Consider the following 288,358-nt stretch of genomic DNA (forward strand, 5'->3'; position numbering starts at 1 on the left):
GCTTAGCTCAGGAAGTCCTCCTCTGTTGGTTACTTCAGGAGTTGGAGTACATGGTTACACAGAAACATTGTCATAAATGACACTTAGCTCCCAGTCACTGAACAAAAGGCTCTCTCAATCCCATTATCACTGAGACTTGCATGCTTGCAGTTTTCAAAAACAAATTTGAGACCATTCTATTGTAAGAACAGAAAAATAATGTAACAATGATTTTTAAAAGTATATAACCAGTAGCTTCTTATTTATCTTGAAAGTTGGCACTTGAAGAAAAAAACAGGATGCATTTTAAATGGATGAAGAAGGATGTGAAAATATGAGAAGATGAAAAGAAACATCTAGGTCCTCAAAAGCTTTTGGAGGTTGATAATCTAGTTCTTTTTGAAAATCTTTTTTCATTCAGGGACTTCTATCACCCTTTCAGCCATTATTAGAAATGATCTTGCATCTGTACATGAAATTAAAAGACAGAAGAGGACAAAAGGAAGATAGAGAGATATATAGAATAGGATATGTGTGTGTGTGTGTGTGTGTGTGTGTGTGTGTGTGTGTGTATCAGACATTATGGCACAAACCTGTGATCTCAGAAACTTGAGAGGTAAAGGCAGGAGAATTGCAAGTTCAAAACCAGTCTCAGCAACTTAGCAAGACCTTGTCTCAAAATAAAACATAATAATTTTTAAAAAGTCGAGGGATGTAGCTCAGTGGTAGAGCACTCCTGGTTTCAATCCCCAGTTTAAAAAATATATATACTTATATATTATACCATATAATATATATTATATATCTTACACCTAATATTAAATAATACATGTTATATATATTTATATCTGTCTGGAATGGCATTAACTTTAAGATATAGGATCTAGAGACTTAGGAGTGCAGCTCAGTGGTAGAGCACATGCCCAGTGTGAATGACACCCTAGGTTCCATACTCAGCACCCCCCCAAAAAATGGGAGGCTGGGGCAGAATATGGAGTCTTCAAAAGGAAATATGAAATATTACAACCATTCCTGGACTTTCAAACTTCCAGTCATTACACCTTTCAAACCTACACATGATAAGCATTGGTACGCAGCAAATGGAGAAGTTGAATTCTTGTTCCTGCCAGTCAACCATACAGAATGCTATCTTTGTTTGACACTGTTTGTGAATTAATACTTTATTTTTATTTTCATTTATTTTAATTAAAAAGTGAAGGGGCTGGGGATGTGGCTCAAGCCGTAGCGCACTTGCCTGGCATGCATGCGGCCCCGGTTCGATCCTCAGCACCACATACAAACAAAGATGTTGTGTCTGCCGAAATCTAAAAAAAAATAAAATAAATAAATATTTTAAAAAAATTCTCTCTCTCTCTCTCACTCTCTCTTTAAAAAAAAAAAAAAAGTGAAATCGGCTGGAGTTGTGGCTTAGTGGTAAAGGACTTGTCTATCATGTTTCAGGTCCTGGGATCAATCCCCAGCTCTGCAAATGAAACTATTTAAATGAAAGAAAACATTGTAAAATAAAGATAATATGTAGATCACATAAAAGGAATACAATTAGGACAGAGATTACCCTCAAAGAGATATATCCTAAATCTTAGTCTAATCCTCCTTCATCAACTGTAGAGGAATAGTGAAAAATCAGAGAACATGTGTCAACCATTAAAAATACTGGATATATTTGAAGATTGTGAAATAAATTTGACTATCTATTTCATTTTATAAGAATTGAAACTCTCATAAAATATTAATTGCATGTAGTATATGAACTCAGTTTCTCACTTTTGGTTTTCAGAAATGCTGTACATATGTACAAGAATAAAGAGCTGTCTCTTAAAAAGCAAGAAAGCAACCTGGGCCCGGCGACTTCCCTGATGTCCACAAGGGGGCATTGTCTGCCCATAACCAGTTGGCTATGGACCTGTGAATGGAGGACAATTTCAGTTGGAAAAACAACCTGCTATTTAATGTGTTCATTCAGCTGGGACATTTATAAATTAGTATTTGTAACCTAAAGACTGTTGAGAGTTGGGATGTAATTTTTTTTTTCTGCATCCCTAACATATCGTGTGTAAATGTTTTAAAATGTAGTCTTGGGGTTAATTGACTCTCAACTTCACTCTCTCAAGAGCTTGCAGAAATATTCTAGTCCTGACATGGCCCCAGATGCTTTTATCTGCTACAGTAGATTATTTTATCTACTTGAAGTCTGAAACATCAAATCTAAGTGAGAATCTGACCTTAGATTTTTGTGTTAAATTAGATAAACCATGGCACTTTCATTCCTCTGTGTAAGTGCTATTTATGTCAAGGTAGGAATCAGATTCTAGGTAGACCAAATTCTCAGTCAAAATGGCGACTCACCAGCTCCATTCAGTTTTCAGGATTCTACTGCCCATGAAAACAGTGTGTTAGCACATCATGGCTGCAGAGCCCTCCTCTTTTGCACAAAGGCTCCTGAGCAGTTTGTTTTTCTTTTTCAACATGTTTTCTTGCTGAAAATATGATTTTTTTAATGGTCTAAATTATTTTAATCAGTGGAAGGACACCTTGGTTTACAAAGAAATTTAGGCTGGGAAACCTAGCTGCTGCCGCTAAAGATCTTCCTGGGAAGCCAAGCACATGCGTATAATCCCAGCAGCTTGGGAGGCTGAAACAGGAGGATCTCGAGTTCAAAGCCAGCCTCAATAAAAGCGAGGGGCTAAGCAACTCAGTGAGACCCTGTCTCTAAATAAAATACAAAATAGAGCTGAGTATTGGCTGAGTGGTTGAGTGCCACTGAGTTCAATCCCTCGTACCAAAAAAAAAAAAAAAAAAAGTTCTTCCTGGGACCAGAAAGGTGGTAAAAACTTCACATTCCAGGGTCTAGTCCTTGTCCAAACACCAGCTTTTGTCAGTCACAGTAAATCTGACATTGATACACTCCCAAGAAATTATTGTGTGGAGAATAATACACTGCCATTTGTTCAGTCACAATGAACAAATAGGGCACAGGACTAATGATGGAGGCAATGGTGTGATGGAAAGCACTTGGGTCACTGAGGTTATTTGATGGCTTTACTGGTTGATTTCTCAGTGAGCACATTACTTCCAGGTGTAGGAGACACATTTCCTCTAGAGTCCCCTATATGCTACAGTATGAACGGTCCTTGTTTTGTAGTCACCACCCTTTTATGTATGTCCTACGTGGTTGTTTTCCCCCATTGGTATGATTTTCAACTCCTGTGAAGGCTAAGGAGGATCTTGGAACTTGGCATGGTATGAGAACAGGATAGGCTGTTCTGGGGTAATAAATAAACTGTTTTTTATTTAAAGACTGGGTCTAAGATGCTTAGCCTTGCTAAGTTGTTGAGGCTGGCCTTGAACTTGTGATTTTCCTGCCTCAGCTTCCCAAGTCTCTGGGATTACAGGAATTGCCACCACACCTGGCAAGGCTTGTTTTTATTCATGCTGATGTCAGGGAGTTCAACGGAGCAGTTCTTCTCTAAGCAGCAAATTTAGGAATCAAGTCTTCTTCCATGCTGTGAGTCTTCCATCTTGGAACATGTGTTAATCAGGGTTCTCTAAAGGAACAGAATCAATAGGATACTCACATGTATGGTTATAAATGGGGATTGATTAGGATGGTTTACATGATCAGAGGCTGGAGGGTCCCACAATGGCTGTCTACAGACTTGAGAGCCAGAGGAACCAGCAACTGCTCAGTCCAAGAACCTGGAGCCCCAGAACAAGAGGGACCAATGATGCAGCCCCAGTCCAAGACTAAAGGCCTGGAAGCTCCCTGGAAAATCAATGATAAGAGTCCTTGTTGGAAGAGTCCACCTTGGAAGGAACTCAGTCTGATAGCCGTGGACTATGGTAGCAGCATTCTACTTACCTGCTCAAAAAGAATCTAGCATGCATCCACCTGGGCTTCCTCCTTCTTCTGCCTTTTGTTCCATCCAGCCTGTTGGATGGTGCCACTCACATTCAGCTTAGGTCTCCCCTCAGTTTGCTGTCCCACGTGCCAATCATCTCTGGAAATACTCTCATTGACACATCCAGAGAATCTCTGATTCCTAAGCATCTCTAATCCATTCAAGTTGACAATGCAGATTAGCCCCCATAGAACCTTCATTAACCATGCAGATGGAGAAAGACAGCCTAAAAGATGGTGAGAGACGTTTTATGCAAAGGGAACATTGGGAAATGATAGTCTTCCTCTGTCCTAGAAAATGAAATAAGTTTTCTGAATACACAGAATTGTTTCTGCCACAATCATTTTTTTTTCCTAAACAAAGGATCTTTCTGTAAATATCAATTTCACCTTCCCATTTCAATTTCACATTTTTGGATTCTATAAATTTCCTACTAACTGAGAGAGACAAAATATAACTTTCATATCCTAGTGACATTATAAAAAATATTTAATCTACATAAGCATTTTAATCTATATAAGCTTGGGCTGGGGATGTGGCTCAAGTGGTAACGTGCTCGTCTGGCATTCGCGGGGCGCTGGGTTCGATCCTCAGTACCACATAAAAATAAAATAAAGATGTGTGTCCACGGAAAACTAAACAATAAATATTAAAAAATTCTCTCTCTCTCTCTCTCTCTCTCTCTCTCTCTCTCTTAAAAAAAATCTATATAAGCTTTCCTAGAATGTTCCTTGATTTGGAAGAATATTCTAATTATACACCACTCTCCATAGATAGAAAAACACTGACCCTACTCTCTCTCCCTGTACTTTTAGAAAAACTTAATCTTCTGAGTTAGGCGGCTTTTTCATCATAGTGACCAAAATATCCAACAAGAACAACTGAGAGGAGGAAAAGTATATTTGGGGTTCCTGGTTTCAGAGGTTTAGTCCATGGATAGCCAACTCCATAGCTCTAGGCTCAAGATGAGGCAGCATCACAGAGGAAGGGTCCAGCAGAGGAAAGCTGCTCAGTTCATGGCATAGTCAGGAAGCAAAGAGAGTGGGAGGTTGGGGGTGGGAAGGGGCCACAGAGAAGATCAACCCTTCTAGCGCATGCTCCAGTGACCTACCTGTCTAGCCACATCCCCACCTGCTTGCAGTTACCATTCAGTCAGTCCATTCAAACTAGGCTGGACTGATTAGGTTACAGTTCTGATAATCTAATCATTTTACCTCTGAATATTCCTGCATTAACAGGAGCTTTTGGGGGATACATCATATCCAAATCATACATTTCTGTCCCTGGCCCCCTAAAGCTCATGTCCATCTCACAATGCAAAATGTGTTTATTTCATCTCCAAGAATCCCATAGTCTACAGTTTTAGCATTACCTAAAAGTCCAAATCCAAAGTTACATCTGAGACTCAAGGCAAATTTTTGGTTGTGAGCCCCTGTAAAAATCAAAACAAGTTACATCTATCCAATATACAGTGGGACAGAGTAAAGTGTGCCATTCCAAAATGGAGGAATAAGTATATAAAATGATGATATGGGACCAAAACAAGACCAAACGCAGCTGGGTAAACAGATCTGAGAACTCTGCCTTTAACTCAATGTGCAGCATGTATGACCTATGGTGGCAATATGTTATTTGCAAAGGGCTTGGGAAGCCTCAGTCCTTTGGCCTTGACAGTTGTAGTGCACATAGACTCTCTTTTAGCTTGGCTCTCTCTGCAACTAGCAGCTTTTCTTTGCACATTACTTGCATCTTTTTAATTCCAGGGCTCTCCATTCCAGATTCAGTTTCACCTTCACAACTTCTTGCATGGCTATCTCAGGGGCAGCCTGCAGGCACTCTCATCCTGCTACACATTACCTGGCCTCCCAGGCCTTCCTTTAAAATCTTGGTGGAAGCCTTTGTGACACCCTAACTCCAGCATCCTGCATTCCTGCAGAACCAGGACCATATGGATGATATCAAAGTCTGGCATCAGTTCACACAATACGTGGGTCCCCTGGCTCAGAATGGTGAAACAACTTTCTAGTTCTCATGTGTGAGCAGGGTGCCCTGATGATCTCTTCCCAAAGGAATTTTCCTTTCTATACCCTGGAGCCTGTAGAGGGGTGTAATCTTATAAATTCCTGAGGTGCCTTTAAAGCATCTTTTTTATTATTTCTGTGAAAAGCACTTAGCATCTCTTTAGGAGTTATAATCTCTTCAATAACCACAACTTCTTTGGCCCCAGATTTATAAGCATTTTTCTGGTTGAATTGCAAGTTTTTGAAATCCTTTAGTTCTGCTTTCTGTCGTTAACTCTCACAGTAAACCTGGCTAAAAGCTGCCAGCTATCCATGCAACCTCCTGAATGTTGTGCTGTCTTGAAATTTCTTCTACAAGATTAATTAGTCCATCACCTTTAAATTCATCCTCACACAAAATCTCAGGACATGGACAAATGTAGCCAAATTCCTTGCCAGAATGTAACACAGGTAGCCTCTGGTAAAATTCCTAATAGAGTCCTCATTTCCTTCTGAAACCTCAAGAGCACAGTCCACATTCCTCTCAACATTCTGGCCTTCTCAACTCCCACCAGACTCACACATTAAACTATGCTTATACCATTCTAAAGTTTTCTAATCTGCTCCCACCAACGACCCACACAGACGAGATCAACTGGGTTTAAAAGAGCTGGATACAACATTAAGCTAAGAAAGTGGCAAAAAAAAACCCCACGTGACACAGTAGTTTTCAAATCAAGGGAGAGATGGCTCTGAGACCTTAAGGGTCAGCTTCCACTCTGGAAAGCGCGCTGGAAAAAGAGACCGTGAGCCCATGTTTCCTTTATATTATAGTGGAGACATCAGAGGGGGATAAGGTTTCAACAATGGAGTCTTGTTGCCTCATGGTCAGCAGACTGACTCACATCCTGGCGGGTCACACCCATCTCAGGTGCTGTGTAGGATTTTAGGCAGAGCTAGAGACAGAGGCACAGCTGCATCATGCGTTCAATCCCGGACAGGGAGTTGGCAGAGCCAATCCTATCCCCTCAAGAAGCTACTATGTGCAATACAATCCACACATAGCCCACTCGTGACAATCTGTATCTCTAAACTTTTTCAAATTCCTCTGCAGACCATTTCCAAAGACTTCTGAACCAGGTGGCCTGGGTAGTCACAGAAACAACCTCTCTTGTCTGTACCAATTTCTATGTTAGGCAGAGTTTTTGTCACTGTGACCGAACGAAATACCTGACAAGAATAACTCAGAGGAGGAAAGTTTATTTGGGGCTCATAGTTTCAGAGGTCTTAGTCCATAGGTGGCTGACTCCATATCCCTGGGCCCAAGGTGAGGCAGCACATCATAGGGAAGGGCCCAGCACAGGAAAGCTGTCAGCTCATAGCACATTCAAGAAGCCGAGAGAGCAAGATGGGAAGGGGCCATAGAGAAGAACAACCCATCTAGGGCATGCTCCAGTGACCCACCTCCTCCAGCCACACCTCACCTGTTCACAGTTACCATTCAGTCAGACCATTCAAACCAGGATGGGCTGATTAGGTTAGAGCTCTCCTAATCTAATCGGTTTGCCTCTGAATAGTACTGCGTTAACAGGAGCTTTGGGGGGACAGCTCATATTCAAACCATAACATCTTCCCATATACAACAAAGAGTATCGCACTAGGACAATGTTTCCAAATTCTTAGCAGATGCTGATCATTGTTTTGTTTTGTTATTTGACAAGGGGTTTCACTATGTTGTGCTGGCTGGCCTGGAACTCAGTATTCTCCTGCCTCAGCCTGCAGAGTGGCTGGAGTCACAGGCATGAGCTACCTCACCTGGCTGATGTCAATCATTGTGATTCAGAAATTCCCAAAATTCTTTAGGAATCTCAGAACCCTAAGCTCTTAAAAATGCTGCAAATTCTTCCTATTCTTATTCATTATTAATATCTGAAACAGATTTGTTTAACATTTGAAAATATTAAATTTACATATAAAGAAATTTAGCATATAATGAATATATCAACACTGAAAGACATCAGTTCACATTAATAGGTAGTAATAATACAATGTGACATTCAGATCTACTGGTAAGGTTTAGAGCATTATACAGAATTTCATGTGAATATTGCCGATTTAATATTTTTCTTCCTGAATTTGTTGTTTCCTGATATACTGCTCATTTGTACAAGGTAGTCCATACTGTCTGATTGGATTGGGCTATTTCTATCCTAGGTACTTCTGTCCTGTGAGTTTCCAGGAGTGTGATGCCTGTCTTGGTCTCCACAGCAAATCCTTCTAGAAAAAGGCTGGACAGGAATTCCAGCATGGACGCACTAAGCCAGGCCTGCACTGGTTTGCTGGCTTTGACAGCCAACCTCTCACCTGCCATACTCTTGCCACCCTTGGCTGTCCTTTGAAGTGTTCTTTACCTTTTATCCTACTTCCTATTTATTTTTCAAGCTCTCCCAAAAGTTACTTCCCTGTCAAGATCTCTAGATTTCCCTTCTTATTCTTCTTGCACCTTTTCCCCTGATTTGATGGTCGGCCTTGCCTGCCTTGGTACCCCCTGCTTACCTCATAGGCCTGAGGACAGCCAAGTCCCATTGCTATCCATGCCCAGGTGACACATAGGTGTTGATAATGCACATTACCTCTGTAAGCCTTCTCAGGAAATACATATGTAAAAGTATTGTCTTACATCTATACATTGAGGAAAAAATATTTTGTATGTTATCTCAATCTCAAGACACTCTGAGAGACCAAGAAGACAACAGACATTATTATTTTTTTCCATCTGAAGACCAGAAAAATTGATGCATGTGGTAAGTGTCATAAATTTAAATAATTCTGAACATTTAACAGAGGAGGACAGGGATGGATTGCTTCCCTTTTGTTCTTTGAACTGATAATTGAATGGCGACTATGTGCCAGGCACTTAATCCAGCTTTTATTCTGTTGTTCCAAATTCGATAGGAGAGAATCACTCATATTAGTGAAAAGGAATAGGGTTCTATAATTATGATATTTCAGCTAGAGATTCATAACAAGAGGTTATAGAGGTAGATCCCACGTTGTTCGAATGACCTTTAGAATGATCAAATCTTGTTTGAGCACTTTCAGTAAATTGTTCCTTCCTTTATTGTTTCTTCATTGACCCATCTTTACAGCCAGGAGAGGAGCACATGGAGCATGAGTCAGAGATGGTGACTTGGGGTTTTCCAGGGCATGAAGTGCTTTCGCTAACATGTTCTCTAATATAAGCCTCACAATTCTCTGTAGGAACAGGGCCAGGTTTGTCATCATTACATAGATGAAACCGAGGCTGGGAGCAAAACGAGATCCAAGGACAAATCCACACTTATCCTATTGACACACCGGAATGGTATTTGAAGAACCCTGTGTGGGTTGGTAATGTGACAAGAACGTGGCTGATAAAATACCCCCGAATTTAATTTCACCCAACTGGAAAATTAAGACAATTAAATGAATCTTGAAGTTCCATTGAGAAACCCACCCCAGTTTTTAACAACACAGAAAGGCAAAGAGGGACTGTATTTGTAGCTTCACGCTAGCATTACTTTTCCTGTGTTCCTGTTTCCCTTATTACCACTGGGAAGCCTTGTTGCAGCCCAAGTTCCGCTGCACAAAGTTGCCCAGTAACCATGGTTTCAGCCCCGTGGGCCACCATGGTTATACCTACATGGCATAACCATATAATGCAGCCAGCTCTGTGGCAAGTAAACCAAAAAGCACCCGGGGTGATGCTGAAATTGCCATCAGGAAGCAGCACAGTGCAGTGGTTGAGAATGTGGGACACTAAGTAGCCCGAGTACAACATCTGGCTTCATTGTTCATGAGTGGTACAACATGAGCAATTGAGTTACTGCCTCTGTAAATCGGGCTCCTGATCCATAAATGGATAAATAATGGCACCAACATCAGAGATTGTTATGAAGATTGAATATCAAAGTATCTAAAACACATTAATGTGGAAGAGAAGTTTCTTCTTATTATCTACTTATTTAGTAGGTATGTATGTATAAATGTGAAAGCAAAGAAATTATCTGGAAAGAAGCATGCAGTACTGAGAATAGTGATTATTATAGGGAAAGGGTTGAGATTTAGGGTGAAGGGTTTGAGAATATGCAGACTTTTAACATTTACTTTTTTTATAAATTTTAAATTTTCTTCTTGTTTTTATTTGTTACTAAGGGATTGAACTCAAGGGCAGTTTGCCCACTGAGCTACATCCCCAGCCCTTTTTATTTTTCATTTTGAAACAGGGTCTTGCTAAGTTGCTGAGGGTCTCACTAAATTGTTGAGGCTAGCCTCAAACTTGCAATCCTCCTGTCTCAAAATAAAAAATAAAAAACTCTGGGGATGTAGTTCTCTGATAGAGTGCCCCTGGGTTTAATCCTCATAACTGCCAAATAAATAAATAAATGAGTGATTGATCCGGGCATGGTCATATGCACCTGCAATCCAGCTTCTCAGGAGCTGAGGCAGGAGGATCACAAGTTCAAGATCAGCCTGGGCATGGGCTGGGGATGTGGCCCAAGCGGTAACGCGCTCGTCTGGCATTCGTGGGGTACTGGGTTCAATCCTCAGCACCACATAAAATAAAATAAAGATGTTGTGTCCACCGAAAACTGAAAAGATCAGCCTGGGCAACTTAGCAAGACCCTAACTCAAAATAAAAAGGACTGAGGATGTAGCTCACTGGTAAGAGTGCTTACCTAGCACACATAAAGCCTTGGATTCAATCCATGGGTATTGAATAAATGGGAAAAAAGAAAGAAAGAAGGAAGGAAGAAAAAGGAAAAGAAAGAAAAAGGTATATTGATGATTATTTTTCCACTTCTTAGTAAGGACAGACTTTTATTCAAAAAGATTATTGCAAGGCGAGTAAGGGTTATAATAGGGGAGAGGAGCCATTGCAACCAGAGAATGCTTAGTCTACAAGCATCCTGGGGGGTAGGGTTAGGCAAGAGGTTTTTTTCTGTGATAGAGAAGAGTAAACAAGTCTAGGATGACCCCGATAAGGGAAGCGGATGAAAGAGTAATGGATGGGATAGCAGATCTGAGGCCAGCCTGCTCTCAAGGGGCCACATGCTGGCTCAGGCTGAGGGTGGGTAAAGTTCAGGGGCCTGTTGGAAGGAAAGAATTTAACCAAAGTTTGTCTAAAAAGTGTTTTGTTCCAATTGATCAGCTGGGATAAGCAGTTGAGCTAATCATTTACAAGGCAAAGAAAGATAAGTTGAAGACCTGTGTCTATCCTTGTCAGAGGTAAACAAGAGGGGCTTTGGTGAGTCTTAACTAAGTCATGTGAGAAGCATGGATCTTTGCAGTGCACCATTTTTCCAGGATAGGAAGGGTAGGAGGATTTCATAAACTGTTTTCCAGGATCACAGGGCTCAAGAAAAATTCAATATGGTCAGGTTGCAAATTATACCTTTCCTATTTCTCATATGGTTGTATTTCAGATAAAGGATAAAGTATAGGTTTCAGCATGACCTGAGACTACTGCATGAAGAGGGACAGGGCTGTATAGAAGAGGAGGCTTCGGGAAAGGGCTCATTTTATGATTCCCTTGGCAAACTGATCCATTTGGAATGAGCTTCCTTGGTACCATGGCTCTTGGCATTTCTCTCTGACACACAAGTGGATCGATGAGAAATAAAATGAGGCAATACCCATGTAAATGCTGCAACCGCATTTTATTTCAACCCATGTGATGTTGATTCTGCAGCCTCTGAGGGCCGTCAGCTCTTTCTCCATGCTCGGGTGAGTCCTTGCCTTTAGCTCAGCATTGAAATGCTGCTCACAAACAGATTTCTGCTGCAGAATTCTCTTGGCTTCCTATGGACATCTGAATGTTTTCCTGTGCTGCTTACTTTGCCTTTTGTCAGAATCCAAACACCTCCCTGCAAGGCTTTATATACCAATTTGTACCCAGAACAGCATTGTAGCATCTTCTCTCTCATTCTTCCCTCTCTCTTTATTTATTTATTTATTTATTTTGCTGCTGGAGATGAAACCCAGTGCCTTGCACGTGCTAGGCAAGCTCTATACTGCTTAGCTACATCCCCAACCCCTTCATAGCCTTCTGTGCTGCAATAACTGAGATCCAGGGCTGCTAACTCGTTCTGCAATAAATCTGGGCAATCTCCTCCTTCCTACAACTTGCTATATTTCCTGGAAGCTAGCCTGGACATAGAGTAGAGAGAGATGACCACTGACTGTGGAGTTCTTAAGTCTGCCCTATTCCTCTGTCAACATCTTTAGTAAATGTTCCTGCCAGATTCTGAGCAGTCAGGCTCTGATTTACTTCCCCTTGCAAAAGCCAAGGGAATAAAGCTGTCAAGTACAAGCTGATGATTTGAACTAAATCTGAGGATTTGTGAAAATGCTGAAAATCCAAGTGGGGAATGAGGAACAGCTGCTTGGCGACTAAAACTGGGAACTGGGTGAAATTTGTCTGGCAGTTCCCACTTGCCCTTCCTCTTCCTCCCATTTCCTCTTTCCTAAAGAGACTCCTCTCTCCCCCTCCTCCCTGTGACTTCAGGAACCAGTGCCCTCTCCCCTTATCAAAAACAAAACAAAAACTGCTGTTTTGAAAGGAAGGATGTGAATCATGGAATCCTATAAGAACTAGAAGGAACTTCAGTGAGTTATCAAATCCAACTCCCCCATTCTGTGAAATGCCTGTGACTCCACATTTGGAAATCTAAATCTAGCTCTTTTTCTTTACAAATTGGAAGGTTCTAATTATGTTTTTATCCTAGAGGTGCAAGAAAAGAGGTAACTTTTCATCTGTTGTTCTTCCTCCTTCCCCTAGAGGCAGTTTCTCCTAATAAAGAAGAGTATTCTGTGGCAGCCCAAAGAAGAAGCTGTAAAACATTCAGAAATATTCTTGCATCCAGTGCACTAAAAAAACACTGAAGCAATGTGAACTGTGAGCATAAGACTCTTAAAAGGGAGGCATTGATTAATTAGGGGAATGGGTATGGGCAGAATCTTTAGTCAAGATTATCAGCTGCTTGCTAGTCTCCCTCCCCTGCCCCCGCCCCCAGGACTAGGGATTGAACCCAGGGCCTCCCATATGTTAAGCAAGCACTCTTCTACTGAGCTACATCCACAGCCAGCCCTTTTTGTTTGATTTTTAGATAGGTTCTTACTAAGTTGTCCAGACTGGCTTGGAACTTGTATTCGTCTTGCCTCAGCCTCCCAAGTCAGTGGGATTACAAATGTGTGACACCATGCCTGGTTGAACTATCACTCTTAACACATTAAGATCTGCAGAGAATTCATAAATAGGAGTAGGAATAAGATAGCTGAAATGTTATTCCCAGCTCAGGGAATTGATAACTACAGTTCTGTGTCACTTAACAATGGAGACCCATTCTGGGAAAAAAAAAATGTGCCTGTTGGTTTCATGGTTTAGAGAACATCATTGCAGAGTGTACTCACACAAACTAAGATACATTATCAATAGTGTAGCAATACACTGTCAGGGGACCTTTGTCATATAAGCTGTCCATCCTTGACTAAAATGTTATGGGATGTATGACTGTACACCTTGGACGGAGAACTCCTATTTTGTTCTGGGTCAACTTCTCCATTTGCAGTCCCGTACTATAGCTAAAGCCATCTAAGTCCAGGAGAGCAGGCATCTGACCAAGCCAAAGTCAAACAATACATTTTTATTCCTCTGGCCATTATGACTGATTTAGATTTGGGCATTAGATCCAGGATGGTCCATCCATGAATCCCTTGTGTTGCAGCTCCCTGGAAGACTCTCTCCCTCTCATTGAACTTGAACATCAAGGGGTTGGGAGGCTGGAGCTGTTACTTCAACCAACTACTGAGGACCTGAGAATGGAACCAGCAGACCCAGGATGGCAGAGTCAACCAAGAAACAGAGAAATTTGTGTCTTTTTCACATTATTTGAGGCCTGAATCAGGCCTCTCCTAAAACAAGTTCTCAATTCCATGAAGCAATAAATTTCTATTCTCCTTAATCCAATTTGAGTTCCTTTTCTACCATTGCATACTTAGAGTCCTATGTAAGAGAAACAATAAGATTAACATATAAGAGGTACTCAAAGGGGTTTTTAATGAATAAATGAATAAGACATTAATTTTTATTGTACCACACAGTTAAATACACCTGCATGTACTTCAGCCCTTTACAGTTCCTTTCTTCAAGTGCATTCAAAGAACATAAATTTAAACTTTTTGTGTGTACACATGTAGCATATTGTAGCAAAGCAACTTTTATACTTTTAATGTTTAACATCAAGCATCAACTTTCCTTTCCAGTGGGGGGGAAAAAAAAAATTTAAAAATAAAGAAGCTTACAATACAGAATGTCAATTTCACTTGAGATGCTATAGGTTTCACGTGTTTGAACTTGAAATCAATAAATGTTAAGTATGATTTTGTTTAAGATGAGTAGAGCTCATGTGGAGGGAACAAGAAGGAATGACAGTAAAGATGGCAAAAAGAAGAAAATCATTGGAGGATTTCCAAACCAAGGGGTTATCCTCTCAGAAAAGAGGCAAAATTAGAATCCCTTCAAAAAATTTTGGATGCTAATATTGCTCCACTGTAGATGAACACATTTAGCTGGGCATGGTGGTACACAGCTGTAATCCCAGTGACTCAGGAGGCTGAAGCAGGAGGATTGCAGGTTCTAGGATATCCTCTGCAACTTAGTGAGACCCTGCCTTAAGATAAAAAATAAATAAAAAGGGTTGGGAATGTAGCTCAGTGGGAAAGGGCCTAGTTTTCAATCCCTAGTACCAATAAATAAGTAAACAAATGAACTCAGAAATTGTACAGAACATAGATTATTTTAAGGCTTGAATCTCCAAAAGCAGAAACTCTTTAAGGACGCAGTAAATTGTATAAACTGGTTCGATCCTGTATAAATATTTTGCCAGCGTGTGGGAAAAGAAAATTTATCTTTTGACCAAAGTTTTGAAGATCTATTACTAATTAAGTACCAAAAAACGTAATGGCTTAATACAACCATTTTTTTTTTTTTTTTGCATGTGTTTGTATAGGTAAGAAATTTGGGAATGGTTCCTCTAGAAAGTCCATCCACCCTGCTTTATGTGGGGCAGAAAGGTCTGGGACATACACTTTCAAGGTGGAATCTTTCCCCACATGTCTTTTTCCCAAGATTCCTGGCTTTTCTTTCTCTCCACCCAGCATCACAACCCCAAGGGCCTACTCACATGGTAGGCTTCTCACAGCATAATTTTACTTCTTTGAAGTAGGAAGTAGATGTTAACAAGCCAGTTGAAGAATATACCAGACCAGGTACAATGTCACTGTCACCATAATCTATTGGTAAAAATCAGTCATGAAGCCTGTCCAAGTTCAAGGGGGAGTGACAAGGTCATATTACAGAAAAGCAGTGGCATCCAGAAATATTGTTGTGGCCCTCTTTAGAACACACAAATGTGCCACAACCTATATAATTTTATTCTAAGAAATTTGTCATATGAAAATAATGCCAAGAAATGTATCAGAGCAGAGATATTCATCTCAGCTTCTGTAGCAAAGAAAGAAACTACCTACATGTCTACTAATAGATAAAAGTCTAAGTGAATCATCACTTAACAATTAACAGCAATGTGAGCTGGGGATGTAACAGTGGTAGATTGCTGGCTTAGTATATATGAAACCTTGGGTTCAATTCTCAGTACCAGAAAGAAAAAAAAAAAAATCTGTTACTAACTGACAGCAACATGAAGCCATAATCATTTTTAAAATTTAATGTGAAGAAACATTGTTGTAAAAAGAGAAAAAGTAAAATAAAAAAGCATGTGCACTATGATGATAATTATATAAAAGCCTGTATGCATCTGGACAAAGTCTGGAAGAAAATAAGTAGAAATGAAGATAATTGCATTGAGGTGCTAATGTGTGCATGCCTTACATTTTTTCTCTTTTCTGTTATGGCTTCACACACACAAAAAAATTAAAATTAGAAGAAAAGAAGAGAATTAAAATCTTAACTATCAGTGTTCTGTACTTGGCAGATACATGTACTAATAAAGTTCAGGGAAGGCAAAGGAGGTCCACAGTTCCCTATAATTCATTCAGATTTAGACCAACTTCCAGGTCAGAAGATCCACAGATATTTCTTTTCTTTTTTTCTTTTTTTAAACATGCCACAATTTTTATTGCAACATGCCCATTTTTGTGAGAGTGGGGAGTTTGATCTCAAAACAATGTTCTACTTAAGGCTCTTTTACACAGAAATCGCCATCATGACTGCTATTGAAAATGTCTTCCATGTTGCAAGACTCACATGGTAAACATAAAACTCCCACACTTATTCAGTACTGTACAGTCAATGAAAAACAAAAAGGCATTAACAACAGCTATTTCTTTTAAAAAAGATATTCAGGCGGCTGGGGCTGTAGCTCAGTGGCAGAGCGCTTGCCTAGTATATGTGAGGCACTGGGTTCAATCCTTAACACCACATAAAAATAAATAAAATAAAGGCATTCTGTCCATCTATAATTACAAAAAATAAAAATAATAAAAAAAGATATGCAGGTAATAGGAATGAACACTGAGGTAATAGGACAAATGGATAACACAATTAATGAAACTTAACTGACTTTCCTTTTGGGAGATTAAGCTCATTTTTAAAAAGTGCTTTTAATGCATAGTGTTATATTCGTGCTGCCATGTCACAAAAGAAGGCTTACCACGGCAAGTGAGCTATATGAATGCTCCAGTGCCTCACGAAACTACAATCAAGTGCAACTATAAATAATACTGAAAAAAGTTCACCATCTGACCAATGGGTATTACTTTCAAGACATTCAATCTGCTTACCCTTTGCAGTATTCTAGACTATTCACATTGACAATCACATTCATTGTAGTGCTTGCTGCAAGGGAGGCATATAACCAGTTGTTTTGGCTAAAATAAGACAGGAAGGCATTCCTTGGGCTCTACATAAAAGTAACTGTATTAAAGAGTCTAATGGCAGTCACTTACAGGCTGCTTAAATGAATGATATCATCTTTATTCACTGTGTTGGAAGGGCCCAGTGGAAAGGGAAAAAAACAAAAACAAAAACAAAAAACACCTAATGCTATTCTGGTGGACTGAGCTGGAAAAATGAAACCTCCTTAAGATCCAGACAGCACTTGATGGTCATTTTATAACGATTTTCCTTCAAGTGAAACCACTACATTGCCTCCCAGTTTCTCTCCCAGTGTTGACGGGTCCTTAATATCATCCAAGCCATTTACTTGCCTCTAGAGTATAATACCTGTAAATTTCTTTTTAATGACATCTTTAGAGCTAGCATAAATCATCTTGCTTTTTAAGGGTGCACTTTCAGGAGCCCAGAATATAAATACTAGGTCTTCTTCTTTCTTAGGACAAAGCATATTAGCACTCATTCAGAGATAGCAATTTCACAAAAGATGTGTAAGGGCCGTCTAAGTATCACTAGTGTCACCCACCAAGATCTGTTTTGCTTCTTCTACAATTATTTGTCTTTTGTCATCACTTAAGCAGAAGAGAACTGCTTTCTTTTCTTTTCTTTTCTTTTTTTTTTTTTTTGTTCTCATGTAAAAGATTTTAAAAACTTTGATGACTTCATCATTCACTGTAACCCCAGATGTCATAGTGCCTGCAACTGTGACTATGGCAGCAGCTCCAGCTCTGTGGATCTGGGAGGAGAAGGAGGGGTAGGCAGGCGCTGCGAGATATTTCTATTTATAATTAATCTGGGTTTTGACCTCTCATCCTTGGAATGCTGATTGTCATGGAAGCAATAATTACCATATTAGTCTTGCTATGTTCCTAAGACTGTGATATGAGATTAAAAAAATGCTCTGAAAACTTACTGTGATGCACAACACAAGGTGATATTTTAATCTTTATTGTAAAGAACCAATTCAAAGTTTGAAAAATTGTCGGTGGCAATTTGGCATGGGAATTTATTCTAGAATACTCTGACAAGAACTAGATTAGCTCTGATCCCCTCTTTACAATCTCCTGTTTGTCTTGGGATGCAATGTTTTATAGGTGGAGGGATTATGGAGTTTTAGAATAGTCAAACATAACCAAACTGCTTGTGCAATTTCTAGAGAGACTCTGAATGCACCCAGCCTTCCTGGGGTTGACGTTCACAGCCGTGGGTGACCTTCAACTTATTACAAACTCAACCTTTGAACGGACATTGCTTTTCAATATTACCTTAATTTGCCAGTCATTATCGCATTTTTTAAAGGGTTCTTTTGAAGAGTCATTGCAGAAGGTCAAAGTACATGAAAGTCAAAGTCTTAAGAAAATTTGACTAAATAATTGCAAATTTCCGGGTGTAGTGACACATACCTTTAGCTCTGGCTTACTCTGCACACTGAGGAGTTCCAGGCCAGCCTGGGCAACAGAATCTGACCTTGTCTCTAAAATAAATAAACAAATAATAACAATCACAAGAATTGCAAAACCAAATTTTAAAAAGCACATCTAGCTGGGCATGATGGTGCATGCCAATAATCCCAGCAGCTCTGGAGGCTAAGGCAGGAGGATCACAAATTTGAGGTCCATTTTAGCAACTTAGCAGATTCTGTCTCAAAATAAAAAATAAAAGAGTGCTAGGGATGTAATCAGTGATAAAGCGCCCTTGGGCTCAATCCCCAGTCAAAAATAAATAAGTAAATAAAAGAAAAGAAAAAGAAAAAAAACATATCTAATGAATTGGCATGACTACTTATTGTTTTTATATAGTTAATAATTGGAAAAAGCCGGAATAAAGGCAAGGTTTAGATTATGTATTGATAATTTATTTTAATTCAGTTTAATACCTTTGGGAAAGTTTAAGATGAGGGGGTCTCTACTCACAGACAAAAGCAATTGCCAAAATTCTTAGAACAAACATTTAGTATTTTTTAAACCTGAAATTGACATTTTATTTAATAAATGCTTGCCTAGCAGTCGCTATGTGTCGTACTTCTACACTTTGTGGAATTTACTATTTAATTCTTAATAACTCACAGTGTAGCTTCTACTCACTCTCATTTTTTAGATGAGGAGACAAGAGCATGAAGTGGCTAAGAAAGCTCTGCAAGAGCCTCTACTAGGAAGCATCCCAGTCAGGGCCCAAACCCAGGTAGTCAGGCTTGAGTCCTATCCTCACCTATGGTACCATGCTGCCTAGTTAGGATCATTGATTTTCACTATGTCAAATAGCTACCAAGAATCTGTATGTAATAAAATAGTTTTATATCTAGACATATGCTTTTTGATGCAGTTGTAGCAAAGACTCCCATACTCGAAATAACACAGGCTTTCTCTTGCTTCAGTTTGTATAACTGCGTATTAAGAAAGATGCTGTAATTTGCAACACAGCTGAGCCATTGGGTGAATTTCTTCCCTTCCTAGCTGTCAGGCAGTCATAATAACTAGAGGAAAAAATATACTAAGCCTCTGCATGGTGTGCTTGGTTATCTCCTTAACCCCATGAAACACTCCTGGTATTCAAATCTCTTGAAATTTGGCTGGCCCTGCAATTTTATTAACCAGTAGAATATGGCAAAAGTGATGTTGAGCCTGTTCCAGGCCTAAGTCTTGAAAGGGCTTGGTAACTTCTAACTTTTGCTCTAGGGAATGCTGAGTTATTCTGTGAGAAATTGAAAACCATGCTGTTGAGACTACATGCAGAGGTCAGGTGAAGGATGGAGAGGCTAGGCACAGTGGTACACACCTATAATCCCAGCAACTGGAGAGGCTGAGGCAGCAAGACTGCAAGTTCTAGGCCCTAAGCAACTTAGTGAGACCTTGTCTCAAAATAAAAAATAAAATGGGTGGGGGAATGTAGCTCAGTGGTAAAGCACCACTGGGTTCAATCCCCAGAACCCCCACATAAAAAAAGAGGGGGTGAGGAGGCCAAGCTGACCAACAGAAAAATCACCCAGCTAAACTACACTAAAGTAAGGGCTGGGGATATACTCAGTTGGTAGAGTGCTTCTCTTACATGTATAAGGCCCTAGGTTCAATCTCCAGCACCACAAAAAAAAAAAAAAAAAAAAAAAGGGGGGGGGAAAATTTACTAAAATAAATGGTTGTTTCAAGCCACTGAGTTCTGGGATCATTATATAACAATAGATAGCTGGAATACTAGGCATTTTCACCTTTTATTATATTCTTTATTTTATAAGCAATACTGAAGATGAACCCAGAACCTTGCACATGCAAGGCAAGCCCTAGACCACTGAGCTACATTTCCAATCCTTTTTTTTTTTTTTTCCATCTTGAAAGAGGGTCTCACTGAGTTTTCCACGTTGGCCTTGAACTTGTGGCTCTCCCACCTCAGTCTCCTGAGAAGCTGGGGTTATGGGCATGCACCACCATGCCAGGTTCCTTTGCCTTCTACTAATACATTCATTTCAAGTATTTTTTTGAATCCTACTGTGTGCCAATTCTAGGAACTGGACATAGCACTGGAAATTAACAATTAAATAAGTAAGCATTTGAGTCTATGAGTCAATATAGCCAGAGAAAGAGTAATTGGTGGGAATGGCTATTTTAGATGGTGAGGGTCAAGGAGGACCTGTCTAAAGAGGTTATTTTCAACATGCATGAATAGAGAAAGCTACTATGTAAAGATCAGAGGGGAGCACTTTTCATATAGAAGGGACCAGTTAAGAGGCCCTGAGGTGGGAGGAGCTTGGCATGTTTAAAAAGCACAAGGCCAAGGGCTAGAACACAGTAAGTAGCAAAGAGAGAGATGAGGAGATGTGGTCAAAGAGCAGGCAGCGACTAGATCATGCTTGTCCCAGGGTGGACTTTGGTTTTATTGGGAAACCATTGTAGGGGAGGGATCTACTCTAATGTGAGCTCTCAGAAAATGGTTCTAGAGGCTGTTTGGAACAAAAACAGTAGAAGTTCCAGGGTGGGATCAGGGAAACTGTTTAGGGAACTCTTGCAATAGTCTAGGTAGTAAGTAAATGGTTCAGATCAGGGAAGTGGTTCTCAAAACGTGGTCTCCCCAGTTTGGTGGTTCCTCAAAAATGTAAACATGGACTTGCCACATGACCCAGCATTTCTGCTCCTAGATATGTACCCAAGAGAACTGAAAACATGTTCTTACAAAACTTGTATCCCATTCTACATAGCAACATTACTGATAATAGCCCCAAAGTAAAAACAACCTAAAAGTCCAGCAATTGATGAACACACAAATGAAAGGTGGTATATTCGTACTCATATAAAGGAATATTATGTGTCTATAAAAAGAAATACATGCTATGGCATAGATGAACTTTGAAAATATTAAGTAAAAGAACCCAGACAGAAAAGAACACATATTGTATGATTTAATTTATATAAATTGGCCTGAATAGTCAAATGTGTGGAAATAGAAAGTAGATTAGTAGATGGTGGGAGAGGGAATGGGTAGCAACTAATAGAGTGATGAAAACGTTCTAGAATTAGACAATGATGGTTGTTGCACAATTTTGTGAATATACTAAAACCCACTAAACTGTATATTTTAGAAAGGTTAAAATATGTGAATTATATCTCAATTAAAAAATATGTTTAGGGGCTGGGGTTGTGGCTCAGAGGTAAAGCGCTTGCCTAGCATGTGTGAGGCACTGGGTTTGATCCTCAGCACCCATAAGAATAAATAAGCTATTGTGTGCACTTACAACTAAAAAATAAATGTTTAAAAAATATGTTTAAAATTGTGCTCTGGGGATTCTTGAGACACACAAGTGGGTCTGCAAGATCAAAACTGTTTTCATAATAACACTGAGATATTATTTGCCTTTTTTGTTCTTTCATGAATATACAGTAGAGTTTTCTAGTGGCTTCATGACGTGATATTGTGACAGATTATGAATATAGAAATAGATATATGAAATCCAACTTTTTAATTAAATTGTCACTAAAGAGGTTAGAAAAAAATAGTAAATCAGTGCCACCATTTTATTTTATTTTGGTACTGGGAATTGAACCCACAGTTGTTGAGCCACTGAACCTGTCAACCCCCGCTCTTTAAAAAAAAAATTAAGCTTCTTTTTATACCTTTATTTATTTATTTATTTATTTATTTTTTTTTATGTGGTGCTGAGGATCAAACCCAGGGCCTCAAAAGTGCTGGGCACTTTTGAGTCACAACCCCAGCCTCCCTCAACCCTTTTTGTTTTTTATTTTGAGCCAGGGTCTACTAAGTTGCTTTGAGACTCATTAATTTGCCAAGGCTGGCCTCAAACTTGCAATCTCCTGTCTCAGTATCTGGAGCTTCTGGGGTTACAGGCATGTGCCATCACCCCCAGCACTATTTTGTTTTTTGTTTTTTTCCTTTTTTTTTTTTTTTTTGCTTTTTAATATTTATTTTTCAGTTTTCGGCAGACACAACATCTTTGTTTGTATGTGGTGCTGAGGATCGAACCCAGGCCACATGCATGCCAGGCGAGCGCGCTACCGCTTGAGCCACATCCCCAGCCCTGTTTTTTTTTTTCAATACCACTATTTTAACTTTTTAAAAACTATGGCTGGACTGGAGTTGTGACTCAGAGGTAGAGTGCTTGCCTAGCATGTGTGAGGCACTGGGTTTGATCCTCAGCACCACATAAAATAAAAAATAAAGATATTGTGTCCACCTATAACTGAAAAACAAATATTTTAGAAAAACTATGGCCACTTTTCAAGAGATATATGATTTATGTTAACCTGCTCTAGACATTATTTTAGTGAATAAACAAGTACTTTAAATTTGTCTTTGCTCTAATTTCTAATATTAATGTAAATATTAGTATAACCCACATAAACAAAGGTTTCTGAAGTCTGCAATGGTTTTCAAGACTGTAAAGGAATCCTGAGATTGATAAACTAGGGTGTGGCAATGGAGCTAATACAAAGTGGCTGGGTTTAACATATATTTAGAATATCCTGGAAAACTACATTCTATTTGTTTATATGATAGTAAGGATTAAACCAGCATGATCTTTCAGTGAGGTGCCTCCTTAGCCTTACCCCGCCTCCTTTTTTTTTTGGAGAGAGTGTCTACCTAAATTTCCCAGGCTGGCCTTCAACCCAGGATTTTCCTGCCTCAGTCTCCTGAGTAGCTGGGATTACTGGCATGTGCTACATTACCCAGTGGGGCCTATATTCTTGAAAGAAAAGAATCAAGTAGTAGATTCATTCTTGAGGGAAAATCAAAAATGACTTTTGGATTGGGGCCTAAGCAAATGTGACTTGTGGTCCCATGACCTGAAATGGGAAGAACTGTCAAAAGAGCAGGTTTGAGAGAGAAAAATCAAGAATTCTTCATATGGGCTATTTAGACATTGGGACATTGAAGGAGTATCTCATTCAACCCTCGCACCAATCTGATGAGGTGGGTATTATTATCATCATCTTCATTTTACCCAGGAAGACACTGGAACAACAGTGGAGACGGAGCCTTGATTTGAACCACGCCTGACTCTGGAGTCCCCTTTCAGCCCAATGCCTCAATTACATTCACCTAAACTTCCAAATGAGAGAAAACAACAAAGGAATTTAGGAAAAGTGGTCCTTAATGTTATGTAACAACCATTTCATTTTGGTACTCGGTAGAGGCTGCAGTTTCCACATGTTCACAGCAATTGTCTATGTGACAGCAGGCTAGCAAACCCAAGAAGACCAGGCATTGCCCTCTCGGGGACCAGCAGGTTTGTCAACTGGAGCCCAGGACTGCTCAGATCCAGACCAGAGAAGTAAAGGAACAACAGCTAGAAGAGAGGGCAATAGCTAGTTACCAGACTTTTTAGATGATAGCTATTATTTTAATAATGAGTTCACCCATAGCAGTGCAAACCATTTGAAAGCCAGTTGTGGCTTTTTTTTTTTTTTTAAGAGAGAGAGAGAGAATTTTAATATTTATTTTTTCTTAGTTTTCGACAGACAACATCTTTGTTTGATACATGCGTACATTATATAATGTTCAATGGGGTAAGCCTATCTATTTTTCATGTATCATTTCTTTGCTGTTAGGCAAATTATTATTTTTTTTTAAAAAAAGAGAGAGATTGAGTGAGAGAGAGAGAGGGGGGAGAGAGAGAGAATTTTTTAATATTTATTTTTCAGTTCTTGGTGGACCCAACATCTTTGTTTGTGGTGCTGAGGATCAAACCCCGACCGCACGCATGCCAGGTGAGCACGCTACCACTTGAGCCACATCCCCAGCCCCCGGCAAGTTATTTTCAAAAACAGAGAAGGTGGTTTCAGTTTTGCTATTTCTTATCCTGCAATCATCTTGCTCCATTTCTAGTCTCTGGATAAAATCAACTAACCAACCTATCAAACATAGGAACATGAGTTATAAGATGCACAAGCATTGATTTTAATGTAATTTCAAGACAACAAAACTATTCAAGTATTACATGGGAATAATTAAACCCCCAAATTCAGATTCCTGTGGAGTTTTTGTGTTTGTTCTTATTTTTTCGTTTTTTGGTACCTGGGATTTGGGGGGAGCTTTACCAAGGAGCTACATCCCCAGTATCTTGCTTTATTTTTTTATTTTGAGACAGGGTCTCACTGAGTTGTAAAGGCTACCCTTAAATTTGTGATCCTCCTGCCTCAGTTTTCTGAGTCACTGGGATTACAGGAATATGTCACCATATTTGGCAAGGTGTTTATTTTTTGTAGATGTGTTGCTGACATTATGATTATATTTTGAAAAATTCTTGATCTGTTAGAGGTATACACTATAGTGTTTTTTAGCAAAATGATCTGATATGATATGAACAATATTAGGTGTTTTGTTGTTGTTTTGGTTTTCCCCCCTTTTTGTTTTATTTTTGTGTGTGTCATTAGGGATCAAACCCAGGGCCTCACTCATACTAGCAAGCACTCTATCATTGAGCTACACGCCCAGCCCACACTGTTGATTTTAAATAATATAGTGTGGAAGGGGTGGCAACTGTGGATGTAAATGAAAGAGATTGGTCATATGTTGACAAATGTATCTAAGTAATAGGAATGTGGGGGCTCATTATTCTATTCTTTCAACTTTGTGTATGTTTGGAAATTTCCATAATAAAAAGCTTAAGAAAATAGTTCAATATTTAGCCCATGTTTGGAGCTTAAGGCTGCTATTCAAAACCAGACACACAGATTGCAAATTGTTTTATATATTTCACTTGCTTTAGGGTGGCTTTTTTAGAAAGGATTTTGTCAAATTGTATATTACAAGATGAATATAAAAAATAGTGTGTATTTAACCAAAACCTCCTTTATCGAGCTTCTGGGAGCCTCCTCTACACTCCCAATCATGGCAATGAAGAGAAAATAATTCCCCTTCTTTTGGCCTCAGTACCCAACTGCTGTCACATTAATTGCTACCTTTGTGTAGTTACTGCCTGTCTGCGGCCAGTGATAACATTTTAAAATACATTACAAGACAGACAGTGTTTTAGTGTCTAAATTCAGATATTAACTTAGCAAGCTTTCCACTTTCCAGTAACATTTTTAAGCTTAAAATTTTGAATTCTTTTATTGACTTAGTTCTTTATTATAATGTGACCATATGTTGCCACAGAGGAGGCTCCAGAACTCACTTTTTACTAACAATGTTGAAAAGGTAGCTCCACAATATTTTTAAATTCCTAGCTAGAAATTCTATCCTATGGGTCCCTCACTAAGATATGCCTAATTCTTTTCACTTGCAATTAAAATTACAAAATGGATTTAGTTTATAAATAGCTCATGGATTTATAGAAAGGGAACTTATTAAAAGATTGAAATAGGTATTCTAGGCTTGAATTTCATGTTCTTAACTTAAAATTTGAAACCATGTATGTCTGAGAGTTGCCTACAAATTCTCTCTCTCTCTCTCTCTCTCTCTCTCTCTCTCTCTCTCTCTCTCTCTCTCTCTCTCTCGCATGGGGTTACTTGGGATTGAACACAGAGCCTCAAGCATACTAGGCAAATGCTCTACCACCTAGCTATCCCCCAGTCCTTCCTTTACTCATTTTTATTTAATTTATTTTATTTTATTTCATTTTATTTTTGGTATTGGAGATTGAGTCCAGGGCCTACCACATGTAGGCCAGTGTCCTACCACTGAGCCCCATCCCCAGCCCTTTTTATTTTTTATTTTTATTTATTTATTTATTTGGTACCAGAGATTGAACCACTGAGCCACATTCCCAGACCTTTTTATGTTTCTGTTTTGAGACAGAGTCTAGCTAAGTTGTTTAGGGCCTCACTAAGTTGCTGAGGTTGGCTTTGAACTTGCAATTCTTCTGCTTCAGGCTCCCAAGCAGCTTGGATTACAGGCATGTGCCATTGTGCCAGTCTAGTTTTTTATTTTGAGAGAGCATCTTACTAAGGTGCCCAGGCTGCCCTTGAACCTGTCCCAGCCCCCTGGCCCTGTAGCTTGAATTACAGGTATGTGCCAACATCTTTACTCATTTTTTAAAAGCTGCAATAAACTATTCTTTTAAAAAATCTACTTGATAACATATATATTCAAATTTAATCATAAAGAGGCCTATATTTAATTATATTTGTTGAAGCTAAGGAAATCAAGCAAAGATGTGTGAAATGTATTCAACTTCACTCGATCTTCTCAACCTGGTACTTCTGGAAGAAAAAAAAATTAAAATGTATAATTTGAATTATAATCTACCTTTGAAAATAATATTTCATGTTTGAAAAAATAGCTGTTGCCCCCATTTCAAGACCTAACACTCCAATTTAAATGAAGACTACATTTTTGCATAGGGTTACTTATTTACAAATTAATCTCTTTGAGGTCCTTGGTGTTTTACAAGCTTAGATGGTCAACAATTATGTGGAGTGATAAAACATTTGCTTATAATTTAAGGACAGAGAAGCTAAATTCAGGGAGGTGAAGTCATTTTATCCATTTCAAACCTTGACAAAGTGGGAGTATAGATCTAACGGGGTTGATTCATGCTCCTGACTCTTCAGTGCTAGATAATACTCTCTCCTACTTTTAGTTAATAACATGCGTATCCAAAATTAAGCCTCTTATGTTGCCTTGGATTCTGTTACTTTAAATAGTCATCGACCAGATTATAATTTTTACTTGTTTGAAGATTGTTGGAATGTGATATTAATTTTTTTTCCTTCCCCCCAAAAATCACAATGGGCAAGCTGGAAGTAAGAAACAATTATTCGGGATGGTACAATTAAATTGGCTTTTCTCCCAGCATCTTTCTCGCTACCTTTAATTATTGTTTGAGTCTGAAATTAAAGTTATTGTTTGAGCCTAAAGTTTAAGGAAATCGTCATAGGAAAAGAATTCTTGAGAGAAAAAGAGAGAGAGAGAAGTTTATAGTTTTCTTGAAACAGAATAAGGTACTTTCCAAAATGTTTTTTAAAACCTATTATATAAACTAAAATTGCTCCCTAGATAAGGGAGCCTGTGGAGGGGGCTATAAGCTTGGAGGAGGATGGCTTGCTTAGAAGTTAGTTCAGGCAAATAAACGTTCTGAGATTTCTCTCTAAGATTTCAAGCCTAATTCAATGATAGGATTGTGGCTAAATTGCTAAGTTTAAAATAATTGCCTCATGAATAGTCATATTGATTATGACTGGAAAGCACAGAGGATCTGCTTTCTATTTTTAGTTCAGATCCACGCTCTTTGTTGAGAAAGCCGAGAGATGCATTTAGTCAATCAATTTTCTGAAAGTGTAAACTGTGTGGAGTGTGGAAGTGAGGGAAAAGAAAACAGTTCTCAAGTCCCAGAAGCTCCCAGCGCTCAGTTGTGAAGAAAGAATTGATGTCATGGTCTGAATCTTTGTTGTCTCAAATTCATGTGTTGCAATCCTAACACCCCTCCCCACCAGGTCATAGTATTTAAGAGGTAAGTTCTTGAGAGGTGATTAATTAGGTCACGAGGGAGGAAGCCTTCAAAATGGATTAGTGCCCTTATAAAAAATGTTCCAGGGCTGGGTTGTAGCTCGGTGGTAGAGCACTTGCCTAGCACATGTGAGGCACTGAGTTCAATCCTTAGCACCACATAAAATAAATAATCAAACAAACAAATTAGATTAAATAAAGCTAAAAAAAAATAAGGCTTCAGAGAACTTGCTCATCCCTTCCCCCATGTGAGGACACAGCAAGAAGGCATGGTCTGAGAACCAAAAAACAGCCTCACCAGATACTGAATCTTCCTGTGCCTAGATCTTAGACTTTCCAGCCAAGATTGAGAATTAAATTTCTGTAGTTTACAAGCTATCCAGTTTATGGTATTGTGTTAGAACAGACTACAGCAATTAATATGCCTGAAATAATTAATAATGCAGTACTAAACTGTGTGGGACTAATTACAAATGCCTCTGAATTTGTAATAGGAAAAAATTGATGAGTAAGATAATGTTTTTCTTTTTATTCTCTTTGTCTTTTTGCAGTTCTGAGGATTGAACCCAGGGGTACATTAACACTAAGCTACAGCCCCAGCCCCAGCTAGGAGTAGCCTTAACTTAGTGAAACCCTGTTTCAAAGTAAAAAATAAAAGGTCTCAGTAAAGCATCCCTGGGTTCAATCCCTAGTACAAAAAAAAAAAAAAAGAAAGAAAGAAAAAAAAAAAGAAAGAAAGAGAAAATGAAAATAAAAAAATAGAAATGTTGAATAATGAATGAATTTTCAAGCATGCAAGTGTGAATGTATATGCATATGTGAATGTATGTATAGTCATTTGAAATAGTCCCAAGAGTAAGTCATTATCATAGTTACAAGTTTGGGTTATTTATGAGAATAGCCATGATTTACAGAGTTTATCAGCTTTTCTCACAGAAAAACATATATGTATTCTTAAAAAAGAGGTTTGGAATTATAATAAGCAATAGATTTCTGTTCCAAATTTTTAGCAATATGGAATATGAAAAATAAAACATGGAAGACTTTCAGATGCCTTTATGCACAAGCATATGTATACAATTTATTTTTAGCACAAAAACATAAGATCATACTAAACATTTTTCTTGATTTCTTCTTCTATTCAACCACATATTTGGTAATTTTTTTCCTCATCAGTGTACTCTTACTCTTAGCTCTGCATCATGTAGATATATCAGACTTTTTAAACTATTTGTTATTTATAGAAATATACTTTTTAAAATGTTACTAGGGATTAAACATGGAGGTGCTCTACCACTGAGCTGCATTCTCAGTCCTTTTTACTTTTTATTTTGAGACAAGTTGCCCAGACTGACTTCAACCTTGAGATTTTCATGCTCCAGCCTCCTGAATTACTGTGATTACAGGCATGCACCACCACACCTGGCTTTGTAGGAAAGAAGCAGAATTGATGAGTCAAAAGGTATAAATAGTCTAAATTTTTTCATAAAATCTGCATTTTTATTGCTTTTCTTATATTCTTGACTTTGGTGCAGTGAGAAAGAATCAGGCCACCTCAGGAAAATACTTTGTGCAAAATACTGCCAAGATTTCTTCTTTCCTTTGATGGAGTCTTACTATGTTGCTCAAGCCTCTATTTTTTTAAAAAATTTTATTTATTTATTTATTTTATAGTACAATGCATTTTGACATATTGTACACAAATGGAGAACTTCTCATTCCTCTAGCTGTACATGGTGCAGAGTCACTCCAATAGTGTAATCATACATGTATATATGGTAATAATGTCTCTGTCTCATTCTACTGTCCTTCCTATCCCCACAACCTCACCCCTCCCCTCACTCCCCTCTATTCAAACCAAAGTTCCTTCATTCTTACCTATCCCCCTGCCCCACTATGGATCAGCATCCGCTTATCAGAGAAAACCTTTGACTTTTGGTTTTGGGGGCTTGGCTTATTTCACTTAGCATGATATTCTCCAGTTCCATCCATTTACCTGCAAATGCCATAATTTCATTCTTCTTAAGGCTGAGTAATATTACATTGTGTATATGTACCACATTTTTTAAATCCATTCATCTGTTGAAGGGCATCTAGGTTGGTTCCACTGTTTAGCTATTGTGAATTGAGCTGCTGTAAACATTGATATGGCTGTGTCCCTGTGGTATGGTGATTTCAAGTCCTTTTGGTATAAACCGAGAAGTGAGATAGCTGGGTCAAATGGTGGATCCGGGCCTGTTTTAAGGGGTCTTCCTGCCTCAGCCTTCTAGGTAGCTGGGACTACAGGCATGTGCTCTTTCCCATCTTATGGGCCCTGATTCCCAGGGGGGAGCCTACCATACTTGCCTGAAGTTCTAGAGGCATAGCATGGTCATGTCTTTAGCATACACAATGCCTGGCACTTTACACATATTGAATACTTTCTGCATCCAGACAATGGGCTTAGCACTCTATATATTATCTTCTTTGAACTTCACAACAATCTTTTTTTTTAAATACATAACTTTTTAAAATATCTTTATTTTTATTTTTATTTATTTATTTATTTATTTAATGTGGTGCTGAGGATTGAACCCAGGGCCTCACACGTGCTGGAGCAAGGGCTCCACCACTGAGCCCCAGCCTCAGCCCACAACAATCCTATTTTGATCCTCTTTTTTCATATAAGGGAATTAAAGTTTGAATGACATTAAACAAATTGTCTTATAGATAGTAAAGGGAGAAGTGACATTTGAGCCCAAGCAGTATGACTCTGGAGACTGTCCTTCTACCAGCATACCATACTACTTCAAAAACTGCCAGCCAAAAAAAAAAAAAATCAAAATTAAACAAGATTTTTTGAAGAAATTGAATCAATTCTTGTCAATCAACTAATATAAGTAGAAGCTTAAGAAGTGTCAAGTTTTGAAACATAGGATGTAATTAAAAGTTGATGTAAATCTTTCATTCCTTCTCCCGCTTCCTTTTTTTTTTTTCCTATAGTGGGGTTGAACCCAGAGGTGCCATATCATTGAGTTACATTTCCAGCCTTTTTTTTTTTTTTTCAACAGACAAGATCTCACTGAGTTGCTCAGGCTGGCCTCAAAGTTGTGATTGACCTGCCTCAGACTCATGAGTAGCTGGGTTTAGAGGCGTGTGCCACTTTGCCTGGCTTAAAAATATATTTTTAGAGATACAATTTATCTTTATTAAAATGCCCTCATTTTAAGAGCACAATTCAATGGATTTTTACAAATGTGTGCATCTGTGAAATCACCATCACAATCAAGATGTGAATTTTTCCTATTATTCCAGAAGGTCCCTTTTGTACTCCATCTATCCCCCAACCCTCCCTGGCCCCAGGTAATCACTGAACTGCTTCCTGTTCTAAATTTTTTTTATAAATAGAATAATAAAATATAGATTCTTTTGTGTCTGACATCTTTTGCTCAGCATTTTTTTTTTTTTTGGTACTGGAAATTGAATGTAGGGGTGCTTTACCATTGAGCTACATCCTTAGTTCTTTTTATTTTCCCCCAAGTTAGAGTCTTGTTCATTTGCTGAGGGTCTCAAAAAAGTGCTGAAGTAGTCTTGAACTTGAGGTACTCTTGCCCCAGCCTCCAAAGTCACTGGGATTGCAAGTATGTGCCATTGTGCCTAACTGCTCAGCTTGTTTTTGACAAGTCATCAGTAGCTCATTTCTCTTTACTTCTGAATAGTATTCCATGGTATAAACATGCCAATTTACCTCTCTATTCATTTAATGTTAGACATTTGCTTATATATTAGTCAGGAGACAAAAAAAAAAAAACCCAGTAATTGAACAGAAAAGTTTAATACAATTGTTTGCTACTAAAAGTGATTAATGGGGGCTAGAGTTGTGGCTCAGTGGTGGAGCACTTGCCCGGCACATGTGAGGCACTGAGTTTGATCTTCAGCACCAGAAAAAAAATAAATAAATAAGATTAATGTTAAAAAAATACTGACTAATGACAACAAAGAATAAAAGGGGACTTTCCTTGATCTGGAAGTAATAGGCTGCGGGAAAACAGGGCTCTGAAGGAACCAATGCCCTTTTTCTCACAAGGACTTGATTCAGACCCCTTTGAAAGGTGTAACTGACTGCCATAAGAATGTACAGCCTGCCTGTTAGTGTTGGAGAAATTTGCCGGAGGACACAGACTGGGGCTGGCCCACAGATCAGAGGCTTCCAAATGATATGGGTGACTTGGTGGCCTGTATTAGCAGATTGAGAGTGGGAGGGGCAAGGTTTGAGACTATGGCTGGAACTTGTCAGTGAGGACTATAGAGGTGAGTGCTACCAGATGTTGGCATCTACACTGAATAAAAATGTGGGACAAGGACAAGAACCCAGATACCCTGCTGTTATCATTTTGCATCCTCAATGAGACCAAAACTAACACTGCATCAGCAGGCACAGGAGTTTCATTTAGAAGGTTGGGCTCCAGTATCAAAAGGCAGAGCAAGCCAGGCACAATGGTGCACACCTGTAATCTCAGCAGCTCAGGAGGCTGAGGCAGGAGGATTGTGAGTTCAAAGCCAGCCTCAGGGGCTGGGGATTTGGTTCAAGCAGTAGCATGCTCACCTGGCATGCGTGCGGCCCGGGTTCGATCCTCAGCACCACATGCAGACAAAGATGTTATGTCCGCCGAAAACTAAAAACTAAAAAATAAATAAATAAATAAACAAACAAACAAATAAATAAATAAATATATATATATATATATATATATATATATATATATATATAAAACTCTCTCTCTCTCTCTCTTAAAAAAAAAAAAGATTAAAAAAAATCCAGCCTCAGCAATAGTGAGGGGCTAAGCAACTCAGTGAGACTTTGACTAAATAAAATACAAAATAGGGCTGGGGATGTGGGTCAGTGGTTGAGTGTCCATGAGTTCAATCTCTGGTACCAAAATAAATAAATAAATAAGCAGAGCAAAGAAGGATAGATCCAAAAATCCAATTGATTATAAATTAATTACTAACAAGTTATTTCTAGTTTGGGACTGTAATAAGTAAAACTCTTATGAACTTACATGGGAAAGAGTCTTTTGTGGTCGTACATTTCCATTTCTCTTGGGAAATACATAGTAATAAAATTTGCTAGGACATATAGTTTAACAAAACCACCAAACCATACATACATCTTTTTAAAAAATTTTTATTTTTAGTTGTAGTTGGACACACTGTCTTTATTTTATTTATTTTTATGTGATGGTGAGGACTGAACCCAGTGCCTCACACGTGCTAGGCAAGTGCTCTACTGCTGAGCCACAACTTCAGCCCAAATCTTTTTTTTTTTTTTTTTTGGAGGGGGATGGTGCTGGGGATTGAATTTAGGGCCTTATGAATTCTGGCAAGCACTCTAGCAACTGAACTATATCTCCAGCCCTCCCTGTGACCACAACACTCGGAGCAACCAAAAGATCTTTATTGTAGCAGTGCAACAAAGAGGAAAGAAGGAGAGAGAGAGGGAGAGAGAGAGAGAGAGAGAGAGAGAGAGAGAGAGAGAGAGAGAGAGAGAGAGAGAAGGAAAGGATAGATGAAGAGGGAGAGAGCAAGAGCAAGAGAGAGACAGAGAGCACGCGCAAGAAAGACAAAGAGAGCAAGAGAGAGGGGGGCCTGGCAGGAGGGAGTTTTTATAGCCCAAATCTAATGGGGCCTCTGGGTCTGCAAGCTGCCTTGTTGGCCCAAGGGGGGGTTAAGTATTCAGCCTTGAGCGGGGTTGAATGTTCAGACTTGAGGCAAACAGGTGATAAAGGACCAGATAGAGCGGGGTTTGAGTGTGTGGGCTATCTTGCAGCCAACATCTGTTCAGCCTGCCCTGCAGACAACACAGTTCAGCCTGCTCTGCACCCAACACTCCCCATCTGTACATCTTATCCAATATTTGGTATTATTTGTCTTTTTAACATTAGCCATTGTAATTTATATGAGGTAGTACCTTTCTCTGGCTTTATGTCCCTGTGTTTTAATAATTCCTGATCCTTTCCACTTCTATCTATTGAAATAGGGATGTTTAGCATCTTTTTCTGTGTTTATTGACTATTTGTGTATTTACTTTTGTCAAGTGTTTGTCCAAATATTCTGTTTGGTTAAAAAATTGGACTGCTGAGCAGAGCAGTACACACCTGTAATCTCAGTGGCTGGGGAGGCTGAGGCAGGAAGTCAAGAGGTCAAAGCCAGCCTCGGTTATGGCAAGGTGCTAAGCAAGTCAGTGAACCCTGTCTCTAAATAAAATACAAAACAGGGCTGGGGATGTGGCTCAGTAGGCGAGTGCCCCTGAGTTCTATCCCTGGTACCTGTCCTCCCCCAGCCAAAAATTGGATTGTTGCTGGTGGGAGGTGTAGCTCAGTGGTAGAATGTGAGCTTAGCATTTGTGAGGTTCTGTACAATCCCTACTCCCACCACCACACAATTGGTTTGTTTTATAATTGAATTGTAAAAGTTTTAAAAATATTTGGATAAAAGTTCTTTATTAGATGTATGTATGGCAACCATTTTAATATTAAGATTTTTGGGGGCTGGGGTTGTGGCTCAGCGATAGAACGCTTGCCTAGCATGTGCGAGGCTCTGGGTTTGATCCTTAGCACCATGTAAAAATATAAAAATAAAGATATTGTGCCCAACTACAACTAAAAATATATATATAAAGATTTTTTAACACAAAATTCAATATACCAACAGGAGAAGAAACTAGTTCATGACATTTCTAATACAGTTTTGGTAGCATTTCAATAAGTAGATAACATACACTTAGTTTTTATAGGTTTGTGTATCTCAGTAGAAACCTTGAAAATATGCACAGACTTAAGTTAATTTTGAGTTTTTTTGTTTGTTTGTTTGTTTGTGGTGCTAGAGATCAAACCTAGGGCCTTGCTTATGTTAGGCAAGTGCCCTATCACTAAATCATGGCATTTGTTAGTAAATGGATGGCACTGGAGAGTATCATGCTAAGTGAAATAAGCCAGTCCCCAAAAACCAAAGGAAGAATGTTCTCTCTGATATGTGGATGCTAACCCACAACAAGGTAGGGAAAGATTAGAAGTTCACTGGGCTAGACAAAGGGGAATGAAGGGAAGGGAGGGAGGATGGTAATTGGAAAGACAGTAGAATGAATCTGACATATCTTTCCTATCCTTATATTTAAATACATGACCAGGGATGTGACTGTGGCTCAGCGGTAGTGCACTTGCCTGGCATGTTTGAGGCACTGGGTTCAATTCTCAGCACCACATGTGAATAAATAAAATAAGGGTCTATCAACAACTAAAATATATTATAAATAAATAAATGAATAAATAAATACATGACTAACATAACTCCTCATTATGTACAACCAATAATGGGATTCTAATTGGAACAAATTATACTTATTCTATGTATGTATAATATTTCAAAATATACTATCATGTTAAAAATAATAAAAATATTAAAAAAGAATAAAAAAAAAGTGTTCTATTACTGAGCTACACTCCAGCCCTTGTAAAGTCTTTTGAATTTGAAGTTGGGTGGGTGCTTAGAGTGGTCTTTATACATTTCATTCAGGGGCAATCTGAAGATTTTGCTCTATTCTTTCTACTTATATCCTCCAGGCTAAATCACACATATATGTTTCCTTGACTGCAGGTGTGAGAATCCCCATTTAGATTAGCATAGTTTAAAAAGCCAGCTGGCACTGGTGCATGCCTGTAAACCCAGCAGTTTGGGAAGCTGAGGCAGGAGGCTAGTGAGTACAAAGCCAGCCTCAGCAAAAGCTAGGTTGCTAAGTAACTCAGCGAGACCCTGTCTCTAAATAAAATACAATATAGGTCTGGGGATGTGGCTCAGTGATTGTCCCTGAATTCAGTCCCCAGTACAAAAAAAAAAAAAAAAAAAAGAGCCAAATACATGGTAAATAACACAAGATGCTTGCTCCATTGTTTCACCTCTTCTCCTGGGAATAGAACTAGGGATGCTCCACCACTAATTTACATCCCCAGTCCTTTGTTATTTGTTATTTTGAGAGACAGGGTCTCACTAAGTTGCCTAGGCTGATCTCAAACTTGTGATCCTCCTGTCTCAGCCTCCTGAATGTCTGGGAATACCCATGTCCATCACTGAAACCGGCTCTCTTCTCCTGCCTCATCCTTCCCTCTCACTGCAGACTATTATTCTTCATGTGATAGAAACAAGACTACTAATATCTCCTCAGTTTTCAGTTCACACTTTTGGCTACCTATAGAAAATCATCTCAATTCTTTGGACCCTAAATTCAATAAGCAGGGGACTAGCTCATTACCCCAGGTTGGGCCACAAGCCTTATTTTAGAGCCTTTGATTGTGTTATAGGAGGGAACAGTGTGTGTGTGTGTGTGTGTGTGTGTGTGTGTGTGTGTGTGTGTGTGTGTGTTGACATTATATAACTGTAGCTCCTGAGAGAACAATTGTAGGAGATGACAGAAGTCAAAGAGTCCTGAGAAAACAATGATACTAATGAAAACTACGATATTAATGAAAAGCCAAAGGCTAGAGATAGGACTAGATGATGAACAGGAACTAACACTGGACATTTTATGTGAGGTTAAAGGACTGAAATTTCTCTGAGAAATTAAGGAAACATTCACATGAAACTTTGGATAAGAGACATAATCAGGGGATTGGGGTTGTGGCTCAGAAGTAGAGCGCTCGCCAAGCATGCTTGAGGCACTGGGTTCAATCCTCAGCACCACATAGAAATAAAATAAAGGTATAGCTTCAACCTATAACTAAAATAAATAAAGTTTTTTTTAAAAAGAAGACATAATCAGAATGTTGACAATGGTTACAAAATGCCATGCCTCATTAACAGTAGTAAAAACACAAATAGAGCCGGGCGTAGTGGCACATGCCTATAATCCCAGTGGCTAGGGAGGCCTAGACAGGAAGATCACAAGTTCAAATCCAGCCTCAGCAAAAATCAAGGTGGTAGGCAACTGAGTGAGATACAAATAAATAAAATACAAAATAGGGCTAGGGATGTGGTTTAGTGGTCAAGTGCCCCTGAGTTAAATTCCCAGTAACAAAACAAAACAAAACAAAATCCCCACAAATAAATGAAATAAAATGGCAAAATGTAAACATTAAAACTTGGTGATGGGTATGTGGGTATTGAATTATTCTTTCTGTAGTTTTAAAAAAAATCCTTATAAAAAGAATAATAATAGTAATCAAATTCCAAAGAGGATCATAGAAAAAGCATGTAGGAGAAAGATTTCATAGACTTTCAGACATTTGAATGGAAGGGCCTTTCAGCTATACTCTAGTCTATTAGACTTTGTTTTTGATTTTCATGAAAAGTGTGCATTTGGGTGAGTCACCAAAAGCCTAGGAAATTTTATATTTTTATTTGTAAAATAAGAAAGCTAGATTAACTGAGTTCAAATATTCTATTATAAACTCATTAAAAGCTAGCTAAGAGACAAGGCATATGTAGGAAATCTTTTTACCTTCCTCTTAATTTTGCTGGGAAACTAAAACAGCTCTAAAATAATAGATTATATATTTTTAAAGGAGCTAGCTAAGACTATCTTTCAGAAATCATCAAGGTAGGTATAAGATCATAAGAAAGTGAGTACAACTCTTGTTGCCTGGAACTCAGGGTTCTTCTTGATCTGTCCCCGACTGAACTCTTACTGTTTTGTATACACTTTCTATCCTAGTCATTTCATCTGTGCCTAGAATATCTTTCTTTCCATTCCTACCTGGTGAAATCCTATTCCTCTTGTAAGGCCCATCTCAAATATTACCACTTTCGTATTAACTTACTGGATTCCTTAACAAGAATTGACCTCTCTGCTCACTAAATCCCATATCACTTTTTGTTTTCTTTTTGGTATTTGAGTAATTTTTGAAAAATATCTTTCTTAATACTAGATAGTAAACTTCTGAAGGAAGAAGGATCATACCTTCATAAACGGAAAGTATTAGCACGATGGCTTATGAATAGGAGATTCTTTTTTTTTTTTTGGACTTAATGATGTTTTATTTAGCAACTTTGCTATGAATTGCTTTCTCTGGGCTGAATAGGAGATTCTTGATAAGAGAAGACTCATTGTATAAAGTAGAAAGAGACTTAGGTAAAATTTGGATTCAGCTATTGTGCTACTAAACCCTTATTGGCATAAACTAACTTTTTCTAAAACTATGACAAGAGAATATGATTATTAATTTTTCTTTTTTAGAAAACATTATATTTTTTTAGTTATAGTTGGACACAATACCTTTATTTTATTTATAATTATATGGTGCTGAAGATTGAACCCAGGGCCTCACACATGCTATGCGAATGCTCTACTGCTGAGCTACAACCCCAGCCCTGATTATTAATTTTTCCAAATAATCTTTTATTATTGTAAGGTTTTCCAAAAAATTAAAATCCTGGCCAAAGAAAGTGTCACCCAAGATTTCCATTTATTGGCATTGTGATAGTTTGGCATGTTTCATGCTACCTAGAGGTTAAGATAGGGATTACTGCCTCCACCAAGTTCTCAATTCAAATGTACAAAACACAATAGCAAATGGAAGGCAATGCTCTTAAGTATCTGAACACTGATCTGTTCTCTCTAAAGGACTTTCTGGTAAAACCTCAAGTGGAAGTCATAGCATTCTTGGAGCCTATCTGGGTCTGCCGTAGGAAGCAGAGGAGTGAGGAACTTATAGAGCCCTAGGAACCCAGTGGTACATGGTGACTGACTACCAGTAAAATATGGTCCAATGAATATTTAGGGCTCTGAATAGTTACATTGCAGTAACTTCACTTTCAGTTGTATCTATGTGTGGATAGTGCAGTGGTGGTGGTGAAGAATGGCATTGACAAAGGTCAACATTCCTTCAAAATTTGAAAGATTTATTTTGAGTTATTTTTGTTTACTTAGTTAATTTACTTCTAGATCATTATTTTAGAGGAGACTATGTATGCAATGATAACTTGATTTTTTTTTTTTTTCAATGTGGGGGATTGAACCCAGGGCCTCATGCATGCTAAGCAAACACTCTACCATTGGGCTACATTGTCAGTCCCATAGCTAAATCTTTTGTGTTTTTTCAATTGCTACTGAAGATGGAACCCAAGGCATCATGCACACTAGGCAAGAATGCTGCCACCAAACTACATCCCCTGGCCTTTTAAAATTTTATTTTGAGACAGGTTCTTTTTAAGTTGCCCAGTTGCCTTAAACTTGTGATCCTCTTGCCTCAGCCTCCTGAGCAGCTGGATTACAGGGATGCACCATATCGCCCAGCTCCTGTAGCTAATTCTTATTCTAATTCTCTTTCTTCTGTTGGTATTGGAGATTGAATCAGGGGTGCTCTATTACTGTTATATCCCCAGTTCCTCTTTTAGTTTTTGAGACAGGGTTTCACTAAATTGCTGAGGTTGACTTTGAACTTGTGATCTTCTTGCCTCAGCCTCCTCAATTGCTGTGATTACTGGAGTGCACCACCATGCCCAGCTTTCTTTTCTTTTTTTAATGACTAAATCCCGTCAAGTTTTATTTATTCTCATAGCTAATTTTTGCTTATTCTTTCAATTTTGTTTCATTGCATCTTAATGCAGAATATACTTATACAGTGTCATACTTAAGTGATAATTAGGAAAGTACCCAGATAGTTCCAAATTAGTGTTTTATCTTGTAATGTGTAACTATTCCTTTGAAAACTTTAGAAAAGATATTAGGGAATGTGTGTATTTTGTCAAGATTTATACATTACAATTGAATGTATTCTGTTTGTTGGGGCTTCTTTTTTTCAGTCTTAAAACATTAATTCAGGGCTTACAAGCCCTGAATTAAAAAAGGATATATAAAACCAAATAGAAAATTGGTTTTATACTGGGTTTTATTTGATTAGGCTTGATTCTAACAAGCATTCTGCAAGAAGCTTCCACCAAAGATGGTCTCAAGGAACACAGACACCCCACTACTTTACTAATAAAATACTTTTGTGCATTTCAGAATTTCTTATGTGAGGAGAAGCAATAATTTTTAAAAATTTAGTTGTAGATGAACACAATACCTTTATTTTTATTTTTATGTGGTGCCCCGAGGATCAAACCCAGTGTCTTCCACATGTGAGGCAAACACTCTACCACTGAGCTACAACCCCAGTGCGAGAAGCAATAATTTTATAATAGTAAATGAACAAGTGTTCATAAATATGTTTCACATATTAATGTTTATTTCGCTAGTAGCATCAACATCCTAGGTTACCACTCTTCTTTCCTTCACTCAAATATAAATAAGAGGCCAGGTGGGATCAGGATTCTGCTAGATACTAAAAATATAATGAACCACAGAGCACAACTCCTACTTTGTAGAGTTTACAACCCAGCTAAGTCATCGTAAGTGTTCTGACGGAAAAGTGGAGTGCAATGGGAGCTAAAGATCAATTACCCAGGTTGTGGCTTGCTCTGATTTCTTGATTTTCTTTCATTTCAGAATGGAAGAAAGAGAGGATACAAGCTATACTAAATAAATGGTGGTATGCAGGCATAGAATGTCTTCAAGGAAGAGCATTATTCAATCAAATATTCAAGTTTCTCTCACTCCACTTCCTTGGAAGATTTGCTTGTGTGACTACCAGTGGTGTTCATGATGATCCCTCACTCCTCAGTTCCAGAAGAAGAGAGTAGGGATTGTGAGCTTCTTCTGTAGAATGGAAAGTAAGAGGAATGAGCAGGGAAAGAAAGCCATGTCTTTGTGAGGAGCAGAGTTCAGGGTTTAATTCCTGTTACCTTATCAGCCTCCAAGTGTACCTGCAACAAGAGCAGATAACATCAAAGGAGTCCCGAGCTGGGGAACCGAGCGCCTGGGTTACTTTACATTGACTTGGAAAGCGCCAGAGTAAATTACGAAAGACAGGCAGGGGGCTGGCAACCGTAGCCCCCTTTAGCAGTCTCAATGCTGTATGGATATTGAATTGTTTTGTTTCCTCCCCTCACCGTTTAGTTGCTAATTAAGGGGTGCCTTGTGAGCAGGGGTGAGAGATGGCGGAACGATTCAAGGACTAGTGTCTTAGAATGATATAGGCATCTGCACATGTCACAGTTTAAAAGACGATGGCTCAGACCGTGGTGGGAAATGATCTCAGAGCGGCTGTTCACCTTCCCCAAAGCTGCATTTTTTTTTTTTTTTTAATTATGGTGAGTAAAATCCCCTTCGGAGGACAGACTGCCCCCCTGCGGCTGGCCCTCTTCCATGCCCGTGGCTAACGGGAGGGGTGTGTGTGGGGTCGCCCCAGTGCCGCAGCCGGGGCTGGCGGGCACGATTCCTGCCCGCGCCGGGCGCTCCCTCAGAGCCCGCTGGGCGCGCGCGCCCGGCCGAGGCACGTCGCCGCCCCTCGCGAGCGCGCCCCCTCCCCGTGCTTGGTCTCCAGCGCCCCCGCCCGCACCGCGCTCCCACAGCCTGAGCGCTGCTCAGCTGACCCTCGGGCGCCAGACGCGGTGGCTCCCGGCTCGCGAGCGCAGCTGCGGCGGCGCGAGCCTCTCACGCCGACACTCCCCCTGCGCGCCCCTCCCCCAGCGGGGACAGGATCCGGACGGGCCGCGCGCGAGCCCGAGGCCGCTTTTCCCGGCGCCGAGGCTGCGGTGGCGAGCGGCGGCTGCGGGGCTATGGGCGCGCCGGGGTCGCCCTAGTTGGACCGGCGCGGAGACCGCAGCGGGAGCGACAGCGGCAGCCTCCACTGCTAGCCTTCCTCAGTGAGCCTTCCACAGCGGCGGCGACGACAGCCGCACGAACAGCGGGGCCGGGATGAGCGGGAGCGGCGCGGCGCCCGGCCCGGGCTCGGGCTCAAGCTCGGGCTCCGGCTCCTCCTCGGCAGCCTGCCGCTTCGCGCACTACTTCGTGCTGTGCGGAATCGACGCAGACAGCGGGCTGGAACCCGACGAGCTGGCGGGTAAGGCCAGGCTGCGGCGGCGCGGGGGTTCCCTCAGGGGTGCGGGGAAGGCTGCGGCGACGCGCGGGAGGCGGGGTGCAGGATCCAGACAAAGTCGGCTCCCGGAGGCGCCCCTCGCCGCTGCCGCCGACGCTGCCGCTCTCCGGCCGGACGGGCGGTCGGGTGGCGATTTAATGACATTGTTATTTATTCCGCGCGCCGGGTGAATGTGGAGTCCTCGGACGACTCGCCGCCTAGGGCGCCCGCCCGGGGCTTTCGCCTCCCGAGTGCGGGGTTATTAATAACCGACGCGGGGGAGGCCCGGAGGGCACGGCCCCCGCCCGGCACGTCGGCCGCTCGGCTAGCTCCTGCTAGAGGAGGCGGCTCCTGACAGGCGCGCTGGCTCCCCGACCTCGCGGCTGTCCCCTGTTTCCCTCTCCCGCCCTCTCCGCTGGGGCTGCGAAGTTTGGCCCCAGCACGTGACGTAGCGCCCATCCTCCTAGAGGAGGGGGTGTGGGTGACCTCTCGGCTGAGGGCTGGATTCGTGCCCACCCCGGCGGTGGTGGCTGTGCGGGGCTGGCGGAGGCGCGGGCAGGAGGCTAGTTAGACTTCATCCGTGACTGTTCTCAGTCTGCGCCCCGCCTTGCGCCACCCCGGGTTCTGCGATGACGGTCGAATCACCTTTTGGAATGCTGTCGATTTGGCAGTGTCAGGGAACCTGGAGGGGACCTTTGGACGCTCGGGACTCTGCACGATGCTTTGTTGACACTGCCTACGCTGTTCCTGAGTTGGAGTAGTTGGCTATTACCCCATCCAACTGGGTGCACCGTGTGTTACTGCCTGGGTTTTCCTGGAGGGGCACTGGTTCCTCCTCTTGACTCATTTGATGGCGCAGTGCAGGGCTGAGCTGGAGAACCTACCCTGGGAAAAGGGGCTGTTAAAGAATGACGGGGTAAGGGGGTTGTGCGCCCGGTGAGAAGGGACTGATTACATCTTTCATTCTGCTTGCCTCCGTGGGATCTGAATCTTGACTTTTTTTTTTTTTTTTTGAGTTAAATGGGTGAGACAAGTGACATCTACTGCCTGAACTTTATCTGTGTCAGTGCTAGACACTTAGGTCATAGCCTTTTAGAACAGTTTCCTTTGGACATAGCATTCATTAATAATTGCACCAATGTGGATTTTTCGGTTTTTTGGGGTAGGAAACTGGAAAACTGGAAAGGATGTATTAAATAATAATAGTAAACAAAACTGTTCAGCCTTATCCATCAACTCATGTCTTAGCTATGTCTGTTAAGTCAGCCTTTCAGCAAAACATTTTCAACAAAACTAAGTCTAGTTTTAGTTAAATTTTTGAATAGAGTACTAGAGTTGTGTGTGTGTGTGTGTGTGTGTGTGTGTGTGTTTTGGTATGTATAGTTACGTAATCATATTTTTACATCCTCCTCCTCCACGTTCTCCACTATCCAAGGGTGCTTTACTACTAAATGACATCCCCAGCCCTTATTTTTTTAATTATTTTTTTTAAATTTTGAGTCAGAGTCTCATAAAGTTGCTTAGGGCCTGGATAAATTGCTGGAACTGGCCTCCAAATTATGATCTCCTGGTTTTAGCTTCCTGAGTTTCTGGATTATAGGTGTGTATCAGGGGCGGGTCTCATCATTGTTTTTTTCAGCTAAAGTTTCATGTATATTCTTAGAGTAGCTTTGTTAAGGGATGTGAAGTTATAAAACAATGTCTATAGAGAGATTTGGAGAAATTCCTCTTTTCGGGATTGATGCAGGGATTATCTTATTTTTCTAGGATCTGCTCTTTAAATATTCTAAACATTTGTGGTAACAGGGTCATTTGAAGGCCTTCTGTGGGTGGTGACTGATTAAAGAAAGAAAGCCTGTATTTTTCCTTCTTTATTTGCCCTGTTAACACTAAAACAAAACCTTTTAAATGTGACCCAGGACTCTTTAGTCACAGTGCAAATGGGTCTAACAAAACTGAACATTCAATTTTAATGCCTTTAAAATTTATTTATTTATTTATTTTAGTTGTTGATAGACCTTTATTTTATTTATATATTTATATGTGATGCTGAGAATCGAACCCAATGCCTCATACATACCCAGCACCAGCCCCAGCCCTGTATTTAAGAACTTTTCAGAAGGCTGAGGTAGGAAGATCACAAATTCAGAGCCAGCCTCAGCAACTTAATGAGGCTCTTAGTAATTTAGCCAGATCCTGTCTCAAAATAAAAAGAGGTGGGGATGTAGTTCAGTGGTTAAGCATTCCTGGGTTCAATTCCTGGTACCAAACAAATAAAAAAGTATTTTTCGTTTCTCTTTCTTTACAAACAAGTAGAGAAAGGAGGAAGAGCAATGTCTGAGGAAGAAATGGCTACAATGCTTTTAGCACTGACAAAACATAGGATTTTAATATATTTATAAGACACAAACTTTGGTTTCTCCTTTTGCAGTATTGCATGTGTGATTGGGATTTCTGCTTCTCATAATACTTGGTATATTCGGGTAATTTTGCCTGGCAAGATTGTAGTATAATTTATTGATTCACCAAATAGATTTTAAAGCCTCTGTATGTAGACTGTTCTAGGTACTGAACAGCTGTAGACAAAGTCAAAATCCCCTGTCGTAGTGGAGCTTACGTTCTAGTGTAAGCAAATAATGAAGAGAGTTTGTCAGATGCTAATAAATACTATGAGGAAAAATTAAGCAGAGAAATGGAATTAAACGAATGTCAACAGAATGGTGGGATGGTGGGGTTGTAGTTTTATTTTATTTTATTTAGGTGCTAGAGATTAAACTGGAGAGCTTCACACATGCTATGTGTGCTCTACCACTGAGCTACAGCCAACGGCCCTGTGAAGGCCTTGCTGAGAAGGTGACATGTGAAGAGTCTTGAAGGAGATGAGGAAGCAAGTCATGCATTGCCTAGGGGAATAGCTTTGCAGGTGGAGAAAACAGCAAGTGCTGAGATGGATCAGTGCCTAGTTTGTGCCTGTCATAGCAAGGAGGTCAACCTAGCTACATCTCAGGGAGAGGGAGAGGGTGGGTGAGATTGTGTAGGTCCTTAAAGACAATTGTTAGGCTTTTACTTTAAAAAGGGACTGCCACTGGCAGTGTTTCAGCAGAGTAATGATAAGATCTGATACACCTAGAAAGGATCCCTGTGACTGCCATGGTGAATTGACTGTGTCACGGGTAAGAGTAAAAGCAGAAAACATGTTAAGAGACTCACTATTTGAGGTGAGAGATGTTTGTGGTTTGGTGAAATGGGGGAATTAGAGTCTAGATATATATTAACGGTAGAGCCAGTGGAATTTCCCTATGAATTGTATGACTATATGTGAATTCTATTAATATGGTAATTATAGTCAAAGAATGTGGTCAAAGATGACTCCCAAGATTTTTGGCCTGAACAATTATGAGCTTCTATACTGAAATAAGAAAACTAATGGAGAAGCAGACTAGTTCAGTTTTAGACATGTTTAACTTTGAAGTGCCTATTAGACTTTTAATGGAAATGTCAGACTTTCAGGCCAGAAGTCCACATTGTAGATGTCAATTTAGAGCCATGAAATTTGATCTAATCACTTAGGACATGGTGAGTATAGATAGAAAAAAGGCACAAATTCTGGGGTCTAGGGCACTCTAGCATGCATAGGACGAGGAGGAAACAAGGAGATTAAGTAGTGTGGACAGTAGGCTGGGAAGAAAACAGGTAATTGTAGTAGTATAATGGTCTCAACTAACAAATTTTCTTTACTTTCCATAGAGTCGCATTTGGAGATTAGAAAGTGTGTGTGTGTATTTGTTTTTGTTGCTATTACAAAATGCCCAAGGCTGGGTATATTAGAAAGAAATGCAATTTATTTAGCTTACAGTTTTGGATGTTGAAAGTCCAAGATCACTATGGCTCTATCTGTATAGCTTCTGATAAGGGCCTCATGGAGGATGGTGTCACAATGGTAGGAGTGCTTACAAAAGAGACCACATGGTGAGACAAGAAGCTAGAGAGGTGTTGGGGTCAGGCTTGCTCCTTTTATGACCTCTTACTCTCTTAGTAAGTAACCTAACTAACTGGGGTCTCCAGAGAACTGTATTAATCCCTTTCAAAGGCAATGCCCCCAGTGACCTAGTTACCCTTTGTTAGGCCCCTCCTCTTAATGATTCTACCACTTCTCAACTTTGCTGCACTAAAAACCAAGCTTCCAACGTGTTATCCTTTGGGGGACACACTCAAACCATATCCAAACCGTAGCACTGAGCTGGACAAATTAGTCAGAAGGTTGTTTCTGTTTTGTTGCATTAATTTCAGAGTTAATGATAGTTTGGTTTCTATTTTGCTTTTTAGAACTGATCTATTTTTATCCTACTATTTCTCAGCAAGTAGTTACCCTGCCTGTATAGGTCTTTTTTTTTTTTTAATTTTTTTATTGGTCGTTCACAACATTACAAAGCTCTTGACATATCATATTTCATACATTAGATTGAAGTGGGTTATGAACTCCCAATTTTTACCCCAAATGCAGATTACAGAACTGTATAGGTCTTAATTGACTTCTGTTAAACATAAATTCTACTGATTGCTCTGTAAACTTTATTTCTTAACATATACATGTTCCTAGAATTCATCCTCTGCAGATGATAGATATTGAAATAAATTAAGTACACATCTCATATGATGAAGTAGCAATTAAACTTATGATAAAAATTATCAAAATGATCACTTCTTTTAAGACACTCTGTCAAGTATCACCTAGCTTTAACAATCACGGAAAAAACTTGTTAAGCCAGGTACAGTGGCTCATGCTTGTAATCCCAACTGCTTAAGGTCACAAGTTTGAGGTCAGCTTTGGTAGTAGCTATACTTTGTCTCAAAAATAAGAAGAGCTGGGGATCTAGCTCAGTAGTAGATTACCCCTGGGTTCACTCCCCAGTACTGCCCCCTACAAAAAAAAAAAAAAAAATTAAGAAGGTTTTTGTTTTGTCTTGTTTTCAGTACTGGGAATTGAACCCAGGGTTGTTTTATTACTAAGTTAAATTCCCACTTTTTTTTTTTTTGAGACCGGACCTCTTTTAAATTGCCAAGGCTGGCCCTAAAGTTGGATCCTTTTGCCTTAGCCCTTTGAGTAACCGATTACAAATGAGCACCACCATGCCCAAGTAAAACTTCTTAAATGTTAAAAGTTCTCTTAACAGCTGAACATAATTTAAATATATATAAATAAATGTATTTAAAAATGAAGAACCTAGTAATTTTATGGGGATATTCACATATTTGCACTGGTAGTTTGGTATTATCTGTTGTCCTTTCTCTACTACATCTTAGCTGTTTGTGCTTCTCTTACTGTATATTTTGAAGATGCACTTTGTTTATAAACAAAAATGTTCTTTAAATGTTAAAGCAGGAATGTTTAAATTTCCTTTGAATGTTAAAAATAAGGAAGAGTTTTCAAAATTGCATTCTTTATTGCATATAGAAGAAGGGAGGTATAAGTGGAGGTAAATCATGCAGTTAGTTGATGTGAAGAGTGACAGGTATTTTGAGATTTTCTTTTAGGGCTTCCATTTTCTTTGAGACCTAGCTATAAGAGTACTCATGGCTTGATTTATAGCAGTGATCTTCTGAGCAATGGAAAATGAAGGATATGATTAAACTTTCATTTAAGTAATATAAAGATGTAACCTCTCCAAGAGGGAAGGAGCTTTGCTTCTCTTTTTCATAGTACCTTATACACAGTATGTTAGTGTTCAATATGTGAAAGAGAGCTAAGGGTGTAGGTCAGTTGTAAAGCCTTTGCTTAACATGTGCAAGGTCCTGGATTTGATCACCAGCACTGCAAACAAACTTGTAAATAAATGTAAGTTTACAAAAGAGTTAAAATTGTGTGATGATCATATATACTTACGTGTGTGTGTGTGTGTGTGAGAGAGAGAGAGAGAGAGAGAGAGAGAGAGAGAGAGATTGATTTTTGGTGCTGGGGATTGAATCCAGAGATACTCGAGATTGAACCCAGATTCCAGATTGAATTTTAACATACCAGTCCTCCCAAACCCCACACCCCCTTTTTAAAAAAGTTTTTATTTTGAAATAGGGTCTTTCTAATTCTTAGGGCCTCACTAAGTTGCTGAAGTTGGCCTTAAACTTGAAATCCTCCTGCCTCAGCTTCATGATTTTCTGTAATTACAGGCTTGTGCCTGTCCATGTTCTTAAAGTGTTCCGTGGTAACCTAGATTTAGTGCTTGTTGCTAACGGCTGTTGAAGTCTGTTAGCTGAGATCCCTGCCACAAACCTTTGTTTAGATTTCTTCCTTGGTGTCTCTGCCCATTTTTAACTTAGATTGAGTTGGATGTAGTTTCCAGAAAAGATTAGAGGCAGGAGAGATCATGATCTTAACTCAGTTATAAAATTTAGTTGAGGCTGACAGAGGATCATGGCATGATTGTTCTGGAAGGACTCTTAGACATTATTTACAAGGCTGAGAGATTAAGGGCCCTCTCAGATCATAGCTGAACAGTAGCAGATACCTGACTAGTGCTTGGTTGGTCTAGTATACTATGTCTCATAGTCATTTTATATAAACTTCAAAAAAAATCGAGCTCAGCTTAAATTTAGAAGCATTGCCCTTATCTCATATTGAATGTCATAGTCAAGACTGTGTTAAAATGGGCTGGGGATGTGGCTCAAGCGGTAGTGCACTCGCCTGGTATGCGTGCGGCCCGGGTTCGATCCTCAGCACCACATACAAAGAAAGATGTTGTGTCTGCCAAAAATTAAAAAATAAATTAAAAAAAAAAGAGACTGTGTTAAAGTTAAGTCTTTTAAAACTTATTTTTTTCTGTATTGAGTATTGAACCCAGAGTCTCATGCATACTAGGCAAGCACTCTACTACTAAACTAACTCTCCAGCTCCTTTTTTGTAAAAATTTGAACTGTCTTTTTGAACTTTTCTTTTGAATAATAAATGCATACGTTTAGGAGGTAATGCATTTTTAGTCATAATTTCCATGATGCTCCATATGGAAAAAAAACATTTTTCTCTTCAACGATTTACTGAAGGTATAATTATAACGCAAGGTGCTTTAAGAAACATTTATCACATACTTGGATCCCTGTTTTGTGTAATATGACCTTGATTTTGTTTTTTATAGAGCCATAATTCACTATTGCATTTTGGTTTAATTAACATTAGATACAGTGTTCAAGATTGTGGAGTATATAGGTGACAGTCACTGTTGTGTAGGAATCGACAATGAAATAGTAATAATAAAATAACATTTATATAGTGCTTTCCACATGACTGGCACTATGGTTAAATGTTTTATATGCTTTATAGTTACTGTTTCATTTGATGAGATAAAATTTTCTCTATTTTACAGATAAGGGTTAGTTGAAGTCCTTTACTCAGGTTCATATAAGTGAGAAACCTGATTAAACATCTGTCTAATATAATTCATTCATGCCCATAACTACTGTATATTGCTGCCTCCTTACAACACATGCTGTATCATACAGATTGTAAAATATAGCAGTATACAGATCCCAGGTAGAAAACTTATTAGTCAAATGTAGTTGTTATAACTGGGCATATTGACACATACCTGTATTCCCAGCAATGTAGGAGACTGAAGCAGGAGGATTGCATGTTAGAGGCCAGCCCAGGCAAATCAGTGAGACCCTGTCTCAAAAATAAAAAAAGAGTTAGGGATGTAGCTCAGTGGTAGAGTGGCCCTGGGTTCCATCCCCAGTACAAAGCAAAAAGAAAAATGAAATTATCTTTTAACTCCTCTATACTGTAGGTAAGATATTCATGGGGAGACATTTATTTATTGCATTCATTCCTTCATTCATCAGAAAAATAAGAATATATATTTGATGTTACTTTTGTTTTTATCATTGAATTTTTGGAGTGTATGTGTAGTGCTGGTGATCTAACTCTGGGACTCATGTATACTAGGCAAGTGCTTTACCACTGAGCTACATTTCCTCAGCCCTCAATTTATGTTTATAAAGATGTTACTATATAAATATAAAGCTTTTGCTATGAAAATACCACTGTCAGCTTTTTAAAAAATCTGTTTGCTTTTTTTTTTTTTAAACTGGGGTTTGTCATGTTATCTTTTCTTATCAAAGTTGTTGTTTTTAGGACAGTTTTTAATTTTTAAAAAGAGTACATGATTGCTTATGAAGCCATAGTTGGCAGGGCAGTGAATACAGTATTTAGAGCAGGGTGTATGGTCAGAAGCCGAGAATCCAGTCCTGATCTGTCACTTATGATAGCTGTAAACATCAGTCGTCTTATTATCTGATTCAAAAGGAGTTAAATGACCTGGGAGGCTGAGGCAGGAGGATTGTAAGACCTCACTGTCTTAGTGATGTTACCCTGTCTTAAAATTAAAAAAAAAAAAAGGTTAGGGATGTAGTTCAGTGGCAGAGTGCCAGTGGGTTCAGCTCCTAATACCCGCCCCCCACAAAGGTGGGGGGAAGTGTTAAATGGATAAATGATTTTCCAATATACAAAGTATTCATGATTTGATCTCTCTTTACCTTTCTTTCTTTTCACATATCTGGGGATGGAACTCAGATTTTCTATACCACTGAGCTACAGTTCCTCTCTCTCTTTATTTTTAATTTTGAGATAGGGTCTAAGTAGCCCAGACTGACCTCTCACTTAATCCTTCTGCCTCAACCTTCCTAGTAGCTAGGATCACAGGTGTTTGTGCAACACTATGTTCAGCTCTATGCTTACCTCTCTAACATTTTTCTTTCCAGATACGTTGGTTTTCTTGTAGGTCCTTAAACTCTGCAAAGTGTATTTCATGGCTATTGTTCTTTAGTTTTTTCACCAGAATCCTATTCCCTGAGACCAGTATTGTCTTATACAGGTTTAATATTTGACACATTTGTAATTCTACTTTTTTTTGAGTAGTTGTATTAAAAATGAAACAAGTGATATTAATTTCCATGATTTATTTAAACTTGCATATCCAAAATAATGTTTCAAAATACCACCATAAAATGATTAATGAATTTTAAAAAATATTTTTAGTTGTAGATGGACACAATATCTTTATTTATTCATCTTATGTGGTGTGGAGGATCGAACCCAGTGCTTCACCCATGCTAGGCGAGTGCTCTACCACTGAGCCACAACCTCAGCCCCTGTTAATGAATTTTTAAATATTTTTATTTTTAAATGTGAAAATTTACAGTCATAAAGCATATCTTATTTGAAGTAGGTACATTTCAAGTGTTTAATAGCCACTTGCAGTTTGTGGCTACCCTATGGACATTATATCCCTAGGTCTTTGCATGATCGGCTTTTCTCATCATTCAGGTCTCTACTATTACCTCCTCAGAGAAGCCTTTTCAGGCCATCCTACCCTCCTTGCCTCATTGTTGTCCGTCACCCTGCTTTATTTTACTCATAGTACCTATTAGTACTTGACAGTATATTGTAAATGCATTTGCTTGTCTCCCCCCCATTTTTGAAAAGTTTTTTCTTTTTAGTTATAGATGGACACAATACCTTTATTTTATTTATTTTTATTTTTATGTGGTGCTGGGGATCGAGCCCAGTGCCTCATGCATGCTAGTCAAGTGCTCTGCCACTGAGCCACGACCCCCGCCCCTTGCTTGCCTTTTTTTAAAAATTTTTTTATTTTTTAGTTATTTTTTAATATCTTTATATTTAGATGGTGCTGACGATCGAACCCAATGCCTCAGGCACTATGAGCACTCTACCACTGAGCCATAACTCCAGCTCCCCTTGCTTGCCTTTTAATGTCAGTCTTTTCCTAAATTGTTGACTCTTAAAGAGCAGGACCTTTGTGTTTCTTGGTTATTATTGTTCACCCTGTGATTAAAATAGTTCCTGGCACAGAATAGGGACTCAAGTAGATTGTTTGAGTAAGTGATCAAGGTAATTGGATAGGGATAGAAATGTAGTTTTTGTTATTAACCATAAAATATTAGTGTACTTGACTAATTTAGTAAACTTTGTGTTTTTTAAACCCTAAAATGGAAAAACCTTAAAATGGAAGGCAGAGTTTCTTTAAAAAATGGGAAGCCTGTTGGGTGAGGTGGTGCATGCATGTAATCCCAGCTGCTCAGGAGGTTGAAACAGGAGGATCACAAGTTCAAATCTAGCCTCAGCAACTTAACCAGACCCTGTCTTAAAATAAAAAATACAAAGGGCTGAGGATGTGACTCTTGGTTAAGTGCCCCTGGGTTTAATTGCTGGTACCAAAAAAAGTATATAAATAAAAATAATTTTAAAAACGAGAAGCCTAGGATTGATGAAGAAATAAGAGAGTGGACAAATAGTTGATTTTTGTTAAAAAGGTGTATTTTAGCTTTGTGAAGTAAAGCTTATTCTTTGCTAAAGTTTATTAACTTATTCATTTCTTCTTGAAATAAGGTATAATAAGTAAAATTAACCTTTCTTAAATCGCCTGTATCTAAGTAGTCATGCAGATATCAGCAAGGCTCTGCTTTTTTTTTTTAATTAATCAAACCACATGTTTTATTTATCAACAAGTGCCAAGCATATAAGTGGTGCTTAACATTTATGGAATTTCACAGTAAGTGGTTGCATTAAAGAATACTATAGTTTCCTTAGTGGTTTTAGAGGAGTATCTTAGGAAATTGCATTTAGTTTCTTTTTATGGACATCCACATCAACTTTGGGCTTCATTAGGACAGTTCATTTTGGTTCTGTTAAGTTTTAATCCTTTATATATTTTTACCAGTTACACTTTGTCCTTTTTTTTTTTTTTTTTGGTGCTGGGGATGAAACCCACAGCCTTGTGCATGCTAAACAGGCACTCTGCCACTTACTCTTCATCTTTATTGTGCTTTATAATCTATTCTGTCTAAAACTTGACTTTTTAAAACGGCATCATCCAATGTCCTCTGGGCCAGATTCCAAAACATTTCATTATAAGATTGTCCTTTTCCCCCCATTTCTTTTCAAATAAAATGCAAAGATGTCTGATAGGATATAAGAGGTAAGAACAGAATTTTCAGAGTGAAAGATCACATCATATGGATAGAAGAGCATGGATCATTTGCTTTCTCAGATGTCATCTACCTTTCCCAAGAATCTATGACTTTTACTAACTTCATACTAAATTAAATACTATAACTTTTTTTTTTTACTAACATGGACTTTTTGAGTTGCTTTTATTTATAAACCATGTATGTATATCACTGAAGCAGAAAGCTAATTTTGAAATACTTTATATATATATATATATATATATATATATATATATATATTAGTTGACACAAGAACTTTATTTTATTTATTTATTTATATGTGGTGCTGAGGATCCAACCCAGGGCCTCACACATGCTAGGTGAGTGCTCTACTGCTGAGCCACAACCCCAGCCCTGAAAAAATTTCTTTAAATGACTTTTCAAAGATATGGGCTAGGATTATCAAGTCAGAAGTAATCCCAGAAAATTACCTTTGTATTATGAAGCTATAAAATAGCTAACATTTATCAGGCGATTTATAAACATTTATGTGATTTATAAACATTATCTTTAATTCTCAAAATAACTTGAAGGTATCTTACTTTCTTTACTCCATAGGAGGCTGAGGTGATTGTTCAAAGTCAGAGAAACAATAAAGGCCAAAGCTGGGTTTCTATCCCAGCCTGACTCCAAAGTAGTTCTTTTTCATTATGACCAGCTGCCCTCAACTGCTGGGTAGTGATATATTAATGGGCCTGCCATTTGTGAGTTAGGTTGCAAATAATTGTAACAGTAGTAGACATACTGAGGTTATAAAGATATACATTTTTAAATAAATGAAATGGATTCAAGGTCTTTAATAATATAATTTTCACTCAATTCCATTCCTATATATTTTTATTGGATAGATGAGAGAGAGCATTTATGTTTCATACCAGCAATTGTGCATGAACCCCATACATAAGGGGGAATCTTTAAAAATTTTTAAAAAATTTATTTATCCATTAGCAGTACTGGGACTTGAAGCCAGGGATGCACTGTCACTAAGCCATATCCAGCTCTTTTTACTTTTTATTTTGATACGGGGTCTTGCTAAGTTGCCTGGCCCAGCTTCTAATTGCAATCTTCCTGCCTTAGCCCCTCAAGTAACTGGGATTACATGTGTGCGCCACCATGTTTGGTTTGTGAATCCTGGTTTAAAGGTATTTTTCAGTAGTGTGTTTCTAGATTCCAGAGGCCTTCTGACAAAAACCCACCTATTTATTCGTAATTTTTTCCTGCGCATGACCTGAGAATCCAGGTTTCTGTTTTTTTGTTTTGTTTTTTTGGTACCAGGGATTGAACCCAAGGGTACTCACCATTGAGCCACATCCTCAGCCTATTTTGTATTTTATTTAGAGACAGGGTCTTACTGAGTTCCTAATGCCTCACCATTGCTGAGGTTGGCTTTGAACTTGCAATTCTCCTGTCTCAGCCTCCTGAGCTGCTGGGATTACAAATGTTCACCATGTGCCTGGACTCAGGTTTCTGTTTTGAAGACCATGTTTTATTTTATTTATTTATTTAACAGTAGAATGCATTTTGGCATATAGTACATAAATGGAGCACAACTTCTCATTCCTCTGGCTATACATCGTTCAGAGTCACTCCAGTAGTGTAATCATACATGTATATAGGGTAATAATGTCTATCTTTCTCTACTGTCCTTCCCATTCCCACAACCCCATTCCTCCCCTTACTCCCCTCTACACAAAGTAAAGTTCCTTCGTTCTTCTCTATCCCCCCAAACCCCGGCCCCAATAAGGATCAGCATCTTCTTATTAGAGAAAACATTCGGCTTTTGTTTCACTTAGCATGATATTCTCTAGTTCCATCCGTTTACCTGGAAATGCCATAATTTAATTCTTCAAGGCTGAATAATATTTCATTGTGTATATATACCATGTTTTATTTACCCATTCATCTGTTGAAGGGCATCAAGTTTGGTTCCATAGTTTAGCTATCGTGAATTCAGCTGCTGTAAACATTGATGTGGCTGCATTACTCTAGAATGCTGATTTTAAGTGCTTTGGGAATAAACCAAGGAGTGGAATATCTAGGTCAAATGATGGTTCCATTCTAGGTTTTCTGAGGTATTTCCATACTGCTTTCCATAGTGGTTGCACCAATTTGCAGTTCCACCGATAATGTATGAATGTACCTGTTTCCCCACATTCTTGCCAACACTTATTATTGCTTGTATTCTTGATAATTGCATTCTGACTGGAGATGAAATCTTAAGAGTAGTTTTGATTTATATTTCTCTAATTGCTAAAGATGATGAACATTTTTTCATGTTTGTTGATTGATTGTATTTCTTCTTCTGTAAAGTGTTTATTCAGTTCCTTAGCCTGTTTATTGATTGGGTTATTTGGTTTTTTGGTGTTAAGCTTTTTGAGTTCTTTATGTTTCCTGGAGATTAGTGCTCTATTTGAGGTGCATGTGGTAAAGATTTTTTCCCTTTCTGTAGGTTCTCTCATCATGTTATTGATTCCATGTTTTCTTGCCCTTCCCTTGTCTTCCTGTTTTTTTAATTTTTTTTATTACAATACAGTGTATCACTTATTTAACCCAATAAATTATTTCCTATGGTTTTAGGAACATTAGTGTATTAAATAAGTCAAGGTTTTGGTAGTCTTAATTCCTCTGTACAGTTTGATGCAAGGTTGCTCATTGACTGTTTTTGTACTTTTTCCCCCTAATCCCTTCTTCAAAGATCACTTTTATTTTACATGAGTATTTATGAAGCCACCTCCTATTGTCCTTTTGATAATCCGTTTTGTGTAAAAACAGAAGAAATATCCTTTGGCAAAAAAGTTTCTGTGCCATTAAAACCTAAGAGTGAAGTAAGTGTTTTTAATGTCTGTTGAAATCCTCCAGTGTTACCTTCATCCTCAGCAGAAACTGGGAAGTTTTTTAGGGCTCAGTACTTTGTACTTCTAGTGTCTCTTTAGTTTTCTTCTTTTTCCTTTTCTCATAGTCTTCTAGTCTTTTTTTAGAGAGAGTGAGAGAGGGAGGGAGAGAGAGAGAATTTTAATATTTATTTTTTAGTTTTCGGCGGATACAACATATTTGTTTGTATGTGGTGCTGAGGATCGAACCCGGGCCGCACGCATGCCAGGTGAGCGCGCTACCACTTGAGCCACATCCCCAGCCCAATCTTATAGTCTTTTTCAGGGACAATCTGATAAACCAACAGTATTCTTCCTACATATTGAAATTCTGTCAACTTTTTCTTTTTGACTTAGTTTAAAAAGGTAAAGAGGGATTGTTTCCTCTGGGCAGCTGATACATGAATATTTGGCAGGGTTGGGGGTTGCCGGTGGGCATCGTATACTTTTCTGTGCACTTTTTCAGCACTGGGGATTAAAACAAGGGCCTGACACATGTTAAACCTGCGTTTACCATTGTGATATACCCCCAGCCCTCCATACTCTTGTATATAATTCCTTGATGTAAAGTTCCTTCCATGTCATAAGAATCCGTACCAGCATATCAGCTGGAATTCCATGAGCATGAGATATTAACTTTAAGAAGAATAGTTTGGGCAGTAGGCATTTAGAGACCGTTACAGGTTTAAAGCTTGTAAATGATACACTTTTAGTTTAGTTGTATTTTCAAAGTTAGTTTATTTTTGCTTTTAAGTTTAAATTTAACCTAAAGGAAATATAAATGGCTGGGATAAAAAAAAAATAACAGATTGTTTAAAAAGGTTGCTCATCTCCAGTCTCAAGTGTATTCTTATAAAGAAACTTCTGTTTGAATTTCAAAATATTCTGGCTCAGTTCCAGGGAAAGGAACTTTAGTACTTTGTTTCGTGCCATTGTTCAAAAGAACAAGACTCTGATTTCACAGTTTATTAAAACACAGGCTTTGGTACCATTGATGTGATTAGGCCAAAGTAGATTATTTTGTTTGGTTGTTCTTACTCCTGTCAGTGCTTATTTTTTCACTGGCAGCCTTAGCTACAAATCTGATTTTAATTAAATATGTGAAAACTGTATGTGCCAGAATGTAAAATCTTCGTAGTAAAAGGTCTTACTTGCCTCATGTACCACTTGTAAACCATCTTGTCCCTGGTGGTGAAATAATTAAAGTGGAGTATATGGGTAGAAATTAAAAGCACACCTGTTATTTCACAGTTTTCTTTCCGTTCTCATTAATAACCTCACCCTCTCTCTGACTTGGAGCCTCAAATTGACAGTTAGAGGACAACCAATAGTAAAGAGATACCTAGACAAATGCCCTAGACCCCAGAGCTCTTGCAGAATTAATTGCTTGCTTGAGAAGTCATGGAGTCGTTATAAATGTCTCCTGTACAAATGTCCAATATTAAAAGTTTAACAAAATTACTTTTATTCTTCCTGAAATGAAATCCCTTCTAAATAGGAGTTAAAAATGTAGCTTTTTTGGAATGTGGACATAAGACCATGAAGTAGACTTACCCTGTTGAATCATTTTGGTGGCAAAGAGCTTGATACAAAATGTCTGTTGGCATGTATATACATTTAGTATTTATTTCTCTGCCTTATTTTGAACTCTGCAGAAGAGATCAGGTGACAACTTTTATCCAAAAGTTTGTCTTTGAGGAACAACAGAAGCACTCGTGTATGCATGAGAGGGAGGCTGTGTTCAAATGTAGGAGAAAATTTTAACTTTTTTATTTCTTGTTATTAAAAATAAATTCGTTTCATAATATTCCAGTTTACTCTAAGACTGAAAGGAGCATATAAATGATTGTGTTATTGTAGTAAACACAGCTGAATAGTTTATTTATTTATTTAAATTTTTTTTTTTTTTTAAATTTTTTGGTACCAGGGACTGAGTCTCTGAAATCATGAGGTACAGTCGACTCTGGAGTGTGGGAACTGTTTTACACCCTGTTCCCCTGGTCACTGACCTTTGCCTTTTGACCCTGCTGCTTTGTGATGAGATTATGGGCCTTTGAGCTTTTCTTCAGTTTGCTAAGGTTTCCTTACACCAGAGCATAAAGCTTTAGGCTTCCTTAAAATATGTTCTTCGAATCCTAGGGAACATTTAGGTTTAATTATGAGCATGAGTTTTGTAAATGTTTTTTCTTTAAAAGGTTTTTTTCTTCCTAATGCCTTATTGTCCAAAGACTGACTTACGCTAATAGCTTGTTTTTTTTTTTTTGTGTGTGTGTGTGTGTGTGTGTGTGTATGTGATTAAATTAAATATGTCCCTGCCACCACCCTTGGAGTAAAATGTTCTTGGAAAATTGGTTATTTAGGGATAGGCCAAACAGAACTTTCTAGGATAAGGAAGCCCAAGAGAGATTCCACTGTTTATTCCCTATTTTTGTCTTCTTAGGTATGAGAAGCTGAAGTCTGGACTCAAAGGATGTTACACATGAGCAGCAGATTGAATATTTTCAGAGAGATCTATATTTTAACCTTATAATAAACAAACTGACACTGTTTCGATACCTTATTAGATGTATAAAATAATATAGGAAGAGAAACAGGGACAGAGAAATGGAGACACTAATTCAGTTAGTAACCACATAAGAAAATTTTTAAGAAAGAGCATAAAATTAGGAGTAAAAATAAGGGTTTGTGGATTTCTATGTATTATTGTTGTTTTGTATTCTATCTTCATGCTTATTCAGAAAATAAGCATTTGCTTTGTTTCAGATTTTTTAAAAAAATGTTTATTTCTTAGTTTTAGGTGGACACAATATCTTCATTTTACATTTATGTGGTGCTGAGGATTGAACCCAGTGCCTTGTGCATGCTGGGTGAGCACTCTACCATGGAGCCGCAACCCAGCCCTGTTTCAAATATTTTAATAGGACTTTCTGAGTAATGTTTGTTTTATATACCATCAGAAAGACCTAATAATGAAGCTTTAGTACTTTGGTTTACATGGCATTTTCTTGTTACTGAATCATCATCAGGAATAAGGATAAATAAAGTAGTTGGTTTGAAATAAAAGATAATACTGTAATAAAAATTAATGGCTTTTAGATTATAAAAACAATATATGTTCAGTTTAAAAACCAGAGGCTATGAGAGTTCATTAAAAAAAAAAAAGTTACAACCACCTGTTATTCTGCAGGGGAAGATTTAAAAATAGAAGTTCTGCTTTCTGACTATTAGCTAGAAACCAGAGTGACCACTGGTTATTTATTGTGGTATATGAGATAAGCAATAATGCAAGAAACCCAGCAAGATTGTTTTTTTCCCTAAGTCATTGTTACTGATTTAGAATGTGAGATCTGTAAACACCTCAGTAAATACTTGTTGATTGAAAGAATGAATGGATAAATAAAGTGGAGTTGTCCTTTTTCCTGTGCTTACTTGAGAGAGAGAAATCAAAGCCTTTGTACTTTTCTTTTAAACCAAAATTCCCAACACTATCAATAAAAGGAAAAGAATGAGTAGCTTTGAATCTTGAATCTTAATGCTAAAATAAGCAACTTTAAGTTTTTTTCTATGATGGGAAGTTAAAGGCAAAATAGTAGTGACAAATGAAACAGGATGGCAGAGGAAGAAGCTAAGCAGAAGAGGCAGTTCAGTAGCAGATAAACTCTTCATCTCCATCTTATTGGGAACATAATTATTTATTTGTTGTCATCCAGCAGAATGGAAATAGGCTTAGATGATATAAGAAATCTCTGCTGGAAAATCTGGTTGTCTCCCTACAGGTTTGTGAGAGAATATGTTAGGGAGACTGAATCTGCAGCAGCAGATCTGACACTTGTCCCTCACAGCTCTCTTATCATCTCCCAAGTAAGGATTGTGTAAACATTTCATGGTCAGTGCTGGCAGTAGCACTAGAATGCCAAGAATGCCTGCAGTTTCCCTTTTTATGCAGCAGAATAGTAAGAACAGGGACAGTCTTTTGATTGTCCTGCTATGTTTTTGGCTGTTGGTCCTATAAGGAAGTTCAGATTTCTGACCCTTTCTCTGAACGACTTTCCTCCTAAAACACTGAATTTCAAATGTTTAGAACAAACAAAACAAAAAGAACTGGTGATACTAAAGAAAGAATATTTGTCACAGTAATTAGAGAAACTTAATGTTGGGACAGATGTATTTCTCTTTTTCTTAAAACCTATCAATTTACTGAAAATAAATAGGATTTTAGTAATGATAGTGTGTGTGTGTTTTTTTTTTTTTGAGTAAATGAAACAAAACTAAAAAGTAAAAAAAAAAATTTGAGAGAAAAAACTCTGGTTAGTTCCTCTGGAGAGGTATTATTTGCATTTTTTTCCCTCTTGGTGTTTTTTTTTTTTTTTTAATTGTTGTTGTTTTTTTAGGATAAATTGAATTAAGATGAATTTTAGTTGTTCCTGAGCACTGTGACTGAAATTGGTTCTTCAGAAATTTTTTGGAGAATATAACACAGTCACAAAAGAATTGAGGGATAGGCTGCAAACCATAGAGAAGAGAGGTTTGTTTATGTCCAGAAATCTGGTTCTACTTTTTATTTCTAAAGCCAGGTGTATGTTTCACACTTAAAAGAGATATGTAGACTAGCCAGCTTTAAGCATTTCATGGAATGAGAGATGATTTGGGAAGAGAGACTGAGCATTTGGAGGACTTTTCTGTTAGAACTTTTGTGGTTTTAAGCCAGAGAGAACCTAAGAAATACAAGAATTTGGTTGCTTCAAATAATTTTAAGGTTTTTTTTGTTTGTTTTGTTTTTTTGGTTGTTGTTGTTTTTGGTGTGAGGGGTGTTGTATTCAGTTGTAATTTGAACTCCAGTTCCACTTCACTGCAGCCCTTTAGGCTCTTCCTCTTTAAGGTGGCACCCTCATGGTGACAAAATGGTCTGAAGTAGTTCAGACCTCACATTTGCACAACACACCTTAACTTTCTCCACCCCCAATCCTGCCATGAAATAAAAATCTAGGGTCATACTTCCCTTAGGCCCATTGTGGCAATTAAGATGAAATTAAACTGATTGCTTAGAGATTAATTTGGGATGAAAATTCAACATGGCTGCTTCATAATGGAAGCGGGAGGAAAGTGGCTATTGGAAGCAATTCCAACAGTCCCTTTTTTGTTGAATGCTCGACTATGAAGAGGGCCCTTTGAAAGATAAAAAAGAACCCCTGAAAGGTTTTGAACAAGAGAAGGCATGTTCAAAACTATGCTTTAGGAATGTCACTGTGGATAAAAGGTATTGAATAGAATTCATCTGGGAAGAGACTTAAGTAGGGAAACCAATTTAGGAAGCTATTTTGTAGAACAAATTAGAGGGGAAGTGTGAGAATTAGAATAGTGGCAGAAAGTTTAAAAAAATGGTGATGGATATAATAGATATAATAGAAATATAAACCGAAAAAAATTTGGTAACTTTACTGTGCAAATGACTGAGATTTGGGGTCTAGGCAATAGGGATTGATAGTCCTAGGAAGGAAATAAGTTTCAGATGATGCATGGTGAGGTCAATTTTAATTTGTGATGGTGATGGTATTGGTATGACTTTATTTTCCTTTATGTTAGGGAGGATTAAAACCATTTTTCATTACAAAAAAAATTCTCCTTATTTTGTCTTGATAGTCAGATACTAATGTATGTGTACAAGCAAGTGGTAAAGAGCTACAACTTGAATTCAAGGCTTCAGATCCAATTTTTTGCCCCCTCCCATTTTTTTATTAGAGCATTATAATTATACATAGTAGTTGGGTTCATTTTGACAGCATCGTACATGTTTTGAATTTGATTTACATTTCAGAGTCCATTTTCTTCCCACAATCTCCTCCTTCCTTTCGTTCTCTCTCTCTCTCTCTCTCTCTCTCTCTCACACACACACACACACACACACACACACACACACATGCGTGTGAGCCACATCCACAGCCCTTTTTATATTTTTCTTTTGAGAAACAGGGTCTACTAAAGTTGCTTAGGATCTCAGTAAGTTGCTAAGGCTGGCCTTGAACTCACGATCCTCCTGCCTCAGCCTCTCAAGTCTCTGGGATTACAGGCATGTGCCACTGCACCTGCCTTATTTATTTGCTTTTTTCAAGGGTATTTTCTTTTTTCTTTCTTTTTAAAATTTTTTACTAGTTATTAATACACCTTTATTTATTTATTTGTTTATATGTGGTGCTGAGAATCGAACCCAGTGCCTCACACATGCTAGGTGAGTACTCTGCCACTGAGCCACAACTCCAGCCCTCATGGGTATTTTCTATAGGTTGTATTCCCTGTAGTATGTTTATACAGGTATACAACACGATTTTGTTAAATTAATTACATGTTCCATCTGTCCTCTTTCTCTCCCCATCTTGTACTCCATTGATCTTCTCTATATCTTTGTGATATCTGATCCCCTACCCCTTTTTCCTTTATTTTGCTGTATCTTCGACATATGAAAAAACATTCAACTTTTAATTTTTCAAGTCTGGTTTATTTTACTTGGCATGATATTCTCCAGTTTCATCCATTTACTGGCAAATGTCATAATTTCATTCTTCTTTATGGCTGAGTAAAACTCCATTGTATATATTTACCATGTTTTCTTAATCTACTCATCTATTGAAAGGCATCTGGACTTGTTCTATAACTTGGCTATTGTGAATTGTATTGCTGTAAACGTTGATGTGGCTGTTATCACTATACTTTGCTAATTTAGGTTCTTTGGTTAAATACCAAGGAGTGGGATACCAGAGTCATATAGTGGTTCCATTCTTACTTTTTTGAGAAATATCCATACTGTTTTCCAGAGAGGTTTGCAATCCCACCAAAGAATATACCTTTTACCACCCCTGCCCCTGAATTCTTGCCGGCATTTATTAATAGTTGTATTCCTGATAACTGCCATTCTGAATGAAGTACAATGAAATCTCAGTGTAGTTTTCTTTTAAAATTTTTTTAGTTGTTGATGAATCTTTAATTAATTAATTTGTATGTGGTGCTGAGAATTGAACTCAGTGCCTCACACATGCTAGGTGAGTGCTCTACCATCGAGCCACAACCCCAGCCCTCAGTGTAGTTTTGATTTGCATTTTCCTCATTGGTAGGGATGTTGAACATGTTTTCATATATTTGTTGGCCATTTGTGTTTATTTTTAGAAGTGTTTAATTCTTTGTTGTTTGAGTTTTTTGGTGTTAAGTTTTTTGAGTTTTTTGTATATTCTGGATATTAACCCCCTGTCAGAGGAGTAGCTGGCAAAGATTTTTTTTCCCCCATTCTGAAGACTGTCTTGTCTTACTCTTAATCATTCCTTTGCTGTGCAGAAGCTTTTTAATTTGATAGCATCCTACTTATTAATTTTTGGTTTTATTTCTTGAGCTTTAGGGGATTTTATTAAGGAAGTTGATGCCTGCACCTATGTGATAAGAGTGTAGACCTCATATTTTCTTCTAGAAGTTGCAAAGTTTCTGGGTTCAGACCAAATTTCTAGGGTTTTTTTTCCTTCCATCATGTCACACCTACCTCTATTTATAGATATAACTCATTCTTTATCTTCCTTCTCTCCTCCCCTTCCCTCCCTTCCTTTTCTCTCCCTCATTGGTTAAGGAAACCAAGTATGTGTGCATATTAATTTAGGTCTGTGTTTTAAAGATGAAGTATAAACAAGTGCTATGGCAAATGCTTATAATCCCACTGATTTGGGAGGCTGAGGCAGGAGGATCACAAATTTGAGGCCAGCCTTTGCAATTTAGACTCTGTCTCAGAATACAAAATAAAAAAGAGTACGGCTGTAGCCCAATGGTAAAGCACTCTCTGGGTTTACTCCACAGAAAAAGGAAGTATAAAAATACCACAATTAAGATAAATATTGAAACTGCCCAGAATGCAAGCTGAGACTGAATTTTAAAATTTTTCCTCAGGGGTTTAAGCCAGTTATCAGGATGACTTCCAATGTTTCCTGCTTTGTGTAGTCCCCTCTTATACCTCTTACAATGTATCAGAGCAATCTAGGCAACCAGTAGCATAAAGCAGAAATGATGGTATCTTATTTCTGAGATCAGGTTTTAAACAACTTTGGCTTCTGTCATGGGGGGGTGTCTGTCTCATCACTTCCTCTGGCAGAAACCAGCGTTATATCATTAAGACATATAGGTTTCTTATGAAGAGCTAAGCGATGAGGAACAGAAATTTGCCAAGAACCATATAAATGAGGTTGAAAGGAGATTCTGTAGCCACAGACAGGAATGGAGATGACTGCATCCCTTGCAAGTCTGACTGCAGCCTCTTTTTTTTTTTTAATATTTATTTTTTAGTTGTAGTTGGACACAATACCTTTATTGTATTTATTTATTTTTATGTGGTGCTGAGGATCCAACCCAGGTCCTCAAATGTGCGAGGCGAGCGCTCTACCGCTGAGCCACAACCCTGATTGCAACCTCTTGAGAGACTAAATTAGAGTTTCCTCTATACCTGACCCCCAGAAACTTAGACAATGAATGTTACTTTTTTTGTTTTGTTTGGTGCTCAGAATTGAACACAGGACCTCACACATGTGAAGTATACACTCTACTACTTAACTAAACTCACAGACCATGCTTGTTTTGAGTGCTAAATTTTGGATTAATTTGTTCCAAAGCAATAGTTAATAAAAACAAGCAAGTAGCCCTATTGACAAACAAAGGTGTTAAAAGAAAGAACGTCCTAAAATGTTTTGAGTTTTGGTACTGGGGATTGAGCCCCAGGGTGTTTTACCAATAAGGTACATCCCCAGCCCTTTTTAATTTTTTTCATTTTGAGACAGGTCATTTTTGAACTTCAGCAGTGGTTTTAAATAGAGTAGGGTAAAGCTATAGTAATGTGCAGGATTTTGAAGCAATCTATATTTGAAAGAAATAATGCAGATCTACCATCTTTAGAATTGAAGTATGGCAGAGCTTAAGAATGGAAGCTCTATAGTTCAACATCTTAGGCAACTTACTTAAAATCTCTTTACCTAATAATAATACTGCTCTGTGTCTTCTTGGGATTATAGTAAGGGTTAAGTGCTTGTCAATAACCTGTACTTAGAACAGTTCCTGGCACATAGTAAAAACTTGAGAATATAAGCAAACTAAGTTGCTTTTATATGTCTAGAATATAAGGTAGAATATTGGAAAATGAGACTGGAGAGTAGGCAGGAGCCAATATACAATGGGAAGGATAAGCTTTTACCTCTAAACAGAATTAATTTTTATTTATACTATTGCTAATCCTTGGTTGTTAGTGTTTATTTTAAATTACTTTGTTTTTTCAGTGCTGGGAATGTTGAACCCAGGATCTTATGCATGTATTCCCTCACTGAGCCACATTCCCACCCCAGACTACTTTGTTTAAAAAAAAAATAATAATAATGGTTAGGCTTTTGTAGCACTTCCTTTGTCCATTTTTGCTTCAGTGATAACACCTGGATTTTCATGCTTCAGACTCAGCAGGCAGGGCACACAGGTGTTCTTTCCTTCTATATTAGTCCCACTTGAAAGAGAAATGAGGGTATTGCTCTTTAAAAAGAAAAAACAAGAACAAAAAGGGTGTTAGTGGAAGGAAACTGAAAGGGGCTTGATAAATTATGTAAGGAAGCATTTGGCTTTGGTCAGAAATTTAGTTGTTAGCCAGCTGCAAGTGAACCCATCTGGCATACTTTTTAATTATTCTTCTGAAATATTCATGGGCTCCAATAGTCCCTGCCTTGTTTCCATTAGATCTTACATATTCTTATCTTCTGGTAGCCAGTGTGGAGTTGCGGTTCATTGTCTTTATTTTGTGTCCATGTTGTTGAAGATGTAAGAGTAGACAGTAAGGAAAAATTTTTGATACTCAAAATTCTCTTGCAAAATAAGCTGTGGAGCAAATTAAATTACATAGCTTTTGAGAAGAACAAACAATGGCCCTTTTAATTACTATAATTGTACTTTAAGATATGTATAATATTTTAAACATCTCTGAATTATGAATCTTCTTTGGTTGTTAAATAGTAGCCTTCATTTTCATTGAAGAAACTTTATTTTTTATTTAGAAGATATATTATTAAAAGTAAACCTGTTTTTTTATTTACAAAAAAAGTTTGTTTCAAATTAATTTCCAAGAGATCTTTTAAAATCATTGAGAATATAAATAGAGATCATAAATATTGCTTTAAATTTTTTTCTTGCTTTTGATCATTAATACCAAGCTTTTTACCTTGCATTCAAAATTTTTCCTCCCCAAATTTGTCTTATAAATTCCCCACAAAGTTCATGAGACTACTTTTTGTACTGAATAATAACTTGATATTCACCTACTTATTCCTACTGTTGTTTTAAGAAGAAACTTCCAGGTGTCTTCAAAGTTAAAATACATTTTTCTATCATTAGCTTCCTGTTTTACATGGTAAGGAATCTCTCAGACATTTCTGGAGTTTTTTCCCCAAAGAAGGTTTTTAGCAGTCTGAGTTTATTCTAATTGCTGAGAATTTACCTAATTGAACATAAAGATTTTAGTATGATAAGGCTTGTCATGTATAAGTCTAATCTTCCTTTGACTTCTTTTAGCTTTGACTCTTTTGTCTGCTCTAGCCTTGAAAGATTAAGAAACATTATGGCTTTATTGGGTCAGTGCCTCCCAGAAACTTGGCTGACTTTGATGCTCAAAAGGACCTATGTACCACCTTTTAAGCAAAGAATTTTGGAGGCCTGGCGGGCTGTCAATCTGTCTTTTGAAGCTTGGTGCACCTAATAATGTGCAAGAAGTTTTTCTTAGGGTCAGAAGTAAACCTTTTCTGCATAAAGTGTTTAGAATTTGTAAAACAACAGCAAGAAAAGACAAAAAACAGTTTCTAGATAAATACTTAGGATGATATTTCCTTTTCTACTATATTAGTCATTTGATTTTGTTCTGATATATCAGGAAGAAATGAGTCGAAACTAAATTACAAGTCTTGTTACTCATGTAATTAAGTTAAAGTTACTACAGAGCAGCTTTTAAATTTTTGGTTTTTGCAGTGCTGGGGATCAAACCCAGAGCTTCACACATACTAGGCGAGTGCCCTATCACTGAGCTACATTCCCCAAACCCTAGATCAGCAAAGAAGTTGAAAATTAGTCATTAGTTGCTTTCATTATTAATTTCATTCATTTTATCCTTCTTGTAAAACTATGATTACAAAGATTATTTGCAACTACCATTTATTTATTTAAAATTCAATTTTTTGGGGGGCAATTCTGTACTATAAAATGTGTGCACTCTTGTGATTAATTTTCCATTTTTATTTGTGAATTAGACTTCTAATTGATAAAGAAGTAGGGCTGGTCAGTTGTATTAAATTTATTTCTAATTATCTTTTATCTTTAAACTTGAAGGTACTTGAAACAATTTAGCATAGTAGTTAAGAATATGGGTTCTGGAGATTACAGTGTCTAAGAGCAAATCTCAATTCTACCATTTGCTACTTTTGTGTCCTAAACTTTGGAAACCTTAAGTTTATGTCAACTGTAAAACAGAGACGCAAACTGCTGGGTTGATGCATAAGATAATACACACACACACACACACACACACACATACATATAGGGCACATGGGAAGCACTCAGTAAACGTAATCCATTGTTTATATTTATAATACCTTAGCACCTAGTACTGTACAGTGTCATGTACATAATAGATACTTGTTATATTTGTTGAATGAATGATATGGTATATACTTGGAAAGTTCCAGTTCCAGCACATGCAGCCATTGTCAATATAATTGATAAATGTTTTAAAGAGGAAAAAAATGCTCACGTGTTTGATATTTATATATCTCATTTTAACTATAGTTACAATGCTATGGAGCCATATTAGCTCCAGACACAGGTCTGATACATAATAGATGCTCAAAGCATGTTTGAATAAATTAGCAGGGTTTTCTATTTGTTACTTTGTGTTTTGTTAAACAGATCAAAGTTTTATACGTCCTTTTTGAAAACCAAAACTACAAATTCAGATGGTTAGCTGCTGGCTAATTAGATTTTAGAATGATGATGATTTTTTTTGTTTGTTCTAAATTTTTTTTTAGTTATAGATGGACACTATATATATATATATATATTTTTTTTTAATGTGGTACTGAGGATTGAACCCAGGACCTCACATATTTGAGGTAAGCACTCTACCACTGAGCCACAACCCCAGCTCTGTTTGTTTGTTTTTAAAACTAAGCATCAAGTATTAAGTCAGTCCTTTTCTTAGAGACAGACATTACATGCATGTGGAACAGAAATTACTAATTAACTTTTTGCATTTTCTAGAGCTGGGGTATATTTCCTTGCTAGTTTTCTTTTGTCATTTATGGACAAGGAATTGCTTTGCTGGACTTTAAGTTATGTGGGTTTTTTTTCCTTTCTTTTGAGTCTCTTGTGAATGTGTCACTGCTGTATATCTGTGACTCTAATAAGGTCTCTAATCCTTTTTGGTGACTAACCATTTTTCTTCATTCCTTCCATGAAGAATTCTCTTTTAACTCCCTAAACATAACTGAGATCTTGACAAAAGGTTCTAGCTAATCTCTTATGGCATTTTGTAATGAAATGATATTTTAATACTTTCTTCCACAGTCTCTACTTAGGTGAGGTAAGTTCAATTAAGGATAAGTTACCCTCTCCCTCCCCTGCCTAGGTGTGAAAGGGGCTGGTTAAAATTTTAAATAGGATAGTTGTGGAAGGGGCTGGTTACAATATTAAATAGGATGGTTGTAGGTCTCACTGAGAGGTTATCTTTGAATAAAGACTTAAAGGAAATAAGGGAGTTAGCTGGATATTTGGGATAATATTCCAAAGAAAAGATGGAGAGTCCAGGTCCTCACTGGGGCTGGTATGGTCATCTGGTGTTTTCAAGGAACCCTAAGGACCCTACAGGAGTGAACAGGGGTAGGAATAACTGGAGAGGCCAGAAAGGTCACAGGAGGCCAGATTATGAAGAGCCTTGTATTGTTGGAAGGCATTTGGTTTTTATTCTAACAGAGATGGATGAAAGTGTAAGGTTGAACAGAATAGAGACTACTTAGTTTTAGAAGGATTATTCTTGTTTTAAAAGGATCATTTTTTGCAGCTTTATTAGTACTAAATTGTAGAAGTATAGGGAGAAGCAGGCAGATCTTTTAGGAAATTCTCAGTACATGGTGAATTTTTGTTTGGTTGGTTTTAATTTTTTTTTTTTAGTTGTAGTTGTACACATCTATAGGTAAGAGAATGTTGGTGGCTCAGAAGATGATAGTGGAAATGGTGAGATGGGTCAGTTTCGAGATATATTTGGAGGATTGAAACAATAGGATTTCATTTTCAAAAGGTGGGGTGTGAGAGAAAGGGAAGAATTACTGACTTTAAAGGTTTTCAACTTGAGCAAGTTGGAAAGTAGAATTGTCATCAACTTGAATGGAGAAGACTGAGTTGCATACATTTGGAGGAACTGTGGCACAGATGAGGTATTCATTTTTGCACATCCTGTGTTTGAGATGCCTATTAGAATCCTGGTCAAGTAGGCAGTTAGAGATCTGAGTCTGAAGATAATAGAAAAGACAGCTGGAGTTGAGAATTGGGGTTGTATTTTAATCTTTTGAGTCTAAATAAGATCACCACGGGTGAGAATGTAGGTAAGGAAAAGGAATAAGGCCAATAATAGTTCATTAATGTTATAATATTAAGACTATATCAATAAGCACATTTTAGGGAAGAAAATAGCCAAGTGTTTTTTAAAGGAATGGAGAATAGAACCTATAAGAGGAATGGCAGCACTACACAGTGTATTATTATTTCTTTTTCTTGTTCTTTTTCTGTTACAAAGTTCTTAAAAATTTTTACTTGATAGTAAACTCAAGATGGGAACAAATACACAATTGACCTTTTCTCTGGTAAATTAATGTCCTGATTTTATTTTATTTTTACTACTTCATTGGAGTTCTTAAATCCTTGATTAAACTTTATATATAAAATTGCTGAAGAATTGTTTAAGAAAATTTTTTATTAAACTGACATAAGTCAGTTAATGATGAATACACTTAATAAATTTATTTTTAACTGATAAATAAAAACAATTTGTACATATTAATGGGGTATCATGTGATGTTTTAGTAGGTATATATTGTATAATGAAATCAGCTTAAACAATGCTATGTTCTCAAACATTTGTCATTTATGTGAAAATATTCCAAATCCTTTCTTCTGTCTCTATTTTTTTAAATTTTTTATTTTTTTTAAAAAGAGAGAGAGAATTTTTTAATATTTATTTTTTCAGTTTTCTGTAGACACAACATCTTTGTTTTTGTATGTGGTGCTGAGGACTGAACCCGGGCCGCACGCATGCCAGGCGAGCGTGCTACCGCTTGAGCCGCATCCCCAGCCCTCTTCTGTCTTTTTAAAGTGGGTATAATATTACTATCCATAGTGACTGTACTGTGCACATCACACCAGAACTTTTTATTACATGGGAAACTTAGTACTCATGGATCAATCCTCCCCCCCCACCAGTTGTTAAATAAATATTAATAAATACTATTATGTTTTTTATTATATTTTCATTAAGCTAAAGTGAAAAATGTTGGCAGAGCATCCTTATTACTAATAATTTATGATTGCTATAAATTCTGAAAATAACATGCTATTGGGCATAGTAGGATTTAAAATTTTTTCTTTTGTTTTTATTACTTGCCTGGAGATACTTCCAAAATATTTTTGTTTTAGCTGTTTCATATGCATAAGCAGCACTATCTAGTGAAGGTGCCGGGTCCATTGACAGAAAATCCTTGCTGATATTTTGAATTAGACAAATGGAGCTGATATTGAACAATAAAATGGCTTAGGAGGCAGACAGTGGACTCCTTTCTTCTTGTATTCAGTGTTCACAGTTTTTGTCTTTGAATTTGATTTGTTACGGAAAAAAAACTTTTGCCATCAGTTAATTTCCTCTAATGTAAGGTTTCAACTAAAATAGGTTGAAGACTGATTATTTTTCCTTATTCCAGTAAGAAGGATTACTTACTGATACTAGAATGGCTAGAAAATTTGCTTTTCATTGTATTCTTGGTTTTATTTCTTGCACTTAGGGAGTCTTGTTAGGAAGTTGGTTCCAGTACCTGTATAATGGAGTGTTAATCCTGTGTTTTCTTCTAGCAATTATAAAGTTTCTAGTCTACTTGCTAAATCTTTGACCCATTTTGATTTGAGTTCTTTGCAGGGTGGGAGAGAGGGGTCTAGTTTCATTTTTCTACACAGCTATCCGGTTTTCCTAACAATATTTGTTAAAATGGTTGCCTTTTCTCCAAAATCTATGTGGGTTTGTCTCTTCTATTCTGTTCCATTGGTCTTCTCATCTATTTTGTTGCCAATAGCATGCTATTTTTTTTTTTTTACTACAGCTCTGTAGTATATATATATATATATATATATATATATATTTTTTTTTTTTTTTTTTTTTTAAGTACTGGGGATTGAACTCGGGAGCACTCAACCACTGAGCCACAGTCCTATTTTGTATTTTATTTAGAGACAGGATCTCACTGAGTTGCTTAGTGCTTTGCTCCTCACGTTGTTGAGGCTGGCTTTGAACTCATGATTCTCTTGTCTCAGCCTCCTAAACTGCTGGGATTACAGGCATATGCCACCATGCCCAGCTCTGTAGTATTTCAGAGCAGCTATTGAGGCTTCCTGCTTTTCTTTTCTTAGTTTTATTGATTTTATGTTTTTAAATACATGACAGTGGAATGCATTACAATTCTGCACATATAGAGTACAGTTTTTCATATCTTTGTATATAGAGTATGTTCACACTAATTCATGCCTTTATACATGTACTTTGTTTTTTAAATTATAATTCTTATTATACATATATACCACAATTTTTCATATCTCTGTTTATATATAATGTATGTTGATACCCAATTCGAGTCTTCATAAATGTATTTTGGACAATGATGTTCATCACCACCCTTGCTAATCCCCTGCCCCCTCGCTTTCCCTCCCACCCCTCTGCCCTATCTAGAATTCATCTAATCCTCCCATGCTCTCCCTCTCTACCCCACTATGAGTCAGCCTCCTTATATCAGAGAAAACATTCTCAGCATCTGTTTTTTTGGGATTGTCTAATTTCACTTAGCATCATCTTCTCCAATGCCATCCATTTACCTGTAAATGCCATGATTTTATTCTCTTTTAATACTGAGTAAAATTCCATTGTGTAGATATGTCACATTTTTTAATCCATCCATCCACTAAAGGGCATCTAGGTTGGCTCCACAGTTTAGCTACTGTGAATTATGCTGCTATAAACGTTGATATGGCTGTGTCCCTGTAGTATGCTGTTTTTAAGTCCTTTGAATATAGTCCGAGGAGAGGGATAGCTGGGTCAAATGGTGGTTTCATTCCCAGATTTCCAAGGAATCTCCATACTGCTTTCCATATTGGCTGCACCAATTTGCAGTCCCACCAGCAATGTATTAGTATACCTTTTTCCCCACATCCTCCTCAACACTTATTGTTATTTGTCTTTTTTTTTTTTAATATTTTTTTTTCAAAGAGAGAGTGAGAGAGGAGAGAGAGAGAGAGAGAGAGAGAGAGAGAGAGAGAGAGAATGAATTTTAATATTTATTTTTTAGTTCTTGGCCAACACAACATCTTTGTTGGTATGTGGTGCTGAGGATCGAACCCGGGCCGCATGCATGCCAGGCGAGCGCGCTACCCCTTGAGCCACATCCCCAGCCCTGTTATTTGTCTTCATAATAGTTGCCATTCTGACTGGTGTGAGATGATATCTTAGTTTTGATTTGCATTCCTCTGATTGCTAGAGATGATGATTTTTTCATATATTTGTTGATTGATTGTATATCCTCTTCTGAGAAGTGTCTGTTCAGGTCCATGGCCCATTTGTTGATTGGGTTATTTGTGGGTTGTTTTTTTTTTTTGGTGCTTAGCTTTTTGAGTTCTTTAAATATCCTAGAGATTAGTGCTCTATCTGATGTGTGAGAGATAAAATTTGCTCCCAAGATGTGGGCTCTATGTTCACCTCACAGATTGTTTCTTTTGCTGAGAAGAAACTTTTTAGTTTGATTTTATCCCATTTATTGATTCTTGGTTTTAATTCTTGTGCTATAGGAGTCTTATTAAGGAAGTTGGGGCCTAATCCCACATGATGGAGATTAGGGCCTACTTTTTCTTCTATTAGACACAGAGTCTGTGGTCTAATTCCTAGGTCCTTGATCCATTTTGAGTTAAGTTTTGTGCATGGTGAGAGTTAGGTCTGCTTTGCTTTTCTTGCTCAGTATTGCTTTGGCTATTCGCTTTCTTATTTTTCCAAATGAACTTTAAGAATTGTTTTTTCTAATTCTGTGAAGAATGTCATTGTTATTTTTGTGGGGATTGCACTGAAGCTATATGTTGCTTTTGGTAGTATAGTCATTTTGACAATATTAATTCTACCTATCCAAGAACATGGGTTATCTTTCCATCTTCTAAGGTCTTGTTCAGTTTCTTCAGTGTAGATATACAATCGATCAACAAATATATGAAAAAAAGTATTCAACATTTCTAGCAATTAGAGAAATGCAAATCAGAACTAAGATTCCATCTCATTCTAGTCAGAATGGCAGTTATCAAGAATTCAAGCAACATGAAGTGCTAGTGAGGATGTGGAGAAAAGGTACACTGATTCATTGCTGGTGGGTTTGCAAAATGGTGCAACCACTTTGGAAAGCAGTATGGAGATTCCTTAGAAAACTTGGAATGGAATCACCATTTGAACCAGCTATCCCACTCCTTAGTCTATACCCAAAGGACATAAAATCAGCATGCTACAGTGATGCGGCCACATCAATGTTTATAGCAGCACAATTCACAATAGCTAAACTATGGAACCAACCTAAATGCCCTTCAACAGATGAATGGTTAAATAAAATGTGGTACATATACACAATGAAATAGTACTCAGCCATAAAGAATGAAATTGTGGCATTTATAGGTAAATGGACGGAGTTGGAGAATATCATGCTAAGGAAGTAAGCCAATCCTCAAAAACCAAAGGTCAAATATTTTCTCTGATAAGTGGATGCTGATCGATAATGAGGTGGGAGCAAGGGAAGAATGGAGGAACTTTGGATTGAGCAGAAGGGAGAGGGGTGGGGGTGTGAGAGAGAAGATGTTGGAATGAGACAGACATTATTACCCTATGTACTGGTATGATTGCATAAATGATGTGACTCTACATTATATACAACCAGAGAAATGAAAAAGTTGTGCTTCATTTGTGTAAAAAATAAAATAAATAAGAATTTTTAAAAATTTGACAATATTAATTCTACCTATCTAAGAACATGGATTATCTTTCCATCTTCTAAGGTCTTGTTCAGTTTCTTCAGTGTAGATATACAATCGATCAACAAATATATAACTTTCATTATAGAGCTCTTTTTACCTTCTTGGTTAGATTAATTTCCAAAGTTTTTTTTTTTAAATAGGTCATTGTGAGTGGTATGATATTTCTGATCTTCCTCAGCTGAATCACTATTGGAGTATAAGAAAGATATTGATTTATGGGTGTTGATCTTGTATCCTGTTACTTTGCTAAACTTACCCAGAAGTCTTCTGGTGGAGTTTTTTGGGTCTTCTGGATGTAGCATAAGATCATTGGCAAACAGAGATAGTTTGACTTCTTCTTTTTCTATTTGTATCCCTTTGATTTCCTTTTCTTGCCTGATCACTCTGGCAAGTGTTTCGAGGACTGTATTGAACAGGAATGGAGAGAGTGGACAGCCATGTCTTGTTTCTGATTTTTAGAGGAAATGCTAGTTTTTCTCCATTTAGTATGATGTTCATAGTACTTTAGAATGGACTTGAGTCTGAGGTTGGGCAGAGATGTTATCAGGAAAATGAATGTTTAAGACTAGTCTGTGCAATTGGTTTTGTTTGGGGGTTGGGGGAATTACGAGTATCTTCCTCTCTGCCTTGTTTTGATGTGGCAAAAGTGGTGAGCATTTCCTTGGTTTTAACAGGTTGCAAATTGTTCCTATCCTTTCAGACTTTTCTCTCCCTCTCCTTTCCTCTCCTTTTCCCTACTTTCCAAAACACCTGAAATATCGTCAGGTGGGTAGATTTTTTTTCATTGCTAACCTTCCTTATTCACCCTGCATCCTCAATATGTAATATAACTGTGTTTTTAACTCTGTATTGTAAAGAGGTCACACATGATTTTGTAGAAAATTCAAGCAATGCAGGAAAACATAAAGAAAGTACAAATGAACAGCATTCAGAGATAATTACTGTGTAATCCCACCTACTTGGGATGCTGAGGCAGGAGGATGGCAAATTCCAGGCTGACTTCAGAAACTTTAGCTACAACCTGTCTCAAAATAAAATCTAAAAAAGTAGGAGAGCTAGAGGTGGACTTGTAGAGTGCTTGCCTAGTGCATGTGAGGCCCTGGGTTCAGTCCTGAGTACTGCAAATTTAAAAAAGAAAAATCACAAAGAAATTACTGAAACATTTTTAGTGGACATCATTATCTTATCCTCTAGACATGAAATATAAACAGCATATAATAAGTAATTTATATTTGTTTAATATATAAATAATTTTAATATTTATAAAATATGATTTAAACATTTATGTTGAATACATCTTAATTGTATATAGTTAAAATCATAAATGCTATCTTAATTTTTTTATTCCCTATATTGTGGAGATGATTTCATTTTAGATCTGTATTATCCTTTTTAATGGGGAAAAAAACTACGTATTTTAGGGATGCATTCTTACAGTTTATCGATTCTCTAGGTAAATCTTTGCATATGATTTTTTCCATCTTTTTATTAGTGCATTACAGTTGTACATAATGATGGGATTTGTTGTTGCATATTAGTACATGCATACAATATAATAATATAATTTAGCCAGTATCACTCCCAGCACTTCCCTGCTCCCACACCCTTGTCTCTTTCCTCTACTGATCTTTGATCTTTATGAGATCCCTTCACTTTTCTTTTCCTTTTTCCTCTCTAGCTTCCACGTGAGAGAAAACATATGACCCTTGGCCTTCCGAATTTGCTTTATTTTGCCTCTATTTCCATCCATTTTCCAACAAATAACGTAATTTAATTATGACTAAGACTCCACTGTGTATATATGTCATATTTTCTTTACTTATCTGTTGATAGACACCTATGCTGGTTCCATAGTTTGGCTGTTTTGAATTATGCCACTATAAACATGGGTACTTTTCATACATTTTTAATGATTTCTTTAGATCACGTTCTGAAGGGGAACTGCTAGAACAAGAGGAATCCATGTTTCATTTTTTAGTGTATATTGCCAATTTATTCTTATACCAGTATTTTTATTTTAAAAAATTGTTTTTAGTTGTAGATGGACACAACACCTTTATTTTACTTATTTTTTTAAGAAAACTAGCTTGTTTTATTTATTTATTTTTTTATGTGGTGTTGAGGATTGAACGCAGTGCCTCATATGTGCTAGCAAGAGCTCCACCACTGAGCTATAACCCTAATCCCTCTATCAGTATTATTGAAGGAATATGATTGATTTAGATTTTTTGAAAAATCTTCATTGTGTATTTTTGTTAAGAAAACAGAACTTACTGAAAGAGTCAGAATCTCTTTATTCTTTATAGAGAATATGCTTTCTAATATTGTTTTTGCAAAGTTCTGGACTTCCCTATGTCATAAAATTCTAAAACATTAAGAATAGCCTCTTATGGAAACTCACATGAACAAAGTAATGATTTTCTAAAAAATGTATAAGTATTATAATTAAAAGTGCCGCAGTCTGGCTGGGCACAAAATTATGAGCCACCACACACCTTGTAGATTCAAACAGCAACTCTTTACTCTGGAACTGTCACCGGCACTCTACACACAGGTTCTGGGCAAAATCCACACCTCCACTCGGCTCTGTATCCCAAAAATACTCTCTGAATCCCTCGAGAACTCAAGGAGCGGGCACACCAGAGGCAGCAGGATACACCCTATTCCCAGCAGGGTACACCTTAAACCTGGAACCACCCTAAACCCAAGGAGAGCCCTAAACCCTGATCCGCCCTAAACCCAGATCCGCCCTGGTCCTTGAGCAAGGTCACCTTACATGCAATGTCATTGCAAATAACCTGGGTCATGCCATGCGTCATTCCTACTTGGCATTGGCGCTCAGCATCTCCCCCCTTCTGATTAATTAAACAACAAGCAATGTGGCTTAAGGACCGTGCCTGGTAGGTTGTCCAATTCAATATATGGTTCTTACCCGTCATGGGAAAAACTGACCTCTAGATGTCAGCCTCCTGTCTTAGGTTGATACCACTGCAATTGGATCATACCCGTCACTGACTACCAGTCCAGCATACAGCCATACTTGTGGATAGGCCTATGCACCAGTGTGGGGGTAAGGTTCTTGCCTCACCTCTGTTGGCCCCCAAATTTGGCCTTGGTGCCAGTGGGGGGGGGTGAGGTTCTTTGCCTCACCTCTGTTGGCCCCCAAATTTTAGACCATCACTAGCAGAAGGGAGGAGGATACATAAATGCCATGACACCAAGCCAGTTGACGGCTCCTTTGGAAAAATTGCATCACTGGTGACACCATCAGCAAAGATATGCCAGCACTACCACAATTCACAGCAAAGATATGCCAGCACTATCACAATTCGCAGCAAAGATATGCCAGCACTACCACAATTCGCTGCACCAAATGATAGTTCACAATGTATACAAGTGATACATAGTCCAGGCAGGTTCTGCAAGCAGTTCAAAGCGGAGGAATCTATCAATATGTCCATTTCCTTCTAAAGTAAATCGACTCCTTGATTGAGCATTACTTGTTGAGTTATATTCATTGATGCATCAGTTTATACAGTTTACTGTGATAGCTATCATAGAAGCTGTAGTTTGGTTTTATCTTTGTCTTTACCGGCACTGGGATGAAGATAGGAATTCTGGCAATGAAGCTAAAGAAACATTATCCTGAACAGAATTACTAAATATAATGAAAAGGAAAGGTGAAAGTAAACAAACAGATCTGTTAACCTCCTTATTTGTTCACATATTAAAACAATTTTCAACAGCTCCTTAAAAAACAATCCTTAACAACTGTTTACCTAATTTAAATTAAACCATTAAAATCATGTGAATAAAAAAAATTCGGATCCATTTATTCATGAGCGCTCCTCATATAAGATATATGCACATACACACAGACATACAACACAAAACAGAAGTGTGTGCACATAACATACAACTCATAGGACAATAGTAAAGGCCTTGTAGCTTTACCTAGGTGAAATCTCCATTGCAATGTTTAAAAACTGCACAGTCAAAAAATAAAACTGATCAGAAAAATATTAACCTAGGTCTGTATGAGCTCAAAAATAAAATAGAACTTTATGATGTGGGAAAAGGCAATAATAAAATAAATATTGAAAAAAGCATCCTGGTTAATCACTGTCGCAGATGTAAGAATAGCCAAACTGGAGCTCTGGATATCAGCTGTTATGGATTTGAGTCAAATCACCTTTTTTTGTTTTTGTTTTCGTCCATAGAATTTGCTTTGGTTAGTTTCTCTGGAATCCAAATCGCCTGTTGTTCTCCCTGTGGAAACACACAAACAGAACCCCGACTCCAGACAATCACTGGGTCAGGACCTTAGTTAATCTCTCTGGAATCCAAATCGGCTGCTGTTCTCCCTGTGGAAATACACAAACAGACCCCTGATTCCAGACAATCACTGGGTCAGGACCTTTCCATTGTCCTATTAGAATATCCTTCCAAAGTACCTTAGGCTTATGTACATTTTTTGGACACATATGCCTTTCCGCAGTACTAAGCCCTGATGAATCCAAATTTTAAAAGTTTAGAGTAAAAAGGGTTATTTTAAGTTTATCTTTGGGGGAGATATATACCCCTTTCCAATTCCCTCTTTTTGCTTTAATAAGTACATTTTAATAGTTTGATGAGCTCTTTCAACTATGCCTTGTCCCTGAGGATTGTATGGGATTCCTGTTATATGAGTAATGCCAAATGATGAGCAAAATTGTTTAAAAGAAGTAGAAGTATAACCAGGACCATTATCTGTTTTTAACTGTTTTGGAACGCCCACAGTGGCAAAATTTTGTAAGCAATGAGCTATAACATCTTCAGTTTTTTCTCTGGCATGAAGGGAGCCCATCAAAAATCCGGAAGAAGTATCAATTGTAACATGCAAATATTTTAATTTTCCAAATTCTGGCAAGTGTGTGACGTCCATCTGCCAAATATGGTTAGGTATCAGTCCTCTAGGATTGACTCCAAGATTAACTTGGGGTAAAAAGGTCACACAATTTTGACATTGTTTTATTATTTTTCTAGCTTGTTCCTTAGTTATTTTAAAATGCTTTTGTAAAGTATTAGCATTGACATGGAACCTTTTATGAAAATGTGTAGCTTCTTCTAGTGTAGAGAAAATATGTATGTCATGTGTAGTTTTGTCTGCTAAATCATTGCCCAAACTAAGGGCTCCAGGCAATCCTGTATGTGCTCTGATATGTACTATAAAGAATGAATCTTTTCTGTCCCAGATTAGACTTTGTATAGCAGAAAACAAAGAGAAAACAGTAGAGGAAGGGGAAATCCTACAAGCATCTTCAAGGGATACTATAGCATTAACTATATACTGACTATCAGAAAATAAATTAAATACAGAATCTTTAAACATCACAAAAGCTTGTAAAACTGCATTAAGCTCTACTTTTTGAGCTGATTGTTTGGGTACTAAAAATGTAAAAGTTTTATCAGGGGTAACTACTGCTGCTGTACCATTATTTGACCCATCAGTAAATATATTTGGAGCATTCATGATAGGGGTTTTTCTTGTCATTTTTGGAAAAACTACAGGATGCTTACACCAAAAAGACAACAAAGGATTAGATAGTAAGTGATTATCAAATGAAACATTAGATTTACACATGATTATTGCCCAAGTATTTAACTCATTAGCTAACTCATCAATTTGATCCATAGTATATGGAGTAATAATTTTATTGGGAGAAATTCCAAACACTCCCTTTGGTGCTTTTATTCCTTTGAGTATTAATTGTCCTACAGCCTCAGGATACCTAGTAAGAATAGTGTTAGGAGAATAAGATAAATGTATCCACAATAATGGACCTTCTTTCCAAAATACTCCTGTAGGAATATTTTTGTTGGTATTACAATAAATAATAAAGGCAAAATTATATCAATTCTATCCTAATACATATTTTCCATATATGTTTCAATAATTTTTAATGCTTTTCTTGCTTCAGGAGTTAACATGCGGGGTGAATTTGGATCTGATGGACCTTTTAGGATATCAAATAAAGGTCCCAACTCTCCTGTTGGTATGCCTAGATAAGGCCTTATCCAATTTATGTCTCCTAATAACTTTTGAAAGTCGTTAAGTGATCTGAGTTGATCTACTCGTATTTGAATTTTTGGTGGATGGACCATGGTTGAGGATAATAGAATTCCTAAATAATTAATTGGAAAATTTAATTATACTTTACTTATTGCTATCTCTAGATTATAATTTTTTAATAAGTTTTTAAGTGTGTCATAACATTCTAGCCATGTGTTTTTATCTTTGTGTACTAACAATACATCATCCATATAGTGAAATATTTGTAGTTAAGGATTTTGATTTCTAAGTGGCTGGATTGCTTTATTAACATAAATTTGACACATAGTTGGGCTGTTAGCCATCCCTTGAGGGAGCACTTTCCATTCATATCTCTGATCAGGACCTTCATGATTCAGTGCAGGGATAGTAAATGCAAAACGTGGACTATCCTCAGGATGAATTGGAATCGAAAAGAAACAATCTTTAATATCTATAGCTAAAACATACCAGGTTTTTGGTAAAGCAGACAATTGGGGAATCCCTGATTGAGCAGGTCCCATAATAACCATCTCATTATTAATGGCTCTTAAATCTTGTAATAATCTCCATTTACCAGATTTCTTTTTAATGATAAAAATGGGAGTATTATAGGGAGATACGGAAGGTTGTATATGTCCCTCCGCTAATTGTTGTTTGTATCTTTTCTTTAGTCAGGGGCCACTGAGGAACCCATACTGGTCTATCTGATTTCCAAGTAATTTTTATTGTCTCAGTGACCCCTTCTGAAAACCCAGTCCATGTCTATTTATTCCTTGATCTATTTGAATTGGTGCTGCTATACCTTGTTCTCCTAATCTTTTTTCTTCCCTGAAACCTTGTCTAGCCCTAATAGTGGGCGCATTTGGATTGATGTTATTTGTTAATGTCAAACCTAATTGATCTAGGACATCTCGTCCCCATAAATTTATAGGAAGATGATCCAATACATATGGCTGTATAGTTCCTTCACATCCTTCAGGATCCTTCCAATCTAATACCATTGCACTTCTATGGGGATTAGTTGCCACTCCTAGGCCTCGAAGCGTTTGAGTGGCTTGTTGTAATGGCCGATGTTTTGGCCATTCTTGACGAGATATGATGCTAAGGGCTGCACCTGTATCCAGTAGGCCATTAAATTCATGTCCTTGAATATTTAGTTTTAGCATTGGGCGAGAATCTAAATTCAAAGACAGCATAGCCCAAAATTGAAAATTTATCATGTAGGCTGGATATTATTAATAACTGTGCTATTCTATCTCCTGGTGAAATTACTGATATACCCTTTGGAGAACTAGCTATAATTTTTATTTCACCTTCATAATCGGGATCAATTACCCCGGGACTTATCATAAGTCCTTTTAGCGTAGAAGAACTGCGTCCTAACAATAAGCCTACTGTTTCTTGGGGAAGAGGTCCTTTTTCTCCTGTGGGAATGATTTGAGCTCCCATCTCTGGAGTTCGTACTGCTCTGGCGGAGGCGCAGATGACCAACCCTGAGCTCCCTCTGGTTCGTCTGATGAGAGATCTGATGGATCCTGATGTCCTGGGCACTACCCTGATGGTGTTGCTGGGTTCCTCCATGGTGTTTCTGGGTTCCTCCAGTGCCCCGTAAATTTGTGGTCATGGGCCCCGAAGCATTGGGCCCCCCTGTCCATTTTTTGGCAATGGAGCCCGATGCCTTTCTCCACGATATCGTGGGTAAACACCTGGTCCTTGTCCATTTTTTGATAACGGAGTACCCTCTATGGTGGTTTGAGAACAGCATTCATTAGCCCAATGTCTCCCTCTACAGCATCGTGGACAAATACCCGGTGTTCTATTCCTTTGATACTTAGCTTTGTTAAACCCTCCTCCTATGGGGAAACGCCTTTTAAAATGTCCTGTTTGTTCACAATTGTAGCATGTTTTTGGCCTGTCATCTAAAGCCTGTTGTACTGCTGCCAAGACTTGTCCTTGTTCATTAATGTCTCTACATAATTTAATGTATGTGTTTAAATCTTCATGTCTCCATGGTCTAATGACCTCTCTGCAGCAACGATTTGCTTGGTCATAAGCCAGTTGTTTTATAAATGGCATTGCTTGTTCTGTATCCCCCAGAATTCTGGAAGCTGCTTGAATAAGCCTATCTACAAATTCAGCGTAAGGTTCATTAGTTCCTTGTATTACCTTAGATAATTGACCTTGTAAATTTCCATGCCCCTGTAAAGTTTTCCATGCCCTAACCGCATCTACAGCAATTTCTGCGTATACGCCAGGATCATATTCAATTTGTTGCCGTTAACCCTCATAAGGTCCTTTTCCTAACAACATATCTAGATTTTTTGAGGGTAATCAGCTGCTGCATTTCGCCTAGCTGTCTCCCTGCAAAATTCCTCATTGGCAACCTTCCATAACAGGTATTGTCCTCCATTTAGCACAGATTTACACATACTAGCCCAATCTGCTGGAGTCATGTCCAAGTTGGTAATGGATTCGACCATGCTTACAGTGAAGGGTGCTTGAGGACCATAGGTTGTTACAGCCTCCTTTAACTGCTTCACTGTTTTGAAATCTAATGCACGGTAAATTCGCTGCCCTCCTGCCTGCTCAAGTACAGGGCATGCAAATCTTTGAGGTTCTGTCTCAGGATCCCATCTATCAACTACGGGGGTTGTGGGGGTTGAGAGCCACTCAGCTATCTCCATAGGTGGAGCTTTTGGTTGAATTACGCCCTGTGGTGATAGAACGGTGTTAGTAGCAGCCTCCTGTTGTAGCTTTTTCCCTAATAGCTGTTTCTCCTCTAAGCTTTCTTCCTTTAAATTTTCTTCCTCTGTCTGACTAGCTTGAGAAACCTTCTCTTTTGCTTGATCTAAAATGTCTTTCTCCATGGTTTGAACCTCTAACAATTTATTTAACACTCTTTCAGTTTGTTTTTTACTAATTTCTAATCTGTTATAAAGATAACGCAACCCAATAAGATAACACAAAACAAAACCGAAACAGAATGAAACAAAAACGGAACAAAAAATCGTTGTATCAATTTTCCTATTTTCTTGACATGTACATTTGTGGTCTATTTCTATCTCTTCCTCAGGGGCAAACAACTTCAAACCTTGAGCCAACCATTTTTCCCAGTCTGCCTGAGAAAATTCTAGGGATAGGCAGCTTGAAACAAACACAAAACAAATCAAAACAAGAATATATTGTTTTTTAAAATGGTCACCCATTCTCTTGCCTTCCCTTAGGGGCAAGCAATTTCACTTACTCCAAACCTTCAGACGTTCCCCGCATGGGCCGCCAAATGCCACAGTCTGGCTAGGCAAATCACGAGCCATTGAAGCAGGAACAAACTTTATTTTTGAACTGTAAGAAAAAACCTCACACACGCTCCTGGAGAATCCTCCCGAAAACCACGAGGCTCCTGCAGGAACCCCCAGCGGGAAATATCTCTCCGGGAAATCCCTCCTCCTGCACTTCCCCAACCAATGGGAACTCTCGGGGAATCCCCGGAAATCCCCATGAGAACTCCAGAATAACGTAAGAACTCAAAAGTAGCCGCAGAGGCGGATATTAATGCCTCGCCTGTCAATACTGTTGGCAAAATGCCCAGGGACCATACAGACTGGCTGTGGCTCTCAGCATGGGTCAAATGGTGGTTCCATTCCAAGTTTTCTGGGGAATCTCCATACTGCTTTCTAGAGTGGTTACACCAATTTGCAGTCTCATCAGCATTGTATGAGTGTATACCTTTCCCTCACCTCTCACCAACACTTACTGTTGCTTGTATTCTTGATAATTGCCATTCTGACTGGGGTGAGATGAAATCTTAGTACATTTTACTCTGAATTACCTGTCACACAGAAAGAGCCTGATGTCTCTCCTAGCATTCTTGTTTCTCTGAGAATATTGCTATTGAAATTTTTTTACAGTGTAGGCTTACCAATTAATTAAAACAAAAGCCACATGTGTGTTTTAAGCATGTGTCAGTATATGTATGTATGTTTCCATCAAGCTTTTAAGACCAAGACTTTTCCTTTGAATAAGTAGTTGCTGACTAATCTTTTTTTCATAATCCCATCAAAAATGAATCATCTATGATTTTCACTTTTTCTTTCTTTGAAGTTGAATGAGAATTTAAAGCCATTTCAGAGAAATCTAAGTACAGAATCCTTCCAAGGTTTTATGATTTTTCTACCCTTAATTTAATCTTACTACATCTCATAATTGGATAGCAATTTTATTATTTTAACATTGTGTTAGCTTTCCATTGCTATGACAAAATACCTGAGAAAATCAACTTAAGGGAGGAGATTTTTATTTTGGTTCATGGTTTCCGAGATTTCAATCCATGGTCAGCTGGTGAGGCAAAAGCATCATGGTGGAAGGAAGTGGTGGAGGAAAGCTGCTCACAAAATAGAAGCCAAGAAGCAGGTAGAAAAAGAGGAAGGGGCTAGAAACAAGATATATTCCCCCCAGTGACCTATTTTCTTGAAGTAGGCCCCACTTCCTGCAGTTTCCACCACCTCCCATTAATGCCATCAAAAAAGAATCCACCCGTATGTTGATCCACTGATGAGGTTAGAGCCTCATGATCCCATCACTTCGCAGAAGCCCCACCTCTAGGACTTGATGCATTGGGAAACAAGCTTTCAACATGAGAATCTCTGCAGGACACTTCAGATCCATATATATTTAGCTTCATCCTCATGGAAATTATATTTCTTTAAATCATATTTCATAGGTTTACTTAAAGTTAATTAAGTTATAAATTTGGTATCATGTACGACTGAATAAACTGGTTGGGAATGGCTCTCCATAAGCAAATTCAAGTAGCAGCAGCAGTTCATGTGCATTTGGTCCACTATGGAAACTGGCCATTATGTTCACAGGGCAAGATTAGTCTGTCCATGTTGTTGACTAAGGAGGAATTGGTTAGGAATAATTCTACAGATCTTAAGTGTTCTATGAGCACACTGTAGATACTGCTTTTATGACATTTATTTCACTAGTCTGATAGTTTATTTGTTTGTCTTCCTCATGGGATTTCAGCTTTCAAGACAGGAGTATATTCCCTTTGTATTAAATTCCTAGTTCCTAGTATGTATATACTTGGCATGGTCACTTTAAAAAATGAATTATATTGATTCTAATCTCAATATAACTCAATTATATGGTGAGACTGTCAAGCATAAAGTTTAGGATGACTTCCAGTTTCATTAGTTAGTTGTGTGTCATATTCAGAATTATTTCATTGTATTTGCATTATGTTGAACTGGGGTGACAGGTTTTAAGATAATAGACTAACTGTTGACTACTCTGAAATGTTAATTCTGTGAGGTAGAGACTATTTTATTCACCAGTGTTATCATTGGTACCTAGAATATAAAATATTAATGCTTGTTAGGCAATAAGTATTATCAGTCAAAAATTTTTTTTTAATTATTGAATTTGGGGAGGGGAGAATAGGATGGTGAAAGCTCTTAAAGTAAATAAATTCTGAATTTTCTACTTCATTCATTAGTTTTATAAAATGTGAGAATTAATCTGGCATGAAATTACTGATCTTACAGTAATTTTGTTGAATTTACTGAGTGGTCATTATATACCTGTATGTGTAATGATTCTGTATATTGAATAAGTTCTATGAGATAGTACTAGGGAAGCCTGAATTTTGTTATCTTTACTGCTGCCTAGAGCTCTCACAGCACTTAGTAGAGTATCTTATTCATACAAGCTAACCAAAAATATTTTGGTTCAAATATCAAGGTTCAGATACCTTGTTAATTTGTTCTTGTTAAGTCAGCAATTAATGTTTTACTTATTTACCCCAAACTTATAAAACATAGCTATAAAAAATAATTTTCTGGACTAAGAATGTAGCTCTATTATTATTATTTTCCTTCTTGTCTTCCAAAAATTTTGTTTGTGTACTTCCTTTTTCTTTTTCAGATGGGTTTCTTTCTTTCTTTCTTTTAATCCCTATAGTTATAAGCTGATATTTACTTATTTTTATAGCTGAGTTGTACTATTGAATGAACATACTACAATTTGTATATCCCCTTGCCTATTGATGAACATTTAGGTTGTTTCCAGTTTTTTGTTACTGTAAATAAAACTATTTCTGCATGTGTGTGTATGTATATATATATATATATATATTTTTTTTTTTTTTTTTTTTTGGCAAGACATCATGTAAATCTTAGAATTTGAATTGTAGGTATACTGGTAGGTACATGTTTAACTTTATAAAAATAGCCCAACAATTTTTTTTGTTTGTTTTTTGTTACCAGGGATTGAACCCAGGGGTGCTCAACTACTGAACTACACCCCTGGCTCTTTTTTTTTGAGATAGGGTCTCACTAAGTTGCAGAGATTGACTTTGAACTTGTGATCTTTCTGCCTCAGCCCCCCAAGTTGCTGGGATTAAATAATTTTATACTATTACCAACACTGTATTGAGTTTCATTTAGTCCATAGCCTTACCAGTAGTTGGTATTGATATGTCTTTTTAATTTTAATTACTCAGTGGATATGTTCCAGTGTCTCATTTGTATTTTACGTAATGACTAATGATGTTGAACGTCTTTTTCTTTGCTTATTAGCTATTTGTATATGTCGTTGGTTTTCTTTTTTATCTTTAAAAAAAATGTATTATTGTTTTTATTTATTTATAGAAAATTTTAAAATATCTTGGTGATAATTTTGTCAAATATAAGAATCTTTAGTTTTGAAATTTAAATATATGTTCAGTTTAGAGATTTTAAAGGATTTTGGGGATCAAAGTGATTGCTAAGTTTATTACTAGAGAAATATAATTCCAGTTCTAAATGTAGGGTATTAGAAGATTGATTAGGGTATTCAGGAGAAATGTCAGTTATCTATTGATGTGTAACTGACTACCTCAAACATAGTGGTCTAAATCATCAGTGATATATTTTTAAAAATTTCTAGCTTGGCTGGGCGATTCCACCTCACATGGTTGGCTGGGATCATTGATATGGCTAGATGTCCATGGTGGTTTCTCAGTTGACTTGGGTGACTCTACTAGCTGGGGGTCAGCCAGGCTTCGTCCCACTTCTTTGGGTCATTCCCTCATTCCTCAGTAGTTTAACCCATGTACACTTTTATATGGTAGCTGGATTCAAAGTTAGAAACAACAGAAGTTGCCAGGATTCTTAAGAGTGAAGCCTAGTACTGTCACAGTAACATCTCAGTTACATTTTGCTGGTTGAAGCAAGTCATTTTTTAAAATGGGGGAGGGGTCATAAGGCCAGTCCAGAATCAAGGTGAGAGAAGTAGACCTCCTCCTCTTGATGAAAGAAGTGTTATTGGAAAGGAAAAAATTATTGGTAGTCATTTTTTGAAATATTTTACTAAAAGAAATAGACCCTTAAAGATCCTTAATAAACTAAAATTTGATAAAAATATGATAATTTATATTATTCCTATGTTTACTTTTTGTTTTACCATAGAATATGTTTTATTGAATTTCTTCAAAATAATTCAATTATAGAACCATACAGTAGAATCAAGTTGTGGTTACTTGGTTGGGAAGAACATAAGCTTTCAAATTAGTTTTCACTTGGGACCCAAGGGGAGGTGGCAGAGAATAGTTGGACATTAATTCTTTTGGGAGGATATAGCAACAAACTTTATGTCATTGTAATTAAAACTTAATATCACCATGGCTCCCCCAATTAGGTCAATATGTCACATGTTAGTCATGAGCTGCAGATGAGTTGGTGATAGGAGATCACAGCACGAAGTATGGAAAGAATTTACATCATGCTGTTTTTGTTACTCCTGTATTTACTTTTTTTTTAATTTTTATTTTTTTTAAATTTATTTATTTTTTTATTGGTTGTTCACAACATTACAAGGCTCTTGACATATCATATTTCATACATTAGATTGAAGTGGGTTATGAACTCCCAATTTTACCCCAAATGCAGACTTAACCATCCTTTCATCTTTTTTATTCTATGTATTAATTTATTCCTTACTGGGACTGGGGATGTGGCTCAAGCGGTAGCGCGCTCGCCTGGTATGCGTGCGACCCGGGTTCGATCCTCAGCACCACATACCAACAAAGATGTTGTGTCCGCCGAGAACTGAAAAATAAATATTAAAAAAAAAATTCTCTCTCTCTCTCTCTCTCCTCTCTCACTCTCTCTTTAAAAAAAAAAAAATTTATTCCTTACTACATGTATTCTGTTTCAGGTGTTGCTAAGACATGATACAAAACTGTTGAGATAAAAAGCTTAGGGCTGGATATGGTAGCACATGCTTGTAATTCTAGCAACACAGGAGAGTGAGGCAGAAGTGTTGTGAGTTTTGAGTGATTGGTAAGTTTATTGCTAGCTTGGGCAATTTAGCAAGACCCTGTCTCAATAAAAGTTATAAAGGGCTGGAGGTGTAGCTCAGTGGTAGAGCATCTTCTGGTTCAACCCCAGTACTCTCAGTACCACCACAACAAAAAGGCTCAGTGGTTTTCACTTAAAAGACCATGTTTTAGCTTTTTCCCTGATGGGACTTAAAGAACCAACCTGAACATTCGTTGAGGAAGAAAGGTTTATTTAGGTATTCACCATCTCAGAGGTCTTAGTCTGTAGAAGCAGGGCTCAAGGTGAACCAAGACACTGTGGGTGGAAGAGGATGTGGTGGATGGAAGCAGCCCACATGATGATCAGCAAGCAGAGAGAGAGACTCCACTTGCCATATACAAATAGATACCCAAAGCCACGTCCCAATTCCCACCTTGTTTAGCCACACCCTACCATTTCAGTTACCACTTAATTAATCCTTGGGGGGGGATTAAATCACTGATTGGGTGAAGACAGTTAGAACCCAATCATTTCTCCTCTGAACCTTCTTGCATTGTCTCACAGGTGAGCTTTTGGGGGACACCATATCCAAACCATAACAGTGATCTAAGGCTGTGATGCTCAGTGGAGTCACTTGGCCTCATGTAGCTGATGACCACTTGGAACTTGCATAGTCTAAAATGAGATTTACAGTATGTATAAGATACTGGATTTCAAAGACTAAATATCTCACTAAAAGTTTTGTGTATTGATTACATTATGAAGTAATATTTGGGGTATACTGGATTAAATATATCATTAAAATGAATTCTTCCTATTTCTTTTTACTATTTAAAAAAATTGTTTTTAGTTGTAGATGGACACAATACCTTTATTTGATTTATTTTTATTTTTATGCGGTGCTAAGAATTGAACCCAGTCCCTCACATGTGCTAGGCAAACACTCTACTACTGAGCTACAACCATAGCCCCTTTACTATTTCTAAAATGTGATTACTAGAGAATATTTAATTACATATATGACTCACGATATATTTATTTTTTCTTTGCTAACTAAATTTTTTTCAGCAAAAGTATCTACTAACTATTTCTTGATCATCAAATATGTCATTTTAATTCATTATAAGTGTCTGGAAACTGAAATAATACACAATTGTATCCCTATATTTTGGAATAAGGTATAAAAATTCCTTAGTTTATTCTATTAGTAAGAGCCTTAACACAGAATATCTGCAGGAGACTGTGGTTTCTTTATTGGTGCATTACAATTATACATAATAGTGGGATTCATTATGCCATATTTGTACATGTACATAACAGTATTTTACCCTCTCATTCCCCAGTACCTTCCCTTTCCCTCCCCTGAAGGAGATGGGGTTTTACAGATAATGTCAATTCATTTGGAAGAACATAAGTTGGATAATGTTTATTTACTCTTCTGCTAATAAATTATTTCTACAATAAGTTCCCAAGCTGGTGTAGACATTACCAAGAAATGTCTGCATAGGTAACAAACATATCCAGCAAATAGGAATGGCCATACAGCAAAATGTCTTTGCTGATAGATACAGGGATTTTCTTTGGGTTAATGAAAGTATTCTAAAATCAAATAGGGTTGATTTGTACACTCAATGAATACACTAAAAATTACTTAATTGTATACATTTTAAAAGAGTAGATGTATGTGAAATGTATCCCAGTAAAGCTGACCACTTTGCACATGCACATCTGCAGTTACTGACTTAATAGTCATTTAATGAAAATTAGGTGAACAAATGCACAAAAAGCAACCATATATTTGAGAAGAACTGTGATCAGACAAAATTGGACTGTCCCTTTTTAACTTCTGAAGTATTCTCATAGATCTGGTTGTATTTTGAGAACAATAGTGGCCTTCTTTTGTAGATACTTGTAAAGTTATTAGACAATGTCTATGAATTGCATATGTATATGAGATTGAATGTCTCATCTAAGTTCTAGTATAAATGTATGTGATACACTGGAAGATGTAAACACGATGAATTCAGACATTGAGTGGGGGATAAAAACACTTAAAATTTTATCATTTGATGTTGAGGAATTTATTCTTTAATGGAATTTTTAGACAGAGTTTTTTATATCTACTCTTCATCTTTTTAGGCATGTCTTCTGTTTCTGATACCATTAATTCATCCTTTAGAAAAATCATGCTCCCTAACTCACAAGAATACCGCAAGAGAAGTCATGTAATTGTTTTCAACTTCAGAGAGTAGCTAAGTATGCAGATTTCTTATTTGCTACCATCTGAGGCTAGTAATATATCCTGGATAGCTATCAAGTGCCCAGAAAGAAAGAAATACAATAAATTTGATGCATCTCTTTTCTCCCAATATGCCCTTTCTAAGTCATTTCCACAGGAGAAGTGCCAAAGTCAGAAGAGAAGCTGACCTAAAATTTTACTATCATGAGCAAAACTCTTTGCATAGATTTTTACATAGCTGCTGCATTTGCCTTAATCCCTTTCCTGAAAAGCCTTGTTACCAAGGCCTTATTCTGGGGGTGCTTTCAGTAACCTTTCTGACACAGGTTTAATGCTGATTATTCCCCAAACAATTCTAGGGCAGGGATGCCTGCCAGGATAAAGAATGAACAAAATTGGTTTTCACACAGGCCAGCTGCAATTGCTGCAGCTAGAGTCTGTCAAATGAGGACCGTTTTCTTGTTTATCAAGATGAGGTTAAATTAGCACAGCATGAAGCAAAAAGGATTAAAAAAAAAAACAACTAGCTATGTTAGTCAAGTATTACGCATTGAGTGAAATTCAGATAGTTTTAATCAGTTTGAGATAAGAAGGTAATATATGATACTAATATATGATATATACTACTAATATATGATACTTTTAATCATATATTGATTAAAAGTCACTTGAAAGATTTGGTTGCTAATAATCCTAGTAAAAATGATGTATTTGAATAGTTCTTAAAAGCTTATATATTGCATTTGAGAAATATCACTTAGCCTATATGTATTGAGTCTGTGCTCATGCTTAGCCCTGCACCTGGCATAAAGGTGAAGAGGTAGCCATTTAATAGAGGACACTGTCTTTGAGTTTCTGGAGACTTTAATTTAAACCACAGCAATATCCATATCCCCTTAATGTAAAATAAGGAAGGCTGTATAATCTCTTAAAGATTATTCAAGCCTAATATTTTATGAATTATAATGATGAAACACTATTAAAAGGTTTGAATGGGAGTATCATGAGATTTATATTTGGAAAGTTTTCTTAGCTGTATTATGGAGTAGGGGTTAGTGGAGAGCAAGCCTGACAATCAATAGAACAATGAAAACATTGATTGATTGATTGATTGATTGATTATAGTGGGGATTGAACCCTGGGGCACTCTACCACTGAAATATACCCTTCTTATATAACCCCTTCTTTCTTTCTTTCTCTCTCTTTCTTTCTCTTTCTCTCTCTCTCTCTCTCTCTCTCTCTCTCTCTCTCTCTCTCTCTCTCTCTTTCTTTCTTTCTTTTTCTTTCTTTTTTTTTCCTTTCTGACAAGTCTCATTATGTTTCCCAGGCTGCCCTTAAACTTGCCATCCTCCTGGATCAAATCCCTAAGTCACTGGAATTTTAGGCATGAACTCCCATTCCCATCTCAGCCTTTGGTTTTTTTAGGATTGGCTTATTTCACTTTACATGGTAGTCTCCAGTTCTATTCATTTACTGGCAAATACCATAATATATTTCTTCTTTATGGCTGAGCAATATTCCATTGTGTACATATATCACTTTTCTTTCTCCATTCATCTGTTGAAGGGTACCTGAGTTGGTTCCATAGCTTAGCTATTGTGAATTGAGCTCCTATAAACATTAATGTGGCTGCATCACTTTAATATTTTAAGTCCTTTGGGTATATGCCAAGGAATGGGATTACTGGGTCAAATGGTGGTTCCATTCCAGGTTTTCTGAGGAATCCCCATACTGCTTTCCAGAGTGCTTGCACCAATTTGCAGTCCCATTAGCAATGTATGAGTGAACCTTTTCCTCCACACCCTTGCCAACGTTTATGGTTACTTGATCATTGCCATTCTGACTAGAGTGAGATGACATCACAATGTAGTTTTAATTTGCACTTCTCTAATTGCTAGAGATGTTGAACATTTTTCATTTTTGTTGAGCATTCATATTTCTTCTGCAAAGTGTCTGTTCAGTTCCTTTGCTCATTTATTGATTGAGTCATTTGTTGTTGTTTTTGGTGTTAAGTTTTATGAGTTCTTTTTACATCCTGGAGACTAGTGCTCTATCTGAGGTGCAGATGGCAAAGATTTTTCTCCCATTCTGTAGGCTCTCTCTTCACATTATTGATTATTTCTTTTACTGTGAAAAAGCTTCTTTCTTTGAAAACATTTCATTTATTGATTCTTGATTTTTACTTCTTGGGCCTTAGGAGTTTTGCAAGGAAGTCAGTTTCTAAGCTGACATGATGGAGTGTTGGGCCTACCTTTTCTTCTAGTAGGTGCAGGGTCTCTGGTCTCATGCCTAGTTCCTTGATCCACTTTGATTTCAGTTTTGTGCAGAGTCAGAGATAGCAGTTCAACTTCATTCTGCTACATATGGATTTCCACTTTTCCTGGCACCATTTATTGAGGAGGCTATCTTTTCTCTAATGTATACTTATGGTCCCCTTGTCTAGTATGAGATAACTATTATTTATGTGAGTTTCTGCAGAACTAACTCTTAAGTCAGGAATGCCATTAGGCATGCTTGCTGTTATGCTTATTTACTGGGAAAAGTGAGTGTTTTCATAAAATTTGGGAAAGTATTTAAGAAATAATCTTTATAATATTTACTGTTTTATGATATAATTTCAATTATTGCCATTTTCCTTTTAGAAAACACAGAAAGACTAAGCTTACCCCCGGTCACATATGGCTTAGTCATATTTATGCTCTGGAAACCCAACAACTAAGAATCATTCTCCACATGATGAGAATATTCAGCCATCTTTATTATAGAGAACACTTTATATGGTAGAAGGGATTTCTTTCATTCTAGTTTATTTCCCCCTTGCAACAGAAGGAAGGGACAAGAGTATCTCAGGTTTTGACTTTGGTGAATATCATTATATCACTTGGTTTCATTAATTGACACAAGTAATAGAGGAAGAAGAGATAGTCTAGGAGATATATAAAGGGTTCATTTTAGGATACTTTGAGGGTTTTTTTTGTTTTTTTTTTTTTTTGTATTTGTAGATGGACAAGATGCCTTTATTTTATTTATTTTTATGTGGTGCTAAGGATCGAACCCATTGCCTCACACATGCCAGGCAAGCGCTCTGCCACTGAGCTACAGCCCCAGCCTTACTTTGAGGTTTATTAGTTTGTGGTAGTGTGGTTTCCAATAGGCACTTGGAAATACTGACCTGGAGAGAAGAATGACATATGTATGTATGTATGTGTGTGTGTGTGAGTGTGTGTGTGTGTGTGTGCGTGTGCGTGTGCGTGTGCGTGCGTGTGTAGATTAGAAAGTCCATTAATGTGGGTGTAGCATAAGCTGGTGGAGTGTATAGAGTAAGAAAACATGAGCAGTGGAATACAAATACATGGGGAGGAATAGAAGAGGAGAAACCACGGAGGTGACTGATAAACAAGTTTCTTTAATAACTGCCCAGTTTTGAAAAGTTGTCAGAGAAAAGAACACTTGGGTAAGGGCAGCTGAACTTTGTAACTACAAATCTTGACTTCCACTTGGGGATCTCTCCAATCTGCTGCTACCACCATGCTGGATTTGGGTAGTATAGCTCCTTCTTTACTACACTAACCTTTCTTGATTCTTATAACCAAGCATAGTAAGACTTTGCAAAAAATCCATAATGATAATAGAAAGAAATCATAAATGGAAAGGAACATAATTTTAAAAATATTTATATGACTGCTTTTATTGCTCCAAGAATCACCTGGTCTTTTTAGGCCCTTTGCAGAGTTCATTCTTTCTCAGATACAGAATTGCCATTTCACTGAAACTAAGATGTATCCCCGCATGGGAGGTTCTTTGGCTCACCAGTAAGGAAAGTCATTAAGTATATCTAGTTTGCTTGTGGTCTAGGCATAATGGAATGAGATCCAAAGAGAAGAAAGAGTTCCTTCTTCATACCTGTCTAAGCTCCATCTTTCATATTTTCATGTCATCTGATGTCTTCCTTCTTCAGGGGAAATAATACCTTTTTTATTTTTTTATTTTGAGACATGGTCTAGTTAAGTTGCAGAGCCTGACCTTGAAGTTGGGATCCTCCTGCCTTAGCCTCCCAAGTCAGTGGGATTACAGGCATGCATCACCGAGCCTGGCTGGATCCTAGCTCATCAGCTTTATATTACAATATCAATTTTCAGGAAACACAGAAGAGAAAGAGGCATATTAAGCTATAGCATGAGATACAGTCAACAAAGTCTAAACTGTGGAAACTCTAATCAAGTTTTTCAACAAATAAGCCTCCTGTGGGAGGGAAAGGTAGGAAAGAAACCCTATGATTAAAAGAGACTTAAAAGCATATCAACACTATGGGGCTGGGGTTGTGGCAGTACCACATAAAAATAAATAAATAAAATAAAGGTATTGTGTCTAACTACCACTAATTTTTTTAAAAAAGCATATCAGCACTAAGAAACATAAAACTATTAATAAGTACAAGAACAAAAACATATATTTTATATTTTTAGTAAAGAGATAAGCAAGTAAGGGGTAGGAGGAAGGAATAAAGGATTTAGGTCCCTCTCATTGTTTTTTTTCAAACATTTCTTTCCAGGTAGCCCCAATATAGAAGACAAAGTGAACCTTGATAGCTCCTAGGGGCCTTCCATGTGAACTTGAATTTTGCATTGTAGACCACATTATAAAATTAATATTCTTTGCTGTTTAAATAATATTCTAATACCAAAGTTTTCTTATATAATTGGTGTTGGAGAATAATGAATCATGTTTACTCTGTGAATTTGGTACTCTAATTTGAAAAACATGGTGATGTAATACCTTACATAAATCTTATTATACTGAATATTAATATTTGCTTTCTCATTGTCTTCTCTATTACATGCTGAGTTTCTTGAGTTCAGAGACTGAATCTTATTTTTCTCTGTACTATTGAAGACAGTTTTACATCTGGTGTTCAGTGACATTTATTGCTTATTTGCTCAATGAAATTAAATCAGTGAATATTTTGTTAAAGAAAAAAAGCATATCAGCAATTCATAAAATATGGACTTAATTTGAATCCTGATGTGTGCTGGCATCTTCCTATAATCCCAGGAGGCTGAGACAGGAGGAGTGCTAATTCAAAAAGTGAATGTAAAAAGTAAGGCAGTAGGGCTGGGGTTGTAGCTCCGTGGTAGAGCGTTCATCTGGCATGTATGAGGCACTGGGTTGGATCCTCAGCACCACATGATAAATAAATGAATAAATAGATAGATACATAGGTAGATAAAAGTATTTTTAAAAAAGGTGAGGCGGTAAGCAACTCAGTGAGACCCTGTCTCAAAATAAAATATAAAATAGGGCTGGGGATGTGGTTCAGTGATTGAGTGCCCTGAGTTTAATCCCCAGTACCCCATAAAAAGGGGACATTTATAAGATAATTGAAAAATTCAATAATAATCAAATATTTTATATTAGGGAATTCTTGTTTTTTTAGTGTCATAATGGTATTGTAGTTGTCTTATGAAACAGAGAGGGAGTCCATATGTCTTAGAAAGACATATTGAAATGTTTACCTCCTGCCAGCTGAAGATGGGCTTAAACTTATTAAACTTATCGTTAATGACCTATTTTATTTTGGTATTAGTGACTTTTAAAAGTTTTTACCTATTGAATTTGAGTATAGAAGTAGAATAGTGCAGTGAGTTCCCATGTACCCATTAAAAAATTATCAATTCATACCAAGCATGTTTCTTCTGTACTCTGCCCCTTATTATTTTAAAGCTATTTTTGGACATCTTATGGTCTTTAAAAAATTCTTCAGTATATATCTGTAAAAGATTAGACCTCTATATTGACATTACCCTGAGGCAGTTATCACAACTAAAAATGTTAAATAATTCTTTAATATTATTAAATTGTGATTTAATATCCAGATTCTCATTTATCTCAAACATTTTACATCTTAAATAACCAAACATGACAATTCAATAAGTAAACCAAGTATGTAATATATCTTATGTTCGTAAGCAAAGTGATTTAATGTTACACAAATGATGTATAGTTACTAATTGTGAAAAGGATTTGCACAAAGCTCTGTGAAAAATATGAAGGAAACCTTACATTTGTCAATTTGTCAAATATGATATTTCGAATGTAATGGGAGTTTTTAAAGAAAATACAAGTTATTAGAGTGGAAGCTATTCTATAAAACTATAGCTTCTATAAAGCTGCTTTTAGTTGAACAGTTTAAATTATAAAGTACATGAGAAAGAGTGTACGGGTGTAGGCAAGAAAATGGAGTAGGGTGAAACCCACAGGTAAACTTCAAAACTAGCTTATCTTCTATTTTTGAAAAAACATAGTGAAAATAGATTGTGACCCCAGGGGATAGGAAATATATGGGGTTCCCCTTTTAAAATGTTCTCCTTTATAATAAAATTTATATTGTTGGAGATTTGTAAGATACTTCACAAAGTGCTCTTATAAAGGATTTTAAAATTTTATTTACAAACTGATGTTGCCAACTATACCTTATATTTATTTAGAAAATAAGTATTTAAAAAAGAAGTAAAAATTGGTTAACCTGTAAGGACCTAGAAGTATTTTCTGCAGCCTAGTAGTAATCCAGCACCCAGATTCTGTTTTCTTTCTTTTTTTCTTTTTCCCCCTGTACTGGGAATTTTACCCAGGAGCATGCTTCCACTGAGCTATATCTCCAGCCCTTTAAAATTTGTATTTTGAGGCAAGGTCACACTAAGTTGCCCAGGCTGACCTTGAATTTGCAATCCTCCTGCTTCCTTCGGCCTCCTGAGTTGTTGGGGTAACAAGAGTTGTTGGGGTAACGAGCGTGTGCCACCCTGCCCAGTTCCAGATCCCCCCCCCTCTCTTTCTTTTTCAGTTGTAGATGGACACAAAACCCTTTGCTTTATTTATTTATTTGTATGTGGTGCTGAGGATTAAACCCAGTGCCTCTTCTGTGCTAGATAAGTGCTCTACCTCTGAGTTACAACCCCAGCCCCCCAGATCCTCATTTCTAATGCCATTCTTCAATTAGAGGAATGAAGAAATCCTTGGAGAAATAACTGATTTCTAGAAATGGGGCAGGAAATATATAAGATAAGCTTTATACTGCCAGAAATTAAAGTAGCCCTCAAAAAACCACACCAGGTCTAAGAGTATAGCTCACAGTCATGTGGAAGGCCCTGGGTTTTATCCCTAGCACTGGAACCCTCCCTCCACCCATGGAAAATAAAACAAAAATCACATAGCTGAGGGTTTGAATCAAATTAAAGAGTTCTCAATGACCAAAACTGGAAAAAAAATTAAAATCCCAAAATAAAAGAATATTCAATCATGACATAAAATATAACATAAATGTAATTATGACTCCATATTAGTGTAGATAAGTGATCAGATAATAAATTGGGAGAAGAGACAAATCTCCCTTGCAGGAAAATATTAAATAATTTTTGTAGATGCTCCACTCTCAAGGAGGTGAGACATAATTCCCCATTCTTTAAGTATGGGCTGAGTTAAGTGACTTCCTTCTGAACTTTATAGTATAGCAAAGAGGAGAAAAAAAGAGAAACTTTACTGTGGAGAAACCTGACACTATCTCAGCCATTTGATCAAGGTTAGAATCAGTAGTGCTAACATATGGATAGAGTATACCCACAATATAATGTAATTAAAGTGGCACTTTACTTCTATGATCTTATTCTCCCAAACCTATAACCATAGTCTTATCATAAGGAAGATGTCAGACAAATTCCATTTGAGGAGCATTCTAAAAATACCTGATCAGTGCTCAGAATTGTCAGTGTCATCTAAAACAAGGAAAGTCTGAGAAACCATCATAGCCAAGAGGAACTTAAGGAGACATGACTACTAAATGTAATGTGGTATTCTGAATAGGATTCTGGAATAGAAAAAGAGCCTTCGATAAAAACTCAGAGAATCTGGATAAAATTTAGACTTTTGTTGATAATTACATATCATTATTAGTTCATTAATTGTTATAATGTATTATATATATTGCTTATAGGAGAAATTGGTTGCAAGACATATGAGAGTTCTCTGTGTTCTTCCCAATTTTTCTGTAATGTCACTCTATAAAAACTAAGTTTGTTTTTTTAAAAAGTTAACTATGAAGTCCAGCATTCAAAACAAAGAATTTTTAAAAATCTGATCCTGTGTTGCTGGTGAACATCAGATAAATATATGTGGAATATATATAGCCTTATATTTGGAATAAGGCAGGTATCAGGTTTTAACTTATATCCCAATACAACTTAGTAAATAAATAGAATGTTCAAAAGAAAATGGGCTTTTGTTTTTTTATTCCTTTGATTACATTTCAGTTAATGTAGTCAGGGTTTTGAAATGAATCATTTTCACAGCTGCTGTGAAGATGAAATAAATACATCTTACAAATCCTGAAGCATGTGTATAATTCAGACCTGAGCATATAGGTTCCATTCATCTTTCCATTTATTCAGTAAACATATGTGCCAGGCACAGTATTAAGTAGGTGTTAAAGCTCTAAAGAAGGATAATATATTGAAGAACTTAAAATCTAAAGGAAGAAAAAAGCATTTAGCAGCTTTAATGTAGTATAGTAAATAAACAGCAGTATGCATAGAAATTATGAGAACAGAATTCCAAGAACTTCACATTTCTATTTCCTTTAAAAAAAAAAAAAAAGCTGTATTAGGCCGTTTTCTATCTCCATAACAAATATGAGTCTGGGTACCTTATTCAGCTCACAATTTTGAAAGCTGAAAGTCCAAGATTGGGCAGCCCCATCTATTCAGCCTCTGGTAGATGGCTTCAGAATGGCTGCTGTAGCTTTCTCACAGCATTGTATCTAGGCTGTAAAGGTTCAAATCCCAGAAGAACAGGTGGAAATGCATGGCACTTTTAATGATCTCACCTTGGAGGCCATATAACATCACTTACACTGTATGGATGGAGTGTTTTGTTTGAGGCAGTTACATACGCCCTTCCAGGTTTAAGGGCAGAGAACATTGATTCCACCTTCTTTGGTGGAGTTTTAGAGGAACATGGGGAACAAGAAATACTGTTTTGGCCATGTTTGGAATACACAATCTGTTGTTTTATTATATCCCAAGAGCTTAGAATGGTGCCTTGGCTTGTAGAGTTTTTGTTTGTTTTAGTTCGAATCAGTTATATATAACAGTAGAAACTCTTTCATTCATTGTCACACAAATGGAGCAGAATTTTTCACTTCTCTGATTGTGTATTAAGTACAGTCACACCATTCGTACAGTCATACATGTACTTAGGGTAATGATGTCTGTCTCATTCCACTGTCTTTCCTACCTCTTTGCCACCTCCTCCCTACCACCCTGCCCCATTGTAGAGCTTTGTAAATGCCTGATGAATGAATGAATGAATGAATGAAGTGAGTTTATTAGAAGTGGAGTATAACATATGACCAGTTTGTTAGGATATTGCCTCAGTATTCCAAGCTTGACTTAAGTAGAAATGCAAAGGAAAGACTGATTTGGAGATACCTAGGAAGTACAGATTGCAAAATTTAGTGACCATTTGAATATGGAAATAAAGTAGGGGAATCTGGGTTGAGAAGGGGAGAAGTCTAGAATCTCAATCTAGCAATCTAGAATGACTTACAGTCAGTCAAAGAGACCAGCTCTGTGCTAAAGCAAATATCATAAATAGGAGCAACTGGAGAGGCTGAAGCAGGAGGATCTCAAGTTCAAAGCTAGCCTCTGCAACTTAGTGAGAACTTGTCTCAAAAAATAGGAAGAGCTTGGGTTCAACCCCCAGTACCACAATAATAAATACATATATGCATTGATACATAAAAGTAAATTTTTAAAAATTGTGAGCATGAATCCCTTCTTGATAAAATTATTTTTAGTGTTAAATTAATCCCTGAAAGGGCTGAATAAATAGGTGGAAATACTTAGATGATTTCATGAACTGTGTCACTGTTAACAGAGCAAAAGCTTTGCGGGAAAAGATCAGCTCAGTTTTGGAAGCACTGAAATTGAGGTTTTTGGTGCTAAGCCAGCCAAGTGAGATCCTTGAACTCAAGGCTGGAGAGCGTGCTCTTAAAGATTTTCTTTAGTGTTTTTCTGGTGGAAGGAGAAAGGACAACTTTGTTTTCCCTTACAAAATAGGAAATTTTTGCTTCTTTCAGTTCATTTTTATCCTTTTTGGTTGTTCTATTTATATTCATTTTGAAATGTAATTAAAATGACCTTTTTTCCTCCACCAAAAGTGACTTGGCTTTTTTCTTTTTTCTTTTTCTTTTTTTTTTTTTGGTACTGGGCAGTGAGCCTAAGGGTGTATCCCCAACTTTTTTATATTTTTTGTTTTGAGACAGAGTCTCACTAAGTTGCTTAGGGCCAAGCTGAATTGCTAAGGCTGGCCTTGAATTTCCAATCCTCCTGTCACAGCCTCCCTGATTGCTGGGATTACAGGCATGACCTACTACACCCTGCTCTTTTTTCTTTTTTAATGTTACACAGTAGCTTTGGAAATCCTAGTCTCTTATAGAATTAGCAAGGTCTTAGTCACATAGATCCCTTTGTACTCTTCCTAGTATATGAGGAGCATGATTTCATATGTTGGTGTGTAGTACCTTAGTACCATTAAAACCTGAATCTTAGCTATCACTGAGCATATTAGGAAAGGTCCTTGAAGGTCTTTGGATAAAAGAACACATTGATGGCAGAGAAACTCTTGAGACCTTTCTTTTCTTTCTTTTTTGTTAAGCAATTTTTTTAATATTTATTTTTTAGTTGTAGTTGGACACCATACCTTTATTTTATTTACTTTTATGCTGAGGATTGAACCCCAGGCCTCGCACGTTCTAGGTGAGTGCTTTACTGCTGAGCCATAGCCCCAGCCAGAGACCTTTTCTATTTAGCAAAAATCACATGAACTGAGCCATTCTGGCTTCTGACCACTTCAGATAATCATTGGGATATTATTACTTAACATTTTATTCTTAACAGAAAGAGAATTTCCCAGTGAATCTTGTTACTGACATTTCTTACCAGTTTTTCAGCGTTAGAATAACTTAATAAACCATGAAGCAAGATGTAATGTTTCACTAACCCCCTTCCCCATCTTGTTATTCATATCTTTAATTTAAAGAACTTTGAGCCAGGCATGATTACTCAAATCTCAGTGACTTGGGAGACTGAGGCAAGAGGATTGCAAATTTGAGACCAATCTCAGCAACTTAATTAAACCCTGTCTCAAATAAAAAGTAAAAAGTGCTGGGAATTAGCTCAGTGGTAGAGTACTACTGGGTTCAATGTGGAGTACCAAAAAAAAGAGAGAGAGAGAGAGAGAAACTTTGTTGATTCTTACATACTATTTTTTTCTTCCAAAGAGGGGAAGAAGAAGAAAGCAGTATTCCATATAAGTTGATTGATACCCTGTATAACCTAAACTGAACTGCTCGTGCTTTTGACTCCTAATAAAATTTTGGAAAGAGAATATTGACAACAAAAATTAGTTAATAGAAATGGAAGAAAAGGTCTACCTTTAGCTCTGAGCAGACAACTACTTCTTTGAGTTATGTAGCAGAAAAGTTTCAGTATGAATCATCTTAGAACAGCTCTGTAGTGTTGTCACTATAAATATTTTAATGGTAAGTGACTTTCTTTTGTTCCTGAAGGCAAAGTATTGTTCTCTTGGATGTTTCTTTAGCACAGAATGCATTAATTAGAAATAGGGGCAGATTGGCCTTATATTGTATGATAAAATACAACATGAGTACTAATATTAATATGGTCTCCCAGAAATATATTGAATAAATGATTCTCGTAGAAGGTAGATATCTAATAATAATAATATGTTCTTATTGTAATAGAAAAAAGTCTATATTTGATATATGAGAAAACTTTTGCTCAGAAATTATGATTGGATATAGGCTATTAGATTAGCATATTTATTCAAAATTAGAATCTTGTTTTCTAGGGTGTGCTTATTATTTGAAAATCACTTCAATATTCTTTAAATAATAAAAATGACACTTGTAATCCCAGCTATTTGGGAGGTCCAGGTAAGAGGATCACCCAAGTTCAAAGCCAGCCTGGGCAACTTAGAAGACCCTAAAAATTGTCCCAAAATAAAATGGGTTAGGGTTGTAGCTCATAGGTAAAATGCCCCTGTGTTCAATCCCCAGTACCAATAAAATATGAAAATTTTTAAATAATAAATATAATTTACAAGTATTGTTGAACATATAGTGCTAAACCTGAAAAATATGCATACTTTCATTATATCAGGTATAATAATGACTTTTTTTGAGAGAGAGAGACAGAGAAATAAAATGAATCTTTTTTTTTTTTTTTAATAGATGGACACAACACAATGTGTTTATTTTTATGTGGTGCTGAGAATCGAACCCGGGTCCCACCTGTGCTAAGTGAGCGCTGTACCGCTGAGCCACAATCCCAGCCCACAATAATGACTTTTTAAAAGTTTTCTTGTTTCATATTTTATTAGAAAAGGAATAATTTGATTAACATGGGCTGGAGCAAAGACTTCTTTATTCTACAGTATCAGAGAACTCCAGATCCTGGATTCATTGCTAAAGTTATTTTTGCAAGTAAATAATCTGTTGTATTCTACTCTTGATGCCAGGATGTATAGTTGCCTAACACTGCTGCCATATATTAAAGGCATGCCTATCACACCTGACTTTGGAATATAATTTTTCAAATATACTTGTTTTTCTTGAAAATTTTTAAATAAACAAAAAGTTGAGAAAATAGTTTCTTAGTTTTTACCTGATATCCCTTTTCTCTTGGAAGATCCCGTCTAATATGCCACATTATATTGTCTTTGACAGTTTTGATGAGTACATATCAGGTATATTATAAGTTATTTCTTTTAGAATTTGATGTTTTAGTTATGATTAGATTGGGGTTATAGGATTATATTATTTTAAAGCTATGTTTAACCTTAAGAGAATTGACAAACTGTCTTCCAAAGTGCCTGTACCGTTTTACATTCCCACTAACAATAAAAGAGTTTGTCGTTTCACAACCTTGTCAGCATTTGGTATTCTCAGTTTTTTGGACCTCAGCCATTCTAGGTATGCAGTGGTTGGAATACAATTTTAAAATTGACCATTTTGTCTTACTATTATTATATCTCACTATAGAAGCATTAGCTTTCTTCTCTTGATATTTCTCTTGAAATTAGTCTGTTTTTTTAACCTTTATTTTATATGTTTTTATTTTTATGTGGTGCCAGGAATCAAACCCAGTACCTTGCATGCTAGGCAAGCATTCTACCACTGAGCCACAATCCCTGCCCTTGAAATTAGTCTTTGGAGAGGATGTGTGTGGTTTTTCCCCATACAAATAATTGTTACTGGTATTTAAATGTCCTTTCACTATTAAGTTAAAATTGCCTATTTTCTTTTGCTTTCTTATCACTAATAGCTTATAAGCTACATTCTACTGGTGTTAAGCTGTACTTTTTTGATGTTAATGTCTTGTTTAATTGTTTTTGTTTAAGTTTTTATTCTCATTTTCCATTCTTCAAAGTCAGTTTTGCTTTTTTGTTTTTCTTTGTTCATAAAGCTTTTTGTTTCTGTTACATTATGTAGTTTTGTACCAATGGCTAGAAGCAGATCGTCATAGCAAGAGCCAAGAAGCTACAAATCCGACTTCAGGTAAAAATAATAGTTAAAAAAAAGGGTGGGTTGCTAGAAATCTTTATTGTAATTCACCCCAAGCCCATTATAAGCATTTCCTTATTTAGTTTCGCTTGGAGAGATCATCTAAAGATATTATTTTGTATTCTATTCTCTTGTCTGCATCTTAATTTTCATAAAGACCTCATTTGCTTCAGGCCTTGAAAAAATGTATTCATTAGTCTTTAAGCTGTCTTGGCATATATTTCCTACTTTCTTAGGAGAGAAGGCTTAATTGCATCTTAAATTTAGTTGATTATTTAGTAATACTACTCAATCTATATATAGTTATGGCAAGGATATTATTAATATGTAAGCTCAGTTTTTGGAGTGTTTTTTGCAAGTCAAATCGCCAAGATTGAACCCAGGCCCCCTCAAGAATATTACTATTGCTACAAATTTATAATTCTTGTTTGTTTAAGTATAATTTTTAAAAGATAAACTTTAGCTTAAGTGAAGGATATTTATATGTAATTCCATTTCCTGGGAATCCAGATTTTCAGACCTAGTCATTTTTTCTGTTTAGTCCTAGCAGTGAATTCGAAGTTAGTTTTATAAAACATACGTTCAAAATGTGAAGAGTAGGTTGTTCTTCCTAGATATTCTTCTCTGGCTGGTACTGCATCCACTCATATTTGAATCCCTAACAGTGATATTAGAATTTCAGAAAAGTTTATTCTTTCCCTCATTTCCTTCAAAATAATATTTGCCAAGACCGCTGTATATTTAAGAATGATCTTTCCTATTGCTCTCTCTTTAATGGTGTTAAGAGGTGGTGATGGTGGTAGAGGTGGTGATGGTGGTAGAGATAGTGGTGGTGGCAGTGGTTTTGTTTTCTTATAATTGAGTTATTGTTTTGTGTATTTTATGTTTTTATAATTTTGGAGGTAATTTCTTGTTGCTTCGATGATCCTCAAGAAGTTGTAGCATTAGGTAATAGAACAATTATATTGAGAATGCACTTTTATGATTTTTCTGATATATCTCTGTCCCATTATTAACTTGATATATGAATAAAGATAACATCACTATTTTTACCAAAAACAGGCAGGAAATCATTAAAAGGTAAGTGTTGCAAGGACTTACATCCTGGATTATGTGCTCTTTCTACCACTGTTATAGTGTTTCATATTTTACTAAAATTTATGGATGATAAAAACAAGCATTTCTGGACTATGACGGTGGGCATAGGAAAGGGTTTCTTATGACTCTATGTTATCTCAAAATATGCTTGTTGCTGCATCAGTAGCACAGTCAGCAGCATAGTTTTTTTAGAATCAGAAGGGAATTTTTGTTTTATTTTGCTTTTTCTTAGCCCTAAAGTAAAGTAAATTTTGTGTTCACATTAAAATTTTATATCAGCTTAAGGACATCATTTACCCTGAAATCAACAGTTCTGAACTTTGACTTTGGTTCTGAACTTTTAGCTACATTGACTGATGGATAGTTTCCCATGTCTCCATTGACTTTTTGGTATTTATAAAACCTTGGATCATGGTGCAAAAATTGATGAACTCTTCTTAGGGGTTTCTGTTCTTTAACAGTTTCTCTTCTGGAGGTGAAAGCTTTCTACTCTTAGAAACTGAAATGTGGAATAGAAAGATGTAGGGATATAGTACTTGCCTAAATCAGAGAAATCCAAAGGAAAATGATCATTAACCATATACTTCAATTAGAAACAGTACTTTAGGGCTGTCGTTTGGCTCAGAGGAAGAGCACTCACCTAATATGCGTGAGGCACTGGGTTCGATCCTCAGCACCACATAAAAATAAAATGAAGATATTGTATCCACCTAAAACTAAAGTAAATAAAAAAAATTTTTAAAAAAGAAACAGTACTTTAATTGCCTCTGTAAATACATTTAAATTATGTGCCCTTATTCATAAAAGCTCCTATGTATTTCATATTGCAGTCTCCAACAAGATTTTATATCCTTCTGTGATCTGTTAAGTTTTGCACTCAAAGGTGTTTTAATACCTATTCATATTTTTACCTAAAATGGAAATTGAGTCAGAAGATGTCAGAGTATGACTTGTAATTCAGATTGCCTAGTGATATTTTTAATTATGCAAATACTGGTAAATGGCATTTATATTTTGCTATAACAGCTAGTATTTTGCACTTAATTAGAATTTTGAAAGTAGAAAAACACAGGAGACAGCAAGAAATTGCTTCAAGTTTCTAATTCCTTGATCTCAACTTTTTGACATTGGAAATTTAAGAACCATTCATCTTAAAACATTTTATGAAATTAAAGCATTTGGGAATAACATCCTATGGGAATTAATTTAGTCAAGGAGATAAAGAACTGATATGACAGCTGTTATTGAATTTTTTACATAAAATATAGTCTAATCTTTGCAGAATTTTATCAGGTGATGAATTTAACTTAGAATAGTTCATTTTTTTAAAAAGGTTAGTGTGTTTAATGTGTTCTTTCTACTAAATTAGATAACTCAATAATAATGTTTCTTTCTTTTTTTTTTTTCTTTAAACCCCCTATGGTAGTTGAGGAATCAGAACTTCACAGTTGCTAGATTGCTTCCATCAGTATTGAACCAGGAGTGGAAGTCGAAGTCACCATTGCAGATGCCTAAGTCAACTGTTTTAATAAATTGATTTTCAGTTGTTAAAAAAAAAAAAAAGAACTTCACAGTTGCTAAGCAAGCATGGTACCATTGCTCTGCATCCCCAGCCCCTTTTAGCAGTGATGTTTCTAATTTTGTTAATTATATTATCTAAGAGTCTATATATAAAATCACATATATTAGAGAGGGGTTTTTTGGGGGTTTTTTTTGTTTGTTTGTTTTAGAAATTCAAACAAAATTGCCTCCTATGTGCACTGTAATATTGGGTCTATCTGTGTATGAATATATAGATATAGATCATAAGAAATATGATTAGCTTAAATCAGAATGTTTCTTTAGTAAATTTAATGTTTCCATATAAGAGATTTATATTATCATATATTGAAATGAATGCAATAATTATATTACAGCAGAGATTATTTTTACACTTGATTTTTAGTATTAATTGTAAAACTACTGTTTTTAAAATTCAGATTCTGACATTTCTGCGTTTCTGGTTTTTTGATGCTGGGAATTGAACCCAAGAGCACTTAACCATTGCCCCTTTTTATATTTTATTAGAGACAGGATCTTGCTGAGTTGCTTAAGGCCTTGCTAAGTTGCTGAGGCTGGCTTTGAACTCGAAATCCTGATGCCTCACAGATTCTAAAGTTTTAAATTCAGTTCTCTTATTAACAATTTGCCAGTTATCCACTGGGAATTTTACAACTCAGACTATTGGAAGTAGAACTCGAATCACATTTCAACATTATAAGTAAATACTCTACAAAATAAATATAAAACTATAATGTGATTTGGAAAAGGTTCTAGATATTAACCAATTATTAATTATTTGTTTTAGGTGAAAATTTTGACCAGAGTCCTTTGAGAAGAACATTCAAATCCAAAGTTCTGGCCCACTACCCTCAGAATATAGAATGGAATCCCTTTGATCAAGATGCAGTGAATATGGTATGTTCCCCCCACCTTCATTCTCTCTTCAGCCTTCCTTTTATTTTACTAAATGGCAATAATGACTATATTTTGAATGTCTACGTTATTTCATTTAATTATCGTTCATACTTTATAGATTTGGAAACTGAAGTACAGAGAAGTTACTTGGCCAGGATTCTCACATCTAACAAGTTTGTACAATAGACCCCCAAAGCCCATTTTTAAGCTATGTTGTAGGTTTGTACTAATACAGAGATGCTTTGATAAATAGTGAAGTTACTCTGTTTGCCTGATAGAAGAAACATGGTTTCAGTTTTTATGTTTTAAGAAATGTTGTGTGAAGGGCCTGTCATTTGTCATTTTCACAGACAACATGAAGATAGAAAGGAACTTAAATACTTCATTTAGACATGAGTATGAATTTGTTATAAAGAATGGTAATCAATATAAGTTAACCAGAGGTGATTAAAAGTTTCCTTTAGAGATTCTTAAAAATAAAGTAGGTCATAGTTTTCTGATCACTTTAGGAAGAGTCCTTCTTAGAAGCCTGAATACTATTTTGAACCTCTATCAACTCTGTGATTACATAATTCAAGAGGCCCCAAACTGAGCAAATGAGACATCAGTCTTGTTAGACACAGAAATGATTAATGATGAACTGAGAAGCTATGATAGGTATAGTTCTTTTTGAGAACTTAAAAAGAGAACTGGAAGACATAAAAAATCCCATTATGATCTGATACTTTTGGAAAAGAAAATTAATATTCAGTAGATGCCTACTAGGTACTTCAAGGTGTGTTATTTTCACATACATGTTTACATGTACCCAGTGAACCCTTGTTCACATTTTATGGAGATTAAGTAACTTGCCCAAAGTCATGCAGTGAATATTTGAGGCCAACCCCAGAACATTTTTACTTTCTAGCTTACTTTTTTCCCCACTCCCCTGCTGCTTTCTCTAGAGAAAAACTATGTTTTGGTTTGCATCAGAAATGGTATGGGGTATATTTAACCCTTGGTAATATCACAGTAAAAACTTTGCAGTCTGAGCTTGCTCCAGGAAAGGGAAAGGGAAAGCATGGTGCTTTTTGTAAGAACTGATGCCTAAAGCACTTAGCACTTCAATTTTGATTCTTTACAAAGCAAAATGTATTTCCCCAAACTTATCCAATACTAAAATAACCAGAGTTGACATTTTGTTGGAAATGAATACTGTGAATGCTTAGTTTTATCTTTGGTGAAAAGAGTATATAGATAGTGGGTAGAGCACAATCATTAGTTATCTTTGGGAGACTTAGAGGAACCTAACCAAGACTCTGACTAAATAGATAACAGACAGCAGTGGCAAAAATAATTTATCAGCTGCCTGGAAATTAAATAGAGGTATTAAGGAAAAGAGTGTCCAACTGCAGCAATAGAAAAATATATAAGAATATGAATAGAGGTTAGAACTTAATCTTCTTAATTTAGTAAGATATTTCAAAGTATAAATTATTTTGTGAGAAATCAGAATAATGTCCAAAAGTAGGCTCTTCCTACAGTATTAATCTGTAGTCATTTGAACAAAAAGCCACAGTTGGTGTATTTTCTCTTAGTCACTTAAATGAATGAATAGATGTCCATGATAGCTTTTGTTTTTGTCTGAAAACCATTCATCTTTAAAGCAATTATCAAATTCTTTGATTGTCTTTGGTATTTTTTTAACCTCTTGTTTCTGAGGTTGTTTTATAAAAGGAACAAACATTTTCATCTAAAAAAATAAATGAAAAGACTGAGTTTTGATGGTTAAATATCACATGGCATTTTTTTTTTAACTACAAATCTAAAAGGATTTGCTTGTACTCCTGGAAAATCTTCAAAAGCATCCCATTAAACCAGTTTGTGTTTGAGTCATAGATTTATTGCCCTTAATTTTGTCTTTGATTTATTAGTAAGTGCATTTGTATTAAGCTATAATTTATTCTTGCCTAAAGTTATAAAGCTTTATCTTGCCTTTAGCAAAATCCCACTCCAAGTTATTGCCTTCTGTATATTGGTCATTCCTCTTTTAAGTAACAGTGGTGATTTTCATAGAGGTCATTAATTTCACAAATAAATTAAGAATACAAAACAATGAACTTGGTTATATAAAAAATTCCATATGTTTGAGTAAAGTGAAAATATAATACAAAATAAATATGTGTCAGGTGAAATTGTTTCTAAATTAATTGCTTTTTATGTCTTGGTTGCCAGTTCAGAGATTTTTATGAAAAAATTATTTGAAGTATCGTAAAACAGAACAGTATAACCAACGTTCATATACTCAATACATAGTACTAACACATATCAACATTGACATGTTCACTTTAGCTTTACTTGTTGTTTTAAATGGAACTAAGCATTGCAGAACAGAGCCAAAATTCTTCCACTGTCTCCCACCAGTCCCATTTTCAGTTCTCTTTGAGGTAACCTGAATATTGGCATCTATAACTATTCATATAATGTTCTAGTAGATAGATCTTATTCTTAATAAGAATGCATGGTACCTAGGAATTTTTACGAAGAAGAAATGATCACTATCTTTTTAAGCAAGTTATATGAAATATAAATATTCCATTTTATATATCTGTCCTAAACAAAATAATCTGACAAATGATGTTTTAATTAAAAGTGTAATAACTATTATAAAGTTCTTTGCAATCTTTAAAGCTGTAAGTTTGTAGTTTACTTTGATCACAAAGAAGGATAGAGTAGAATGATGAGCAAAGAGTGAAAGGTAAAATGTTGGCAGAAGACAACTATTCAGATGTCCATCTTGCAACATTCAGAGGAAAAGGAGAGATACTTGTTACATACTTTTTATATACTAAGCAAGTATTTAAATTTGAAATGGATAACCGAAAATGGCACTCATAGGTTTGATATCATAATTAAAGTAAGGCTTTATTTTGACTCATTTAAGTTTATGCCTTACTGTAGAATCATAGGATTGGGACTAAGTCAGCCGTTGCTCATGGGCCCCACCTGTTTTCTTTAACCTTTTAGCTAGAATATTTCACTGGCATCTCAAGCTTAGCATGTCTAAAATTGAATTCACAGTCCTTCCCATTAATCTTGGACAGTGAATGGTACAGCCATCCACCTAGTTGCCTAAGCCAAAATCTGAAGGTTGTCCTTAAAAATTCTTTTCTCCCTCTCCCCTATATAATTAATTATTTATCTGCTTCCACCTTAACCCAAACCACCAAGATGGCTTACCTGGACTCCTACAGTCAAACTGGTCTTCTGCTCCTATCCATCCCATTCTTTTTTTTTTTTTTTTTTTTTTTTAAAGATAAGAAATACTTACTTTTTTTTTTTAAGAGAGAGAGAACTTTTTAATATTTATTTTTCAGTTTTCAGTGGACACAACATCTTTATTTTATTTTTATTTGGTGCTGAGGATCGAACCCAGGGCCCCACGCATGCCAGGCAAGCACGTTACCGCTTGAGCCAAATCCCCAGCCCCATCCCATTCTTCACACTATCACTCTTATTTATGCTGATGTTTTTCTTCTTCTACTTCTCCTTTACCTAGTGAATTCTAATTGATCTTTAAGACTTCATTTTAAACATGTCCTTAGAGAAGCCATTCCTTTCCACTGCCCTCTTAACTTTCTAACAGGTCTCTTAGTACATTGCACCTTTTTGTAGCACCTGTCCCAGTTACAATTAAATAATTAATTATGTAACTAATTATGTAGATACCTCTATATTTCCTGCAATAATGTAAGTACCACTAGGACAGACACAGTTTCTCTTATTGCTTGCTAGGTCCCTAGCTTTGCACAAATCATTGAATGCTCAAATCATTTATTAAATGAAGAAATGCTTGCTTGTTTATAATACTTCTGTTTCTTATTCTTGTCTGTTCAGGTGCAAAATCATCTCTTAAGCAATAGTAGTTAGGTGGTTTTTCTTCTCCCTGTAACATCTTGAACACACTCCACTATAGCACTGATCATAAGGTTTTGTAATTGTTGGTTTGTATGTCTGTTTTTCCTACTAGAATGTGAGCTCTCTGAAGGAAGGGATTATTTTTATGGTTTCTTTAATTAGTTGCCAAAGTTGGTGTAATGCATGGAATAAAATAAATGTTTATTAAAAGAGGGAAAGAGAGAAGAGACAAAAAGAAAGGAGGGGGAGGGATAAAGGAAGGCAAACTGACCAGCTCCTCTGAATAATTTTTTAAAATTTGAATAATGAGGGAGAGGCCATGGAGCCTGAGAACTATAGAATATGGAAAAGTGAATTGTAAAACTCTGGCCAACAATAAAAGAGAGGGGGAAAAAAAGGAAAATGGAAAAAGAATAAATAAATAATTAATTTTAAAAATTCTAGCCAAACTGCCTAAAAGGGTCCAGAGAGATGAAGATATTTGTTCACTCTAACTGGGACAGGTTCAGACAGCATTGTTATCATACTTTGTCTAAAGTAATTTAGTTAAATGTGGCAATCTGATCATAATATTACAACTCTAATTTTTAGTTATTTTATTGTGGAAAGGTGAGATGAGATATTATTAGTAATAGCAATATTAAGGGATAACAATAGATTATTAAAATACAATGGTAGGTTCTGGTACATACCTGAAATCCCAGCTGTTTGAGAGACTAAGGCAAGAGGATTGCAAGTTTGAGGACAGCCATAGGAACTGAGAAGGCAGCTGGGCATGGTGGCATATGCCTGTAATCCCCGTGACTTGGATGGCTGAGATAGGAGAATTGCAAGTTCAAGCCCCGTCTCAGTAGCTTAGCAAGGCCTAAGCAACTTAATGAGACCCTGTCTCAAAATATAAAATGAAAAGGACAAGGGATGTAGCTAAGTGGTAAAGCACCCCTTGGTTCAATCCCCAGTACTCCAAAATAATAAAAATGAGAAAGCAATAATATTTTTTAATTCATGGTTTCCAGATTAGAAATATACCTTATTTTTCTTATTTGTAGGAAGAGCATTTAAGAAAAAAATTACATCTATTATTTGCAGCATAGAAAATCTTTCTTCACTTTGCATACAACTTTTAGCAAGCTTTTCTTGTAAATGCTTGAATATGTGCTCAAGAAACCTACAAACCTTTAAGGGAATATTTGGCAACTGTTCAAAAAACAGTGTGAACTGTGATTTTGTGGTTTACTATGTTCAGAAAAACCTATCAACAAAAGTAAATCTTTTTTTTTTAACATTTATTCTTAAGTTTTAGGTGGACACAATATCTTTATTTTACATTTATGTGGTACTGAGTACCAAACCCAGTGCCTCATGCATGCTAGGTGAGCACTCTATCACTGTGCCACAACCCCAGCCCCAACAAAAGTAAATCTTTATGTTGATTTTGGAAGTCTCTGTATAGTTTACTAAAAAGAGAACTTCAGGCTAGATCAAGAGATGAACTAAATCTGGGTCCTGTACCCAAGATTTTTTGTTTGTTTGTTTTCTTTCTCATTCTTTCATTCATTCAGCAAATACTGATGTGCCATGCACTATGCTAAACAACTTGAAGTAACCTGGAGCAATAGTAATTCATATCATCCCTTCTATAATCTTTATTGAATATAGTAAATGTGTCACATGAGTTCATTTATACTACCAGCACAGTAATTCATTGCTTATTGTTATAATAAAAACAGCTTTAAATTGAATGCAGGGTCTTGAAAGGATCCTGCCATGTGCAGCCTCTCATTTTACAGTTATTTCCTAAGGTTAGGAATAAGCAGTTTTCCATTTAGCAAATCCAGGTATTCATCAGGTTTATCTAAGTCTATGTCTTTTGGGGGACGTGTGGGGTGTGGGGTACCAGGGATTGAACTCAGGGGCTCTCAACCATTGAGCCACATCCCCAGCCCTATTTTGTGTTTTATTTAGAGACAGGGTGATCTCACTGAGTTGCTTAGTGCCTCACTGTTGCTGAGGCTGGCTTTGAACTCATGATCCTTCTATCTCAGCCTCCTGAGCTGCTGGGATTACAAGCATACACCACCCCATATTACACCCCACCTGGTTTAAGTTTATATCTTATTCTATGCAGATATACATGGTACTTTAATTCTTGTTACTATATATTTAAAAAATTAACTAAATCTACCTTAGTTCTCTCCTAGTCTTATATTCAGTGATGTGAAACATAAAGACATTTTCACTGGTATACTGATGCTATTCCTGAACCTAAGTCTGCCTGCTCACCCTTCAAAAGCCAATACTTATGAGATGAGAGTTAATATGGAGGAAATCAGTTTGTTTAAGGACTGACCCAGAGAAAATTGGTGGAGTCTATCATCTTGGGAAAGTCAGGTACACAAAGAGCTTTTATAGGGTGGGAAAGGAAGGAGAGTGGGCAGGCAGAGTGTATTGAATGGGGTCTTTATAATTCAGGGCATGTGTCTATGTCCCATTCTCCCCCACCTCTTGGGCTGAAACTTTGCAGTCAGTCTTGACCTCCTGGGGCTAGTTTTTACAGTTTTTTAGACAAACATATTACTTTTCTGCAAGTAAACCTCATAGCAGTTTAATACTTTGTATTGGTTGATGCACAGGACTAGAATAAAGAGGGGCATTACACATTCTGACGTTATCTAAAGGGCATCAGATGTTGGGTTCTATAAACCTACAAAAAGTTTATTTAATAATTAACACCTTAATCATTTAGGTGAGGCTTTTCTTTAGAATTTAGAATGACATGTAAAGGGAGGGGAAGTAAAATTAACTCTGCCAAGTACAGCTCCCAGCAGCATAGCCACTGTTATAATGTTTAGCGTCATAGTTTTTTTTCCTTTTGTTTTCATCAATCACCATTTATTTTGGCCCCAAATAATATATTGTTCAATGCATGTTACACTTGAATATTTAAGGTTTCTGAAATAAAGTACCAGCCCTTGAGTAGTTTACAACCTAGAGATGAAATAAAATTAGAGCTAATAATGCATATCTCTATATTGTCCAAGTATATAGTGATGCAAGGCTTTAATTGCTTCTCTATACAAAAAGGACTTTTTAGAGAAGTAGCATTCTCATAGCATTTAAAGGATGAGAAAAACACCATTTTTTAATAGAAAGGTAGAGGAAGGCTTTTCTAAAGCAATGTTTATTTAGACTTCAAGGAAGTAAAGGAACATTTTGATTATCTGTTGATTCATTAAAAAAAAAACCCATGTTTGTATTACTTACTGGCTTAGAACAAGGGATGGCAATTTTTTTCCATATGGGATCAGATAGTAAATGTTTGAGGTCTTGTGGGCATACAGATTCCGTCACAATTATTCAGCTCTGTTGTTGGGTAATAGATAAACATCTATTGACAATATATAAATGAAGAGTGTGACTTGTTTGAAGTGAAATTTTATTTACCAAACTGGTGGCAGGAGCCGGGCATGGTGGCACATGCCTATAATCCCAGCAGCTCCAGAGGCTGAGACAGGAGGATCACGAGTTCAAAGCCAGCCTCAGCAATTTAGCAAGGCACTGAGTGACTCTGTGAAACCCTGTCTCTAAGTAAAATACAGAATAGGGCTTGGGGGTGTGACTCAGTGGTTAAGTGCCCCTGAGTTCAACTCCCAGTACCCCACCCCACCACCCCACCCCCGCCAAAAAAAAAAAAAAAAAAAACAACTGGTGGCAGATTGGATTTAACATAAACACTGTGGTTTATTGGCCCTTGATTTAAAACAACAGAATAATTACTTTGCTTACAAATGTGTGATTTGGATAGATTTTGGCAGGGCTGCCCCTGTTCTCAGCGTGCACTAGAGAGGTTTGAAGTGTAAAGATTAAAATCAAATATAGCCTTACTCATAGCTTGGGCTGAAACATTGCAGTCAACCTTGATCTCCTGGGGCTAGTTTTTACAATTTTTTAGACAAATATATTACTTGTGTCTCTATGGTCTCTCCAATTGATTTTGACAGCATGGAAGCTTCAGGTTAGCCAGATTTATATATTACTTCAGGGCTTCCAAGATGTTTGACCAGCAAGAGAGGTAGAAGCTGTATTGCCACTTTTAGGCTTGCTTCAAAAGTCACTTGGTTACTGTCGCTGCTGTTGCATTTTACTTGATTAGGTCAGGGTTTGGGCAAACGTGTCTTCCTGTCCAAATCCATCCATCTGTTTTTATTAACATAATTGTATTAGAAAAGTCATATTATTCCTGTATGTGTTATCATGACTATTTTCTTGTGACAGTGCTAGGGTTGAGTTGTTAGGACAATACTGTGGTCTGCAGAGCCTAAAAATATTTATCTGGCTATTTGTGAGAACAGTTTGTTACTCTCTGATGTGAGCACTTTCAGCAGCCTACCCAGGTTCAAGGAGACGGGTAGACTCTACCCCTCAATGGGAGGATGGCAAAGTACCGGAAGAGTACGTGGAACTAGAAATATTGTTTGAACCATTTTTACAAAATAGCCTGCCACAGGGAGTAAGCCATTTGTACACCTACAGGAAGTCATTTCCAGGTGACAGAACAGATTTTGACAAGAGCATGCTAGTCCTGTTCACAGAAAGGCAGCATGCCAGTGTTGCTGGAGAAGAGTGGGTAAAGAATAGTGGAAGATGAGGGTAGACTGTTGCTGGAGCCAGGCCATAGGGCCCTACTATAGTAAGGACTTTGGTTTTTATTGAGGTAAGAGTCCATTGAGAGTTTTAAGAAGAGTGACAAAATCTGACATTTTTGTGGATCATGTTGATTGCTCTATGGGGAATAGATTAAGGGGAACAAAGGCAAAAGCAAGGAGAATGGTTAACAGAATATCACAGTCATCCAGGCAAGAAAAGAAGATGGAGTAGAGAGTTAAGAGTAAAGAGAGAAGTAAGTAGTCTCTGAATATATGTTTGAATGTACATTTCATAATATTTGCTCATGGATTGGATAATTGAATGAGAAGGGAGGAGAGAGGTAAAAGATTACTCCAAGGTTTTTATACTAGGCAAAGCAGATGGATGGATGGATGGATGGATGGAGATATACGGGGAACAGGCTTGGAGGAACAAATCAGGCTTTCAGTTTTGGCCATGGTAAATTAGACATCTTGATGGAAATAGTGAAGTAATTATTTAGTTAAGAGTAAAGTTCAGCTGGGCACTATTGTACACATCTATAGTCCCAGCAACTCAGGAGACAAGAGGATGACAATTACAAGGCCAGTTTGGACAACTCAGTGAGACATTATCTCAAAAAATAAAAAGAGCTAGGGCTATGTAGCTCAGTGATAGAGTACCCCTTTTCAATCGCAGTACCACAAAAGAAAAGAAAACCAAGATGTGATATAAATTTAGGACTTGGCTTCAGAGCCTAGAAATTTTAGGGAAAAAGGCTGGCCCATGATTTCAAGTGGTTATGAGGAGCAGTCAGTACACCCACCCATCTTCATGCTCAGTGAAAATTTGTTTTATTAATCCTGTCCATTAAGATTTTGTGGGTTTTTTTTAAGCAGTGGTAACCCAGAAATTTTAATACAAAACTCTACAAAACAAATTCAAATGGAATGTGCCTGAGGAAGGGAGGGAAGCTGTTCCCTGTTTCTCCTCTGACCTCTCACTACTTCCTAGACACTGAAGCATTGTCCTTTCCTTTTTGGACCCCTTTGAAAACCATTGTCTTTCAGTGCTGGGAGATGGATATTCTCAGATTTATCACATTCTAGGCTCCTCCTGCTAAAAATCCTTCAAAGGCTACCATTGTCTTCAAATTTCTAATAGGGGTCACCAAGGCCCTCCAGGAAGGCCCCTAATTATTTCTCTTGCTTTCTTATCACATCCCCCACCTTGCATTCTGTGCTCCACCCACACTGACCTGGTTTCACTTCCTCGAATCCATTTATTCTTCCTTCTTGGCTTTTCACCTATTGTTCCTTTGCTTAGAATCATATTCATCTGACCAGCACCTATTATACCCATCCTCAGGTTTCAATTTGGACTTCATTTTTATGTGATAGCTTTCTTTTTTTCCTAATATGCTTTCCTGCTATCTTTTTCTAAATCAACCTGCATTTGTCTTATCTTTGCACTTTGCATACTTTGTGATTTATGATTTTCTTTTTTTTTTTTTTTTTTACATTTGTCTTTCATCCTATGGGCTGGGACCTCCCTAGAAGCAGGGACCATGTCTTTCTCATCATTGTAGGTCAGCACGGGGTCTCATTTCCAAAGGCACTTAATAAACATTGACAATATGAAGGATGTATAACTTTTAAGGTGAATTTTGCTTTCTTGGTAATGCAGGAATTTGGGAGAGTGTCTAGATTTTGCACCAGATTGTTTATTAAATTGGAGGGAAAATAGAAAAATATAATAATGTATGATAAAATTATCTCAATGCAGAAAGTAGATTGCAGTACAAAAGTAGAAAAATACATAAAACAAATAAGATTATTTTTGAATATGATTGAATTACAAGTTCTTATTTATTTAATATATTTCTAATTTTCTGTAATTTATTTGAAATATTTTAAAGAATTTAGTATCTCATGCCTTTTAAGTATCAAAATGCATGAGATGCTAAATATAGAATCTTTAGCTTCTTGGGTAATTTTGTTCCCAAGTTTGAGTTAATTTTGCTAGTTCCCAAGACCTAGAACGTCAGTCTCTACTACAAATAATCAAAAATGTCTTGTTTCTTCTCTTCTGTGTCAGTATCAAAACGTTTTCATTTTCTGTTTATTTTTTTCTAATATAAAGTATCATATTGGGCTGGGATTGTGGCTCAGCAGTAGAACGCTCGCCTCGCACATGCGAGACCCTGGGTTCGATCCTCAGTACCACATACAAAAATAAACAAGTGAAATAAAGGTGTTGTGTCCAACTACAACTAAAAAAATAATTTTTTTTAAAAAAAGTATCATGTTGTTCAAAAAAAGCAAAGATGGTACTGTTGGTTTTTTAAACTTTTTTCCCATTATCAAATGAGCCTTCACTTTTTTCCCTTTTCCTTTGAAGCATCATATTGCCACAAAAATGGTACTTAACTATTTGTAAAGTGTTTTGCATACTCCATCTTCAGTTTATTGATGTAGCAACTGTAAAAGTAACTGAGGTTCAGAGAAGTTACATGACTTGTTCAAGGTTACAAGCTTGGTTAGAGGTTTTTGGGACCAAAAGATCTTCTCAATCTTAATAAAACACCTCCTTGTAGTACCCACACAGTGATTATTTTTCTGATATATGCATGTATATATTCCTTTTAAAAATACCTTTATCTACATGTAAGTGAGCTTACAATGTATTTCTAATATAAGGCTATTGCTAAAGTTAAAGCTAGATTAAAAACCTGTCCTTTTGAATTCTGTAATGTTAAAAAAAAAAAAAAAAGCCAAACATCTTTTTTTTCAGGTTTGAAGTTGTTTGTATGTTGTATTCTGATGCTTTCTCCCCATTTCCTCTACAGTTATGCATGCCTAAAGGGCTATCATTCAGAACCCAAAATGAAAGTAAAGACCCTCAGTTTCACTCATTTATAATTACCCGGGAAGATGGTTCTCGCACCTACGGTTTTGTTCTCACTTTTTATGAAGAAGTTACAAGTAAGCAAATCTGCACAGCAATGCAGACACTCTACCAGATGCACAACGCTGAGCAATACAGCAGTGTTTATGCTTCATCCTCATGTAGCATGGACTCACTGGCAAGCAGCATTGATGAGGGCGATACAACTTCCCTTTTGAAACTCCAGCGATACAACTCCTATGATATCAACAGAGATACCCTGTATGTTTCAAAAAGTATATGCTTGATCACACCACTACCTTTTATGCAGGCCTGCAAGAAATTCCTCATCCAACTTTACAAGGCAGTTACCTCACAGCAGCCACCACCCTTGCCGCTTGAGAGCTACATCCATAATATTCTTTATGAAGTACCTCTTCCACCTCCAGGGAGATCACTGAAATTTTATGGTGTTTATGAACCTGTCATCTGCCAGAGGCCTGGGACCAATGAACTCCCCCTCTCTGACTACCCTCTTCATGAAGCTTTTGAGCTCCTGGGTTTAGAGAACCTGGTGCAGGTTTTTACCTGTGTTCTTTTAGAAATGCAGATCCTCCTCTACTCACAAGGTAGGTGTTATTTTCCCAAAGCAAGTATTTACATCCTCAAATACTGGATTTCCTTGAGCTATATTGCTAGAACCATGTAATTAATGGTCAGGAGTTTTTTCTGTTTTGTGTAAAAGGAACTGGTATGGATGGAACCAATAACTACATGTTGTTTCTCTTTGAGTTGGCAGTGCTATAGAGAAAAACAGGAAAGAGTACAATAATATTACCTATACCAGTTTGGACATATTTAATTTTTAATGGAAATAGCCCTTTTTTCCTGATAATATATAATCCTCATTAAAGAAACATTCTTTTCATGAAAGTGAAGAAAACCAGTTACTATGAGGAGGGATATATAGACTTCCCATTTTTTACAAATCAGTAAAGGTTCAGATGAAAATTCAGCTGACATTGGAAAGGAATAAATGAAATTGATGACTCTGAAGTGTCTTGAAGCAATCAACTTAGGAACTTTGCCTGTGGGAACATTTCACTTGAGAGAAGAAGAGAAGTTGTACAGGCATGAAAAAGACAAGACTTTCCCAGTTTAACTAATAGTTCTGCCAGAGGGTGTGTGTGTGTTTGTTATCATTGTGATATCTTTTATTCATAAATTTCCCTACACACTTGAAAACTAACAATCTGGGTTTTATTTTTCCAGTACATTAACGTCTACTAATGTTAAGCTTAGACAAGGATACCGGTTCCCATCTGAATATGAATTTACAGAAGAAATAGAGATGTCATGTCCTAAGGGGTAGTGAATTGAAGAAAATTATAAAATAGTACCTGTACCTTGATGGATCCTTTGAAAAATGTGGCATAAATATTTGGGTTAGCATTTTGCTAACTTGTATTTAGGCTGGCAGAATTCTAGTGCAATCTCCTGACTGCTGCTGTCAGGCTTATTTTACCACTTTTCTTTTTTTATTTTTCTATTTTAAATTATAAGTGAGGCTGAGCCAAGTTAGCTATATTTGTACTTTCCCATCTTGTGTGTATGTTGACACTATTTGTGTGTTGACAACCCTTCACAAGGTTGTGTTTTCTTCAAGTTTATCCTACGTAATGTTCTTTGATAATATGTTCTAGTGTCTCAGTTTTTGTTGACAGGAAGTTCTTCTCTGATAGCCAGTCTAAATTTGTTTTCTTTCTTCTTGCTCTCACTTTTTTAGTGCTCATCATTACTTCTAAATCACCTACTAGGAACTGATAATTTTAACTTCAAGTAACTCCTCTTCCTAACATTTTTCCCTGAAGAAGGTAGAGTTGAAGAGTCACATCATGTAGTATTCAAATTTTGGAGTATTTCAATTTTTAGATTTTTGAATTAGGAATGCCCAACCTATATTGGTTTTAGAAGTCATAACAATCCTGGGTTCAAATTCTGCCCTATCCTTTAGTAACTATAATGATGGGCAAGTTACTTAATTTTCCTAAGTGTCAGTACCCTTATTTTTATGAGGATAACAGTCCCCATCCTGTCTCACTGATTTATTGTGAAGATTAAATAAGAAAACCTGTACAAAGCGCTTGGAATATAAAGTGGCACTAAATGGAAGAGAAGCTGATATTACTGTAGTTATTGTTAGTTTAATATAATCTTCTGTAAATTATGCTTATCTTAAGTTGTGGAGGTCCAACATATTACTTAGTTTAAACTACAGCTTTTAAAAAATTACATAGTCAAGACATTTGTTTGATCTGGGGTCTTGCTAAGGGTAGAGCACTTGCCTGGTATGTGCAAGGCTCTGGATTTGATCCCTAGCAGCATAAACAGAGTCAAAAGGCTTTTGTTCCAGGATTAAGAGCCTGACAGGGCTGGGGTTGTAGCTCAGTGTGTGTGAGGCACTGGGTTCGAGCCTCAGCACCACATAAAATTAATTAAAGTAAAGGTATTGTGTCCATCTACAACTAAAGAGCCTAATAAACGGGCTGGGAGTATAACTCAGTGATAAGAGTGCTTGGCTAGCATATGTGAAGCCTCAGGTGATGTGATGTGATGTCCTCACCACAAAGGAGTGGAAAAATACTAATAAATGTTCTTTTATCCTTTGTACTGTGCTTTTTTTTTTTTTTAAGAAAATTTGCCATTATGATACTTCCTTTGTTAAGTAGCAGTTTATTTTTCACTTGCTTATCTGAACTGAGCCTCCATCTTTCTACTCTGGTTTGCTTGTCCCATTTGTTTTAAGTAATCTGCTGAAGTTTTAGTTGATTAATACTACCAATTGATTTTAGTTGTAAATGAAGAAAAATGAGTATTTATGGACATGTTTTTGTACTCTGAGTAGTTTTTGGTAATTTGGTCTGGTCTTTTGCTGAGAATATAAGAGACTGAATCCTGAAATAATAGAACTAGATTTTTTTTTCTTTTTTTGTGTGAGATGGGATCTTGCTAAGTTGCCCAGGCTAGACTCGAATTTGCTTCCCGAGTACCTGAGAATTTAAGTATGCACCATCATGTTCAGCTCTTAGAACTATATTTTTTCCCCTATGTGCATACAGTAAAGGCAGGGGTGGGGTGCAGATACAATGATTAACTAAAATCACTTGATATCAGGAATTGTGCTAAAGAAATGTATGTACATATGGGGGTTTTCCCCTACATTTAATCCTTTTACAATTAGATAGTGCTGTAATCCATGTTTTGTTAATGAGGAAATTGAATCTCAGGAAAGTTAAGTAATCTGTTTAAGATCATATAGCAAATAAGCAATGCGGTGGCACCAAGAATTGGGCTTGGATCAGTTTTTGTCCAAGTACTTAACCACCACATTAATTGTATTGCACACTGCATTTAGCCTTTCTTTACCTGTTATCAATATTTATTTTTAAATTATGAACTCATTTTTTGGCTCGGTTATAAAGGTGTTGTGCTAAATACTTGCAAATATGAAATGAAAGCTATGTGTAAAAGCAAGTTTTAACATTGACAATCTCTCTCCCATTAGAGAAAGACATTCCATTTAAATACATGAGATGAAAGAATCATTATGTTGATTTGTGCTCTGGTCCCTTCTTTCAGTCTTCCTGACTCTGTGTAAGGGGATTAAAGAACATTTTATACTTCATTTCTTATTCACTGATAAATCTATGCCATAAAATTTAAAAAAAAAACATTTCAAGTACTGAACAATTACCATGAAAACCCAAAGTGTATCAGAGTAGATGGTTTTCAGTGATGAAAATTTCACTCTAAACTGATTTGAAATTCTGGTCTACAGCCTATTTAAACAGATTCAATCTGTTATTTAGAGTGTGTGTATATCATAGTCACTTTGCAGTGGTAATAAGCTAGAAACTTTAAGTAGAGAATTCATCCAGGTGGAGAAGGCTCTTTCCTGGAACCCCAAATTAAAAAAAAAAAACACTTTTGCTGGGCTCGATGGTGCACGCCCATAATCCCAATGGCTCAGGAGGCTGAGGCAGGAGGATCGTGAGTTCAAAGCCAGCCTCAGCAACTTAGTAAGGCCCTAAGCATCTCAGCGAGACCCTGTCTCTAAATAAAATATAAAAAAGAGCTGGAGATGCGGCTCAGTGGTTAAGGGCTTTTGGGTTCAATCCACAATGCAAAAAAAAACAAAACACAGCACTTTCTTCTATAGCCTGGAAATATGTGGAGCTAGGACAGTGGAAAGAACAGAGTATGATTCTCTTTTCAAAGAATAGTAGAAGAATGAAATATGGGGAATTTAAAACATCATTGTGTAACTTTCTTTCTACTTTATTTTTTAACTGGAGATTGAACCCAGGGGCACTACTACTGAGCTACATCCACAGACCTTTTTAATTTGAGACAGGATCTCACTAATTTGCTGAGGCTGGCTTCCAACTTTTGATCTTCCTGCTTCAGTCTCCCAGGTCACTGGGATTTCTGATGAGCACCATCATGCCTGACTAGTGGTCTGACTTCCAATACCTATAATTAAAGCCTTAGGAATATTTAGGGGCCTTGCCTACCTCCTTTGGCTCTTCACAAAGGAAGTTAACAGTTCCACACTGCATGCCTGTGTGTGTTTGTTACGCTTTACTCCCTCTGCCCCTAAATTTCCCCTCACTTTTGTAAATTGTGTGTGAATTAAAAATCTTGTCAGAAAGTGGAAGCTAGTTTCAGTTTTCTTGAAGAAATTGTGAGGCTGCTAATCCCAAATTGCTAGTCATGCTCAAATGGACATCATATCTTATTGGTTGTAGAATTTATAAATCATAAAAGCAATTCTGATACTTTGATGGCAGAGAGTAAGTTTCTGTGACCTGGATTCTGAAAGTAGTACAATTTGACCAGCCAATATTTTAACACCATTTTTTGTGATGAATGTAATCTTATTAAAAATTATTCGTGATACTTTTTAAACAGTAAGGAAGACTTTATTTGGGTCAGTTGAAATAGGCATATGGGACTACCCCACATAGGCTTCCCTTTAATAGTCCAATTTTCCATTGCCCATCTACCTGACCATATGACCAGGTCATTGGCTCCTGCCCATGAGTGAGTAAAAACCTAGACACAGGAACTTTTACCATTGTCAATTCTCTCATCACTGCTGAAAAACCAGTATGCAAGTCAGCCCACTAAGCTGATTTGTTTGGAGTGATGGCCTTCCAAACAGGATGTTGTCCGTTCACCTTGGAATTATCATCCATATATCAAGCAGCTCCTTTTGGTTAGTCAAGTGGTGTTTATAGGTACCATTCAAGTGACTGTAGAACCTGGCAGTGTCTCTCACAGTTCTAGTTTATCCCTAGGGGAAAAGAGGCCCTCTCCTTCGTGGAATATCCTTACATTCCCCATGTAATAAGATCCAGAATAAACTATTTCCATTTCACTTTAGAACTGTTCTGAGTAAAGCCTTCCACAGCAAATTGAATAAGGCTTTTCAGACAATTCAGTTTTGCAACAGTAATATTACTTGAGTTGCCCATTAATAGGAACTTCCTTAACTGCAGCATTTGACCTGGATAATGGACATATTCTGTGGGCAGCTATTCTGATTATTATAAAGCCAATCTCACAGGGCTGTCATATAAAACCTATAAAATGCTTCATCTGAGGTATTCCACTTGGCATTTACAAGTGAAGTCAAGCAGTCTCCCCAGGTAAACAGAACTCATAGTGACTTTTATCCAGTCTGTGAGCCTGGTTTTTCCCTCAAGAATAACTTGGGTATCTGGATCATAAATCCCCATGTGTGATTGTTCTGTAGTGAGCCTGTGAGTCTTATGTCAACTATGCAAGTCAAAGTATGTTCTTCCTGTCTATAGCTCTTAAAAACAAAGATACTGTCCCTAAATTAGTCACTATTATAAAAGTTCTTCAGGAAACTGGTAATAGTGATACACAAAATGAGAGAAAACTTGATTCACACTGTATCCCCTGGTTTCAGTAGTTTCTTTTCTTTCATTCTGTGTTTTGTTTGTTTGTTTGTGTTTGTTTTAGTACCAGGGATTGAACTCAGGGGCACTTGACCACTGAGCCACATCCCCAGCTCTATTTTGTATTTTATTAGGAGACAGAGTCTCAATGAGTTGCTTAAAGCCTTGCTTTGGCTGATGCTGGTTTTGAACTCAAGATCCTTCTGCCTCAGGCTCTTGAGCCACTGGGATTGCAGGTGTGCACCACACGCCCAGCAGTAGTTTCTTATTTTGCCCTTCCCTTAGCAGACCACCTTTTTGGTGATCAGAAGTCTTAGAGGTACTCTGTTGTTTCTATATTATTCTTCCATTCAAAAGTAGCTTTGGAGCTAATGGTCATTATCAGACTGACTTGAAATTTGAAGTTCATCCATTGTCAAGATCTTGATTTCATTTTAGTTCTTACATACAACATAACCAAGGAATTTTGTGTTTTACTTTTTTCTTACTGGCTTATGTTTCCTTAACTATCCAGTGGATCAACTCCATAGGAGTTGGACACATGTCTAAATTCTGAATGTAAACTTTTATGTTTGGTCACTGATCCTAGCACATTTGTGATTTCTAGGTAGGTAACCATATGCCTACCTACCTAGAAATCAAAGGTTCCCCTCCTTTTATTCCTCTTCCTAAACTATATGTTTCTAAGAGTCTGGATCATGCTAGAAATTGCATGTTTTCTAACACCAAATGAAGAAGTGTTTTCTGAAACCAAATGAGAGGTTTTTTCCTCCCTGACACCAACGAGTTCCGATGCTATCTGGGTACTCAACAACCCAATTCAGTTCTAACACTACTGAGAGATAATTTCAAACTCCACGAGTTTAAGAGTTAGTCCTGGGCTGGAGATGTGGCTCAATCGGTAGCGCGCTCGCCTGGCATGCGTGCGGCCCGGGTTCGATCCTCAGCACCACATACCAACAAAGATGTTGTGTCTGCCGAGAACTAAAAAATAAATTAAAAAAAAAAGAGTTAGTCCTACAAGACTTCCCTCACTTCTGATTCTAGCCCCAAACAGAGTGCCTGGACTCCATTTCTTTCCAGCTGACTACAAATTTAGGAATTTCTGCCACCTAGATTGGATAACTTTCTAGAATGATTCCCAGAACTCAAGAAAACACTTTACTCACAAATACAAAGTTAACTGTTTTGCTGTGAAGAATACAACTCAAGAATAGCCAAATGGAAGTGATACACAGGGGTTAGGGTAGAGATTCAATGGCTTCTTCAAGTATGTTACCTCACCTCAATATGTTTACCAGCCTGGAAGCCCCCCTATTTCTTATTTGTAAAAATTGATTTTGTGTATATTTAAGGTATGCACATAATATATGGAGTACAGATAAATAGTAAAAAGGATATTATAAGGAAGCAAATTAAGATATGCATCATCTCACATAGTTACTCATTTGTGTGTGGGGCGTGAGGGGCAGGAGCAGCTAAAATTTACTTATCTAGTATGAATCCCAAATGTAGTATAGTTTTATTACCTATAGTCCTCATTTCTAGAAGGACTATATATTTCTAGACTTATTTCTTCTTCAATAAAGTTTTGCTCAGTTGTCTTTTCTTAGGATATTTTTCTTAAGCTTTCAACCAACTAGCATAAAGTCTTAATATGTTTACTTATTTTCTTTTATTTATTTCTCTATTTATTTATTTTTAGATGTCGATGGACTTTATTGGATTCATTTATTTGTATTTGGTGCTGAGAATCGAATCCAGGGCCTCATACATGCTAGTCAAGTGCTCTTACCACTGAGCCACAAACTCTAGCCCTCCTTATTTTCTCAGTCATTGCTATATCTGTCCCTCTTTCCATTCCTAATACTATTTATGTGTGCCTACTTTTCCCCCAATTATTTTTACCCCAAATGTGTCAATTTGATTATTCTTTTCAAAGAAATAGCCTTTATATTCATTGGTACTCCATATTGTATCTTCTTTTTTTTTCTGTTTTGCTAATTTCTGGTTTTATTTTTATTCTCCCTTCTACTTCCTTTGGACTCATTAAATACCTTTTTCATCCCCTCACCACTATGAGCATACTTTTTCCATTTTTTATTGGTGTGTTATAAGGATACTTAACAGTGGGATTCATTGTAACAAATTCATACATGCTTACAATATTACAATTTATTTAGTCAATACAATACAATTTACAGTACAATTTAGTCAGTGTAGTTCCTCAGGATTTCCTCTTTCTCTCCTCTCCTCTCTTCCTTTGGTCCCTTTTTTCTACTCTTATTAGTCTCCCTTTGATTTTCATGAGATCCCGCCCCTCACCTTTCTTTTCCTTTTTACTCTCTACTTTTCACATATGACCCTTGACTTTCTCAGTTTGGCTTATTTCATTTAACATAATGCTCTTAAGATCCATCCATTTTCCTGCAAATGACATAATTTTATTATAGCCAAATAAAATTCCATTGTGTATATTTATCACATTTTCTTTGTCCATTCATACATTGATGGACACCTAAATTGGTTCCATAGTTCAGTTATTGTGCATTATGCTGCTGTAAATATGGATATTGCAGGTATCACTGTAGTATGATGACTAATTCTTTAGAATAAATACCATAGAGTTGGGCTGGGGTTGTGGCTCAGTGGTTGAGTGCTTGCCTAGCATTTGTGAGGTCCTGGGTTTGATTCTCTGCACTGCATACAAATAAATAAAGGTCCAGTCGACAGCTTAAATAAATAAATAATGCCAAAGAGTGATATAGTTGGGTCATATGGTGGTTCCATTGCTACTATTTTGATTTCCATGCTGATTTCCTTGGTGCTTGTACTAATGTACAGTCCCTCCAATAGTGATCCTTTTCCCCTACATCCTCTCTAGCATTTATTATTGTTTGTATTCTTGATGGCTGCCATTCTAACTAGAGTTAAAATCTCAGTATGGTTTTGATGTACATTTCCTAATTGCTAATGATGTTAAATGTTTTTCATATATTTGTTGGCCATTTGTATTTATTCTTTTGGGGGTGTCTGTTGCATTCATTTGCCCATTTATGAATTGGGTTATTTGTGGGGGGTTTTGGTGGAATTTTTTTCCAGTTCTTACATATTCTGATTGTTAAAACTTTGTCAGAAGAGAGCTAGTAAAGAATTTCGTTTTGTGGTTATTTCTTCATATTCTTTTTTTAAAAAAAAAATTTTTTTTTTTTAGTTGTTGATAGACCTTTATTTTATATGGGGTGCTGATAATCGAACCCAGTGCCTCACATATGCTAGCTAGGCAAGTGCTCCACCACTTCCCACCACAATCCCAGCTCTCTTCATATTCTTAACTGTTTCCTTTGTTGTATAGAATATTTTTAATTTTATGCCATCCCGTTTATTAATTCTTGGTATTATTTCCTTAGCTATAGGAGTTCTATTGAGGAACTCATTGCCGTGCCTGTATTTTGAAGTGTTGACCTTACATTTTTTATTACTATAGCTCTGTAGTATAATTTGAAGACAAATATTGTGAAGCCTACAACATTGCTTTTTTGGCTTAGAATTGCTGTAGCTATTCTGGGTGTTTTATCCTTCCAAATGAATTTTAGGACTGTTTTTTCTAGTTCTATGAATAATGTCATTGGTATTTTGATGCGCATTGCATTGAATCTGTGTATTACTTTTGTAATATGGCCATTTTAACAGTATTGATTCTGTTTTGTCTATGAACATGGGAGATCTTCCATCTCTTGTCTTCCTCAAGTTCCTTTTTCAGTTTCTATAGTTTTTCATTGTAGAGGTCTTTTACCTCCTTGGTTAGATTTATTCCTAAGTGTTTTGTTTGTTATGGCTATTGTAAATGGGATTATTTTTATTTCTTTTTCAACATATTCATTATTGGTATACAGGAAAGCTATTGATTTTTGTATGTTGATTTTATAACCTGCTACTTTGCTAAAAATTTTTTTATTAGTTCCAGCAGTCTTCTGGTAGAACTTTTTGGGTCTTCTAAATATAGGATCATATCATCTGCAAACAGGGATAATTTTACTTCTATCTTTCTATTTATATCCCTTCTATTTCCTTCTCTTGTCTAATTGTGCTGGCTGGAATTTTTTGAGTAATGAGAATGGACACCCTTGTCTTGTTCCAGATTTTAAAGGAAATCCCTTCAGTTTTTACCCATTCTGTTGGCTTTGGAGTTTATCATATATAGTCTTTATAATGTTGAGGTAAGTTCTTTCTATCCCTAGTTTCTTAAGTATTTTTGTCACAAATGGGTGCTGATTTTTGTTGAAGGCATCTATTAAGATGACTATGTGATTTTTATCCTTAATTTATGTGGTGAATTGCATTTATTGATTTACATATTAAACTATTCTTGCATCCCTGGAATGAAACCAACTTGGCCATGATGTACATTCTTATTAATATTTTGTTGAATTTGATTTGCTAATATTTTATTAATGATTTTTACATCTAAGCTCATCCGGATTATTGATCTGTAGTTTTTTTTCCCTTTATCTGTCATCTGGTTTTGGTATCAGGATGATACTGGCTTCATAGAAGTGTTCCTTCCCTTTCTATTTCATGAAATAATTTGTGGAGCTTTGGCATTAGTTCTTTAAAGGTCTGGTAGAATTCACTTAAGAATCCATCTGATCCTGGGCTTTTCTTTATAGGGAGACTTCTTATTACTGCTTCTATCTCATTGATTGTTAGTGATCTGTTTAGGTTTTCTGTATCCTCTTGATTCAATTTTGGCAAGTCATATATGTCTAGAAATATGTCTGTTTCTTCAGAGTTTTCTGATTTTTTGCAGTATAAGTTTTCAAAACAGTTCCTAATGATCCTCTGGATTTCTGTGCTGTCTGGTGATTTCTCTTTTTTCATCTCTAATTTTATTAATTTGTGTCTTCTCTCTCTTTCTCTTGGTGAGTTTGGCTAAGAATTTATCTGTCATAAAAAATTAAAATTTAAAAAAAGCATAAAAAAGAGTTTTTCTTACTTTTACTTATCTTTACTGATCTTTTCAGTCAATTGTTTAATTGATCTTTTATAGTTTTTAAATTCATTGATTTTGGGCTCTGATTTTAATTATTTCCTTCCTTCTACTGGTTTTAGAATTTGTTTGTTCACCCCTCCTCCCACAGGGCCTTGAGTTATCATTAGGTTGTTTGTTTGGTATCTTTCTGATTTTCTTACATTGGCACTAATAGCTATTAAAAAAAAAAACTTTCCTCTTATAATTACCTTTAATAGTGTTCCAGAGGTTCCGATATGTTGTATCACTATTCTCATTTGAATCTAATAATTTTTTAATTTCTCCCCTGATTTCTTCTATCACCCATTCATTATTTGAAATTGTGTTGTTCAGTCCCATGTTTTATATAGTTTCTGTAATTTGTTGTAGTTAATTTCTAATTTCATTCTGTTATGATCAAATAAAATGAAAGGAATTTTATCATTTTTAAAACTTTGCTAAGACTTACTTTGTGGCTCAAAATATGATGTGTTTGGAGGAAAAGTCCATGAGCAGCTGATAAGAAAGTGAATTTGGCTGTTGTTGCACAGAATATAGGTGTCTATTAAATCATTTATAACTTTTTTAAGATCTTGGAGTCTTTACTGGGTTTATGTATGAATGACCTATCTGTTGGTGAGAGAGGTGTATAGAAATCACCCAGTGTTATTGTACTGGGATCTATCTGAATCTTTGAGTAGTGTCTGTTTTATGTAATTAGGTATACCAATGTTTTGGGCATAAATATTTACTATCATTTTATCTTCTTGTTTAATTGTTCCCCTTGTAAGTATCAAGTGACCTTCTTTGTCTCTTACTAATTTTGTCTGAAATATGGTTTATTGGATAGAAGAGTAGCTACTCCTGCTTGTTTGGGGGCTTCATTTGCATTATATATCAATTTCTAACCTTTTACTTTCAGCTTGTGGCTGGATTATTTGCCTGTAAGGGAAGTCTCTTGCAAACAATGTGTAGTTGGGTATTGTTTAATCCATTCTATTAGCATGTGTCTTAATTGAAGAGATGACATCATTTACATTCAGTGTTATAGATGTTTATTAATTCCTGCCATTTTGATTTATTTCTAATGTTTAATTTGGTTCTGTTTCTCATTTTCTTAGCTACTTTTCAGATGAGATTTGTCCATTTGCAAGCTTTTTTAACTGTTATCTTGGGCTGGGGATGTGGCTCAAGTGGTAGCGCGCTCACCTGGCATGTATGCGGCCCAGATTTGATCCTCAGCACCATATACAAACAAAGATGTTGTGTCCACTGAAAACTAAAAAATAAATACTAAAAATTCTCTCTCTCTTAATAGTTTATTATCTTTAGTGCTTGCCCAGTAGTCATGAATTCTTTTAGTTTCTACTTACCTTGGAAGTTTTTTATTTCCTTTTAAATTCTGAAGGATAGCTTCATTGGATACAGCAATCTTGGAAGCTAAGCAATCTTGGTTGGCAGTTATTTTCTTTCCAAGCTTGGAACACATTATTCTAACCCCTCCTGGATTTTAGAAGTTGTGATAAGAAATCATAAGTAATTCTAATCAACCTGCCTCTAAATGTGACCTGATATTTTTCTCTTGAGGCTTTTAAATTTCTATCCTTGGTGCTCTGTATGTTAGGCATTTTAAAATGTGTCAAAGAGAGGTTTTTGGTGTTTTTGTTTTGTTTTGTTTTTGTTTTTTTAGTTGTAGGTGGACACAACACCTTTATGTTTTTTATTTTGCTAAGGATAGAACCCAGTGCTTCACATTTGCTAGGCAGTCACTACCACTGAGCCACAACCTCGGCCTGAGAGGTTCTTTTTTGATCTTGTTTTATTTGGGATTCTGAATGACTCCTGTGTCTAGATGTCCATCTCATTTCCAAGGGTTGGAAATTATTCTGTAATTATTTTCCTGAAGAGGTTATCCATGACATTGTAGTAGTACCCTCTTTCTCCACAGAAAAGTCTTAACTGGGCTTATCCAGAAATCTTCACTATGGGTGATTTTGGGACTGTTAGCAAAAGAGTCTCTGCAAAAGAGTTCAATGTAGATAAACTTCCTATTTTCATGTTGCCCTGTTTTACTTGGCCACTGGCTGGGAAGATATCAGTACTCCAGGTGCTGGGCACCCCCTTACTAGTTTTTTACAAACATGTACCCCAGTATAGTAGTTTGTATAAATGTGCAAACAAGGCCTCTGGCCTTGAGCTGGGGCTTTACAGAGATGTCTACATTCCTAAGATAAGAGAAGATACCAGTTGGGCTCCATGGTAACAGCTGGCTGAGGGAGGAAAGAAAGGGAAGAAGCTTCTCAGGTGTTGGCCTTGAAGGGTTAACTTGCCCAAAACAGTGAAAGAAAAAGCTGCTTTTATGTAAACTTCTGCAGATTGTGAACTTCTGAGCCCCTCCCCTTACATGCTGGGTATAAAATTCTGAAACCACCTGAACTCAGGATTCAGGGGATTGATTGATTACAACAAAAGCTGTGCCCTCTGAACCTGGCTGCAGCCAAATAAAATTGTTTATAAAAACTGCTATCTTCGGTGCCTTGCCTCGTCTGTCCCTAGAACAACATTAGTCCACATCTCACAATCCTCTTCAATTTTAGTGATTCTTAAATTTGTTCTCTTACAGTTGTCCCAGAGTTCTTGTATATTCTGGTCATGGTTAGTCACTTTCTTTTCTTTAATACTATCTAATGTTCAGGGCTGGCCACTGTGTCTTCCAGCTCTGAGATTCTGTCTTCTGCATGGTGTGTTCTATTAGAGACTTTCACCTGAGCATTTTACTTGATTTATTGTGTCTTTCATTTCTAAGATTTCTGTTTGATAGTTTTTCAACATTTCTGCCTCCATATCGAATTCCTTGTTTGGGGTTTTTGTCTCTGTTCTTTGCATTAAAATATCATAGAAGTTTGGGAATGGTTTAGTTGGTGTATGGAGCAAGGTGCACTGTTTCTTGGTTGGATTTTGGATATAACTCAGCAGTAGTCTCTACCCTGTGTTCCAGTAAATTCCTAGCAGCTCACAGGACAGGGAGAAATAAACAACAGCAACAATGGCAGTAAACTATTTACAGCTTTATAATAAATAAATGGTGCTTATTGTGACGTATACAATGCTAATTACTACAAAAATAGGAATTGTGAGGTCAGCAATTGCCAACAACAATAGCAGTAAGTAGCCATGAACTAAATCTGGCATTAAAGTAAACAGCAGGTATCAACTGTGCCATCTACAGTACTAATAACTGCTGTAGCATGAATGGTGGCAGTAGGAATTATATAAACCAAGTAGTTCTAAAAGGTGGTGAAAATATAGTTCATTAAGAGGAAAAGTATGATAGGAAGGTAACATAAAGTTTAGAATATTCAAAATGTGTACAGAAAAAGCAGTAGAAATGTAGCAAGTGATGACTGTAAAGGAGAAAAAAAAAGTAAAAGAAACAATAAAGAGAAAGACAAGGAGGATTTGGCTATTAGAGGGAGAAGAAAGAAGAAAAAAAGAAACAACAATTATGAAAACCAAAATGAACAAATAGAAACATCTAACCCTCAAAAGACAAAGAAACACAACAAATATTTAAAAGTGAGGAAAAAAAGGAAACAAATGTTTACATGTAGGTATATCCATGAACCAATAAGCACAGCAAGAACACCCCCATCCCACCTTCCCCCCAAAATGGAGGAAGAAATGAAAAATAAAATAATTTTTTCCTCTGAGATAGTCAGAACTGTCAACTATGATGGATATTGACTGCATATGCCAGACTGCCTTTCTTTCTATTTATTTTTGGGCTATGTACCTCTTAGAGCAAGGGCTGGGGTTGGCAAACCTTATTTCTTTTTGTGTTGCTCACTGAGCTGCAGCTGGAGTGGCCTGGAACCACAGCTGGCTGATATAGCTCTTAACTTCCCTTCTCACCAGTATAAAGTAGAATGGAATAGGAAGTATTTTCTATTGGAGCTTTGTTCAGATAGACCAGATTGATGCACTCCCAGGGTAGGGCTACTACAGAGTTCTAAATGGGAAATTCAACCTTGGCCTTGAACTTGTGATCCTTGTGTTTAGCTCTAATTAGGACTTTGGGTCATTGTTAGGTGGTATCTGCTCTGTTAGGGAGTCTGGATCTCAGGGTCCTCCCAGGAATTCTGTTGTAGGGCAGGGTGCCAAAACCTCCACAAGTCCACTCCCCATGAATGTGCCTTTCCTAGGCTCACTTCCTGAGTGTAATTCCTGAATGTAATTATGCCTGCCTGTTCAGTTTCCTGACCCTCTTTAGCTGATCTTGTGAGCCACCACACTTCCCTTCGTATCTCTGACTCAGATCTCTCCTGGTATAATCTTCTCTGTGCCTGTTTCCATCATGTTCTTATAGGTATACCTTAGCCACATGATAAGCACTTACTGGGACAATATAGCACTACTTGCTATAGTCTGCTGGGTCCCACAGCAGCAAGCTACAGATTGGCTTCCCTAAGGTGGCTCCCCACCTTAGCTCTCCTCTTGCCAGTTGAGAAACACAGAGCACTTTTGAAACACCAGCTCATTGTGCAGCCTCTGGTTCAGCAGCGCTCAGATAGAATTTTCCATGTCAAATTTGTCTTGTGTTTCTCTGTGTTATCCTCCTCTCTGTAGTAAACCAGTGGTGCTGCCACCACTGGCTTAGCTTCAGTGTACTCATTCTTGTCCTTTATTTAATGTACCCTAATTTCTGAGTCTTTAAAAATCTCTGTCTGATATTGAATTTCTGTAAATTCCCTCTTTCACCCGCCTCACTGAGAAAGGAGTATTCCTGCTGCTTAAATCCTGAGCCACAGAACAACTGGAAATGTAGCCTTCTCTAATCTGCCATCTTGAATCTCCCCTTCTGCTATTAGCATCTTAAGCATTTGATTCCTGTGTCAATTACATTCTGTAAGTTTTAATATCTGGTATTTTGTTCTAAGAATTTTAAAATTTGTATTTATTCTGACATTTTGTCCTACTTTTCTTTCTTTGTTTATTGAGGTTTTTTTGTCTCCCCCCCACACTCAATGTTTGTCTCTTGCCTTCTTTTGAATTGGATTTAATTTTTTTTCCTCACTGAAGTTTTTTCCACTGAGTTTAGATATTCTGTATTTCTCTTGTTTGTGTGTGTGTGTGTGTGTGTATGTGTGTGTGTGTGTGTGTGTGTGTGTGTGTGTGTGTGTGTTGGTAGTTCCTCACTGAGTTACAGAAGCTGGCCTTGAACTTGTGATCCTTGTGTCTCAGCCTCCTGGATAGCTGGCATTACACGTGTGCACCATCATGCTTAGCTGGCTTACTTTTTAATGGTTCAGAATTTTAATAATCTTCAAGTTAGACATTTTTTATATACTTAATTTTGTTTAAATTTATCCACAATGATTTTTTTTAATTCACATTCCTTGTCTCATATATTTCTTCTGGGATCAGTCTCCTTCTTAAAATGTATTGTTAGACATTCTTTTACTGAGATGACCTTGGTTAGATTTTGTTCATCTGAAAATGGTTTATTTTGCCCTTGTTTTTGAAAAGTAGCTCTTTGAGTGTTAAATTCTAGGTTAAAAATTTTCCTTCCTTCCTTCCTTCCTTCCTTCCTTCCTTCCTTCCTTCCTTCCTTCCTTCCTTCCTTCCCTCCCTCCCTTCCTCCCTCCTTCCCTCCCTCCCCTCTGAAGATAATATCTTCTGGTTTTCAGTATAGCTACTGAGCAGTCAGCTATCACAGTCACTCTAATTCAGTGGCCACAAATCTATCTTTTCATTGTGTGTGCGCGCATGCACACACGTATGCGTGCTCTGACAACTGATTTTGGTTTTGGTATCCTGTATTTTTTGCTGTCTTTGACTTACTTGTGATTCAAGGTTTAATGTCTTTCACCAGTTTTGGAAAATTCCCAACCATCTTTCTACTTATTTCTTGTATCCTCTTTCTTTCTTTCTTTTTTTGCCTTCTTGAAACTTATTAAACATAACAACCTGTCTTGCCTTGCCCAGTCTTCTTTGTATTTCAGTCTCTTTTTTCTTTTTGTTTCTGTGCTGCATTCTGGGTGATTTCTCCACATCTGTCACTCAGTTTATTAATGTATTGTTTTAACCAGTGTTTAATCTGTAGCTAATTCTTTCTTTAACATTTTGGTAACAGGAAAGTTAAGTGTTTTGATTGTTTGTTTTTAGGGTTCTTTAAAATAAAAACAGATTGACAGGGCTGTGGTTGTAGCTCAGTGATAGAAGCACTTGCCTGGCATGTGTGAGGAACTGGATTTGATCCTAGCACCACATAAAAATAAATAAAATAAATGTATTGTGTCTGTCTACAACTAAAAGTATAAATAAAAATTTAAAAATTGTCATGGGGACACAAGGACAAGCAAGTTTAGGTTCAGGTGTAGTCATTTGTTGGTTTTACATACCATTTTTTGCTTAGGACAATTGTCAAGTCCTCCATGATTAGAATACTTACAGCCCTTGCTTTGGGAGCTGTCATAGGCCCTTTATTTGATAATGCTATAGGGCATTGTTGGCAATATCTGAGGTGAATTTCTCTGCAGCTAGGTACATGAGCTAATTTATGCATGGCTCTTAGTCCCCCAAACCCTCATGGTTCAGTAGTATTCAGTCACTATATTCGGGATCATTGGTGTACAGCCATCCAGCCTCACCAGGAAATTTATCAGAGCTGTGCTGGACACTTCACAATTCCCTTGGCAGTACTTAATAGTGCATAAACTCCCTTGGACATAGCCCCCTGCTGGTACTAGTCACCTGTAGCCGATGCCAGAGCCTTGCAGTGCTGATTGGCCAGCTTTCCAACCTGTATCATCACAGTTCCTATTCCTTCAACCACAGCTCCAACCCTAGACCCCTGTGCTGTCCTTGAGGAGCCAACCTTATCTTCCAGGTTGGTTGCTGGTAGATAGCACAGCAGGGGCTGACATCAGGGGCAAGGCAGCAGAAGCCATTGCTACCTTCGGGTGTACACCAGAGCAACTGCTTGACAAAGTTTTGATAGTATGTTTTATTATGGAACAACCAAACATAATTTTTAAATGTCTAAAAGGTGTTATTTCATTTTACTTACCGTAGATGTTAACATTTTAATTCTTCAACACATTTAATGGCCACTTACCACCTAATAGACCCTGTATCAAATGCTAAAAATTCAAAATGTCATTAATTGGGCCTCTTGGTGCACATTTGTAATCCCAGTTACTTGGGAGGCAAGAGCAAGAGGGGATCAGATCAAGGCTAGTTTGGGCAACTTAGCAAGACACTATCTCAAAATAAAATAAAAAGGACTAGAGATATAGATCAGTGGTGGATTGCTTGCCCAGCATAATTGAGGCCCTGAGTTCTCTCCTGAGTACTGCAAGAGGGTAGGGAGAAGGCATATAGATGGATAAATTGATAAGGTCATTAGCTCTATGCCTCTCGTCCTACCAACTCAAGAGACTGAAGTGGGAGGATCACTTAAGTTCAAAGTTTGGGCCTAGCCTGGATAACATAGTGTATGCATAATCATTACTTCAAAGAGAAAATGTTAAGGAAAAGGTATATTTAGATTATTAGGATTATAATAGTTTTGTGAGATGAATGATTGCTTTGATGGAAATAAAGATTAGGTAATATGTAATCATGTAGAAAAGTTTCTAGTGGTAAGAATTATTTAGAAAAAGCTTTCAGAGAAACAGATCTGAGGAAAAGGTAGAACTTAGCCAGGCAGTGCAAGAAGAAGGAACATTCTGGGCAGAAGACTCTGTGAAAGCATGTCACATTTAGTGAATGAACTACAAGTAGATGTTTGACTACATATGGGATGTTGGTGAGAAACGAGGCAAGCAAGAGACAAATCATGAAGAGCCTCATATACCATACTAACGCTTCTTTTATATATCCATCACTGTGAATATCTATGGGGTTAAAAAAAAAAAAAACACTTCCCTAAAATATTTTAATTGAAACAACACTTAAGGAAGAAAACCCTACCTTTTACTTCTTGATTTAATTTTTAAAAATGGTTTTATTTTTACTAAGAAATTGCAATCTTAAAAACTAATGTTTCGGGCTGGGGATGTGGCTCAAGTGGTAGCACACTCACCTGGCATGCGTGCGGCCCAGGTTTGATCCTCAGCACCACATACAAAGATGTTGTGTCCGCCGAGAACTAAAAAATAAATATTAAAAAATTCTCTCTCTCTCTCTCTCTCTCTCTCTCTCTCTCCCCACTCTCTCTTAAAACAAACAAACAAACAAAAAAAACCTAATGTTTCAACCAACCTTGCAGAGGGCATAAAGAACCGGAAGAAAGAATAAACAAAGAATACCTATTAGTGAGTAGAATTGTGAAGGAAAAGCAAACCATGTACAGTAGTCTTTTTTTTGGTACCAAGGCTTGAACTCAGGGGCACTCGACCAACTAAGCCACATCCCCAGCCCTATTTTGTACTTTATTTAGAGACAGGGTCTTACTGAGCAATTTAGTACAGCAGTCTTTTAATGCCTAAGTAGAAAGGGTGAAAATGGGTAATTTATTTTTACTTCTCATAGTAGTGTTTTCCATTATTAAAGGAAGAAAATAGTCCAAAGTACCAGTTGCCATTACTTGAAGAACTTGTTTTCTAGGAGATTGGACATTTTCCCCACAGCAGTTTAAAAAAAAAAAAAAAAAGTAGACAAAGTGCTAGGAATTTGGTTTGACTGCTCAAAACCTTGTGCCCTTCAGGTTAAGTCCAAGAAGGAGACAGAAACCACACAGTAATTTAAACAAAAGAGTGTAATATATAAAGTATTATTAATGTATATAGGAGAGTAGCTATAAAGACATAAATAAAACTCTGAAGAATGCCCAAAGAAGGATAAAGTGAAAGAGGAACCCATATCCCAAGGCTGTTGTTTATCTCTTACTGACAAAATTGTATTTGCAAAGAATGGAAGTCAGTGGGTTACCTGGGCCAGAGCTGGTTCTCAGGCCCCAGGGTAGCGGAAAGCAAACCTCCATGGTATAAATGAGCTGCAGCTGATGAGCAGGCCCACAACAATTGTCTTGCCCCACTGTAAGTGGGAGTCTGAATGTGCAATATTTCTGTTGAGAGGGCCCTGGGAAGGTGACCATTGGGCCCAGTCACTGAGGTACTGCTCACTCTAGGTGTGTGGCAGGGGCGTTGTACCACTAGATGTCTTTGCATATCCACACCACTGGTCAACCATGCAACAGTAGCAATAACAAGCAAAACAGTATACATTGCCCACTAGGACCAGGAAGAAAAGACCCTTCTTCCAGCAGTATCTTTCCATTGCCTTCTCCTTGCAAAGCTTAATATTGTGATCACTGAAAAAGAAAATGCTTGAGTCCATCTGGTTCTCATAGAGCATATACGCAGTGGATTTGGAGTGGAGAGGCAATTAATGGATAACTGACACGTAATTTGACTGCTAAAACTCAGAGCCTTTCACCTATGTCTGACTTATAATTGAAAAATAAATAAAATCAGACCCTGATGTCTTGGAACTGGTCTGGCTCTCACACATAGGCCTCACTGTTATTACAAACTGATGTGATATGCAAAACTAAGCAATGTTGTTCTCCTACAGGGAATAAGCAGTCTCACAAGAATAGCAAGCAAGACCACTGTGTACCCTACAAAATATCAGACCTCTTCCTCATTAAATTAGTATGCTACTTGTTCACCAATTTGTGTGTGTGTGTGTGTGTGTGTGTGTGTGTGTGTGTGTGTTTTGCATATTAAACCCAGGGCCTCATGCTAGGCAAGCACTCTACCATTGAGCTTCATCTCCAACCCAAGTTATAGCTTTATACTCACTTTAGTCTTTGCTCCTTATCAATCAGATTTATTGAGATACCTAGTCATAGAATTGCCTTGATTTCTGGCAGCTCCCAATCCAAAGCAAATCTGTTTCCTTAGATGCTCCCAAAAATTATCCAGCTAAATCTCAAATGCTCCCAAAAATTATCCAGCTAAATCCCAAATTTTATATTAGACTTTTTTCCTTTATTAAGATATTCCACAGTTTCTCAAGTTTGCATTCTCCCTCTCTGCAGTGAGCAAGATACCCAAACAGTTTGTTCAGGTACAGGCGTGTTCTTGGGTTTGTTTGTTTTTGTTTTTTGTTTTCACTGAAGGCATTGGTAGAAGAAATGATAAGTATTTTTTCTTCTGCATTTTTGTTATTGTTTTCTTTTGGTGGTACTAGGGATTGAACCCAGAGCCTTATTCATGCTAGGCAAGTACTCAACCACTGAGCTACATCCCCAGCTTTTTTTATTTTTTATTTTGATACAGGGTCTCAATAAGTTGCCCAAGCTGACCTCAAACTTGTGATCATCCTGCCTCAACCACTTAAGTAGCTGGAATTACAAGTGTGTGCCACCTTGCCCAGTTTATGTCTATGTATGTGTTTGAAGAAGCTAGTTGCATTACCAACATTGACTTTTTTCCTTAAGGAAGTGACTTTCTTAGAAATTTAACAGTATTAAAAAAAAAAACTCTGATAATAGTTTATTTTTTAAAACTATTTTTGCAGAAATAAAACTCCATAAAACCCACATTAAACTGTTAGCAGTTTTTAATACTTAGCAAATATAGACAAAACATTTATTTTTATGATAGCTTTCCTACAGAAGACATAGCATATATTTTGAATATGGTCAAGACATAAGCAATTTTAATGAAATGAATATGAAGTCGTTTTCTTATTTTTGAGAGATTCTGTTCTCTGCATACTTAAGGAGTGACATGTAGAATAAATCTTCCTGATGGGGGTGACACTGAGCTTCTTAATTCACTACTTACTTCCAGAAAGCTGAGGAAGCTTCCAAGAGTCCTTTCCCCACTCTGAAAGGCTTTAACAAGCCTGCATTAATATATCATTGCTAAAATATTTACATTTTTAATATAGTAGAGGTAAATGTTAAAATGTGATTTTTGTTTTTAAACAGAACTCTGATCCCTGTAAGTTCTACTTATGTATAGTTAGAATGAGTCACTTGGTTCTCTGCATGATAAACAACCACTATGGCTTAGTAAATGGATATGTTTTCTTATAATGTGCCTGGGCATACCTGTAATTAACTGAATGTTAATGTGAATGTTCCAAGAAATGTGATTGTTTTAGTGAATATTTTGTTGTCTGAGGAGTTACCATTTTCTCTCCCTAAAAAAATTAGTAATTCTTTAATCTTGTGGGCAAAAATCTAAGCAAGTCTACATAAGTTATGGATACTAACAAAATTATATATTCTTATCCTTTTATTTCATTGATTAAACTTTTTTAAACTTCTACTATAGGCAGCATTATGTTGTACTAAGTACTGAAGTTATAAAAATAAGAAAGCCCCCAATCCTTGGTTGAAATGGATGGCCACAGAATAGATCCTAAATTTCTCTGGATTTGATTGTCTTATGGTTAATTACTTGCCCATCTTCCTGCTTCTCATTTTTTGGTTTTGTTTTTAGGACTCTGTTGGGCGTAAAGAGAAGAAGAGTACAACATTTAGTAGCATCAGTAAATTTGGACAATAAATTTAGTTAGCACTGGCTAAGTGCTTTGTGGGCAAGATATGAGATAAGACAAATACTGCTCTTCTCAGAGGGAACCCACAGTAAAGAGATGGTACATGGGTCAAGTGGCCATAGAATCCTGTGATAGAGCACAAGTAGAGTTAGTTCTTCCTAGAGTATAATTTCTAAATCTGGGGGCTATCAAGCAGACTTCATGGATTTCAAATCAGCTTTCCATCCACTCCCCCACTCATCTAATAAAAAACCCTTGTCACTACACTTCAAACATCTACCCAGTTAAGTAGAGTAGTAAGTGACTGATGTCCTTTGACTATTATTCGCCTTACTTCCACAGAGTACCAGCTATCCAAGCCTGGCTTTTTTTATGGGCATCAAATGATGGTGTGTGTCTGTCTTTCCAAGCCACATAATTAAGTCAGCCTTTTGTGCTCATATGACTGACCCAAATCCTTCAGGTCACCTGGTGTTTCTTTTAGAAGTATTTATATAAAGAAGGTTTCATCTAGAATGTTAGTTTTTATAATGAATCAAATAAGGATTATGGACTGCTAATGGTTTACTACCAAAATCCCATTGTAGACTATTAAAAGTGTGTTATTTTATAAATTTCAAATGACTACCTTTAATAGAAAAATTCTGTATATGCTTGTTAAATGTTTGACAAGATAATGTGAACAAGTAGCATCTGATCATTTTTCTTAACCTTTTAAAATTAAGACTTCCCTGAAGTCTTCCTCCCTAGGGCTTTACTGTATTTTTGCAGCATGAATTCGTGAGGTATTTATTACAAGTCCACAGTCCTTTATCTTTAATTCTCAAATCCAAAAAATTTTGAAAACCAAATGTTCTTTGTGTAAGTTACTTAACAGAAAATCCAAACCTGAACTGAAATAGCCCTATTTATATATGATTTTTTTTTTTGCCCTATTGTAGAACATTTGTTGGTTCACTGCAAAAATATTAATGTATTTCGTTCTAGGGTACTGCCCTCAGTAGTTCATACATATGATCTACACACTGTGTTACCTTTCTAAATTTAAGAAAACAAAAATCTGGATTCTAAAACATGTCTGCTCCAGTCAGGCACAGTGGCACACATCTGAAATATCACCAACTAGAAGCTGAGGATTGCAAGTTTAAGGCTAACCTGAGCAACTTGGCCAAACCCTGTCTCAGAATAAAAAGGGATGGAAGTGTAGCTCAGTGGTAAAGTGCCCCTGGGTTCAAACCTCAGGACCAAAAAACAAAACAAAACAGGTGTGGTAGCACACGCCTGTAATCCCAGCAGCTCAGCAGGCTGAGACAAGAAGATCATGAGTTCAGAGCCAGCTAAGCAACTCAGTGAGACCCTGTGTCTAAATAAAATACAAAATAGGACTGGGGATGTGGCTCAGTGGATGAGTGCTCCTGAATTCAATCCCTAGTACAAAAAAAAAAAAATCTACCTCTAAGGGTTTAAATAGGGATTGTGGGCATATGAAAATATAAATTATCTATGGCAGAGTGGTTTAAGAGGGCACTTTAGTATTGTGGATAGTTTTTAATTTTGATAAGCTAATTCATGTAAACAAAGCACAGTTACAACAACAGAACACCTTTAATTATCTTGTAACTCACTTTATGCCTACATATGATGGTTCTGTAGTTATAGATTTAAATATAGGAAATGTGACTATGATTGTATATCTGTTTCATTTTATGTGCCCACAAATGGGGGCTAACATAATCAGCTTACAAAGGCTATCACCATGATCATATATGTATAAGAAAAAAATGAGCTTCTGATTGCGGATTATATGAGTATGCATATAATCAAAAGTGTTCCATGGTAATATAATTTGCACATTTTCAGTGGAATAAGTACCACTGAATATAATAAAGAGCAGTTATATTAGTTCTTGATTTTTCCACATTTTAAGGGAATGTAGAATCACATACCAGTGAAGCAAGGAATGTTCCAGGAACAGTACCATATACCTGTAATCCTAGCACCTTGAGAGGCTCAGGCAGAAAGATCCCAAGTTTGAGGCCAGCCTCAGCAACTTAACAAGACCCTGTCTCAAAAAAAAATAGAAAGGACTGAGGATATAGCTTAGTGGTAAAGCTCCCCTGAGTTCAATGCCCAGTACCAAAAAAAGAAGGAGTGTGATGATGTTTTCCACCTGCCCACACCCGCTTTGGAGGAATAAAACTGACCTATTTTCTGTATAATCATAAATTTTAACAGATTTTTTCTGATATTTTCAAGCTTAATAAGGCAATTGTATTTTTACTTGGATTTTTCTTTCCTTCCATTTTTTCCTTCTTCTGTGCAGATTATCAACGCCTGATGACTGTGGCAGAAGGCATCACCACACTTTTGTTCCCATTTCAGTGGCAGCATGTTTATGTGCCCATCCTTCCTGCTTCTCTGCTTCATTTTCTTGATGCTCCTGTACCTTATCTGATGGGTCTTCAGTCAAAAGAAGGAACTGACCGTTCTAAACTAGAACTTCCTCAAGAGGTAAAACTTTTTTGATGAATGATGAAATTTGCTGTTTGTTGATTTAGGTCAAGGCTACTTTTGTTAAATAGCATTGTTGTCATCTGATTTTATCTCTCTGGCTCTCCTTAATCTCCCAAGTATGGCTATGGTAGAACCTGAGCCACAGAATACAGACTATGATCTGATGATTACTACACGATAGCCATTAATTAAACATAGTTCAAAACAGAACACTGGCGTATTTTTATATCTATAAATGTTCGAGAATGGAGCAATAGTAGTCATAATTATCATTGATTTATTCTAATAACATTCATTGCTTTTCCATACTTGTTACAAATTTTATTTTTAAATGACACATCCCAGATCTGACATCCTTTAAAATTGTATTAACTGAGGTGAATTTGACTTTTTACCTCCCATCAAATGAAAAATAACATCTTTCAGCAAACTGGAAAATGGAAACATAAAATGCTTTATTCTCTGTTTGCAGTCATAAGGCCAATTATCAACTTGTTCTAAATATTAACTTAGCTTTGTCAGATAGACTAAAATTTTAAGCCCTAGCTTTTTGCCACCTTAATATTACTATCTTTCCAGTGTGCTTTGTTTTGAAATGTTGTTTAAGAGGAAAAATAAGCAAGAATTCTTGAAAGCATTTTGAATCTAATTTTTGGCTGTTGTTAATGGTACTTAGAATTGTACTGTAAAGCTTTTGAAATGAAATATTGATGAGAGCGCCATGGCCTATTAAAAAACACAAAATGGTTAATTACATTATATTATTAGCTATTTAATTAGCACCTTTCTTAATACAGTCTCTCATGCTGAGTTTCACTTTTATTTGTTCTTATTTCCTGTAGAGATTCTCATTTTAATAAGTGAGTTTAAAATAACACACTAAGCCATACCTATTATACCTAGTAATGATTCCCATAATCATCCACTGCTGACTTTTATTCTAAGGAATGTTTCCTTACCAAAATTAACATTTTTGTTCAAGAGAAAATAACTTCAGGTCATATAAAATATATGGGCAAGTTTTCTTGTTCTTCTGGGACTTGCTCATGTTCTCCTCTTTCTGCTTCTTATTTTACATCTTTATTCCCTGAATTTTCTTATTTTCTCTTTCATGGAATTAATCTAGAATATCATTGTTTGAAGAAGTAAATCCCCTAAATTTTCAAGAAAAAATGTGTTTTTATTTTAAAGACTTAAAAAGAGGGCTGGGTTGTAGCTCAGTGGTTGAGTGCTTGCCTCGCATTGCATGAGGCACTGGGTTCGATCCTCAGCACCACATAAAAATGAATAAATAAAAACAAAAATATTGTATCCATCTACAATAAAAAAACATTTAAAAAAAAAAAACATCTGGGCGTGGTAGCACATGCACTTTATTCCAGCTCTCAGGAGGCTGAGGCAGGAGTATTACAAGTCTGAGGCCAGCCTGGGCAATTTGGCAAGACCTTGTCTCAAAATAAAAAGTTATTTTTTTTCTGAGCACAGTGGTACTCACCTGTATTTTAGTGGCTCCAGAGGCAGAGATGGGGAGGATCAAGAGTTCAGAACCAGCCTCAGCAGTGTCGAGGTGCTAAGCAACTCAGTGAGACTCTGTCTCTAAATAAAATTCAATAGGGCTGGGGATGTTAAGCACCCCTAGGTTCAACCCCCAGTACCAAAATAATAAAATAATAAATATATATATTTTGGTACCAGAGATTGAACTCAGGGGCGCTCAACCACTGAGCCACATCCCCAGCCATTTTTATATTTTATTTTGAGACAGGGTCTCACCAAGTTGCTTGGGGCCTCACTAAATTGCTCCTGCTTCAACCTCGTAAGCTACTGGGATTACATGTGTGCACTACCACACCCGGCTCAAAATAAAATTTTTAAAAAGGATCTTGTATTGTAGCTCACAGGCAGAAGTCTTCTGTGTTCAATGCCTAGAACCAACACCCAAAAGTAGACTTAGGGTTGCGGTGTAGCTTATATGCAAGTCCCTAGCTTTGATCCTTAGTACTGGGGTTGGGGGGACGAGGATTTAACAAGACATTTAGTTTCTTGTTGAGTATCTGATCTATTTTGTACATTAAACAAATTAAAATTTTTATTTTTTGTACCAAGGATTGAGCCACATCCCCAGCCCTATTTTGTATGATTTATTTAAAGACCTGTTGCTGAGTTGCTTAGCGCCTCTCTTCTTGCTGAGGCTGGCTTTGAACTCACTTTCCTCCTGTTTTAGCCTCCCAAGCCACTGAGATTACAGGCATGTGCCACCGTACCTGGCTGGCAAATTATATTCTTAAGGCAGTTTATTTAGCATGTAAAAGTTGTCTTTCCATTTTACATAAGTAATTATTGACAAATTTTTAAATGCCACCTTGGTATATATGTAATTGGGAAATTTTTCTATGTCTACATGTATCCTCTGACTAAAGATAAAAATTGCAAAAGCCTTCATAATGATCACGGGGATTTTCTAATTTTTCACTCACAAGTTGAATTCTACTTTTATTTTATTTTAGTTTTTTTTAGATTTTAGGGTCAGTTTGTTTGATTGGGTGGTTGGTTTGCAGTGTTGGGAATTGAAACCAGGCCCTCTTATAAATATGCTAAGCAAGTGCTTTACCATTGGGTCATATCCTTAGCCCTCAACACTATTTAATAAATACATACACCCATCTATTAATAGAATAGTATGAAATTACCTGAATTAGCTGTTAAAAAAAGTAACAGTGTTTTTATATAGAAACTATAAATTAGATGCACCATTGTTCTGGAAGAAAAGGCTAACAGTGTATTACTTCATTCTGGTATCATTTTACAATGAGATGAATATCTGCCTCACATAATTTGGGGAAGAGGAAGTAGTATAAAAATAGCCATTTCAGTGGTAGAGCACTTGCCTAGCATGCGTGAGGCACTGGGTTTGATCCCCGGCACCACATAAAAATAAAATAAAATAAACGTATTGTGTCCATCTACAACTTTAAAAAAATAGCCATTTTTAAAAAATGACTTAAAGGGACTGGGGATATATCTCAATTGGTAGACTGCCTACCTCACATGCACAAGGCCTTGGGTTCAATCCCTAGCACCACCAAAAAAAAAAAAATGACTTAAGTGCACTCACTATTCATACTTCTCACCCTCTTCCCAAAAAACTATATAAATAAAATAATGGCTAAAAATAGTGATAAAGCTTCCAAAAATAGGTACAAAAATGCTAAGTGTACAAAAATGAGTTTTTCAAGAAGGTATGATTTTAGTTGTTAGGAAACTAATGTAACTACATAGACTTATAATTAACTACCCACTCCTTTTCCCCATGACTCCAAAATGATAGGCACAAGCAGCCATTTGTTATATAATTTTTTAGGGAGAGGGTGGGAAAGTGAGTGTGCAAGAATGTAACTCTGAAAATTAACTGCATAGAATGTTACCTCACTTTTAACTGTTTTTGCTCATCTTTAAAGTGATAGACAAAAATAGAAACTGAGAACAGAATTGCTTTTGCCACCTTGTTTTTGTTGTACCTTGCCTTGAGATTCTGAGGGAATATTTTATTTATTTATTTATTCTTATTTTCTTATTTGTGGTGCTAGGGATCAAACCCAGGGCCTCATTCATGCTAGGCAGGCTCTCTTCCATTGAGCTATATTCTCAGGGGAGAAAATTTTAAATGATCTCCTCTGGCTTATCCTCATGACATCTTAATTTCAGACACTCAGAACCTAGATCACTTATAAATAAACCTGAGGAAAGCTTCTCCCACCTCACATTCCTAAGTATTTACTGCTCCTGCCTGTGTGTGTGTGTGTGTGTGTGTGTGGTGCTGAGGATCAAACCCAGGGCTTTGTGCATGTGAGGTAAGCACTCTACCAACTGAGCTATGTCCCCAGCCCCCATGCCTACCTCTTTGGTGTTCCCTCAAGTGACCATCACCTGAGGGTTTCAACAGACACTACTTGTGTAGAATTGTTGGGGGCTTCAAGATATTTGAGGTGATTTCAACTTTCCAAAACAACAACAAAAAAATTTAAGTATCAATAACACAGATTAGTCAATTTCTTCTCCAAGATATCTGCTTCTTCCCTTGAGACCATCTTTCCCCACCCTTCTAATAAACTTTGCTATACTTTTACTTAAGATAAAACAACAACAACAACAAAAACACACAGGCAGGTTAAATAAATACTCAAGAATAAATGAACTAAGAATATATAGAGGAGATCAGGATGCTTCTACTTACAGAAGAAATAATTAAGCTTCAATTATTTGACCTCTTACTTTTTTAAATTTATTTTTTAGTTGTAGTCGGACACAATACCTTTATTTTATTTATTTATTTTTATGTGGTGCTGAGGATCGAACCCAGGGCCTCACATGTGCTAGGCGAGTGTTCTACCGCTGAGCCACAACCCCAGCCCTGACCTTTTACTTTTGAGGGAACTTTTTTTACTTTTAATTTGAGTTAATTACATATCATGAAGATTTATGGGTTATGTTGATCAGTAGATATATAAAGTACTTAGTCCCCAAACAGTGTCAAATCGAGGTTTGAGTCTGTTTTTTATCATGTATGTAATACTTCTTGAGCTTTTCTAATAGAATTTTTTAAAATTTAATGGTATTAATAGAGAAGAAACAACTTGTCAAATTATTTAGTGGGAATCATATTTGTTTTAGAAAAAAAACCTGTTTTCTTCAATAATTTTTAATAACACAAATTTGTATTTCCTATTTCTACTTTGTGATAATAATCAGAGCCCTTCTGGGCCCTTCCAAGCAGGTGTAGGGGAGGGCATGGGAGACTTCTGTGGGAGCATGAAGACTGGCTAGTCTCTGTTGCCGGAACTCCCACCCGCACAACACACTCAGTTCAGCACTGATACCGTGAGCATAATAAGCTTTAAATTTTATGTCATAAAATGTTTTATTCTCTCTCTTTATGGGAGGAGGAGAGGAATGGAAAAGGATAGTTAGAGGGCATTAATGAAGAAGATAGTATAAAATAAAAATGAAAGGTTACTGGTTAATACTTAGCAAGTTATTGAATTTTTTTCTTCCATTTTTAAAGATATTGAATCATCTATTTGAATTATGGTGACCTACTTTCTGCCTCTAAGTCTTTCAGTGTATCCTACTTCCAAGAAATGGAAGACACACACATAAAGATGTGGATTTAAAGAAAGTTGTAGGAAGCACTACTGTCTTCAGCAAGATCTGACATTTCAGCTCTTTATTTAGAGAAACCTACTGACATTGGAGATGAGGAAAAAAAAAATAATCACAAGGAAACCCCAGGCTGTTTGAGGATGCATATTTGGAGCAGGTGCCAGGAAATTACCCAAGTTCTTGGGCCTCAATTTTTTCATCTGCAAAATTGAAGGCAGCAGGAAGGGGGCGGAGCCAGAGCGCCCCCCCCCCCAGAAGAAGAGTCTGCGGGTCTGGGTGGACCACTGGGATTTTCTACTCCAAAGCAGGAGTGGAGCAGGGGACCCTCCCAGAGATGCCAGAGAGGTTTTTCTTCTCCTTCCTGGAGGGGACCGGTCCCGGCCCCTGGGTGGGGCCAGGAGAAAGCTCCCGATTCATATTGAATTCAGTTTCTCTCTCCAGCCGACCCGCCCACCCTCAGGGCCCCGCGGGTGGCAGGGGCCCAGCCAGCAGGGGGGGGGTGCCATTTGCATTTGGGGATTTTCCTATTTATGAATATTAAAAAGTCTTTATATCAGATCTATTTTTGAAAACTTGGAGAAGTGGCCTCTTTGGGACCCTCAGAGCCAGAGTGCGAATCCTGATCCATTAAACCGATTCGAAACCCGAAAAAAAATTTGAAGGACTGGATTATAAAGGTTATATTAGGCTCTAGTTTTATTATTTAGTTTTGTATAGGAGTAGGAAATCTTGGGGATTTATTGAGCTTTTAGCTTTCTGTCCTCTCACATGAAAAAAAAGGATTAAAATGGAAAAAGGGGAGACTGGGGTTGTGGCTCAGTGGTAGAGCACTTGACTGGCACATGTGAAGCACTGGGTTCGATTCTCAGCACCACATAAAAATAAATAAGTAATAAGAAAAAATAAAGGTATTTGTATCAATCTACAACCAAAAAAAAAAGAGAGAGAGAAGAAAAAGGGGGCTGGGGTTGTGGCTCAGCTGTGGAGTGCTTGCCTAGCATGTGCAGGGCCCTGGGTTTGATCCTCAGCACCACATAAAAATAAGTAAAATAAAGGTATTGTGTCCAACTACAACTAAAAAATAAATACTAAAAAAATGGCGGGGGGAGATCCAACTATTTACTTCCCCTTTTATCTAACCTTGCCATGTGGGATCAGAAGACAGTATGAATTCTCTCCTTGGTTACCTAATGGGAAAGGAGAAAACTCAAGATGAAGCTTCCAGTTTTGTTTGCTTACACATATTCTGTGTTCAGTTGTTGATGTAATTGGAATCAGTTTTATGTGATGAGCTACATCTTTGGTGCCCTTGCTTTCCCTGCTTCTCTCTACTCCACCCCAATTCTAGGAGCTTAATCATCTTTTTCATTGATAACCTCATTATGATCAAGAAAGTATGGGACAGTAAAGGTAAAAAATACTGTTTACCAGGTCCCCAAGGGGATAATCAGGATATTATTCAGGTACTTGGCCTCTTGAATTTACTGTATCTATTTGAAAAATGTTTATATATATTAAAAGCCTTTTAGTCAAAATAAATTTCAAATCTAGAGTATAAGCAAACAGAATACATTTCTTATTTCTGAGTCAAATTATTTAATTAATCACTGGTTATCCAAGCACTTGCTTCTCCCACCTCTTTCTGCTTCCTGCTTTTATTGTGTGTGTGTGACCAGGAATTGAACCTAGGAATGCTTAACCATGGAGCCACATCCCCAACCCTTTTTTTTTTTTTTTTTTTTTAATTACAGACAAGGTCTTGCTGAGCTGCTTAGGGCTTCACTGAGTTGCTGAGGCTGGGTTTGAACTAGCAATCCTCCTGTGTCAGCCTCCCAATTCATGGGGATATAGGCATGTGCTACCACACCTAGGTGCTTCCTGCTTGTTTGGTGCTCTAAATATATATAAATATATATATATTTAGTTGTAGATGGACACAATACTTTTATTTTATTTGTTTATTTCCATGTGGTGCTGGGGATCAAACCCAGTGCCTCACGCATGCTAGGCTCTACCACTGAGCCACAACCCTGTCCCTGCTTCCTGCTTTTTTGTCTAATGACCTCTAAAATGATTTTGCTGTTCTGCAAAGTTCAGCTAATTTTGTTAAAGTGAAAATTTGTGGATTATCTGTGAATTGCATTGAACTTTGCCAGTCTCATCCATTTGGGGGTACTAGGGCTCTAATTTTTAGCAATTATTGTGTATTCTAAATTATAGATGTTGTTTAAGCAATGGAATAATGACAAAGAATGATAAAGCTCATTATGAGCATTTTACTCAGTAATGTTCATGTGTAGGATCATGCAACTCTGGGTCCCTTTACCCATTTAGGAATGCCTGATCAATGCCAAATATTAGAGATTCGTGTCAGATTATAGTAAATTGTTGAGACCCACAGAAAATTATTCATGAATAAATATTATAAACTTATTATAAAATATTATTATGAAAATATTATTAAATATGGTATGCAAATACTTACCTAGGGAAAAATGCTGGCAAAAGAAATTATTTTTTAAAGAATAATAATCTCAGGGGATGGGGTTGTAGCTCAGTGGTAGATGGTAGCAAATGTACTTAGTGATTCTGAGTTCAATCCCCAGCACCACAAAAAAATTGAACCTTGAAATGGTTAACATAAAAGACATTGTAAAAAAACAAAAATAATCCAGGTGTAGTAATACATGCCTGTAATCCCAGCTATTCAGGAAGCTGAGGCAGACAGGTTACACGTTCAAGGTCAGCCTGGACAACTAGTGAGACCCTATCTGGGGAGAAAAAAAAAAAAAGGTCGAGATATATAGCTCAATGGTAGAGTGCCCCTGGGTTCAATACCCAATACCTAAAAATAATACTAATAATAATAAGGGGAAAAAGTAAGAAAAAAAAAAACCAAATGCAGCATAATCTATGCTTTTCTTTATAATAGTTGGCAAGAGTATTTTTGGATATAAAATTTAATCTTTGCATTCCTTTTTTCTATTTCAGGCTAATTTGTGCTTTGTGGACATTGACAACCATTTTATTGAATTGCCCGAAGAATTTCCACAGTTCCCCAATAAAGTGGATTTTATCCAGGAGCTCTCTGAAGTTCTTCTTCAATTTGGGATTCCTCCTGAGGGCAGCTTACATTGCAGTGAGAGTGCCACCAAACTGAAGAATCTGGTTCTGAAAGATTTGGTCAATGACAAGAAGAATGGCAATGTCTCCACTAATAATATCAGCATGTATGAGTTATTGAAGGGCAATGAAACCATAGCCCGCTTGCAGGCTCTGGCCAAGAGGACTGGTGTGACTGTGGAAAAAATGGACCTGTCTGCTTCTCTGGGTGAAAAAGAAAAGGATTTAAAACTGCAGTGTGAAGAGGCAGAACTGAGGGACTACCAGCTGAATGTACAGCTGAGAGAGGTCTTTGCTAACCGCTTTACACAGATGTTCGCTGATTATGAAGCATTTGTGATTCAAACTGCCCAGGATATGGAATCCTGGCTGACCAACCGGGAACAGATGCAGAATTTTGACAAAGTAAAAAAGCCATAGTTTTCCTTCTTTATGGTTCTTAGTTGATTACATTACTTGATTTTGTTAACTTTTTTTAAACACAAAATTTTCCCCTCTCCTGTCCCACTAGGCACTTTCTGTCACCAATATTTTACACTAATTTTACAGAAAGGCAAACCAACCATCTTATAAGACTGGCTGTTAAATAACTTATAATCTCAATTTAAAATTTTCTGTACTTTGACAATGCTTAAATTATAGAAACTTTTTTGAGGGGTAGGAGTTAACCAGGGATTGAATTCAGGGGCACTTAATCACTAAGCCACATCCCCAGTCCTTTTTATTTTTTATTTTAAGATAGGATCTTGCTAAGTTGCAGGGTCTCACTGAGTTGCTGAGGCTGGCTTTGAACTAGTGATCCCTCCTACCTTAATCTCCTGAGTCACTGGGATTACAGGCATGGGCTACTGCATCCAGGTAAATTATAGAAACTCCAAACAGCTTTTTCAAATCTGTTAATACTGCCTGACCTTATAAGGCTTTTGTTTACCCTTATGACCAAATCTAGTCAAATGAAGGCTATTCCTTTATAAAGAAATCTTAATTCTCTCTTTATTTTAAGATGGACACAATACTTGTATTCTATTTATTTATATGTGGTGCTAAGAATTGAACCCAGGGCCTCACATATGCTAGGCAACTGCTCTACCACTGAGCCACAACCCCAGCCCGAGAAATCCCAGTTCTTATATTTAACCTTCATCCTTTAATGGGATCACAATGTGTCCATATAAAGGTAACAAATAATTTAGTTTCAAAAGCCAATTTTTTTTTCATTTTAGAATCATAAGAGATAAAGAGTGAACAAATCAGGTTTTATGACTGTTAGTCTAAGACTATTCCAAAGTTTTTGGAAAAGAAAGACAAAAATGACACTAGCTTTTGATTCTCCTATTGAAGCTTTTTCCCTAAGGTTTACTGTATTCTTCTACCAGATTTTCTTTACATATTCCTCAGACTTTTTTTTTTCCTCCCCCAGACAAAAGCACTTAGAAATGTGCATTAACTCCTTTAAGTCACTAGGGTATAGTTCAGGCCCCTGCCTGTGTGATTGCTGAGGCATAATAATGCTATAAAAATGAATCATGGTGTTCACTCACTAAGTGGCATCTTTTGGTCATGAAAGACCTCCCAAAGGGGCTAATGCACTCTAAGAGGCTAATGTACAGCCTTGTAGCATCTGACAAGTAAGTATTAACTAAAATTTTGTGTAAACACAGGTAGAATGGAATATTTTCTGATTTCATCAATTTTTCTTTCTGATGGAGAATAATATGCCAGGAATGTCAGAATTTGCTGATTTACTCCATTTCATTAAACTTTTGGGGTGAGGTAAAGGTGGCAGGGTTTGGGCTTGCTAGGTAAGCAGTCAACCACTGAGCTACATCACTAGCCCTTTTTTCTTATTTTGAGAAGCCAGGGTTTTGTAAAATAGCCTGGGTTGGCTTTAAATTTGTGAATCAATCTCGCCTCTGCCTCCCAACTAGTTGAGATTAATAGGCATGCATCACCTTACCCAGTTTGCTTAAACTCTGTAATTTAAGAAATTTTACTTCTTCAAATGTATTCCTACTCTTAGATTCCTTTCTCATTTACCATAACTTTTTTCCTATACTTTTTCCTATCTAGCCTGGAACTAATCTGTGTTACATTCATGATTTATCCTTGGGGCAATTCAAATTCTTAAGTCAAGCTCTGGTACTTTCTTCCTTCTTTTTTATTTTTTAATTTCTTTACTTTCTTCTTTCTTAAGTTTTATGTCGCTTCAATCTAGAAGTGAGATTGCCTTTATATAACCCCTAAGAAATGAAAGTTTCATGTTGCACTCCAAAAGGCTAGTATGTAAGACATATTAGCTCTGCAACCCAAGTCTTTTTTTTCCCCACCTTAAGTATTGTATGTAGTCTATAATGTCTGAACCTCAAAAGCCAGATACATATGGCTCATTTTATTTTTAAAAAGACTATTTGCCCTATAAAAAGTAAAATTGATGTTTATCTATAAAATGCCTTTTGAGGAAGGCTGGGAATGTAGCTCAATAGAGTGCTTGCTTCACATGCACAAGGACCTGGGTTCAGTCACTGGCAACAACGATAACAAAAAAATGCCTTTTGAGGAATTGAGCTGATTTCTAGAGATACTGTGAATCTTTCTCTAGTCATTTGGATTTATGTAAGTAACATCTGAACTACGGAAGTACAAAGATTGGATATGTACATTTCTATAAGGAAGTATTTAAAGTCCTTGGAAATTTCAGAATGCAAAATATGCTAGAAAGAAGCTGATGAGTATTAAGAATAGTAACCTTAGGCCAGGCATGGTGGTGCATGCCTATAATCCCAGCTATTTAGGAAGCTGAGAGAGAAGGATTGCAAATTCAAGGCCAACCTGGGCAATTTAACAAGACCCTGTGTCAAAATAATTTTTAAAGAAAAAGGCTGGTGATGTAGCTCAGTGGTATAAAGTGCTTGCCTAACACATGTGAGGCCCTGGATTCAATCCCAGTACCCCAAAAAAGGGAAAGACAAAGTAACCTTATTTGGAACTTACCCTTTCATCTTTCGCCTTCTGACTTCTGCCATACTTCATCTACTCAAAAGGAAAGAAAGCAAAACCAGCCCACTGACTGAAATCGTAATTCACTTCCAAATTTCCCCTAATACCAAACTGAGACTAAAATTCCTAGATGTATATACCTGAAGAATAACAGAAAGAAGTGAATACTTTAGATTAGAAACTGATTACAATTTATTGAACCATTCCACACATTAAACAAGCTAGTAATATGAAAGTGCAGTTTGTTGCATATGTTTTCCAGAAGCTTGCTTATAATGATTTTTCAGGCAATGGTTTTGTTTTGGGGAGTTTTTTTGGGTTTTGTTTTTTTTTTTTTTTTTTTTTTAGTAGTTTAACCCCAGACTGCAACACAGGTCTACAAGCAGTTTGATTTTGAGTTAAAAGATTTACAGCCTAAAAAGAATCCACTTGAAGAACAAAAGAATTTCATCCATAAGCACAAATTCTATGTGGTCATTTTTAAAAGTTATTGCTAATATATATCTCATTGCATCAGTTAATCATCTCATTGCCTTATGGGATGGCATAAACTAGTAATAGAAAGGAGAAGAAACTACTCACTGGGGAGAGGGATTAAAATTTAATGGTAAGTGAAGTGGATGATTGACAATTATATAGCAACTTAACCCTCTCTTTCACCAGTGATGCCCTCTTGTCTGCATAATGGTCATTAGGATCAGCATGTAAGAAAGGAATAAAAAGTGGAATTTTAAGGACTTTTTAATTTTATGTGTCAGTTTTATAGTTGTAAGATTAAAAAAGAATAACCTTAGCAACAGATAATTATCCCATTTGTCATGTAGTATTGTGATGGTAATAATTTGCCAATTATTTCATTACAGGCTTCTTTCCTTTCTGACCAACCTGAGCCTTATCTGCCATTTCTTTCACGATTCATTGAAACACAGATGTTTGCCACCTTTATTGATAACAAAATTATGTCTCAGTGGGAAGAGAAAGATCCTTTGCTTCGAGTCTTTGATTCTCGGATTGAGAAGATAAGATTGTACAATGGAAGGGCACCCACCTTACGGACATCTATATATCAGAAATGCAGCACTTTAAAAGAAGCAGGTACATTTACCTTGCCTTTTAAAATTAAAGTCGATGATTATTTCTTTTTTCGTATTCTTGGTCTAAAATATCACAAAATTCATTTTCTGTCTAAGATACCATGGCTAATCTTGATTATTATACCAAGAAGTGCTTTCTATAGTTTTCTATTTCTTTTTAATTTAAAATGTCAAATCTGAGATGCTGTCTAATTTGCATAACTGAAATGGTATATTTGATTTACTAGTACCATTAATTATATAGCTTCATTTATTGAGATTAAATCACTGGATTTTTACATTCAAATTAGAGATTCTTTGATCCCTGACACCAGTTTTTCCCCTCATAGAATTATGAATCTTAGCAATTATTAACAGCCAATGTTTACCTACTACAGACCAAGTGTTTTACATGCATTTTTGTATTGAGCTTAACAACAAGGAGGTATAGGCAAACTTATTTTGCAAGACCCTGGATTAGATACTCAGCACCACATAAAAATAAATAAATAAAATTAAATAAGGGTATTGTGTCCAGCTACAACTAAAAAATAAATATTTTTTAAAAATATGTGACAGGCTAGGCATGGTGGCACATGCCTGTAATCCTGGTGACTTGGGAGGCTGAGGCAGGAGGATCATGAGTTCAAAGCCAGCCTCAGCAAAAGCGAGGTGCTAAGCAATTCAGTAAGAACCTGTCTCTAAATAAAATCCAAAATAGGGCTGGGGATGTGGCTCAGTGGTCTAGTGCCCCTGAGTTCAACCCCTGGTACCACCCCCCCCCAAAAAAAAAAAGAAAAAACTGAAATGTACCAATCCATGTAATTTTATACATTTATGCCTGGTTCCTAATCCATTCTTTGCCAAATAAACAGAAATCGATCACCCGAGTGCCCTCTCCTTTTTATTTTTCCTTTCAAATGTAGGAATTGCTTGAGAGCAAATTTTCTGCCAAAGAAAAGGGAGATAGCAGGGCTGGGGATATGGCTCAAGCGGTATCGCACTCACCTGGCATTGCATGCGGCCTGTGTTCAATCCTTAGCACCACATACAAAGAAAGATGTTGTGTCCGCTGAAAACTAAAAAATAAATATTAAAATTCATTCTCTCTCTCTCTCTCTCTCTCTCTCTCTCTCTCTCTCTCTCTCTCTCTCTCAAATAAAAGGGAGATAGCAAATGTGGAGCTTCTTTGCCATTCTTGTTATTTGCTTGCCCTTCCCGCATTATTTAAATAGATCAGAAGTAGTGATGCTATAGTTTTATCACATTTAAGAAAGGAAGTAGTAAATAATCTTTTATGGTGCCATCAAGGTCTCTGAACCATCACCCTGTTATATTCCCATGTATAAGGGTAGATCCTTGGAAGGCCCTCAGAAAATAGCAATTACCTCTGTGTTCCTAGAAATTAAGGTAGAATGAAATTGTCTATGCTTATCCAAAGAATATTATGACCTCCATTGTTTTAATAGCCATGTCAATAATGTAATTATTGAACAAATCTCTTTCTTCTCTTCCTGACACAACTTTTAAAATAGGCCTGGGGTTGTGGCTTAGTGATAGAGTACTTCTCTCATATGTGTGAGGTACTGGGTTTGATCCTCAGCACCACATAAAAATAAATAAATAAAGATAATTGTGTCCACTACAACTAAATATGTATAATTTATATATATATATTTTTTAATGGAATTAAGCACCAATTCCTTAATTTATGTCCTTCTAAAAATCCAATTAAAATAGAATTTCATTAAAATAGAATCTCTCCAAATTTGGCACTCCCACTGTCATCACAGAAATTATGTAAAACTCTTTTGAAAATGTAGTATTGTAGACTTCATATATAATAAAACTAGATTAGGCTGAGGCAGTAGTCTCCCGGGAATTTAATTTATCAGAATTTTTTTTAAAAGGTAAAAGACAGCTGACTATAACTGCTAATCTCTCGTAAATGGTACAGTTACTTCTTTATCAGGTAAAATTATTCTCATCCCCCAAATTGAGATTGGGGTGTTGTTGACATTGATTTTTTTATTGGGTATTAAGATTTCGTTCTGTTTTTTGGCTTTGACAGTGTTGTGTGTGTGTGTGTGTGTGTGTGTGTGTGTGTGTGTGTGTGTGTGTGTACACACATACATGTGGATACTTTTGCTATTGTTTTGCCTCTAACCAAAAAGAATTTGATTTGCAGGTGAACTCTTTAGGCACAGGCTATCTGCTGTTGATATTGTGGCACCAGAACCTCATGATCTCTGTGCAGAAAGACAAGAATTGGATAGTAATACAGTTTTTTTTTCTTTACCAACCACTGCAAATCAGTATTGGCACAAATCTTTAAAAGTCTAACAACAGAACCTGACCTCTCAAAGCAGGCATTTGATAATTTCTGAATGTTCAGTATTCACTGACTATATAATCACTGAAAAGTAACATTGCAGAAAGTAACAAAATAGAGCAGGGATGTGGCTCAGTAGTCAAGTGCCCCTGAGTTCAATCCCGGGTACTCCACCACCAAAAAAAAAAAAAAAAAAAAACAGTGAGATTCAAGGTTTTGAATAAATTCATACTTTTTGTGAGGGAAAATTAGAGAGGCTTAAAGTAAATGTCTAATATTTTGAAGTTTAAACAATGGAGAGCAGTAGTTAACTTCAATACAGCATCCCAGTACCACTATAAACACCAATAATTGGCTTAGGTGGAGCCAGTGGCAATAAGCGTATTATTTTGACAAGAATGCAAAGTGTCATAGATGAATTTCTCTCCAAAAAAAAAGTTTAGAATATGGGGAATAACCAACAGGACTCAGTCTACTGGCAATGAAAGGGGGAAAGTAAATGAATTCTATGAAATACTTACCTTATTAGTTACCTTATTAGTTTTTGTAAGTCACAAGATCAGCAATTCCCATAGTCTGCTCTAGTTATCATACAACCACAGTTACTGCATATTATCACTTTTTAGTAATCTCTAATGAAAGGATTGGAGACCTAATCTCTTATATTTTCTCTTGAAGATTCAGTTGATAAAAACACTTAAGATCAGGATTGTCCCAGCTTACTTGGGAGGCTGAGGCAGGAGGATAGCAAGTTTGAATCCAGCTTTGGCAACTTATCAAGACCCTTTTTCAAAATTCAAAAAATGGGCTAGGGGGCTGGGTGGCTCAGTGGTAGAGTGCTCACCTAGCATGTATGAGAAACTGGGTTCGATCTTCAGTACTACATAAAAATAAAGATATTATGTCCACCTAAAACTAAAAGATAAATATTTTTTTAAGTGGGTTAGGGATATAGCTCAGTGGTAGAAAAATCAGGATTTTGCTTGTTTTACCAGTAAAAATAGATTACTTTCTATTTTATGAGTCTTTGAGGCTTTCTCCAACACTACTAAATTTAAAGTGTTTTACAACAGTGTTGAATAATTCCTGTCTTTTAACTTTGACCTATTTTAATTCTCCAAAAGGACAATTTCTTATTCTCTGGACATTTTCTAAATGCCTGCTTATTTGACTTCTCTGCTTTACCTTCTTGATCTAATAAACATTCCTAAATCACTCTTACTAATGAAGAATGTGAATGTTGCTAAAAGTGAGGTAATAAACTTCACACAGTTCCTTGTTTTTATTGATGGAGAACCATGAATATTTAATGAGTCTTTACACAAAGAAAGTAACAAGACTACTTACTATACTTGCATCTTCCTTCCCTTTACATTGTCTTTCAGCTCAAGAAAATACTTTATTTGCCAATATTTTCTTTAATGTTGTACCTAGAATCATTTTTGTTAAGCATATTAAATATCCCACTTTAATAAAATTGTTTAAGTACTAAATTACAGATTTTTCAACCCAGCTACCATACTTTTGACAAAGTAATGAAAATTAATCATCTAATGTTTATTTAAAATTAACCTTTCTATATATATGTGATATGATTTCTGAAGAGGATTGGTAAAACTGTTTCACAGTGTCAGTATGATTGAATTCTCTATGTGCATGAGTTGAAGAAGCATTATTTTTGAAGGTTTAGCAATAAAATATCTCTAATCTGTTACATATTTAACTTATAGCCCAATCAATTGAGCAAAGACTGATGAAAATGGATCACACTGCAATCCACCCACATCTACTTGATATGAAAATTGGTCAAGGCAAATATGAGCAAGGGTTCTTTCCAAAGTTACAGTCTGATGTCTTGGCAACAGGACCAACCAATAACAAGTAAGCACCTTTTTTAATTAACTAGTTGATGAAAGGTGGGATGTTTTGCAACTCTGATTAGAGCAGCCTGTCACCATTAAACTCTATCTATGTGATGGCTTCTTTTCAAAATCACATTAATCTATTTGAAAGGTGGCTTTTTTTCACCCAAAGAACAGTGTGTACTAGTGGGCTGGGGTTGTGGCTCAGCAGTAGAGTGTTCACCTCGCACATTCGAGACCTTGGGTTTGATCCTCAGCACCACATACAAAACAAAGATGTTGTGTCTGCCGAAAACTAGAAAATAAATATTAAAAAAAATTTTAAAAAAATAAGTGAAATGAAGGTATTGTGTCCAACTACAACTAAAATATAAATATTTTTTTAAAAGAACAGTGTACTAGTGAATACCTTTTTTTTTTTTCTATAAACCCTGGACCACACTTTAAATGTCTGTTTACATATAATGCTAATACAATCTAATGGAATTTTTAAAAGTTGTACCTTTACCATCTAAATATTAGTTTCTTTAGACTGCCATAACAAAATACTACAAATTTAGTGGCTTAAAACACTGAAATTATTCTTTCACAATTCTGGAAACTAGAAGTCTGAAATCAAGGTTTTGGCAGGATTATTGCCACCTCCCAGGACTCTTAGGGGATGATTATTACTTTCCACACCCTTCTACTCCACCTACCCGCTTACCAGTCCCCCAGGGCTGGGGATTGAACCCAGGGCCTCACACATGCCGGGCAAGCACAAAACCAACTGAACCACAATCCCAGCCCCTCTACCACCTTTTGGTAGCCCCAGTAGCTCCTTGGCTCGTAATAACATAACCCCAGTCTCTGTCTTCTCATGTTCATCTTCTTTCTATGTTTGTATCCATATTTTCCTCCTCTTATAAGGACACCAGTCACATGCAATTGGGGCACTCCTTAATGACCACATCTTAACTTGATTACATCTGCAAAGACTTATTTCCAAATGTAGTCATTTCGTAGGTACCCAGGATTAAGACTTCAGCATATCATTGTAGGGAACATGATTTAGCTCATATACCATCTTTTGGTATCAAGAACAAAAAATTACAAAGCAAAAATTAAGATAAACCATATAATTTATGGTAGATGAGACCATTCAGAAAATATCTAAATATAGTTAGAATTTTAAAAAGAAGGCTTGAGGGCCAAGGTTGTGTCCTTCTTATCCCCACATCCTCTGCCTTCCCCTCCTTTCACTTCCCTCTACCTAATCTAAGGTAACACTGTTCTTTTTTCTTTTACTTTTTCTTTTTTTTTGCATTACGATTCTTAATACACACATATACGACATGTATCTCTATTTGTATATAAAGTATGTTGACTTCATTCTTCAGCTTGGGAACCTTGGAGGAACTGAAATTATTTGCCACTTTTCTCATGTGAAAATATTCTATACTTCTACAGCATCTGTGATCTCCTTATTAAATAGGCTCAGAAAAAAAGTATAAAGGAGCCAAGCAGTGGGAAAAAATGGGATAGAAGACTGAAGTAAAAAACTAAGTACAGCTGGGTGTGGTAGTGCATACCTGTAATCCCCCCTATAATCCCAGCAATTTTGGAGGAAAAGGCAGGAGGATCATAAATTCAAAGCCAACCTCAGCAATTTAGCAAGACCCTCCTCTCAAAATAAAAAGGGTTGGGAATGTGGCTTAGTGTTTAAACCCTGGGTTCAATCCACAGTTCCAGAAAGAAAAAACTAGGTACTCACAATAAAGTGGCACTGCCACCTGAATTTTCAGAAGGCAAGTAGTGAAACAAGGTATTTAAAAATGTGGTGTTTCTACCTATCAGATGATCTGCTGAACTGTGTTGCAGAAGTTTTTGTTTTTATTCCCCAAGATGCTTATCATGATTCTATTTGTCAGGAAAGAGGAAAACAGTAAATTACCTTTGTAATGTGTGCTGATAACATTTGGTTTAGTTTAATAAATACTGTACCAATGTATGTATTGGAGTATAAGAGATTTATTTGGATGGGTGAATATATAGTAATATTTGTTAGAATTTAATATACTATTTCCAAGACAGAAACAAGCGGTCTTAAGTATTTCAGCAATTGTGATCATCATTGGTAAAATTATACTTACTAACAAATGTTTAATATGGGCTCGGGTTGTGGCTCAGCAATAGACCGCTCGCCTAGTGTGTGCAAGGTCCTGGGTTCGATCCTCAGCACCACATAAAAATAAATAAAACAAAGGTATTATGTCTAACTACAGCTAAAAATTTTTTTAAATATTTTTTAAAAATGCTTAATAATGCAAGGAATGAATAAATTACTTAAGACCAGGAAGGTATGGACTTTATAATAATTTTCTTTATAAGTTTGTTTTCCTAAAGCCTTTTCCACTTTTGCTTACCAAGGAAAATGTTCTACCATTTACATTTTGCTTCTTCATTTTAAGTTATTAGCTAGTATTTATATTGTTTCATATTTTTATTTTATTTGGACTACCCTGCCCCCTAGCCCTAATTTTTTTTTTCTTCAGTGCTAGAGATCAAACCCAGGGCCTTGCACATGCAAGACAAGTGCTGTGCCATTGAGCCACACACTCAGCCCCCTCCCCTAACTTTTTTTTCAATTTTATTTTGAGACAGGATCTTTCTAAATTGCCCGAGCTCACCTCAAACTTTCAATTCTTCTTCCTCAACACCTGAGATTATAGATATATGCTACCACACCCAGTTTAGCCTTAATTGTTTTAATCCCTAAACAAATTTTATTGTCTTAGACTGACCTTTTTTGCTTCAGGGCTAATGTCAAGAACTCTTATGTCAAAGAGCTACATCTAGGACTTTATACATTTTGTTTCTTAATATATATTCATCACTTCCCTTATATTGTATAAATTCAACAGCTATTTATGTGGTTTAGTTGTTCTAAAAATAAGTTTTAGATTTTGTGTTAAAAAAAAAAATAGATTTTGTGGCTGGGTGCAGTGGCACATGCCTCTAATCCCAGTGGCTCCTGAGGCTGAGGGAGGAGGATCATGAGTTCCAAGCCAGCCTCAGCAAAAACTAAGCAACTCAGTGAGACCCTGTGTCTAAATAAAATATAAAATACGGCAGGGGATGTTGCTCAGTGGTTGAGTGCCCCTGAGTTCAATCCCTTGTACCCCCCCCAAAAAAAGAATTAGATTTTATGTTACTTTGATCAATTGAGAGGTGGTACTTAGATGAAATGAAAATTTGTACAATAGTCTTTGAGGGGGATAAGAGATAATTAATAAAGAGCAGACATAATGATTTATGGGAATTAATTTAGGAAATCAACAACTAATATGAGACTAGGGAATAGGGAAGTAAGGATAGTTGTTTTAGTTAGCTTTTTCTTTGCTGTGATCAAAAGACCTGACAAGACCAACATAAAAGGAATAAATTTTATTTGGGGCTCATTGTTTCAGAGGTCACAGTCCATAGATGGCTTACTTTTTTGCTCTGGGCCAGAGGTAAGGCAGGACATCATGGCGGAAGGGAGTAGTGGAGAAAAGCAGCTCAGTGTATGACAATCAGGAAGCAGAAAGAGAGTTCTCTGTTCACTAGGAGCAAAATATAAATCACAAGGACATGCCCTTAGTGATGTAAGTCCTCCAGCCACACTGACCTGCCAAGAATTACCACCACCCAGTTAATCAATTAAAATGGGTTAATGCACTGATTAGGTTAAGGCTCTCATTAAACCAGTCACTTCAACTCTAAACTTTTTTCATTGTCTCACAGATGAGCTACATGAGCTTTTAGGGTACGCCTCAAGTGTAAACCATAACAATAGCATTCATTCAGGATTTGAGGCTCCCTCCAGTAGGTTAAGTAGAAAGGAAATGATCATTACAGAGGAGAGGGTTTTAGTGTGGAGAAGTTTAGGTGCTTTCCCCAAGGATTTAGGCTCAGAACAGAAAGAAAACACAAAAGGGGTTCTACTTGGGAATCAAGGCAAGGAAGAACTAATGTAACAAGAGATGGTAAGATAGTAGAGGTTAAGATTTCTGAGGTGCAAGAGTCTTGGATGGTCACTTGATTTAGTATGATGTTCTGGTTTTGGTTAAATTGGAGTGGGAACAAAGTTATTTTGATTCAGGGGGCTTTCAGAATAGTAAGGTTAGGTTGTTAGTCTTTGTGTTTTCCCTTGTTGGAAAGAAAACTTGGCCATGTTCCAAATTCTTCTCTGAATAAAGATGATTGAGGTAAAAGATTGAGGATGATATAGCTGCGTATTTTGCATTTTATACACTGATGTATAGTCTTTAGATAGCTAGAGTGGCCACAAAAGTACCTTTGAATAAGGGAAACATTATAATATTTCTTTAAATTGCTCATACCACCCAGAACATGTTCCGCAGTCTGGCTGGGCACAAATCACGAGCCACTGAAGCAGGAGTTTCAAACTTTATTTCTGAAACTTCCGCAAATGCCATGCACGCGGCCTTCTCCCGGGACACTGTACGCCAACAGGAAATCCCTCCTCCAGGATTCCCTCCTGCCGTACTTCCCCAACCAATGGGAACTCTCCTGGAGTCCCACAAGAGCTCCAAAGTAGCAGGCCTAGGCAGACAGCAGGGGTCTAATCTCCAATTGAATGTGAATCTTAACATAATCATTATCATCTCAATGGCTTCCTGGGGTCACCTTTCAACCAAAAATGCCATTCGTCATTCCTACTTGGCTATGGCTCTTGCAAACATGTTAATCGTTGAATCATTATTAACTAAAAGCAAAGGTAATAAAATTAGAGTATTAAAACTGAAATACAATTTGGATGCCAACAATTCAGTACCAGAGGAAACTATTATAGAACTAGCATTAATTTTATTAATAAAGCATTTAGTAACAGAATGAAAATCACTATATTAAAAATTGGTCAGTTGAGGGGAAAGTGACATGAGGTAAGGTCAGAAAGAAAGGCCTGGCTGTTTAATTTTAGACACCATGGGAAAGAGTTTAGGTTTTATTTCCAACACATTTTTCTGCCTATTTTGGTATTGTGTGTGTGTGTGTGTGTGTGTGTTGTATGGTGTATGTATAGACACACACACATATATAATTTTCCCAAGATATCTGATAAATACAGCTTGCCTTTTCACAGAAACACAGTCATACAATTTTGCAGCTAAAAGGAATCACAGTGGTCATTTAATCTAACTCTTAGACTTTAGAGATGAGGGCTCACTTCTTATTTCTTAGAATCTTAATTTTAGAAAGCTGTTCCTTTTAAAAAAAATAAAGGAAGCTATTCCTTTAAAAAGATTTAATCTCATGAATTTCTTTTGTTCTTTTAGAACACTAGAATTAAATAATTATAAATTTTGAAATGAGAATATTCTCCTTTGTATTAAAAAAATACCTGTAATATTTACTTTGAGTACACAGAGGCATCTCTTATATGTTTAACATAGTCAAAGACTCAAGTAAGAACAGATTTGTCATTGTGTGTGTGTATATATATGTCTAACATGTACTGACCCTTTTTTTTTTTTTTTAAAGAGAGAATGAGAGAGGAGAATTTTTTTTTTTTTAAAGAAAGAGTGAGAGAAGAGAGAGAGAGATAGAGAGAGAGAATTTTTAATATTTATTTTTTAGTTCTCGGCGGACACAACATCTTTGTTGGTATGTGGTGCTGAGGATCGAACCCGGGCCGCACGCACGCCAGGCGAGCGCGCTACCGCTTGAGCCACATCCCCAGCCCCGAGAGAGAATTTTTAATATTTATTTTTTAGTTCTCGGCGGACACAACATCTTTGTTGGTATGTGGTGCTGAGGATCGAACCCGGGCCGCACGCATGCCAGGCAAGCGTGCTACCGCTTGAGCCACATCCCCAGCCCTACTGACCCTTTTTTGTTGTTGTATTGGGACTCAGACCAAAGGCCTTATACATGCTAGCAAGTGGCAAGTGCTATGATTGAGCTACACCCTCAACCCTTTGACCCTTGATCCCTTTTTAACCTCAGTTGTTAAAAAGCATTGATTGTGATAATGGTTATATATTATCTGTGAATATAGCAAAACCATTGCATTGTATTCTTTAAATAGGTAAATCTTATGGTATTTTAATTGTATCTTAAACCTATTATATGTTTTTAAAGAATTAATTTAAAAATAATTATCAGCTGTGTGGAACAATTCATTATTTTTATTTTAAAGATAAAGACCACATGTTTTTATTTAGCTTGTTGTCTTAATGTATACCCTCTGGGGTGTGGTTATTTTTTCAGTCGCTGGGTAAGTCGGAGCGCCACCACACAGCGCAGGAAAGAGCGCCTTCGCCAGCATTCTGAGCACATTGGACTGGACAACGACTTGAGGGAGGTATGTGGGCTGCCTGCCTATTGTGTCAGGATGCAAGAGGCAGGAACTAGGCTTAATAAGCCAGCAGGTGTCATTGTGCAAATTCTTTCATGTTCTTTTAAAAAAAACAGTTCAGTTATATTTTAAAATATTAATCTTTTTGTACTGACTTGTACCAGAAAATACCTTTTTTCCATATTTGTAATTTCCATACATCTGAAATAGGGCACTAAGAGAAGTCTTTTGTGTGTTACATCAAGTAAGACTGTGTTTAGGGTGTATTTTTGGTCATTTGGTCTCCTATAGAGAAAAAAAAATTGCCAGAAACAGACATTTCTAAATTTCAAATATAATTTAAATTTAGTAAGTAAAGATGTATGTTTTGTCCCTGGCTTAATGACACCACCATAAAAGTGTTTAAACTACTTTTAAATTAAGATCCAAAGGTTTTGTTTGTAGTCTTTGAAAATAAAACTGTATTATACATTTGAATAATGTAAGTTTTGACTCTTTCTGTGATCAAAAGAAAAATGCAATCAGCAAACCTGTTAACTATTTTTTTTTAACTAAGCAGAAAACAGTCGTTCCAAACATCTGTCACTTTTTGTTGGTGTGTTCGTACATATGTGATATAAAACATTTTCTTAAGAACTGAAGCATCTCCTGTTCTGTGCTTTTCTTTTGCTACTGTATTTTCTTCTTTCCCCCTCCCTTTTGCTATGATTTTATCATTATGCATGCTTGTTTTGCTTGTCTCTCTCCCCCAATCCTTTTTTTTTTTTTTTTTTTTTTTCTTTTCTATCACTGGCACTATTCCATCCTCTTAGCCTTCCGGGGAACTTTTGGTCTGTCAGAACTCCATGGCATTCTGGGAGTGGGATCAGGGCCCACCTCCTCCTGCACGGCTTCCTAAAAAGTCCTTCTCTGAGTGCTGCCTGGTATGTCCTTTGCCTGAAAGTGCTTCACCAAATGTTCCCAAATTTTGTCTTTGGTGTTGCTTGAAATGATACACGTGTGAGTGCACATAGTTCTAGAATGCCTCACATCACTTTGTGAAGTAAACTCTCAGCCTTTCCATTTTGCTCTCTGCTTTCTCTTGTGTTTGGTGCCTTTTTGTACTGGTGTGTGCCAATACAAGTAATTCTGTCCTATTAATAGTAGAACTGATTATTCAAATCCCTAGTCAGTGGAGAGTTTTTTGAAATTATATTGGAAATTGTGGTGGCACACACTTGTAATCCCAACAGCTTGGAAGGCTGAAGTAGGAGAATCACCAGTCAAAGGCAGCCTCAGCAATTTAGCAAGGCCCTGAGTAACTCAGTGAGACCCTGCCTCTAAATAAAATACAAAAAAGGGCTGGAAATATGGCTCAGTAGTTATGTATCCCTTGATTCACTCACCTATACAAAAAAAATAAATAAATAAATACACACACACATATGTACACATACATACATGTAAAATTTAAATACAGATTCTCATGTAAGTATTTTCCAGAAGTGCAGAAGTGATTGAATTTCAGCTTTTCTTTTTTCTACACTTTATCTCCACAGCATTAAATTGATTTACTTTCCTGGTCTATATGTTGTCAGAAAATTCAGTCATCAATACAGAATTTTAGTGCGAAGGGTCATGTTTGAGGTCATCTTATCCACTTGACATAATTTGACTAAAAGGGGCACAGCTAGGCATCTAGCCCAGGACTTCTGACATTCAGGCCAGGAGTCTCTTTCCATTAACCACACACACCAGGATGCACTAACCACAATTCACCTGAGGGCACAAGTAATTTAGGACTCTTGCTTGTATTTTTTTCCACATTATTTCATGAGTTTAGATTTATTTAATTTAACAATGGTCTTCTTTTCATTAGTTCAGCACCAATTAAAAGGATAGAGTGCTTGTTTATTAGAAAATTTAAGGAAAGCATGTAAAGAACACTTAGGTCTGAGTATGTTGGGATGAACCCAACTACTGCATATAACCATAAATATCTAATTAAAAAAAAACAATACCCAGGCACTGTGGCTCATGCTTGTAATCCCAGTGACTCAGGAGATTAAAGCAGGAAGATTGCAAATTAGAAGCCAGCCCTGGCAACTTGGCAAGACCCTGTCTCAAAATAAAACTTAAAAGAGCTGGGAATGAAGTTCAGTAGTAGAGCACCCCTGGAATTGACAGTACCAAAATTAAGAAGGAAGAAAGACACTTAGTTCAATGTTTATTGAATAATAGGATATGTTTTCATTAGGTATTTTCTAGCAGCTTTTTGCTTGTGTTTGACAAAATTAAAAAGCACAATAGGAATCCCAAAGAAATCTGGGATTTTTTTCCCCCATAGAGAAACCGATTTTATAATAAAAATATTCCTTGTGAAAAGTTTCTTTCTTCTCTATTTTCATCTCAAAATACATAAGCAGGCAGAGTGGCGCACGCCTGTAATCCTAGCTGTTCAAGAGGCTGAAGCAAGAGAATCTAAAGTTCAAAGCCAGCCTCAGCAACTTAGCAAGGCCTTAAGCAACTCAGTGAGACCCTGTCTCAAAATAAAAAATATAAAGAACTGGGGATATGGCTCAGTGGTTGAGTACCCTGAGTTTAATCGCTCTTAATATAAAAAAAAAAAAAAAACCAAAAAACTTTTTCCAGCTGCTATTTTTATTATCATTCATTTACTTTAAAGATGTTTTCTATTTTTGAATTACAGAAATAGCCTCCCTTCTTGCTATGAGAAGAGGCCTCTTGCCATCCCTGTATCCTTTCTTTGTAAATCCATGGGGTGTGGCTAATTCTGTGGCTCCAGAAGGAGATTTTGCAAATGGCTGTATGAGGCCCACTGTTGACTAATATGTACACCTATCCCATGTGCTGGATGTTCAGAGACAGAGTCACTCAAAGAATAGCCCCCATCTGGCTTGTGTTCTTTTATATAAAACAAAACATAAATTAATATTGCTTAATTTAGATTTATTCCATAATTTTTAAACATATTTCAAGAAGAAGAAATGCTGGAGGCTTTTTCCCAGCCTCTTACCTGACCATGTTCTCATTCCCTTACTTCTAGATGATGTATTTCATCCTTAGCTAGTTTAGTACTTAACACTTCTTTAGAATGGTTCTCTCTATATTTGTGTAAGGATGGAGATATTGAACGTTATTATTAATACATAAATCCTAAGTATTAGCTATGAACTCTGGGGGTGGGGAAAGGATTTTTTAAATTTTAACAGTTAACATTTGTTTTTATGAACCTTCTACTCATCTTAATACGTATTCTAAATAACAATAGAAAATGCAAATATAATTCTTACACAGGGTTCATGCCCTGTGTCTCAGGTTGATTATTCTGAAACTGCTTTCATTTGCTATATTTATTTATTTGTTTGTTTGTTTCAGTATATCTCCATATACCTTGTTTTATGTATTTAACTTCTCTGATAACAATTCTCTCATTCTCAATTTTCCTTTTTTTTCTTTTTTTTTTTTTTTTTTGACCTTCTCAAAAATATTTGGAGCAAAAAGTATATATCAGTGCTGTGGGAACTAAATGCTTGCAGAATTCATTTGATTTTTAAATCTTTCTTAAAATAATTAGTGGGAAAAGGAAACATTATTTTATTAATCAGTGGGATTTTTTAAGTATTTTTATCATATATAGTAGATTCATTTTCTTCCAAAGGGGAAATATATCAAACCTACAAACTCTTACATTTAAAGAACTCAAAGGATTATACACATCTTCTATTATCATATTAAATTCTCCCCAGCTGGGCGTGGTGGCACACGCCTGTATTCCCAGTGGCTGAGGAGTCTGAGACAGGAGGATCACGAGTTCAAAGCCAGCCTCAGCAAAAGTGAAACGCTGAGCAACTCAGTGAGATTCTGTCTCTAAATAAAACACAAAATAGAGCTGGGATGTGGCTCAATGGTTGAGTGCCCCTGAGTTCAATTCCTGGTACAAAAAAAAATTCTCCCCTTAATATAGTAAGGATTGCTGTCACATATGTGCCCATGGGAGGATGTGTGGATATGCTGGCTTGCAACCACTATCTTGCTCACTCTCCCTGCAGCAAACTACTAGTTTTACTATATAATTTAGTCTAGCTATTCTCTAAATATGGTCCCAAAACACTTGGGTCTTTTGGAAATTCTGCCCTGTGATTCTGATACAAACATGAGATATGTAGATGGGAGTTTTTCAGATAGCATAGAAAGAAGGCAACATAGTGTGCACATGTTCTACACTAGTTGTGTAGTTTTGTTTGGGGATTTTTGGGGGTTTTTTGGATGAAAACTTATTAACCAGAGTTCAAGAGCATTGTGTTGGGTTTCTGTGGAACTTCCAAATCACCATAGACTCTAAATTTAACAGTATAATCCCACTCTTTTATGATTGTAGAACAAGGCAAGGGAGGGCTTTAGCAAACTTCACAGAAAGAAAAGACCTTGTATTTGAAGCACACCATCCTTTTCCCTGTGATTTTACAGCTTTTTTTTTTTTACCTTGGTGCACTTGTTTTATGCCCATTTAACAAGCTGAGATACAGGAACGTTAGTTGATATGCCTGAGGTCTTACAATTAATTGCAACATGATTCTAGAGCTCCTGATTTTACTGTTGTGACTTGATTAGAACAGCAAGTTGAGCTGGAGAGCACTGTCCAAAACAGTACAGATAAATGAAGTCTTTTTGTTGTATGAAGAGAGGAGTGGAGGAAGCCAGTGATACGAGAACCACTGCACTCCTATAGGAACCTAGACTTGTAATCCAAACACCTCAATTTTGTTGTTCTGTGATCCTCACTAATCACACTTTGGATAGTCACAATAAAAAGAGTAAACTAAATGAAACTCCATATCACTTTGAATTAGTTTTAATCTAATGAGGTCTCTGTTACCCTCATTTTCACAGGCATTAACAGGTTGTGATAGGAGTACAAACGTCTCTGCCTTTTAGTGCACTAAAGCTTTAATTGTTGTTGCACACGTACTTACTACCTTTTTGCATCTTGTTTGTTCCCGCATTTGTTTGTATAAGGTTAAGTAGAATAGAAAAAAATCTTATGTTAATGTTTTTTTAAAATACTCTTAATTTTTAGAAATACATGCAAGAGGCACGAAGTTTAGGAAAAAATCTGAGGCAGCCCAAATTGTCAGACCTTTCTCCCGCAGTGATTGCACAGACCAACTGGAAATTTGTAGAAGGCTTATTAAAAGAATGTAGAATGAAGGTATGTATTACTAATGCCACACAGTACTCATTCATATTCACACCATGTGTGGGGCTAAATGAGCTAAGTCAACCCTCATTCATGCCTATAGTTTCCTAAAACAAAACTTTTCCAGTAGCATAGCCCTCAGGTGCCCTTCTCTGAGGTCCTGAACCTCCATGGACTTTCCCATGGCTCACAGACATGGGAGCCCGGCATAGTTTCTCATCTTTTTAGCTATTGTCTTCCTCTACTTCAATATAAATAGATGTTAAGCCATTCACAAGTTGTGTCAGGAATGTTGTCATCTTATGTAAAAGGCAGCACATTTTTTTTGTTTGTGTGTGCACCTGTGTACCTCCTTGTCTGCACCCATACATTCATATGTACATCCATAAGGAGAAAAAAATTTCAGTCATATTGTTGGTTAGTGTATTATACCCCAGTCTCCTCTTGGATGCCTGAGTTTATATGACTTAGCAGTACAAACTGACAAAACTCAGAATGTCATTTTAGTTAATAATTTTATTCAGTGTTATTTCTTGAGTACTTTCTCTGTATATTCAATAAATGCACTATTTTATTTTTTTTATTCATCATTCATTCTAATTTGTTAATATATGACAGCAGAATGTATTTCAATTCATAGTACACACATAGAGCACAACTTTTCATGTCTCTGGTCATACATAGAGTCACACCATTCCTGTCTTCATACATGTACTTGGGGTAATGATGTCCATCTCATTCCACCATCTTTCCTACTCCCCTGCCCCCTCCCTTTCCCTTCCTCCCTTAGCCCTATCTAAAGTTCCTCCATTCTTCCCATGCTTCCCCCCCACACCCCGCCATCCCCATTATGGATCAGCATCCTCATATCAGAGAAAACATTCAGCATTTGGTTTTGGGGGATTAGCTTACTTCACTTAGCATAATATTCTCCAACTCCATCCATTTACCTGCAAATGTCATGATTTTATTCTCTTTTAATGATGAGTAATGTTCCATTGTGTATATTTACCACAGTTTCTTTATCCATTCATCTACTGAAGGGCATCTAGGTTGGTTCCACTGTTTAGCTATTGTGAATTGAGCTGCTGTAAACATTGATGTGGATGTGTCCTTGTAGTATGCTGATTTCATATCCTTTGGGTATAAACCGAGAAGCAGGATAGCTGGGTCAAATGGTGGTTCCATTCCCAGTTTTTCAAGGAATCTCCATAATGCTTACCAAAGTGACTGCACCAATTTGCAGTCCCACCAGCATTGTATGAGTGTGCTTTTTCCCCACATTCTCACCAACACTTATTGTTGTTTATATTCTTAATAGCTGCCATTCTGACTGGAGTGAGATGAAATCTTAGAGTAGTTTTGATTTGCATTTCTCTAACTGCTAGAGATGTTGAACATTTTTTTTATATATTTGTTGATTGATTGTATATCATCTTCTGAGAAGTGTCTATTCATTTCCTTGGCCCATTTATTGATTGGATTATTGTTATTTTTTTGGTGTTAAGATTTTTGAGGGCTAGGGTTTGGCTCAGTGGTAGAGTGCTCACCTCGCATGCACAAGGTACTGGGTTCAGTCCTCAGTACCACATAAGTTTGCTGATTTTACTGAAGATATTGTGTCCACCCAAAACTAAGAAATAAGTATTTAAAAGATTTTTGAGTTCTTCATATATCCTAGAGGTTAGTGCTCTATCTGATGTGCATGTGGTAAAAATTTGTTCCCATTCTGTAGGCTTTCTGTTCACCTCACTGATTGTTTCTTTTGCTGAGAAGAAGCTTTTTAGTTTGAATCTGTCCCTAAATGTACTGTTTTCAACATCAGAATATAGTGGTGAATTGACAGACAAGGTCCCTGCCTAAAGGGACTAGATTCTTTCTCATTTTACAATTTACAAAAGCAGCTAAATTTGGTGTAAATTAATTTACCTAAAAGTGATTCCCATTTTCTTTCCATTTTCTTTGTGTATATATAATCAGAGAAGAGAGAAAAGAGAAGGGAAAATATATTTCTGGTTTATGCACAAATTAGGAAGTTCTGCAGAATCTTAGAACTGCCCATTTTTATTGTGGTTTTTGCCTAAATGCAACTAAACTGAGTACAGATAGCTTTAGTATACCAAGTGCTAGAGTCAGTGGGAGGGCAAATTTTAGTGACAGGTTGTGATTCCAGTTTCAACAGTACATTTTTCTAGGTCTAGTGTAATTTCCCAGTGTCACAGAAGTGAATAATCTGAAAATTGTTGTATAAAAACACTTTTTCAATATGGGGATGCTTGATAAATATTGGGTTATTCTCTTTTTAGTGACCTTCAATTTCCAATTAGAAGTATAATAAAAAGCTGGGCATAGTAGCATGTACCTGTAATTCCTTGGGACTTGGGAGACTGAAACAAAAGAATCCCAAGTCCAAGGCCAGACATGGCAATTTAGCAGGACCCTGTCTCAAAATAAAAAGAGCTTGGAATATAGCCCAGTGGTACAGGGCCTCTGGGTTAAATCCCCAGTAATAACAACAAAAACAAAAGACATATAATGAAAAAAGCCAGTTCTCCTAATCCAGTAATCTCCTAACCCTAGTTTTTGGTTTTGCTGCCTGCGTAATTTATGCATACTCATGATGTTTTCAGACAAAACGCATGTTGGTAGAAAAGATGGGACATGAAGCAGTGGAGCTGGGCCATGGAGAAGCAAACATCACTGGCTTGGAAGAGAATACCTTGATTGCCAGCCTCTGTGACCTGCTAGAGAGGATATGGAGCCATGGCCTACAGGTCAAACAGGTAACAGTCTCCGAAAGTACTGGTGTCATGGTCATTTAGGAGCCCTATTAAGAAATATAACAGGGGGCTGGGGATGTGGCTCAAGCGGTAGCGCGCTCGCCTGGCATGCGTGCGGCCCGGGTTCGATCCTCAGCACCACATACCAACAAAGATGTTGTGTCCGCCGAGAACAAAAAATAAATATTAAAAATTCTCTATCTCTCTCTCTTCTCTCTCACTCTCTCTTTAAAAAAAAAAAAAAAAGCCCACTCTCTGGCAGTAAATCTTTTAAAAAAAAAAGAAATATAACAGGGGGGCTGGGGATGTGGCTCAAGCAGTAGCGCGCTCGCCTGGCATGTGTGCATCCCAGGTTCGATCCGCAGCACCACATACAAACAAAGATGTTGTGTCCGCCAAAAACTAAAAAATAAATATTAAAATTTTAAAAAAAAAAGAAAGAAATATAACAGGGAAAGCCTGGCATAGTGTCACATGTCTGTAATCCCAGCTATTCAAGAGGCTAAAGCAGGAGAATGACAAATTCAAGGCCAACCTCAGCAATTTAGTGAGACCCTGTCTCAAAATAATTGAAAAAAGGACTGAAGATGTAGTTCAGAGGTAGAGTATTTGTCTAGCATTCAGGAGGTCCTGGATTCAGTACCCAGTATCACCAAAAAAAAAAAAAAAAAAAAGAAAGAAACTGGGTATAATGGCACATACCTGTAATCCCGGCACCTTGGGAGCCTCAGGCAGGAGGACTCAAGTTTGAAGCCAGCCTCAGAAGCTTAGTGAGGTCCTAAGCAATTTAGCAAGACCATATCTCAAAAAAAAGGCTGGGGATGTGTCTTAGTGGTAAAGCACCCCTGGGTTCAATCCCCAGAACCTCCCCACCCGACAAAAAAAAGTGACAAGGAGAAAAGGATCACAAAAAAAAAGGTGGGTTTCACCAGGAGTGGTGGTGCAAGATGCAAGCCTTTAATCCTCAGCAATTTGGGAGACTGAAGCAGGCAGTTCATAAGTTCCAGGCCAGCCTTGGCAATTTAGCAAGACTGTGTCTCAAAATGAAAAAGAGGTTGGGGATATAACTTCCTGGTAAAGTACTCCTGGGTTCAATCCCCAGTACCACACAAAAAAAGAAAGAAAGAAGTGTGCCATGGGCATTTTAATTCTAGAAAAAGAAAACGACCTGTGATCGGGCGATAGTTTGGTATCTTTCCTGGCAAACAAGAAAGGATAAAGTAGCACAGTTATCCTGTGTAGATTTCATTAAATATCCAGGAAATGTCCTGCTTTTGTCCAGGAAAAAGGTGTAACCAGAATTAACATTTCTTGACCTGGGTTTTTTTGTTTTGTTTGTCTGTTTTGGTACTGGGAATTGAACTCAGAGGAGCTTAACCACTGTGCCACATTTCTAGCTCTTTTTATTTTTTATTTTGAGACAGGATCTTGGTAAGTTAACCAAGGCTGGCCTAGAACTTGTGATATACCTGCCTCAGTCTCCTGAGTTGCTGGGATTACAGAAGTGCACCACCATACCCAATTTCTGATTTTTTTTTCTTATTATGACTCCCTGCTTCTCTTATTCTAATTTTCTTCCCTTATTGCTACTCCATATTTCAAACATTTTCATATGGGTGTATATAAATACACTATGTACTACTGGAGTTTTTTAATTCCATAGTTATTAATGTTTCCTAATTATATGTAACTAACAGCTTGAGTTGATAAAAAAAAAAAAAAATCTTCAAACCCACCCTTCTGGCCTTCTGCTTCCCTTCCCTTTTCCAGACTTTTACCAGACTTCTTAGCAAGGCAAAGTATAACCCTTAAAACACATGGAGTGAGCCTGGTGTAGTGGCACATGTCTTAATCCTAGCAACTGAGGGCGTTGAGACGGGGATTATGAGTTCAAAGCCAGCCTCAGCAAGGGAGAGGCACCAAGCAACTCGATGAGACTCTGTCTCTAAACAAAATACAAAATAGGGCTAGGGATGTGGCTCAGAGGTTGAGTGCCCCTGAGTTCAATCCCCGGTACCCCAAAACAAACAAACAAATAACAACAACAAAAACCCACATGGAAAGAGATGCTCAGAATGTCACACAGGATTTAGCATGTAGCTCAGTGGTACAGTGTTTACCTATAATGTACAATGCCCTGGGTTAAATCCTCAGCACTGAGGAAAAAGAAAAATGATACAGTGAGCTTGGGTCACCAAACTTCATAATGGCCAATTTAAAGTGAATGATCTTGATGAAAAATTAATTTTTCATAAAATACTTATTTAAAATGAAAATTTTTATTTCTATTTTCAGGGGAAGTCAGCTTTGTGGTCACATTTAATTCAATTTCAAGACAGAGAAGAAAAACAAGAGCACCTTGCAGAATCACCAGGTAAGAGGGCTTTGCTTTAGGTTGTTTGAATTGGCAGCATCGGACCATGAAAAGAATCAATAACAGATGGGCTTGTCTCTAGCTAAAACGTAGCCAGTTTTTCCAGTAGTAGGATAAAGCAGAAGCAGCATGATTATTTTTTCAGGCTGGGAAAAGTTACTTGACTTTTCTGATCTGTGTGTGTGTGTATGTATGTTACTGCATTAGATCCTACCACCAAGCTACAACTCCAGCCTTTTTTATTTTTTCTGTTGAGACAGGGTCTCACTAAATTCCTTAGGGTCTTGCTAAATTGCTGAACTGGCCTCAAGCTTGGGATCTTCCCGCAGCAGCTCCAGAGTAGCTGAGATTATTGGCATACACCACTGTACCAGGCGACCTTTCTAATCTTCTGCCCCACCATGTACAAGATAGGGGAAATAATGCCAAGGCAGACATGTTGATCAAAAATGAAAATCCCCAGTGAATTGTAAAAGACCATATAAGTATTCCTTACTCCCACCAACATTACACTATGGTGTATATTGATATTTTTTTTGTCTTAAAGTTTTGTGACTATTACTAATCTTTTGGGAACCTGTAATCCCAGTGAATCAAGATGCTGAGGCAGGAGGAGTACAAGTTCAAGGCCATCCTCAGCAACTTAGGCCCTCAGGAACTCAGATACAGTCTCAAAATTTAAAAATAAATAAATAAAAAGGATTGGGGATGTAGCTCAGTGGTAAAGTGTATGTGGGTTCAATCCCCAGTACCAAAAAAATAAAATAAAATCATCATCATCATTCAGGGAAAGAGTGTATCTCAATCTTCAGGAACTGGAGTTTTGGGGTTTTTTGTTTTTTTTGTTTTTTTTGTTTTTAATTTTGTTAATTTACTTTTTGAGATGGGGTCTCTCTATGTTGACCAGGCTTTTTTCAAACTCCTGAGCTCAAGCAGTCTTCCAGACTTCAGGTGTTGGCACCACACCTGGGTTGGGAGTCAGATTATTCAGTTTATACAAAATATCACATGTTAAAGTGTCATAACGTTCTATCTTCCTGCTATTTATTTTTTCACAAAGAAAATGCAGAGGTGCTAGGCCCAGGGTCTTGCCCACGCTAGGCAACCACTTTACCACTGAGTAATACTCCCAGACTAGAACTTGCTTTTCTTTATGTAAAATAACCATTTATTTCACAAAAAGTAAAAATAACAGTGGGAAGCTAATAGAAATAAAATGTCTTATTGGAGCAGTCATTTAGGAAACTTTTCTAAAATTATAGAGTATTTCAAACATTCAGGAATATAAAAATGTAAAAACTTTTATAAACTCATTTGCTAACCACCAGCTTAAAACAAAAAATACATGGGCTGAGCTTGAGCACTCACCTAGCACACACAAGGTGCTAGGTTCAACAGACACACAAAGTGCTAGGTTGAATCCTCAGTGCCACATATAAATAAATAAATAAAGGTGTTGTGTTCAACTACAACTAAAAAAAATAAAATAAAATAAAAAATACAGGGCTCTCTCATTTTCTCTCTCTCTCTCTCTCTCTTTAAAAAAAAAAAAAATACAGGGGCCAGGGCTGTGGCTCAGTGGCAGAGCACTCGCCTAGCATGTGCGAGGCGCTGGGTTCGATCCTCAGCCCCACATAAAAATAAATATTAAAAAATAAATAAATAAAAGATATAAAAATAATTGTAACAATCTTTATAAAAAATACAAACATTACAAATATGATTGAAACACCCTTGTATCCGCCCCCTCCTCCTTTTTCCTTTCCAACAATAAATGTGTTTATTGTTGGAAACCTAGTTTTTAAATATATTTAATCAGATAGCTAGGAGTATAAGTTGGCTTTTTCCTTTGTAAATTTTTTTATTTGCTCTAATTAGCTATACAGGATAGTAGAATGCATTTAGGCACTTTGTTATTTTATACATAAATGTGGTATAATTTCTTATTTTTCTGATTGTACATGTTGTGGAATAACATTGGTCATGATGTCATATGTGTACATAAGGTAATAATGTCTGTTTCATTCTACTGTCCTTCCTATCCCCATATCGCCTCCCCTCCCTTCACATCCCTATACCTAAAGTAACTCTATTCTTCCATAACACCCCACCCCCACTTATTGTAAATTAGCACCCACATATCAGAGAAAACATTGGCATTTGGTTTTTTGGGATTGGCTTACTTTGCTTATTATGATACTCTCCAACTTGATACTATCATGCCCTGAAGCTCCTCTGAAAAAAAATGTCAAATTCCTGATGTCCCAGGCTATAATTATGTTTATAAAGATTCAGATTAAGTTTAAAAGCATTCTCTAATGTTCATCTCCTCTTCCCCTTTGTCTGTAAAGAAAAAGTAAAAATGTGTTGGCATGTGCTCTGAGTTGTCTCTAACAGAAAGTACAGCTGTTCAGACCATAAGACCATAATCAAGACCACTTACCCTAATTTCTTTTTTTTTTTTAACAGTTGCAGCAATTTTTTTTAGAGAGAGAGAATTTTAATATTCATTTATTTTTTAGTTTTCGGCAGACACAAAATCTTTGTTCGTATGTGGTCCTGAGGGTTGAACCCAGGCCACACACATGCCAGGCGAGTGTGCTACCGCTTTAGCCACATCCCCAGCCCCAGCTTACCCTAATTTCACTTGTTTTTAGCCAAAAGGCTGAGAAATTGTTTTACCCCAATATTTAAAAAATAAATCCCTAGGAAGAAATAACCATTTGTAGGGTGAGATGTTAGAAAGTCAGCATCAGTTAAGGTGGGGAGCATTCAGCTCTTGTGCCAAAATAAGGCATGTAAGACTGTCTAGCAGTTAGAATTAACAGCTGTTAGGCAACACCAGCAGCTTTCCTGGCTTTGGCTGATCAAATGTTGGGTAGTTCAGGTGGAGATCAGAGTATCGATTATCACAATGCCTTCAGTTAGTAGTAGAATAAGCAAAACTAAAGACAAGGCTAAGGAATATAAAATGTGCCAAAGCCTAATGCATTGATTGTTTGTGCTCTAATGTCAAATGTTGATGAAGAGCTGGTAATGTAAGAATAAACACAAGTTAAATATTTTGCTGATCCTAAGTAAAATAAATATAAGCCATGTAGCTTTTGAAATCAAAGTTTATCATATGTTTAGAGGGTGGATTTCAAGACTATTGCTCTAACACTTCTAGTGATTTAGTCTAGGAAATTCGAATTTAAAAATATGAGAGTAGCCAAAAGATTACACAGCTGTAATCTCAGCTACTTGGGAGGCCAAAGCAGGATGATCCCAAGTACAAGGCCAACTGGTCAGGTTAGCAAGATCCTCTCTGTCTCAAAATTTAAAAAGAAATAGAGGGCAGGGTATGTAAATCATGATAGAGCACTCCTGAGTTCAATACCCAGTACCACCAGAGAAAAGAGAATATGAAATACATATGAAAACATCAGTTTAAAAAATATTTTATTCTCCCGGACTGGGGATATAGCTCAGTGGTAGTGTTTGCTTAGCATGTGCGAGGTCTTGGATTCAACTCCCAGTACCACCAAAAAGTAAAAATTTTTAAGAAACAATATAGTGCTCTAGATTCACAAAAATAATTTTGTTTTGTTTTTTTTGTTTTTGTAAGTCTGGATGTATCTCAATGGTAGAACACACAGTCAGCATTTGTGAGGCCCTGAATACCATCCCCAGCACCACACACACATGCACAAAAATTAATTTTCACCAAGCACAGTGGCACACATCTGTAATCCCAGCAACTAAGGATGCTAAGGCAGGAGGATCACAAGTTCAAGGCCGTCCTTGGCAATTTTGTAAGACTGTGTCCCTTGTCTTGAAATAAAAAATAAAAGGGGGGATGTAGCTCAGAGTCCTTAAAGATTCACAGGGGGTTTGAACACTGCTTTTACTGGCATTGAGCCCAGATGAGACTACATGATAGATTATTAGCATCATTCTTCAGAAGCAGCACTAACAGGAGTTACAGACATTTGGAGGATTGCAGAAGAATAGAAAGGGTCTATTTTAGCAAAAGGATCATAGTGAGTAGTCTGTGTTAATGTTGACTTAGCAATCATGCTCCTAGCAGTCTTTGTCCTGTTTCAGACAGTCTCACAATGCAATTGGTCCTAGAACAAGGACTGTTCTTAATATATCATCCAGAAGTTTCTGCCTTTAAAAATGGTGACACATGCCTGTAATTCTCACTATTATTTGGAAAGCTGAACAAGGAGGATCAAAAGTTCAAGGCCAACCTCTGCAACCTAGTAAGCCCCTGTCTCAAAATAAAAAATAAAATATTGGGATGTAGTTCAGTAGTAGAATACCCCTGAATTCAATTCTTAATAGTAAGTAAGTAAATAAATGTTGGCTGGTTTATAATATGCGTTGTTCTTAAACCTTGCACCCTTAAAGTTCATTGAAACTGTACATAAATTTTTAAATCCTGTGTCAGGAGTTGAGGTAGATTAGCATACAAAGGAGTCAAAATGCTGTATTTAAATTCATTTTCTGGATTTGCTCATCTAGGAATATTGTATCACTCTTTAATCATCTTCATCAAAAGTTTTCTTTTTTTTCTTTGCAGTTCTGGGAATTGAATACAGAGGTGTTCTACCATTGAGCTACATCCTCAGCCGCCCCCCACCCTTTTTTTGTTTGTTTTTGTTTTGTTTTGTTTTGGGAGGTAGAGTCTCACTAAATTGCCGACACTGGCCTAAAACTTGTGATCCTATTGCCTCAGCTTCCCAGCCTCCCATGTCTCTGGGATAAAAGGCATGCACCAATGCACCCAGCAAAAATTTTCTATTAATTACTTACCTGCTTATAGACTGTACATGGTTCTGTAAAACAATATACATAATCTCTACACTTTAAAAACTTGTGTATGCAGTAGCACTGATTCAGGCAGGTACGCAAAGGGAATTCCTGTGACCAAGTATTAAATCCATGAATCCAAGAAGAAGGTGACCTATAATCCCAATGGCTATCGAAGCAGAGACAAGAGGATCATGAGTTTAAAGCCAACCTCAGCAAAAGCAAGGTGCTAAGCAACTCAGTGAGATGCTGTCTCTAAGTAAAATACAAAATAGGGCTGAGGATATGGCTCAGTGGTCAAGTGTCCCTGAATCCAATCCCCAATATCCGCCCCCCTCACCCCCGCCAAAAAAAGGCATGGCTTCATTACTTAGCTCCTTATCTGTCTTCTGCTCATGGATTTCTAAACTCTTCCCTCCAAAGTCACTAATAAACTAATGTACTAGATTCCCAGGAATGATGTAATAAATTATCACAAACTGAGTGGCTTAAACAACATAAATTTATTGTCTTAGGTTTATGTAAGCTAGAAGTCCAAGGTCAGGGTGTCTCTGGGTTTGTTTCTTCTGAGGACCATAAGAGAAAACTTGTTCCATACCTCTCTCCTCACTTCTGGTAGTCTCAGACATTCCTTGCCCATCAGATGGTATTCTTATGTCTTTACATCATTTTTCCTCTGTGTGTACCTCTGTATCTAAATTACTTTATTTGTTTTAATTTTTTTTAATGGTACTGGAGATAGAATTCAGGAATGTTTTACCACTGAGCTACACGCCTAGCCCTTTTTATTTTTTATTTTGAGATAGGGTCTCACTAAGTTGCTTAAAGCCTTGCTGAGTTGCTGTGGGTGGCCTTGAACTTGGAATTCTCCAGCCTCAGCCTCCCAAATTACTGGGATTATAGGCATGTATCGTTGTGTGTGTGTGTGTGTTACTGGGGATTGAAGCTAGGGCCTTACACTTAGGCATACATTCTGCCAGTAAACTATATCCTCAATCCCCAATTTCTCTCTTTTATAAGGATACTGGTCAGATTGAATTAGGGCTCTACCCTTATGAAGTCAACTTGATCGTCTGAAAAAATTACTTCCAAATAAGGTCATTCTCATAGGTGCCTTGTGATAGAACGGCAGCATCTTCGGCAAGTACACAATTCAAACCACAACACTACTATTTCCTAAATCACTGTCATCATCCAGCTACCATATTAGCAGATTATTCTCAAATCTCCATCTCCAGTCCTAAAGATGGATATCTAGGAACTTAGCACATCTTAAAACAAACTCTTTATTTCAGCACATCTTCTTCCTGATCAGATTTTTTACTCTTCCTTATTTAATGGGACAAGAACTATTCTTTCAGTCAAGCTAGAAGCCAGATGGTCATCTGTAATGTGCTGGAAAGGCTACTGGACATGACTTGAGAACACTCAGCCCTGTATAATAAATGTATGTGATTCCACAAATTTTTTTTTTTAAAGAGAGAATGAGAGAGAGAGAGAGTTTTTTAATATTTATTTTTCCAGTTCTCGCGACACAACATCTTTGTTTGTATATGATGCTGAGGATCGATCCCGGGCCGCACGCATGCCAGGCAAGCGCGCTACCGCTTGAGCCATATCCCCAGCCCTCCACAAATTTCTTAATCTCTTCAAACCACACTTTCCTCATTTGCAAAATTAAGATTAAAAAAAAAAAAAACCTCAGGACTTCGTATAGTTCAATGGTAGAGTGTGTGCTTAGCCTACATGAGGCCCTGGGGTTCAATCTCCATCACCAAAAAGAAAAAAAAAAATCAAAGGTTATAATTAGTTGGATAGTATATATTAAAACATTTTATTTTAATACCAAATGTTGTTTTTTGAATCTTGAATCTGACCCTTTGCTTTCACTGGCTACTACTCTTTTATTTTATCCACCATCTCTGGCCTTTGGAATAATTTCTACTGTAACTTCTTTTTTTTTTCTTACATGATCACACTGTCACTCTTGTTTAAAAAAAAAAGTCCTCAGGAGCATAGCATTTATTTTCAAAATCCTCCCTGTCCCCAGAATAAAGTTCTAACTTGACATTCAAGATTCAGCATCTGTCCCTCAGTAGCCTCATTTCCCTGAGTATTTGCTGAGCACACCCTATATGTGGGCCTCTACTATAGGCCCTCTGTGTATTCTAAGAATAGGACACAACTGCATCTCAACAGATATAATTTAATAGGAGTAATAAAAATGAAGTTGTGGTATGTTCTGTGATAGATTTTTAATTTTACAAGTCTTATTAGAGAGAGAATGATTTATCCAACAGTGTGCTTAAGGGACAAAGAATATTCAGGAAAGATCTCACATTGGGATAGAATTAAAGATAGATTTCGTTTCATTTCATTGAGAACTTACTTGGTGCTAAGCACTATTTAAGTTAAGATCTATGTCAATTAAGTAAATACTGTCACTGTTCCCTCCCAGTTTACAGGTAAGGAGATAGATAGTCCATAGAGAAACTCTTACTCACACAAAGACATCCATCTATTAAAATCTATAATGTTCAAGAAAGCCATGTTCTAAGTCATTAAGCTATGCATATTACTTTCCAATTTTAAGTGATACATAGGCTGTAAACAAGGAAAAGGATACAGAGCAGTAAATGATGAGAATACTTTAACAAATGCATGAAGACATGAAAAAGTACATTCTTTTGAAGGAACATTGAGCAGAGAAGGGTGACTAGAATATAGAGTTCTAGAATAGGATTTACAGGATATGCTTATGCCTGTGAATGTTCAAACCATGAATGTGCTGCTTTCTTAAATGTTAAATTCCTCTTTTATTTTTATTTATTTGGGATTCAATCCAGGGCCTTGCACATGCTAGTCCTCTATTACTGAACTATACCAGCTCTCTGGCAATATGGTTCCTCTTTGTCATGTCTTCCTCTGGCTAACTTGTTGATTAGGGTTTCAGCTCCTTTCTGCCTTGTAATCTTTTTTCTCTTCTTTTCAGCCTATTTCCTGCCACTTATATGGCCATCTTTCATGCTGTCAATTCATTTGGAGTAGAGAGTATTCTTTGAGACACTTCATTTTATCCTCAAAAAGGAAAAATCTTTAATAACGTACTTAAGTGGTGATGATTTTAAACAGGAAAATAAACATAGTACATTCCCTTTAAGTTTCAGGAACAATTTCTTCAGTGTCCATTATTTCCTGAATATCAAGAGAGATTGGTCTTTTCATTTAGAATTCCCTCCCCAAACTGCCTAAACAAATAGCCTCAAGTACCAAAAAAGTATAAATACTAATACACCAAAATGTTCTCTACCCAAATTTCTCAAAGCCAGGTTTATATGTGTGTATGCATATATATATGTGTGTTTGTTCTGTTATTGTATCCTGATCTCACAAAGTAAAATGCACCTAAAAACTGAGAAAAATAAAGGTTCAAGGTAGAGCAAAACGCCACATCCTAAATTCTATTTATATCAATGTATTTGCCAAGTGTGAGGTTGCAATTTAGTTTTCATTTACAAATGGGAAAATGGAAATGAAGAAAGGGCACAAAACTCATGGTGTCTCATGTAAAGCCAGACTGAACACCCTAGCCACCATATTTTAACCAATAGTTGATTTGTTGGCTATTGGTACAAAAGATCATCATCTCTCCTTTCATACATGTTAACTGTTTAGACTTCATAAGAGAATAACTCATGGACATTATAATTCAGAACATCTATTGAGATTACTCACTTTGAATGGAGTACATAACATAGGTTGGATTGTTAACTTTGAAGTAGAAGATTATCAAACTGAAGAGCCAAAACTGTTACAATTAAAAAAAAAATACTTCCAGAGTTTAAAACTGTGTGATTACAATTTATGAGTCTGGAGATGAAGGTTCACATATTTAATCACTTAATTTGTGGACATTGCTTTCATGTAATCATCCAGAGCTATTAGAATGAATAGCTGTAGAAAATGACAGCCCTTATGGCCAGAGTTTGCACATATTGTATTATTTGTTAGGAAAGATTCATTTTAAATTTCAAGTCTTAATGTTATTTTTCTAATACTTTGCTGGTGTTTTTCTACTAGTTGCCCTGGGACCAGAAAGAAGAAAATCTGACTCAGGAGTTATGTTACCAACACTCAGAGTCTCTCTCATCCAAGATATGAGGTATTTATTACAATGTTAGCGTATGGTTATGACTTTGATGTATTTCATGGCTTTCACCTAAATCGCTCAAATAACATATTTTTTTCATTCCAAAGGGAAGGTGCAACTAAGAAGTTTTTAAGCATGTGCTTCTTTTGTTTTTAAACATTTGTTTCTGTTTTGTTTGTTTTTTATGGATTAACCCCAAAGCCTGACACATACTAAGCAAGTACTCTACCACTGAGTTATTCTCCCAGCTAAAACATCTCTAAACTATTTTATTCCTTATTTTGTTTGTTTTTTAAAAGCGCCTTTTAAATACTTGCTGTCTATAGATACAGACCAAAATACATCTAATTATTTGGCAGAAAATAATGGTCAGGTAGAATTTAGTTTGGAGCAAATACAAACCTATCACTTCCCAATTACTGGTCTTAGAAGTCTTCAGAAAGGATAAGACATCTAAAGTAGATTTTTTAATGAAGAAAGTAAGGCTTTTTTTCTTTTTTTAATGCTTTTATTGGTGCATCATAGTTATACATAATGACTGAGTTCATTTTGACATAACATGCAGGTATGAAATTTAATTTGCTCTATTTTAATTCACCAGTGCTTCCTCTTTCCTCCCCTCCCAATCCCCTTATTCCCCACTTTTATTCTGCTGGTCTTCCTTCTATTTATTTATTTTTAACTGGTACTTTATAGATATACATACAGGTGGGATTCACTGTGGTATATTTAAACAAGCATCTAGCATATTTTTGTCAGATTAATTCTGCATTTCCTCCCCTTTCCTCTCTCTCCTTCCTCTCCCTCTGTCTCCTTTTACTCCACTGATCTTCCCTCTGTCCTTATGATATTCTTCCCCCAACATACACATACACTTTTTTTCCCTCACTTTGCTCTAGCTTTCACATATGAAAGAGAACATTCAGCCCTTGATTTTCTGAGTGTGACTTATTTCACTTAGCTTGATGTTCTCCAGTTCCTTCCATTTACTGGACTGGCAAATGCCATAATTTCATTCTTTGTAACTGAATAAAACTCCATTGTGTGTATATGTGTTTGTGTGTGTACACACATATACATTCTCTTAATCCATTCATCTATTGATGGACACCTGGGCTGGTTCCATAACTTGGCTATTGTGAGTCGCATTGCTTTCAACTATGGATATAGCTGCATCACAACAGTATGCTGATTTTATTCCTTTTGGATAAATACTAAGGAGTGGATATTTATAAGTGGGTCATATAGTGGTTACATTCCTAGTTTTTTGAGAAATCTTTTACTGCTCTCCAGGCTGATTGTATTAATTTGTGGTCCTACCAACAAGGTATGGGTGTACCTTTTTCTTCACATCCTTGCCAGCATTTGTATTTTTTTCCCATTGGTTATTTTTAGTTATACATAAAAATAGGGTTCATTTTGACATAATTATAAAATCATGGAATATAGTATGTTCTAATTTAGTCCCCAGTAGTTCCCCTTTCTCTTCCCGTCTCCTCCTCTGTTCCCTTCATTCCACTCTACTGATTCTGCTATTTACTTATACTTTTTTATTTTTTAATCAGTGCCTTGTGGATGTACATGATAGTGAGATTCACTGTGGTATATTCATATATGGAAGGAAAGTTAGGTCATATTCATTCCACAGTCTTTCCCTATCCCATCTCTCCTTTCTTCCATTCATTCCTCTTTGTCTACTGCACTGATCTTTCATTTTTTTTAATCTGCCCTCCTCCTATTTTGGATTAGCTTTCAACCTTTGACTTTTTGACTTTTGGGGACTGGCTTATTTAACTTAGGATGTTAGTCTCCAGTTCTGTCCATTTACTGACAAATGTCATAAAGCCATTCTTCTTTATGGCTGAGTAATACTACATTGTGTACATATGACACATTTTCTTTATCCATTAATCTACTGAAGAGCTCCTAGGTTGGCTCCAAAGCTTGTCTATCGTGAATTGTGTTACTATAAAGATTGATGTGGCTGTATCACCATAGTATGCTGATTTTAAATCTTTTGGATATAAAACCAAGGAGTGGGATAGTTGGATCATATGATGGGTTCCATTCATAGTCTGTTTTTTGTTTGTTTGTTTGGTTGGTTGGTTTTTTTGGTTTTGAGGGGTACCAGGGATTGCACTCAGGGGCACTCGACCACTGAGCCATATCCCCAACCCTATTTTGTATTTTACTTAGAGACAGGGGCTCACCGAGTTGTTTAGTGCCTTTTGCTGCGGCTAGCTTTGAACTCTGGATTTTCCTGTATCAGCCTCTGGAACCACTAGGATTACAGCTTGTTTTGTTTTTAAGGAATCTCCATGCTGTTTCCAGAGTAGTTGCACTAATTTGCAGTCCCAAAAAAGTATGAGTGTACCTTTTTCCCCTTATCCTCACCAATCTTTATTGTTACTTATATTCTTGCTAATTGCCATTTTGACTGGAGTGAGATAAAATCTCAATGTAGTTTTAATTTGCATTTCTTTAATTGCTAGAGATGTTGAATATTTTTTCATGTATTTGTTGACCATTTGTATTTCTTTCTTTGAGAAGTGTCTTTTTGGTTCTTTTTTTTTCCCGTAGTGAAAACTGAACCCAGGGACACTTAACCACTGAGCCACATCCCCAGCCATTTTTATTTTTTATTTAGAGACAAATTCTCACTAAGTTGCTTAAGTCCTTGCTAAGTTATGGAGGCTGGCTTTGAACTTGCTGTCCTCCTACCTCAGCCTCCTAAGCCTCTGGGATTACAGGCATGAACCAACATGCCCAGCTCTTTACCCATTTATTGCTTGTTTTTTTTTTTTTAGTTCTTTGTATATCCTGGATATTAATTCCCTGTCTGAAGAGCAGGTAACAGATTTTCTCTCATTCTGTTGGCTCTCTTCACGCAACTAATTGTTTCCTTTGCTGTGCAGAAGCTTTCTAATTTGATACCATCCCACTTACTGATTTTTTGTTTTGCTTCTTGTGCTTTATGAGTCATCTTAAGGAAATCAGTTCCTGAGCTGACATGTTGCAGTATTGGGCCTGTATTTTCTTCTGGCAATTGCAGGCTTTCTGGTCTAATTCCTAGGTCTTTGTTCCATTTTGAGTTGACTTTTGTACAGGGTGAAATACAGGGTTTAAATTTTATTCTCCTACGTATGGATTTCCAGTTTTCCCAGCATCATTTGTTAAAAAAGCTACCTTTTCTCCAACAAATTTTTTGGCACCTTTGTCTAATATGAGATACTTCACATTTATGTGGTATTGTCTCTGTGTCTTTTTTTCTGTTTCATTGGTCTCCATGCTTATTTGGTGCAAGTACTATGCTGTTTTTATTATTATAGTTCTATAATATAATTTGAAGTCCAGTATTGTGATGCTTCCTGCTTCGCTTTTCTCACCCTGAGCCCTGTTTTGGGGTCTCTTGGAGGTTTTTTGTTTGTTTGTTTGTTTGTTTTTTGCAGTTGTAGATGGATACAATACCTTTATTTTATTTGCTGAAGATTGAACCCAGGGCCTCACACGTGCTAGGCAAACCCTCTACCCCTGAGCTACAGTCCCATCCCCGGTCTCTTGTTTTTCCAAATGAATGTCATAACTGCTTTTTCTAGTTCTGTGAAGAATGTCATTGAAATTTTGGTGAGAATTGCATTGAAGCTATATGGTGCTTTTGGTAGTATGTCCATTTTGGCAATATTAATTCTATCTATCCAAGAACATGAGAGGTCCTTCCATCTTCTAAGGTCTTCTTCAATTTCTTTCTTTAGTATTCTATAGTTTTCATTGTAGGGGCCCTTCAACCTCTTTTGTTGATTCTCAGGTATTTTATTCTTTTTGAGGCTATTGTGAATGAGATACTTTTACTAATTACTTTTTCAGCTTATTCATCATTGCAGTCTAGGCATGTGATTGATGCTGCTACTTTGCTGAATTAATTTACATGCTCTAGAAGTCTCCTGGTGGAGTATTTTTTGGAGTCTTCTAAATATAGGATCATGTTGTCAACAAACAAGAGAAAATTTTCACCCTTCTTTTCCTATTTGTATACCTTCAATTTTCTTCTCTTACTGATTGCTCTGGCCAGAGTCTGAAGGACTATGTTGAACAGGAGTGGTGAAAGTGGGCATCCTTATCTTGTTCCTGTTTTTAGAGGAAATGCTTTCAGATTTTCTCCATTCCATATAATGTTGACCTTGCATTTGTCATATACAGCCTTTACAGTGTTGAGATAAGTTTCTTCTATCCTTAGTTTTTCTAGTGTTTTAAATATGAATGGGTGCTATACTTTGTAAAATGCTCTTTCTGCATCTGTTGAAATAGTCATATGATTCTTGTCCTTACTTCTATTTCTGTGGTGAATTACATTTATTGATTTCCATGTTGAAACAACCTTGCATCCCTGGAGTGAAACCCACTTGCTCATGGTGCAGTATCTTTTTTAATATTTATTTTTTAGTTGTAGTTGGACACACTACCTTTATTTCACTTATTTATTTTTATGTGGTGCTGAGGATCAAACCCAGGGTCCCGCACATATGAGACAAGCACTCTACTGCTGAGCTACAACCCCAGCCCCCCAGCCCCAGTGCAGTATCTTTTTAATGTGGAGGTTTTTGTTGGCTTGTTTGGTTTGGGGTTTGTTTGTTTGTTTGTTTGTTTTAGTTTGGTTTTTTCTTTCTTTTTTATTTTTTGGCATTGATCAACCCCTGAGCCACATCCCCAGGCCTAGAGACAGGTTCTCACTGAGTTGCTTAGCGCCTCCTTGTTGCTGAGGCTGGCTTTGAACTTGTGATCCTCCTGCCTCAGCCTCCCGAGTCACTGGGATTATAGGCGTGCGCTACTGAGCCCAGTTATTTGGTATTTTTCTATTCTTTTAATGTATGCACTCATGGCTGTGAACTTTTACTTTAGAACTGCCTTCATATTGTCCCAGAGATTTTGATGTATTGTACCACTATATTCATTTGCTTCTAAGAATTTTTTTTATTTCTCCCCAATTTCTTCTATCCATTCATCATTCAAAAATATATTATTTAATCTCCAGGTATTGGAGTGGTTTATGTTTTTATTTTATTATTGATTTCTAATTTTATTCCATTATGATCTGATAGAATGCAAGATGTTTGTGGGTTTTGTTTTTTAGTATTTGCCAAGATTTGCAACCCAAAACAGGGTCTATTTTAGAAAATGTTCCATGTGTTGCTGAAAAGAAAGTGAATTCAATCTATAGATATCTGTTAGGTGCGTATTATTAATTGTATGTTTTAATTCTGTAGAATCTTTACTTAGTTTATTTTTGGATGATCTACCCAGTGATGAGAAGCATGTTAAAGTCACCCAGTATTATTTTATTGTGATATATTTGATTCTTAATATTGAGAAAGTTTTTTTCGATATACATAGATGCTCCATTGTTTGGGGCATAAATATTTATAATAATTATATCTTGTTGATGTATGATTTCCTTAAGCAATATTAAGTTATCTTCTTTGTCTCTTCTGATTGCTCTTGTCTTGAAGTCCACTTTATCTGATATGAGAATAGCAACCCCTACTTCTTTACAAGTCCCATATGAATGGGGTATATTTTTTCTCATCCTTTCAATTTAGTCTATGGATGCCTTTGCCTATGAGGTGAGTCTCTTGCAGACAGCATATTGTTGGGAGTATTATGAGAATTATACTTGATCTTAGCCAAAGGCCAGGAAGTGATTAAATGAGAAATAAATGAGTTAGTTTATGTAAAGAACTTAAGTACATAGCCCATACTAAGAATCACAAAATGTTAGTTGCCATCTGAATCAATTTATATATTTATGTCTTAAGTTTTATTACTCTTTGGTAGATGAAATGTAGTTGTCCTTTTTGGCTTATTATTTTTTTTGAGAAGAAATGGGTTCAGCTCTCTTAACAAAAATATACAACTACCTGTGTTTTACAATGGCTTCACAGTAGCCATCACCTTAAGGAGGTGGTGGTTTAAAGCTTTGCCACTGTGAACTCAAGCCAAATTTCTGAAACCTCATTAAAAAGTGGGGGCTGGGGATATAGCTTAGTTGGTAGAGTGCTAGCCTCACATGCACAAGGCCCTGGTTTCAATCCCCAGCACCACACACACATACACACACAAAGTAGTTGCCTGATATGGTTGTGCACTGGAGCCTGAGGCAGGAGAATCACAAGTTTAACAGCAGTTTGGGCAATTTTGTGGGACCCTGTCTCCAAATAAAAAGGGCTGGGGGCATTGTTGCTGTAGCTAGCTTAGTGGTAGAGCACTTGCCTAGCTTGGGTGAGGCACTGGGTTCAGTCCTCAGTACCACATAAAAAATAAATAAATAAAATAAAGTTATAAAAATTATTTTAAGGGACTGGGGTTGTGGCTCAGTGGTAGAGCACTTGCCTTGCACACATGAGGCCCTGGGTCCGATCCTCAGCATCACATATAAATAAACAAATAAAATAAAGGCATTGTGTCTATCTACAACTGAAAAAAAATTTAAATATTAAAAAAGGGGGGCTGGGGATATTATTTGATGGTAGAGTACCCCAGTACCAACTGGGTTCGATACCCAGTACGATCCATCGATCGATCGATCGATCGATCGATCGATAGATAGATAGATAGATAGATAGATAGATAGATAGATCGAAGCAAGAAAGCTAGAGATATAACTCAGTGGAAAGCAATTCTTGATTCAATTTGCAGTGGGGGACAGACACATCATGTAAGGCTACTGTAAGCTCCTTCTAGTTCCTGCTGTTTTACTTTCTTCTATTTTACTTTTATTTATTTTATCAGGGAGAGGAGGTGCTGCTTGGATTTCACTCTGTTCACTTTATGAGCAATGTTGTACATTGGTTAAGACCTTGGGCCCTGAACCAGCATGGTGATGTAGACCTGTAATGCTGAGGCTAAAGAATCAGTTGAGCACAGAAGTTGAGGAGCAGCCTGGTCAACTCTGTCTTTAAAAAAAAAAAAAAAAAAAAAGTGACCTTGGGCTCCGTAATGGTTAATAATATCTCACATTATAATTCATATTTGTAACTTCTTTCTATAACCACTAGAAACCTGACTTCCATTATCTAGAATATATTTACTTATTTGTATAACTCTTACATGTTTTGTATACATACTAGGTAATTTTTTAATTGCTAAACCATATGAGAAAAAAAGCTTATTAACTAAATTAGCACAGTGTTCATGTCTAACTCTAGCTTTGTCTTTGGCCTTTCAGTATCCAATCAAAATATTGTTTTCTAAAGCTTAGATTAGTATCTTTTATTCTCTCCATTCACTTCACTATGGTTATACTATTTATTAATAATAATAATACAGTCCTGTTCTTTTTGTTACTTTGTATTCCATTTTGGGTTACCTCCACATTTTGGTTGGTGAATTTGTTTTGTTTTTCCCAAATTTATGTACAATGAAGTTTAGTCTTTGTTAGTATGTAGTTCTGTTGGACTTCACAAATACACAATCATGATAAAGAACAGTTTTGTTCACCCACCAAATTCCCTGTGCTGCTTCTTAGTCAACCTCTCTTCCAGATCCTCCCCCAGGAAGTGACTGATATATTTCTAAGCTTTTTGCATGGACAAGAACTGGAAGAGTAGTACCTCAGTAACAGTGAGCACACTGGCCTCTCATATATTAATTTCTAAATATCATTTTGTAGCTGCACACAGTAATGCACACTGCAGTCCCAGCTATTCAGGAGGCTGAGGCAGGAGGATCACAAGTTCAAGTCTAACCTGGGCAACACAGAACCATCTCAAAATACAAAATAAAAAAGGGGATATAGGTCAGTGCATTTAACCCCGAGTACTGCAAAAATAAATAAATAGTTCTCTAATGGGAGGAACCAGGGCTTCCTAGGGAATGGATGATTCCAGGATTCCAATACTGAGAAAAGAAAAAAACAAAAACAGGAAAAGTCCGAGGCATCTTGTGGTGCCACAAATAAGGAAATGCCACAAGAATGACAGGGTCATTTTTAAAGAAGCATACTAATTAAATTTAAAGAAAATGCAGTAGAAAAAAATAGTAGTTTAAGACTTTATTGCTTTTAGTCACCTTTGTTATCAATTGGGGAATGTCCTTGGCTGAGGAATAGCCACTGCTCTTTCAGAGACTCATATGGAAGGTACCCAATTGGGTTGTCAGGTGCCTAGCTACTGTCACCAGACCAGTAAGAACCAGGGTCCAAGAGGATGTTACTTGACACCAGATTTCTCTGTTAATGACCATGTTTAATAGCATTAATTCCTTTAAAATAAGTATTATAAGGGCTAGGGATGTGGCTCAAGTGTTAGCGCACTCGCCTGGCATGCGTGTGGCTCGGATTCGATCCTCAGCACCACATACAAACAAAGATGTTGTGTCCGCCAATAACTAAAAACTAAATACTAAAAATTCTCTCTCTCTCTCTCTCTCTCTCTCTCTCTCTCTCTCTCTCTCTCTCTCTCTCAAAAAAAAATAAAAATAAATTAAATTAAATAAGTATTATAAAATCTGAAAAAATTCTTAGACGTAAGATGGTTTTGGTTAAATCCCACAAAAATTATAACACAGCTTCAGGGGAGACAGGGGGATACTAGGAATTGAACTGATGAGTGTTATACCACCAAACTACACCTTTAGCCTTTTTTATTTTACTTTGAGACAGAGTCTTGCTAAGTTGCCAAGGCTGGCCTCATACTTGCCATCCTCCTACCTCAGAATCCTGAGTTACTGGGATTACACCACACCCAGTCACAACTCTACCTCCTGATTCTGGCTTGGTTTTTTTTTTAAGTCATTTCTTTAGTGTATCTGTCTATGTAATGTGATAACAGTGCTTTGCATCTTATTGATCAAGAGTGTTGGCTCATACATCAGCACTGAAGATTAAAGTGCTACTTCTTCACATTCAGGGTGAGGAGAAGAAAAAGGGAGAAAGTGAAGAAAAAAGCAAGAACATGTGTGTGTTACAGAGAGGATTTTTTCCTTATTCTGGATGCTTAGACTCAGCAGAGAATAGGTTTTGTTGCAGTATTTATTACAGCCGGAATGAGTCATTCTGGATATTTAAAAAAAAAAAATCAAATGAGAAATGATGCATTATATAGTAACAAAGGCTTTTTCATGACTCACCTCCCTGTGGTGGTTTTTATAATTTACCCTCTCTCTAAGGCTTGTCCTTCTTGTCTGATCCTCCTTTCCCCTTTAGGAAAAAAAATTATTTAGGAAGATAAATTCAGTTCGGCTAAATATAGCACTGACATTTACATGGAATACTAATTTATACATAGACATAACTTTTATTTTATTTTATTTTTTTGGTTCTGGAGAATCAAACCCAAGAACATTTAACCACTTAGCCACATCCCCAGTTCTTTTTTAAATTTTTTATTTTGAGATAGGGTCTCCCTAAGTTGCTTAGGGCCTTGCCAAGTGACTGAGGCTGGCCTTGAATTTATAATCCTCCTGCCGCAGCCTCCCAGGTCACTGGGATTACAGGCAAGGGCCACTGCACCCAGTTAAAAGATGTAACTTTTAATTGTTGTTTGACTACACAATTTTTTTTGTGTAGCCACATAATTACCTAAATCTTTCTAGCTTTTAAGATTATCAACACAGTATAATGTGACTTCTGATACCATAAAAGTAAAATTTTTATATTTTCCATATATTGTCTGGGGCAACTTGAAAAATAGATGAGTAGTTACCAGGTTTAGTGGCACATACCTGTAATTCCATATGTTCATGAGGCAGGCAGATCATAAATCAGAGGCCAACCTGGGCAACGTAGGGTACAGCTGCCTCAAAATTTAAAAAATACTAAAAAGGACTAGGGATGTAGTTCAGTGATGGAGTACTCCTGGGTTTAATCTCTATTACTACAAAACAAAAATAAGGGAAAAGAGTAAGAATAAATAGTTAAGTGGATTAAAGTTATGGCTCATTTTTAAACTATAGAACAATTATTTTGAATTAGAACTTAACTGTTCATATTGTTTTATTACTTTTCTTTAGCATCAGGAATCATCAAGTGCCTGTTTATAGGTAACTCGGAGGATGAAACAGGGACATAATAAGTCTGAAAGAATAGATGACTGTTAAATGCTTTATCTTAAGATGTTGTTGCTTGTGTGTTTGTATTATAATGACAGTTCTGAGGTGGGGGCTAAATTCATGATTCAGATGGAACTTTTTAAGGTTTAATGGGCCTTCAAATTGTGTATTACCCATTGCTTCCTCTAAGTATGAAACAGCTTTTTGGTGCCCACAACTGTTAATTCTTTGTTAGTTCTTTTTTAGCTCAAGGTTTTCCTTAGGATCTGTCTTTACTGTTACTACTGTTTTTTTAGGCATATTCAAAACATGAGTGAGATCAAAACTGATGTTGGACGAGCTCGGGCATGGATAAGATTATCTCTAGAGAAGAAGCTTTTGTCCCAGCATCTCAAGCAGTTGCTCTCTAACCAACCACTTACCAAGTAAGATATTGCCTTTTGAGACCTTTCTGTTTTGTATGTTGGCAAAGCTGACAAACTGGCATCTTTAGCATGAATTGCTGATTTGTTTGCACATGAATTCTTATTGTGTAACAGGAGTATACTTCAGAATAAGAAACTATCTTAACATAATATTTGATCATTGCTGGGAGGACTCATCATATTTTATAGCCAAGGGCCAGATTACTATGTTCTAATCAGAAAAAAATAATAATTCATCTGTACAGTTTGACAGCAACTTTGAAACCTAGAGTAGCATAAAAAGGATGGGAGAAAGGTTCACAGTAAAGGGTTTATGACAGTCTTGCCAACATTATGCTCAATAATCTAAAGCCAGGAAACCATTTAATAGCCTGACAATTAATTGTTAATTGGTTTGGTAGTTTCCTTTATCAAGAAATCCTGAATGCATGTCTGAATGTGTACATTAGAGCTTTTTTGAAGGCTGAGGACTTTTGAGTTTTTAAGAGCATATATATGTAAAGAATCTAACCAAGACCTAAATATGACAGTTTATTGTAATCCCATCATAGTAACCCAGTGCTTTTTGTAGTTCTACTTTTATATGTATCACCCTTGGATTAATACCCCATGAGCATTTTAGGATGTCTTAATGTCCAGAGAGTCGTTTTGATAATAAAATGTAATTTATCAACTGTGAACCAGACCTTGTCTTTTAACATTTTTTCCCCCAATCATTAAAGTCATTTATGCCCATTGTGGCTAAAGTACAAAGAGCCAGGCATAGTGGCACACAACTTTAACCCCAGCAACTCGGGAGGCTGAGGCAGGAAGATCACAAGTTCCAGCAATTTAGCAAGACCCTCAGAAATTTAGCAAGACCCTTTCTCAAAATAAAAAAGACTGGAGATGCAGTTCAGTGATAAAGTGCCCCTGAGTTCAATCACCATTGCCAAAAACAAACAAAAAAAAAGTACAAAGAAGAAGAACATGATAGTTTATAATCCTACTGCATAAAGAACAATATTAAGTATTTCTGTACTTTCATCTATACTGTCATCTATTCATACCTTCTTAGTTAAAATTATACTGTATTTGCAATTCAGTGCCATCCTTTTTTAGCCTAACATGGTTTTACAATATATAAAAGTTTAAACCCTAAAGTCTGAATACTGCCTTTACTCCTTACTTTTTGAATGGCTTTGGACAAGATAATTAACTTCTCTATGCCTCTGTTCTTCCATTTATAAAAAATGAGGTTGCTAATAGACTTATCTCATAGGATTGTCATAAGAATTAAATATATGAGGCTGGGGTTGTAGTTCAGTGGTTGAGTGCTTGCCTCAAATGTGTGAGGTACTAGGTTCGATCCTCAGCATCACATGAAAAAATAAATAATTAAATAAAACAAAGATTTTTAAAAAAAAAGAATTAAATATATTAAGCCAGGCGTGGTGGCTCACACCTATAATCCCAGCAGCTCGGGTGACTGAGGCAGGAAGACTGAGAGTTCCAAGCCAGCCTCAGCAAAAGCAAGGCACTAAGCAACTCAGTGAGACCCTGTCTCTAAATAAAATACAAAAAACAGCTGGGGATGTGGCTTAGTGGTTGAGTACCCCTGAATTCAATCCCTAGTTACCCCAACCCAAAAAAATAAAAAGAGTAATATTTTTAGTAGTAGCGACTATGCCATTGTTAAAACCCTTCATAAACTTTTATCTTAAATGGCCAAAACAGTATTCCAGCATGTGAATATATTGTGAAACATTTTTGTTTTTATTTATTTTTTGTTTTTTGTCACTGCTGGGAATTGAACCCAGGATCTTACTTCATCCCAGCTACAACCCCAGCCTAAAAGGTTTTTACTTCACAAATAACATTTTAGTGGACATTTGTAAGTAAATCTTTTTAAAATTTTTTTTTCTTTTGGTACTAGAGATTAAACCCAAGGGCACCTTATCCACTGAGCCACATCCCTCAGCCCTTATTTTAATATTTTATTTAGAGGCAAGGTCTTGCTGAATTGTTTAGGGCCTCACTAAGTGGCTGAAGCTGGCTTTGAACTCTCAATCCCCTGCCTCAGCCTCCCAAACCACTGGCAATATAGGCATGCGCCACCATGCCCAGCTGTAAGTAAACCTTCGCCCACATTTCATATTGTATAATTAGGACTGATCCCTAAAAGTTAAATTTATGAGTTAACGGTTATGACTAGTTGACAGGAACTTACCAATAAATTGCTTTCCTGAAATTTGCAATCCCACCAACTATAAGGATAACATTGGCTCCTCCTTGGTGCCAGTTATAATTTTTAAATCTTTATTGTTTCATTTTTTGTTTTATTTTGTTTACAGTACTGGGGATTGAACCCAGGGTTGCTTTACATTGAGCTGCATCCCTAGCCCTTTACATTTTTTTGAGACAGGGTCTCACTAAGTTGGACAGGCTGGCCTTGAATTTGTAATCCTTCTACCTCAGCCTTCCAAGTCACTGGGATTACAGGTATGCACCACCATGTCCAACTTCTATTAGTTTAATAGAAAAACTTAATTTATGGCAAAGGCAGGCAGGATGTCACATACCGGTTATCCCAGCAACATGGTAGACTGGGGTAACAGGAAGGCAACTGCAAGGCTAGCCGTAGCAACTTAGCAAGGCCTTTTCTTAAAACAAAAAATTAAAAAGGGAGGGCTGGGGATATAGTTCCATTGGTAGAGTGCTTGCCTCACATGCACAAGGCCCTAGGTTTAATACCCAGCACCACAAAAAAAAAAAAAAAATTAAAAGGGCTGGAGGGCTGGGATTGTGGCTCAGTGATAGAGTCCTTACCTCATACATATGAGGTGCTAGGTTCAATCTTCAGCCTCACATAAAAATAAATAAAGTTATTTTAATTTTTTTTTTAATGTGGGGAGCTGGGGGTGTAGCTCAGTGGTAAAACACCCCTGGGTTCAGTCCCCAATCAAAAAAAAAAAAAATTCATGTATTTTTCCCCCTTTACTAGTTAAAAACCTTTTATTAACTGTTAATATGTCCATTTTTTGTGAATTCTGTTTTTTCAACATTGTTTTCTTTCCTTTGTTTAGTGAAGTGTTTATTTTTAAATATAATGAAAAGTATAAAAAATACACTGTTGTTTTGTGCTGGTCTTACTTGTTTTTAGGAAGCTTTATAAGCGCTATGCTTTTCTACGTTGTGAAGAAGAAAGAGAGCAGTTTCTTTACCATCTTCTTTCCCTCAATGCTGTGGACTATTTCTGCTTTACCAGTGTGTTCACCACTATCAGTAAGTCTGGAGAACTGACTGTTAAGTAAAGACTCTGTTAGGTAACTAATGGAATAAAAGTGTTCATATCTATAGTAATGAGATATACCATAGTACAATGAGGTATACTATGATGGTCCCCCAGATCTCCATTTAGGAATGCAGGATATACCTTAGCTGCGGGGGATAGTCCTCAGTTGCCAGCCAGCCTACGGTAGTACCTCGCTAAAGAAAACTACCTTCCTGTGCATGTACCCTCCAGCCAGGGCCAGCCAGCATCCCACGATTGATCAGAGAGCTATCTCAGAGCTCACAGTGGATGTCAGCCGAGGACATCATTAAGACTGCATCACAGGGCTGGGGTTGTGGCTCAGTGGCAGAGTGCTTGCCTTGAATGTGTGAGACATTGAGTTCGATTCTCAGCACCACATATAAATAAAACATAAAGGTCCATCAACTAAAATAAATAAAATAAAATTTTCAAAAAGGCTGCATCAGGGTTGGGGATGTGGCTCAAGCGGTAGCGCACTCGCCTGGCATGCGTGTGGCCCGGGTTCGATCCTCAGCACCACATACAAACAAAGATGTTGTGTCCACTGAAAACTAAAAAATAAATATTAAATATCTTTCTCTCTTTCTCTCTCTCTCTCTAAAAAAAAAAAAAAAATTGGCTTGATTCTTGTCTCCCTTTAAAAAAAAAAAAAAGGCTGCATCACAGGGCTGGGGCTATACCTCAGTGGCAGAGCACTTGCCTAGCATGTGTGAGGCCCTGGGTTCCATCCTTAGCAGCACATAAAAATAAATAAAATAAAGGCATTCTATCTACAACTACAAAAAAAAAATTAAAAAAGAAGACTGCATCACAACTTAATATCTCCTTCAACCAATCTTGTTTTCCTCCTCATATGTAGATCCCAGGAGCAACATCATGTGTACTAATTTCTGACTTATTCATCTTTCCAAAACACCCAATCTGATGATAATTGTTACCTACAATGGGTGTAAAAAGGAATGTTTTGTTAAATAAATATTCCAATATTTATCCAAAATACATAAATTCAAAGAATAAGTGTATAATAATAATACGCTTATGTAACAACATTATTTAATTTTGTTGATCAAGAAACACCTCAGAATCTTGCTAGATATTGTTGGTCTAGGTTGGGAGGAAATACCGATTGTCATTTTTCCCCCTAGTAATAGGAATTGAACCCAGGGCTTCACATGCTCCGTGACTGAGCTACATCCCTTATCCCTTTTTATTTTATTTTGAAATAGGGTCTCAAATAAGTGGCCCAGGCTGGCCTTGAACTTGTGTTTCTCCTGCCTCCGCATCCTAAGCAATTGAGATTAGAAACATACAGCACACCACATTCAGCCTCAACGTTTTTTTTGTTTTTTTTTAACATTTTGTTTTGTTTTCTTTTTTTGTACCAGGAATTGAACCCAAAGGTACTTAACTACTGAGTCACATTCCCAGCCCCCCACCCTTTTTTTTAATATTTTGTTTTAGTTGTAGTTGGACACACACCTTTATTTTATAATTTGTTTAGAGACAAAGTCTTACCTGAGTTGCTTAGAGCCTCACTAAATTCCTGAGGCTTGCTTTGAACTCATAATCTTGCCTCAGCCTCCCAAACTGCTGGGATTACAGGCATGAACCACACCAGCCTCAGTGTATTTTTGATAACTGAACCACAGCATTTATTCTATCCACCATTATTAATTCTTATTTTCAGTGTGTTCCCCTCCCTATTTTGGAGAATTTTTGCTTGTATCAGTTAAGAATTGTGTTCAGCTGCAAATACCAGAAACTTTGAAAAGAAGTTATTTAAACAACAGTAATTTATTTTTCTTATGTAAGAAGTAGTCTGGTAGTAGGCAATCTGCAGTGCTGTCACAGACCGAGACCTATGTCTATTTCCTCCTAGACATTATCAGAGTGTGCTAATCACCTCATGGTCAGAATATGGCTTCTCTGTCCACATACCTGTAGGAAGGAAGGAGAGAATACCAAAGAAAAACGGGACAGGATCTGTGTTATTATTAATTTATTATGTTACTTCAATTATATGATTCTGAAATGTTATATACAGTTTTAAAAGACATAAATGTCATTTAAGATTCTTAAGGGCTTCCTTATATCTGGACTTTTTCTTCATCTGAATAATTCTTTGAATTTGAGCAATTGAGATACTTTATGAAAGAAGTAGTCTTAGTTAATAATATTGCTCTTTTATACTTAACAGTGTGAATCACCACTGTTTTGCATCTGTGGGCCCTTTGCAGTACAGAACTACTGACCCTAAACAGGCCTTTTTTTTTTTTTTTTTTTTTTTTGCAACTTTTCTAATCCTATCACTGCAAGAAATTAGAGAGACTTCTGGCACCTAAAATAAAGTCTTACACTAACCTCTTCTGCTTTCAGTTTCAAAACCGATTTGATTCTGATGATTACTAAACCATGAAAGTATGGCCTATCCTCTGACATTTTCCTTTTCTCCAACCAAAATAAAAGGACAGAAAGGGCAATTATTCACAAACATAAAGAAAGTCATTTATGTAGAATTAAGGAAATTAACCATTCATCCCGTTCATTTTCCTTACCTAAGAGTTTGCTGAACTGTGAGCTTATTGTGATGCTGTGTCTGGACACTTTGCCCACTAAATGTTTTTCATCCTATATGTAGATCTTTCAAGGACAGCTTCTGACCACCCCACTTATAACCAAATGAGTAGAAATCCCAAGGATACCAACAACAAAAAAATATTGATTCTACTCTATTTGAAATAAATTATATATATATATAATTATTTTTATATATGTACATAAATGTATATACATTTATGTACATACACACACACACACACACACACACACATATAATATGTGTTACCCATCCCCATTATTTAAAAGAAGGGAGGACACCTCTGATATCTAACTTGTGCCTTCCACCTTTGCGGCAAGGCCCATGATAGGAAGGTGACATCTAGTGGTGGGCTTTTGGATGTACTGTTAGAGGGAAAAGCTTCACATAGATCTCTTTCCACATCTTGACCTTTCCCCAAGGTTCTCTTGCATAGGAGTCACCTTTAACAGCTTCCCAAGTTGTGAATTATAGATTTTACACAGTGCCCAAAGTGGAGGCTCCATTGTTTTTTATTATCAGTTTTGTGTGTTGTACAGTAAACTTGGAAGGGGGAAGTTCTGAAGTGCAGTGTTTTAAGCATTCTCCAAGAAAATCAGCAAAAAATGGAATACTAATCTATAAGTCATCTTCTACTCCTTTCATATGAAAACATCATTGGTACTCAATTTTATTACAGAATTCATTTTTAAATACATTAAGCAATGAAAACACTATATAGCATAGAGTTCAGGTCCTCAGGTATTCTCTTTTTAATACTTGATATTGTTTATAAATTTAATGGTGGTGTATATTATCATGGAGACATATAAACCACTCGTACATGGCAATGTATGTATCATAGAAACCACCAGCAAAAGTATAGGGTCTTGGGGCTGGGGATGTGGCTCAAGCGGTAGCGCGCTCGCCTGGCATGCGTGTGGCCCGGGTTCAATCCTCAGCACCACATACCAACAAAGATGTTGTGTCCACCGAGAACTAAAAAATAAATATTAAAAATTCTCTCTCTCTCTCTCCTCTCTCTCACTCTATCTTTAAAAAAAAAAAAAAAGTATAGGGTCTTCATAACCTGAATCTTTTCATTCTAGACTAGAAGTTGTGATCTCATCTTTTTGTGTAGGTACATATTAAAAGATCATAAAAGCAAAGTATCTATGAAAATTAGCAGTTCTTATATATTTGTTTTGTTAAAAGAGCTTCTTTATTGTAATTCTTTATTAATTTTCCCTTTTTTATTTTAGTGATTCCATACAGGTCAGTGATCATCCCAATCAAAAAGCTGAGCAATGCAATCATCACATCAAACCCCTGGATCTGTGTATCAGGAGAGCTGGGAGACACAGGAATAATGCAGATTCCCAAAAACCTCCTTGAGATGACTTTTGAGGTAGGGTCCAAGATACTTTTCTTAGCAAAAAAAAAAAGTATCATATTTAGTTCTACGGAAGGATTCTAGTTTGCTTTTTATCAGTTTTCTATGAATCTATAAAATAAAGGAATGTGGGAGCATACTGGATCATTTTTGTGATCATATGCTTATTGTTGTCTAAAGTATCTTACACTAATCTGTTCTGTATTTTAATTGTTGTTATTTTCATTGTTAAGCTCTATTTTTCTGCTATTTTATGATTCTTGGTACCTAACACAGAATGTGGCAAGCAGAGAACATTGGAATAAACGATCTCCTCCCTGCCACAACTTAACCATGTTTTGGCAAAAGGACCAGAGAGCTGACATCCATGCTTATGGATTTTAAACCACATAATGTCATTTATAGATCGATTTTTATCAAAATGCCTTGTTGCATAATAGTTTTCAGATCTCACCTAGTGAAGTATTTCCCAACATGGAAGTTGAATTTAGCATGTAGGAAGAAGATAGATAACTGTTCATATTTCAAGAGAGAAGTGGTACTGTGGGGAAAAGGGTACACTTGTACATTGCTGGTGGGACTGCAAATTGGTGCAGCCAATTTGGAAAGCAGTATGGAGATTCCTGGGAAAGCTGGGAATTGACCCAGCTATTATTGCCCTTCTCGGACTATTCCCTGAAGACCTTAAAAGAGCGTACTGTAGGGATACTGCTACATCGATGTTCATAGCAGCACAATTCACAATAGCTAGACTGTGGAACCAACCTAGATGCCCTTCAATAGATGAATGGATTAAAAAAATGTGGCACTCATACACAATGGAGAACTACGCAGCACTAAAAAATGACAAAATCATGGAATTTGCAGGGAAATGGATGGCACTAGAGCAGATTATGCTAAGTGAAGCTAGCCAATCCCTAAAAAACAAATGCCAAATGTCTTCTTTGATATAAGGAGAGCAACTAAGAACAAAGCAGAGAGGAAGAGCATGAGAAAAAGATTAACATTAAACAGGGAGAGAGGTGGGAGGGAAAGGGAGAGAGAAGGGAAATTGCATGGAAATGGAAGGAGACCCTCATTGTTATACAAAATTACATATAAGAGGATGTGAGGGGAAAGGAAAAAATAAACAAAACAAAACAAGGGAGAGAAATGAATTACAGTAGATGGGATAGAGAGAGAAGATGGGAGGGGAAGAGAGGGGAGGGGGGATAGTAGAGGATAGGAAAGGATAGTAGAGGATAGGAAAGCAGAATATAGCAGTCACTAGTATGGCAATATGTAAAAACGTGGATGTGTAACCGATGTGATACCGCAATCTGTATACGGGGTAAAAATGGGAGTTCATAACCCACTTGAATCAAATGTATGAAATATGATATGTCAAGAGCTTTGTAGTGTTTTGAACAACCAATAATAAAAAAAAGAGAGAGAGAGAGAAGTGGTACTACCTGCAAGCCCTGTTCTCGTGTCCTTTGGGGTCTAGGAATAGCAGTATCCACTCAGAATCGCAGTACTCACCCAAGATCTCATTTTGGCCTTATATATGTAGTGGACTCACAGTCATTTGTATATAAAAGGTTAAACCCTTGGCTTTTCTTCATCTACCAATTATGGGACATACGCTCCATTGTAAGTCCTATCTTGCTGTTTTCAAACACTCTCACTGTATCAATTCACTCTTTTCCATCTCTGCTGCATGAGTAATTCAAGGTACCATCCTCCCTCAGCTGACTCACTGTGACCCCTTCTCACTGAGATACAAAGAAATCAAATGCTTTTAAAACTCATAATTCTGATGTTTCTCTCTGACACATGTAGGGTCTATGATGCTTTTCTTATCAGATATTTAAAGTCTGGATTTATGCCAGTTGCAGTGGCATAATCCCAATAACTCAGGAGGTTAAGACAGAAGGATCACAATTGCGGGGCCAGCCTTAGCAACTTAGTGAGACCTGTCTCAAAATAAAAAATTTTAAAGAAGGCTGAGGATGTAGCCTAGTGATAAAGTGCTTCTGGGTTCAGTCCCCAGTAGTGCTAAAAAATAAAAATAAAAAAGTCAGAACTTAATTAGCTTTTATGTTTACAATTGCTATTGTCATTGCTTTATTTTACACTTGTCACAAAGGGTCAGTAAGGATGTTGATAACTGCAGTAGTTGCCCCCCCCTTTTTTTTATAGTTTCACTTTCTATTGTTTCAATTACCTGCAGTCAATCGGTCCAAAAATATTAAACAGAAAATCCCAGAGATAAATAATTCATAAGCTAATTTTGTTTGCTTGGGTATTTTTTAGTTAGGTTTTTTATTTTTGCTGTGCTAGGTTTCAAACCAAGGGCATTGCATATGCTAGGCTAGTGTTCTACCACTGAACTACACCCTACCCTATTAATAAGTTGAAAATTGTACACCATTCTGAGTAGCATGATGGAATGTTATGCTGTCCTGCTTAGGATGTAAATCATTCCATTGCCCAGTATATCCATGCCACCCACATATTACAAGTTATCAGATCAGCTATTGAGGTATTACAGTTGCTTACGTTCATGTAACCCTTACTTAATAATAGCCCCCATCACTCTCATACTAGTGATATAAGAATAGTGGTACAAAGAAGACACCAGGGCAGGAATGTTGAAGGACAGATTAACTATGGTACTATGTGGCAACTTTCCAGAGCATATAGGCAAAAACTTAGTAGAGATATAAAGTTTGGTACTATGGTAGTTTCAGATGCCCATTGAGAGTTTTAGAACGTATCTCTTGAGAATAAGGGAGGATTGCCGTATGCCTTATTATTTTTTTTTAATAAATAGCTTGAAAAAATTCTGGTAGATGAGGTTTGGGGTCAGTTCTGCCTTGGATTTTTGTTTTGTTTGTGGTATTGGAAGTCAAAACCAAAGCCTTGCTCATGCTAGGTTAGTACACTACCAATAACCTATATCCTCAGCTTCTGATTAAAAATAGGAAAATTGCTGGGCATAGTGGCTCACACCTATAATCCCAGCAGTTCGGAGGCTGAGGCAGGAAGATCACAAGTTCAAGGCCAGCCTCAGCAATTTAGTAAGGCTCTAAGCAACTTAGCAAGACCCTGTCTCAAAATAAAAAAGGCTGGGGATGTGACTCAGTGGGTAAGCACCCTTAGGTTCAATCCCATGTGCCCAAAAAAAAGAGAAAAAAAGCCAAGTATGGTATAACATACCTATAATCCCAACGAGTTAAGAAGTGAAGGCAGAAGGATCAAAAATTCTGTCTCAAATAATCAAAAGGGCTGGGAATGTAATTCAATGGTAGAATACCCCTGGATTTTATCGACAGTGCTAAATAAATAAATATAAGACATATCGGTAGTCAAGGCGGCTCACTCCTATAATCCCAGCTTCTTTGGAAGCCAAATCTGGAAGATTGTAAATTAAGGCCATATTAGGCAATAATGAGGTGCTGAGAGCCATTGCCAAGTAGGTATGACGCATTGTAATCCTTGCCAGCGTACCCCATGTTAAATGGACTTGCCTTGGAAATTTGCTGCGACCTTGCTTGTATGTTTGAGAAAGGTGACCCTGCCCAATGATTAGGGTGGATCCAGGATTAGGGTGTACCCTGCAGGAAGTATCCCCGTCCTTGGGTTTAGGGCGTGACAATAGGAGTTTTAGGGAAGTTGGAGGTTGAAGATTATTCCTGCTGGGAGTAGGGCGTGCCTGCTGCCTGAGTTCCCGCTGAGTTCTCCTGGAGAAAAATTATTTAGGACATGAATTGTGCGGGAGATTGGGAATTTCCCCTGAGCTTGTGTGGAGGCTGGTGTGAGATCGGGAATAAAGAATTGCTGTTTGAACCTACAAAGCTGTGTGGTGGCTCATGATCTTATGCCAAGCCAAGACATTGGCATTTGGCAATGAGGCCCATCCCCCCCAAAGTAAAGAAAAATAACAGTGTCAGAGATTTTTAAAATCTAGTTGATTTGCTAAGCTCTCTGTAAGCCAATTTAAATAGCACCATTTTCCCATTTCTTAAAATTTTCTCATCCTTCAAATCACTGTCTCAATGATATTTCCGGATTGCACAAATGAAAGTAACCGTTTCTTCCCCAGAGTTCTTTTAGTGCTTGTTTTTTCATTTTTAGTCTAGCACCTTGTACAGTCCACCTCATTTGATTGTCAGTGTCTATGTCTCCTATCTCATTGTACAAGGGCTCTGAGAGCAAGGAATACTTTATGGATATTCTTGTTTAGTGTGTAGCTTAACACATTGAACAGGGTAAGTCTCTGCAATTTTTAGATAAAACCAAAGTGCCACTGTTAAAGGTGAAAGAGAATGAGATGGAGTCAAATCCTAAATAACCTATGGTTCTGTCCCTACAGTGCCAGAACTTGGGGAAGCTCACCACTGTTCAAATTGGTCACGATAACTCAGGACTATTAGCCAAATGGCTAGTGGATTGTGTCATGGTCAGAAATGAAATTACAGGACATACATATAGGTAAGTAAATGGCCTTAAAAACTCAAAATTCTTTGCTTTGAGACTTATTTATTTATTTATTTATGCAATGCTAGGGATTGAACCCTGGGCCTCATACATGCTAGACGTGCACTTCACCATTGAGCTACATTCACAGCCAAAGCTCTTTAGATAGGGTTTGAAATTGTTTTCTTTCTAAAGATTTTCCCCTGCCTTCTGCATTATAATTCAATTTTTTGTTTTTTTTATGTAATATAAAATTACTCTTTAATAGTCCACGAGTTTTGAAAAGATTGGCATAACTAAAAAAAAAAAAAAAAGAAGGAAAAAAGGAATTTTTTAAATAATTTTGATAAGGGGGCTCGGGTTGTGGCTCAGTGGTATAGAGTGCTTGCCTTGCACATGTGAACCACTGGGTTCAATCCTCAGCACCACATAAAAATAAATAAACAAAATAAAGGTATTGTGTCCATCTACAACTAAAAAAAATTTTTGAAAAAATAATAATTTTGATAAGAGACAATCATCTCTTAAATTCTACCAATTACAGAATCTTAAGAGTAAACATTCTCCTTTTTTTTCCTCTTGTGATTTAACTCCCACATTCATTTTTAGTTTGAAAATATTCTTTCCACCTGGCATAATGGAGCATACCTGTAATCCCAGCAACTCTAGAGGCTAAAGCAGGAGGATCCCAGGTTCTAGGCCAGCCTCAGCAACTTAGTGAGGCCTTAAATAACTTAGTGAGACCCTGTCTCAAAACAAAAAATAAAGCTGGGCCCGGTGATACATGCCTGTAATCCCAGTGGCTAGATTCCCTTCAGTTGATGAATGGATAAAGAAAATGTGGTATATAGACATAATGGAATATTATTCAGCATTAAAAGAGAATAAAATCAGCCAGGTGTGGTGGCTCACACCTGTAATCTCAGCAACTTGGGAGACTGAAACAGGAGCATCATGAATTCAAAGCCAGCCTCAGCAACTGTAAGGTGCTAATAAGCAACTCAGTGAGATCTTGTATCTAATAAAATACAAATTGGGCTGGGGTGTAGCTCAGTGGTTGAGTGCCCCTGAGTTCAATCCCTGGTACCCACCCCACAAAAAAAGAATAAAACTATGGCGTTTGCAGGTTAAATTGATGGAGTTGGACAATATAATATTAAGTGAAGTTAGCCAATCCCAAAAAACCAAATGCCCAAATCTTTTCTCTGACATGAGGATGCTGATTCATAAGGGGGATGTGAGCAGAGCATGGAAGAAATAGATGAACTCTAGATAGGGCAGCGGAGAGGGAGAGGAAGAGAGGGTAGGAAAGGCAGTGGAATGAGATGGACATCATTACCCCAAGTACATGTATGAAGACACGAATGGTATGACTCTACATTGTGTACAACTAGAGATATGAAAAATTGTGCTATATCTGTGTACTACGAATTGAAATGCATTCTGATGTCATATATAACAAATTAAAATATTTTTAAAAAAAAAATACTTAACAGTAAGGGGGGTGTGGCTCAGTGGTAGTATGCTTGCCTAACATGCCCAAAGCCCTGGATTCAGAGCCTGGGATTACAAAAAAATGAAAAATACAATACTTAACTAGAAAAATGAAGCAAATGGCAAAATATTATGTCTGTGATAAGAAATATGGATGTCTAATATACCATTTTCCACTTTACTATATTTTTGAAATTTTCATAAATAAAGGCAACTCACAGGCTTTTTTGTTTTTGTGATGCTGGGGATTAAACCCAGGGCCTCAACGCATTTTAGGCAAGTGTTCAACCAATTAGGTCCATCCCCAGTTCACCCCAGAGACATTAAAATGATGAGCTTAATCCATGGTACCATTCCTAAACTCTAAGTAAAACAGTTTTTAAAAATTAATGATTGAGAAGTTTTTTTCTCCCCTCTCAGATTCCCATGTGGGCGGTGGCTAGGGAAAGGCATTGATGATGGGAGCCTGGAGAGAATTCTTATTGGAGAATTGATGACATCAGCATCAGATGAGGACCTGGTAAAACAGTGTCGGACTCCACCCCAGCAGAAATCACCAACCACAGCTAGGAGACTGAGCATCACTTCCCTAACAGGAAAAACTGCCAGTAAGTAATTTGATTTGTTTGTTTGTTTGGTACCAGGATTGAAACCAGGGACTCCACCTTAGCCCCATCCCCAGCCCTTTTTTATATTTTATTTAGAGACAGGGTCTCACTAAGTTGCTTGGGGCCTCGCTAAATTGCTCAGGAGCACTCAATCTTTTTTTTTTCCTAGCGTGCTTTACATGTTGCAGGCTTCATGTGGTGATTTCACCAAAAAAAAAAAAAAAAAAGTGGGGGGTGCTGGGGTTGTGGCTAAGTTGTAGAGAGCTTGCCTAGCATGCATGAGGCACTGAGTTCAATCCCCAGCTCCACATAAAAAATGAACAAATAAAATAAAGGTATTGTGTCCACTTACAACTAAAAAAATATTTTTAAACAAAGATTGCATTAATGAATTATAACAAAGAGAGTAAGAAAGAGGCAAATTGGGCTGGGGATGTGGCTCAAGCGGTATCGCGCTCGCCTAGCATGCGTGCGGCCCGGGTTCGATCCTCAGCAGCACCACATACCAACAAAGATGTTGTGTCCGCCAAGAACTAAGAAAAAAATAAATAAATGTTAAAATTCTCTCTCTCTCTCTCTGTCCCCCTCTGTCTCTCACTCTCTCTTTAAAAAAAAAAAAAAAAAAAGAAGCAAATTAATTTGGGAAAAAGGACTTTAAAAAGGAGAAGAGAAATTAGGGGTGTAGCTCAGTGGTAGAGCATGTACTTAGCGAGTACAAGACCCTGGATTTAATCCCCAACTCCAAAAAATAATTGACTTATTTAATTTAATTCAAAAGTAGATTTCAGCGCTAGGAAAGTAGCACAATGGTAGAATGCTTGCCTAGCATTCATAAGGTCCTCGGTTTTATCCCCAACATTGCCCAGCACTGTACCCTATCCCCCATAAAATATATGTATAAAAACTAGATTTCACTTCCATCCAAATTTATTGCAGTTCTGAATCAGGCCAATTTCATAGTTTAACTGTTTTGTTTGGTTTTGTTGGTACTGGGTACTGAATCCAGGGCTGCTCTACCACTGAGCTAGGTCTCCAGCCCTTTTTATTTTTCATTTTGAGATAAGGTCTTGCTAAGTTGCTTAGGCTACCCTGTAACTTGTGATTTTTCTTCTACCTCACCCCAAATTCTGGGATTACAGGTGTAAACTACCACACCTACCATTATTTCTCAGTTTCACTCATATTTTCTTTACTTGTTCAATAAGCCCAAATTTTTAAATAATTCAAGACTCAGAGATGGATTGGATAGCAGGGTATTTTTTTCACAAGATATGCAAGGTGATATTCAGAGAACTTGAAAGTTTTAAATCCATCAAAATACTACTGATTGCTGGGATTGTGGCTCAGCGGTAGAGTGCTGGCCTAGCACATGTGAGGCCCTGTGTTCAATCCTCAGCACCTCATAAAAATAAATAAGGATATTGTGTCCAACTACATCTAAAAAATATTTTTAAAAAATACTACTGATTAGTGTAGGGCTGTTTTAGAATGAATAAGACAATATTTAAAAGAAAATATTCAGAGAAAGGTAAAAGTGGGGAGGGAAAAAAATGCTGGTTAGAAAAACTACTAGTAGCTGGAGAGATCACAGTACCAGTCTTCAATCATAAGACATTGCCAGTTCAACATTTTTTTTTTTTTTTTAGTTTTGATGGACACAGTACCTTTATTTTACTTATTTATTTTTACATGGTGCTGAGGATCGAACCCAGTGCCTCATAGGTGTGAGGTAAGCACTCTGCCACTGAGCCACAATCCCAGCCCAGTTCAACAATTTTTATGCACTGGTAAAAACTTACCAGTTTAGGAAAAACTTACTTGAATTTTACCTAAAGGACTGGGCTGTTTAAAAAAAAAAAAATCCTGGTGCCAGGGTTGTGACTCAGTGGTAGAGCACTTGCCTAGCATGTGTGAGACACTGGATTCATCCCTGGCACCACATAAAAATAAACAAATAAAATAAAGGTATTGTGTCCATCTACAATTAAAGAAATATTTTTTGGGGGGACTGGGGATGTGGCTCAAGCGGTAGCGCGCTCGCCTAGCATTCGTGCGGCCCGGGTTCGATCCTCAGCAGCACCACATACCAACAAAGATGTTGTGTCCGCCGAGAACTAAGAAAAAATAAATAAATGTTAAAATTCTCTCTCTCTCTCTCTCTCTCTCTCTATCCCCCTCTCTCACTCTCTCTAAAAAAAAAAAAAAAAAAAATATTTTTTAAAAATCCTCCAGCAGTATGAACTAAGACTCTTAAACAATACAGTACACAGTGTTTTCCCTTATAGTGAAGTAAATAAATTAGATCTAATACTTAATCATTTTTCTCCTGTTACCTATTTCTGACACTTGATGAAATCTGTTACACTTTACTTTTCTTTTAATCATTCTTAGTACAGTGGATAACGACAGTTAAAGGTCCATTTAGACAGCTCACCAACCACACAAGTTCTTTTCTCTTCCTCCTTCTTCCCTCCCTTCACCATCACCCCCTTCTCCCTCTCTCTCGGCCTAGATGAGCATCTGCTGGCTTGGAAAATGAAGTAGACACAAACTTACTAGCCAGAAAGGGGAAGAGTCCTGAGCTTCCATTTGGGGTCCACAGGGAACCTAGGATTTCCACTTACTTTAAAACAACTGGTAAACTTCACTCCAGGTTAGCCATTCCAAGCCTCAGAAGCCTTAGCCTGGTTCCATTCAGGGGCTTAGAAATAAGTAGAATAAGGGAGCATATGAGGATTGATGATAGGGTCCATCCACATCTTACTCCTCAGATCTGAAGACTTATTATTAGCACTGGGTAGCAGGCATCATGTTAGGTGGTTTACACCTAATATCTCGTTAGTTTTTCCAGTAAGGTATATATATTTCTATTTTTTAGTTGAAAGAGTCAAACTCACAGAAAGTTAGACACTTGGCTTGGGTTATAAATTGCAGGGTAAGGCTGGGGTTTGCTTTAGGGATCAATTTCTTGAGTTCTTTTTCATTGTGCCAAGATACCTCCCACTTGGGTAGACTGTTCAGAGGTAAGTTTCATGGAGTCCCTGGCAGAGTCAGCCTGGTCTTGTGGTGTTTGCTGCAGAGATGGACATGGTTGATATCGCATGGTACTTGGATTTATTTTTCCTGCATGAGTATGCAACCCCTCTTCATTATTTTACAGAACCCAATGCTGGACAGATCCAAGAAGGAATTGGAGAAGCTGTGAACAATATTGTGAAACATTTTCATAAACCTGAAAAAGAGGTATTATGGGCTTTATAACCTCATATAGTGGAAGTTTTAAAGCCATTTTTATATGTGATACATAAAGCAATATGTGGTACCTTAATTTTCGCTTGTAAGCTTTTTAATAGCTACAAAAACATGCTTCCTATAGCTACCCTCAGCATTTTCTTGTTTCTTTGGTGGTTTTCTAAGCATAGAGGCAACAGTTTTTCTTTTAACACTATGTGTTATGCTTCATAGAGAGGAAGCCTCACGGTTTTGCTTTGTGGAGAAAATGGCCTGGTTGCAGCACTTGAACAAGTCTTCCACCATGGGTTCAAATCCGCCCGAATCTTTCACAAGAATGTCTTCATCTGGGATTTCGTAGGTAAATTAAGCAGATATATGTTATAATGCAATTGAAATGTTTCTTAGAAAATTCAGAGATCCAAGAATTTGAATAAAGGTTAGTAATAAAGGAGTCTATTTTTAAAAATAAATATTAAATAAGCACTGTCTTTGTTCTTCATCATTCAACAAACATTTATAGTACATACAATATGCCAAACACTGCTCTAGATGCTCGAGAGATATATCAGTAAACACAACAGAAATTCCTAAAGTTGACAAATTTTTGTTTCTGATGGGGATGAGAGAACAGACAATATATAAAATCTTTAGGAAATATATAATTCATATGGTATATAGAAGTTGATTTTTCATTTGGGAAAAATTGAGCTGGGTCAAAGAAAGTGACTTTTGGGCTGGGACCTCAAGAAGGTGACAAACTGAGCCATATGAATATCTGGTGGAAATAACTGCCAGCACAGAGGCCCCTACTTGGAAGTGTGGCCTTTTCATGGAACTACAAGAAGACCAGAGAGAGAGTAGGAAATTTGTGAAGGAAGTGGGGTATTTACCTTCTAAGTCATTGGGAAAACCTTGGCCTTCATTCTGAAAGCCATTGGAAGACTTTAAGATGAAGAGTGACATCATATAATTTATAAACACACACCAATGTATGTATTTTTCTTTTCCTTTTTTTCTGACACTGGGGATTGAATCAGGGCCTCATACAGTCTAGGCACATACTGAACCACATCCCCAGACTTTTTTTTTTTTTTTTTTTTTTGGAGACAGGGTCCCACTAAATTGCCCAGGCTGAACTTAAATCTGTAGCCCTCCTGCCCCAGCCTCCCAAATAGCTGGGATTACTGGTGTGCACTACCACATCCAGCTAATTTATTTATTTTTTTTTTTTTAAGGACTTTTCTAGGGCTGGAGTTGTGGCTCAGTGGTGGAGCACTTGCCTGCATGTGTGAGGCATTGGGTTCAATTCTCACCACCACACATAAATAAATAAAATAAAGTCCATCAACAACTAAAAAAAAAAAAGGAGTTCTCTAGTTCTGAGCAGTCCAGTATGGTAAGCCAGTAGCCATACATGGATATTTAAACTTAGATTGACTTAATTTAAATTAAATTTAAAATTTGCTTTTTTAGTTTTACTGACCATATTCCAAATACTTGGTAGCCACACACGTTTAGTAGCAACCAAATTGGGCCTTGTAGATATAGAACATTTCTGTTCTTACAGAAAGTTCTGTTGGAATGTGCTGCTCTAGCCTGCTAACATTTGTGATCTTTCTTTTGGTATGCAGTTTCTCTAGAATTCCCAGTTTCTTTAAAGGAGCAGTTAATCATTTTGTGTTTTATAAATAAGGCCTAGATAAAGCAGTGACTGATTTCACCTAACTCAGAATTTTCAGGCCTTTAAAGAAAGGAAAATGACAGAACTAAGCCCAAGAGTGATTTTTACTTTTTTTCTTTCTGGTCCTGACTCCGATGTGTAGATCTACAACTATCTTCCTCAGGTTTACTCAGTCAGGTCTATTTCAAGGAACTTGTGCAAAGTGTCAAGCAGCCATTCCAGAACAAAAGCCACCATCTTTTTTTCCCGCCTAATTAATTATACATGACGGTAAAATGCATTTTGACACACTGTACACAAATGCAGCACAATTTCTCCTTTCTCTGGCTGAACATGGTGCAGAGTCACACCAGTTCTGTAATCATACATGTACCAGGGTAGTAATGTGTGTCTCTTTCCACCGTCCTTCCCATCCCCACAACCCCTCCCCTCCCCTCACTCCCCTCTGGTCCAGAAGGCACCATGTTTTTTTTTTTTTTTTTTGGCACTTGTAGATGGACAGCATCAGCATGCCTTTATTTTTATTTTATTTTTATTTTTGTTTATTTTTAAGGTGCTGGGGATTGAACCCAGTGCCTCACACGTGCAAGGCAAGTGTTCAACCACTGAGCTACAGCCCCAACCCTAGAAGGCAGCATCTTAATGATCGTTCTATCATAGACTACTGAAAACTTCCAGTTTTATAAGATTCTATTTTTCTGTTTTGCCAATTTCTTTTTATGGAGATATTTTTATTAAAGTAAACTTTCTAAGCTTTTAGAAAATAAATTACAGTTTTGATTAGAAAATAAATTTCTGGGAAATTAGAATTATTATACATTGCTGGTAGGAATAAAAAAATGGTTTAGCCAATATGAAAAAAAATTCTGGGAATATATTGTTCTACCATAAAATGTGAACTTCTGAAATTTATTTTGAAACCAATGATAAGGTAATGATTTTGGCTTTGGGACTGGCTATGATACAAAGCCTTATTAGTGTTTCCAGAATAAATTAAATGATGAGTCTATAGATCAAGGTTTTTTTTTTTTTTTTTTAAACTAAGGGATCTACAAATCTGACCCTGACATTCAGCTTTTTTTTTTTAAGCGAGAGAGAGAGAGAGAGAGAGAATGAATTTTTTAATATTTATTTATTTATTTATTTATTTTTATTTTTCGGCAGTCACAACATCTTTGTATGTGGTGCTGAGGATTGAACCCCGGCCGCACACATGCCAGGCGAGCGCGCTACCGCTTGAGCCACATCCCCAGCCCTAGATCAAGTATTAACTCTGTTGTGAATGTGATTCTGCTTTGTTTCCACAGAGAAAGCGGTTACCTATTTTGAAACCCTAGACCAGATTCTGGACAATGAAGATGATGTTCTTATCCACAAATCATCCTGCAAAACATTCTGCCACTATGTAAATGCTATTAATACTGCACCCAGAAACATTGGGAAGGATGGCAAATTCCAGATTTTAGTTTGCCTTGGAACACGGTATAAAACCAGTTTTTTACTTTCCTTGTGTTTGTTACATGTTGAACAGGAGTCCAGAAAGGGTTAGACCAGATCATGTTGAGTTTCTATCATTTCAGTTTCTAATTATGAAACTAATTTTCTGGGTATGCTCCTATTATTTCACTACTACCACCACATGAAGTAGCAACTGATCTCCCTATTCTGAAGGTGAGAAAATAGGAAATAAGCACAGATAAGTTAGCACACTTTTCCAAAGTCACACAGCAAGAAAGGAAAGCCAGGATTCACATCCAGTCCCGTGCTATAGCCCAGATTCTCAGCTTTTTTTCTGTACTGGCTCCAGAGATAAGTAAATAGATAAGTCATACATGTGTATTTATTCTGTAGACCTTATGTGATACACCACCATATTGCTATGAATATAATAATATTGTGGGATCCTTGTTATATAAATGTCATCTTTTGGGGCAGGAGAGAGGTACTGGGATTGAGCTCAGAGGTACTCAACCACTAAGCCACATTTCCAGCCCTATTTTGTATTTTAGAGACATGGTCTCGCTGAGTTGCTTACCGCCTCAATATTGCAGAGGCTGACTTTGAACTCCGAATCCTCCTGCCTCAGCCTCTTGAGCTGCTGGGATTACAAGCATGTACTATTGTGCCTGGTTCATCTTCTCTTTAAGACTATTCCCTAGCTAGGTGTGGTGGTGCATTCCCATAATCCCAGGGACTCTGGAGGTGGAGGCAAAAGGATTGCAAGTTCAAAGCCTGCCTCAGCAATTTAGCATTAAGCCACTCAGTGAGACCCTTTCTCTAATAAAATACAAAATAGAGCTGGGGATTTGGCTCAGTAATTGAGTGCCCCTGAGTTTAATCCCTGGTACCCCCCCCCCCAAAAAAAAAAAAGGACTATATCCACCCATTCATTTATTCATTCATCTTTGTGATACTGGGCATTGAACCAACGAGTGCTCTACTACTGACCTATAATCCCTAGCCCTTTTTTATTTTTTATTTTTGAGAAAGAATCTCACTAAGTTACCAAAGTGGTCCTCAAACTTGCTGTCCTAGTCTCAGCCCTCTGAGTTGATGGGCTTACAAATGTCAGTCACCATACCAGCTTCCTACTCCTTTGTTTTATTTTATTGCATTAATGAGAATTAAACTTGGCCTTGCATGTGCTAGACACATGTTCTACCACTGAGCTCCACACCCAGCCCTACTGGTAGCTTTGTTTTTTGAAAATGACACATAGGGGGTGGGCATCATGGTGTGTGCCTGTAATCTCAGCAACTCCGGAAGTAGAGGCAGGAGGATCACAAGTACCTGGCTAGCCTCAGCAATTTAGCAATATCCTTAGCAACTTAGAGAGGCTCTGTCTCAAAATTTAAAAAAATAAATAAAAAGGGCTGAGGGTATTTTAAAGTTATTGGTGTAATTTTTGTTTTCTCACAAACATTGAGAGCCCCAATTTGAGATTGAGAATGGCTAGTTATGGTCTCGCATGTCATAGAAAGATATGTTGAGGGTGCTCAGTGAAGATACTCTAACCAATTGCCAGTGTCAGGTGTGATTGGAAACAATGGAAGATATGAGACAGTGTCATAATGAAACAGCAGTTAACATAAGAAAGTTCTGTATTTCTTAATAAAACGGGTCCAATTTCAGCTGTCTTTAAAATTTTTCTTGAGTATGATCTTTATCTATTTTTATCTTTGTACTGTTATGATTTATTTGATCAATGCAAACCCTCTTTGGGGTTATAAAATCTACTTACGTTTTTTTACTTCAGTTTTGCTTCCCAAGGTAAGTTTGTTGGTTTTTTGTTTTTAAAGAAAATCCCTACTATTTAATATAGTCTGTCTTCCCAAACGGTCAGTATATTCTAGGAGGCTTTTGCCACAGAATAGTACCCTTGTTTAAAAAAAAAAAAAAAAAAAAGACATAGGAAATTATTTTGGTACTGGGGATTAAATCCAGGTAGGCTTTGTCATTGAAATATATCCCCACCCCTTTTTTTATTTTTATTTGAGACTAAATTGCCCAGGCTAGACTTGAATTTACTAATTTCTTGCCTCTGTATCCCATATACCTGGAATTACAGGCATCTGCCAACAGCCCGGCCCCCAACCTCTTTTTAAAAAGGTGGTAAATGGTGTTTGGGAATATAGTTCAGTTAGTAGAATGCTTGCCTTGCATGTACAAGGCCCTGGGTTCAATCTCCAACACCACAAAAAAAAAAAAAAAGTGGTAAAAGCATGCCAGCTAGGTGGCACACACCTGTAATCCCAATGGTTCTGGATGCTGAGGCAGGAGAATCACAAGTTTGAAACCAGCCTTAGTAACTTGTCAAGACCCTAAGCAACTTAACAATACCGTCTCTCAAAATAAAAAATATCAAAAAGGCTGAGAATGTGACTCAGTGGTAAAGTGTCCCTAAATTTAATCACTGGTACCCCAAAAAAGGTGGAAAAATCAGAGAATTTCTTTAATGTGTGTAGACTTTCTGATGTACTTTTAGAATCTAGTGGATTTTCCTATTCGCTTTGTGCTCTGATTACAACCTTTCTATCAGTGAATCTCCTCCACCTTCTTGGTTTTGGTTTCCTCTCTGTTGACCTCAAAGCTTGGCTGGAGATTGCACTGTTCAGCCCCACCTTCCCAAATGAAAGCACCAATATGTCTATTGTTGTGCAGTGAGGCTCTCTCTTGGTACTAAGAAATCATTTCTGTTTCGGTCTGTAGAGATCACCTGCTGCCTCAGTGGATTCCATTGTTAGCTGAGTGTCCTGCCATCACTCGAATGTATGAGGAGAGTGCACTTCTGCGAGATCGCATGACCGTCAACTCCCTCATCCGAATTCTGCAAACAATTCAGGACTTCACCATAGTATTGGAAGGATCACTCATCAAAGGAGTGGATGTGTAAACCAACTGTCCAGAAATTCTCAGTCCAAACCTCTGAATTCTGAACCTTCTCCCAACTATGGGGACAGACTTAGACTTGTCTGACAGTAGTGAGTCACGCAGGGGGCAACCCAGTGTATGTCCCAATTTGAAGGATCTTTACTCTGCAGACAAGGCAATGCTGTATTGTAGTTCATTTGAACCTGGAATTTAGTATAAAATAGAGTATTTTCATGTGTTAGATGTGTGTAAATATGCTATCTTCTTGAAGAAATTATATTACTCTAATAAGATACTTTTCTTAGATTGAAAATTCCTGTGATTTAAAATAAGTAGTTTAAAAATGTTGGGGGTTAGGGGGAAGAGTGGTGCTAGTCAGGAAGAAGCCAGTAAACATGTAAATATGGTGCAACCCTGTTGGGCTTTTTTTTTTTTTTTTTTTTTTTCTCCTGTAGGTATCACAAAGGAACCCAGAATGCATTGTATGTGGTAGCCATCCATCCTGTGTTGATCCTTTGTATAGTGAATGTATGCCATTTTACCTACTGTGGGATAATCCTCACTTGTATATTTTAAGTTATAAACCACTTTATGCTTATGCATTTAAATTGAGTCACTTTTCCAGCCTTTTGGAAAAAAAAAAAAATCAGTTGGCACAAGGTAAAGATATAATTCAAGCATTTTCTTTTTCCTGATACTGGGGATTTTGTATCCAGGGGCACATAACCTTTCTGCCATGTCCCCAACCCTTTTTATTATTTTTTTTTTTTTGAAAGTACTCACTAAATTGCTGAGGCTAGCCTCGAACTTTTATTCCTCCTGCCTCATCCTTCTGAGTCCCTTGGATTATACGCATGCCCCCCACCAACCCCTCCCCAGTTAATTCAAGTATTTTAAATACCAGACACTGGGAACTTGGCTGAACTGGAAAGAAACACAGGAAGCCCTGAGAAGTGTGTTAAAATTATGGGATTATAACTTCTTTGCACTTTGGAAAGATTAGCCTAGACTAACTTCATTCTTGGCATTTTTATTCTTGTTATTTGAGGTACTTTAGGAAGATATGAATTTCAGAGTTTAGCCTCATAGTTATAAGTACTACAAACAGCAACTTGATTCTGCACTTTAATTTGTCCATCTAAACTCTGCAGTGGTCCTTTACATCTTAAGGATAATCAGCTCTGTCTGTTAGGTTCCAGCCACCCCCTCTGCATGCCCATCCCCCTTCAGGAAATGGAAGGAATGTCTAAGAAGGAGGAGGGCACTGGGTGGCTTGGAATGTTTTTGTGAAAGTATTTGTTGACCATGATAATGCAAATAACAGAACGGGAGAGAAAGAATGAACCCTTTCTGGGTGTTTCAGGGCAAGCTTTCTGTTCTTTTGTAAGAAGGGGCAATAATGTAAAACAACTGGCCTAGAGGAGCACAGATTGACAAAATGGAAATGAAACAAGAAACAAGAGGCAGCAGTTTTGAAAGACCAGACTTGTGAGTAACTTTACAATTTGATTGTTTATAAAAATGTTAAGTAAATGTAGTGTTAGGTAGTTACCTTAAGTCTTCATCTTCTGATAGGTCACCTAATTCTAATTAGAGAGTGGAACATTGTTAACAGGAAATTTGCCTCAGCAGACCTCCAGGTTTTATTCCCAACTGTGACTGCAAAGCCAAGCCATGGCTTCTTAGGATCCTTGTGCAACCTAAAGGTCCTGGGCTCTAGCCAACAGTGTTGTTCCCTTATTTCCTGGAGGAAGAAATTAGTGAAACAAGTGCCTCACTCCCTTTATCAAACACTGTATGCAGCTAAGAAACAGGCCCTTTTGTCATGTGACTTTATACTTAAAAAAAGGGTTGTTGAAGGCTTCACATGAAACCTAGGCAAAGGGCTTAAGAAAGTGGTTCTGGGGCTGGGGTTGTGCCTCAGTGATAGAGTGCTCACTTAGCACATGCAACACCCTGGGTTCAATCCTTAGCACCAAATAAAAATAAATAAATAAAATAAAGGTAACATGTTCAACTCCAAGTAAAAAAAAATTTTTTAAAAAAGAAGGTGGTTCTGGTTGACCTGGGTAGAAGAGAGAATGGTTTACTTTAAACTAAACTGTATCTACAATGGTATAGCTATCCTAGGGATATAGGAATTCTATTATTGAAGACATTCATAGCCTCTTTCACCTGTCTTCTACCATAGTGATCAGAAATTATAGATGGCCCAATCCAGGGTTTCATTCTTGTTTTGGGAGGTGGGTACCAGGGTTGAACTCAGGGGCACTCAACCACTGAGCCACATCCCCAGCTCTATTTTGTGTTTTATTTAGAGACAGGATCTCACTGAGTTGCTTATCGCCTCCCTTTTGCTGAGGCTGGCTTTGAACTTTTGATCCTCCTGCCTCAGCCTCCGGAGCCACTGGGATTATAGGTGTGCACCACTATGCCAAGCACAGGGTTTCATTCTTGTTACCTTTTCCATAAGACCATGCTTCTGAAATACCAAAATATATACATACATACACACACATACACAAGTTATGAGTAAAGTTTCATCCCACTTTGTTGTATAGTATGACTATAACAGTAGAATTACTAAAATTTCAGCTTTTCAGGAAGCTGAGGCAGGGGGATGACAAGTTTGAGTCCAGCCTGGGTGGACTGTACCAAATCCCTGTCTCAAAAAAATAAAAAAATAATAAAGGGCTGGGGATGTAGCTCAGTGGTAGAGTATACCTGGGCTCAATCCCTAGTACCAAAGGAAAAAAAAGAAAGAAAACAAGAGAAGAATAGGGGGAGAACCAATTTCAAAAACCATAAATCCTCTTGGCTAGGTGCAGTAGTCACCTCAGAGCACCTGCGCTTGTCCCTGGGGCATAGCCTTTGCTGTACACACTTGGGCCACTTGTGATCTACTTGAATGGCCCATAGCCCATTCTTTTGAATATTCTCAGAATAAATTAATAATTAGAAACAGCATAAAGTCCCTACAATCCAAGTTTGATGAATAAAAAGAATGATTCTGCTGATGGAGTCGTCTAGTACAATTATAAAGAAATAAAACTCAGGTGGCTTATGACTGTCTCTGAGTTAATCCCAAAATGTTTTGAGCACACCAGTAAGCAGAATTCACTGAATAAATGAGTTGAGTTGTTTTTTGTTTGTTTGCTTGTTTGTTTTGTAGGAGGGGTTGAACTCAGAGGTACTTGCTTTACCACCAAGCTATATCCCCAGTCCTTTCAGTCCTTTTTATTTTTTATTTTAAGGCAGGATCTCACTAAATTGTTTAGGGCTGAATTAAGTTGTTGAGGCTGGCTTTGAATTTGGGATCCTCTTGCCTCAGCCTCCAGAGTTGCTGGGATTATAAGTGTACGCCACTGCACTCATTCACCCTGACTTTTGGAATGATCATATCCATTTAGAGATATCCTTTCTGCTATGTTAACTTTTTAAAAAATATTTTTAGTTGTAGATGGACATAATACCTTTATTTTTTTAGTGCCAGTGATTGAACTCAGGGGCACTCAACCACTGAGCCACATCCCCAGCCCTATTTTGTGTTTTATTTAGAGACAGAGTCTCACTGAGTTGCTTGGCACCTCACTTTTTTGCTGGGGCTGACTTTGAACTCAAGATTTTCCTGCCTCAGCCTCCCGAGCCACTGAGGTTACAGGGTGCGCCACAACTCTGGCTATTTTATACTTATTTTTATGTGGTGATGAGGATCAAATCCAGTGCCTCACCCATACTAGGCAAGTGCTCTATTTCTGAGCTACAACCCCAGCCTTGCTATGTTAATTTTAAAATTAGTATATTGCTTTAGAATCATACTATAAAGTAAATAAAAATAAATTTTCTATTTGCTTTTTCCCCCTCCAAATAAAATTAAATGCCTGGGGCCATAATTAAGATTTTCAAATAACAGTGGCTTTGGAAGAAATTATTTAAAACTTAAATTGCCTTGGCTGGCAGTGTAGCTCAGTGTTAGAGCACTTGCCCAGCAGGCTTGAAGCCATGAGTTCCATCCCCAATACAGAAAAAGAAAAAAGAAAAATGACTGGCACTCAAGTATGAGGTGGTATAAAAGAGCTCTAGGTGGGAAAAGTAGGCTGCTAAGAATGAAAGCCTCCCAACTATTGCCCTCCACATATGTCCCACTGGAAGAGTGAGTTTGGTAGAAGAGACCTAAAATTTGCAAAGATTTAGCTTTCCCTCTAAAAACTTTTAAAATATTCTTTTTAGTTGTAGATTGACACAATACCTTTATTTTATTTATTTATGTGGTTCTGTGGATTGAACCCAGTGCCTATCACACATGCTAGGTAAGTACTCGAACACTGATCCATAACTACAGCCCCTCCCTCTAAAATTTCTTATAAATGTCCCCAACTTTTTTTTGGTAACTGTTATTTACATTAACATGACTTTTTTCTTTTTATTTTTTTTTCTATTTTTTTTTTATAATTTTTAAAAATATTTATTTTTAGTTGTAGGTGGACACAGTACCTTTATTTTATTTCTATGTGGTGCTGAGGACCGAACCCAGTGCCTCACACATGCCAGGTGAGCACTCTACCCCTTGAACCACAATCCCAGCCCCTCTTTTTTATAATTTTAATGAAGTTCTGTCACACTGTATAAATGATGTAGGGGAAAAACTGAATTGCTCATACTTCCTTTTTTGGCAACAAAGCCTTGTATGCAGGTGTAAGTGAAAAAGAGAGGTTATGATTATATATGACAACTTATGTGTAGTATATTATTGATACCCTAAGGTGTTTTGAAACATGAGGCAATAATTGAGGACCTCAAATTCCCAGGGAAATATCTGTTTGCTTTGGGAGTGCAGCTCTTCATAATGAAATATCTTTTATTAAGAATTATGTGTTTTTTTCCAATAGATTTTTCATTTAGGGAACTGTGAGTATTTTCTGTCAAGTTTACAGATATTAGTCTATCCTTTTCACAAATGTTGAGAGGACAATCTGAACCTTAGCTACTTACATTTCAGTATTAACACAACTTCATTGATTGAGAATGGGTCTTGAGTTCTCGATTTTTGTGAAGTGAATCCTATTTCCAAGTTGTCTGTGTCCTTTGAATTCCTGTAACAGATGAATTTATTCATTACCATTTAACATAAATCAGAAAGAATGACAAGCTACTGAGTTCCTTATTTCTGTTAAAATGGGATTATAAATCTGTTGAATTAAATGAATACAAGCTTTTTGAAAAGATCATTGTTGCAGTATGATCAAAAGTTCAAAGGAGGGGGCTGGGAATATAGCTTGGTTGGAAGAGTGCTTGTCTCACATGCACAAGGCCCTGGGTTCAATCCCCAGCACCACACACACACACACACACACACACACACACACACACAAAAGAGAGACAGTCCAAGGAGAGACTGGGGTGCAACTCAGTGGTACAGTGCTGTGCATGCCTAGCATGCACAAGGCCCCACATTCAATCTTACTAATAATGAAAGAGTTCAAGGAGAACTTTACCCTCCCAAATTTATTAGAGCTAATTACCCCTTAAGGAAGACATAAAAATTGGCTTCAAAAAGGCTTGAAGATATTAATACCAGAGTGAAAAAAGTTCACCAAATAAAATTTTTCCTCTTAGGGTCCAACATACCTTAGGTTATGTAGGAGGGAATCATGCTTGGTCCAGTTACCTGGATGTATATAGGTGTTAGACCCAGTCTTCATCTAAACACCAACTTTTGTTGACAGTAGAGAAGTATATTAAGGAGATTCTATTGTCAATCAGATGAGGGAGTGGAACAAAAAAAAAATTCCCATGTTACACTTGAACCATGTATAAATGTACCCTGTATATTTTTTTAATTACCATTTCTGTATTTAAATTATATTGTTTCCCTTTGTATTGTTAACAGAGTGTATCAGAACTGGATATTTCTTTATTTCTCATCTGGACATGATATAACACTTAAAAAAGAGTATTGTGATATTAAGCACTTTAACATATCAGGCAAACTGACATGGGTTTTTCAGATTTTGAAGTACATTTAAATATGACTTTTCATGCTTTGTTCTTTACAAATAAAACTGTGGGGTTGATAATTGGTTTTGCTTCATCATTGGAGAATCTTACTAAATGTTTCATAGGGCAAAAGACTTCAAAAATAAAAACAATCACCATTACATAGTTTTAAAAAAAAAATCTGCTGGACACTTGCTGGACACTTGTTTATCTAGAATGGGTGAGGGAAAATTGAACTGAAAAATCAAGTCTTGGGGGGAATTATATTAAGCCTTCAACTGATTACACCCACATTGTGGAGGGTAACCTGCTTTACTTGAACTTTCAAGTCCACCTTTCCACCCCCTAACCCCCAGTGTTAGAGATTGAACCCAGGAGTGCTTAACAGTAACCTACATCCCTGGCCCTTTTTATTTAAATGAGACAGGTACTCACTTAAGTTGCCTAGGCTGTCTTTGAATTTGCAATCCTCCTTCTTCGGCCTCCCAAATTACTGGGATTACACGTGTATACCACTGTGCCTGGCAAATCCACCAATTTAAATGTTTGTGTCATTCAGATAAAACCAACTTTCAGGCCATGATGGTACATGTGTATAATCCCAGCAATTTGGGAAATGAGGCAGGAGGAGAAAGTTTAAGACCAGCCTCTGCAATTTATTTATTTGTTTTTTAATTGATTTTTGTTTTTATTTTATTTTATTAGTTAAACATGACAGTACAAGTCATTTTGAGGTAATTATACAGTCATGAAATATATCTTATTCTAACTGGGTAGTCTGCAATTTAGCAAAGCCCCCAGCAGTTTAGTGAGACCCTGTCTCATAATTTAAAAAGAAGTCTGGGGATGTAGCTTAGTGGTAAAGCACTGCTAGATTCAATCCCCAGTACCTCCCCCAAAAGTAAATAAATAAAATAAAAACTTCTCAGTAACATCTAGATTAATGTTTTACCAAATATGTGGGCATCTTGTTGATATATAAGATTAACTATTGCAAATAATACCAAATTGAAATAATGGAGGATTTGCTGTCAAGTAATTTAAAAAAACATAAAAATAGCATATATAGGAGGCAACTACAAACCTAAGGGCTGAAGCAAAACCATCTAGAAGAGGTCTTCCCTTTCAGGTTGAGCCAAATTTTATTAGGTCACAACTGTGGCTCAGTGAACAACAGAGTTTATTGAAAAGTTGTATCCAAGAGACTTGTTTACAATTTTCCCTCAATACCTAGGAAGTATCCAAAGAGTGGTGACATACTCTAGAATTTTCTGAGAAACCACTGGAGGAGATTCCAGAGAAGGTGTCCAAGGAGAGAGGTGCTATCCCAGGAAAAGTGCAGTCATCTCGAGGGTGTGGGGCAATGGCTGGAGATGTAGCAATGGCTGTTGTGCCTGAGCCCCCCCAACCCCAGTTTAATCATCAGCACCAAAAAAAAAAGGTACTGGGTAAGGCTGGCTGTTGACTATCACTAGAGCTAGAAACTGCCTGCTGTAGGAACCTGTGGAGGGGAGTAAACCAGCATCAGGAAGAAAAGCTCCTCCCCAAGTGCCTTTGCAGTGCAGTCTACTGACAAAGGTCATCCTCACACCAGCTGGCAAACAGACGTGTTCACAATAGGGTCTAGCTCTGTCATTCCTAAGCAGATAATGAAGAGTAGATTTTAGACCTTAGAGGTGATAAGTGGGTAATGCCAAAAATGGATTAGTTTTGTACAATTATGAAGGAAACAAGGAAGAAAAAAATTGCAGGAGGGGAATATGAGAAGCTAAGACAAATGTCTCCAAAAAGTTATGAGGCAGTAGTTTAGGTTACAGACACTACCATGTTTCTTTGAACTTGGTCCAGATATGTACAATTTTCATCACTACCCTTTAAAATATTAGTTAATTGCAGTTAAGGTGAGAAGGATTTTGTCATCTAATGGATAAGACCACAATAATAGCAATGGAAATGGTGAAGTGTTGAGTTTGGGTATATGTTGAAACTAGAGCCATAGAATTTCCTGAGGGATTGTGGGGAACTAAGAAACAAAGGTCAAGAATGAGTCTAAGAGCTGGTAGTAGTGTCACACACTGGCACATGCCTATAATCTTACTGATTTGGGAGGCTGAGGCAGGAGAATCTCAAGTTTCAGGCCAGCCTCAGCAATTTAGATCCTGCCCAAAATAAAATGAAAATGGCCGGGGATGTAGCTCAATGGTAAAGCATCCTTGGGTCAATCCCCAGTGCTTAAAAATAATGAATAAATAAATGAAAGAAGAGAGCTGGGATATGCTTCAGCAAAGATGCACTTGCCTAGCATGAACAAAGCCTTGAGTTCAATAGCACGACAAAAATAAAGGAAAGACCATGTAGGTCAAAGACAAATGTTGACAGTGACCTGTAACGTAATATTTTATATGATTCTTCTAATTCTTTATCCTGGTATACACTATACTTTGATTAAAATAGATATTGTAACCTAGATGGAGGAATTAATCTGGGCTGCAAAGTCTAAAAATAAGTCACTCAAATTAGAGCTGGCATGTGGACCAAATGTTCCCTATTCTCCAATATAATGTAATCCTGAGGTCTATCATTTTCTTACCTATAGCTTATACTCTTAAATGTCTCAAACCTTCCCAAAGCCAGGCCTAGAGGTATATATCTATAGTCCCCAGCTACCCTGGAGACTGAGGTAGGAGGATCAGTTGAGCCCAGGAGTTCAAGACCAGCCACCACCAAAAAACAAACAACAACAACAAAAAAACTTTTCCTGGATTTCTCACTTATATTCTATTTTTTAAAAAAACAGCAAAGCTTCAAAATACATGGGGCTGGAGTGAACCTGAATAGAATCAATAAGTAATAGACAAGTCTGGCAGGGTGGCATATGCCTATAATCCCAGCAGTTTGGGAAGCTGAAACAAGAGGATTGCAAATTCGAGGTCAGCCTCAGCAAATTAGTCAAGCCCTAAGCAACTTAGCAAGACCATGTCTCAAAAAGGAATGGGGATATGAGTTCAGTGGTTAAGCAACCCTGGATTCACTCCCTGGTACCTGCCATTAAAAAAGAAAAAAAAAAAACCTAGATCCTCAATTATAGAATAGTTCAAATGTCCATTTCTGAATATTTGCATAACTGATAAAGCAAATAGAGAATCAGTCAAGACAGAAAATTTGAACTACATGATCAATTTATTTGACCTAATTGATATTTATAGAATACTCTATCCAGCAATAGCAAAACATACATTTCCTTCAAGCTACACAAAGAACATTTACCAAGATTGACTATTTTGGATCATAAAACAAAGCTAAATAAATGTAAAATGATATAATCAATGCAAAGCACCAAAGTTCTCTGGTTACAAAGAGATTTGAGTAATATTTACTAACAAACCAGCCATGGTGGTGTGCTCCTGTAGTCCAAGCTATTTGGGATGCTGAGGCAGGAGGATCATATAAGTTCAGAAGTTCAAGCCCAACCTAAGCAACATAGCAAGACCCTGTTCTGAATCAGTAACAAATATATCTGAAAACAATATATTTGTTACTGTTTGGAAATGAGTAAGTCAAAATGTAATCAAGAGTAGAATTGTGTTATTTTGAACTGAATGAAAGCAAAGCACATCACAATTTGAGGAATGCTTCTAAAATCAGCCTTTAAAGAGATATTTAGAAGGGCTGGGGCCCTGGGTTCAATCCCCAGCACTACAAAAAAAAAAAAAAAAGTATTTAGAGCTGGGGCTGGGCCTCAGCAGTAGCACACTTACCTGGCATATGTGCAACACAGAGTTCGATTCTAAGCTTCTGCATATAAATAAATAAAATAAAGGTATATCAACAACTAAAAAAATATTTAAAAAAAAAACAACAAAAGGGCTGGGATTGTGGCTCAGTGGTAAACCCCTTGCCTAGCATGTATGAGGTACTGGGTTCGATTTTCAGCACCACATAAAAATAAATAAAGGTCCATCAACAACTAATAAAATATTAAAAAAAAAAAAGAGATATTAAGAACAGCAAATACCTACATTAGAAAGAAAATGTCTTTTTTTTTTTAATTTAATGTTTATTTTTTTACTTTTCAGAGGATACAACATCTTTATTTCTATGTGGTGCTGAGGATTGAACCCTGGCCACAGGCATGCCAGGCGAGCACGCTACTGCTTTAGCCACATCCCCAGCCCGAAAGAAAATGTCTTAAAGAGATTTTCATCTTTTTTTCTTGTGGTATTGAGGACTTAACCCAGGGGCACTCCACTGCTAAGCTGTATCCTAGCCATTTTTATTTTTATTCTGAGACAGGGTCTTGCTAAGTTGCTGAGGCTGGCCTTAACTTGCTATCCTCCTGCCTCAGTCTTCTGAGTTGCTGGGATTACAGGCATATGCCACTGCACCTGGCTTAAGAGCTTCCATCTTAATAAGTAGAAGACAGAAAATTAAAAAGATAGTGTTAAATCAGTGAAACAGAAAACAAAAGAGAAAATTAGTGAAACCATATTGTGATTCTTTATGCTTTATCAGTAAAATTGATAAGCCTCTGACTGGGGGAAAGAGACAAGATATAATTACCAGTTTGAAAAATGAAAGAAGTGACATAAATGCAGGTCCTATAGATATTAATGGGATTATAAGGAATATATGAATAATTTTTTGTAATATTAAATTCCACAATTTACATGAAACAGTTATTTCTTAAAGTCATAAACTACCAAATCTTACTTAAGAAGTAGATGGTGGCATCCTGGCTACGAGACAAGACACCTTGTCTTGTCTATAATGCATTACTCAAGTCACACAGCTATTTAAGTAGTAAAATCAGAATTCAAACTCAGGATTCTTGCCTCCCAAGATTATCAGAATGAATCTGGTCCAGTTCCATCCAGACGGATTGGCCACACAGATTGAACTAGAGTTAACCTAAAAAATGTCATTTTGTGTTTTTTCTTTTGAAATGCTTGTGTTTAATATTTCCCCTTTGTAACTTTTTTTAATCTAATAGAATTCTGTTCAATACGTATAAAGCTGGTGAAACCAAAATAATCAAAAAATTTTAAAAGAATTATGTATTAAGAGTCTCACCCTTCTGCAGGCAGATGACTAATGCATTTTTTAAATCAAGCAATTAACCCTGCTGAAGTCTATAAAAATTTGAGAGCCATTTAGTATCAACTAAAATGCCTACAGACTTGGAGTACTTGATCAAAATAATAAACACTACCCGGGCGTGGTGGTGCACACCTTTAATCCCAGTGGCTCAGGAGGCTGAGACAAGAATCGAGAGTTCAAAGCTAGCCTCAGCAAAAGCAAGGCGCTAAGCAACTCAGCGAGACCCTGTCTCTAAATAAAATACAAAATAGGGCTGGAGATGTGGCTCAGTGGTTGAGTGCCCCTGAGTTCAATCCCCAGTACCAAAATTAAAAAGTAAATTAATTAATTAACATGTGCCACTACACCCAGCTATAATAACTTTTAAAAGCAAATTATTGGACAGCAAATATGTGGTGGCACACACCTGTAATCCCAGAGGCTCAGGAAGCTGAGGTAGGAGGATCATAAATTCAAAGCCAGCCTCATCAACTTAGTGAGGCCCTAAGTAACTCGATGAGACCCTATCTCTAAAAAAAATACAAAAAGGGCTGGGGAGGGGGCTGGGGATATGGCTTAGTTGGTAGAGTGCTTGGCTCACATGCACACAAGGCCCTGGGTTCAATCCCAGTACCAAAAAAAAAAAAAAAAAAAATGAGCTGGGCATGGTAGTGCCCATCTGTAATCCCAGCTACCTGAGAGGCCAATGCAGAAGGATCACAAGCTTGAGGTCAGCCTGGCCCACTTACTGAGATTCCCCTCTCAAAGTAAAAAGTGCTTGGAATATAGGTCAGTGATAGAGCACCTCTGCAGGGTATTAAAAGTCCTAAATCCAACTCCCTCTGCCATTAAAAAAATAAATAAATTCTAGAGTAGATTATTGAGAGGTCCTGGCTTACCTACATGGCTATATGAACATAGCCCTGGAGTAGTCTGAAGAATAAGTACAGCATGGGGCAGGAAAGATGGTGGAAAGAGATGGACATCATTACCTTAGGTACATGTATGACTGCACACATGGTGTGACACTACATTGTGGACAACCAGAGAATTGAAAAGTTGAGCTGCAGTTGTCTGCAATGAGTCAAAATGCATTCTGCTGGGCTGGGGCTGTAGCTCAGGGCCAGAGTACTTGCCTAGCATGTGTGAGGCACTGGGTTCAATCCCTAGTACCACATGAAAATAAAACAAATGAAATAAAGACATGCTGTCCATCTACAACTACAAAAAATAAATACATAAAAATGCATTCTGCTATCATTTATACCTACTTAAATAAATAAATAAGAAGTACAGGATGAGCTGGGCATGGTGGTGCACTCCTATAATTCTAGTTACTTGAGCGGCTAAGGCAGGAGGATCACAAGTTTGAGGCCAACTTTAGCCATTTACAGAGGCCCTAAGCAACTTAGCAAGACCCTGTCTCAAAATTTAAAAAAATAATAATAATAAAAAGGGCTAGAGATGTGATTCAGTGGTAAAGCCCCTCTGGGTTCAATCCCCAGTACCAAAAAAAGAAGAAGAAAACAATGTGTTTGTATATGAGTTCACAGTAAAGAACAAAGAAAAGATACCAAGGGAGCAATTCTTTTCATAGTTTATTATATTTTTATGAAATTTTTTGTATATTTGGATTCTTTCAACATATAAGTTGTTGTCATAGTAGTTGGCAATTTTTCACTAACATGTAAGATAAATACATAAAATTGTGGATTAAATTGTAAAGAGTTTTTCACATTTAAGTTTCAATCATCCATATCTCTCTCTCTCTCTCTCTCTCTCTCTCTCTTCCCTCTTTGTACTGGTGACTGAGCCCCAGGCCTTGGTCATACTGTGCCAGTGCTCTACCACTAAGCCACATCCCTAGCCCTGTTTATTTATTTTGAGAAAGGGTTCCACTAAGTTGCCCAAGATGGTTTCAAGCTTAAGATCCTTCTGCTTCAGCCTCTGGGAGCTGGAATTACAGGCATTTACTTACTACCATGACCAGTTTTCATTCATTTTCTTTTACCTCATTGTTGACATACAGAATGCTAAATGAAGGGAGAAAAAATCTTTAAAAAAACAGATAAGCAGAGATGGGGATATAGATCAGTTGGTAGAGTGCTTGCCTCACATGCACAAGGCCCTGGGATCAATCCTCAGCACCACAAAACAACAACAACAACAAAAAAAAAAAACATAAATTGCCAGGCACCTTGGTATACACCTGTAATCCCAGTGCTTTGGGAGGCTGAGGCAGGAGGGTTCAGTCCCTGATACTTTCCCCAAAAATACAGGTAAACAGGTTTATCTATATCTTTTAAAATGAGTTGAATTTATAGTTAACTTTCTCACAAACAAAACAGTCCCTCCAGGTACAATGGCACATGTCTATAACCCCAGCAGCAAGGCAGGAGGATCGCTGGTTCAAAGCCAGCCTCAGCAACAGCAAGGTGCTAAGCAACTCAGTGAGACCCTGTCTCTAAATAAAATACAGAATAGGGATGGGGATGTGGCTCAGTAGTCAAGTGCCCCTGAGTTCAATCCCCAATACCCCCTCTCCCCCCAAAAAAGTACAGTCCCAGAAAACTTCACTGGTAAATTCTACCAAAAATTGAAGGAAGAAATAATGAAAACTCTATACAAACTCTTCCAGAAAGTTGATGAGGAAGTATGTCTAGTTTGGTAGTGCAGCCATAACAATGTACTACAGACTAGGTTACTTAGACAACAGAAATTCATTTGCTCAGAATTTTGAAGTCTAGAAGGTGTTGGCAGTGTTATTTCTTCTGAGGCCCTTCTGCATTTTCACATGGTTTTCCCTCTATGTGTGTCTGTATCCTGATTCATCTTACAAGGGCATCAGACATATTTGATTAGGGCCCATCCTAATGACCTCATTTTAACTTAATCATTCTTTAAAGGCCCTATTTCTGGCTGGGTGTGAAGTTCAGTGATAAAATATGAGGCCCCAGGTTCAATCCTAGCACATCACACATGAAACGGAGGAAGAATCCTCTTTCCAAATTCAGTCAGATTCTGAGATGCTGAAGGACTTAGAATACCTTCATGTGAATTTTAAGGAATATAGTTCAGCCCTGCAATGGTTTGAATATTATTTGTCCCCTCTGAAACCCATGTTCCAATGTGATTGCCCTTGTAGCAGTACTGGGAGATGAGCCCTACAGAAGGTGAGTAGGTCATTAGAGGGATTAGTGATTTTCTCATGGAAGTGGCGAGAGCAGATGCTTATAATGCCATCTATCCTCTTGGCCTCTTCCACACACACCCACTTGCCCTTCCGCCTTTCTGCCATGTTATGACACAGCACAAGACCCTCACCAGAGGCCATCTTATGCTGACACCTTTGCCTCCCCAGCTTCCAGAATTATGAGCCCAAATAAACCTCTATTCTTTATAAATCACCCAGTCTCAGATATTTAGTTATGACAACAGAAAATGGCCTAAAACAGGCCATGTCAAAGAAATACTTTCCAACTTATTCCATGAAGCCAGCATTACTCTGACTCAAAAACCTTACAAGAAAAGAAAAATGCAGACCAATAATCCTTATGAATTTAGATACAAAAATTCTTAAATAGTACCCCATAAATATATAAAATTGTTATTTGTCAACTAAAGAGGAAATTAGGGGTTAGGTGGGGGAGTTTAGTGGAAGAACACTTTTTTTTCCCCAACCAGGGATTGAACCCAGGGGTGCCTAACAATTGAGTCACATCCCCAGCTCTTTTTTTATATTTTATTTAGAGACAGGGTCTCTCTGAGTTGCTCAGGACCTCACTAAATTGCTGGGCTGGCTTTGAAATCACAATCATCCCTCCTCAACCTCTGGAGCCACTGGGATTACAGGCCTGCACCACTGTGCCTGGCATGAATTGGGGTTTTTTTGTCAAGGAATGAAAATTTGGTTTAACATTCAAAAATTGATCATTATAACTCAACATATTAGAAGACTAAAATGTAAAGACAAACTGTATGATCATATCAATCTAAAAATTAACAAATTTACCAGGCAAGGTAGTATACACTTGTAATCCCAGAGATTTGGGGGCTGAGGCATGAGGATTGCAAATTCAAATCCAGCCTCAGCAAATTAGCCAGGCCATAAGCAATTTAGCAAGACCCTGTTGAAAAGTACTATGTGCTGGACCTGGTGGTAAACACCTATAATCCCAGCGGCCCAGGATGCTGAAACAGGAGAATGGATAGCAAATTCAAAAGCCAGCCTTTAGAGCTGGGGATGTGGCTCAGTGGTTGTTGAGTGCCCCTGAGTTCAATCTCCAGTACCCCCTTCCCCCCACCTTTCTCAAGGCAAAATTGACAAGTTCTAACTTTCAGTCATTGATTTAAAAAAAAAAAGAAAAAAAAAAGAAAAAAAACTCTGGGACTGGGCTGGGTGCATGGTGAATACTTGCCCAGCATGAGCAAATCCCTGGTTTGACCCCCAGCACTACACACACCTTCATGTGAATTTTAAAGAATATAGGGGCTGGGGATGTGGCTCAAGCAGTAGCGTACTCGCCTGGCATACGTGCAGCCTGGGTTCGATCCTCAGCACCACATACAAACAAAGATGTTGTGTCCGCCGAAAACTAAAATATAAAAGTTAAAAATTCTCTTCTCTCTCTCTCTCTCTCTCTCTAAAAAAAAAAAAAAGAATATAGTTCACACACCACACACACCCTCAGCAAACTTCTTCAACTCTGATGTTCTTTGTGAGAAGATCCTAAAATGCATCTGCCTATGGCTCAGTTGGTAGAGTGCTTGCCTGGCATGCACAAGGCCCTGAGTTCAATCCCCAGCACCACACACACACACACAAAGGCCATTCGAAGTGTTGCATGCATGTAATGCCTGTAATCCCAGCGGTTCAGGAGGCTAAAGAAGGAGGATCATGAGTTCAAAGCCAGCCTCAGCAAAAGCAAGGCGCTAAGCAATTCATGCAGTGATAAACTGTCTCTAAATAAAATACAAAACAGGGCTGGGAATGTGGCTCAGTGGTCAAGTGCCCCTGAATTCAATCCCTGGTACACGAAAATACAACAACAACAAACAAACTGGGGAGGTGTCACACAACTGTGATACCAACAACTCAGGAATTAAAGGAAAGAGGGCTGGGTTATGGCTCAGTGGTAGGCCCTGGGTTAAATCCTCAACACCACATAAAAATAAATAAGTAAAATAAAGATATTGTGTCCAACAACAACTAAAAAATAAATGTTAAAAAGGAAAGAAATAAAAGTAGGGCTGGGGATGTGGCTCAAGCGGTAGCGCGCTCGCCTGGCATGCGTGCGGCCCGGGTTCGATCCTCAGCACCACATACCAACAAAGATGTTGTGTCCGCCGAGAACTAAAAAAAAATAAATATTAAAAATTCTCTCTCTCTCTCTCCCCCCCCTCACTCTCTCTTTAAAAAAAAAAAAAAAAGAAAGAAAGAAAAGTATTGAGGGGGCCGGAATGTGTGTCCTCAGTATTGTAGAATACTTTCCTAGCATGCATAAGGTCCTGGGGTTTAATTCCATCAGTAGAAATAAAGGAAGGAAAGAAAGAAAGGGCATTCACCATTATTGAACATTTTTATTTCCTCTTCTAAATTATTTTGTAACCTTTAAAACTCTGCCCATCTCTCTTTTTTTTTTACTTAATTATTATTCATTTATATATGTATGTTTTGCAGTGCTGGGGAGAGTTTCGGGGAGTGCTAGGCACATATTCCACTACTGAGCTACATCCCCCAGCCCCGTATGTTCATTTTTAATATGTGTGTTTGCTTTGATTTATATAATTCAGAATCATTTTAAGCTCTTTGGTCTTACATGAGTAAGTATTTTCTCACTTTTTTTTTTTTTTTGTGTGTGTGTGTGTGTGTATATGTGTGTGTGGTGCTAGGGATTGAACCCAGAGCCTTGTGCATGTGAGTCAAGCACTCTACTAACTGAGATATATCCCCAGGCCCTATTGTTTTATTTGGTTTGGTTTCCTTTGGTGCTGGGGATTGAACCCAGGGCCTTGCACATGCCAGGCAAGTGCTCTACCATTGAGCTACACCCCCAACCCAGTTTCTGGTGCTTTTTGTTGCATTGAAATGTTAAGTATTTTGTGATTTACATTCATTACATTCTTCTCTCTCTCTCTCTCTCTCTCTCTCTCTCTCTCTCTCTCTCTCTCTCTCTCTCTCTCTCCCCCCCCTCCCTTCCTCCCTCCCTCTCCCTGTCTCTCTCTTTTCCCCTCCCTCTTTTCCTGAAATAGAAACCAGCTCCCTGAGCTATACTGCCTGAGGTTCAAACTCAAATGCTCACTAGCTGAGGCCTTGGGTTATCTCTTAACAGTGAACCCAGTTTCCTCATCTTCTTTATTATCTCTCTCCCCACAGGGATGTAAGTGCCAGGAGAGAAGGTATTTTTTTGGCTGAAAACAGTCAAAACAAACAGTAAACAAAATTTACTGCTGTATCCCCAGTTGTGAGAACAGTGCCTGATACATAGCAGTTGCTCAATAAATATTTACTAAATGAAAGAATACACTAACCAGAATAGTAACTTTATTTACCTCATAGGATTGTTATAAGAATTAAAAAATCATCATAAATCTTAGTTTTCAATAACCAGGCACAGTGACACACACCTGTAATCCCAGTGGCTTGGGAGGCTGAGGCAGGAGGATCACAAGTTCCAAGCCAGCCTCAGCAACTTAGCAAGGCCTAAACAACTTTGGGAGACCCTGTTTCAAAATAAAAAATAAAAAGGGCTGGGAATTTTTGGCTCAGTGGTTAAGTGACCGTGGGTTCAATCCTCAGTACCAAAAATGAATAAACAAATAAGTAAATAAATAAATAGAATCAATAAGAGCACAAGAAATGTTAGTACCCTTTTTCCCCCCCTCCCCCAAATCCTGCCTCCATGTGAAGTTTCCCTGAGTATCTTCTTTCCTTCCACCTACTGGTTAATTAAGTCATTCTTTTTCCTCCTGTCATAAGGATTGTGCCACTGTTGCTCCTGTATCACACCCATTTGTCACAGAAGTTCTTAACCTCTGGGCAGTTTTAAACACCTTCCTAAAAAAAATCCACATATGCACACAGACACACAAACTGCCTTTTTACTTGTTTAGTTAGTTTGGGGGGTTGGTTGGTTTTGTTTTACAGTGCTAGGGCTTGAACCCAGGGACACTTTACCACTGAACTACATCTCTAACCCTTTTTCAATTTTATGTTGAGACAGGATCTTCCTAAATTGTTGAAGCTGTCCTCCAATTTAAAATCCTCCTGCCTCAGCCTCCCCAGTAGCTGGGATTGCAGTGTGCACCATTGTTAGTTGTTTTGATATGGGTGGGTCTCACTATGTTGCCCAGGTTGGTCTCCAACTCAGAGCTCAAGTCATTCTCCTGCTTTAGTTACTGGAGTAGCTGGGACTACAGGTGTACCACCGTATCGGGCTAACCTGCCTTTTTTCTTTTTTTTTTTTTTTTCTGTAATTATCTTTCTTTTTTCTTTTTTTAATTTATTGCCTTTTTTTTCTGTTTTTCCCTTTTGTACCAGGGATTGAGCCCAGGGACACTTAACCAATAAGCCACATTCCTAACACTTTTTATATTTTATTTTGAGATATAGTCTAGCTAAGTCAGCTAGGGTCTTTTTTTTTTTTTTTAAGAGAGAGAGAGAGAGAGAGAATTTTTTAATATTTATTTTTTAGTTTTCAGCAGACACAACATCTTTGTTTGTATGTAGTGCTGAGGATCAAACCCAGGCCGCACGCATGCCAGGTGAGTGTGCTACCGCTTGAGCCACATCCTCAGCCCCCAGCTAAGGTCTTGATACATTGCTGAATTGGCTCTGAACTTGTGTAAGGGACCGGTGAACGACGGAGGAAGAGACCACCAAGAGACCGTCTCATGCAACAGCAAAAGGGGTTTATTGAAGATCCAGCGCGCTGGGGCTCAAGAAGGGAGAGCGGCCCAGAGCCCCGAGCAGGGGTTAAGCAGTGCTTAAGTACTCTTTTGGAGGAGGGCAGGGGCTTTGCATACATCGGAGCAAATCATTATGAGGCACGGGAAAATCAAACAACAACTCTCAAAACATGATTAGTACATTCGTTGGTGGGAACAGGTGGGGAGGGGGTGATAGGTCAGTCCTAAAGCGGGGTATACATTCAAACTGATTGGTTTAGACCCTGAGGTGCCTACATGCTGAGCTCCACTGGGTCCAAGTTGTTAAGCAACTAAGTGGTCAGGGGGGATTCCTACACATATCTAATGGGCAGTCCTAGGAATTGTCTTAACAGCTACAGGAATTTCAGGCTTTGAGTGTAGCTTAGACACTTAACAATACCTGGCCCTTTACATTTTAACTTCAGTTTCTTTTACTCTTTCACTTGTGATCCTCCTGCCTAAACATTTTGTTTCCAAAACCTCAGGTTCTCATCCCTGATGCCAATTCATGCCAATTTAATAAAGAGGACATAGTTTAGAGAAAAAGGAAAAAGAAGCTTCATTGCTTTGCTAGCAAAGGAGAAGCACAGGGAACTCTACTCCCAGAAGCTGTGGTTCTGCCAGTCAGGGAAAACAGGGCTTTTGAGAAGATATTCAAAGGCTGCCTTCCAGGTGTGCCCTGATAGTGTGTTAAAATTCACTTGTTAATTTGGGAGATAGTCACTTCCAAAGATCTTCAGGTGATGTCTCTTTCCTGTGGAGGACAGATAACTCAAGGTAATCTTTCAGCTCCTGGGTTAGGGAGGGGGAGAGAGGGAAGAGAAAAAGAAAAACATCCTTTTATATATATGTTCTTTTTGTTGTTGATGGGCCTTTATTTTGTTATTTATTTATATGTGGGGCTGAGAATTGAACCCAGTGCCTCACACATGCTAGGCAAGTGCTTTACCACTGAGCCACAACCCCAGCCCCAAGAAAAACATCCTTTTAAAAAAATATTTCTTGTAGTTGTTGATGTCTTTTTTAAAATAAGAAGCAAAGGCTATATTTCAAAAGGTGATGTGGACCACTGTTACACTCCTGAGCTGCCGGGACTCAGGCATGCACTATCGTGCCCAGCGAAACTGCTCTTTTAGATTCCTGAGTTAAATGAATATTACTGTCAAAGACTCCATATTGCTTCAGAGCAGATCTTTACTACAAAGTCAGAGTTGAAACTGGGCAGCGCTGGTCAGAATTCCTCTTAGATGCATCTTGAATCCCTCACTCAACTCTCAGCAAACATGGTTTCCTCACTCCAAGTGGGACAAGGGCAGGGAAGAGGTGGTTTCCAAATGAAAGCAGATGCTGCAGTCAATTCCAGGGTCATTTATAAACATCTGCACCCTTACTAACCTACATGCTCGTTTGTGATCTACTCATGTCAATCCCTCAGTTGGTAATCCACGAACCCTTACTGCCACAGTGAACTTCATTTCCGTCTTCTGCAGTAGGAAACAGAGATTAAATGGGAAACTGTCCCACAGTCCTTCCAACAAAAGAAGACCAGCCATTATAAAGCTGAGGATCGCTAGGCATGGTGACAAGCTGCGTTACTTCTCATAATAACTTCTTTTACTTATTTAGCCATGTCTGAGATTGAACCAGGGCTTTGTGCATGCTAGGCAAGCACTCTACCACTGAGATTCATTCCCAACTGAGCCGCTGGGACTCAGGCATGCACTATCGTGCCCAGGCTGACCTCAGTCTTGTGATCCTCCTGCCTCAGTCCCCCAAGCACCTGGGATTATAGGCATGTGCCACTACACCCCGGCTCCCATAATTTCTGTAACCTTCCCCAAGCCATTGTTTTGCCTGTAGAAAAATGAAAACAAGTCAAATGTGGTGGTGCACACCTGTAATCCCAGCAATTTGGGGAGGCTGAGGCCGGAGGATCACAAAATCAAGACCAGCTCACAAGTTCAAGACCATCTGGGGATGTAGCTCGGTGGTAAAGTGCCAGTACCAATAAATAAATTAAGAAATAGAAGAAGAAAAGAAAACCGAGAACCGCAGAGGGAACCTCCTACTTCTGTGATGTGAACCTGAGGTAACTGTAAATCATCGCCACAATGCCATGTACTTAGTGAACACCCAATAATTACTAGATGTCTTTTGTTTTGCTGTTTTGTTTTTTTGTGATGCTGGAAATGGAATCCAGGGCTTCATTCATGCTAGACAAGTGCCATGCCTCTGAGCCACCCCAGCTTACACCAGCAATTATTTAACATAAATTAGCCCCTTCAAAGAAAGGCTGGATATGGGCCTGAGGTCTGCTCCGGGGAAGAAGAGCAGAGTGCAGAGAACTGGCCTGGCTGGTCTGGGCCTGTGGGATTTCCTCCTCCCCACCATCCACAGGCCTGTTTTCTGATATTTCTGACTTCTAGTACTTTCACCCTCCTGGTAGATAGTTCCTTGGATTTTTTGTGTCCAGATCCTGAAGGATTTCACAGTCTCCCCTCCCCTTCTCTGGAGGTTGAGATTCCCCCATCTACATAGGGCCCTCCATACAGCTCCAAATTACAAGGCTCAAAGGACCTGAAAGATTGGCCAGTCCTCTCATTATTCTGATTAGAAACAGTCCCAGAGGTGGCGTGATTTGCCCAAAGTCCAGCAACTTCCTGGAACTAGAAACCAATCTGAAGCCAGCCATGTTGGTGTTCCTCCCGCGGATATCAGGTTACCTCAGAGCCTTAGGGTCTGCTTTTGAAAGGAAAAGAGAGGTCATGCGGGAGAACCACGGGAGGAAAAATGTTTTGGATCTGGTAACTGCTTATAGGGGTGGGGTGAAAGGTTGAAGGTGATTCAGGTGTCACCTGCCCCCCCAACTCCAAAAATAAGGTGAGCAATTTTAAATTGCTTTATGAGATGATGAATTTTAATGACAGCATCTGGGGCGGGGGTCGCTGGGAATTTACCTGTTTTGTTTATGCAGCCAAATGCCTAATGTAGGGTAGGCACTTAATAAATACTTGCTACACGGATGACTGCATGACTGGATGCACTTCATTCCATCAGAGAGAACAGGGGGATTTGTGGAGCCAAGCCCCACCTGGGAGGCATGTAAGTCTTTTCCAATTTTTCTCAATTATGGCTCTGCAATGAATATCCTTTGTTCATAAATCCTTGACTGCATCTCTTGATTATTTCCTTAGGATATTTTCCTAGAAGTGGGATTACTGGGTTGAAGGGTATGCATGCATTTAAGGCTCTGAATTCAGAGCACTTTCAGCAGTGCAAAAATGAGTCAGCATCCCAGAAAACCTAGCCAAACTGGGTATTATCAAGCTTTATTTATTTAGTTAGTTTTTTTTTCCTCCTGACAGAACTTTTTTTTTTTTTTTTTTTTTTTGCATTTCTTTAGGGACTAATTAGATTAAGATTGGAGTAATTTTGAAGAAATACCCTAAGGAGTCCAGAGAAACCCTGTGTGGGAACAGGAGACCAATGAAAGTAGACACATTCTATCCAGTGAGGTGAAGCCAAAGTGCATCTATTGTTTGGCATGATTTAACCTAAAGATAAAAGCATCAGAGCCTTGCTCAGGGGAAGCCTGTCACTTATTGACTCCCCACGTTTATCTTACTACCTGATGGGGGTAAATCTTCTAAAACAGAAAAGAACTTTCAGGGTTGTCTTTAGGGACTGCGAAGAAAGGAGGAAACTGGGGAGACAATTTTCTCTGAACCCAGAGGTGCTCCACCACGGAGCTAGATTCTCAGCCCCCGCCCCTTTTTTGTTGTTATTTGTTTGTTTTTGTTTTATTTATTTTTAAATTTTGAGACAAGGTCTAAGTTGCCCAGGCTGGCCTGGCACTTGCCATGTTCCTGCTGGGATTACAGGCAGGCACCACCATGACCAACTGAGGATCAAAGTTAACTGCCAGGGATGAAGAGTGGTGAAGAAATGGAGACAGCAGGGGAGCCCAGGAGTGGGAAGAAGAAAGCTGGGGCTTTCTGGGAAGAGAGCAAGGGTGAGATGGAAGCACTACTCCACAGTGACCAGCAAAGATGGCCACTCTGAGCCAAAAACAGCTCCTGCTCTTGACCCACTGAGCTCCTTCACAAACCAGCCCCACAGAAGAACTGATTTACAAATGTTTACAGTTTTATTTACTAATCTAGTTCTCATTTACTCTCAGTTAAATTTATAGTCCTAATTATAGTCATCAGCACTTTCTTGATAATAAATATACAGGATGTTTTATAGTTGTTTTTGATTTAACTTTGTGGGAAGTTTATTTTCTTGATTGCTTAAAATTTCCTGTTGAAGTCTTAAATTTAACTGTCAGCTTCTATCAGATTAGCAATCTAGGAGGTGTTTGTCTTAGTTTTTGCCACTTTATTTCTTCTACAAAGGCTTAAGCCAAACACAAATCAATAATTTTTTGGGGGGGGAGGGAGGAGGCGGGTACCAAAGATTTAACTCAGGACACTCAACCACTGAGCCACACCTCTAGCTCTATTTTGTATTTTATTTAGACAGGGTCTGACTTGCTTGGCGTCTCGCTGCTGCTGAGGCTGGCTTTGAATTTGAGAGCAGCTGGGATTACAGGTGTAAACCACCATACCTAGCACAAATCAAAACTTGGCAACTTTAAAAAAAAAAAAAAAAGTCATCTTTCCCTGCCTCCCGCTTAAGAGAATAATTTTATAGGATTGAGACATAACTGGAATGTTTTCATTTTTTATTGTGAGACAGGGTCTTGCCAAGTTGGCCAGGTTGGTCTGAAACTTGGGATTCCCCACTCTTAAGGCACCTACTAAACATTTACTCTTAGATGCGACACCAAGCATCTCAGATATTTTTTTAAATATTAAGTCCTTATCCCTTCCCTGGACTTCATCTCAGATAATAGCTCCACCCAGTTACTCAAGCCAGAAATGCAGTCATTCATTCAGTTGGGCATGGTGGCACAAGTGTCATCCCAGCACTCTGGAAGCTAAGGTGGGAGGATCCCTTGAGCCCAGGAGTTCAAGACCAGCTGGGCAACATAGCAAGATTCTTTTTCAACAAACACAAAAATAAACCCCAGAGAAACAAAAAGAGTTATTCATTTAAAGCCATGAGGGAAACCAAAGACTACTGACCAAAAGTCCCTGCCCTCGTTGAATTCATATTCTAGAGGAGGGAGAACAATGATGGGCAATTAGTCCCTAAAATCTAATGGATCCTAGTTCTTTGACTCTCCAATCATTACCTTAGTTCAAAACCCCCAGTTCACCTCCCTCTTCTCTTTTACTCCCCTAAACCATTCTCCCCATAGCAGTATAATCTTAAACCAAATCTTATACCTGGCACAATGGCACAAGTCTGTCAGTATTCCTAGCCACTAGGGAGGCTGAGGCAAGAGACTCTCCAGTTCTAGTTCTAGGCCAGCCTGGGCGACTTGGCGAGACCCTACATCAAAATAAAAAAATTGGCCTGGGGTTGTGGCTCAGTGATACAGCACTTCCCTAGTACATGTGAGGCGCACTGGGTTTGATCCTCAGCCCACATAAAAATAAAATAAAGGTAAGGTATTGTGTCCACTTACAACTAAAACATTATATATATATTATATCATATATATTATATTATATATATATAATATGTATATATATATATATACATACATACATACATATATATATATAATGTATATATATATATATATATATATATATATATACATACATACATACACACACACACACACACATACATACACACCAGAGACTGAACTCAGGGGCACGTGATCAATGGGCCACCTCCCCAGTCCTATTTTGTATTTTATTTAGAGACAGGGTCTCACTGAGTTGCTTAGTGCCTCGACATTGCTGAGGCTGGCTTTAAACTCGTAATCCTCCTGCCTCAGCCTCCTGAGTTGCTGGGATTACAGGTGTGTGCCACTGTGCCAAGCTTATATATATATTTAGTTGTAGGTGGATATAATATCTTTGTTTTATTTATTTTTATGTGGTGCTGAGGATTGTTCCAGTGCCTCACACTTATGAGGCAAGCATTCGACCACTGAGCCACAACCCGAGCCCCTAAAACATAAATTTTTTAAAAATAATTTAAAAAATTAAAAGGGGTAGGGAAGCCAGGTGCAGTGGCACACGCCTGTAATCCCAGAGGCTCAGGAGGCTGAGGCAAGAGGATTGAAAATTCAAAACCAGCCTCAGCACAAGTCCCTGTCTTAATAAAAAATTAAAAAGGGCTGGAGACCTAGCTCAGTGGTAGAGCGCCCCAAGGTTCAATCCCCACTACCAAAACAAACAAATAAAACAAAACTACATGTTAGCCACCAGGTTAAAGTTTGCCTTTACAAACCTGGGTTTCCTTTTTTTTTTTTTTTGGCAGTGCTGGTGCTGAGGATGAAACCCAGGTCTTGTGCATGCAAGGCAAGCACTCTACCATCTAAGCTATATCCCCAGCCCCCAGACAGCTTATACTTCCTGGGTCCTGCTGGTCTCCCCTACACATCCATACAACTACACATCACCCACGTGAACCACTTTCTGCTCAGTCATACTGAATTACAGCTGCTGGAGTTTATGACACCTGCCATTCCCAAACTTCCTCCCTCCCCTCCTGCCTGGCTAACTCCTGTCACTCTAGGTCTCTGTGTAGCTACTGTGACAGGCAGTCATGTGGATGGCCCTCGGTGATCCTAGCCTTCTAGTCTTTGTGCCCCTCTGTAATCCCCTTCCTTCCAGTGAGCTGGGTTGACTGATGCAGTTCTGAATAATAGAACATGGCAGAAGTGATGGGCTGTCAGTTCCAAGGTTAAGTTACCTGAAGACAGTGGTTTCTTTCTCGGGGCTCTCCCCCTTGCTTGCTCTGCAGAAAGTCAGCGGCCATGTTGTGAACCGCCCTGTGAGGAGGAATTCATGACAAGGATCAGAGGGAGGCCTCCAGCCAGCAGCCTGCGAGGAAATAAACTCACCAACAACTGTGTGAGGGACTTTGGAATGGGGTCTTCTACCACTGTGTGGGCATCTGTTACCGCTGTTTACCGGTGATGAGTCCCCTGCTTCCCCAATGCTGAAGTATAACACCAGAGAAGCACGCAGAGGCAAGTGTAGAGTGGAAAGTAGAAGCTTTATTAAAGTCAGCAGAAAAGACTTCTTCCCAAGGAAGAGGACTCAAAAGGCAGAATCCATGGAAGGGGGAAGTCTTCCCTAAGGTCTTCTTTCAGCTTTCCCACACTCCTGTCCTTAGTTCTCCGTTATCTTGCAGTGATAGAATGCAGGTGGGAAGGCCCAAAAGGTGGGGGACAGGTGGGCTGAAGGAGTGAGTAATCTGGGCAGGAAGGACCTAGGGCAGCTTTTGGATTAGCACTTCCCTGTTTCCTGGGAGCTGCTTCATTAACATTTCAATTTCCCCAAGTGCTGCTCTGGTTTCCTGGATTCCATTCTCAATAATGGCCTCCATTTTATTAACCTTACTCCTTATTAGACCCGTTTTACCCAACCATACTACCTATCTTTAAAACTGGCTTCACATCAATATAACTTCACCGTCAACTTCCAGTTGAGCAGCACTCAGCTACACCAAACTGGTGTTCTGACTCAAAGGAACCTCTAGACAGTCAACATTTGTTATTTTAAGCTGATGTGTACATGTATTGGGGGTAGTGGGGATTGAACTCAGGGGTGCTCTATCACTGAGCTACATCTCCAGCCCTTTTATTTTGAGCATTAAATTGCTCAGTTTGACCTTGAACTTGCAGTCCTCTTGCCTCAGCCACCCAATCACTGGGATTACAGGCATGCACTACAGCCTGGATTTGGACTGCTATATTTTGGGTAACAGATAACCAATATTTCCTTGTGGACCCCAGTCTATCTCCACACTAAATTCAGTGCTCTTCTTAGTCCTAGGGTCAGTGATGTTTTCTCCTATTGTAACAGTGGCCTACTTTACACTGTGAACATAGCCCTTGCTGCTCTGCCATTGCAACTTATTTTTTAAATGGATGTTTCTTTCTCTTCCTCTCCCCCCCCCCCCACCACTCCAATCTGGTGGGGAGAGATGGATAACTTTTCTTCCCCATCCCTGGCAGAATTATCTGTCCTTGGCCACACACCCTCCACAGGAAGGAAGGAATTCAGATTTGGGGATGGCACCAAAAGATCTAAGAAATTACTGTCTCCAAAATTAACAAGTGAGTTAGAACTCCCCACCCAGACCTTGTGGAATGTAGCCTTTGAATCACCTCTTTTAAAAGCCCTCATTTTAGCAATAAACCTTCTTTTTCCTTTTTCTCAAAACCCTGTCCTTGATTGGCATCGGGGACAAAGACTGAGCTTTCAGTAACACTGTCATCCCCAGCCCTTAGGTTTATTGTTGTTGTTTCTGTACTGGGGATTGAGCCCAGGGCCTTGCACTTGGCTAGATTAGTGCTCTGGCACCCATCTGCATACCTCCCCCTCCCTAGACCCCATATCTCTGCGTCCCCCACCCAGCAACCTTCATTGCAAACCCTGTAAGGAAAAGAAGGGCGGAAGTCAAGACTCCGAATTACACCTGTATCCACCCACAGCGTCAATGGCCTGCTGTCCAAAAGGCAGCTGCAACTCCAGGAAGAGGCTCCGGATCGGGTCAGCTGGAGCCAAGCTCCTGTTTCCAGTCGCCCCCAGCTCTGCCTCCCCTTCCCCCTCCCCCCCCACACACTCACACACACCCTGGTGTACACAGGCATGCAAGTACACAAGCCTGCTGGCACACGCGCACTTCCAACAGCTTCCCTTCGCTACAGAGCAGCTTGAGTGCAGTTACTCATCAACTTTGCACACGCCCTGGGGCCACACTTTTGTTGCATTTCTGAATGAAAGGTGGGGAGGGCGGAGCCTTCTAAGCCGTGGGCGGATGACCCAGAAGGCCAGTCCCAAGGGCCTTGAAACTAACTGCCCCGTCCCCCCACTTGTATTTCCAGACGACCCTTGAGTCCCTGCAAAAACCACGAGCCCCACTACTGCCTGCTGGTTTCACTTTACTCAGCCCACAGCCTGGCCCTAACCCGCGATCTGCAGAAGGTGACGCCTCCCTGCCCAGCGGAGGGCGGTGTCACCTCCCATGGGCTGGAACCGGCTAGGTCCAGAAGGCCGGAGCTCCCTCCCTTGTCCTCCGGCCACGCCACACCGCAACCTCCTGGTGGCCCTTCTGTTACCCTGCTCCCGTGGTGCACTACAACAGTGGCCTTGAGTCCTCTTCACCTTGGAGGCAACTTTTCCCTGTCTTCACCGCCCCCCCCCCGCGAGTACTCAGAAGTCTCTTGTGGCCAAGCTCGAGTAATGAGTGTTTGAGACACAACTAGACACGAACAGATCTCAGTTTGCAGAAGAAGAAAAAATTGCCCGAGAAGATTGCACCCTACGGCGGGAGCGCCCGCGCTCCCCAGCCCTGCTCTCCCCGGGTCCTGGCTTTCCCTTGCCATCGCTTTCCGCTCAGCTGGCTGCTCACTGTTGCTAAGAGGTTATGCCCAGGGGCTGCTCTGGAAAGGTGCAGAGCCTGATAATGGGCAGCACGCGGGTTTGTGCGTGGGAGACCTGCTTGGGTTTGAGATTTGGCCCTGTTTGTGTAACCTGAACAGCCTGTGCCTCTCATCCCCAGGGCTGCTAGCAGGCTGTTTCCCAGGGTGGTTGTGAGGTTACGCTGCAGATATTACAAGGCATGACACGTGGTGCATGACGTGTGGGAGTCCATAAACGCTTCGGTGTTTTTGTTTGTTTTTAGAAATGGGATTGAACCCAGGATCATTCCACTAAGTCACATCCCCAGCCCTTCTTTCTTTCTTTAATTTTTTTTTTTTTTTTTTTTTTTGAGACATGGTCTTGCTAAGTAGCCCTGGCTGGTCTCACACTTGTGATCCTCCTGCCTCAGCCTCCCAAATAGCTGGGATACAGTCATGCACCTTTTTGCCTCCCTGTATGTGTATTTTTGTTTGTTTTCTTTCTTTAATTTTTGTTGTGGTTGTTGTGTGGGTTTGGGGGTTTTGTTTTGTTTTTGTTTGTTTGGCGCAGGGAAGTGAACCCAGGACCTCCAGCATGCTAGGCAACACCCTTGCTAAGTTGACCAGGCTTGCCTCCAACTTAGGATCCTTCTGCCTCAGCCTACCAAATAGCTGAGATCACTTTGCCATTAAGCTACATCCCCTGACATTTTTTTTTTAAGTTTTGAGACAGTGCCTCACTAATTTGCTGAGGCTAGCCTCAAACTTCAATCCTCCTGCTTCAGCCTCCTGAGTTGCTGAGATTATATGTGTGTGCCACTGCTGCTGGTGCAAAAGAAGTTATGTTTGTTTTTCGTTTGTTTGTTTTTGTGGATCCTTTGCAGATAGAACCCAGGGCCTCCAACACGCTGAGTAGCTACACCCCCAGCCCACAAAAGATTTTGACATCTATTTGGCAAAATACCACACTTAGTTCTTTGTTGGCTTTTGGTGTAGTGGGAGAAAGTTGAAGGTGCTGTTGGGGGCTTTTATTTTATTGGTTTTTCATCTGACTCTCTCACCCCTGCTGTTCTAGGTTAATGCTGTGGAAATCAGCTGCTCCCATGCCTCAGAAATGGATGTGCCTGGACCTGCCCCCAGCTCCCAGGTGCTGAGGTGTTTTTCCTGTTCCAAGTCAGATCCCTGCCTTTGCTTTGGCCCTGCCATAGTTGAAAGGGAACTGTCTGTCCACATCATGGGAAGCACACAGAATATGATGGGGAACATGCTCCCTGCATTGTCCTTATCAGCAGGCGGTCCAACCCTTAGAACCCAGGCCTATCATCCAATTTTCAGGTCAAAAACACTCATCTTCACAAATTATGTGAAGATGCATTTCAGAGCAGACACAGTGGGGAAGATATCAAGTCAGGGATTTCAGTGGTCTTTTCAAATCAGCCAAGGTTATGCTCTGGTGTACGTTTGTGCTTGACTCTAAGCATAATCAGAAGTGGAGCTAAACACACTGTGTTGATATTTTATTTTTTATTTTTTGTGTTGCTGGGGATTGCACCCAAGGCCTTGTGCATGCAAGGCAAGCACTCTACCAACTGAGCTGCATTCCCAGCCCTGTTGATTTTTATATTTTATTTATTTATTTATTTTGTGTGTGTGTGGTACCAGGGATTGAAACTAGGGGTGCTCTACTTCTGGGCTACGAACCCAAACCTTTAATTTATTACAATTATTATTATTTTGCATTGCCAGGGATCAAACCCAGGGCTTCCCTCAGGCTAGGCAAGTTCTCTACCACTGAGCTACAACCCTATTTGTTTTATTTTATTTTTTTAATTTATTTATCTGTTCATTTATTTTCTTATTTATTGATTTTTGGTACTGGAGATTAAACTCAGGGGCCCTGGATTACTGAGCCACTTTCCCAGTCCTAGAGCCACTGGGATTACAGGCACGCATTACCACCACCAGCTATTTGCTTTATTTTTAAGATAAGGTTTTGCTAAGTAGCCCAAGCTGACCTCATTTCCATGATACTCTTGCCTCAGCTGACCAAGTAGTTGGCAGTGTGCCTGGCCTATGTTTAAATTTTTAAAATTTAAATCAACTATATAAAACTTTTTTTTTTTTGAGGTATTGGAGATTGAACCTCATGCATGTGAGACAAGCTCTCTAGCACTAACCTACATCCCCAGCCCCAACTATAGAAGTTTTATACCCATAAAAAGTCTGCTATTACAATATTTTAACAATATGAAAAAGTGTCACAGTTCTATAATCCAAGGTTCAATCAAGGGCAGATTAAAATTTGAATTTTGAAGTTTATATACTAACTCTGTGTATGTGGGGGGGGGGGCGGGGTGCTGGGGATTGAACCCAGAGCTGTGTGCTTGCAAAGCAAGCACTCTACCAACTGAGCTATATCCTCAGCCCTATATTACTAATTCTTTGAAAACATAAACAGAAGGTAAAAGGGTATTCTGATGGCTGGGGATTGAACTCAAGGGCACTCGACCACTGAGCCACATCCCCAGCCCTATTTTGTATTTTATTTACAGACACAAGTCTCACTCAGTGCTTAGGGCCTCGCTTTTGCTGAGAATGGCTTTGAACTCGTAATCCTCCTGCCTCAGCCTTTCTGAACAGCTACTAGTTATCATTTGTAATAATTGATATGGCACTTAAAGAAAACAAAGATGTTGATAAGAAACTGACTGAGGTTTGAGTGGTTGCTAAGGCAAGATTGCATTGATTTATTTAGGTTAAAATGCTCAAGTTGGACTGTTATTGTACATCAGTGGTAGAGTGCTTGCCTAGCATGTATGAGGCACTGGGTTCGATTTTCAGTACCACATATAACTAAATAAAGGTCCATTGAGAACTGAAAAAAAAAAAAAAAAAAGCCCAAGTTCTCAGCTATGGAGACCTCCAGCACCTCTATTTTGCTACAGCAGCTGAGGTGACCATGCCGACTCATAGTAAGAACTAACAGTAACCAAACTCCTAAGAGACTGATATGCAAGCCAGCTGCCAATTTGTAGTTTTACAATAAGAAATATAATGCCAAGAAGACCAGATGGTCAGCACCATCTCCCTTATGGGAATAGGTATAAGACAGTGAGAAAGCAAAAGTTAAACTAGGATGATGGAAGTCAGACACCAGGAGCTATAAGTTCAGGATCTTAAGAGGTCAAGAAAACCTTCATTTTTGTGAGATATAGAAATTCAAGTTAAAAAACAGTATGTACAATGTAACATCAGCTTTCTTTAAAGGTAATAATAAACCTGGAAAAGTATATACTGTATAATAATGAGGACAACAGTTAGGATCTCTGAGTAATGGCATTATGAACAATTTTTTTTTGTTTTTGTTTTTTATCTTATTTTAGTACTGGAGATTGAACCCAGGGACTTTATAACTGAGCTACATACCCGGCCACACACTCCACCCCACCTTTTTAAAATTTTATTTTATTTTATTTATTTATTTATCTTTGGTACTGGAAATTGAACCCAGGAGCACTCGACCACTGAGCCACATCCCCAACCATATTTTGTATTTTATTTAGAGACAGGGTCTCACTGAGTTGCTTAGCTCCTTGCCTTGCTGAGGTTGGCTTTGAACTCACGATTCTCCTGTCTCAGCCTCCCAAGCCGCTAGGATTACAGGTGTGCACCACCACACCTGGCTACATGTTCTTTTACCAAGCCTATAATATAGATGAGAAAACTGAGGCAGGAAACATTTAGAAATGTTTTCAAGGTCATATACAGTTCCCATTTCTATAAAATGGATTTCCTTCCTGGCATTAGTTCATCGGGTTGGATGAGAATTAAAGAATATAATGAATGTAAACAAAATAAGCCAGCAAGACTGAGACAGAGGCTCAAGTTCAAAGCTAACCTGGGCAATTTAGAGATGCCCTGTCTCAAAATAAAAAATAAAAAAGGATTGGGGATGTAGCTCAGTGGCAAAGCATCCCTGGGTTCATTGTCCAATACCAAATAAATAAATAAATAATCAATCCAGTATTCAGAACAAGAGTCAGCAAATTTCAGCTCACAGGCTATTTCTGGCCTGTCACCTGTGAACCAAAAATGGGTTTCACATCTTTAAATAGTTGGAGAGGCTGGGGTTGTAGCTCAATGGTAGAGCGCTCACCTCAAATGTGGAAGGCACTGGGTTTGATCCTCAGCACCACATAAGAAATAAAATAAAGATATTGTGTCCATCTACAACTACAAAATTATTTTTTAAAAAAAGGCAAAAGAATAATACTTTTGGCCAAGTGCAGCGGTGCACACCTATAAAAACGAGGCGCTAAGCAGCTCAGTGAGACCCTGTCTCTAAATAAAATACAAAATAGGGATGGAGATGTGGCTTAGTGGTCGAATGCCCCTGAGTTCAATCCCCAGCACCGCCCCCTAAAAAAATAATAATAATTTGTTATAGATAAAAATTGTATGAAATTTAAATATAAGTGCCCATAAGGGGCTAGGGTTGTGGCTCAGCAGTAGAGCGCTCGCCTAGCACATGTGAGGCACTGGATTCGATCCTCATCACCACATAAAAATAAATAAATAAAATAAAGATATTGTGTCCAACTACAACTAAAAAAAAAATATTAGGGCTGGGGATGTGGCTCAAGCGGTAGCACACTCACCTGGCATGCGTGCGGCCCTGGTTCGATCCTCAGCACCACATACCAACAAAGATGTTGTGTCCGCCGAGAACTAAAAAATAAATATTAAAAATTCTCTCTCTCTCTCTCTCCTTTCTCTTTAAAAAAAAAAAAATATATATATATATATTTTTAAAAAAAAAAACATTTTTTTTTTAAATAATCTTTTTTTAAAGAGAGAGAGAGAGAATTTTAACATTTATTTTTTCTTAGTTCTCAGCGGGCACAACATCTTCGTTTGTATGTGGTGCTGAGGATCGAACCCGGGCCGCACGCACGCTAGGCGAGCGCGCTACCGCTTGAGCCACATCCCCAGCTCTCTCTCTATATATATTTTTAAAAAAGTGCCCATAAATCAACTGTTATTGGAACACTGCCCCATGTACTGATTTACACATTGTCTATGAATGCATTTCTGCTACAAGGACCAGAATGAGTAATTGAAATACAAAATAAAAATACTCCAGTTGGGTGTGGTGGTGCACACCTATAATCCCAGAGACTCGGAAGGCTGAGGCAGGAGAATAGCAAATGGAAAGGCAGCCTCGGCAATTTAGCAAGGCTGTAAGCAACTTAGTGAGACCCTGTCTCAAAATAAAAAGGTCTGGGGATGTGGCTCAATGGCTAGGTTCAATCTCTGGTACCACACACACAAAAAAAGTAAAATAAAATAATTAAGAAATTAAATTTTTTTAAATGTTTGAGGAGATGGAAATACTAACAACTCTGATTTGATCATTACACCTTGTATACATATACCAAATTTTCACATGGTATCCTATAAATATGTACAGTTAAAATAATAATTAAATTACGAATATGTATGCAAAAAGATGGAAAAAAATATTCATTATCTGATCCGTTACAAAAAAACGTTTGGCAGAAGTGGCATGAAAAAAGGCTTTCATTAGTCAGTTATAGTTGCAGTCGCCAACTCTGGCTAACACTCCAGAACATTCCTCAGGAGCCCATTACTCTCTCTAGCCTGCTCCCCTTCACACTTGTAGCTTATCCTGAAGGAATTTTTAGGAAGTTTATATTTCTGAATCGCACTGTGTCTTCCATATTTGTGGGGTTTCTTTCTTTCTTTCTATTGTACACAATGTAGAGTCTCGGGCTGGGGATGTGGCTCAAGCAGTAACTCGCTTGCCTGGCATGCGTGCGGCCCGGGTTCGATCCTCAGCACCACATACAAAGATGTTGTGTCTGCCAAAAACTAAAAAATAAATTAAAAAAAAAAACCCTATTTAAAAAAAGTAAATAAATAAAAATTTAAAAAAATGTAGAGTCGCACCACATGTGCAATCATATGTACCTAGGGTAACGATGTCATGTTTGGGTTCACAAGTATATTTTATTTAACTTCCACAACAGTCCTAGGGCATTAGTGTTATGGCCATAATCTTAGAGATGAGAATCTTGAGGTTCATAAAACTTGGGTGACTTATTGAAAAAAAACATGACTTCAGAAATGGCAGTTTTGTGAAGAGTGATGTAGTATATGAACCTCTCACTGTTTGTTTTGTTTGTTTGTTTTGTTTTTGTGATACTGCGGATTGAACCTAGGGCCTCATGCATGCTAGGTAAGTGCTGGCCACTGAGCTACATCTCCAGCCCTTGCTGTTTGTTTTGAATGCTTGGTTTATTCTACACTGTGTGATCCTTGCTCATTTCCTCTTTAGGGTGAGCTCCTTGAGCCTACAGAGAAATCAAACATCAATCCCATATTTACCAAGATGTGTAGCTAATTCTCGGTCAGCTGCAGTTTGCTAGTGGGTGACAGCTGACCTTAGTTGCCCACTTCACTCCTCAGTAACATTTTAATACCAGTGCATTTTAACCTTCTTCTTCTGGACCCTACTTTGGTGCCTCTGTTGTATATTCCAAACAAGGGGCCCTGTTAGCAGACATTCACAGTGGGAAGAGGGCAGCATGCTGCCTTGCTGGGCATTTCTAATTGGGCAGGTGAGATGCCATTCAAATCACTTTCACCTCTCCAAGGAGCCCTTGTGCACTCCTGTATGTGCTCATTTTTTACCAAGTGAAAAGTGATCTTTCCTTTCTGCCTTTGGATTTGAGTGCCCATGCTGACTGGTATTGATAACCAGGAATCTGAAGATTCAGAGATGTTAAATTCAGTAATTCAGTGACTGCCTTGTTCTTTCTTTTTTTTTTTTAATTGTAGATGGACATAATACTTTTATTTTATGCATTTATGTGGTGCAGAGGATCGAACCCAGTGCCTCATGCATGCGAGGCAAGCACTCTACCACTGAGCCACAACCCCAGCCTATGCCTTGTTTCTTTACTCCAAGCTTATTAGTAAATCTTGGTGCTATTTTTTAAAAAATATATTTCTCCCTTTTTAAAAACGTTTATTTTATTTATTCATATGTGGTGCTGAGAATTGAACCCAGTGCCTCACACATGCCAGGCAAGTGCGCTACCGCTGAGCCACAGCCCCAGTCCACCTTGGTGCTATTTTTCAATCCATTCAGAAAAGCTGAACTTCTCTGGTCTCTATTTGTATTGTTACTGCTATTCTATCATTTCATTCTCTGGCACATGTAGCTTCTCCTGGGGGAGCCCATCTTCATGTGACCACTCAGGAACCAGGGTGGGCAAAAGGAAGACAGCATAGGGTTCATTTGCTAGCACTGGCTTTAAAGCCTCCTTGCCCAGCAACTGTGCTTGCAGGAAATATGCAAACAGCTTCTCAGAGCCCAGAGGTTTTACAGAGCCTTAAAGACTCAGCTGAAATAGCCTTACAAAGTTGCTTTTTCCTAGAATACCAAGTTTTAAATAGTAAATGATTGTAAAGAAACTCATTAGGAAAGGCATATTTTACCTCCTCTTCTACTGTCTTTATAATAGAGGATTTAATCCAGTTTAATTTATTCAGCCAGGTGCCTGTGGAAGCTGCCTCGTTTGTTTGGCTTTGTTTTCACGAAATCCTGTCACTTGTGTTCCCAGCGTCAGGGAGCTAATCCTGCCCCTCTGTCAGATCCATGGTAGACAAAGGGCACTAACACAGAGTCTCCACAATGAGAACAGGCAGAGAATCTATTAATGTGTCAGTTGCCTGTGAATTATGGCCAAGATATTTGCCCAACATATGGCACAAGGTTATCACGTTGTAAAAGCAACTCATTTGAAGCAAAGCATCCATGCACACAGACAGACACTCACAACTACTTAGCAGAACAAAAAAATTATGCCCAAAGACAAGTCTTGGGAATTTAAAGCAACCACTAAATAACAGTAGACTTAATCTGTTGGGAGCATTTTACTTCCTGTAGGATAAAAATAAAGACACACTAAAATCAGAGCAGCCTTTAGGGATATAGTAGGAAAATAGTTGCATTTTGATCTAATCCTCAATTAGGAATGAAAGGCAGGGTCCACAGAAAGAGTACTATGACCATAATCCATTTCTTAATGAGGGTGTTCAGTGGAAATTTCAGTGACAAGGTGGTATCATGAAGACAGGTGTCACCTGGCAGATTCAGAATCTCAAATTAATTTTAGCAGTCCAAAGTTAACAGGACTCAGTGACTCACTGATAAAGCTCAAAGATATCTTCCCTCCCTATTAGTAAGAGAGTGCCATATCACTGTGCCCCCATGTTAGCCAAAGCTAACACTGGCTGTATGCCTTGAGGGGCCCTGACTGTTGGGGAGAGAAGAGGAAAATAAGCACAAGGGAGCAGATACAATGTGGATGGCATCATTTTCTTCTAGACTGACAAACTCGATTTGGAACCTCTATAGGAAGGAGGTATAATCAGAAACTGGAGGGGCTGGGGATATAGCTCAGTTGATAGAGTGCTTGCCTTACATGCACAAGTCCCTGGGTTCAATCCCAGCACCGGAAAAAAAAAAAAAGAAACTGGGGCAGGGTTTTTGTTTTGTTTTGTTTTTTAATTCTTTGGTTTGGTTTGGTGGTACTGGAGATTAAACCCAGGGCCTTGTACATACTAGGCAAATACTCTACCCCTGGCAACATCCCGAGTCTTTGTTTTAAGACAAAGGGTCTCATTAAACTCTCAGTCCTCCTGCCTCAGCCTCCTGAGTAGCTGGGATGGCAGGTGCATGCCATAGTTTAAAGATGTACCATTTCTGCTTTACTGGAGTTTTTAGTCTATGGGGCAAAAATATAATCAACAAATATACAAATAGATGCATAATTATAAATTGTAGTAAGTATTCTGAAGGAAAGTGATGGGAGGGAATAAGAAAGGACCTATTTTAAATTGGAAGGTTAAGAACAGTCTTTTTGGAGCTGGAGGTGTAGCTCAGTGGTAGAGTACTCACTTAGTACGTGTGAGGTTCTGGGTTTGATCCCTGGCACTGGGGAAAAAATTTTTTTTAAAGTTTCCACATGACTGACTTGAGCCTCTGAGAGTCGGTGGTGCCATTAACTAAGATGAGAAATAGAGCTGGGCGCAGAGGCACACGCCTAGAATCCCAGCGGCTCAGGAGGCTAAGACAGGAGGCTTGCAAGTTCAGAGCCAGCCTTAGCGACTCAGTGAGACCCTGTCTCTAAATAAAATACAAAATAGGACTGGGGATGTGGCTCAGTGGTTGAGTGCCCTTGAGTTCAATACCCAATATCCCTCACCCAAAAAAAGAGAGAGAGAGAGAGAGAGAGAGAGAGAAAGAGAAATAATGAAGAAGGATGGTGCCAGGAGAAGGGCAAAGAAGATCAGAGTGACTCCAGTTTTGATGTGTTGAGCATAAGATGCCTGTAGGACTTCCATGTGGAGATACTAAACTTTCAAGTGGAGTTGGGTATGCTGTCCCTCCTATGATAAATGCAACGTCTGTGCTGGTGGTATAACTCCATACCATTGGAAACACCCCTAGGGATGGGCGAGTCTGCCTAAGAAGAGGGTAAAGAATGAGTGAAGAGAAGAACCCCAGGAACTGAGATCAGAGGGACTCATTACCTCATTTAATTGTTGGGAACAAGCCAACCCATTAACAAAGGAAACTGAAAAGGAGCGGCCAGATGGGTGGCAGAAAACAAACAAGAGAATGTAGTGTCAGATACCAAAAAGAGTGCTGTAAGCAGCTCCTGGTCACATGCATCAATTGCTGAGAAGTCCAGGAGAAAGAGGATGAAAAAAATGCATATCAACCAGGCACCCGGGCTGCACACCTGCAGTCCCAGTGACAGAGAGGTTGAGGCAAGAGGATCACCGGAGCCCAGGAGTTTGAGGTCAGCCTGTGTAGCATATTTATTGATACCCAACTTCAAAATAAATAAGTAAAACAAACCACTCATTGAATTTGGTAAACAAGAATGATTTACTATTATCATTTATTTATTTATTTTGGTGGCAGGGTGGTGCTGGGGATGCAACTCAGTTTTGCACACACTCAGCAAGCGCTCTATCACTGAGCTACATCCCCAGCCCACAGAGCCACAGAAGGTTCGTCATTTCTTTCTTTTCCTTCCTTCCTTTCTTTCTTTCCTTTCCCTCCCTCCCTCTCCAGGGTACTTTATGCTATATCCCCGGCTCCCTTCTTTAAATTTTATTTTGAGAAGAGTCTTGCTAAATTGCTGAAGCTGTCTTTGAACTTGGCGATCCTCCTGCCTCAGCCTCCTGAGCCACTGGGATTACAGGCCTGCAACACCAGCCTGGCCATGGAAGTGCTTTTGATGGCCCTTGATGGCTTCCTTAATGGAGTGGTGGAGTCATAAACTAGTGGATTAAATGGGAGGAAGGTAATACAATCAGGAAGTGTCCATAGTGTTTTTGAAACCTGTTTTATTATGGAGAAAAGAGAAATGGAACCAAAAAATACCTAAAAGGAGTGTAGGGCAAAGAGGAGTAGAATTTAAAGATGAGCGTTATTAGAGCAGAGATGAAGGCTAATAGAAATAATTCCAGTTGAGCAAGAGTGTACACTGGAATCCTAGATGGGTGGCCAACATCTGCCTCTGGATTCATTGATTTTCTTGCTGACAATCTTCTCCATTCACATCATTCCTCTAAATTGACATAAAGATGCATTCTTCACATTGATTCTCTCATTTAAAAAGTTTGAACTGTGAGCACTTCAAACTTTTTAAATGAGAGATTTAACGTGATCCTCCTGCCTCAGCCTCCCAAGTTGCTGGGATTATAGGCACGTGCCACCATGCCCAGATTAGCTGTTATATTGATGAGAAATTTTATTTCCCATAATACCAACTATATTCTATAGGCAATTGCCCAGGTGGTGTTATTGGAGCAACCTTGTAAAATTTACCCTTGTCCCAAAGTATCATTTAGTAAGAGCTAAAAATAATTAAGTATAGGAGTTACCTTTAATAACAATGTTGAATCTATAGATATTGTTCATTCAATCTTAAAAGAACTCTGTGAAGCTGGGTGCAGTGGTGTATACCTGTAATACCAGAGGCTTGGAAGGCTGAGGCAGGAACCTCATGAGGTCAAAGCCAGCCTCAGCAAAAGCAAGGCGCTAAGGAACTCAGTGAGACCCTGTCTCTAAATAAAATACAAAATAGGTCTGGGGATGTAACTCAATGGTTGAGTGCCCCTGAGTTCAATCCCTGGTACTCCCCCCAAAAAAGAACTCTGTAAAGTATGCTTAGAAATGAACAAACTGAGACCAGGAAATATTAGTTGATTTGCAAGGTTACATCTCCAATATGATGGCAGATTCTGGGTAATCTAAACCCAAATTTCCAAGAAAAGTTTAGTTGGTTCTTTCCACATGTAGTTTCAGAAGGCTTGAGATTAATGTAAATAAGGTGGTCACTGACCACACTCTGACCACGCCCTTCAGCCAGGAGCCTCTACAAGAAGAAAAGCAAAAATTTTGAATTCAGCTCCTAAAGGCACTTGTGAATAAGTACCCTGAATTCATCATCTGGGGATCTTTCACAGGTCAACTATTACTCTGTATAATTCAGCTAATGTCTCACAATTTCAGGTGAGCTAGGTACATTGACACATGCCCGTGATAACAGTGCCTCGGGAGGATGAGGCAGGAGGATCACAAGCTCAAAGCCAGATTCAGCAAATTAGTTAGGCCCTAAGCAACTTAGTGAGACCCTGTGTCGAAATAACAAAATAAAAGGACGGGGCTGGGGTTGTGGCTCAGTGGTAGAGCGTTTGCCTAGCACACATGAGGAACTGGATTCAATCCTCAGCACCATATAAAAATAAATAAATAAAGATACTGTGTCCATAAAAAATAAAATAAAAAGGGACTGTGGATGTAACTCAGTGAAAAAAAGCCCTCTGGGGCTGAGAATGTGGCTCAGGCGGTAGCGCGCTCGCCTGGCATGCGTGCGGCCCGGGTTCGATCCTCAGCACCACATACCAACAAAGATGTTGTGTCCGCCAAGAACTAAGAAATAAATATTAAAAATTCTCTCTCTCTCTCTTTCTCTCTCTCCTCTCTCACTCTCTCTTTAAAAAAAAAAAAAAAGCCCTCTGGGTTAAATAAATAAATAAATAAATAAAAATAAGGACTTGGGATGTAAAGCCTCCATGGATTCAATTTCCAGTACCAGAAAAAAGAAAAGAAAAAAAAATTCTGGCAATTCTGAGAAACAATCTGGTTCCTACAGACAGATTGGAATCATGTGTTTATTAACTGCAATTATCCAGGAACACGTTGATGCGATTATTCTTATTTTCTCAGCACACAGAGTAGGAGGTACAATAAAATTTTCCCATAACCAATGTTTGTGTGTAGTGCTGGGGATGGAACTTGGGTTCAGGCACACATGGGTTCCATACACCATCACTGAACTTCATCCCCAGTCCCACAACTTTCTTTTTTTAAGAAGGGTGTTTGAGGGGCTGGGGTTGTGGCTCAGTGGTAGAGCGCTCACCTAGCACATACGAGGCCCTGGGTTTGATCCTCAGCACCACATATAAATAAATAAAATAAAGGTATTGTGTCCACCTACAGCTAAAAAATAAATTAAAAAAAAAAAAAAAGAGTGTTTGAAGTTTGGATGAGATCGCGGATATAAAAGCTCCTTGAATGTAGTAAAGCCACACTGCTATGTGGTGCAGTATTGTTGGTGTTGGAAAAAGCAGCTCATTGTATGAACCAGAGCTCAGGACCTGAGAGCCTTGACCTCACCTCCTACCAGGCTGCTGGGCCTACCCACCTGCAGTACTCCCCCAATTGAATCACCTCCTCTCTCTCCCACCACACCAAGGAGATTAACAATGGAAGGTGGACAGTGTCCTTTGGAAACTGATGGTCAGTCCAGAAGCCCACGGTGACTTTCCCTTCTCTGTACTAAGTAAACCATGTCCACTCCATGGTGTCAAGAAGCTTTCAGACTCTTCTGCACACACTCGGGAATAGACCAACAGAGAAGTGACATTACTTTCTCAAGAAATGATCCTGTATAAACTAAATAGGTGAAATGCAGCCTCATAAGGCAGCTTAATTAAGCATGTGATATTAAAATCCTAAATTACCCAGGTACAAGCCCATTTCTACCACTCACTAGCCAGGAGAGCAGGGGTATGTCACTTCATTTCTCTCAATCTCATTTTGTTCAATGATAAAACGGGTATTGATGATAATAATGCTTAGCTCCCAAGGTTGTGTGAGGAAGAGAGAGCAAGTAGATGGGGCTCATGGCAAACAGATTCCTGTCCTCTTCAACCCCTACCTTAGCTGCTGATCTGCAGTTGAAATGGAGGAAAGCTGGTCGCCATCAAAGAAAGTGACCTGAGGAAGGTATGAGGACTCTCCTGAAGTTTTGAAAATGATCTTTCAAGAGTGGATAAAGTCAGGGGGTGGGGTTGTGGCTCAGTGGTAGAGTGCTTGCCTAGCAGGTGTGAGACACTGGGTTTGATCTCAGTATCACATATAAACAAATAAAAGTCCATTGACAATGAAAAAATATTAAAAAAAAAAAAAAAAAAGGAGTGGACAAAGTTCAGGTCCAGAGAACTGGGAAGTAGTGCTTGCGTTTGAGAGGTTTCATGCCCTGAGGGCCTGCATGTTTAGTCAGATTTGGACTGGAGGCTATAAAGCTGGTGTCACCAATCACGTCTGACACACTAAATAAAGTCTGTCAGGGTAGCTTCTAAGTTCAAGGTTTTAATTCACCTTGAGAAGCAAAAAGCATTTTGCAGATAGATTCACTGCTTGGCCCTTTTCTCTTTCCTGAGCTCATGTGCTTTTCATTTCCCAGAACCAGTTTATCAAGACCAAAGACTAATGCGGGTGCTGTTGGCTGGTCTGGAGAAAACAAAGCCATTAATGATAGTTAACATATTAATTGCAGAAAGTGCTTCTTCTTTAAGTTTCAGTTGGCAACGAGTTCCCAGTCTGACAGAGTAAGTGAAGTGCATCCAGACTCAATTTACAACCTGGCCAGGCGGGGTTTTTAATCTTCATGCTTTGGGTTTTCGTTATTATGGTTGCCAAAACGCGCCAAGCTTGTAACTTACAGGTCATACCCACGTGTCACGTAGAAGGAAACCCAAACCTAAAAGTAGGAATGAAACTCAGGAAAACACCAACCCAGCTAAATAAATCTTATGTCAAACGTAGTAGAAAGCTTGTAAACCTGCTCTCAAGGTCACACTAATTGCTTAAATTTCAATTGATTAAAGCGAGTGCATTAACCAGTGGGCTTGTGACTGCCCAGGGGAAAGTGGCAGTTCTCTCGTGTTTCAGAACATGTTCTCTCATCATTTCTTTTTTTCTTCTCCCATCTGCAACTGCTTATTCAAGTCTTTCTTTTTTCTTTTCTGTGTGTGTATGTGTTACTGGGGATTGAACCCAGGGGTGTTCTACATCCCTGGCGCTCTCTCTCTCTCTCTTTTTTTTTTTTTTTTTGTTCTCCTTAGTTGTACATGACAGCAGAATGCATTTCAACTCATCGTATACAAATGGAGTGCAACATTTCATTTCTCTGGTTTCACAAGGTGTAGAGACACACCATTCTTGCAATCATACATGTATCCACCATCTTTCCTACCCCCATAATCCCTCTTCACCCTCCCCTTTGCCCAATCCAAAATCCCTCCATTCTTCCCATGCCCACCCCATCATAGATCAGCATCCACTAATCATAGAAAACATTCGGCCTTTAGTTTTGGGGGATTGGCTAACTTCACTTAGCATAATATTCTCTAACTCCATCCATCTACCTGCAAATGTCATGATTTTAATTCTCTTTTAATGCTGAGTAATATTCCATTGTGTATATATGCCACAGTTTCTTTATCCATTCATCTATTGATGGGCATCTAGGTTACTTCCACAGTTTAGCTATGGTGAATTCTTCTGCTATAAACATTGGTGTGGTTATATCACTATAGTATGCTGATTTTAAGCCCTGTTCCCCAGATTTTTTTATTTTATTTTGAGACAGGATCTTGCTAAATCACTGAGGCTGGCCTCAAACTCGCAATCCTCCTACTTAGCCTCCCGAGTTGCTGGAATTTCAGGTGTGTACCACCACTGTGCCTGGTTGTTTATTCATTTCCTAGGTAACATACTATTCTCTCTATGCTAACATGCAGGAGGACCTGGGTTCAATCCCCAGTACCACAAAAACTTTTTAAAAGTTCTCTGTATAACAGCCAGCCAGGGCAACACTTTCATTGCGATTATTTTTACCCAAAGTATTGCAGCTATTGGGTCAAGGTCGTTGATGACCCTTTTGCAGACATGGCCACCCAGTATATCCATAACCCCAACCAGGTATTAGAAATGTGTGCAATTAGCAAAGCACATTGGTGCTTGCCTATAATCCAAGCAACTTGGGAGTCTGAGACAGGAGGAATGTAGATTTGAGGCCAGCCTCAGCAATTTAGTGAGACCCTATTGTTATATTGTGTGCATGTATGAATATGTAATAACAAATCCCATCAATTTATACAACTATAATGCACCAATTTTAAAAATGCAGAGAAAATAAGTAAATAAATAGAAATTGGGAGAGGAAAATAAGATTAAAAAGGGCTGAAGGGGCAGTGTAACCCAGTGGTAGAAAGTCTCTGAGTTCAATCTCCAGTACCACAAAAAATTTAAAATAGTGTGCAATTGTGAAGCATAGGACAGGGCAAGAGTGGGGATGTATAATTGCAAAATGTTGCCTCCAAACCTAAAACCTTGAACTTCCTTTTTTTTCTTTTTACTTCAACAGATGAATGGATAAAGAAAATGTGGTATATGTACAGAATGGAATATTACTCAGCCTTAAAGAAGAGTGAAATTATGGCATTTGCAGGTAAATGGATGGAGCTGGAGAACATCCTGCTAAGCAAAATAAGCCAATCCCCAAAAAACAAAGGCTGAATTTTTCTCTGATATTCGAATGTTAATTCACAATAATGGGGAGGGTGCTAGGGAAGAATAGATGTACTTGGGGTAAGACAGAGGGGAGTGAGGGCAGTGGAGGGAATATGGGGTAGGAAAGATAGTAGAATGAATTGGACATTATTACCATATGTGCATATATAATTATGACCAGTGTGATTCTACATCATGTACAACCAGAAGAGTAAGAAGTACTATTCCATTTATATATGATGTGTCAATGCTTTCTACTGTCATGTATCACTAATTAGAATGAACTAAAAAATAAAGAAGAATGAGGATGGGTAATTGCAAAATGTTGCCTCCAAACCGAAAACCTTGAACTTCCTTTTTTCCTCATTTCTAGCCAGCCACTGAATCCTGAAGTTTCCTTAATTTGTGTGTGTGTGTGTGTGTGTGTGTGTGTGTGTGTGTGTGTGTGGTTTCAGGGCTTTGTATATCCTTCCTTTCCCTCAGGTGATGGTTAGTTTTACATGTCAGTTAAGCTACCCTGTAGTGCCATCTTTAATCAAACTAGGTGTTGATGTGAAGGTATTTTGTAGATATAGTTAACTTCTATACTCTGTTGATCTTTGATAATGTGGATGGGCCTCATCTAACCAGTTGAAAGTGTAGGAGAGGAAGAAATTTCCTCTGTCTTCTTGGATTCAGTATTTGGGGCCTATGGAGTAAACACACAAGTGCACACGCGCACACACATGCACACTCACACACAGATTAACGGGAGGGGGAAAAACAGTTTATTTACATGCACACACATGAGAGTACTCAGTGGTGACTCAAAGGGGTGGTTATGATTTGGGGCTCCCATACCCTCTACTAGGCGGAGGGGGCAGAGAGGAAGGTACTCATAGGAAACCAAATGCCTGTGTGGGAAGAGAAATTGGTTTTCAGGAGAACCAAACGGGACATAGGAAAGTCTGTGACAGTGTCTGTGCAGGTATGAGTGGCCTTTCTGTTTCCTTCAGGATGGCAGCTCCCCTGGAGAACATTTTCCCCTCTGGGAGTAGAGCTGCCCCCAAGAAGAATTTATGGCAGCCTTAGCTCCAAGAAGTCCTTGTTTTTGGTCAGATAAGGGAAATTCTGAGAAGGTTTTTTTCCGGCATCTGTTGATTCTCAAAAAAATCTTCAGCTTAAAATAATCTTTATGCCAACTCTGAGCTTCAGGTGGGTCCCCAGACGACTTCTCTGAAGATACAGAAAGAAAAACCAACTTGAACTCAAACTTGGTTTCTTCTACACTCTCACAGCACTGGCCACTTCTGACACAGATATTTGGGGTTTTCATGAAACATAAAGGAAGCCATCAGTTCTGCAGAGAACTCAGCTGAGTGTCCCCCATTTTATGTATGCATGTATGTATAATATACATATATATGTTTTTTTTTTTTTTGTGGTGGTTCTTGGGATTAAACCCAGTGTTGTGTGCACGCTAGGCAAGTGTTCTACGTGAGTCACATCCCTAACCCCTCAGCACCTAATTTAATTCAACTCTGCCACTGTCTACCAAAAAATAGTGTCAGATTCCACAGGTTGAGGGCTCAGGCCCCCAGACTGTTCCTCCTTCAGTTGAAGGACCCAGGTCGTTTCAACTGTGCTTCTGACCCAGTGACTACACATCAGGGTTCCCACAATTCCTCCCTGGGTTCTATTTCACCATGTGGCTGAGAACTCAGGGAAACGTGTTTACCAGTTTATTATAGAATGTTAAGGTCAGGCATGGTGGTACACTCCTGTTATCCCAACTGTTGAGGAAACTGAGGCAGGAGGATCAAAGCTCAAGGCCAGCCTCAGCAACTTCAGGAGGTCCAAAGCGGCTTAGTGAGACCCAGTCTCAAAATTTAAAAAAATTAAAAAGGGCTAGGGATGTAGCTCAGTGGAAAAGCACCCTTGGGTTAAATACCCAGTATCAAAAAATTTAAAAAATAAAATTTAAATGTAAAAAAGTTCCAGGCCAGGGGCTGGGGTTGTGGCTCAGCAGTAGAACATTCACCTAGCACATGTGAGGCCCTGGGTTCGATCCTTGGCAACACATAAAAATAGATATATTATGTGCAACTACAACTAAAAAATAATATTTAAATAAAAAAAAAGTTCCAGGCCAGTCTCAGCAACTCAACAAGACCTGCAGCAACTTAGCAAGATCCTATCTCAAAAATTTAAAAGGATTGGACGTGTAGCTAGATGCCATGGTGAATACCTGTAATGGCAGTAACTAGGAAGCCTGAGGCAGGAGGATCCCAAATTCAAGGCCAGCCTCAACAATTTAGCAAGGCCCTAAACAACTTAGTGAGACCCTGTCTCAAAATAAAAATATAAAGGGCTGGGGATATGGCTCAGTGGTAATGCACCCCTGGGTTCAATCCCCAGTACCAGAAAAATAAAAAAATTAATTAATAATATAAAGGACAAAAGTTATAGACAAAAAGATGCCTAGGACAAAATTTGTGGGAAGGGGTAAGGTACTTTCATGCCCTCTAGGGGCATACTACCCTTCATTATCTGAAAGTTGTCCAAACCTTGTCTTTTTGGGTTTTTATGGAGATTCACGACATCACATGGCTGAAGTATGGACAACAGTATTGAAATATGATTAGATAAAAGAAATTTGACCTAATACTAACAGACTAGGCAGGAAAACCCAGCCAGGCTTGTCTGTTCAGATTCTTCAACATTCCTTCCTTGTAGCTACATGGCAGGACCCTTTGTGAAATGGGGTCTTATCTTCTACTATCAGACAGAGTAGGTCAGAGCATTTCTTTCTGACCAACTTCAAGGTAGGAGAATAGTAAGAGATTCTATGACCTGCCTTGGGGAGGAAAAGGAGCAGGTGAAGGGAGGGCAGGAGGGCAGAGAGCCATACTTTGCTTTCTAAGGCCTAAAAACACCCTGATAATCCAATCACTTTTGCAATAACGAGGGTGTTATGGTTTGGATCTTAAATGTTCCAAACACATGGGTTAAAAATGTGATCCCCAATGCATCAGTGTTCAGAGTTGGGTCCTTTGGGAAGAGACTGATGGCTCATGAGGGCTCTGACCTCATGAATACATTAATCTATTGATTGATCCTTAATGGGCTATTAGGAGGTGGAGAAAACTTGAGAGTGGCACCTCACTAGAGGAAGTAGGTCATGGGGTGCACACATGAAGGTTGTCAGCCCCTTCCCCTTTTCCTTTCTTTTTTTTGCCCTGAGCACCATCAAAGCTCCATCAAAGTGACAGGTCCAAGTGACCAAGGACTGGAACCTCTGACACTATGAGCCATAATAAATCCTTTACATTGATTTGCTCAGGTATCTTGTCACAGCAACAGGAAGCTGACTAATACAAAGAAGTGTGGAAGTAATGAGCCAAGAACTGTGAGAGAAAACCAAAAAGTATATATCATAATATCACTTTTTTTTTTTTTTTGGTACCCAGGGCCACTGAGTCACATCCCCAGTCCTTTTTTTTTTTTTTTTTTTTTTTTTTTGTATTTTATTTGGAGACAAGATTTTGCTGAATTGCTTAGGGCCTCACTAAGTTGCTGAGGCTGGCTCTGAACTCATGATCCTATGGACTCTGCCTCTCAAGTTGCTGGGATTACAGGCTTTCATCACTGTGCCCGCTATATCACAAATTTAAGAGCAAAAACTGAGGTTTCCTGGAGAAGTGATTCTGCTATAAGCCTGTAGGGTCAACTCCTAAGTTCTGAGCTTTCAGCCTACTGGCCCACCCTATAAATTTTAACTTGTCTACCTCTACAAGTGCCAGAGCCAATGCCTTAAATCTTTTTTTTTTTTTTTAAATACCTTCATTTTATTTATTTATTTTTCTGTGGTGCTGAGGATTGAACCCAGGGCTGCACACATGCGAGTCGAACACTCTGCCGCTGAGCCACAACCCCAGTCCTAAATCTTTTATTATACATGTATAATCTTAGCTGCATGCACTTGTGCACACCTATAACCCAGCAACTAGGGAGACTGGGGCAGGAGGATGACAGCTCAAGGCCAGCCTCTGCAACTTAGTAAGCCCCTGTCTCAAAATAAAGAGCAAAAAGGATTGGAGACATAGCTCGTGGTAAAGTGCCCCGGGTTCAATCCCCAGTACAAAAAAAAAAAAATGTTTACTCTCTCTATATGTATAATCTCCTATTGGTTCTGAAAATCAAACAAACAAATACAAAACAACAACAACAACAAAACCTGAAAGAAGCCAGAAATGGGACTGGGGATGTGGTTCAGTGGTTAAGCCCTTCTGGGTTTAATCCCAGATACCAAAAAAGAAGAAGAAGAAGCAGCAGCAGCAGCAGCAGCCAGATGTGGTGGTACATACCTGTAATCCCAGTGACTCTGGAGACTGAGACAGGAGAATCACAATTTGAAAATGGCTGGAGGTGTAGCTCAGTGGTAGAATAAAATGCTCTGGATTTGATACTCAGTACCGCAAAAAAAGCCCCTGAAGATATAACTTGTCCATGATCTCATCATTTTTCATTTGTTCTATCAATAACTTAATTGATCTTTCTCTTTTAAGTATTTTCTGTTCCACATAATCTTACAGATCAACAATAAATTTATCTTCTTGTAGTTATTTTCCCAGAATTTGCAGGACATAGCTCAGTGCATCAAGGGAGTATATGCCCTCAGCAGGTTGGCCGGTTCCCAGTGCAACCTCCTTTTCCACAACTGTCTTTGTTCTCACAGTTTGCTCTCCTAGCTCCTACAGGAAATAGGAATCATTGACATCTTTTCCTAACTGGATTTCACTTTTCTTTCTTTCTCCCCTAGGTCAAAAAAGAAAAGAAATGGGCTCTTGCCAGGCATGGTGGCAAAAGCCTACAATCCAAGGGACTCAGGAGGCTGAGGCAGGGGGGCTGGAGACATAGTTCAGTTGGTAGAGTGCTTGCCTCACATGAACAAGGCCCTGGATTTGATCCCTAGTACCAAAACACAAAACAAACAACCAACATAAGGCTGAGTCAGACAATCACTTCCTTTGGGGAGGTGAGTAGTTCACTAAGGAAGAACCCTATGAAGGAGGTTAGTGCCCTCGGGGGGAAAAATCTGTGAGGCAGAAGGATCACAAATTCCAGGCCAGCCTAAGCAACTTAACAAAGCCCAGACAACTTTGAAAGAACCTGTCTTAAAAAAAAAAAAAAAGGCCTGGGGATATAGCTCAATGGTAAAGCACCCCTGGTTTCAATCCTTAGTACCAGAGAAGGAAAAAAAATCCAGGAGAGCTAACATGTGAGGGCACAATGAGAAGTCTGCAGTCTACACTCTAGAAGAGGACCCTGACCCAAAACCCAGCCTTGGTGCACTGTCTTACTCAGCTTTAGGTTTCAAGGACAACCTGATACAGATGATTTTAAAGGTGGGAAAGACTTACTTTAGCTCACAGTTTTAGAAGTTCCAGTCTGTGGTCAACTGGCTCCATTGCTTTGGTCCTGAGGTGCGACAGAACATCATGGCAGAAGGTTAAGGCAAAGGAAAGTTGCTCAGTTTATGGCAGCAGAAAGGGAAGAGAGTGTCACAGAGTGAGCATGCACAAGCACAGTCAGAAGGGGTCCAGAGAGGAGGTACAGCCTTCCAGAGCGAATGCTCAGTAACCTACTTCCTCCTCCAGGCCCTACCTCCTACAGTTCTCACCAACTCCCGTGAGAAACTGATGTGACTCCATTTTTGAAAAACCAGCCTCTACCTCAGAGCAAAGCCTGTCCAAGGAATCGGGGGTGACCCTTGTCCTTGGAAAAATCCACAGAGCACTTCTAGGCAGATAGCCACCCTGCTGAGTTGTTTGTCTGTAAATAACAGGAGAGATCTGCAGCGCCAGGTGTCCCTGACTCAGGCTAAGTGAGGACCCATAGCAACCCCAGCAACCTCCAATCAGCATGAGACAGGGAAAATACCTGGGATGCCAGATGACCCCCCAGTAGTTTATGGTGGTTGATAACATGTTGGGAAACCATGTAGTTCAGCACATACTCCCCTTGTGGCTTAAACCAATCAGTTCTAACGAATCCTCCTCTTGTACTAACCAATCATTTTTAAGTGCGTCAACCCCTTGAACTAACAAATAATCCTTTCCAGATTCTTTCCCGCCACTTGATATGCTAATCATGTTTTAGAGTTGTTTTATGATTTTCCCGTGGTGTGTGATGATTTGCTAAGAGATGCTATGATGTATGTGAAGTCCCTGCCTTCCCCAAAGAGTGTATAAAACTGCTGCAAACTCTGGGCGTGGGGTCTCTCAGTGTCATCAGTTGCTGTGTGCGCAGAGGACTGAGCTAGCTCGCAATAAATGCCTCTTTGCTGCCTACATCGATCTTGGTCTCTGGTGGTCTTTTGGAGGTCTCGAACTCGAGCATATCACCAGTAATGCGATGAGGTATAAATTCCCTCAGTGGATTAATCCATTGATAGATTACTAATCTGATCCTTTCTGTCTCTGCTTTCTGGCTACATGAGTTGAGCAGCCTCTGACAGGTCCTTCTGCCATAATGTTCTGCCTTGCCTCAGTCCCAAAGCAATGGAACCAGTGGATGATGTCTGAAACTTCTGAAATTGTGTGCCAAAATAAGTTTTTCCTCCTTTAAGTTGTTTTTTCAGGTGTTTTGGTGACAATGACAACAAGCTGACTAACACACTGATCTTGGATTTACCAGCCTCCAGAACTACTCTGTGAGCAGTTCTGTTTATAAATCACTCCATATTTTATGATATTTTGTTAAAGCAGCACAACAGACTAAGACACTGTGTACATGGTTTTCTCTGAGAACCTGCTTTATCAGTCATTCTCTTTGTCTCTAATTTCTTCCTTTTACCTGACTATCTTCTTTCAACAGATTTATAGCGGGGCTGGGGATGTGGCTCAAGCGGTAGCGCACTCACCTGGCATGCATGCGGCCGAGGTTCGATCCTCAGCACCACATACAAAGAAAGATATTGTGTTCGCTGAAAAACTAAAAAATAAATATTTAAAAAAAAAAACAGATTTATAGGAGTGCTTACCATGCAGCATAAAATGCAACCCTGTGTCCAAGCCTATGAACATGCTTAAGTCATGAACACACTAAAACCTAACAAACAAAACTTCCCTTGACCTTTCATCCCTAGAAAATAGGTCTATTTTCTCTTACTTCCTTCTCCAAATCAGATCTTATCACTTTCTTCCCTAAACCTATTCATTTCCTAGTTTTCTCAATCTCAGTTCATGTGACCATGATTCAATTTAGAAACAGAATTTTTTTTTTCTTAAGGATTGAACCCAGAGGCATTCAGGGTCTCACTGAGTTTCTGAGACTGGCTTTCAAATTATAATCCTGCCTTAGTCTCCTGTGTCACTGGGATTAAAAGCATGTGATACTATATCCAGCATGCATGAACATATTCTAGACCTCTTGTTCTCCTTCATTTACTCAATAATAGAATCCTTGGGCTAGGGTTGTGGCTCAGTGGTAGAATGCTTGCCTAGCATACATGAGGCAGTGGTTCAATCCCTGGCACCACATAAAAATAAAACAAATAAAATAAAGGTATTGTGTTCATCTACAACTAAAAAAAAAAAATTAGAATCCTTGTTCTGTTCTTAAAATTTTTCTCATTGGGCATAGTGGCACACACCTCTAATTCCAGCAGCTTGGGAAGCTGAGGCAGGAGGATTGCAGGTCAAAGCCTCAGCAACTTGGCCAAGCCCTGAGCAACTTCACCCTGTCTCAAAATAAAATATAAAAAAGGGCTTGGGAATGCCGGGGATGTGGCTCAGTGATAGAGCGCTTGTCTACCATGCCTGAGGCACTGGGTTCAATCCCTGGCACCACATAAAAATAAATAAATAAACAAATAAAATGAAGGTATTGTGTCCATCTACAACTAAAAAAAATATTTAAAAAAGAGGGAGGATTTGGGTTGTAGCTCAGTGGTTAAGTGTCCCTGGATTCAATTCCCAGCAACAAAAAAAAAAAAAGAAAGAAAGAAAGAAAAGAAAAAGAATCTCAATTTTTCTCTCTTTATCCTTATATCTCGTTATAGCCCTTAAGAATATTTTGTCTATAGAAACATAATTAAAGTGATCTGTTTGTGTCCAGTCTTAGATACCTTTCCTTCTACCTGCATCTCTAACCCCTTGCTGGGGATACATCCCAGGGCTTTGTGCATGCTTCTCCACTGAGCCTCAGTCTTTTTTCTTTGTTTTCTCTCTCTCTCTCTTTTTGGTACCGAGACTGAACCCAGGGGCACTTAATGACTGAGTCACATCTCCAGCCCTTTCTGTTTTTTGTTTTGAGACAGAGTCTGGCTAATTTGCTTGGGGCCTCCCTAAATTGCTAAGGATGGCCTCAAACTTGAGATTCTCCTTCCTCTGCTTCCTGAGTTGCTGGAATTATAGGCATGCACCATCATACCTGGCTCCTAGCCCAGTCTTATTTCCTTTATTTTATTATTATTACTTTGTATGTGTGTTCCAATATTTTTTGTTTCTATTTATTTATTTATTTTAATTTCCTTTTAATTCATCGCCAATAGAGTACCTAGAATTACTTTAAAATATGAATCTCTCATATCACTCCCCTACTTCAATGCTTTGAATGACACCTGCTGACCATAGCTAAAGTTCTAGTTCTTCATTAACAGAAATCCATCATACATTTAACACTGTAATAATTCTACATGTTCCTTGAACAAGGTATATATATATATATATTTTTCAATTTATGGGCTCCTCCACCCCCATATTCAGGATGAACCCAGAGGTACTCTACAACTGAGCTCTATCCCCATTCCTTTTTATTTTTTGAGACAGAGTCTCCCTAAATTGCTCAGGCTAGCCTCTGATTTGTGATCCTCCTGCCTGCTGAGTAGCTAGGATTATAGCATGTGCCACTGTGCCCAGCTACTTGTGGGCTTTTGTTTATCCTGTTCTTACAGTCTGAAAAATCCTGCCCATGTTTGTTCCCCTGACAACCTCATTTTTATCATCCTTCCAGATGCACTCTTGCACCACTTTCTCCAAACCTTGGAATTCCAGACTGGTGTGAATGTGTAGACTCTATGTTCCCTCTGCTCCCTTAGTACCTTGTACATACTTTATCGTGTTATGCTGAAATAATTGTTTTGGAATTTGGGGCAGTTTTTTGGCAGTTTGGGGATTAAACCCAGAGCCTCACATGTGTTAAGCAAGTGCTTGGCTACTGAGCATACCCACAACCCTGCAATCAATCATCTGTTCACTTGCCTGGATTCTCCACAGGCTCCTTAGGGCACAGACCCACTGAGCTCATATCGATATAAAAGTGAGTATACTTCATGTGATACAGAGCTTGTATTATTCAAGGTATTTTACTATTTACTTTTTGTATAACTGTTAAGTCTCCCTCATGACTGGAAGCTAATAATGTGCATCTTTTTTTTTAATTTTTTTATAATGTGCATCTTTATCAAATAGCAGAGTGTATGCACAAAAATATAATTAGTTATCATTATTGTGAACATTATGAGAAAGAACTCAAGCATATACTCTACCACTTGTGAGTCAATCGTATCAACTTTTTGTAATTATGATGGATGGCAGAACCAGGTCTGGTGGTAAAATGAAATTATAAGAACTATCCTGAAAAACTGGTGGTTAGTTCCCTTCCCCTTCTTGTCAGCCCTTCTTCAGGAACCTTGTTAACCATGGGCCCCTACCTTTTGGATTGTAAATAACTACCTCTAGGAATCTAACTACTCCGCTTTGAAGTGTAAACACCCCTTTGAGGCTTGGAACTCAAGGCCTGTGAGAAGAGCCAGTTTTCCCCCTTACAACACTCTGCTTCTGTACTCAAGCTTCTGTAGAAACCCCAATGCACAGCCTTCTATCATGTAGACCAGAAATTTTATGCATCAGGTAGCCTATAAATGTTGTGAGAAACTGGAGATAGGGCTCAGAATTTGATCTCCTCCGAGTCCTCCAGTGTAAAGACAAAAGTTTGAGTTGTCCTACTGAAGTGCCATTTCCCTTTCTTGACCAGTCTGATTCCTGCAACATAATCAGAACAGTTCATTTCAAGTCAAATCTATGTAACTATCTTTAAGGAAATTTCCAATGAGATCCTCCCCAGGAGGCTCAATAAAAACTTTTAATTGATTATAAGGTTTCTTATCATTGAATATTTGCTGCTAATCTTTACAAGAGTGCATTTTTTTTCTAATATTTATTTCTTAGTTCTCGGCGGACACAACATTTTTTGTTGGTATGTGGTGCTGAGGATCGAACCCGGGCCGCACGCATGCCAGAACAGCGCGCTACCGCCTGAGCCACATTCCCAGCCCCAAGAGTGCATTTTCTCAAGTGTTAAATGTGTCTTCAAATTGTCACCCAGGCCTTTCCCAAGCGGGTGTTCCCAAAGCAACAATGTTCAAAGGATCATCTAGGCCAAATGTGTCAAGTGGAAAGGCAGGGTTTGACTAGCTTTCTCATTCACCAGCTGCACCTCTCCACCTCCAACTCAGGTGGAGCTCCTGAGGAGAACTTCAACAAATAATCTTGGCAGGATCTGGCTGGGAAATGCAGGGGTCCAGGGATTGGGTTGAATTCCTGAACTGCTGTTTATTCTCTTTCAAGAACAAAGTACTGTGACTGGAACAACTCTTCATATCCAGGAGGAACAGGAACAGAAATTGTTCCTCATCTCAGAGACTCCCATTGTGAGTCAACACACCTATTGCCTGGAATGTCTGGGCTGCCTGGGGCTGAGATTTTCCCCTCTCCTCTTCCCAGGGTTGGCTCAGCTGGCCTGGGGTGATGTGCTGGGAGACAGGTGCTCTCTTGTCCCTTCCCAAACCAACTACTCTCTCATTCATCTCATCAAGTGGTACTTGAAGGCCAGAATATTCTAGACAGTCTGATCTACTTAGAATGTGCTGCCCGGTGTGGTCATATGGGCCAACAGCTCATATTGTCCAGGGGCTGCTGGAGTGAAAGTGTCATGGGAGAGGAGATGTCTCCAAGGAAGCCTCCAAGGAGTTCCCTGAGAGAAGAGGGAACCCAACTCAGGACCAGTGGAGCTCTTGGAATATGTGATGGAAAAGAATTTCAGCATGTGCTACTCAGATGCACAGACAGAGGTTTATTTAAGAAAGTAGATACATATTCAAGAGAAAATGGGGGCACCTTCAAGTGAGTTGTGGGGAAGAAAGCAAGGAAAATGTGTTCAGGGAAAACCTGGGCTATCCTCAGAGAGAGGCGCAGCAAACTGTTGGTGTGAGGGCAGTTGCTAGGAGGACTAGAGGTACCTGCCAAGAGTGAAGGCTGGGTGGCTCCTGCGTTGCTACCTTTCCTGGGTCTTTTCTGCATTTCTTTTTCTTTCTTTCTTTCTTTCTTTCTTTTTTTTTTTTTTTTTTTTTTTGGTACTGGGGATTGAATTCAGGGGCTCTTGACCACTGAGCCACATCCCCATTCCGATTTTGTATTTTATTTAGAGACAGGATGTCACTGAGTTGCTTAGCGCCTCGCTTTTGCTGAAGCTGAACTGTGATCCTCCTGTCTCAGCCTCCTGAGCTGCTGGGATTACAGGCATGTGCCACCACTGCCTGGCTTGTTTTCTACATTTCAATGGTCATGGGCTCTTCCTTTGAGATTCAGCATCTCTCCGTATATTCCCAAATTCCTATCTCAAAAGGACTCTGTAGAGAAATGTGAATGAGAGAAAAACAACCTGAGATTTTTTCCACCTTTCTGAGGAAGGGGTGGGATCTGATTATAAGATTAGGTCTTTAGCAGGACTAAAACAATAGCCCGGTTCACTGATGTTTAAAATAAATATCAGTATTTCTCCCCATCCTAATAATACCTCCACAGACAGGAGGAGTTCTCTGATACTTCTACTCCATGTGCAAAAGTACCTGGCAATTTACCCCCACGTTACAGGGAAAAGCAGAGTGATCTAGTGGGCAGTTCACTCCCAAATTAAAAAATAAGCAAACCTAAGAGATGAAGGAGAGGTTTGAGGATAGCCTTTCACAGTCTGGGCTCAAAGTCCAAGAGAACTAATGGTAGTAAGCAAGCTGCATACACAGCTCTTCTCAGGGTCTCAGGACAGAGAGGGAAGCATAGTATGGGGGTGGAGTAGGATCTTTGAGATTTCTTATACTGGATGTTTAATATAAAAGATGAGAAAAGTAAAGCATCAGCTAATCTTATGCACATGCACACACACAGATTTTTGTTGTTATTGTAAAAGTATTTGGCTAAGAGCCAGAGTTCTCACAAAAAAATGGTTCCCTGGATAGACAATACCTCAGGAAGAAACATCATACTTTATGGTGTATATGTGGTCAGTCCAGTTCAACCACATTCCTTCCATGGTCCCTTAAGCCCCCCTTCCCCATCCTAGATCAATTCATTCTTTTTCAAAGCCACCGCATGATCTTAGTACTCTCTGGCTATCTTACAAGTTTGGAGAAGTCTGGGGGAACCAAGGCAAGTTATTTATTCTTCTGTGTATCATTAACATTTTCAAGCTGTTGTGATCTAGATAAAATCAGGGAGTCCTTCAAAAGAAAAGAAAGAGAAGAGCCATGCTAAAGGAAAGCTTCCAGACTAACAAAATGACCTGATAAACCTGTTCTTATTCCTGGTGCTTCTATGTTAACATCTCAGGTGTGTCTGCATGTACCTTCATATCACCCCTTTTTAAAAAAATAAAATAAAATTCTATAATTTTGATGTACTTATTTTTAAATGGTGCATTATAATTATACACAATAGTGGAATTCATCATAATTGTATCTGCATATAACATACTTTGATCAATCTCATTCCCCATTTGTGTCACCTTTTACCCTTTTAGTCCACCCCACTGTTAGTTCCCTAAGCTTAAGCCACCTCATCATCATAGGGTCTCTCTCACCCAAACACTTGGACTTTTCTTCAAGGAAAGACAGTTCTGATTCCACATTTGGATTTACAGAAATCATTAATGAATATGAGTCATTTAACAATAGGTGTTAGGCATCTGCTTTTTCCAAAGCAATATAGAAATCCGAGGATGAAACAGGCAGTTCTTCACTCTTTGTGTGCATCAGAATTGACTATGCAGGTTTAAAATATGCAGATACCTGGGCACCAATTGGAGAATTTCTGATTCCTTTGGTCTGTGACATGAAAGGGTTTTTAAAAGTTCACAAGTGATTTTTTGTGCCCTCCAAAGATCAAAACTATTCCAGACAACTCTTACTCTCATAGAGAAACACTAGGCTATACACAAATAATGGAAATATAAAGTAGAAAATAATATGTACCTTTAGGGCTGGGGATGTGGCTCAAGCGGTAACGTGATCGCCTGGCATGCACGAGGCGCTGGGTTTGATCCTCAGCATCACATAAAAAAATAAAATAATGATGTTGTGTCCACCGAAAAACTAAAAAAAAAAAAGATATATATATATATAATTCTCTCTAAAAAAAAAAAGAAAGTAAGAGAAAAGAAAATAATATGTACCTTGAAAGGTGCTGATAAGGTTATAAAGAGTTGAAAAGAGCAGTATGCAGTGGCACGCATCTGTAATTCCAGCTACTTGGCAGGATAGGGGCTGAGGCAGGAGGATCACAGGTTCCAGGCCAGCCTGGGCAATTGAGCAAAACCTATCTTGTGGCTCAAGTGGTAGCGCGCTTGCCTGGCATGCGCAAGGCACTGGGTTCGATCCTCAGCACCATATAAGAATAAAATAATGATATTATGTCTGCCTAAATAAATAGAAAAAGAAAAAGGTCTGAGGATTTAGTTCAGTGTTAGAGTACTTGGTTAGAGTACTTGGCTGGCATGTGCAAGGCCCTGGGTTCAATCCCCAGTCCTGAAACAAACAAACAAAAAAGAGTTGAGAGGAGGAAAATAATGACTGTTTAAGAGATTAGGGCCAAAGTCCATGGAGTGAAGTGGAATGAATTCTGAATGAACCAGGTCAAAAGTAGTTTCTTATCTCACCTCCTCCACTAAACAATGACACAGGAGACCCTGAATAGGCTTCACAACTGCAAAGGCACATTTTTTCATATGTAAATAACAAAGCCTAGCCTTCAAAGGATTACTGTGAAGATTTTAAACAACAAAGTGAGATAGAGCCTGTGGAAGCATATAGAATAATGCTGGTTGCAGAGTTAACAATCAATAAACTATAATTTCATCTGAACTTGAGCTGGCATTTGAGTCAGGCTTTGAATGATAGGGAGGATTTAAGCATTCAGAGAAGAGAGGGAAAGGAATTCTGGATAGAGGGAAGAAAGAAGAGCTTTTATGTGCTCCTTGATTTTATATCCATTTTTATAAGCAGGTACTATGCACATGAGTAGGTATTTACAAGGTACTTTGGAAGCTTTAAAGTTAAATGTGATGAGGATCTTGGATTCAAGAAACTAACAGTTACCTCAGTACTTCCTTTGCTAAACTAATAAGGACAATTTTTTTTTCTTCTTAAATACAGGAGTACTCCACAACTGAGCTATATCCCAGTTGTTTGAATTTCCCAAGCCGGCCTCAAAACTGCAATCCTCCTGTCTCTGCCTCCTGAGCCAAAGGGATTACTGGCGTTCACTGATTGAACACTTTTTTTTTGGGGGGGGGTGTACTGTGGATTGAACTCAGCGCCATGCAACCACACCCCTATTTTGTATTTTATTTAGAGACAGAGTCTCACTGAGTTGCTTAATGCCTTGCCATTGCTGAGGCTGGCTTTGAACTCGTGATCCTCCTGTCTCAGTTTCCCCAGCCACTGGGATTACAGGCATGCAAAAGCAGCTCCAACTGGACACTTTTTAAATAGTAGTGTTGCTTATATTTCTAATATGCTACATGTGGGTTCACCCAACCCCGATACTGAGGATTGAACTCAGGGCCTCACACATGCTATAATTCTATGCAAGTGTTCTACCATTGAACTGCATCCCCAGCATACATGTATCTCAATAGCTGTTTTTCTACTTTAAAATCCTTTATATTAAGATGGGTACAGTAGGGCAGGGGATGTGGCTCAAGCGGTAGCGTGCTCGCCTGGCATGCGTGCGGCCCGGGTTCGATCCTCAGCACCACATACCAACAAAGATGTTGTGTCCGCCGAGAACTAAAAAATAAATATGAAAAATTCTCTCTTTCTCTCTCTCTCTCCCTCCTCTCTCACTCTCTCTTAAAAAAAAAAAAAAAAAAAAAAAAAAGATGGGTACAGTGGCTCACATCTGTAATCCCAGCATCTGAGACAGGAGGATTTCCAAGCCAGCCTCAGCAATGGTGAGGCGCTAAGCAACTCAGTGAGACCCTGTCTCTAAATAAAATATAAAATAGGGCTGGGGATGTGGCTCAGGGCTTGAGTGCCCCTGAGTTCAATCTCTGGTACCAAAAAAGAAAAAACAAATATATATATATATACACACACACACACACACACACACACACACACATATACATATATATGTAAATATACATAGTATTATAAATATAATTGATGCTCATGAAAGTTCAAAGAAGGCAAATTGCCGTAGTCCGGCTGGGCAAAATAACCGGGAGGTGACAAGCAACTTGAAGGCTGAAGCAGGAACTGCTGTATTGCAGGGGAACTCAGCGGGAACTGAGCGGAAACTCAAGGTATCAGGAACTCAAGGTAGCAGGAACCGCTTTACTGCGGAACAGCAGAGGTATATATACCTAATTGATTACTCAGTTAGCATCATCTAGATACAGCAGTCAGCCAATAAGGAATCCCCACCATCTTAATGGCTTGGTGGCGTTGCCTCACAAATCACTCCTCCTAGCAAACTGCCAGGCGCCAACTTGACTTGATTTGCGGTCCCCAACAGCAAATTATAAAATAAATGCCACTACTCCTACTTTATTTCTCATTGCTATCCTCAGAAGTAACTGATTACCACTGTGGTATGTCTTCTTTTTGTAACCACTTTTTACATATGTGCCAACTGTAAGACTGGAAGACGCCGCACCACACGACACAGATCACCAAAGAGGTTTCCACTTTATTACAAAAGGCTGTGTGTTTATATAGGTCTCAGGAGAGGTCGCAGGCTGAGGCAGATAACAGGTCGCCCGTTTATTGGCAAGCTCTTCCATATGTCAGTTCCAGAGCCCAAGAAGTTAATTCTAATTGGGGCTAAGGCTTCCCACCAGCAGGGTTTGAACACTGGCGCCGGCGGGAACGTTTCCCGCCAGTGAAAGAAACAAAGAGGAGAAAGGGTCATTAGACGCCATGCTGGGGTTTTTCTCTGGGGTGCTGCTGCTGTTATATGTTTACCCAACACCAACAGATGACATATAGGGGCTGGGGATGTGGCTCAAGCGGTAGCGCGCTCGCCTGGCATGCGGGCGGCCCAGGTTTGATCCTCAGCACTCACTCTCTCTCTCCCTCCTCTCTCACTCTCTTTAAAAAAAAAAAAAACAGTTTTAAATTTTGATAATGTTAAATTACTGTCTTAAAGGAACAAATAATTTATACTCCCAATAATAAAATATGAGTTTCTCTTTTTCTAAATGGTAACCAACCAGAAATATTATGTAACACATTTATAAATGACCAAATCTAAACTGGGTGCAGTGGCATAGGCCTGTAATTACAAGTACTTGGGAGGCAGGGAGATTCCAATGTCAAAGCAGTCTGGGCAATGTAGGGAGACCCTGTCTCAAAAAAATAAAAGGGCTGGGGTGTAACTCAGTAGGCCCTAGGTTCAATCCCTAGTACTGAAAACAGAAAAAAGTTCTTAATTCAATTTACATTTAACCATGTGAGTAAAGTTATTACAAAGTTTATAAACAAATAATCTTAGAAAATTCAGAATATTAATATATGTTTATTTCTATTTACACTCTTTGGGGTGAATTAACTTTTCTTTCTTTGTACTGGAGATCAAACTCAGTGCCTCACACACATGCGAGGCAAGTGCTGTACCACAAGCTGTGTATACCTCCAGCTCAAACTAACTTTTTTTATACTTTACTGATGTTAAGAATTAATCCAGAGGCTGGGGATGTGGCTCAAGTGGTAGCGCGCTCGCCTGGTATATGTGCGGCCCCGGGTTCGATCCTCAGCACCACATACAAACAAAGATGTTGTGTCTGCCAAATACTAAAAAATAAATATTAAAATTCTCTCTAAAAAAAAAAGAATTAATCCAAAGAAAATGTGTTATATGTATACAATGGAGTTTTATTCAGCCATAAAGAAAAATGAAATTATGTCATTTGCAGGAAAATGGATAGAATTTGAGAGCATTATGTTAAGTGAAATAAACCAAACTCAGAAGGTCAAAGGTTCTATGTTTTTTCTCATTTGAGACTGAGCTGTATCCCTAGCCCTTTTTTATTTTTTATTTAGAGACAGGATCTCCCTAAATTGTAACTTGTGATCCTCCTGCCTCAGGCTCCTGAGTTGCTAGGATTATAGGCATGCTCCATCATGCCCAGTTTAATTTGTTTGTTGTTGTTGTTGTGTGGTACTGTGGCTTGAACCCATTTATTTAATATAAATTTAATTTCTAATTAATTAATTAATTTTTGGCAGTGGGAATTGAACCCAGGGAATTTTACCACTGGAGTATATCCCCAGCCTTTTTAAAATTAATTTTTTATGGGACTGGGGTTGTGGCTCAGTAGTAGCGGGCTTGCCTAGCACATGGGAAGCCCTGGGTTCAATCCTTAGCACCACATAAAAATAAATAAATAAAATAAAAGTATTGTGTCCAACTGCAACTAAAAAGTAAATGTTTAAAATTGAAAAAAATAATTTTTATGTTGTTATTTGTGTGTGTGTGTGTGTGTGTGTGTGTGTGTTATTGTGTTATTATTGGGGATTGATCCCAGAGGAACTTAAGCACTGAACCACTTCCATAGCCTTTTTTATTTTATATTTAAAGACAGAATCTCTGGGGCTGGGGATGTGGCTCAAGCAGTGGCGCGCTCGCCTGGCATGTGTGTGGCCTGGGTTCCATCCTCAGCACCACATACAAATAAAGATGTTGTGTCTGCCCAAGAAAAACTAACTAAATAAATAAATAATTTTAAAAATTAAAAAAATAAATAAATAAAGACAGAGTCTTGCCGAGTTGGCTTAGGGCCTTGCTAAATTGCTGACGTGGCCTTGAACCTGAGATCTTCCTGTCTCAACCTCATGCATAGCTAGGATTATAGACTGGTGCCAGCATAGCCAGTTCTTTTTTCTTTTCTTTCTTTCTGTCTTTTTTTTTTTCTTTTTGAGATGGGTTAGAGATGCGTCTTACTATGTTTCTCAGGCAGGTTTCAAACTCCTGGATTCAAGAGATGGATCACCCTGCCTTACTTCCCAAGCTCTGGGTCTATATAGGCATGAGCCACTGTGCCTAGCTGAATTTTAAATTTTATTCTTTTCTTTTCTTTTTAATGCCAAGGTGGGGTTCCAACATAGGACCTCATGCAAGTTAGGCAAGTGCTGTATTAATATTTCATCTTTTAATTGCAGTATTCCTGCCAGGGCAAGATGGCTGCATGCCTGTAGATTCTCCTTCTAGAGAGGATGAATTGGGAAGACCACTTGAGTCCAGGAGTTCAAGATTAGCCTGGCCGCTAATTTTGTAATCCCAGCCTGTAATCCCAGCCACTTGGCTCAGGAGGCTGAGGCAAGAGGATCACAAGTTCAAATCAGCCTCAGCAATTTAGCAAGGCCCTAAGCAATTTAGGGAGTCCCTGTCGCAAAATTAAAATAAAAGGACCTGAGCATCTGGCTCAGTGTTTAAGTACCTACTTAGTGGTTAATAACCCCTGGGTGCTGTCCCCTGGTGCCGAAACATAGCCTGGGTAACAGAGGGAGACCCTCCCACCTCCACCACCCCATATAATCCTTCCTCAAAAAAATTTGTATTAGAGGGTACAGCATTCTTTTAAAATAATATTTATGATTCACAAAAAAATAGGGAAAAGTTTATAAATTTTCTTTTTTACATCAATTATAATAAAAGATAACAGATTAACAGAAATATATTTTGTGTTTATTTAGTTTTCTACATCAGGAATTTGGACAAAAATAATTATTTAACATGCAAAATTTATTCTAGTAGGACTAGCAACAGTTCTAGATTGGAAGACATTGTTGAATGTAATTAATATACTTTTAAAGTTTTTTTAGTTGCAAATGAATCTTTCATTTTATTTATATATGGTGCTGAGAATCAAACCCAGGGCCCCACACATGCCAGGCAAGTGCTCTACCACAACTCCAGGTTTGTTTTTTTTTTTTTTTTTTTGAGACAGGGTCTGGATAAATTGCCCAGGTGGACCTTGAACTTTTGATCCTTCTGCTTTATCCTCCTGAATAACTGGGATTACAGGCTTATGCCACCAAGTCTGGCAGGAATGTAATATTTTAAAAGGTTTATTTTTTCTTTCTTTCTTTCTTCTTTCCAGATACAGTTTTAAAGACCTTAGATTCCCTGATTATCTTCCACAAAATCTTATATTGTATATTATTATTATTACTATTACTATATTGTATATTACTATTATTATTATTTGTGGTGTGATGCTGGGGATTGAACCCAGGGTAGAGTACATGTAAGGCAAGCACTTTACCAACCGAGCTATATCCCCAGCCCTTATATTGTATATTATTAATGTAAGTATGGATTATAGATTTTATTATTGTAGTTCAGTAGAGTTTTGGTTCTCACCAAATTGTTTTGAGTATTAACAAGCTTCCCTATTTTCAGCACAACCTAAAATATGTTTCCTAGCCCTATTCCTGTAAGAAAAACTTAAGATATGTTCAAATACTAAACCTTGCCTGCTAGGAAGACAGTATGCAATATGCTTCTCTCTAAAGATACCATCTTTTCTAGCCATTGCCAGGAACACAATATGTTCACTCACTGACTGTTTCATCTGCTTTAATGTGTATTCCCATCTTTGCAACATCAATGCACCACTAAATTGACAATACTAATTGGTATACCAGTATGTCTAGATATACTACATAATTAACTGTATAATCAGAAACCTTGAAATGAACAACTTTTATTTGCTGATCCAAGCTCTAAAATTGCTTTCATTTATTTATTTGCTTTTGGTATGGTACTGGGGATTGAACCCAAGGATCTACTACAGAGCTACAGAGGTAGCTCTACCACTCAGCTCTTTTTATTTCTTTTTTTTTTTTTTTTAATTATCCTTTATTTTTTTTTTTTAAAGAGAGAGTGAGAGAGGAAAGAGAGAGATAGAGAGAATTTTTTCAATATTTATTTTTTAGTTCTCGGTGGACACAACATCTTTGTTGGTATGTGGTGCTGAGGATTGAACCCGGGCCACACAGATGCCAGGAGAGTGCGCTACCGCTTGAGCCACATCCCCAGCCCTTTATTTCTTATTTTGAGACAGTGTCTTACTAAATTGCCCAGGTTGGGCTCAAACTTGCAATCCTTTTGCTTTAATCTCCCAGATTGCTGGCATTATAGGTACGCAGCACTGCATTCTATTTTTAAAAATTAATGTACTTTATTTCAAATTCTTCTTTTTAATATTTTTTAGTTGTTGATGGATCTTTATTTTATTTGCTTATTTATATGGTGCTAGGAATCAAACCCAGTGCCTCACACGTATGAGGCAAGCACTCTACCTCTGAGCTACATACAACTCCAGGCCCTTACTCAAATTCTTTAAAATATTTTTTAGTTTTTGGTGCACACAATATCTTTTTTTTTAAACATTCTTTTAGTTGTTGATAGATCTTTATTTTATTTATTTATAGTCAGTAATGAGAATCCAGCCCAGTGCCTCACACATGCCAGGCAAGTGCGCTACTGCTGAGCCACAGCCCTAGTCCCATGGACACAATATCTTTATTTTATTTTTATATGGTGCTGAGGATCAAACCCAGTACCTCATTCATGGTAGGCAAGCACTCCACCACTGAGCTATAATCCAGCCCTAATTCAAATTCTTTATTTTTTTAATTAAATGCCAATAAAATATTAAGTTATTCTATAGTCCTAGATATTTTATTCCCAAAGCTCTTAGAAATGGCAATGCAGCTTGTTTCTTTGACTTTCTCTCTGTGTGTCTGCTTGCACACTTGTTCATCTGTTGATGATATAACATGCTTGCCTTCAGTAACAACCTGAGATAGAACAGGGGTTATTCCAGGAAGTAAACATTATAGGAGTCGAGGAACAATATCCCCAGCCCCACCCCCCCAAGTCCCTGTACCTGGGATTGAACTCAGGGAAACTTGACCACTGAACCACAACCCCAGCCCTATTTAATATTTTATTTAGAGACAGGGTCTCACTGAGTTGCTTAGCACCTCACTGTTACTGAGATTGGCTTTGAACTTGAGATCCTCCTGCCTCAGCCACCTGAGCCCCCCAGGGTTACAGGTGTGCATCACCACGCCCAGCCTCCTGGTACTTTTTTATTTTTCACTGTTTATATAATTTTTTTTTAATTTATTTTTTAGTTTTCGGCGGACACAACATCTTTGTTTGTATGTGGTGCTGAGGATCGAACCCAGGCCGCACACATGCCAGGTGAGCCCGCTACCACTTGAGCCACATCCCCAGCTCTGTTTATATAATTATATTTGGACTACCTGCCTTTCGCATTCCATATTATTCTTATATTGCTCTCATTTTATTGTGGGAGCCTGGAACATAGTTTATATTCAGTATCTGTTGAATGGGTAAATGAAGGAATTCCATGTTCAAATCCCATCCTCTTCAAAAAGATATTTATAACCTCTCATGCTACAATGATAAATCACTGTCCTGAGCTTAAGGCACTTATTGTTTGTACCACTCATCCCATGTGTAAGATCCTTTCTTAGCATCTGAACAGCCATCTTAAGTGACAGCCGCAATCTTAAGAAAAAATTTTGCTTTGGCGCCTAAGGGCCTTTCTGAGAAAGGCTTCCCACTCTCTTATACCAACCCCACCCTTAGCTGCCCACATTAGGACCCACCTGGCTCTAATCCCTGAGCCTCCCTCATAAAAGTCTCAAACCTCAAGCCTGTGTTGACTTTCTCCAATAGAGAGATGGCCTTATTTGTCAGATCTGACAAATAAACTCTTGTGTGTATCTCTGCCTGGTCTCCATTTTTTAATTTCTTGCTCGCCTGTCTCCTGGTTCCTCGCTTTCCTTTCACCATGCAATTACAGATTCATAGGATTTGACAAGAGTTTAAAGGCTAGTTAATTTTTAGTTTTTTTTTTTTTTTTTTGTACTGGGGATTGAACTCAGGGGCACTCGAACACTGAGCAACATCCCCAGCCCTATTTTGTATTTTATTTAGAGACTGTGTCTCACTGAGTTGCATAGCACCTTGCTATTGCTGAGGCTGGTTTTAAACTCCCTATCCTCCTGTCTCAGCTCCAGAGCCGCTGGAATTGCAGGTGTGAGCAACTGTGCCCCGCCTTATTTCATTTTTTTTGGCAAGGGCTGGGGATCAATCTTAGGATCTCACACCTCCTAGGCAAAAGCTCTACCACTGATCACATCCCCAGCCCTACCTTTGTATTGTAAATAATGCAATTAATCCAATGGAATTCTTTCTTTTTGTGGGGTGGGGGGCGGTGGAGGTGGAAATACCAGGAACTGAACTCAGGGGTGGTACTTAACCAGGAGCCACATCCCTAGCCCTTTTCATTTTTTTCTTTTGGGACAGGATCCTGCTAAATTACCTAGGGCCTCACTAAATTGCTGAGGCTTCCCTTAAACTTGTGATCCTCCTGTCTCAGCCTCACAAATCTCTGGGATTATGGGATTGCACCACCATGCCTAGCTTGAATGTTTTTCTTTCCTTCTTCCTTCCTTCCTTCCTTCCTTCCTCTCTTTCTCTCTTTCTTTTATGGATACAATACTTTTATTTTATTTTTATTTTTATTTTTTTTAAATGGCATTTTTTTTAAAGAGAGAATGAGAGAGAGAGAGAGAGAGAGAGAGAGAGAGAGAGAGAGAGAGAATTTTTTAATATTTATTTTTTAGTTATCGGCGGACACAACATCTTTGTTTGTATGTGGTGCTGAGGATCGAACCCGGGCCACACGCATGCCAAGTGAGTGCGCTACCGCTTGAGCCACATCCCCAGCCCACAATACTTTTATTTTATTTGTTTTTGCTTTAATGTGGTGCTAAGAATCAAACCCAGTGCCTCACACATGCTAGGCAAGTGCTCTACCACTGAGCCACAACCCCTACTCTCAAATGGAATTCTTGAAGGATGTTGAAGGTTTTGTGTAGTGAATATCATTAGTGATGGGAAGTTGTCTTCTGAGTATATCTTGAACCATTCTTGGAACATTTGTATATTTAGAAAAATTTCTCCTAAGTTTAGCAACATACTTGTATCTACCTACTCTCCCTCCCTCTTCCCTTCCTTCCTTCCTTCCTTCCTCCCTCCCTCCCTTTCTCCCTTTCTTCCTTTTTTCCTTTCTTCTTTAAGGATTGAACCCAAGAGTGCTTTACCACTGAGGAAAATCCCTAACCCTTTTTCTTTTTATTTTGAGACAGGATCTCACTAAATGCTGAGACTGGCCTTGTACTTGGGATACTCCTGCCTCAGCCTCTTGAATTATTGGAATTACATGGGACACATGGCTCTTATGATTTTCAAGACCAATTTGTTTCAAAGTATAAAACAAGAAGAAATAAAAAGAGTCCATTTGCTCTTCTAGTGATAGTTCTTCACATAGCCACCTTGCTCAGTCAAAATATAGCTCCCCTTCCCCACCCTCACCCCACTCCCAGTAGTTAATTAGTAGAGCACTTGCTTAGCATGCATGAGACCACTGGATCAATTCTCAATAAAACAAACAATCCCCTTTTGTTATTGCTTTTATAATATTATTCCCATCACCGTCATTATCCTAATTTACTCTGCTATAAATTCATTCTAGTTTTCCAGAGTCCTTAAGTTAAATTAATTTTTATATTGATAATTTTACTTCTTTTTTTTTAATAAATTTTTTTAAAAATA

The 288,358-nt window shown here is 37.9% G+C and overlaps 1 protein-coding gene, 1 long non-coding RNA gene and 1 pseudogene across 9 annotated transcripts; 2 read left to right on the forward strand and 1 right to left on the reverse strand.

The window, feature by feature from the left end:
• Window positions 1-10,187: 10,187 nt before the first annotated feature.
• Window positions 10,188-13,902, forward strand: LOC144364880 (uncharacterized). 3 transcript variants are annotated; one of them, XR_013422991.1, is made up of 4 exons: window positions 10,190-11,255; window positions 11,365-11,665; window positions 12,720-12,836; window positions 13,666-13,902. It is a non-coding gene; the product is annotated as an uncharacterized LOC144364880 (long non-coding RNA). The 3 variants fall into 3 exon arrangements; XR_013422992.1 differs by having other exon boundaries at window positions 10,188-11,665; window positions 12,447-12,836; XR_013422990.1 differs by having other exon boundaries at window positions 10,204-11,665.
• Window positions 13,903-17,070: 3,168 nt separating this feature from the next.
• LOC101960891 (cofilin-2 pseudogene) lies at window positions 17,071-17,544 on the reverse strand (annotated as a pseudogene).
• Window positions 17,545-41,166: 23,622 nt separating this feature from the next.
• On the forward strand, window positions 41,167-226,004 carry Dennd5b (DENN domain containing 5B). Of its 6 annotated transcripts, XM_078014935.1 has the most exons (22): window positions 41,179-41,662; window positions 104,091-104,156; window positions 107,608-107,717; window positions 119,089-119,755; window positions 143,968-144,155; window positions 152,310-152,846; window positions 156,302-156,533; window positions 160,574-160,724; window positions 166,961-167,054; window positions 172,129-172,260; window positions 174,879-175,031; window positions 177,324-177,402; window positions 186,280-186,361; window positions 196,687-196,815; window positions 199,958-200,079; window positions 203,948-204,093; window positions 208,436-208,554; window positions 210,454-210,641; window positions 213,802-213,884; window positions 214,107-214,233; window positions 216,864-217,038; window positions 219,766-226,004. In XM_078014935.1, the coding sequence occupies exons 1-22, from the start codon at window positions 41,518-41,520 to the stop codon at window positions 219,947-219,949; spliced, it is 3,909 nt and encodes a 1,302-aa protein (XP_077871061.1). In that variant the 5' UTR covers window positions 41,179-41,517; the 3' UTR covers window positions 219,950-226,004. The 6 variants fall into 6 exon arrangements, 5 of the variants coding, with proteins under 5 accessions (XP_077871066.1, XP_077871064.1, XP_077871061.1 ...); XM_078014938.1 differs by lacking the exon at window positions 172,129-172,260 and having other exon boundaries at window positions 41,178-41,662; XM_078014937.1 differs by lacking the exon at window positions 104,091-104,156 and having other exon boundaries at window positions 41,180-41,662.
• The last annotated feature ends 62,354 nt before the right edge of the window (window positions 226,005-288,358 follow it).

This window comes from Ictidomys tridecemlineatus, chromosome 6 (genome assembly GCF_052094955.1).
Source record: "Ictidomys tridecemlineatus isolate mIctTri1 chromosome 6, mIctTri1.hap1, whole genome shotgun sequence".
Lineage (NCBI taxonomy): Eukaryota > Metazoa > Chordata > Mammalia > Rodentia > Sciuridae > Ictidomys > Ictidomys tridecemlineatus.

Coding starts and splice junctions, on each gene's coding strand:
- Dennd5b (XM_078014935.1), top strand. CDS start 41,518: ATGAGCGGGAGCGGCGCGGCGCCCGGCCCGGGCTCGGGCTCAAGCTCG. Junction 177,403..186,279: donor GCACCTTGCAGAATCACCAG/GTAAGAGGGCTT, acceptor TTTTTCTACTAG/TTGCCCTGGGACCAGAAAGA. Junction 217,039..219,765: donor TTAGTTTGCCTTGGAACACG/GTATAAAACCAG, acceptor TTCGGTCTGTAG/AGATCACCTGCTGCCTCAGT.